The sequence below is a fragment of the Diabrotica virgifera genome, chromosome 8 (genome assembly GCF_917563875.1).
Source record: "Diabrotica virgifera virgifera chromosome 8, PGI_DIABVI_V3a".
In the NCBI taxonomy this organism is placed as follows: domain Eukaryota; kingdom Metazoa; phylum Arthropoda; class Insecta; order Coleoptera; family Chrysomelidae; genus Diabrotica; species Diabrotica virgifera.
Genome location: NC_065450.1, coordinates 126,848,263 through 127,136,620, shown reverse-complemented (window position 1 = coordinate 127,136,620; position 288,358 = coordinate 126,848,263). Strand labels below are relative to the sequence as shown.

The following is a 288,358-nucleotide window of genomic DNA, read 5'->3' as shown; positions in this document are numbered from 1 at the left end:
AGCAAATGAACCAAAAAATAAAATGTTAAGAAAGCCTAAGACAACAATTTTAGTTTTAATTTAAATATTTTTTATATGCTAGAATATTCCACAGGGTGTTCCGAACTTAAGGAAAAAAACACAGTATGATTGTTACACCCGGTATAAAATGACATTTACCTGTCTAGCAACAATATTTTTACAAAGATATTCTTAAATAATAATGCTATAACATACTAAAAAATCACTCAAATCGGACAACTGGTTTAGGAAATTCGAGACATCAAAGATGTCCCATTTTTAATAAGGTGTTTCTTTAATTTTGCCGGTGTGTGTATTTGCTGCCACTTTTTAACTGGCATCCTGTTACCAATGAATTCTCCTATTCTTAAATTGTTTATATAAAAATGTGATTTTAATTAACTACATTATGCACGTAGTGATTTTGCCGTGGGATCTAATGGATCTATCGATCCAATCTCCTGGTGATTAATCACATCGATGTTCTGCTCTCGCTCCAATATTTTTCGTTAATAGGGAAAATATATAGCTCAATTTTACATCAAATCTATTTTTTTAATTCAACCTCCTTAATATTAATGATGCTACATATTTAAACACTTTTACAGAAAAAATTTGTTGTCGGTTGATTTATGTAGGTTTTAACGTTAAAAATAGTTTTTTAACCGATTTTATTTCTAATTTATTCACTTGATATAATATGAAATATATTAACTGTTTTATTTTTGTTAAATAAATCTCAATTATAATGAAAAATATTTTATATGTCGTTTCGATTTTTAAATCTAAAAATAAAATAGTTTTCATTTGTGTTTTAAAAACGATTCCTGAGTTGTAATAAGACTCGAATAAATCTAGATTACTCCGTAGTGTAGGAAACAGAGGTTGAGCCTCGCAAAATGGACGCAAGACCCGTTTTATTTTTTTTTTTGTGGTATATCAAGGAGTGCAAAATTTGCTCTGGAACCCCCCTTTTCATCCCTTTAAAGGGGGTAATTTGTGGTTTTTGCGAAACGTAGCCCTTCCTGTACGTTTTGCAAAAAATTTACTTAATAGTAAAATATTTCCTACGATTTACTTCCCGACAGCATATGTCTATCACCCACGCACCGTTTAGCGGGGGTGGCGCACCAAAGTTGATAAGTTTTTAAAAAAGATGTTTTTAAAAAAATTATTGTTCCCTAACTCTAATGAAAATTAAGAAAAACCCTGGGAATATTAATGACAAATAAGTGGCTGATTTTTTGGCATAGGTTTCATTTAAGGGCAGTTGCCCATTTTCTAATTACAGGGTGTTACATTTAAAAAAAAACTCTTTTTATACCATCTGAACCGCCTATGCTAAAGTAAAAACAATTTCCGCGATTATCCATGTACTGATGTTATTTACAAATTTCTTTAATGCATCCCACATTTTTTTCCGGAACCACCCAAAAAAAATGATAATTAATAAAGAAAGTGATTTTCTTCGAATCCTTCACACACCATGCCCTTTATTAAAATGCTTCATATATCATTTTGTGCACGTTCTTATTACCCATGCATGTACACCAAAAGCGATTTCCTAATGCAACCCCTGTAGCCAAAAAAAATAAATAAAGGGGGGTTGAAAAAAATGTTTTTTTGCTTTTTGACCCATATGGACATATGCTCCATCAATAAGGTTTTTCATAAATATGTTAATTGCAACATGCCTGCGGAGACTATCCCTATCCTTGAAAATAAACTGCAGAAACTACCCCTATCCCTTGGAGAGCATGTTTTGACGATTTTCTCATTACCTATGCATTTTTTTGAAACAAAACTTATAAAGAACTAAAGACCACTATTTTCTCTACAAATAAGGTTCAATGCTTTTTTTTCGTATAAGCAACCGTTACGGCACAGTGGCGCCGTAAACCTCAGAAATTCTTGGCGGGCTCCAGTTTTTGTTTTTTTTTTTTCGTCACCTATTCATGTTATGAATAACGTACTTATGGAAAATAAAAGAACACACTGTCTGCTACCCATTATGACCTACGCATATTTTATTTTCTTTGCATCCTAAAGCCACAGTGGTGGACCAAAATCAATTTTTGATTACTTTCTTTATTAATTCTCCTTTTTTGCGGTGGTTCCGGAGAAAATATGGTGGTGCATTATACAAATTTGTAAATATCACTAGTACAGTGGAACCTCGATAACTCGGATTAATCGGGACCGCGGCCGATCCGGTTCTCGAAAATCCGAGATAGCCGGAGAATATGGTAAAAATTAATAAAATACGGTATACTTACAGATAAACTCCGTTAAAATTGAAATAACATGAAATATATTTATAAATATGCACAGTACCTACTCATTAAAATTACTAAAAAAACAACAAACACAAACGTAAGCAAACGGAAGCGAACAATACAAGACACACAATACAGTCACAACGATGTAATGTTATTTAAGAACAGTGAAAACTAAAGACCATTGTTTATAAAAGAATTTTTTAAATAGTCTTTCCTAAACAATGCTAAGACAGTTTGAAATAAAAAGGAATACGTACTACAGACAGGTGGCTGTTGTTTCTGCGGCGTGTGCTATGAGTCATTTTTAATAGCGTATAGTTCAAATTACACACATACACATTATCTCTCAAATATTATATTACATACATTTTTATTGTTGAAAGTTTTGTCTGATAATTAACTATTTTGATGGGAAATAAGCCACATTAAATTGAAAAATACAAAATATTGAAAATCAAAATGTTTATCTGATGAAAATCGGTCCGGGATAGCCGGACTTCCGGGTTATCGGGGGCCGCCTTATCGGGGTTCCACTGTACATGGATAATCGCTGAAAGTTTTTTTACTCTAGCATAGGCGGTTCAGATGCTATAAAAAGGGTTTTTTTAACATGTAACACCCTGTAATTAAAAAATTTGCAATTGCCCTTAAATGAAACCTATACCAAAAAATCAGCCACTAATTTATGATTAATTGCCGCAGGGTTTCTTCTTAATTTTCATTACAGTTAGGAAAAAATATTTTTTTAAAACATCTTTTTTTAAAATTTGTCAACTTTGGGGCGCCACCCCCGACAAACGGTGGGTGATAGACATATGCTGTCGGAAAATAAATAGTAGGAAATATAGTCCGCTTCATTTTACTATTAAGTAAATTTTTTGCAAAACGTACAGGAAGGGCTACGTTTCTCAAAAACCACAAATTACCCGCTTTAAAGGGATGAAAAGGGGGGTTACGGGGCGAAATTTTTTAAGAAAAAGTTATTCTCATAATAAGCACCCCTTGATATACCAGAAAAAAAAAATAAAACCGGACTTGTGTCCGTTTTGCGAGGTTAAACCTCTGTTTCCTACACTACCGATGATACCAATGATACCTACCGTCGGTCAATGGGTCTATTGAATAAAAATAACTATTTGCTTTTACTTCCTCGTATTTAAGTATTTACTTAATAGGGCCGGCGTAGCTACGCAGTAGTGTGCTTGGCTCGCATGCCGGTGGTCCGGAGTTCAAATCCTACCGCCGGCAAGAACAACTAGATATTTTTAAATGTCTATAGTCCCCAGGTCGACTCAGCCTGAATAAAATGAGTACCATGGGTAAAACCAGGAGTAATAATAGCCGGTTGAAGCGTAGCACTGGCCCTGTTACCTTCCTTGTATACCGTAGGCCCTAGATATAGCAGACTACCCTGCTATACTCCCAAAGCCACAGAGGCATAAAACGGGAGACTATTATTATTACTTAATAGTAATTGAATAAAGCATTAAATAAATGACTTTGCTCAATTAGTATTAAGTAAATATTTAAATAATTGTAAGTAAAAACAAATACTTCTTTTTATTCAATAGACTCATTAAGTTCCGGGTCAAACCTTGAGATGGGGACTCTAATGAATTTTCCATTTGTCATTTCAAATGACATTTGAATGATTTCCATTTGTCAAAATGTTCGTGTCATTAGAGTTATTATTTACCGAGTTACAGTGTTTAAAGTGGCGATACTTTTGTGATTTTTATAAACAATGGATTCAAATCAATTTCGTGTTGATTTATCACTGTTAATTGATGGGAAAAAATACCGTCCAAACTGAGCAATCGCTCAAAAAGTGTTACCGGGCTCCATCGATTACAACCGTTAAACGATGGTTTGCTTAATTCAAAGGCGGTCGTACCGACATTAATAATTATGCTGAGGGCTCCGGAAGTCCAAATCATGCAGTTATTCCCGAAAGCATCGAATAATATTAAAAATTTTTATGGCAAACCGCAAATTGAAATTGCGAAAGATAGCTGACACATTAAAGTTATTAACCCTCACAGGACCAACCTTTTAGTAGAAATAGCGAGGACCAAGGAGGCTCAATAAATGTCACACATAAATTAGTTAAAAACGTGCTTCTTTATTTAAACTAATTTAAAAATAACACTTTTATATTATTCCTAGACGTTAATGGAACAGTTAAAAGATACGAATTTATAATTTACCCGGAGTTTTCGGCTTCAGTGGAATTGGCATCATCGTAGGATACAGAAACATTTTGGCTTCTTGCTGTGCTTACCGCATACATACTTGCATTTTGAACAAACTATGGTTGTTTTGCCCACTTATTGGCCTTTTTTTAGATTTCGCTAATTTAACACATAAATGATATCGTCCCTTTCCATTTTGGGATGGTGTTGAAGATATTCAAGGGGATTATTTATAATCCACTGTCAACTTTTTATAAAAGTATGAGAAAATTAATTAGTGCAGTCACTGAAGGTGAATATGAGCTATTAACTCCGATTTCGTTGAACCTCCATCGATTTGCACGAAAATTGGTGAGTGGTTAGAGGATATCTCAAGGAACAAAGGTGACATGGTGCCAACTTGCGCTTTTACCCTGGGGGTGGATGCCACCTCTCCTCGGGGGTGAAAATTATTTTATAAAAAATAACCCCACAATTCGATAGAGCGACAAATTATAAGCAAAATTTGTTATATAAAGTTATTAAAATAAATCAAAACTTTTTGAGTTATTAAAGATCAAACATTTTAATTTTTCGTGAGAAAAATGCATGTTTTTAACCGATTTTTCATAAATAACTCAAAAACTGTAAGTTTTTACAAAAAAGTTATTATTTCAAAATTGAGGCTAATAAAAAATCAAATAAATTCCTTACTAGAAAAACCTTTCAATGTTAACTGAAAGTGAGTTATAGGTAATTGAATGTATATTTCTTTCGTCGAGTACCCAAATCTAAGTATTCAAGCTTAAATACCGGGAAAATGATGCATTTTATAACATAAACTTATTAAACATTTGTCAAAGCTCATTGAAATATCTATCAAATAAGTGCTCGAACAAGTTGATAGCGTTAAAGTTTATGCACCAAAAATGTTTCAAAATGTATCTTTTAAAAAAAATTTCTAAAAAATGTTATTGTTTTTTTTGTAAATAACTCCGTTAAATTTTAAAGTAGCAAGTTCATCTAATAACTGGTTAAAATTTTATTCTAAGAGCTATTAAAAAACGTCAAAATAGTCATTTATAGCTCTTACTTTTTTAAAAATAAAAGGTTAAATGGCCCCGGTTACATGGTTCTCGCAGCAAAATTGAAACTTTAAACGTTTCTATCTCGGTTATTTTTTACTCTACGAAAATAGTAAAATGGGTAAAGTATTTGTTACAGAAAAACTAAAATTTAGTTATTTATCATTTTTTACGTATATTGAGTATTTTTGGAGTTATTATCAAAAGAAAATGAAAAGTACCATAATTCTAAAAATTCTGTTTTTTTTTAAATTATACCTTTTTTTCAAAAATATGCATTCTAAACCGGTCATTTTTGTTGAAATAATTAACTATGATAACATAAAGAAATTCTTGTGAGGATTACTACAAATTTTAATTTTTGCGGAAATGGCGTATGTTTAGTTTTTAACTTTTTCCTAAAAAAATCGAAAGGTTTCTCTTATTTTCATCATAACTTGCTTAATTTTGATGCTATTAACTTCTACTGAAGCTCATTTGATAGGTATTCCGAAGTACTTTGACAAGTGCTTAACAAGTATATTCTATAAAATGCATCGTTTTCCCGTTATGTAAGCTTGAATACTTAGATTTGAGTACTCGTCGAAAAAAATTTACATTCAATTACCCATAACTAACTTTAAAATAACATTAGTTTAGTTCTTTAAGTAGGGAGTGTATTAAATTTTTTATTATCTTTAATTTTGGTAATAATAGCTTTTTTACAACAGCTTATAGTTTTTGAGTAATACGTGAAAAACAGCTTTAAAACATGCATTTTTTTTAAGAAAAAATAAAATCTTTGATATATAATAACTCAAAAAGTATTGATTTATGTTAATAACTTTATATAACAAATTTTGCTTAGAAGTTGCCCTCTATCGATTTATGGTATTATTTTTAATAAAAAAATTTCACCCCCGAGAAGGGGTGGCAACCATCCCCACGCTAAAAGCGCAAGTTAACATCATGTCACCTTTGTTCCTTGAAGTATCTTCTAATTACTTACCAATTTTCATGAAAATCGATGAAGGTTCAACGAAATCGGAGGTGAAAACCTTCAGTGACTCCACTAAATTAAATTATAGAAATGCTAATTATGCCATCTAATAGGGCAGTAGTACGCCGACAACTACTTTTTTTATTTGAGAGTTTTAGGAACAAAGGTATTTATAAAATCAGATGTAATGCAATGTTGTGGATACTTTTTAACCCTCCTTGATTCTTCTAGGGTTAAAGGGCAGCATTTTGACTGTTATACATTACCATTTAGGTATGAGAAAGCTGTTTTGCAAATGGGTGCCGCGTTTTCTCACACCAGAGCAAAAACCACAACGAATTGATGAATCTCGGCGTTTTTTGGACATATTTAATCGGAATAAGTCGAGGTTTTAAACCGGTATATTACAATGGATGAAACATGGTTCCATCACTTCACTCCGAAAAGAAATCGGTAGTCATCTGAGTGGATATCACCCGGAGAAAGCCGGCCAAAGCGACCAAAGACGCAATAAACCGCCGGCAAGGTTATGGCCTCGGTATTTTGGGACTCGCAAGGAATTGTTTTCATTGACTATTTAAAACATGGATAAACAATCAACAGCGATTACTAATTTGGTTTATTGGAGCATTTGAAGAACAAAATCGCAAACAAAAGGCCTCATTTGTTGAAGAAAAAATTGTTGTTTCAGCAAGACAATGCATTGCATCGTGTCACAAGTAGATTAAAATGATGGCAAAAATGCACGAATTGAGCTTTGAATTACTTCAACGCTCACCGTATAGTCCAGATCTGGCTCCCAGCGATTATCACCTTTTTTCAATCTTAAAAAGATGCTCCGTTGCAAGAGATATCGTTCCGATGAGGAAGTAATCGCCGAAACTGGAGCCTATTTTGAAGACAAAGATAAATCGTTGTTCAAGGAGGGCATCAAAAATTAGAAAAGCGTTGAAATGATTCTATCGCCGGTAACGGAGATTATTTTGATGAATAAAGAATAATTTGTGTAAAAAACTGTTGTTTTTGCATCTTATTTACATCAAAAAAACTTCTGAGTCACTTTATATTCCGTCTTTCCCTGCCAATACACCTGATAATAGAAAATCGATCTTTAAAGTTGTAAATGTTTGTAACTTCTGATATTACAGATGTATTTTTTACCATTCTGTCTACTATTTCGTTTCCAATTACTCCACTGTCTTCTTTATCCCAGAGTAAAGTCATTTTTTTTAATTGATGGATTCGACCGTTACTTGATAGAAGTTCATTTTATCTCACAATAAAACACTGAAAACTTTTGTTTTCTATACTTCCACAAAATTTATTATTTACAACTATGTGACTACAGCTGTTTCGGCAGAGTGCCTTTCTCAAGTGATATAATTTACAATGTGTTTGCCTTTTTAAGTCTCTAACTGAAGAGGTTGAGGAGTGGGGAGCTGTTTGTCTCGAGTTGGTCATTCAGAATTATATCTATATTTTTCAGTTTATTAATTTCCATAGATTCTAAAAAGGGTAGCTTAAGGCCTTTATTTTGGATATGCAGAATTTGAAACTTTTCATTGAAAGAATGATTATGATCTAGAAGGTGAAGTGCGTATGTAGAAGTGTCTGTTTTTCTATTGTTGAAAGCCCTTTTTGTGTTCTGCTCTCCGTTTGTCAAAAGTTCTGCCAGTTTGGCCGATGTACGTTTTCGGATAGTCACCACAAGTTAGTTTGTACACACCACTCTGTAGTTGCTTTCTCTTTGGGCTTTTATTGTTCTTAATATATTTTCTTAAGTTGTTGTTAGTTCTGAAAGCTAGTATTATTCCTTTTTTTTATGTATCTGGCTATTTTTGTTGTTATCTTGCCAGTATAAGTGAGAGAGCAGAAGGTACTGGGTTCTTTCTGTGGTGGTGGATACACTAATTTCAGGGCTTTCTTATGTAGTTTTTGATTTAAAATTTTGTTAACTGATTGTTCGTTATAGCCGTTGTTTACTGCTATTTGTTTAATGATGTTTAGTTCTATCCGAAGTTATTTTTTGTCATGGGAATTTCTGTCAGTCTATGTATCATGCTATGGTAGGCTGCTAATTTGTGTTGTGTAGGATGGGATGATGAATTGTGTATAGTTGTGTCAGTATGGGTAGGTTTATGATATACGGAGAACTCATGTTTGTTGTGTAGTCTGGTAATCGTTACATCTAGAAAGTTTATGGAATTATTCTGTTCTGTTTCTATTGTAAACTCAATATTACTATGAAGTGAATTAATGTATGATAGAAATTGGTCAAGTTTTCTGTTAGTTCCTGTAAAGCATACTAGTATATCATCCACGTATCTCCACCAATATAAGAACTGTTTAAATACGGGATGTTTAGAAATTTTTGTTTCAAGTTGGTTCATAAATATATCTGATAGTAATGGGCTTAGAGGATTACCCATAATAAGTCTTGCACTGTTGTTTGTGTATATTTGATTATTGAATTCAAAATAGTCTTGATTTATGCAAATTTCAAGGAGGTGTAAAATTTCAGATGCAATGATCGGATTTGTACTATTATGGTCTAAAAGATTTTTAACTAAAACAAAAGTTTCTGTAGGAATCTTCATTTTTTTTATGAATTTTAGTGCTTGTAATAATTTTTTGATATCGAGAATAATGGAGTTTTGGAAATTATCTAATCTAATAGATGGCTACAAATAACTGGTAATACTGCCTGAGAGTGACACTATTAGGTACAATGTTCTCGCAATAATTAGATACACCAAGTTAGTTCTTTCTGTATGACAGGAGCATAAGCTCTAAAAATAGAGCAACAATCAGGAATTCGATATTTTTCAGTGCAATTATGGTTTGAAACAAAAAATGCGAAACCTGTACTTTTATCACTTTGTGATCCATCTTTATAAATTTATTGTTAAATCTTCCCCTAATTTGCTTAAGGATTTAAATGTCAGATTAGTTAACATTGGCAAGCCTGAATAAGATAGCTATATAATGGTTGGTTTGTATATCAGAAGTTCAAGGTCTTATTCGTAAAAAGAAAATTTTGGTAGCTGTAAAATATACGATTGGTAAGGATTCGTGTCAACAAAATATTCTGTAAGAGGAGGAGAATAATTTTTTATTCTCCAGTAAGAATTTGTTAAATTTTCTGTCAAAAGTAGACCTATTTTGTGAACCATAGTTGTCTTAAACTATCTATCTTTTATTATACGTTTGTTGATTAACATTTGACTACATACAGTGAACACGTTTAAGTTGGAATAAATTCATTATCTCGAGAATGGACAAATTTGGAGAGAAATCCTGAGACAGGTCGATTTTTATTTTTAAATTATGACGTTTTGGCATGCGTATCATCCTAGTGACGTCATCCATCTGGGCGTGATGACGTAATCGATGATTTATTTAAATGAGAATAGGGGTTGTGTGATAGCTCATTTGGAAGGTTATTTAATTCTATATTCAGTATAATAAACATTAACATAATTATACAAGGTGTAACAAAAATACAGGTCATAAATTTAATCACATATTCTGGGACCAAAAATAGTTCGATTGAACCTAACTTACCTTAGTACAAATGTGCACATAAAAAAAGTTACAGCCCTTTGAAGTTACAAAATAAAAATCGATTTTTTCCAATATATCGAAAACTATTTGAGATATTTTATTGAAAATGGACATGTGGCATTCTGATGGCAGTAGTATCTTAAGAAAAAATTACGGTGAATTTTAGACACCCCATAAAAGTTTTATGGGGGTTTTGTTCCTTTAACCCCCCCCCCCCCCCACCAAACTTTTGTGTACGTTCTAATTTAATTATTATTGTAGTACCATTAGTTAAACACAATGTTTTAAAAACTTTTTTGCCTCTTAGTACTTTTTCGAAAAGTCGAGTTTTTATCAAGATATTTTGAATATTTGTCAAATCCCCCACATATTTGTATATGGTACAGGGTATATGGTATAAGTACAGGGTGATCAGTTAAGGGTAGCGAGCGGCCATATCTCATAAGATATTGGTCGTATAGATTTGAGAAAAAAAATCATGATAAAGGTCGCCAAGAGAAATTGCTGGAAATTATTTTCGAGTTTGTCAAACGTCCGCTAGAGGGCGTAACAACCAACACAAAGTAGAAAAATGGGATTTTTATAGAATGAAAGTTTATCGATGATATCATTTTCGTATTTACAGACCATGTCCCTACATTTTTTGTCTAAAACGTTTTGTTCTATATATCAAAATAAAGCAGTGGGGGAAGTTCAATTGTTTTTTTTAAACAAACCAAGATTTCTTCTGTTTCTTTTGAAATAAGAAAAGTTTGAAATAGAGAAGTTTAAAAAAAGAAAAAGAAAAGAAAAAATAAGATATGTTTACATGGGGCGCCCATATCTCGAAACATACTAATTTACTTTTTTTTTCAATCTAAAACCGTTTGTCTAACGAAAAAAAGTCAAGTAGTTCTTTTTGTTAGCAACTAATAAGAGATTACAAAACTGATTTTTATTTTGATAAAATACAGTGGCGTGCCATTTTTTAATGTAATAAAATTATATTTTGGTCAATATAAACGGTTCAAAAAACGGTAGATAATAAATTCTTTTCATTAAATTATAGAGAAATTTATCCTCTTTTATCCTCTTTTAAAATATATAAAAATTAATATAACATTACATTTGTTTTTTTTTGAAAAAACTCAAAAATTTGCTACCATTTCTGTTAACGTCATCTAGCGGCGACAGCAAACGCCAAAAATTCAAAACCAAATAAGCGTTTTGTAGTGCAAATTATGCTCTTTCTTTTGAGCCAAGTTTGCTAAAATCGGTCAAAAGAAACGGAAGAAATCTTGGTTTGTATAAAAAAGCAATTGAACTTCCCCCACCGCTTTATTTGATAGATAGAACAAAACGTTTTAGACAAAAAATGTAGGGAAATGGTCTGTAAATATGAAAATGATATCATCGATAAACTTTCATTAGACAACATTCTATAAAAATCCCATTTTTCTACTTTGTGTTGGTTGTTACGCCCTCTAGCGGACGTTGTTTGACAAACTCAAAAATAATTTCCAGCAATTTCTCTTGGCGACTTTTGTCATGATTTTTTTTCTCAAATCTATACGACCAATATCTTATGAGATATGACCGCTCGCTACCCTTAACTGATCACCCTGTACAATATGAAAATTTATTTATGATTTACATTTTTAGGTATATTTTGAACCATATTAAAAAAGAAGCCACATCTCGATAAAAGGTGCCTTATGGTAAAAATACAAAGAGGCAAAAAAGTTTTAAAAACACTGTGTTTAACTAATGGTATCGCAGTAATAGTTTAATTGGAACGTACACAAACATTTGGGGGGTTTAAAGGAACAAAACTCCCATACAATTTGTATGTAAACATATTAAAAAAGAAGCCGCAACTCGATAAAAACTGCCTGATCGAACAAATACTAAGAGCCAAAAAAGTTTTAAAAATATTGAATTTAGCTAATGGTACCACAATAATAATTTAATTGGGACGTACACAAAAGTTTGGGAGGGTTTAAGGAAACAAAACCCCAATAAAATTTTTACGGGGTGCACAAATTTCACTATAATTTTTGTTTAAGATATTCCTGCCATAAGATTGCCACATGTCCATTTTCGTTAAAAAATCTCTAATAGTTTTCGATATATTTGAAAAAATCGATTTTCATTTTGTCACTTCAAAGGGCTGTAACTTTTTTTATGTGCATATTAGTACTAAGGTAAGTTAGGTTCATTCGAACTATTTTTGTTCCCAGAATATGTGATTTAATTTATGCCCTGTATTTTTGTTACACCCTGTATATACAGGGTGTACAAATATTTTATATTATTAAATTAATTTACACAAAAAGAAGAATATAAGCAATGTATTTAGGTAATTCAAAATACATTTTACTGCTGTCAGAAAAACATATAATATTGTTTATTTCACAAATAAACATTGCTTTTCGGTTACATTCAATGTTCAAACTGCTAAGAGACAGGTGGGTGGCAATTTTAACATTGACTTTAATCGAAAAGCAATGTTTATTTATCAAATAAACATTTCTTTCTGTTTTCTGGCAGCACTCAAATGTATTTTGAAATAAATGAATTACATACATTCTTCTTTTTGTCTCAATTCATTTAATTAAAATATTTTTTTTTGACACCCTGTATAAATCATTATGTTAACGGTTTATATTACTGAATACAGAATTAATAACCTTTCAAATGAGCTATCACACGACCCCTACTCTCACTTTAAAAAAATCAATAATTACGTCATCACGCCCAGATGGATGACGTCACTAGTATGATATACATGCCAAAAACTCATAACTTAAAAATAAAAATCGACCGGTCTCAGGATTTCTCTCCGATTTTGTCCTTTCGCGAGATAATGAATTTATTCCAACTCAAACGTCCTCACTGTATGTATGTAGAAAGGTGGTTCTTGGGCTTTTGCTAGAACTGCTTGGTTTGGTGTGGACATCATAGCTCCTAGGCAAATTTTTATTGATTTAAATTGTATTCTGTCTAGTGTTAAAAGATTTATTTTGCATGTTGAACCATAAAGAATACGAAACGCAGAATGTTAATTCTACGCTCGCACTTTTGTTTTAAATACTTTATATAACTGGGGCACAAGAGTTTTTTCTTATCTAGTATCATGCCCAGATACTTATACTCTTCTGCCAAGGGTAAAGCATAATCACCTATGTGGAATTTACTTGTGATTTTTTGTCTAGGTCTTTTAAAATAGATATCGGAGATTTTTCTTTTGATATACTGAAACCCATTTTTTTTACTGACCTATCTTTGCTAAAGCTAAGTTTAAGATTTAAGATACAAGCTTTGTGGCTAGTATATAAACATATATGTCGTTCTCATATTGTATTATTTTCTATTTGTCACCCATCAAGCCATGCAGATCTGCAAATTGAGCCTTGTGGAAGACCGTTGTAGAAAATTCTTGGACCGAGTAATAAATGGTCATGTATAAATATATTTTTCTGCTCATATACAAATTCTGCTGACTATTTGTTCTATACTTATATCTTTCAAAACGTTTTAAACAAAACTACACTAAAGACAAACAGTAATAAAACAAAATTTATGATGTTGATCCTATACAATATTGTATCATGCTTTCATAATTAGCGGGTTTAACTTGTATACGGATATTAAAATCAACATAATTACTCCATAGTAAATGCTGGTACACTGAAACATCACAAGGCTAACAATTTATTTTCCTAGAACAATAATAAGTATAAAACACTAATATTTAGTTATGTTTACAGTTAAATACGAAAAGTTAAAAAATAATATTTTTTTATGATATTTAGTACCCACTGAACACTGCCGAGTCATAATGATTTCATTATTAACTTTGGCTGTAAAACTTGTGTAAATTTATTAAACATCCTCTTCTGTAAGTGTCGTCTCTCAATCGGAGGTTGGCTATTATCATCACTATCTTTACTCTATCTATCGCTGCTCTAAAGAGTTCTATTGCCCTGCATTTAAGCCAGCCCCTTAAATTTTTCAACCGTGACACTCTCCTTCTTCCTATACTCACCCCTTCTTCCTCTTATCTTTCCCTGTATTATCAATCTTACCATTGCATATCGCTGTCCCCTCATTACGTCTCCCGGATATTGAAACTTTCTTATTTTTATTGTATTTAGTATTTCGTGTCTTTTGCCTATTTCTCAGAATACTTCTGCTTTCGTTTTTTATTGCAGAGAAGTGTTTTAATTTTTATAAACTCATTTCTTGCTGTGTCTATTGTTTGATAATTATTTTCTGAAATACAGGTTTCCACGTATTTGTATTTATTAACCATTTCTTTCGGCACATCTCCCAAATGTATGTTTATGTGCATATTTATTAGTCCAGTCGGGTTAGACGAATAACAGGCCTAACCTTGCATCAGGAGCTGCCCCAAATTTTATTTTTTTAATCTTTAGGGGGGGGGGGTCAATAGTAGTGTAAATTTAAAATCTCGACTGAATTCCGCCATTGCGTTAGCCTCCATCTTAATTTTAAACGAGAACCGTTTTTGCTCAATATCTCCGCCATTTTCAACTTTTCGACAAAAAGTATAACAACCAAAATTGTTGAAAATATAATTTTTCGTGCCATCGATATTTTCCGAGTTATAGCGGAAAATAGGGACGTCATATATAAATAGAGCATAATTATTGAATTTTATCTCGTTTATTGTTAGTTTTACGACAAAAATGTTCCTATACAAAAATAGAGAGAATTGAATTTTACACAATTTTAGTACCTTTCATTTTTTTTGCCAAAGTTAATATTTAAGGTAGTATGTATGCGATAATAGCGCGAGCGTAAGACCTGATTGATTTTGTAGCAATTGTTTTTGTTCAATATCTACGCCATTTTTAACTTAAATTGTTCCAAATATGATTTCTTACAATTTCTTTTTAACAATTTTTTTCATGCGGTAGATACACACACCGGCAAAATTAGCCGAACACCTTAAAAATGGGACATGTTTGATGTCTCGAGTTTCCTAAACCACTGATCCGATTTGAGTGATTCTTTTAGTATGTTATAGCCTTATTATTTAAGAATATCGTTGTAATAATATTGTTGCTAGACAGGTAAATATCATTTTATACCGGGTGTACAAATCATGCTGTGTTTTTTTCTTAAAGTTTGGAACACCCTGTGGAATATTCTAGCACATGTAAAATATTAAAATTAACATTCGATTGTAGATTTAGGCTTTCTTAACATTTTTCTTTTTGATTCATTTACTTATGTGAGATAATAGAAAAGTTATGTACGTTAACAACTATCCATGTTTTTCATCAATAAATCCTCATAGTAGGGGAGGAAAGTATACTAAATTTGCAGTTACTCGAGCTTTATGGGAACCTATAGGATTGTGAAGAGTATGTGCTAAAACCAGAAAAAGGTTAAGTTAAATTTTCCATAAAGTGGGGACTTCTATCCATAATTAGAAAAAATGTGTCGAATAAAAGTTGCATATTTTTACGTAAAGAATTCTGCAATAAAAATTGGGGGCTCCTATTTGGGATTTTAAATTAAATCCCCCACCCCACCTCTGTGGAGGTTCGTGACACCCCACGGTGAGGGGAGGGGGGTAAATTAAAAATTTTAAATACGAACCCTGCGATATTTCGCGAAATGAACATCAGATCGTAAAACTGCAAAATACACCTATTCAATATTTTTCAAAAATCTACCGAATGGCACCAAACACGACCCCGAGAGAGGTGGGCTGGGGGGTTACTTTAAAATCTTAAATAGGAGACATCTTTACAAACTGAAAATTTAGCATACTTTTCTCCCCTACTATGAGGATTTATTGATAAAAAACATGGCTAGTTGTTAAAGCACATAACTTTTTTATTTTCCAACATAAGCAAATGAATCAAAAAAGAAAATGTTAAGAAAGCCTAAGTCTACAATCGAGTTTTAATTTTAAAATATTGTATGTACTAGAATATTCCACAGGGTGTTCCGAACTTTAAGAAAAAACACAATATGATTGTAACACCCGGTATAAAATGACATGTACCTGTCTAGCAACAATATTATTACACCGATATTCGTAACTAATAAGGTTATAACTTACTAAAAGAATCACTCAAATCGGACAACAGGTTTAGGAAATTCGAGACATCAAACATGTCCCATTTTAAGATGTTCGGCTAATTTTGCCGGTGTGTGTATTTTCCGAGTTAAGTGAGAAAATAGTGAAAAGTGGTGGGGGGAGCATAATAACTGAATTGAATTCTATCCTTTAGGGGAGATCAATAGTAGTGTAAATTTAAAATCTCGACTGAATTCCGCGGTTGCATTAGCCGCCATATTGATTTTAAAGGAGAACCGTTGTTGCTTAATATCTCCGCCATTTTCAACTTTTCGACAAAAACGGTAGGAACTAAAATTGTTGGAAATGCAAATTTCCTACAATTTCTTTTCCACAATTTTTTTATGCGATCAATATTCTCCGAGTTAAGGAGGAAAATAGTGGAAGCGGAGGGGAGCATAAGTATTGGATTGTCTCATTTATTATTAACTTTAGACATAATTGTACAGAAACAAAAATAAAGAGAATATATTTTATACAATTTTTGAAACTTCCAAAGAAACACCAACCAAACTAAGTACATAAAAGATATAAATAATAACTTATATGCATTAAGTTCACTTAATTTTATTAACTAGCGGGTTTTATTGGTTGAGTTTGTCTGTCGATAATTAAGTTTCATGTCAGCTAATTCTCCCCCCCCCCCCCCCATCTTAGACTCGCCACTGGTTTTCTCGAAAAATTGTAGTAAATTGTAATTGCAACAATTTCAGTCCTTACACTTTTTGTCGAAAAGTTGAAAATGGGTAAGATATTGAACGAAAACAATTGCTTTAAAATCAATCGGGTCTTACGCTCGTGCCTTTACCGCATACGTACTACCTTAAATATTGATTTTATCAAAAAAAAATGAAAGAGATCAAAATTGTACAAAATTTAATTCTCTTCATTTTTGTATAGGTTAAAATTTGTTGTAAAAGTAATAATAAACGAGATAATTCAATAAATCAATAATTATGCTTTAACTGTCACAGTTTTTCCCCATAACTCGGAAAATATGGACCGCACGAAAAAAATTATAATAAACGAAATTATAGAAAATCGCATTTTCAACAGTTTCTATATTTTTTGTCGAAAAGTTGAAAATGGCGGAGATATTGAGCAATAACGGTTCTCGTTTAAAATCAAGATGGCGGCTAACGCAACGGTCAAATTCAGTCGAGATTTTAAATTTATACTACTATTGACCCCCCTAAAGATAAGAAAAGTAAAATTTGGGGCAGCTCCTAATGCAAGGTCAAATGGTATCCCGACTGGGCTATATTGTCTTTGTTATTATCATATATTTAGCTTCTTTTTATGTTTTTTTAATACAAAAATACGTCTACGTCATTCAAGATTTCTGATGTCAGAACTCCACAGCGTTGCCAAAACATTAGAATAGTAAATAAATGTGAGTTATTTTCCAAATGTCAAGTTGACATTTGAAAAATACCTCGATCCATGAATATTATTCTACCCCATACCATTACTGTACCACCTCTATATGTGTAAACTTCCTGGATATGTTTTTTTAAGCGTTCTACATATCAACACTGGGATGCAAATGATAGATGTAGATAATCGTTTGCATCCCAGTTTTGATATTATTGACACCACTCTAATCTTGCAGCGCGATTGCTTATGGAGTTAGGTGGACATCTCAATGATATCGATTGTGGAGATTGGCTTCATGCATGATACAATGACTGAAGATATGACATGGAGTCGTTGGGCGGGGCCTACGCAGCTACGTCACTCTGTGAGTAGAACAGCATTAAATTCAGTGTGGTCGTATAGTAAACGGTGTTTATTTTTTTGTTTAAGGTGAATATTACTTATAATTTGTTAAACTTTTATTAAAAATGAGGTGTGCCTTGTTTGGTTGTAATGTGGACAATCCATCACAAGGTTTCGATACGAATATCTAGTTTTTTAGTTTCCCAAAAGACAAAAAAGTGCGATGTGTGTGAAAACAATTCTGTAAACGTAAACGTGCAGACAATTTTAACGTTAACAACGCTCGTATCTGTTCAACAGCGACGATTATAAACGCAATCTGAAACACGAGCCGCTTGGATATTCTCCTAAAAATTTTCAATGCCTAATCTAACTCATTTTTATCGGCAATTCAGACACATTATATTATACATTTTAAAGTAGAAGACTTTAAAATGATATTGAAAATTGTTCATTCGATTACATGAAATCAACCCCAACTCAAGAATACCCGTCACAAAAAAAATCATAGCATGTGATCTGTCTTTAAAAATACAACCATATGCAACGGTGACAGTAAAATTCTCGCGTTAGAGATTCCATAGTAAATCACGAGGGAAAACCAGGAAAAAACCTCGTTGATACCATCCCGACATCGTCAGTATTAGGTCTTACTTTAGTTTACTCTCAAAACTAATACCAGATTCTAATATAATACTTACGATAATAATAGTAAGACCTAATACTTACGATGTCATATGTCATGATAGTATTACGAGGTTTTTTCCTGGTTTTCACTCGTGATTTACTATGGAATCTCTAATGCGAGAAGTTTACTGTCACCGTTGCATGTGGTCATGTGGTTGTATTTTTAAAGACAGATGACATGCTATGATTTTTTTTGTGCCAGATATTCTTGAGTTGGGGTTGATTTCATGTAAACGAATGAACAATTAGCAGTATCATTTTAAAGTCTTCTACTTTAAAATGTATAATATATTATGTCTGAGTTGCCGATATAAATGAGTCAAATTAAATAAATTATTAGAAGTATTTTTTACTAAGCAACAACATTTTTGTTTAATTCATTAATATTTTTTGTATTTTGAGAACGGCATCCGATTTGGACGTCGAAACGTTAATAAAATCTTTTTTTGGTAAAATTGCGGCTTATTTCCCATTAAAAATAGTCAATTTCAAAAATGCTACAAGCAAATAGCTTCAGAGCAACGCTGTGTATTATACAGTATAATATATACCTAATGAGACGTATCTTGCCTAATAATAAAAAATCATATTTTTGATTGATTTCTATTATTAGATTATGTTCTAAATAATTATATTTAATCATACTAAACAAAACAGCACTTCTCGAAAATTTCACAACTGATATTAAAAGCTAAAATCCCCAAATCATAATGGCAATGCATTCGAAATGTAAAGAATCTACTCACAACGTGACGTCATGCGCGACCTGAACGAAATTAGGAACGCTGCGTATCGTATCTTGGGTTATTGTATCATGGGCATCATGGATACGATTTCCTGCAGTATCACGTAGTGTGCCCTCTGCAAGTCGCTAACCAATTCATGTGCTGTAATTATTGGTTGTCGAGTAGCGGTTAACACTAAAAATCGACTTATAACACGTTGGGCGACTCTCCTGCGCTTAGCTACATTACAGTTGAGTCCAGGGTTCTTTACCCGTGCGTCATTAATACCTGGCGAGATAAAACACATACATGTTATCTAGCATCATTGTCTTTCACGCATGAAACTAAAGACAAACCAGCTACCGCCTGTTATTAAGTAAAGACACATGCTATTTTTATAAACGCTCTAGTCTAGTTAGTACATCGAAAAGAGATAGGTACAAAAAAGACGCTTGGGGACGTTTTCAGAATTTAAGTACAATTTGTGCCGTTTCTGGTTTGTTTACTTATCACTGTCAGTTTGTTGGATTTTTTGCTGTTTTTTGTCCTGTTTTTGCATTTAGAAGTTATTTATATTAAACCAACAGGTGTTTTAACAACTAATTTTATACTGGAGTTTGAAATTTTATAAAAAGTGTATTTTATTGTGCCATTAATTTACATACAAAGTTAACCTCATTCACAGTTGTTAAGGAATGGTTTTGTTTAAATTTCCGTAAAAGTAAAATAAATAACAAAAAGAAAATATTTTATTTTCAAATATTTATATTATAACAAATATTTAATATCACTAATGATATTAAAAGAATTTATTAAGCTACTTCAAATGTAACTATAATCCTGCACCAAAATTTTAAATTCTATGTTTTTCATAACGTCAAATTTTATAATATAATCCGTGATCGGAGCAGTAGCCACTTTCTGTCACTGTCATTAGCTATTGCGTGGATAAGATTTCCGACTTATTTCGTAAGCTTTAAATGATGACGCACGTGTAAAGAATCATGGACCTAAGTGTAGTTTGTCGCATGCCACCTTAAATGCATTAGTACATGTAGTTTGTCGCATGCCAAAGTTAAATGACGTCATTGCATGATAAAAAACAATATTTTTATTGCACTAAACTAAACAAGAACTTTATAGCACGAACAAAATCTAAACTACCAGAATATTTACTACAGTATAAAAACGATAGTTTTTTCCTTTCCTGTTCAAAACATTGTCAAATATTCGTTATCACTTTTACCGTTTTGTTTTACTCATTAAAATCTACAGAATGAGCCACTGTGCAAATAGGGAACTTTCACATTTTTTTTATTACATAATGTTCAGTTTTGTTTAAAAATGTGATTTCCAAAATTTCACGCTTCAAAAACTCATAATAACTTAGAAGTACAAATTTAAAATCTTCTGTGCATTTAAACCATTTCAAACGACCCAAAAAGCGCGCGAACACTTGTGACGTCACATCATTATGTTTTATAATGACATTTATCGTATGTTATTGTAATAAGATATTATTAACAGAAACACTCAAATATTAGTCAGAAATAGCAACTATCAAAATATTTATAAAACTGAGTGTCATAAGAGTCATAACGAATGCCAAACCTAATGAATTAATGGCGAGGACATCAAATACTATAATGATATGACGTCACGACCAATGAAGGCGCGTTTTGGGCTGCCTGCTATAATTTGAATTTTCAATTGAAAATTCAAATCGCCTATTCAATTGAAATTAAACGACCACATGAATTTATTTTCATTAATTTTATTATGTTCTTAACATATCACTAGACTTTTCCGATGGCTGTATTAATCTGTACGAAATGTCAGATTTGAATTTCATTCTATAACCAACAGAAATGAGAATAAATATAAGGATTAAGCACTGAACTCTGTTGCACTATTTCGTTCACATGAAATTTATTAGTTTCTGGTACACCTGTCCTAATAATAGTGGCTCCATTTTGTAATTAACTTTTTTTCAGGTTTTTTCAGATACTTAAAGCTATTTGAACTATAAATATTAGCAACTTATGGTGCTTTCGATTCACACTGTATACCTAAATTTCTTTGTAAATGCTACTGTTTGGTAAAGTAAATAAAATCAATGAAACTTCTGACAAGTTCTTAGCAAAACCTGTTTTTATCTTTGAATGAAACAAATTTTTGTTATTGTTTTGTTGATGTGTAAATAGCTAAATACTTAGTAGGCCAGTACATGAACGTGGCGTATGGCGATACCGTGTAATTTTCCTTGTCACCATCGAATTGCATGAAAATTTGGATTTAGGTTCCTCTTAGCCTCTATTTCACTTTAGGACTTGATCCCAGCGTTGCTTTTACTTAGGACCGATTTCTCATATCGAGTTCATCTCCAGTTTAACCTGAACTTCTATAGTGGAAGTCACATTCAGTTGGCAGTATACGGATATAGGATAACAGTGTTGCCAATTCTACTGCCATTGTAAATTTTGCTACTTTTTTAAAATAAGCAGGGTCACACCCAAAAAAGTTCGCAAAAGTGTAGTATTTTTCCATTTTACATTTATAAATATTTCCCAAATTCTAATTCTTTTATAGGAGCCGGCCCACACCGTACGATTAAAAACTTTCACAACATTGTGGTTATCTCTACCATATAGGCGTATCTCTGTAACGCTGCCAACTGAATGTGAAGTTCAGTATAGTTAACGTCAGTAAAGAATTCACGTTCAACCGAAGATGGCAGTTTAAGCTACGTTCAGCTTGAAAGCTGAAATTCGGGCGTTCAGAACCCAGTTCAGATGATTTTAAGGATTACGCATGCGTTGTATTATTGTAACTTAACATGAAACGCTGTCATAATATAAATATAACCTATTATATTTCATTAAGCACAACGATAAACGATAACATTATTTTTATTTTTACTAAATTTATTTATAATTATTATTAAAATGACTATTTTACTATAAATACTTAAATTGAGCTTTATTCAGAAACAGCATAAAAAAGGTCATACAAAATGGCATTAGTTTTACTTTTTACAATCTGTTGGCATTTCTCGAAAGCTGTAGAACGTGAACTGACAATGAGAATTATATTCCAAACAAACCTGACGTTCAAGCTAAGTCCGGAAATGGATAAATCGACTTATTCTAAGCAACATTCGTTCTATAGCGTTTTTTTCACTAAGTCTACAGTTTTTACATTTTACATAAGTACCTATAATGTTTATTTTTCAACAAAAAAAGCACGTTTTCGCAAAATAACTCAAAAAGTAAGAATTTTATCAAAACAAATATTCGTAGTAAAAATGTAGTTTATAAAAACACAAAAAATGGTGTATTTATGAAGTCTGTAGATCCAGTAAAAGCAGAGTTGTAGCTCATGAAAAGTAGGTTCTGTAACATATTATGTTTGTATCTTACAATGCTCTAGTATACGCATTCTGATATTAGACCAGTGCAGATAGCTCTAAAATGGACAAAAAAAAATAAAAAATTAATAGCAGGATGAGACCAATTCCAAATGAAAGTACACATATTAGATAACATGTGGAACATTTTTCACCAAATCTGGATGGGGGGAACATGGGTTGGGGGAGCGTTTTTAGGGGTGAAAACGGTTAATTACGATTTGCGGCAAAACGGCACATCCTATCGAAAAAAGTTAAATTGCAAAGCTGTAGGCAATGAAAAGATCTACAACTTTTATAAATAAACATTTTTCACATAACCTCAAAATATCCGAGAAAATCGGAAAATTCGATGTTTTTGATTTTATTTTTTTCTCAGTGAAAAAAAAAATTTTTTCTTTTACCAAACATGGTGGAAACTTACCTCTTTCTGTCTCAAACACGCTGTAATTTTTCTGTATAAAAATATTTTTTAAAACTCTTGTTTTTTATGTTTAAGGGAAAATGTGAGCATTTTTTCAATTGAAAAATCTCCCGAAATTTTTTTAGCTTTTTTAAAGAAGTTGGCATTTTTTTTTTGTTTATTGAAACCTCTATTTTCTGATGGTGTAAAAAAATATACACGTTACTGTGGAAAATTTTGTCACAAAATCCAAAAATCGGAAATTTATTTTCAACCTCTCACCATTTTCAGATTCTCAGACGTAATATAAGTTGCATAGCGAGCAGGCGCGGCGCGGCGTCTGGCTGGGCTGCACCTACTCGCTATGCAACTTACATTACGTCTAAGAATCTGAAAATGGTGTGGGGTTGAAAATAAATTTCCGATTTTTGCCTTTTGTGACAAAATTTTCCACAGTAACGTATATATTTTTTACACCATCAGAAAATAGAGGTTTCAATAAACAAAAAAAAAATGCCAACTTCTTTAAAAAAGCTAAAAAAATTTCGGGAGATTTTTCAATTGAAAAAATGCTTACATTTTCCCTTAAACATAAAAAACAAGAGTTTTAAAAAATATTTTTATACAAAAAAATTACAGCGTGTTTGGGACATAAAGAGGTAAGTTTCCACCATATTTGGTAAAAAAAATTTTTTTTCAGTGAGAAAAAAAAAATAAAATCAAAAACATCGAATTTTCCAATTTTCTCGGATATTTTGAGGTTATGTGAAAAATGCTTATTTACAAAAGTTGTAGATCTTCTTATAGCCTACAACTTTGCGATTGAATTTTTTTCGATAGGATGTGCCGTTTTGCCGCAAATCGTAATTAACGGTGTTCACCCCTAAAAGCGCTCCCCCAACACATGTTCCACATGTTATCTAATATGTGTACTTTCATTTGGAATTGGTCTCATCCTGCTATTAATTTTTTATTGTTTTTTTTTTGCTATTTGCACTGGTCTATATGTATTTCCTAAAATATGTAATTGATTTTTTACTCATAACTCGGTCAGCTTTTAAATTATAAAATGCTTAAAAACTCATTTTGTAAGTTTTTTACAAAAAAAAAAGAGACCAAGTTTATTTTGAGCGCAACTCGTTTAGTTTTGATGCTAGAAACTTTTATATAAAAAAAATAAAGCTTTTTGTAAACACGTTAGTTTTGATGAATTTTCTCCATAAATGCTTCATTGTTTGATAATTTCACGTTGAAATATTCTATTTGGAATTTGACGAATAAGAACCTATTTTTATGAGCTACAACTTTGCTTCTACTGTGTCATGAATACCCTACATCGTTTTTTTCGTATTTTAAAATAGGCTACATTTTATCTAAGAATATTTTTTTCAACATTAATATCATAAGAGAGTGAGAATAAATTGAAAATAATTCGACAATTTTTCGAAAACTTGTTGCCTGGCAGTAGATACGAGGGCCCGCAGAGCTCGAGTGACTATTGTCGAAACGAAACAAGTTTGAGAAACAAATTGGAGCATTATTTTCGGGTATAATATCACAAGAGAGTGAGAATAAATTGAAAATAATGCGACAGTTTTTCGAAAATTTGTTGTCTGGCAATAGACACGAGAGCCCGCAGGGCTCGAGTGGCTATTGCCCAATGACAACAAATCCGAGTAAAAATGAAGCATCATTTTCTTATTTATTCTTACTGTCGTGTGATATTCGTTAAGATTATTTTTTTAATACGTATATTATGGATATTTTCTTAAATGTGACAGTTGTCAAAACTAGGAAACTGGTTGCCATTAAACAGAAACAATCTACTTAAAAAAATTCTATCGGTAACTTTCTACAGTAGATAATTCTCAGTATAAATTTAATCTGATTGGACAGAATTAAACACGTGATCAAATATTTTACTATTCGATTGGAAGTTAAAATCATTAAACAAATAATCAGTAGTAATTGCACAAGAGCTCTGAAATTCTATATTAATTTCAGAGGTCGAGTGCAATTTGTTGCGATTATTTCATGAATAAAACTGTTCAAAACCAAAATTTTATTGTAATTTATTTATGTAAGTACCATTAAACACACAGTTTTTATAAATATTTGACGATTGAAAGTCATCACTTTTATAATTTTTAAAACATAAATTGTCATTAATGTCACTGAATGTATTTTTTCGTAGCAACGAAGGGCATCTGACGTAATATACTTAACGACGGGAGATTATTAAAAATTATCGATTTAATTCAGATTTCTGTAGCTTTCTATTGGTCAGAATCTCCTATGAATGAAATAATCTTATTTATTCTTACTATCGTGTGGTATTCTACGGATTAGTTTTTAATTTTTAAATCCAAAATGCATGTCTTTGCAAATAAACATGCAGTGACATTTATCACAACTAATGTTTTTCAACTTTTCCAAGTCCTCGTTACAATTTGACATTAGATGCACAACTAAAAGTTTATTATGATTCATTTTCTTAAATGTAATAGTTGTCAAAACTAGGAAACTCGTTGTAATTAAACAGAAACAAAACATTTATAATTTATTCCCAGTATAATAATGTAAGTAGATTATTTCCGGTATAATAATAATCTGATCGGCTATAATTAAACACGTGATGAAAAATCTTACTACACGACTGGAAATTAAAATCAGTAAAGAATAATCGATCAAATACTTACTTTTTTAGTTATTTGCGTAAAACCGTCTGAGACCGTGTTTTTTTGTTGCAAAAAAAAACATTTTCACTCGCAAATAACTAGAAAAGTATTAATTGATGGATTCGGCCGTTACTTGATGGAAGTTCATTTTATCTAACAATAAAACACTGAAAACTTTTGTTTTCGATATTTCCACAAAATTTATTATAAAACTGTGTGACTACAGCTGTTTCGGCAGAGTGCCTTTCTCAAGTAAGTGATTTATTTTACTATGTGTTTGCATTTTAAAGTCTTTAACTGAATAGGTTGAGGAGTGGGGAGCTGTGTGTCTTAAGTTAGTCATTCAGAATTATATCGGTATTTTTCAATTTAATAATTTCCATAGATTCTAATCTTCTTCTTCAAGTGCCATCTTCGTTCCGAAGGTTGGCGATCATCAGGGCTATACGTATTTTCGAAACTGCTGACCGAAACAATTCATTGTTGCTACAGCTATACCATTCCCGTAGATTCTTTAGCCAGGAGTTTCGTCTTCTTCCTATGGATCTTTTTCTGCTATCTTCCCCTTCATAATTATTCGAAGCATTTCATATCTTTCGCCTCTTGTAATGTGTCTTAAGTATTGCAGTTTTCGTTTTTTGATCGTAAATATAACTTCCTTTTCTTTATTCATTCTTCTCAAGACCTCGACGTTTGTGACTCTCTCCGTCCATGATATTCTCAAGATTCTGCGGTACATCCACAGTTCAAATGCCTCTAATTTTTTGGTATCAATCTTTTTCAGCGTCCATGACTCCATTCCGTAGAACAGCACAGAAAGTACGTAACATCTCATCAGGCGAAGTTTCATTTCAAGGCTCAAATCTCTTCCACAGAACACTCTCTTCATTTTAGTGAATATGGATCTGGCTTTTTCTATTCTTATTTTGATTTCTGCTGAGCTATCGTTGTCTTCATTTATTAAAGTGCCTAAATATTTGTATTTGCTAACTCGATCGATAATTTCATTGTGTAAATATAAATTTTGGACATTTCGTGTTGATTTCGATATTACCATAAATTTAGTTTTCTTTATGTTCTAAGATAGTCCATATTCTTCGCTGCAGTCTGCTATCTTATTCACCAATGTATGTAGCTCTTCAAGTGTTTCTGCGATCAGAACGGTGTCGTCGGCAAATCTCAGATTGTTTAATCTAACACCATTTATTTTAATACCTATGGATTGCTCAGAGAGTGTTCATAGATTCTAATAAAGATAGCTTAAGGCTTTTATTTTGAATATGAAGAATTTAAAACTGTTTATTAGAAAAATGATTATAATCTAGAAGGTGAAGTGCGTATGTAGAACCTCTTTTCCTATTATTGAAAGCCCTTTTGTGTTCTGCTATCCGTTTGCCAAAGGTTCTGCCAGTTTGACCGATGTTTGTACAGTCAGCACATGTCATTTTTTAAACACCACTTTGTAATTGCTTTTCCTTTCTGCTCTTATTGTTCTCAATGTATTTGCTAAGTTGTTGCCAGTTCTGAAAGCTGAGGTTATTCCTTTCTTTTTTATGTATTTGGCTATTTTTGTTGATATTTTGCCTGTATATGTTATAGAGCAGAAAGTACTGTGGTGGTGGATAGACCAATTGCAGGCTTAGTTATGGAGTTTTGTGACGAAAATATTAACTCAGTGAAAGAACTCTATAGAATGAAAGTTGCTTAGAATTAGTCGATTTATCCATAGTCTTAATTTAAACGAATGTTTTTCATCCCCGAAAAGGTGTGGCTTTCACCACCTAAGTCAAAGCAACCCTGAACTCAAGTCCAATAATACAGTAGAGTGTAAGAAGAGCCTAAATCCAAAATTTTAAGCAAATCCGTCGTAACTAGGAAAATTACACTCCAAAAGAGTCATTTACTGGACTAATATAGAAATAAATGCCGCCATTACACTCTTAGATATTTTAATATACGAGTAGTTAAAACGTTGTTGATAATAATTATCCAATTTTATTTATTAAAATAAATCTACTGCTTACCAGCTGTATTCTCCAACTAGAAACACTCTTTTGAAATGGTTTAGTATATATCACGGGGACACTTGCACGTTTCTATAAACGTGACATCGTAGTCCACGTGCATTCTAGTGTGCTAACACTCACCCCCTGCAACCCTTTTTCGCATCGAAGAGCTTGTTTCAGCAGTTCCATACGATTCTCCACTAAATTCGGGCGGCGCGTATAAATTTGTAGTGTTACGATTATACAAAAAGTGATTAATTATTAATATTTTCTGATCGGATTATCTATTTAGGAAACATAGCCTACTTGGATACTTGGTATTTTTGATATTTTTAAAATATTTAATTATTGTGAACAAGTATATGAATTTTGCGCGGATTTTGGTTTTTTTTTGGACAAATATTTTTGATTTTCAAAAGTTAAAGTATTTTAAAAATATTTAGCTTTACATATATATATTTAGTATTATGTTTATGAGCCACAATTGTTGGTGTAATTAAAATTACATTTCTTAAATAGCTATCTGATTTTCATTACACTAATTTTCATTACCACAAAAATTTATTGTGGCTCAATCCCATAAACATGATACTAAATTTAACACGCTACAAAAAACAGTTTCAGTTTCAGAACCTTGATTTACAAAATTGTCCATTTACTCACGGTTTTTGCTGCGATTTTTAAAGAGCCTCTTGAATTGACATGAAATTTGGCATACACATAGCTAACATGTCACAGGAAAAAAGTGGTATTATGCCGATGTGTGCTTTTGCCCTGGGGGTGAGTACCACCCCTTCCTGCGGGTGAAACAACATACGTTCAAAATAAGCCCAGAAATGGATAAAGTGACTAATTCTACGCAACTTTTGTTATATATTAGCTATGTGTATGCCAAATTTCATGTAAATCCAAGCGGTTCTTTAAAATGCGGAGCAAAAACGGTCTATAAATGGACTATTACTACAAAGTGATTAATTATTAATATTTTTATTTTTAAATAAGATACATAGCCTACTTGTAGACTTGGTATTTTTAACTAATTTAATATTTTTAAAATACTTGATGATTGTAAAATACTATAATAATTTTGTGCGGATATTTGATTTTTTTTGATATCATAAGTTGGAGAAAATGGGACCACAATATTGAATGAATAGAATATCATAATATGAAGGACGAAATTTTTTTTAAATGTGTAACATTTATCTCTATTATTTTTCGTCCCTGTTTCATCTATAGACCTCTTACCATTCATTTTTCTAAGGGTTTTCAACTCTGCTGTTTCTAGCATTATTTTTGTCATCTCTGTGTCAGGTCGCGTTTCTGCCGCGTTTGTCATTATTGGTCTATTGATTGTTTTGTAAATTCTGCCTTTAATTTACCCGTGTTGAGCTGCCCCCCCCCCCACTTTCAAAAATTAAAAAACAAATAGCCCTGATTTATGAGCTCTCATATTCCGCAAATTAAAAATTTTGAGCTCGTTCCACTGAGCAGGAATTTAATACTTTAGTGGGGGGGGGCGGGTCTGAGTCAGCCCCCCCACTACTTAAAAATAGGAATATGGAATCGATTTTTGCGGCATAATTACGAGCTATTTATGAGCTCTTGAAATGATATAGTTTCGATTTTTGAGCTCATCCCCTTCACCCCCAAACAACGCTTTAATAGATTTAACTTGCTTAGAAAACTTAAAATATATCGTATTGCGGATATAATTCCTATAGCTTATATATTCTAAGAATAAACTATTAAATCACGTGCATTTCGATTATTGAGCTACAACCCCTTCGCGAGAAAACTACCCCATCTTCCCCGGCTTAAGACAAAGTTGTACTTAAAATACATTAAATTAATTGGCGACTACATATCATTTAATAATTTATAAGCTCCCAAATTACGCTCATTTGGATCAGTAAATTGCAATTTATTTTGTATAGTGCAGTCACTGAAGGTAAAAATCAACGATTACCTTCAATTTCGGTGAATCTTCATCGATTTTCACGAAAATTGGTCAGTGGTTAGAGGATACCTCAAGAAACAAAGGTGACATGGTGCCACATTGCGCCTTTACCCTGAGGGTGGATACAGCCCCTTCTCTGGGGTGAAAATTATTTTAATAAAAATAATTGCACAAATCAATAAAAGGACAAATTATAAGCAACATTTGTTATATAAAGTTATTAAAATAAGTCAATACTTTTTAAGGTATTAAACAACAAATATTTTAATTATTCGTGAAAAAAATGAATGTTTTGAAGCGGTTTTTTGTAAATCACTGAAAAACTGTAAGTTTTTACAAAAAAATTAATAGCGGTTTAATTCGTATAGCTTATATTCTAAGAATAAACTCTTAAATCACGCGCATTTCGACTATTGAGCTACATCCCCTTCGAAAGAAAACCATCGCATATTCCCGGCTTAAGAGAGAGTAATACTTAAAATAATTTAAATTAATTATTTGGCGACTACATATCGTTTAATAGAGCTCGCAAAATATACGCATCTCAATTATTGAATTGCAATTTTCTTTCTATAGTGCAGTCACAAGGTAAAAATTAACTATGACCTTCGATTTCGGTAAATCTCCATTCATTTTCACGAACATTGGTGAGCGGATAAAGGATACCTCAAGAAACAAAATTAACAATAACAACTTGCGGTTTTAGACTGGGGTATATGTCACCCCTTCTCGGGGGTTAAAATTACTTTATTAAAAATAACCCCACAAACCGAGAGAGGGACAAATTCTAAGCAAAATTTGTTATATAATGTTATTAAAATAAATTAATACTTTTTGAGTTATTAAAGATCAAATATTTTAATTTTTGTGAAAGAAAATGCATGCTTTAAAGCGATTTTTCATAAATGACTCAAAAACTGTAAGTTACAAAAAAGTTTTCATCACTACAATTGAAGCTAATAAAAAATATAATAAATTGCTTACTTAAAAGTAATGTTAATTTAAAGTAAGTTATAGGCAATTAAATGTATATTTTTTCTGCGACTATTCAAATCTAAGGATTCAAGCTGAAATAACGGGAAAGATGCATTTTATGTAACACTTACTAAATACTTGTCAAAGTACTTCGAAATACCTAGGTATCAAATGAGCTCCAGAAAAAGTAGATAGCATCAAAATTTATACTCCAAAAATTTTTCCAAAAAAAATATTTTTTTTAATAACTGTTAATTTTTATGATATCAGACACATTCAACTATTTGGAAGGTAATTTCAAGAGCTATAAAACTGCATTACATTTAATCTTTCAAATACTTTATTTTTTTAGGATAATAGTAAAGGGCTCCTGTTACATTGTTCTCGTAGTAAAATTTAGGCTTAAACGTTTCTATCTTCGTTATTTTGATTCATACAGAAATCAAAAGGCAAGTAAAATCTTTGCTAATAAAAAAAAACTCAAATTTCGTTATCTATAATTTTTTACGTGTATCGAGTATTGTTGGAGTTATTATCAAAAGCAAATAATTTACGAAAATTTTAAAAATTTTGATTTTTTTAAATCGTATTTCAAATAATAACTCCAACAATACTTTACTTTACTTTAAGTACAACTCTCTCAAGCCGGGAATATGGGATGGTTTTCTTGCGAAGGGGTTGTAGCTCAATAGTCGAAATGCGCGTGATTTAAGAGTTTATTCTTAGAATATAAGCTATACGAATTAAACTGCTATTAACTTTTTTTGTAAAAACTTACAGTTTTTCAGTCATTTATGAAAACCGCTTCAAAACATGCATTTTTTTTCACGAATAATTAAAAGCTTTGATCTTTAATAACTCAAAAAGTATTGACTTATTTTAATAACTTTATATAACAAATGTTGCTTATAATTTGTCCTTTTATTGATTTGTGCCGTTATTTTTTATAAAATAATTTTCACCCCCGAGAAGGGGCGGTATCCACCCTCAGGGTAAAGGCGCAAGGTGGCACCATGTCACCTTTGTTTCTTGAGGTATCCTCTAACCACTGGCCGATTTTCGTGAAAATCGATGAAGATTCACCGAAATTGAAGGTAATTGTTGATTTTTACCTTCAGTGACTGCACTATACAAAATAAATTGCAATTTACTGATCCAAATGAGCGTAATTTGGGAGCTTATAAATTATTAAATGATATGTAGTCGCCAAATAATTAATTTAATGTATTTTAAGTACAACTTTCTCTTAAGCCGAAAAGATGGGGTAGTTTTCTTGCGAAGGGGTTGTAGCTCAATAATCGAAATGTACGTGATTTAATAGTTTTTTCTTAGAATATTTAAGTTATAGGAATTATATCCGCAACACGATATATTTTAAATTTTCTCAGCAAGTTAAATCAATTAAAGGGTTGTTTGGGGGTGAAGGGGATGAGCTCAAAAATCGAAACTATATCATTTCAAGAGCTCATAAATAGCTCGTAATTCTGCCGCAAAAATCGATTCAATATTCCTATTTTTAAGAAGTGGAGGGGGGCTGACTCAGCCCCCCACTAAAATATTAAATTCCTGCTCAGTGGAACGAGCTCAAAATTTTTAATTTGCGGAATATGAGAGCTCATAAATAGCTCATAAATCAGGGCTATTTGTGTTTTAATTTTTGCAAGGGGGGGGGGCAGCTCAACACGGGTCTTTAATTTCTTTGCCCATGTGACATAAATAGGCCGGTTTGTTCTATTCTAATGATTGCACTTGTACTTTTCTCATTATAAATGCAGCGTCGGTACATGATTTTTCCGACCTAAAACCTTGTTGTTTTTCTGCTAGTGTTATAATTTTATTTAGTTTATTTGTTATCATTTTGATTGTGTTGTGTTTAATAAATTGGTCCTCGGTACTTTAGGATTCCATTCGGCATTTTGTCCTCTCTTGGTGATTTTGTACTTTTTAATTTTCTTAATGCTTCCTAAATCTTCCCTCCTTAATGTCTATTTCTTCGTTTGTCGTCACTTCTGGTTTTGGTGGTTCATTATCGTCAGTTTTAGCAAATGGAGATCAAAAAGTAGTCTGAGCAGGTTTCCTGCTGAATGTATCTCATTGTTATTAGTTCATTCATCTCTTTTATTTATGGTCCTTTGATAATTCTCCATATTTCTTGTTGTGTGCTGTCGAAGTCGTGTTCCATCTGTTACGAGAAGCTCTGCCAGTGTTCCCTTTTTATTTGTCTGGCTAAAGTATTAATTTCGTTTCTGATTCGTTTGTAGTGGTTGTATGCCTGTTGTTGCAAAAATAATGGAAACATGGTGAAACTACTGTGGCCAGCTATACAAAAATAACGAGGTACTAGCAAAAATCAGTGGCCCTCTGACTACACTAGAGAACCTACTGTCTTACTCGCTGAAGTCAAAGATGCAATTAAATCATTAAAGAGAAATAAATCCCCAGGAATTTATTTAATACCAGGTGAAATACTACAGTTCCTAGGTGACAAAGGATTACATATCATCCATTATATCTGTGACGCTGCTTGGAATTCAAGAAAATGGCCATCTGATTGGTGTATGGCCATATACCTCAATTTATATCCCGCTACACAAAAAAGGAACTACTACCAGATGTGAAAACTATCGCACACTGTCACTAATAACACATGCTCGTAAAATCTTGTTGCATATCATCAAAAATAGATTAAAAAAGTATCTACATTACCAAATACCTCAGGAACAAGCGGGGTTTGTAAAGGGTAAAGGTACACGGGAACAAATCCTGAACCTGAGACAACTCATTTAAAAGTCTAGAGAATTTCAAGTACCTATGATTATATGCTTCGTTGAATACCAAAAGGCATTTGATTGTGTAAGGTAGATAAATCTGTGGTCCATTTTAATAAAAATGGGGACACCAATGCACCTGGTGACATTTATTAAAAATCTGTACCAGTCCAATATAGCAACAGTACGAATAGATTAGAAGTTGTCAAACCAATTCAAGACCAGAGAGGTGTTAAACAAGGATGCGTGTTGTCACCTGACTTATTCAATATTTATGCTGAACATGTCATGATAATGGCTTTAGAAGGATGGGCCGGTGGAGTAACAGTAGCTGGTAGGAGAATCTCCAATTTAATATTTGCTGATGACACTACGCTTATAACAGCAAACGAGCAAGAAATGTTTGATCTCCTGGGAAGAGTTGAGTACGAGAGCAATAAATTTGGTCTGAAAATCAATAAAGCTAAGACAAAAATAATGGTGGTCGACAGATTCGACACTATTCAACTAACATGTTACAGGAATACCAGATAGTAAACACCTTTGTCTATCTCGGGTATAGTTAATTAACGATGGTAACTATGAAGCAGAAGTTCGGAGACGTATTGGTATGGCAAAAAATGCGATGAGTCGCCTAACTGAAGTGTGGAAAGACAAATCTATCTCTCAAAATATCAAGATGAGACTAGTGAATACCCTTGTATTCTCAATATTTCTATACGGGGCAGAGACTTAGACTCGTCGCACACGAAAGCGCCAAAAAATTGATGCCTTTGAGATGTGCTGCTGGAGAAGAATGCTGCGCATACCATGGACAGCTCATAGGACAAACGTTTCCATTATAAACCAACTCGAGAAGATAAAAAAAAGACTGTCCACAATGTGTCTGCAACGAATTCTGCAATTCTTCTGTCACGTGGTTCGCAGAGGTGACGATAGTTTGGAGAGATTGTTTCTGGAAACGTTCCAGAGAGAACGATAAAGAGGATGATCACCATCCAGATGGTCCAACCAAATTAAGAATTCAGCTGAAAACTCATTTTGCAAAGCTCCTAAAGCAGCTGAAGATAGAGAGCAATGGAAAAAAATTGTTAGGCATATTGGAAGAAATCACGATCCTCAGTAATAGGGAAACGACCAGAGAGAGATAGAGAGAGATGCTTCTTATGTTTTTTTTTTCTGTATTGTAAAAAGACTTTCTTCTTTTCTTCACATTTTATCTTCACTTCCTCTCTAAACCATGGAGTTTTCTTTTTTGATATGTGAGTGTTCGTTACTTTCGACTCTCCAAGTATTTTTGTTGCTGCGTTAATTATGCTATTTTTGAGTTTTTTCTAGCTTTATTCGATGTTATCGTTTTCTAATATTTCATTCTCAGTAATCTTGTCTGATATTATTTTTCTATATATGTATTCCGTGAATTCAGTATTTAGTCCTTCGAGTCTGATTTTTGTTTGTGTTGGTGCCGCTCTCTTGGGTGTGATTTACTATATTTCATGATGATTCTTATTTTATATAATACAACGCTATGGTCGCTACTACCTACATCTGCTGAGTTGAGGCAACTCACATCGATAGTTTTTGATGGATATATATCTCTGTTGGTTATAACATAATCTGAGGCAACTCACGTCGATAGTTTCTGATGGATGTATATCTCTGTTGGTTATAACATAATTTGTCATAGATCTTTGTCCACGGATGTTATTGAAGGTACCTATATTTGGGTTGGTCTTTCTGGTAAAAAAATGTGTTGTTTATTCTAAGTTGGTTATTCGTGCAGGAGCTGGTCACAGTTCTCCATTTTCGTTTTTAAGATTCTCGTTACAGGGTTTTCCCTTTTAAATTTCAAAAATTTCTGTTATGTTTTTGCTTAATTTCGGGTATTACTTTTTTTTCTATTATCAGGATGTAACTAGTATTATATTTTGTATATATTGTATAACAATTAAATCTAATATACAATGGTTATTAAAAGGGCTTTCGGCAAAAAACAAAAATATCTAGAATGTCAAAAAGATTTCGTAATATCATTATTTAGCACCTGAATTTCTTTATTTTATTCAAATAATTATCGAATCGATATTTAATTTATTTTTTCTACAACCGTGTTAAAAATGCATTTTTAGCACTCCATACGAGCGTTAAAAATGATACTTTAAAGCACTAGTGCTTTAAAAAATTTATGGCACTGCAGTTCGTATTGACCGTATAGGCTATTTTGATGTAATATCAAAAAAATATTAAAATGGAATGTCAGTCAAGTTCAATAAAAGTTTTTGTAGATATTGTCCTGTAATTACGTTTGTAGAAAAAATATTGTATGATATGCGTGTTAAAAAGTACATTTTTAAGGCACTCATGTGAATTGCAGAACTCGCTTCGCTCATTCTGCAAACTTTTTACATGCGTGCCGTAAACGTGTACTTTTAACTCTTATATCATAAATAACTATTGTGTTATTATAGTGCAACCGCTTATTCGTCACTTACGAGTTGTTTAATAAATTAATACGTAAAAGAAAAGACTTTAAAATTGCGACCTCTACTTGGCCTCGGGACCGTTATGGGTACTCGTCCATGAGTTTTCCTGAACAAAACGGTTTAATCCGAGAACAGTATTGTTCTGAAGATCTCAGTCCCAAGGAAACTTCTTTTGGATCATATTCTCCTTGGTCCAGGCAATGTGCACCGAATCCTTACTATGAAGCTAATGTTATTCTGCAGAGGCAGTTTGCTAATAGCGCAGGTAAGTCACACTAATATAGAAAAGTCACGTTTTCGAATAAATGTTAAGGGGAACGGAACAAAATGCAAAATTTTCAATGTGTTTTAGTGTTTTAAATGTATTCATTTTTTTCAAATCCTGAGAAAACTAATAATAGGGCAGTCAATGAGGGTATTTGGGTCCGAATTCCATCCTACTACATCGATTTACTTGATATTTTCACCGTAAGTAGTGAATAGCTCAACAAACAAAGTACACCCTATGCCGATGTGAGCTTTTATCTTGGGTGTGGTTCCGACCCCTTCTCGGGGGTGAAAAAGTTTTGGGTTAAAATAGCCACGGAAGAGGCTAGAGAACCTAATTTTAAGCAAAAACTGTTCTATAATTATTTTTTGAAAACTCAATACTTTTTTAGTTATTCGTGGTTGAAAATTGGCTATTTTCATTGAAAAATGACACCTTTTCGGACGGATTTTTGCGAATACCTTAAAAACTATCCATCTAACAAAAAAGTATTTAAAATATTTCTGTAGGTTATAAAAAAACAAAGAGATTCGTTCCTTCATAAATCTTTTAGTTAAAATACAAAGAGGGATATAGTAGGTAAGAAGAGTTTTTTTTGTTGCATGCTCAAATCGGTGTATTCAACTTGAAATAACAGAGAAACTGTCGATTTTAGGTGTATAATGATACTAATAACTTTTGTAGTACTTGAAAAGACCTTTAAAATGAGTAATACTAAATGTCGATTACATTCAAACTAAGAGAGATGAGATATTATATATATAAGAGACTAATGAGATATTCTGTAAAAAAGTTGACAACTAATTTATTTTAAGAAGAAATGAGAAGTATATTTTAACCCCTCATCCATCAGAATTTAAATACATCGTTTTCCTTCTACAATACTTTTTATTATAGTGTTATTTCTATGTTCAAAAAGTTAGACGGGATTAAAATAAATGGTTTTTGAAAAAACTAAGATCAAATTATAGAGCGCATTTTTAAATTTTCTTAAAAATCTTCCTTTTCCTCCATGTAATTCGACAAAGATAAGAGATGCGAAAAAAAGATACCACACAAAAATGTAGGGCTTTTTCAGATAAAAATTTTATTTTCAATTTTCATTACTGTATCTCTTATCACTTTCAAGTTACATGGAGAAATAGGAAGATTTTTAAGAAAATTTAAAAATTCTCACTATAGTTTGATCTTTCTTTCAAAAACCATTTAGTTTAAAGCTGTCCAACTTTGTGAACATAGAAATAACACTATAGTAAAAGGTATTGTGGAAGGAAAACGATGCATTTACATTTTGGTGGATGGGGGTTAAAATTATTTCTCATTTTTTTTAATACATTAGTTATCAATTTTGTTTGCAGCATATCTCGCTTAGTTTTAATGTAATGGGCCTTCAATATAGCTCATTTTAAAGGTCTTTTCAAGCACTACAAAAGGTATTAGTAACATTATACACCTAAAATCGACCGTTTCTCTGTCATTTAAAGTTGAATACACCAATTTGAGAATGTATCAAAAAACAAACTATTTTCACCTACCATATATCTTTTTGTATTGTAACTAGAAGAGCTATGAAGGCAAGTGTCTCTTTGTTTTTTTTATAACCTACAAAAATGTTTAATGTAGTTTTTTTAGTTAGATGCAAAGGTATTCGCAAAAACCGTTCGAAAACGTATTGTGTTTCAATGAAAATGGCCAATTTTCAACCACGAACTTCTCAAAAAGTAAAAAGTTTTCAAAAAAAAATTATAGAACAGTTTTTGCTTAGAATTACGTTCTCTAGCGAATTCCGTGGTAATTTTAATTATTTTCCATTATTATTATTCTCAAAAAATTCTCCGCCCCTAAGAAGGGGTGGGAACCACCCCCAAGACCATCGGCATAGGGTAGACTTTGAATTAGGAGATAAGTAGAGGCTATGCCCAAAATTTCATTAAAATCCATACAGTAGGATAGAATTCGGAGGTAATATCCTAATCTTGCTCCCATTGACTGGCGTATAAATATTTTTCAAAAATTTAAACACAGATTGAAAGATTACGTTATTACCGGGGGTAGAAAGTCCCTGAAAACTTCTATAATGTTTATTTTAATAAGTTACAAGAGTGAAAAAGAAGAGAAAATTTAGTGTGATTTTTAATTGCAAATATTTCATTCAAAAGAAACTTTTTATTTACTCTAAGGGACTTTCGGCCCCCGGTAATAAAGTAGTCTTTCATTCTGCGTTTAAATTTTTCAAAAATACTATTGGTTTTCTCGGGATTCGAAAAAAATGAATACATTTAAAACACATTGAAAATTTTGACATGCGTCAAAATTTTGCATTTTGCTCCGTTTCAGATAATTTAGTTACATTTTAGGGGCACGCCAGCAAATTTCATTAGGTGCGTTAGAGCAAAATCACTGAATGTATAAAAAAGGTGAGTACGGTCAATGCAGTTCAGCACCTCTCTTCTATGGCGCTACAACTTAAATCGGGCCCTGGGCCCTGGCCTCCCCCAGCATACGTCTCCAAGTATCTCTGTCCCTGGCTCTCCTCCTCCAGTTATAAACCCTCAATATATCTCCAGTGTCGGTTCTCACCTATCGGCTATGTCGGCTATCCACCTCTTACTTGGTCTCCTACTGGTCGACGTCCCAACGTAGTTCCACTAAGCGTTCTACTAGGCATTCTGTCATTATCCATTCTTATAAGGTGATCTGTGCAGCCCAATCTTTCTATTTTAGTTCATTGATTGTAATCTCGTTCTTCGTTTACTTATGACGTGATGATGATCTATTCCTGAAAAAAAAATTTAGGAAATTGAAATCGATTTCAAGCTACTTTATAGTGATAATACAAAAAAGAAAAAAAAAGGAAAAAAAAAAGAAGAAAATCAATATTAGTTAAATATTGATACAATTAATTAAGATTCATATTATTAAAAACGGTTTCTTCTTCTAAGTTGCATGGTATATTCTCGTGTCATAGAGGTAATTAATAAAGCTCTTATCCAGTTGATTCATGTTTTAATTCTAAATGCCCTCTTGATTACAGATTTAGTTTAATCACAAGCATATATCAATATTAAAGTCAACTAATATTCATTTAAAACGTATAAACATTTTTCAATTTCTTTGCAACACGAAAATTCAGCAGCTGCATAATACTCTGGTTAAATCGGAGAGTGCAGGAAGAGTCTATACCGGTTTCGGAGGTTTTTTCCTCCTCATCAGTTGTCCTAAATCCTCTTCTCTCCGATTTCCCCAGGTATCATACTTTGGGCCTTTCCGAATTTCAAAGAACGAAATGCCGCGGATGAACTAGAGCCATCTACCGAAAAACAAAATAAGTTATCATAAAATGTATAAACATTTTCAATTTCTTCGCAACACGAAAATACAGCAGCTGAATAATACTCTGGTTAAATCGGAGAGTGCAGGAAAAGTCTATACCGGTTTCGGAGGTTTTTTCTTTCTCATCAGTAGTCCCATATCCTCTTCTCTCCGATTTCCCCCGCTCACATCGCGAGAATATTGAAATATACACTGTTCTGCATGTACTTAACTTACCTTACCTTAATGTGACGATTTCGAGTTTTTCTAAGGATAGATTTTGTTTTCGGATCCCCCTTAACGAATTTCCCTGTATTAAGAGTCCATATATGGTAGGGATATATTTACCGGGTACAAGGTTTCTGCCCTTATGATTTTCTGATGCGCTCGTGTAAATGCAAAAATCCCCGCTTGGGCTCCCCTACCATAAACTTAACCGCAAAAGTTTTGCACTACCAAAAATCCTGATTTTCATAGTTGATTTTCTCGTGAACAGATTAACGGATTCCACTATTTTTTTAAAGAGTTATATAAACGCGAAGTTATCGCGTTATAAAATTATCGAAGTTATAATATCGCGAGTTCTCATAAATAATCAATAGGATTCATGTCGGGGCAGTGAGGGGGCCAATTCAAAATCTGAATATTTACCTCACTTAAATATTGAGTAACGACATGGTTACGTGAGGATGCCTTGCCGTATCACGCATTATGATGAAATTATTTCCTATAGAAGGTGCAAAAGGAACAACATGTTCAAAGAAAGAAACTCTTTGTAATGTACTAATCGCTATTTAAAGAGCCTCCACGTAAAAACACCAAATCCGGTCTTCCAGTCAAGAAAATTTCATCCCAAAACATCACAGAGCCTCCATTAAACAATCTTGTCTCATTTACGTTACGCTATGCATACCGCTCACCTGGTCGACAAGAACTTTTATAATATAGTCGATCAGAACTTTTTACGTTTTGTATCTTTTTGTTTTTAAAGTTATGTTAACTGTTGCTATTTTTTATTGTTAATTTAGTATTTTCTCAGCTAAAACACATGTTAAATAATAAAACCATCTGTTTTTTGTTTTTAAAAATATCAGGGAAACTCAAAAACAAAATTTTCAGAAAACGTAAGACTACAACACGATTTTGATGTACGTATACTCACCCTTGTCGTCCCTACGGGGGTGTCTCAAACTTAACATAAAGCATTTATTTTCTTCCACCTGTAAGCTTAAAAAAGAAGTTTGAGTTAAATTTGTCCAACAGTATATATACCAAAGCAAAAACTTAAAAGAATAAAAAAAATAATGTGTGTGTACTTTGTACGCACGTAAGAAGTTATACTTCTATTATATGATTTCTTAAAAATAAATATACTTTAAACAGTTTGTTTTAGTTTTTTTTAAACACCAAACTAATTTTGTCCTCGCCGCTTTCAAAAAAATAAAAAAAAAAAAGTATAGGATTGCTCCGGATTCGAACTCAAGACCTCTCGATCTCTAGCCGAATGCTATACCAAATACGCTACGAGGACTTTGTCTGTATCGGTTCGGACGTACATAATGACAATTCACGGTAACAAACAGACAAGGTGAAGTATAATAAATATACAATAAAATGTTTTAATAATACTCATCTTACTCCTGAGGAAGACAAATCCAAAGACACAAAAATTATAATAAATATATTTACTAAAAACACTAATTAGTCGAGGCATTGAAGCACAAATTTTGGCGCAGTAAGACGGATTTTAATGCAGTTTGGTGCGTTAGATTCGTGAGAATGTCAGGAAATTTTGTGAACTAATGTAATGAATAACAAATCTGAAATTGCACTTGTGCATAAGAAAAATTCACTTCAAAAGTGCATTTTGAAATAGGCAATTATTATAAATTTGTAACTCGGTAAATAGTTGGGCAACATCCCGATTAATTATTTTAATTATTTTTAATCATTTTTTAAGTCTATATAATAGTCTAAGATGTCAATAACCGTTAATAATAAACAAAAAAAATTTCCTTATGCGGAATCGAACCAAGTACTAACACGTCCGTAACTAGAGACACATACCGCTAGCCTACGCAGACAGTTGCTAGACACGGGCGATATTAGGTATAAAAAAACAAATAGGAAAGTAAAAATTGTAAAGAAAATTACTACATACTTAAATGTATTCTAAAATTAATATATTCCTAAATTTTAAAAGGAACATTCGTAAATAGGTACATTTATACAAAACATTCGTAAACACAAAAGCATGTAGGTACCTGCACATATTATAATAATTGCCTATTTCAAAATGCACTTTTGAAATGCATTTTTCTTATGCACAAATGCAATTTGAGATTTCTTATTCATTACATTAGTTCACAAAATTTCCTGACATTCTCACGAATCCAACGCACCAATCCGCATTAAAATCTGTCTTACTGTAAAAAAATCGACACTTCAATACCTCGACTAAATATATTCTTTTCATACCTTTTCTTGCACTGATATTTATATTTATACACAACTTGAAAGATTCAGCAACTAAACGCCATACTGTCTGTGTGCGCATGCGCGCAGTATTATGAAATTTTACTCTCAATCGCGCCTAAAGAAGTATAACTTCAAAAATTAGTTAACCGGCTCACGAGAAAATCAACTTTGAGAATGAGCATAATTTTTTGCGGTGCAAAACTTTTGCGGTTAAATTTATATTTATACCGAATCAGAAATAGAACAAATATTAATGGTTGAAATATATTGAAAAAATAAATCGCTAAAATAATTTCATATGCCACTTTTGGAAATGTTATTAGATATTAATAAATCAAACAAACTATCTGTATCAACTACTCCACTCGTTTCAAAATTACACAGATTCAAAACAATGCCAATTTTCCGTCTGCGGCATTTCAGTTATTTTTAAATATTTTAATAATTCATAAAATATAGTGCTATATCGTAATAACAGTCGTTATTTTCGTCTCATGAAAATAACCCAGAAAATTTACAAAAATAATTTAATTTTCTTAATACATCTAAAAGATAGGTGTCCCAGGAGTGGTGATTTTATTACTTAATCTAAACATTCATATAGTAAAGTGCTTCTCTGCATGAAACATATTAATCGATTTATCACTTTGATCTTTCAATCTCTTTAATACGCACACGAAATAGTAGCCATCAAAAAGTTCATAAAAAAATGTTCGACAGCTCTTTACCTGTAGGATGTAGTTTTTCCATTTTTTTTTTAATTAAATTACATCTTATATCTTAAAACTGGTACCCCGTCAAAATAGCCCCGTCAAAAAAGCTCCGACAAAATAGCCCCGACATAATATCTCGCACACAATATAGCCGCGGAATAATAGCCCGCCGACAAAATAGCCCCGACAAAATAGCCCCGAAAAAAAAAGCTCCCTTTAGAATTCATCATGAAATAATTTCTTAAAAATACATTTTTTCGGAAATGGTAGTTATCCTCTATTCAGATGTTTATCTTAGCCACATTAAAAAAAATTGTCTTTTCAGAGAACTCAAGTCCTATCTTTCCTGCCTCTTGGAAGTTTAAACATTTAAGTTAAGCGAAAATCAATGTTAATTTATGATATAAACATTTTTTTCTATTTTTGGGCAACAGTAAAATGCATTGTTAATTAAATAAATTAAATACGTTCTTCCTTTTTGTCAAATAATTTAAATTAAAAAAAAGTTTTTGGACACCTTGTATAAATAATTATGTAATTGTTTATAAGAGGTTGTTTTAGCCGGGGCTGTTTTGACCGGGGCTATTTTGTGCGATCTATTTTGTCGGGGCTATTTTGTTTGCGGGCTATTTTGTCTAGGCTATTTTGTGTTGGGGCTATTTTGACGGGGCTTTTTTGACGGGGCTGTTTTGACCGGGCTATTTTGACGGGTCACGCTTAAAACTACAATATGAGCGATTATTATAACGATGAATATAAAGCAGAGATAAAGATTTTTTCCCTTATTAATACTTTTAAAGAAATTCTTAGATATTGGTTTATGAAATGTTCTGGACTTGGAATAGATCTTCCTCCTCCTCCTCCTCCTCGGTCCTTAAACCCTTATAAGGATGTAGTGACACATAATTGTTAGGTCTCTAATGCCTGGTTGCACCAACTTATCTTAAGCTTAAAACATGCCTTAAGCTCAGCTTACTAAACATACTTGTTGCACCATTGAGTCTTAGATCAATTTTCAGCCTACCACAATGGATTGCCACGTGGATTGCATCTTAAACTTCGTCTCAGTTAAGACGTGCTTAGATAAAAATTGAAAACTATGGATTTATAAGCTGAGTTGGGCTAAGCTGGAGCTTAAGATTTGTTGGTGCAACCAAGCATTAGAATCCTCGGTTAATCAGTGTTTTTGTTTGTTCCACCCAATGGCTTGAAGATCTTCCCCTTGGTCTTTTGCCTTTAACTTTACCTCGATGATAAGTTTTCCATCGTGCCTGTTCTTCTGGCAATGTAGGTATCCAAAATACTGAAAGTATATCTGTTGTATTTGTTTAAGCAACGTTTCTTTAATATTGAGTTGTCCTATTACGGATACATTTGCTCCATATTCAACCTAGGATATTCTTAACATGTGGCGGTATACCCATATCTCAAAAATTCTCTATTTTGTCACATATTTTGTTACATATCTATATCTAATATATCAAATAGATCTCTCTCTGTATCTGTAGGGAGGGTGAGTCAGTTCCCACAGCACTTAGGCCACAATTGACCCATTGTGCATCCTCCCAGGGGGTTGTCGTCCTTAGTTCATTATCCATCCTGCCATTTCCAGGAAGGCGAACAAATCACCAGGTGACATCTCCCCTATGTCGGCAGATATAGGCCATTTCAAATTACATATCTATAATTTCCTCGATTATGTCACCTTGTTGATGATCAGATAGCTTTAGACGTAAGATTACAGTGTAATCGTTTAAATTGTAAAAAATAGATTGATTAAACAGTGGCTAGTATAAATAGATAGGATGGACCATTAGTCACAAAAAAAACTTGTGCTCAGAGGTATTAAAATAAAAGAAACCCAGAAGAAAGAGGATATCCATAAGTTAAACATCCGTATTTGATATACTCGTAAAAAAATTATTATAGTTAGGTAAACAAGTTGTCTGGCTAATTGGTCTTTATCAAAGCCATCAAAATAAAGAAACATATTATACTCATAATAGGTATATCTTAACTTTCAAGGCTTTGGCTACATGGGTGATCTTTTACGGCGCGATAATTTACACCGCCCATTGGTTTGACTACCTCCTCCACCAATTTTAGATGAAATCATTTCACAGCGCCCATTGGTTTGACTACTTCCTCCACCAATTTTAGATCAAATCATTTCATCTAAAATTTTTGGAGGAGCTATGGTCTGTTCGCAATTTCTTGAGAGCTTACTACAAGTTTGACCCTCATTAAGGAACTAAAATACAGAGAGGATAAGTAATATGATATAATAACAAAAGCCAACCTAAAACTCGCAGTTTAAGATGTTTTCGACTAACCCACCTTGTATCTGAAGGAATACAATAGAGTTGTAAAGCTGATAATCCGATTTTGGGTAAAAATTACCAACCAGTGTCGTAGAGTATATGATTAAGACGTTTATTTGAACTAAATAAATAGTATATTAATATTTTTAAACTGTATTTAATGTAAATTGTATTCTTGTTTTAATAAAATTTCTTTATTTTATTCAAAAATCAAAAGTTACTTACAATTTGTAAAAGATACATTTATTTAATTATTACCATAGAGGTAGGTATATATTAACATAGAGTGAGCCTACGCTCCGCGCTTCCTGAGAAGACCTCATGGACTGGTTTGGTGCTGTCTCTTTTTAGCACATTGTATCGAGAAACTAAAATGACATTAGGTGTGAGTATAGGCACGGAAAGGGAGGACTACCGTCGCAGGTTTACTATCCGTAAAAGTGAAACAGCACTGAGCCAAATAAAAAAGATGGTGTCGTCACTTCGCTCTGAATGACAATATGTCTATGATAATAAATATATAAGTCTATGATTAATACCTATTTTTAAATTATACAAATTACGATTACAAAACTAGTCAAATTCAAAATAAACAAAATCATCTTCGGAATCCGAGTTGTCTTGCAGGTTAATAATTAGCGGGTGTGTCTCTACCGTCGTGTAAATTACGTTATCAAAATCCCACATTATTTTTGGTTCTTCTTCTATTACATGTCTTCTGCATCTTTCTAGTTTTGTTCTGTAATTTTTTTGAAAAGACTCAACAATTCACGCACAGCTTGTATTTTATATAACGTATTTTTTCTACCCACAGAACTTTTCATTTGTTCCCAAATGAGTTCAGTTGGATTTAATTCGCAGTGGTAGGGTGGAAGTCTAAGAATTATGATGTTTCGCCTTTTCGCCATTTTGTCAACTACGTATCTCTTGAACTAAGATTTGTGGTGCCGGGCAATTTTTAAAGTTCTGCTTTAACCATTTCATCTTCGCAAGACAGAGACTTATACCGCAGCCAGTCAAGGATATCCTGTTCCTTCCACGCAGTCATTGGAAGTCTTTCTAGCATTCGTGAATGATAAGGTGCATTATCTAATACTATAATTGAATTTGGTGCTTTATGTTCAATCGTCTGCTCAAAATACTCTTCGAAAACATCAGTTGTCATTTCCTCGCGAGTCTTTTGTGCTTTTGAATTGAAATTCCAACAAACCATGCTTAACAAATCCTTTTTCATTGCTAATGTGAGAAACTGTTAATCTATTATCTTTACCAGAAGGCGGGGAAATACCAGTAGACCAACCTTCCATAGAGGCTTGCCTGGAGCTTGATATATTTTTATCTGACCACATTTTTGTTAGACTATGACCTGAGTTTACCCACGTTTCTTCCTGATAGTAGATTGGCCTTCCTTTATCCCGGAATTTTCGTATGAATCTTAGATAATTTCTTGTCCAACATATTATCTCTTCCAGGTCGATCAAAAGTGATTTTTGGTCTGATTTCTCCCACCAGAAATTTAATTCTTTTAAAACTTGCCACAATTTGGTTCGTCCGATATGAGTATATTTGAGTCGTCTATAACATATTGTTTACGTTGTTAATTTTTTTTAAGTTGGGTAAGTATTTCTTTTTTGAAAAAAAAATCCGTGAATTTTCCTTCGAATACCCTTTTCGACAAATTCATCAATTTTAATAGGCTTTTTCTTCTCTTTAATTGTTCGTTTTTATTTGGGTACTTTGCTTTTTTCTTTCTGATAGAAACCTGTAACTACATTGTTGACTCCCCTACGCTCGTCATGTTGACACAACTCTCGATTAGGTTCCGAGCAGTGTCTCTGGGATTCTGAGAAACTAGAGCATGGCATTCTCCGTTCTTTTATATGGCGTGGAGTCATGGACCTTAACTGAAGCATCACTGAAGAGACTCGAAGCATTTGAGATGTGGTGCTATAGACGCATGTTGAGGATTTCCTGGATAGACAGAGTTAGCAACGAAGAAGTTCTACATAGAATGAGTAAAGAGCGCGAACTAGTCGTAACCATAAAACGTCGCAAACTGGAATACCTGGGCCATGTAATGTGCAATGAACAACGATATGACCTACTTCGGACCATACTTCAAGGTAAAAAGTGCATGGGAAAAGAGGTCCAGGACGAAAAAGAAGATCCTGGCTGCATAACCTGCGAAAATGGTTTAACTTAACCACTAACGGACTTTTCAGGGCAGCTGTCAAGAAAGTCAGAATAGCCATGTTAGTGTCCAACATCTGTAACGGATAGGCACCATAAGAAGAAGAAGAGCATGGTAAACGTTCTGTGTTCTCTCTTGGTGAATATACAGACTTACTGACTGTACGCAACAGTACCGGTGTAAAAATTGATGATGTTGATGTGCGTATATGTTCGTAGGAATATGGAAAAAAATCTACTCCCGCACTACACAAACGCAAAAAAAATATTCGAGACGCTAATTACTGCCGTATTTTATTCAAAATAGAATATCAATAAACGTTTTGGAAAGGAAGATAAATGAAAATCTCCATTAATTTTAATGAATAAACACTTCCGAAACCTCCGCCTATGATTTTACTACTTTTACGACCGTTTTATGACTTTGAGGCAAATTTTGTGCTCTCAAGAATATACGAACGGACTGTAGTCAAACCAATGGGCGCCGTAAATTATCGCGCCGTAAAAAATCGCCCGTGTGGCCAAAGCGTAAATCGGTTAGCTGTTATAAAGCTTTATAACGCGTTTAAATAATTTTCTAAATACCTAGCCCTAGTCGATAAAAGATACGCTAATAGTAGGGGAACCGTGGATGCTAAATTTGCAGTTAGTAAAGCGTCATGGGGACCTATCACTTACTTACAAACCCCAATTATTTTTTAGTGTTTTACCTATCCTAGAGATGGTATAACTATTTTTTGAAACACCCTGTATACTGGGTGTTTCTAAACGATTGCGACAAACTTTAAGAGGTAATTCTAGATGAAAAAATAATGACAATTTTCTCTATAAACGTATGTTCGCAAATGCTTCGTTTCCGAGATACAGGGAGGTGAAATTTTTCTTACAAACTGACGAATTATTTATTGCTCTAAACCGGTTGAGATATGCAAATGGATTTTGGTGGGTTTTCAGAGGTAGTTAGTGCGCATTTTTTAACATGCAGTTAAGAATTTTATATTCACCATTGAGCATCAATTAAAAACTGGAATCATTCATGTTGTGTTTGTATAGAAAAATTCTGAGAATATCGTGGATAGACGTCACAAACAAAGAGGTTCTGATAAAGATGAATAAAGGACTGGAAATCTTAAATACAATAAAAAACAAAAATATCGGAATATCTCGGATTACATTATAGGTGAAGAGAGATAGAACTTGCTCCAGCTGATTATATAAAGGACAGGATTCAAGGAAAAAGAACCACACGGCGACGTAGAATATCATGGCTGCGCAAACTGAGAGGATAGTACGGATTTACATCAAATTAACTTTTTAGAGCAGCAGTCTCTACATTCTGAATAGCTATGACGATTGCAGACCTCCATCGCTGAGAAGACACTTGAGGTAAAGGTGTTATACATAACTTTACATATTCCTGTTTTACTAGCAATAAACATTGCAAAAATACATAAAGTAGAACAAGTTTAAAAGATGCAGTAGATGCCATGACTATTATTATACACCATAAATTAGAAAATAAGACACGTGAACAAACATATTGGCAGTAGATGAAGTGGAAAAACTCATTGTAAAAAAGGACACTTTAAAATTGTTTCATTAAACTTTACGCCAGATTTTAAATAAGCTCATCGTGTAAGTTCAAGCTATAAATAATTTTCAAATTGTTACACTCAACCAAACTGATATGAAATCACCATGTATTTGAAATCTGTAGCTTTTGGAAGCTATAGGTGTAAGTATTTAAGACTGTATAGCAGAAGCAAATTAAGGGATCCCGAGTTAACCAGGCAGCACACGATTGATCACGTAAATTGGTGTCTTCAACACGAAGACTGGAACATTGGAAATTGGAAAAGTGTGCTATTTTCAAACGAAAGTAAGATATGTAAAATCAGATGATTAACGAATTCGTGTACTTAAAAGAGGAAGGGTCATGTTCTAGGGAGGAATTATGATCGGTACAAAAATCCTATAATTTTCATCCAACCAACTTTAATATCTCGCAGGTATGTTGATTTGGTACTACATAATATAACCTGTAGTTAGGCTCCGGAGAGGTGCAATGAAAGAAAATTAAATTTATCTTTAATTCGCTTAAAATAATAACAAACATCAGATGATTCCATATAAGTTTGGTTGAGTGTATATTGACTCCTATATCTACTTTTATATCGTATTTGTTAGATAATGTTATAGGATGCTGTTGTATAGCTAAAAACGGTTTAAATCAGCAAACTGTCCATCAATTTTCAAATTGCCAATGAAATGTCCTTGCGTCTATAAAATATCTTGCACAAATATCCGTGAACAATGCTCTTAGCCAACCATCCGAGAAAAAAGAACAATAACGAAACAATACTTAAAATCCATAACAAAACAGCGACGATGTTAGGCGACCGCCGATAGTTTCCGGCATTTGCGAAACCGAGAGTGTTTTGCTGCCCCCCTCCGGCACCCATTCACTTCCATCGTTAGCACTGCCGCATCTGATGTTCGTCCAGTTACTCTGTTTTCGTACTGTAAAGAACCGCTCTGTGGCCGTGTTGTGTAAAATAGTGTAGAAGTCGTACCGAGAGTGATAAAATTAAGTGTAAGGGTGTGAAATAAAACCAGGACTCGGATTAGCATGTGCCAGGCATGAGTTTTGTTATCACAACGAAGGAAATGGAATACCAACTGCCCGCCCCCCCGATCAGTACTACGACTCCAGCGCCCCTGGGCCACCAAGTACCGGTCGGGGTGATGCAGGGTACTTTGACGCACGTCCAAACGACCCAGCAGGACGAATCGCACAGGTGGACGCAGTACCAGCAGCTGTGGAGACAGCACGTTTACATGAACGGTACAGTGGTGCAGTTTTTTTACGGTGGCGGAATTTCTATTTACTTCCTGAAATGAAATTATGTTGAAAGTGAAAGTTTCGCTATTGGTTTCCTCGTTACCTACGGCTAATCAAGTAGTTACAGCCTGCTATACTAATCCTGCACTATTACGCTTATATTTTGTGTTTTATCTTTTCTTCAGGAAAAAAAGAGACGATTTTATAATCTCTTGTTATTTCCGTTAACCTAATTTCCGTAAAAGTATAGTACGGTTATGTAGTGAAGAGACTGTATGTCTATGGACTACGTACTGGAGTCTACGACTGTATGGAGTACGTATGGAATACGTACAAGGGGATATTTTAGAAATCTCATTGAAAGGATTTACTCAGCGACTGAGTAATGTATTTTTTTGGTGAATAGTTCTTCTTCCGCTATTCCGCTGTTTCTTAATTTTTTTTATTTGACCCATTATTTAAATTCACTCATATTTTTAAAGTCTGCTTTTCATATTAGCATCTGTTTGACCCCCATTGTTTTTCACGTGATTTCCTTTTGCTTTACTGTCTATATTTGCCCATTTTCTTCATAATAATGTTATACGATATGGTAAAAAGCTTTGGGCTACCCCTAAGTATGACTAGTATGAATGTTTTTTCTCTATAGAAAGTATTCAGGTATTATTTATTGATTAGGTGATTCCCTCAATTGTATGGTGCAAAAGAGCTTTTACAATAATTTAAGGCCAGTATCTAAATGAACGTGAAATACGGCGATACCATGTAATTTTTTGTGTCATCACCGAATTGCATGAAAATTTGGATTTAGGTTCCCCTTACCCTTCACTTCACTTTTGGATTTGTGCCGGTAGTAGATTTTACTTGGGGGGTGATAGTCACGACTTCTCGGGAGTGAAAATGATACGTTCAAAATAAGTCCAGAAATGGATAAACTGACTAATTATAAGCAACTTTTGTTCTATAGAGTTTTTTCACTAAGTCAATACTTTTCTAGTTATTCGCGAGTGGAAATGTTCTTTTTTCAACAAAAAACACGGTTTTAGACGGTTTTTCGCAAATAACTCATTAAGTATGTTATCGGAAAAATTGTTCTTAGCAAAAATGTAGTTTATAAAAAAAAACAAAAAGTGTATGTATGAAGTTTGTAAACCCAGTAGAAGCAGAGTTGTGGCTCATGAAAAGTGGGTTTCTTATTCAGCAAATTCCAAATCGAAAAACTTTAGAATTAACATAGCTTTATTTTTGTTTTTATAAAAGTTTATAGCATAATGTAAAATGAGGCTACTTTGTGACACTTTTTTAGGTTTTGTCATGATATAGTAATAGTACATACATTTTCGATATATTATAATTTAAAAAATACCACCTGAAAGCTCAATCTTTCCTCTATGTTCATGAAAACTATAATGCGCTATATTACTACACGTAAGTTTTTCTGCGATATTGATATGGAATTCTAACCGGGGCACAAAGAAACACCCGTACATTTTGTACAGACAACATTTTAATATTAAATGGAGGCAACATATTGTGTTAAAATATCAATTTACTTTAGAATTATCTTCTAAAAATTTTTCAGCTGTGGCATGATGAGCGAAGTTGCACTAAGAATTTTGCTTATTGTCCCCTAGATAACGCACAAGGTCTACTATTGAAATAAAACATTTTAATTATTCCAACATTTCTAATGGTCCAAGAGCTGTGAGACATTTTTGAGTAGGTATTTTAGGCAACCTGAAAAATTTTCAGGTGACTCTTCCATGATAGCCTAATACAAAAATGCCGGTCTGGCTGGAGGGTAGCGGTTATTTTCCCCAAAAATCCCCCCCAAAGTTAAAAAAAGGGTAAAAATTGTTATTACAAAAAATATCATTGACGTGACTTTAAAGTAAATTTAAATATTCAAATATAAAGAAAATAAACAGGCCAGGCGATTTGAGGGCGATTTTAACTCTGCAAGATACTTGCATGGGCGCCCCAGGATTATTTTCAGGGGATGCATCTGAACTTCAGAAGATTTCATCTGAATCTGTACATGCTATTAACGAGTATAAAATTTTCAACTATACATGCAAAGCTATGCACATTCCTTCCGGACAAGGAAGTACAATTATTATTTTGACAGGGTATTTTTTAATATTAAAAATAAATATTCTAAAAAGACAGGTTTTTTTTTGGTGAAATTTTCCAACTGCCATGTGATCGAACAAATTACGCGTGCATATAAATGAAAAGCGCTATAGGTAAGCAGCAGTGTGAGAAAGAGCGTATACCGGTAGCTGTTTGCGTTCTCTGTTGTACCTGAGCGAGTCCGTTCGCTCTAGAAAAATCACGTGACCTGGCGATCCCATGTTGTTGTGCCTCGAAACGTTACGAGTAATTATTATATATTATAGTTTTTTAAGTAACTTTTTCTTAATTAAAGGAAAATAATACGTACTATACAATAGATTTTGCAAATATGATAGAAAAAGACAGATTTATTATTATAAATATATAGGTAGAAAAGTATAAAAGTATAAACTAAATTAATTCTGTGTCCGAATCCTGTACTTCTTCAAACTCCTCATCTGAGCTTAAATATTCACTGTCTACTTCTTCGTCAGACTCCCCTCGAGACTCCTCTTCTACAAAAATTAATTAGCGATAATTTAATTGAATTAAACAAACTGGAACATGAAGTAAAAACCACTTCTATGTAAAAGGTATATTTACTAAAAATTTTTAGAATCCCAATAGTTTCAATAAAATGAGTTCATCAGAACGTTTTCAAACCTATCGGTCCATTATCAGTGAATTTGAATACTTGCAAAATAGCCCCAGAACCAAACAATGGTTGTGATTATAAATAAATCTACATTATGTTAAAATAAATTTAAAATGGCTAAACGCCGATGTTCAGGGATTAAACCTCTGGGAACATGGTGAAACTCTACCCGAGGACCCAATCAACCATCTTCGGTCAACGATGACTACTAAGTAAGACATAATGTAGATTTATTTATAATCACAACCATTGTTTGGTTCTGGGGCTATTTTGCAAGTATTCAAATTCACTGATAATGGACCGATAGGTTTGAAAACGTTCTGATGAACTCATTTTATTGAATCCATTGGGATTCTAAAAATTTTTAGTAAATATACCTTTTACATAGAAGTGGTTTTTACTTCATGTTCCAGTTTGTTTAACTATAAGGTATACAGCCAACCCAGGGAACTACCCCTTTTTAGTTTAATTGAATTACTACGTATTCTTTGTCCTTTTATACGGAGTCGAAGCCTGGACAATCACGGGCGCATCTGAAGAAAGACTTGCCATTGTTGAGATGTGCTGTTATTGAATAATGTAAAAAATATCATGAACACAACACGTAACAAACACGGAAACATTAAGAAAGATGAAAAAGGCAAAAGAAATACTCAACACTATAAAGGAAAGAAAAATGAGCCAAAATAAATATTCATTCTCTTCTTCTTCGTCAGACTCCCCTCGAGACTCAGATTCCTCTTCTACCTGATCTGTAAATAGTTGTAAATATGTATTTAGAATTAATTAAAAACTAATGTATAACTAATACTTAATACTTTTCCTTATATTATAAATTACATCACGTTTTTTATTTCTTAGTATATGACCAAAGTAGCTCATTTTTCTTTCCTTCATAGTGTTGAGTATTTTTTTGACTTTTTATCTTTATTAATATTTCCGTGTTTGTTACGTGTTGCGTCCATATTTTTTACATTATTCGATAACACCACATCTCAACAATGGCAAGTCTATCTTCAGATGCGCCCGTGATTCTCCAGGCTTCGACTCCGTATAAAAGGACAGAAAATACGTAGCAACTCAACAATTATACCTGTTCGTCCCAAGAAAATAGCCGCAACTATTTTCTCCACTCGAACGCACACTGTCCACGCTGCGCTCAAAGCCACCTCCTGACCGCCGACGAGGGACGCAGGTTCGCCTGTCGTTGTACAATGGTTTCTAGGGAGACTGGTCGAGAGCAAAGCACGGACAGTACACGTAAATGTCTATGGAACCAACAACAATCCATCAAACTTTCTTCTCTGTTGACTTCTTAGCCTTCTGGACACCACCGTCCGGCATAACCCAGGATCCAAGAACACCAGGACACGGCGCTTGCCCCAGTGTGTTTTTCGGACTGTTTGCTTTTGCTGCCAACACTACACATTCACTACAAACCCTGAAGAGGACAAAATCCTAAACGGGGAAGCACATTGAACGCATTTCTTCTAAGCATTTTCTAGACAAGCAAATCAAACAATGTGATGATGTAGCAACTCAATTAATTAATCACTAATTAATTTTTAATTAACTCTAAATACATATTACAACTATTTACAGATCATGTAGAAGAGGAATCTGAGTCTCAAGAGGAGTCTGACGAAGAAGAAGACAGTGAATATTTAAGCTCAGATGAGGAGTTTGAAGAAGAAGTACAAGATTCGGACACAGAATCAATTTAGTTTATACTTTTATACTTTTCTACTATAACTTTATAATAATAAATCTGTCTTTTTCTATCATATTTGCAAAATCTATTGTATAGTACGTATTATTTTCCTTTAATTAAGAAAAAGTTACTTAAAAAACTATAATATATAATAATTACTCTAACGTTTCGAGGCACAACAACATAGGATCGCCAGGTCACGTGATTTTTCTCGAGCGAACGGACTCGCTCAGGTACAACAGAGGACGCAAACAGCTATCGGTATACGCTCTTTCTCACACTCCTGTTTACCTATAACGCTTTTCATTTATATGCACGCGTAATTTGTTCGATCACATGGCAGTTGGAAAATTTCACCAAAAGAAACCTGTCTTTTTAGAATATTTATTTTTAATATTAAAAAATACCCTGTCAAAATAATAATTGTACTTCCCTGTCCTGAAGGAATGTACATAGCTTTGAATGTATAGTTGTATATTTTATACTCGTTAATAGTATGTACAGATTCAGATGAAATCTTCTGAAGTTCAGATGCATCCCCTGAAAATAATCCTGGGGCGCCCATGCAAGTATCTTGCAGAGTTAAAGTCGCCCTCAAATCGCCTGGCCTGTTTATTTTCTTTATATTTGAATATTTAAATTTACTTTAAAGTCACGTCAATGATATTTTGTGTAATAACAATTTTTACCCTTTTTGTAACTTTGGGGGGGAGTTTTGGGGAAAATAACCGCTACCCTCCAGCCAGACCGGCATTTTTGTATTAGACTATCATGGAAGAGTTACCTGAAAAATTTTCAGGTTGCCTAAAATACCTACTCAAAAATGTCTCACAGCTCTTATACTATAATGGCTCTGTCAAGTTAATAAATTTAACTTTAGAGTCCACTGTCACAAAGTAACCACATGTGTCACAAAGTAGCCTCACTTTACGGTAAGCAAGTTACGATATAAAAAAATATTAAGTAGTGATACGAAAAATCTCGACGATTAAAAAAATGTAGGTTTTGCTTTTCTGAATATTTTGGATTTTTTTATTTTTCTGTAGGTCAAAATGGGTTAAGATTTGGCTGTTCCAAGTTTGCACATACTCGTGAATAGTGACCCGTTCAAGCTCTTTTCACTACAACCTTGTCAAATCAAATCAAAGTGCAAATACGCACTTCTAAGCGGTGAAACTTACAGATCATATATAAACAATAACAATACATACATAAATATACGGGGTTTAAAACGACCTATGCCGCATCCTCACACCTAACCGCCATCTATTCCTATCCTGGACGTCCTCTTCCTCCAACTCTCGACGTTCCATGGCCTTTCTTACATTTTCATTTCAGGATATCCTTGGCGTTCCTCTTACCTGGAGGTTTCTACTTTAATAATTTTTTTGGCCAACGCTGCTCATCCATCCGAAGCACGTGACCAAACCACTTCAAGCTCTTCTGCTCTATTTTGTACACTGCAGTGTCTTGGGCGTAAATTCGTATTCGGATTTCCTCGTTATGCACTCTCTCCTGTCTCTAAACTCCAGCACTTCGGCGCAAGTATTCCATTTCTACTGCGTTGATTCGTCTTCTGGACTCTGTTGTTAACGTCCATACCTCACTCCCATACGTCAGAACTGACTCCACGAAGGTCTTTTCTATTCACATATAAACAATACATAAGTAAATTGTAAAGCGGTAACGATTAATTTTATTTGGAATGCTAATCAGGGGGTGATTTTCACGATTTTTTTGCCAAAAAGAAGGTAATACCGTAAACGTAAATAAAGGTAAACGTTGAAATATTCGATTTGCAGTTTGATGAATAAGAACCTACTTTTCATGAGCTACAACTTTGCTTCTGCTGAGTCTACAGACTTCATACCTACAACATTTTTTTCGTATTTTATACGTTACCTTACTTTTCTACTACAAATTTTTTCGATAAAATACTCACTTTTTGAGTTATTTGTGAAAATCCGTTTAAATACGTGTTTTTTTTTGGTGAAAAATGAAAATATTAACTCATAACTCAACAAAAGTTCAAAGCTCAGAATTAGTCAGTTTATCCATTTCCGGACTTATTTTGAACGAATGTTTCTTCACTCCCGAGATGTTTTTACCTCCCAAGTAAAAACAACCGACGGCATAATTAAAAAAGTAGAGGGTAAGAGGAGCATAAATGACACCGAAAATTACACCGTATTGCCGTATTTGACGTTCATCTACTCACCTATAATTGTATTGTAAAAAGCTTTTACAATAATCTATTCTAATAATTTTTTTTAATAATAGGACAAAATACTTATGATATAACGGTTTTGGCATCATTGCATTCGAGTTTTATTCACTGCAAGAATTATACCTTTTTTACGTTATTCCATGTTTTTACGTTCTTAAACAACTATTAGACCGATCAAATAAAATTAATACAATATGTACATGTAAATAAAAATGTAATTTCGTACAGGTTGGAATAATTTTTTTTATCAAAGTTTAGGTCAAAACAAAATATATTTTCAAGAAAGTATATGATTCATATGAGGGGATCATGGTTTAAATAATTAAAAATGGGTAATTTTTGCACAAAATTTACTTTTTTAATTTTTGTGGTAATTCGGGTTTAGATTAAGGTTTTTACAATTTTTTGCCGCAAAGCTGAAGAGACAATACTTTAAATAAGACTTACTAAATTAAATTTGACAATTAATTTATTTAAATAATTGTAAATCAAAATTGAAAAACAAGTTTCCAAAAAAATATTATTTGCAATATAAATAAACAATATAAAACATTTTGTTTTGCAGAATAAGTTGCGCTATGGTACCAGTATAAACTGAAAAAAAAATGGGTTGATAAATATTGAGTAGTGTCTGAGATATTTAATTTGTTTATAAAAAATTACCATTACCACCCCTTCAAAATAGCGTTTGAAAATTGGTGTAATTTGTTTAAAACTTGTTTTTTTAATAACATCGCCGGTGTTAAAAATTTTGAAAATATTTTTCGATATTCGTGTTTCTGGTAGTTTTTGACATAGCCACAAAAGAAAAATAATTTTCTAGAATCATTTTTTTGCCGAGACAGCTTTTCCGAGATAGAACTTTAAAAATTCATAATTTGTTTATTTATCGATATCAACATTTAAAAGTGAGTACATCTATTAACCCATTATTACTTAACAATGCCATTTACACACATAATAAAAATTGCAGAATATTTTGAAAAATGATGATTTTCATAGCACCTTAAATGAAAACTTTTTGTCTGAAAATTGGCGGAGGAGTAGTTTGCAATATCTCCGTTAGTAATGGGCCAATTTCAATGTTTTTTTTTTTTAATTTGCGGCAGCATTTAAAAATCATAACATGTGACCCTTTTGCAATAAATATTCATTCGTTGGTTATCAACAATTTTGTTTTCAAAAATGTTTTTGCTCTAGTTTTGTGATAAATAAAAGTTGGCGCCAAAGATAACCACAAAACAGTATTAAAACAAATTTTTATTTTAAAAATTTAACAAAAGAGTAAAATTTTGTTAAAGAAACTTTTTTCTTTGTACATATCATTGCCAAAATCTCGCAAAGATAATGTGAATACAAAACAAAATATTTAAAAAATGGAGGACAACCTCTATATAAATATATGTATATAAGTGAATAAAAATTAACAAATATATATATTCAATTTTTAGTGTACTACCTGTTAAAAAGATTATAAAATTAAATCTAAAATACGTATATAGATATTTTAATATTCTACAAAGAAAAAAGTCTTTAACAAATTTTTAATGCCTATTCAGTATTATTTTGTTATTTTTTTTATAAAATATTTTTTGTCAATTTTTATTTAACTCATCTACAGAAAAAAAATGTTAAAAAAAATTGTCAAATTAACGAATATTTATTGCAAAAAGTGTCATTAGATGTTTTTAGATTATTTATATATGCTACCCTAAACTAAAAAAAAACATTGAAATTGGTCCATCATTAACGAAGATAGTGTAAAGTACTACTGCACCACTCTTCATGCAAAAAGTTTTCATTTAAGCTCGCTACTAAAATCATTATTTTTTAAAATACTGTAAAATTTTAACTCTATGTATTAATTACATTGTTAAGTAGTAGTGTTGATAGATATATACTCACGCACTTTAAAATGTTAATATTGATAAATAAACAAATTATGAATTTTTAAACTTGGAAAAGCTATCTCGGCAAAAGATGGTTCTAGAAATTTTTTTTCTTTTGTGGTTATGTCAAAAATTACCAGGAACACGAATGTCGAAAAATAATTTAAAAATGTTTAATCCCGGCAATGTTATTAAAAAAACAAACTTTTAAACAAATTATGTACATCAATTTTCAAACGCCATTTTGAAGGGGCGTTTAATTGAAATTTTGATTTGTTCAATACATTTATCGAAAATATACATAAATGAAAAAAAATGAGACCTTAAAAACTTGTATACTCTATCGGCAACAACCGCGTTTTTGCAATTGAAAAAATGGTAATTTTTTATAAACAAATTAAATATTTGATAAACTACTCAATATTTATCAACCACTTTTTTTACCTTTGTACTGGTACCATAGCACAATTTTTTCTATAAAACATAACGTTTTACAGTGTTTATGTATAATGCAAATAATATTTTTTTGGAAATTTGTTTTTCAATTTTGATTTACAATTATTTAAATAAATTAAGGGTCAAATTTACTTTAGTAAGTCTTATATAAAAGATTGTTTCTTCAGCTTTGCAGAAAAAAAATTGAAAAAGCCTTAACAAAAACATGAATTCCCGCAGAAGTTAAAAAAGTAAATTTTGTAAAAAATAAATCCATTTTTAATTATTTAAACAATGATCCCCTCATATTAATCATATACTTTCTTGAAAATATCTTTTGTTTTCACCTAAACTTTGACAACGAATTTATTCCAACCTGTAGGAATTACATTTTGATTTTATTTTATTTTATTGGGCTATATGTCCAGTCAGCATTTCGGTAACCGTTTTCGTTTATTAAGGTTTATCAAATTGTCCGAAAATTTTTTTATGAGTATCTATTCTTGATTATTTTCTTAGTCTGGATTTGCTGTTGGGTGGGTCTAAATTTCTATTGATGATTCCTTATTAGCCACTTGTGAACCTCGTTATATGTATATGTAACATCTTTAATAATGCCATAATATAACGGTTTTGGACCTACCAACCTTTTTCTCAGGGCTTCTACATAGGTACTGGAATATTAAGAATAAAAACCAATTTTTTTTATTCGCTATTATTTATTAATTAATAATTATTTATTTACATTACCGAGATCATAGGGGAAAAAGAATTAGCGATATCATATATTTTATAGTTTATTGTCAATAGTAAACATAAAAACTTTAATACATAGTTATTTATGATATACCTAAGTACACGTTTAAGGCACGCATGTGAAAGTTTTGCAGAATGAGAGAAGCGAATTCTGCAATTCACATGAGTGCCTTAAAAATGTACTTTTTAGCACGTATATCATACAATATTTTTTCTACAAACGTCTTATATATCAACAATTATAATTTATTCATTCTCAATTACAGGACAATATCTACAAAAATTTTTACTTGAACTTGACTGACATTCCATTTTTATATTTTTTTTGACATTACATCAAAACTGCCTATACTGTCATTACGTAAATCATAACAACTATAGAATAACGTCTTACTGTTATTGTTGTATATTCTAACAAATTTTAATAGTTTTTTTCTACAAACGTGTTAAAAATGCAATAATACAGTTTAAATTAAATTTAAAAAAACCTTTTAAACCACCTTTTTCAAATTGCGCAAGTTGTACTATTAATATTAATGTTAATAAATGAAATATAAATATTTAGACGTTTCACAATTTGACAATTCACTTTTAACTGCAGTGCCCTAAAAATTTTAAAGCACTAGTGCCTTGAAATAGCATTTTTAACGCTCCTATGGAGTGCTAAAAATTGCATTTTAAACACGGTTGTAGAATAATTATTTTTTACATTGACCTACCCTTATAATATCAATACCAGATTTGTTTAGCAAAATGCATAGTTAGGCACTGAAAATCGAAAAGATATACTTACCTAGACTTTAAACAATTATTGCTGGGTCTATAATTTTCTTCATTCGTTCTTTTTTGTTTTTTTTTATGACATTTGTTTGTAATGTTTAATAATTTCTGTGCTACTGAGCTCATCCATTTTTTGACATCGTTTCTGTATCCTATTTTAATGTTTATTAACTGTTATATCAAGTTTGTTATTAGAATTGGTTCTCGTTATGGACTATCTCTCACTTACCTTGACCTTTGGGATTTATCTATTTTTGCTTTCCTCAGTCTCATCTTTAATACATGATTTTCCGGTTTTTTCACATTTTATTATTGTACAGGGTATTTCACGTAGGTGACACGCTAGACTCATCTCTGAAATAATCGGATTGAAAATCCGATAATTAGTACTTTGTATAATTGTAACAGATCTACTCGTACTACATGTTTAAAATATGTACAGTTCGCTATCCACTTTCCTGTTTTTCGCTTATTTTTTAATGGAATACCCTACATATTAATATATTTTGCATAACATATATAGGGTGAGGCAGATAAAGGGCCTATTAGAAATATCTCGAGAACTAAAGGTAACTGAATTATGAAAATTGGAATAATGAGGTTTTGAAAACTGATCTATTTAATGAAAATATTTTCATCTACTTGGTACTTCCGGTTATACCGGAAGTTGCTTATAACTTCGTTTTTTTAAATAGGACACCCTGTATATTTTGACATTTTTGGATTCTCCTCGATTTCTTCTTTCTTAAAATATAATGTTTTGTAACATTATACAGGGTAGGTTAAAAGATAATTACGTTTGCTTATTAATTTCGTAGCAAAATTCACACCCTGTAGGATTGTAGTAGTTTGACATACTAAACTCTATTTACGTTCAAATGATTTTTAATATAGTCTACTATTGTTAACAATTATTAGTATAGCTAAATTTTTAATTTTAGTATACAGGGTGGATCTAAACTCGGAATGAGTATTTTCTGAGTTTTCTTAAATGGAACACCCTATATTTTAGTATTGTAATGAAATGATATTTCGTGGTACTTTTTTATTTCTTAAGCATTCCCTATACCTAACTGCTTTAATTTGTGCTTAATTGTTAATCGCACCAACAATCTTAACTTCGATGGTATTTTGACAGTTCAACCATTATTGGCAATTTTAAGTATCAGTCTAGATTAATATGTATTTATTTCCAAAAAATTATTTGTGATTGAATATTTTCATGGCCAACCTAATACAATTTCACATATTTTGTGTTGCAATTAATGTTTTGCTTGAATTACCAATAACTCACAAATTAAAGCAGTTAGAGATAGGGAGTGCTTAAGTAATTAAAATGTACCATAAAAGAACATTTCATTACAATACTAAAATACAGGGTGTTCCATTTAAGAAAACTCAGAAAATACTCATTCCGAGTTTCGACCAATCTTGTATACTAAAACGAAAAATTTAACCATACCAATAATTCCTAACAATAGTAGACTATATTAAAAATCATTTGAACATAAATAGAGTTTATTATGTCAAACTACTACAAGCCTACAGGGTGTGAATATTGCTACGAAATTAATAAGAAAACGTTATTATCTTTTAACCTACCCTGTATAATATTACAAAACCTTATATTTAAAGAAAGAAAAAATCGAGGAGAATCCAAAAATGTAAAAATATATAGGGTGTCCCATTTAAAAAAACGAAGTTACAATCCGGAATAACCGGAAGTAGCAAAGACACCAAAATATTTTCATTAAATAGTTCACACCTCAAAACCCCTGTATAACAATTTTCATGATTTTCTTATCTTTAGTTCTCGAGATATTTCTAATAGGCCCTTTATCTGCCTCACCCTGTATGCACATTTTGAACCGTTTTTTGAGCTATTAGTCGTTAAAAAAAATGACATACAAATAAGGGGTATAGTTTCAAAGTTTACAATCTCCATATTTCGAGTTTCTAGCCCTGAATCGAAACAATAGAAAATCTCTTTTCAAAATAGTCATTATCCAATGAAATTTGAAGGCAGAAAATTAGGCTTCAATTCCAAACGTACAATCTCCAATGACATTATATTTTCAACCCGTACAATCTCCTATACAATAATTAAAATCAAAGTCCATACGGAAAAATTTCCTGTAGCTGGCTGTATACCATTAATTACAAAAATTTAAGAAAAAGATCTTCTGTGTAAAAGGTATATTAGTTTAAAAACCCCAATAAAGGGTTACATTAAAAAACAGAACGTTTTCGCTCTAAAGAGAGCATCATCAGTATTCTAGCATGTGGAGCTTGCTTAAAAGTTTCACAAAAAAGCGAATATTTCGCGAAATGAACGGTCAGATCCAAAAACTGAAAAATACGTGTTCAATATTTTTTCAAGATCTATCGAATAATACCAAACACAACCCCCCACGGAGAGGGGTAGGGGGTAACTTTAAAATTTTAAATAGAAACCCTGCGATATTTGGCGAAATGAACATCAGATAAAAAACTGAAAAATACGCGTTCAATATTTTTTAAAACTCTATCGAATGACATCGAACACGACCACCCACAGAGGTGGGGTGGATGGTTACTTTAAAATCTTAAATAGGAGCCCCCATTTTTTATTGCAGATTTGAATTCCTTACGTAAAAATAAGTAAGTTTTATTCGAGACATCTTTTTGAATTATGGATAGATGTCGGAAAAAACGATTGTTGGAAATGGAAAATAAATTTAAAAATGGAAAGTCCTCACTCAAATGGAAAACTTAACTTTTATTGGTTTAAGGACCAGAGGTTTTAGGATCTTCACAACCCAATAGGTCCCCATATTGCTCGAGTGACTGCAAATTTAGCATACTTGCCTTCCCTACTATAGGAAGGCATTGTCGTGAGGTTGGCGAATAAATATCATACATAGGCCAGGGTAATAAGACAAAAATATACCCTCTTCGTGACACTTCAGCAGCCAGAGTACTGAAGCGTTTTTTCAACAAGTAGTACCTATAGGAACAAATTGTAACTATTTCCTGCGAAGGATCTGGCGGCCATTTTTATTTATAAACAATTAACTGTCAAAAAATGGCATTTTCCCCTTTTTTTCAAATCAATGGAAAACTGTGAAACTTATGATTTTTTTAGTACAAATATCTTTGAGATTATGGAAAAAGCTTTAAAATGACATATTACAAAGTTTGATATACGCATTTATTGTTAATATAATTGCGAAAAAAGGCCGGAATTGCAAAAAAAATTATTTTCGCAGTAACTGCTGTAAAAATTAGTGTACAGGTTTGAAATTTTTGTCAAATGAGGGTTCTTTGGTGCTTAATATGTGATAAAAATTTCAAAGCGATTCATTAAATTTTTTAAATTTTATTCGAATTGTTTATCTTAGAGAGCATTTTTTTGCAATAACATAAGTCAGAAAAAAATGACGTTAGAACCATTCCACAGGTGTCAAATGGAAGAGCATGAGCTATATTTTCAACTTGGTTTAAAGAAAGCGAATAAAAAATGCATTTATTAGTAATAAATAATTATGCAAAAGTATCGTATATCTTTCCTTATAAACTTTTTGAATAAGTTTTTTTAAAACAATTAACTTTTAACCCTGTTTTAAGTGCACAACTACCCAATAATGTTATTTATATCATAATTGATAAAAGATTGTAATAAATATATATAATTTCTTATAACAAAATAAAAAGTTTATAAAGAAAGATTTACGATACTTTTGCATAATTATTTATTACTAATAAATGCATTTTTTATTCGCTTTTTTTAAACCAAGTTGAAAATATAGCTCATGCTCTTTCATTTGACATATGTGGAATGGTTCTAACGTCATTTTTTTCTGACTTATGTTATTACAAGAAAATGCTCTCTGGGATAAACAATTTGAATAAAATTTGAACAATTGAATGAATCGCTTTGAAATTTTTATCACATATTAAGCACCAAAGAGCCCTTATATGTCAAAAATTTCAAAGCTGTACGCTAATTTTTACAACAGATATTGCGAAATTATTTTTTTTGCAATTCCGATCTTTTTTCGCAATTATATTATCAATAAATGAGTATATCAAACTTTGTAACACGTCATTTTAAAGCTTTTTCCATAATCTCAAAGATATTTGGACTAAAAAACTATAAGTTTCACTGTTTTCCATTGATTTGAAAAAAAAAGGGAAAATGCCATTTTTTGACACTAAATTGTTTATAAATAAAAATGGCCGCCAGATCCTACGCAGGAAATAGTTACAATTTGATCTTATAGGTACTATCTGTCGAAAAAACGCTTCAGTACCCTGGCTGCTGGAGTGTCATGGAAAAAACCTTATTACCCTGGACTAACAGTCATGAGGAGAAATAAGTTCACTAGGACTAATTTTATTAGTTTTTTGCTCAAAACCATCAGACTTTAAATACATAATGTGTAAATATTTTTGTTTTGTTTGCATCAAGTTAATGGTGGTATGAGGTACCTCTATATGCATTATACATTTTTGTATGTTTTGATAATTTCGTATATAAAGGCCCGTTTTCAAGCTACGTTTTCTTGTAGGTTTTGTGGGTCATACAAAACGTACGTTTTGTCCAGTGTATATGTTACAGTTCAAGTTGATTATCCAGTTGGAGTTGACTCCAACTAGTTGGAGTCAACTTTAACGGCTGGTTTCAGTAAAAGTTGATTATAAATATAAAATGAAGATTTATATTCAACATTTACTAGTAAAAGTAGACTCCAACTAGGAAAAGTATACTCTTCCCAATGCCATTTAGTAAAAGTTGATTCTGATTCACACAAACAGCCAATTCCAGAAATTAAATGTTACTGAATATGTTCAAATTAGTCTAGGCTGTATCGTCGCCCCCGTTAGGTAAATTACTCCGATTCGAATTTTTTGCACAAACTTACTCAAAAAGAGGTCCTTATAACAAATCTACTAGGTGCCAGGCAGTACCTTGATCGATAAATTGTTTTTTAAACAATTTTTTTAGACAAATTCACAAAAATAATTTTTTCACTTCGAACAATTTTTTTTAGATCATTTGGGTTATTCTGAACAAAAAAAGGTAGTTTGTGATTTTTCTCTAAAATAGATTGTTGTCGAGTTATACGCGATTTAAAATTTGAAAAATGCGAAAATAGCCATTTTCAAGGCTTAATAACTCGGTTAAAATCCATTATTATGAAAGTCAGAAAGTGACCAAATCAAAGTTTATAGCCCCCTCTACAAGATCCAGCAGAAATTTTTGTCACTATTTTATTATTAAGCTTTATCTTTAATTATTAACAATGAGCGCTAAGTGCGTATTAGTCGGCCGTCAATGGTGAGTGCTAAAGAGATGCACCATTCCAGCCATCCAATGGTGAATCTCACTCGCACTCACATTGACGGCGCCTCAATACACGGTTAGCGCTCATTGTTGATAATTAAAAATAATATCTTATTAATGAAATAATGACAAAAATTTCTTCAGGATCTTATAGAGGTAGCTTTAATCTTTGATTTTTTTAGTTTCTGACTTTCATAATATATAATATCGTATGACATGTTTGCCTTTCCGAGGCACGGTGAGACGGCTCGTGTCATTATTGAAAATTAAAATGTCTGTCTTTAGCAGGGCTCGGACCCACGTGCGCTGGCGTATGAGGCCAGCGATTATGCCGTTACTCCACGGCCGCTCGCTCGACTTTCACAATAATTATCTTTAACCGAGTTATTAAACCTTGAAAATGGTTATTTTGGCGTTTTCCAAATTTTAAGTCGCTAATAACTCGACAACAGTCAATTTTAGAGAAAAAAGGCCCAACGGATCTAAAAAAAATTTGTACAAAGTGAAAAAACTATGTATTTTGCGAATGTGTTTAAAATCATTGTTTATCGCCAAACTTCACTAAAATCATTCATTATTGTACTCATTTGCCCTCATTTTCGGCAGTAAAGTAACACTTTGTTGTATTGAAAGAAGAATGTTACTTTACCTGCCGCGATAATTAATCAAATTAACCGAGATTGAATGTAAGTGGTCAATGGCAGCAATCGATTATTTATTTGAGTGAAATTAAAATTTATTTACTTTAATTATTAAAAATATTGTACAAAATTTATCGTATTATTAATAAAATTTATGTCAAAAAGTAAAATTCTGTAGTGTTTCGCAATTATATTCATACAAAATAAATCAAAACTTTACAGATTTAGTAATTAGGTAAGTATACAATATAGGGCTTTTCATCGATTGTCATTTGTTTCGAGCTTCTGTCATGTGTCACATAATATAATATATCTACACCATACGTCTTTGGTTTGTATCATTGTTATATACCAATAACGTATGACGTAGATATATTAATATTATGTGACACATGACAGAAGCTCCGAACAAATGACTGTGAATGAAAAGCCCTATTGATAACTATCGGTTAAACATCAAAACCGGCCATCATGCAAAAGTCATCTGTCATTACTGTCATACGAATTTTTTATTTCGTCTAAAATTAAAAAAACTTCCTCAAAGTTGTAAGTAAGTGTTAATGTTTTTTATGATTAACGATACAATTTTGTACGCACCACCTCAATACTCTTTATCGAACGCGTCTGTTCCTCTGCTCGTAATATCAGACTCGTTCGATAAAGAGTCACTTTACTGAATGACTTTACTGAAATTGGTTAAACAATTTTTCGACCGCGGTACCGCGTGACACCCTGTGTATTTGTTATAAGGATTGTTATACGGATGTATTTCTTTGAGTAAGTTTGTGCAAAAAATCGAATCAGAATAGTTTACCTAACGGGGGCGACGTTACAGACTATACTAATAAGTAGTTGAAACGGTCAAAACAAAGAAACGCACACTCATCAAAAATGCACTTGAGATTCTCGTATAATCAACATTTACTGAATCGATCCAGGAAGAGTCAACTCCAACTAGTAAAAGTTGATTTAAATTTTTAAAATCAACTTTTACTGCTCGTTTCAGTTGGAGTTGACTCCAACTAGTTGGAGTCAACTCTAACTGAGTGAACTGTAACATATATTACACATATCTTCGATCTGACCTTGGATTTCATTTCGATTCCACAAGACGTACGTTTTGCTGTTTACACGCCACATTTTATTGTATCGGATTTGTCCTATTCAACAAAAGGTAAAATAAGACGTAGCGTGAAAACGGGCCTTAAGAATGATTAAGTTACTGTCTTTTTGTTAGAGACGTACTTGAGAATGTACGAACAGGAAAATATGTAAGACTAAGTTCTACTACCTTCACGTCAGTTGCAATGGGGGACTAATATGTCGAAAAATTTTTACCAGGATTAGAGAAAGCAGCCTATGCATTTTCTGAAGAGCCTCTAACAAGAGGTGAAATCGTCGATACGAATATATTGTAGTTACTATTTATCGTGTTTTTATTGGTAATGAGTTCTTTGACTATCGAATTTTATTAGTTTTACCATTCTTGTCTATAAACCGAGGATTATATCACAATCGTCAATAAAATGTTTAAAAGTGTTTTGTAACACACATTTCACGTACTTATAGTTAAATTTGTGGAAATGATTAATCTGATCGTTAGTAAAAGGTAGGTATACATTTTTTAATATCTTCTCAACTAACCAAGAGTGGTAGGGGAGCAAAGTATGCTAAATGTGTAGTCACTCGAGCGTTATGGGGGCCTATTGGGTTGTGAAGAGTAGGTTCTAAAACCAAAAAACGTTAAGTAAAGTTTTCCATTTTAATGGGGTCTTTCCATTTTTAATTTAATTTTCCATTTCCAACAATCGTTTTTTAGATTATAGCGCCATCTATCTATAATTCGAAAAAATGTTTCGAATAAAAGTTACTTATTTTTACGTAAGGAATACAAATCTGCAATAAAAAATTGGGGCTCCCATTTAAGATTTTAAGGTAACCACCCACCCACCTTCGTGTTTGGTGGCATTCGATAGATTTTTCAACAATATTGAATAAGTGTATTTTTCAGTTTTCCAATCTGATGTTCATTTCGCGAAATATCGCGGGATTCGTATTTAAAATAATAAATTTACCCCCACCCCTCTCCGTGAGAAGTAATATTTGGTATCATTCGATAAATTTTTAAAAAATATTGAGCACCTATTTTTTAGTTTTTTGATTTGTCATTTAGTCCAGAAAGCCACTGCGCATCCGCTAGGAAAAATATTCCGATTCTGATTTTTTGCACAATCTTACTCAAAAATTACCCCTTTTAACAAATTTGCATGTTGCCAGGACCAAAATTGGGTCAAAAATTTTTTAAAGGTTTTTTTTTTGTTCTTTTTTTCTAAAATTATTTTTTTGCATGGAACAATTTTTTTTAGGTTTTTTGGATCATTCCAAACAGAAAAGGTCTTTAGTGACTTTTCTCTAAAGTTGATAGTTTTTGACATATAAGCGATTAAAAATTGAAAAATTGCAAAATCGGCCATTTTTAACTTTCAAAAACTATGTGAAAAACTTAAAATTTGAATGTTGCCAAGGTAGGTAGATATTCTTTAAACATTGTTTGTTAAAATTCTGAAGAGTTTTTTGCAATACAGTATTCAAAACTCCTTTGTTTTTTAAGTTCTAATCACGCGTGCGCGACACTATTTTCCACCGTTGCATGTATATGTATATACAGTATGGCAAATGAAAGGATTAAATTCGTTATTTCGTAAACCGGCGACTACAAGGAAAAAACCCGAAACAGGTCGATTTTTATTTTTAATTTATGATACTGTGGCATATATGGTATACTAGTGACGTCATCCGTCTGGGCGTGTTGACGTAATTGATGATTTTTTTAAATGAAAATTGGGGTCGTGTGGTAGCTCATTTGAAAGGTTCTTTAATTCTCTATTCAGTAATGTAAACATTTACATAAATATTTATACAGGGTGTCCAAAAATTTTTTATTAAATTAAATTATTTGACAAAAAAAGATGTAGAAGGACACTCTGTACAAATAATTATATAAATGTTTATATTACTGAATAGAGAATTGAAGAACCTTTCAAATAAGCTAGCACACGACCCCTATTCTCATTTAAAAAAATCATCGATTACGTCATCACGCCCAGATGGATGACGTCACTAGTATACCATATATGCCACAATATCATAACTTAAAAATAAAAATCGACCTGTTTCGGAATTTTTCCTTAAAGTCGCCGGTTTACGAAATAACGAATTTATTCCTTTCATTTGCACCATACTGTCGATGTCGGTGGAAAATAGTATCGCGCACGCTTGATTAGCAATTAAAAACAAATGAGTTTTGAATATTGTATTGCAAAAACCTTTTCGGGATTTTATCAATCGATGTTTAAAGGATATCTACCTACCTTGGCAACATTCAAATTTTCAGTTTTTCACATAGTTTTTAAGGGTTAAAAATGGCCGATTTCGCAATTTTTCAATTTTTAATCGCTTAGGGGCTGTCCATTAATCACGTGAGGCTCGAAAGGGGGGGAGGGGTCCATAAAAACATCACGAAATGTCCCAATACACGTGATATAGGTGGTCTTAAACCTCACCAAGGGGGAGGGGGGTTAAAAATTGCCAAAGAAAACATCACGTGATTAATGGACGACCCCTTATATGTCAAAAACTATCAACTTTAGAGAAATGTCACTAAAGAGCTTTTCTGTTTGGAATGATCCAAAAGACCTAAAAAACTTTGTTCCATGAAAAAAAAAATTATAGGAAAAAAACAAAAAAAAACGTTTAAAAAATTTTTGACCCATTTTTGGTCCTGGCAACATGCAAATTTGTTAAAAGGGGTCCTTTTTGAGTAAGATTGTGCAAAAAATCCAAATCGAAATATTTTTCCTAGCGGATGCTTAGTGGCTCTCTGGATTAATTCATTTCGCGAAATATTCGCTTTTTTTTGTGAAACTTTGGGACTCACCCATTTCCTTACGTCCCGCTCAAATCATCAGATTTTTGAAATATACACTGTTTTGCATGTACTTAAACTTAACTTACCTTATCTTGATCTGACGATTTCGAGTTTTTTAAGGATAGATTTTTTTTTCGGTCCCCCCTTAACGAGCTCTCCTGTGTTAAGAGCCAATATAATATGGTAGAGGTACTTTTCGGGGGACAAGGTTTCTCCCCATGTAGAAATCTGACGCGCTCGAGTAACTGCAAAAATCCCCGCTAGGGCTCCCCTACCAAAGTATTCTCTCTTATCTGTTTCTTAGTTACATAGATTATAGAAACGATTTCGTTAATCTAAGTCCATAATCTCCAATCAGATCCGTCCAATTTTAGCTTTCATGTCTACCAGTAAAGTTTGATGCAGTGTTTTTTAACTTATTTTAGGAGTATGTAGTTCTCTTTGGTCTAATACCGCAAATTTTATTAACAATAAGTACGTGTGACATTTTATTGACCTTGGTCAGGATGCAACTCAAGTTTTCAGAACAAAATAGGTACCTACAATAAAATTATTTTTATACATTTGACACATCTGTTGTGTTGGGGTTTTTAATTATGCGAAAAAATTATTCAAGGCTGCTGGTCAATCATTCCTAACTTAAATACAGTGTCTCAGTATTCTGTTTTCTGTTATTAGATTTGAAATATTATGAGGACACGCGAGAATGCTTCTATATTTATTTCGCATCCATTTAAACATCATTAGTACCCAACGAGTCGCGTATTTTAGTGACGAGTGATGATTCCGATGTACCTGTAATAATTTCTTGTTTAGATATAATCGCAAAAATTATTCCACAGCAAGGTTGCTGGATCTATTTTATAATCCTCTAATGTTTTAGTTCTATTATACACAGTAAATTATAATGGCTTAGATCTCATTTAAAACTTAGCGGTTTCAAAAAAATACCATAAAATTAGAGCAACACTGTTTTTGACATAGTTTTGATATTTACAATTAGTTCAGGAACCGAAGATTTTCACCTCGCAATTTTTACAGAATTGATCGATTTGCTTGAAAATTTGAGAGTAAGTAGTGGATAGTCCAAGGATCAAAATCTGTATCATTTTATCTATATCATATTATCAGCGCCGAAAGGCGCTTTTACCATGGGGGTGGTTGCCACCCCATCTCGTGGGTGGAAATTTTTATATTTTGATCACAAAAGTTGATCAACACATTCATTCTAGGCATAAAATGTTCTATATATTTTTTTGATAAAATTAATAGTTTTCGATTTATTCGCTATCGAAAGTGTTAGTTTTATATCGAAAAAATGAATGTTTTTCGATATGTACTCATTTACGATTCACTCAAATTTTCGCCTTAGATAAATTTTTTTCAAACCAATTTTTTGTGAATTAAATAACATACAATTTCATATAAAAACATTTTTTCGTATCTCTGATGCTAACCTTTCTACTCTGAAGAAAATGGCATTTTTTACCAAACTACAAAAATTCGTTATTCGCTTTTAACTCCAGTTTTTTTTAAAAAACCAATCATTCTAAGCCAGTCAAACTTCTAGAAGCTATTAATAATACATAAATAAAGAAAAATTAATAAGGCCAATGACTAAAAACACTGCTAACTTACTTCTCCTTTTTTTTCAAAAAAATATATTGATTTTTAACCGTAATTTTTTCATTTTTTATCCTAGAAAGTTTGGTAAAAAAGCAATTCAGCACATTATTATGCTTCCAATTGGATTTCTACTTTTTTTTTCAAAAAAATATATTGATTTTTTAACCGTAATTTTTTCATTTTTTATCTTAGAAAGTTTGGTAAAAAAGCAAATCGGAGGCTTTTAAAAGATCTATAAGGCTATTAATTAAATCCTTTTAAAATACTCACGTCGCAAAAAGAGGTGACTTTGAAAAGGTTGGTAAAGGTAGTTTTTGCATTTTAGTTTAATTGTCAATAGATCACTCAATTTTTGCCGTAGAAAAAAATTTGCATACCAAGTTCTTGGGGATTAAATAAGCTACAATTTCATATGTAAACATTTTTTCGTATCTCTGATACTAATCTTTCTATTCTGAAGAAAAGGGTACTTTTTACCAAACTACAAAAATTCTTTATTCGCTTTTAACTCATTTTTTTTAAAACTAATCATTCTAAGCCGGTCAAACTTCTAGAACCTATTCTGACATTCTTTTTATTATGTCACTTAATTTTTAAGCTAGACACTTTTTTATTTCTGGAGATAGATATTTTTAAATACTTTAAATTAGTTTGTAGAAGTTATCTTCGAAAAATGCACAGCTTTCCCGTATTTTGACTTTAAAACTACAATATTTAGCATTTTACGAAGAAGAGCTAACATATAATAAAGTATAGCTGGATTACTGTTCATCTTAAAGAAAATTAAAAAAAAAAAACGATTCTGTTTATTTTTTCAAAATGTACATTTTTGTTAAGCAAAGTCGTTTTGATAAAACGAAAACTTTTTGAGTTATTAGCAGAAAACTGATTAAAAACATTAATTTTTTCGATATAAAACTAACATTTTCGATAGCGAATAAATCGAAAACTATTAATTTCATCAAAAAAATGTATTAAACGTTTTTTGCTTAGAATTAATGCTATTGCCAACTTTTGTGGTCAAAATATAATAAAAAATTTCCAACCCCCGAGATGGGGGGCAACCACCCCATGGTAAAAGCGCCTTTCGCCCTCATATAGATTTTGATCCTTGGACTATCCACTACTTATTCTCAAATTTTCAAGCAAATCGATTCGTTCTGTAAAAATTGCGAGGTTTTGTCCTATTTTAAGCTTCATTACTTGGACTAAATTATCATCTCTCTAGTGTTCAAAATCTTTGTCGATAATGGGAACCTAACTAAAAGTCTAAACATATTTCAAATAACTATCAACTATTCTAAAAAAAATCCAGAAGAAAAAAATTCCTGTAGCTGGCTGTATACCATACAAAAAATTTTAATGAAAAAATCCTTTATAAAAGATATATTTATTTAAAAAAACCCTGGAAGGTCTCAAACCCCAAACCATCTATCACTTAATGTGTTCGATCTAAGTAGATCATTATCAGTGCTGTTACAGGCAAATCACATGCTGATCCAACTGCTGCTACTGTTGCTACTCACCGTCCTTAACGTAAAGAGATATTATTAAACAACCCTGGTGCCTTGTTGGGAGTCATATAATGCCAAAGGCAATATCCTTACGGATTTTTATCCATCAATTGGATTTTTAGCAATAATGTCATTGTAGCACATTTTATTAACATTTAAAGGATTTTTACCCATGTATTTTTGGTGGCTCAGCATGTGATTTGCCTGTAACAGCACTGTTAGCGATCTACTTACATCGAAAACGTTATGTGATAGATAGACCCTTTGAGGGTTATTGTAAATAAATATACCTTTTATAAAGAATTTTTTCATGGAATTTTTTTAACCTAATAGACTTAAATAAACGCAAAATAAATTAACAAATGTGTTTAAGAGCGTAGACGCTAAATTTCGGGCTAATGAGAAAACTAATGTTCCGTTGGTGGTTTACGGAATGAATTAAATGAAATTAAAATAAGTGTAAAACAATGAACAATAATATATTTATTAATTTTTGGTTAAAAAGGCGTGCTTATATCTCGTAAGAGGGTTTGTTATTTTTTGCGGGACGAGGGTTTGTGTCAGACTGCTATGGCTGAACTAAAAACACATGTCTGTGGTTTTAAGTTGGAGACTAATTTATTGACCTAAAGAAGCTGGTCCTTTATCTGGTGTTTTAAAAGCTGGAAACATTTCTGTAGTTTAAAAAAGCGTCTTCGAATGTATTTAAAAAGTGATTTATTGACGTAAGGTCTGATAAGGTAACTATTTATTGTGGAATTTTGTTTCCCATAAATAAACTGAGACTGAACAGATCATTCCATCTGGTTTCGTATAGAAAGAAATTTTAAATGGCGCATATTATTTCATTTTGAAAAAGTTATTAAAAATAATAATTAAAATTAGCATTTAAAAAATAGTAAAATAGTACTTAGTTGAAACGTGTCAAAACACTAATAAGTATTTTTGAAAAATTTAAAGGCAGAATGAAAGATTACATTATTGCCGAGGGCCGAAAGTCTCTGAAAACGTCTATAATGTTATCTAACAATAAAAAACTGAAAACGTTTGTTTTCTATACTTCCACAAAATTTATTATATCTAAGTGACTACAGCTGTTTCGGCGGAGTTTATAATGTTTATTTTAATAAGTTACAGGGGTGGACAAGAAGGGATAATTGAGTGTGATTTCTAATTTAAATTTCTCATTCAAAAGAAACTTTTTGTTTATTCTTTATTTATTTATGCCCTCGGTAATAATATAGTCTTTCATTCTGCGTTTAAATTTTTTAAAAATATTAGTTTTTTAAAAAGGGGTCCTGGTAGACGCCAAATATCCTGGCTGAAAAACATTCGCGACTGGACCGGGTTAAATACACAGGCGCCTTTAAGAAAAGCAGAAGATAGAGACGAATTTGCAATGGTTATAGCCAACCATCATTAGTGGAGTCGGCACTGGAAGAAGAATCTTATTAACATGGGCAGTTTTGGGTCACAGAGACTTTACACCTGATCATGGTGATATATGTAGCTTTGGCCATTATGAAGGATGATGTCGTCCAAGTTTATGGTGGTTCTAGTTTGTTCTAAGGGGATTTTATTCACGCAATCAGCCAACCCAACTGCGTTACTGCTAGTTACTGAAATAAATTAGCAACTAATAAAAACCAAACCGTTTTTACCAAGTTAGTTAAAGAGAAAGAGCTTTTTTAAATGGTTATTAGAAACTACACCAAAAATTACTTCTTAATAATTCTAATCATTAAAAAATTACCCAGTTCTTTTATGAAATCTGGACAAGAAAACCAGGGCGCATCTGTAAAAATGTAAGTACATTTGGACGTTGAGATGTGACTCAAATTTTTTTGCAGAAATTGCTTGAAAATTGCTCAAGTAATAATATTTGAGTTATCATCCCACTCAAAAAGGTCCACAACATTGTTTAAATAATCAAAACGTCAAAAAATGAAGTAAATATTCGATTTCTTTCTTCGTTTTTTGATTATAACTTTAAAAGTATTCATTTCCGAGAAAAGTTGTACTGACATAAAAGTTGCGTAATTATATTTTCTACAATATAGAATTGATTAAAAATTTAAAAAATAGTCACCCTTGTTGCAAAATAGCACTAATTGCGAAAAAAACATAAAAAATAAGTATTCGCATTTTACGTTTTTCAACAATTTATGGTACACTTAGAACCTTCATATTTTACCCAGAAAAACTTTATGACATAATAAAATAATATTGTGAATTCCATTACCATCAGGTCAACAGATTTTGCAAAATAAATTTTGCAATCCAGCTTTCTCAAAAAAAAATCATTTTTTTAAAATGTTATATGACTGACAATAAAGCAGACAGCAAGTTGAATTTTTTTCTGCATATAGAATAATGCTCTACCTTTCATTTTCAGTTTTCAAAATTAAAATCGGTTAACTACTACGGCGTCAGGAATTTTTTTAAAATAAACAATAATTATTGGTGCTACGCGCAGGACAGCGGATAGTTTGCTCTGATTGGGCATTCTAGTGACCTTTGATAATGATTGATACATTTTAATTTTTAGTACATTTAGATATAAATAAATAAATTTGTTTACTGCAAAATAAAAGCACATACTTTGTCCTTTGAAATAACACCTTTTTTAGAGAAAACTTTTTTTGTTTATATTTTAACTTAGAGAATAAAAGTTTATTATTTTTAAACATATGCAATTGTTTAAACAATATTTCACAAACAATAATAAAATTAGTTTTATTTTTGTGGAATTAAAATATTAAAATACAAGAAAATATAGAGTAAGAAAATAATATATTAGATAAACATTGGAAGAAATTTTGGTGGAAATCAACTTGTGTGAATCGAACACCGCTGTCCTGCGCGTAGCACCAAAAATTAACGTTTATTTAAAAAAATTCCTGACGCCGCCGTAGTTAATCGATTTTAATTTTACAAATTGAAAATGAAAGATACAGTACTCTTCTGTATGCAAAAAAATTCAACTTGCTGTCTGATTTATTTTCAGCCCTGCAACATTTTGAAAAAATGAATTTTTTTTGCGAAAGCTGGATTGCAAAATTTATTTTGCAAAATCTATTGAACCGATCTTAATGAAATTTACAATATTATTTTGCTATATCTTCAAGTTTTTCTGGGTAAAATATGAAGGTCCTAAGTGTAGCACAAATGGTTAAAAAAGGTAAAATGCGAATACTTGTTTTTTATGGTTTTTTCGCAATTATTGATATTTTCCAACAAGGGTGACTAAGTATTTTTAAAATTTTTAACCGATTCTATATTGTAGGAAATTTAATTACGCAACTTTTATGTCAGTACAACTTTTCTCGGAAATAAATACTTTCAAAGTTATAATCAAAAAACGAAGAAAAAAATCGAATTTTTCCTTAATTTTTTGACATTTTGATTATTTAAACAATGTTCCGGACCTTTTTGAGTGGGGGGATAACTCAAATATTATTATTTGAGTTATTTTCAAGCAATTTCTGCAAAAAATTTGAGTCACCTTTCAACGTCCATCTCAAAACAGTCCAGCCCTGGACTAAATGTAACACATGTATGCAACAACAGAAAAAAATGTTCCTTATACATAAAATACAAGTAATTAAATTGTGTTCAAATAGGGATATAAAATACATCAAGGAAGGCTTACAGAAATGAAGCTAATTGAATCGTGCAAAAATATAATATTATTAAAATTATTTTTAATTAATAATTAAAAAAATATTAGGAAATAAACGCAGCTCAGTCGCAGAGTTCCTAAAATTGGCGATAGGCACAAAACTTGCGTAAGACATGTATATATCGTACACATTCTTTGAAATATATTATTATGTACTTACATGAGATAGATCATTTTATCGACATAATACGAGAGAAAGTAAAAAGCAACAGTGCATGAGGTCCCGTCTGACGAGTTTGGCGGTTTTCTCTCTGAATTAAAAATGTTTTGGTCGTGATTTACCTAAGGAAAAGAAAGATATTTGTTTCAAAATTTTAACTTTTCATCTTTATTCGTCTACTTACTTATTTATTTACATACATTTTATAATATTATTATGTACTGATCAACATATAATACATTTCACTTCACTAATTGATAAATAGTGTATATAAACAATTAATTCAAATAATTACAGTAAAATGAAATAACTTATGTGACATAATGCTTACCAAAAAGAGCCTTAAAGAGCAAAATAACGAAAATTTTGACATAAAATGTTTAGTTTCACTTTTGTGCCATCTATACAGGGTGGTCCTTAAGTAATTGTACAAAAAAAACAGTAGATTCTACACTCTAAAATATTACGATTTAACCCAACTTACTTTAAAATGTTGATATTAAGAAAGATACAGGGTGGTAAAATTGAAATTAAGTAGGGGTTTTGAGTATAAGGAATTATAATTTGATGCATAATTTTGATATATCTCTTAGAGGACGCCACATATGCCACATATTTGACATAATTTTGCGCTTAACTTTTTTACTCTTCGAGTTAACACTATTTTTCTCATAAAATATTAAAGATACGATATTTCAACATAAAAAAGGTAGACTTGTTAATAGCTTCAAATCTGAACAATTTTCGAGATAATCGCATTTTTTAAATCAGCTGCATAACTCTGTTTAACGCAATTATTCCAGGCAACGAAGGAAAAATAGAAAAAAACATCAATACTTATAAATTTTGGTACCGAATACCTTCAACTAAAGTTGATAGTTTCCAAAACATTAAAGAAAAAATAGTACCTATACGCTATTATTTTTTTACATACATCATTAGACACAAGATAATATTAATAATCTGTTATTGGAATCAGATATTTGTGCGTTAAAGCACTGAATACCTGATATATGCTTCATTTAGAGCCAGTTTGGATGTCACCATTAGACAACCCCATTCTTATTTAATTCATTACGGCAAATTTTAACATAGTAGGCAAGTAGGCTGATATCACCAATGATTTTGACAACTTAAAATAAGTATTTTTTCATTAACATAGTAAGCTGTTGTCACTAATGATGTTGACAACTTCAAATAAGTATTATGTCAATAAATGAGTGACTTTTGTAATATTTAGTTTATTTTGGTTTATTAAACAAAAGCAGAAAATGCCGAGGCATAATAATTTTTCAAACATCGATATGAGAGATGTGATTGTTATTTATTGTCAGCAATATTTTAACGGGCGTGCAGCGAAAAGGCAATATTTAAGACGATACTCAGACAGGCTGCAACCTAATCACCAAACATTTTAACATATACATATTTCGGAATTTAGGCGAAAGTGGTTCATTTTGTCCTAAACGTGACAATTTAGGCCGACCGAAAATGATTACGCCTGATCAAGAAGATGAAGTAATGGTTCGCGTTGACGATGATTCTCAAGTAAGTACACGACGTTTATCTTCAGCGTTAGGAATCAGCAAAACTTCAATTTTAAAAATCCTACACCGCGAGCATTTTAACCCTTACAACTTTACACATGTACAAAATCTATTGCCAACAGATTTACCTTTTAGATACAGATTTGCAAATGATATCCGAAACACGCAAAATCTTGACCACTCCTTCGTCGATAGAATATTATTTACGGACGAAGCTACATTCACACGCCGTGGGGTTTTTTATTTAAGGAACAATCATTCCTGGGATATTGAAAATCCTCATGTTAAAAGAGAAAGGCATTTTCAACATGAATTCAAAATAAACGTATGGTGTGGAATCATTGGAAATCATTTTTTAGGGCCATGCGAGTTACCTCGTAATTTGAATGGTGATAACTATTTACATTTTTTACAAAATGATTTTATTGATTTGCTGGAAGAATTGCCATTAAACTTAAGGCAAAATATGTGGTTTATGCAAGATGGTGCACCACCACATTATACGAGAGCAGTGAGAACATACCTAGATAACAACTTTCCTGAACGCTGAATTGGTCGTGGTAGTCATTTTCCTTGGCCATCACGTAGCCCAGAATTTAATCCGCTCGATTTTGGTGTATGGAGAGCAATGAAACAACATGTCTACAAGAATGCCATACACACTCGCAACCAACTTTGGGAAGAAATAAATGCTGTAGCTGTTTCTTTTCAACCAATGATGCTATTTAATATGAGACGATCTTTTATAGAACGCACTGATAAATGCTTAGAAGAAAATGGTGGACATATGGAACATTTACTTTGATAAAAAGTTTTAGGTTATTCAGTTAAACTATTTCTTAATTTCAATTGAAAATAAAATAATATATTATTATGACTTTAATTTAATATGAAATGTAAAATGTTTGATGCCAAATCCAATAACAGATTATTAATTATCTTAATGATGTATGTAAAAAAATAATAGCGTATATTATTTTTTCTTTAATGTTTTGGAAACTATCAACTTTAGTATATACCAAAATTTATAAGTATTGATGTTTTTTCTATTTTTCATTCGTTGATTTTCCGTTCACGAAACACGAACACACCGTTTTCAAATCGATTTTTCTAGAAAACGGTGAATCCTATCGCAATTAAGCAAGAGTACCTTTTAGTACTAGAATACCTCACAATTTAATAATACATTGTCAAGAATGCTTAGAAGTTAAAGACAAAAAAGTTATGCGATAAAATACCAGTTGCCCTATCCAAAACGGGCGCCTATGACCGGTCCTAGAAATTCGTAATTGATGGAATCGATTTATCACTGAAAGGTAAATAAGCGTACCAGTTTTCGTTTTTATGAATAACAGTGTTCTGGAGATATTTAAGAAAAACTAATTCCTAGACGCCGTCTTCAAAAAGCTCTAGCTCCCTCAGGAAGCATTTTCGGACTAGATGAATTGGGTTAAATTTTCTTAAAATTACCTGAAGAACCTCCGGTCTTCGTTTGTCGGGAGAGTTTCTGGAGACCCTGTATAATAGTTTTGTTTATTCGTTCGTTATTCTTACCGTATATTGTGATTAAAGTTTCATGTGAAATGATGTTTGTCTTTTTACACAATATATATTCAGCGAAGAACAAACAATTTATTACTTTTAAATGCTGTTTATTTCAACTAATATATTGTTTAATTGAAATGCTCCAAAGTAAAATGGTAATGCACAATGTCCTTTATCGAGTTATTGGAGTTCATCCCACTATTATTTATTTAATAATGCAGTTTTAATGTGGCAATTAATTCGATTTATGCAGTTAACATGTTTTTAAATATTCTTCTTGTCAAGTATCTTTATTCCCTTAGCATTAGTTTATCTGCGGAATAGTTTTTTTAACCATTTTTTAAATATTTTTCTGTTCCCGTTTATTACCTCCATTTTTTCTATGGTTTTGTTCCGAATTGTCCTTTTTAATGAACTGCTGCTTTTAAAAGTTGATCACAACTATCTACTATATCTCTATCTTTGTTAGAATTTCTATACGGCTATTTATTTGGATCAAAAGTATTTCTTATCTAAAACTATATTATGTGATAAAGTTTTTACCTCGCTATCTTTTCTTTAACTGAGGTCTTTTTGCGTAAAAACAAAAAACATAAGAAAATTTTTTTCATTTAACTTTAATTTATTTGTTATTTTTAGTCATTTTGCCAATTCTCAATTTTATTGCTCTCAGAAACATGTAGATAGGACAGTATATATCAAGTAAGAGATTACGTGACTGTAAATTTCTGTAAATAGAGGGGAGACGCACGGAGCCAATAGGCATGCACTGTATATCTCTGTTGTTCAGAGCCACCTATGAAGACAATAATTTTGGGTCACACGTTATAATTTCGATAGTCCTATTTCGCAGCATTTTTCATATAACCAATTTTTCTTTGCTCTATCCTGTTTTTTATATTTGCCTATCGGTCTGTCCCCATTTGTTTGAATATTCTGTTTGGCAACCCAATGCTTTTTTCTAACACGTTTGATTCAATTCACTTTTATTTATTTGTACTATCGTGCCTAAAAGTTTGTCAACTGACTCTACATTATGAGTATTGTTGTTATTGTTTACATGTATTAATTCTATCACTTTTCACTTTTGACATAATGATATCGTGTCGTTATCCTATTCAACACACATTTTTTTAACATTCAAACACTGTTTTTTAACACCCTGTACAAATACTTTTTTTAATGTGTATATTACGGAATAAAGAATTCAGTAACCTTTCAAATGAGCTAGCACACGACCCCTATTCTCATTTAAAAAAAATCATCGACGCCATTAGTTTGATATACATATATGCCAAAAAATCGTAATTTAAAAATAAAAATCGATCTGTTTCGGGATTTTCCCTTAAAATCATCAGTTTACGAGATAATGAATTTATTCCATTTGGCTTTGTCACACTGTATACTCGCCATAGTATCTAAATATAAAAATATCTTCTTCTTCTGGTGCCTATCCGTTATGAATGTTGGCAATCATTCTGACAATGATAATCTTGATAACCTGTAGTGGATGTCGCAAACCAGGTCCTCAAGTTCCTGAGCCAAGATCCTCTTTTACCATTCACCTTTCCCTGCAAAATGCATTTTAACAGGTTATATTTTGTATCATTTCTTGTGATGTGGCCGAAATATTCCAATTTTCTGCTTTTCACCGTGCACAATATTTCCTTCTCTTTGTATATGTTTTTGGAGTATTTTGGCATTTGACATTTTGTCCATCCATGATATCTTAAGAATTATTCTATATGTCCACATTTCGAACGCATTTTCGAACGGCAAATTTCATTAAAATTGACTTACTAGATTTTGCATAATAATTTTGAAATCTAAACTTTTTTTAAAAAATTAAAATTTTTTAAAATCTTGCACAACAAAAACTAGAACATACAAAGATTTGTCAATTTTTTTACATATAAAGAAGTACTCCACCTATCTAATGCACTTTACAGAATTGAAAGCGGATTATTTAAGCAGCCTTAGCAATGTTTTAAAGTTATAAACAATTTTTTGGCTTATAAACAAATTAGTGCTGTGGCCAGGAGGGGGTGCTACGGGCTCCTTTATTTAGATGGACTTACCCAAGTTTTTTTATGTATTTTGACCCGTAGAACACGAATTTTTTGGGTAACAGTTGATCCGGATATCGATAAGATTTTTATAAACAAAGAACTTGAGGAATTACATAACATCGATTTTTCGCAAAATAAAACATTTTTTTGTATTTCTTGGGTAATTCTAAGCAAAAAATGTTCTTACAAGTTTTTTCGTAGGATGCATAGTTTTCGAAATAAACGCGGTGGAACTTTAAAAAAATCGAGAAATTGCAATTTTTGAACGCGAATAACGTTTGATTAAAAAATAAAATAGCAATTCTGCTGACAGCATTTGAAAGTTTAAGTCAAATTATACCGGTTTTAATTATTTGCATTGCTAAAAATTAATTTTTTTATTATTAAACAAAGCTATTTGTTTATAAGTGTCACCTAACTTTATCTGCAATATTCCGAATGCCACTTCTCACATCCAAAAATAGACGTTTTTTCGCAGAACCTTACTGGTCTATAGGCATTTTATTTTAAAGTGATATAAATTTTATTTTTGGTGGAAAGAATGTGTTAAAAGGATTTAGTCTTTAGAACTGTAGGTGTTTCGCAACGTTACGTTGCAATACGAGCTCGAAAGTAATTTTTATGTTACTTCCCTCTTCTCTGAGAATACGCGATACCGAGACCGGTTCCACTTTACCAAGCAGACCACAATGACGACAAACTTTCTCCGGCCGAAGCGATTTCTTCCGGGATTGGATGGGAGTTATTCCGCGATTAAGACATCGAATCGGTCGGCTTGGATTTGCTATAATAAAAAACGTTTTATTTAAAACTATGGTTAAAATATGAAAAAAGTATAAAGTATGAAATATAAGCATTTTCTTTTTTTTACCAAATTCCTTTAAGACGTAAAAAATACCCAAGACGTGGAGAAGAGACACAAATTATAAAACAAAAGCTTTATGAAACGTCAAATAGATGACTACTTTATGGTTTTTAATTCATTTCCCAATAGGGTGTTTAATGAAAACTTGAAATCTCATAATACCCAAGAAAACTAAGTCGAAAAAACACTTGAAAAATTACTGGCCGCTATTTTTCAACTGGAATATCTGGGGACAGTCAATAGAAATGGCGTGCTATCTCGTGGGTATCGAAATTTTTACTGCGTCATGGTTTTTTTAAAAACAGTTAAGCAAAAAACGCGACTTTTTTCATTAATTTCAATATTGTGAAAAAACTATGCATTTTAGATGAAAACGTTCAACAGATTATTTCCTTGAAAATACTTTTTTCTGCAGCCGTCCCGAAAATAAAATTTTCGGTATGATTTAGTAAATCGAAAGTACCGTTTTACAAAACTTGTACCGAAAGTAGCTACTTTCGGGACTAATTTTTTTACTTTCGGGGCGCTTTTTTTTACTTTCGGGGCGCTTTTTTTATTTTCGGAACTATTTTGGGTAGCTAGGTAACGGCTTAGACAATAACATCAACTTTGTATTTTATTATGATAACGCTTGTCATTTAAGATTCGTGTGTGTTTTCATTTAAATTAATATCTCAAAAAATCGTAAAGGTACTGCCACGTCTAACACTAATTTCAATACTGCCAGTTCTCTTAATATTCCTAACAATATCAATGTAAATAATTGTTATAATTGTGTTATTAATATTCATAAGTAGATTTTTCTAATGTTAAATTCACGAGAGTAACCTTAAAGTGTTTAATAAAAGTTCATAAGTAAAGTTTATCCATATACTCATTTTAGTATACAAAACGGCTGCAGAAAAAATATTGTACGTAACACGATACAAAAGTGATTTTACGAGACTCGCAGGATTCCTGGACTCGCCTACGACTCGCTCTAGAAACTTCCTACTCGTCTCGTAAAATATCACTTTCGGAACTTGTTACGTAAATTATTGGTGAAATGAGATTTTCTAAATTAAAAACTGTTAATAAACAAAAAAGTTATTCTAAATTAAACCCGAAAGTAAGAATTTTTTCAATTGTTTATAGTTATACAGGGTGTTTCTAAATAAGTATGACAACCTTTAAGGAGTAATTCTACATGAAAAAATAATGACAGTTTGCTCTATAAACGTATATCCGCAAATGTTTCGTTTTCGAGATACGGGGTGTTAAAATTATTGTTACAAACTTAGGATATACACTCCTGGCCAGAAAAACCTGGACACCTTGAAAATAGGTCATTTTTGATGTCACGTATCTTCTAAACCTATTGTCCGATTTTAGTGATTTTTTTAATATGTTATAGCCTTATTCTTTAACAATATCGCTGTGATAATATTTTTGCTAGACCGGTAAATTGTCATTGTATACCGGGTGTATCAATCAAACTGTGTTTTTTCTCAAAGTTCGCCACACCCTGTAGAATATTCTAGCAATTATAAAATACTAAAATTAAAACCCAACTATAGCCTCATGTTTTCTTAACATTTTGTTGTTTGATTCATTTTCGTATGTTGGATAATAAAAAAGTTAGGTACTTTAACAACTAGCCATGTTTTCATCAATACAGGGAGATTTTAAATAAGTATAATAAACTTTAAGGGGTAATTTGCATGAAAAAAATAATGACAGTTTGCTTTATAAACGTATGTTCGCAAATGCTTTGTTTCTGAGATACAGGGTGTTGAAATTTTTCTTACAAACTGACGGTTTATGTATTGTTCTAAAACCGGTTGAGGTATGCAAATGAAATTTGGTAGGTTTTAAGAGAAAGTTATTGCGCATTTTTGACGTACAATTAAAAATTTTATATTCACCATTGGCGTGCATACGAGTAACAAGACCGGGTAGTATGACCCGTATGCACGCCAATGGTGAATATACAATTTTTAATTGTACGTCAAAAATGCGCAATACCTTTCTCTTAAAACCTACCAAATTTCATTTGCATACCTCAACCGGTTTTAGAGCAATAAATAAATCATCAATTTGTAACAAACAATTCAACATCCCGTATCTTGGAAACGAAGCATTTGCGAACATACGCTTATAAAGCAAACTGTCATTATTTTTTCATTCAAATTACCCCTTAAAGTTTGTTATACTTATTTAAAATCTCCCTGTATTGATGAAAAACATGGATAGTTGTTAAAGTACCTAACTTTTTTATTATTCAACATAAGAGAATGAATCAAAAAACAGAATGTTAAGAAAACATGAGGCTATAGCTGGGTTTTAATTTTAGTATTTTATAAATGCTAGAATATTCTACAGGGTGTGGCGAACTTTGAGAAAAAAACACAGTTTGATTGATACACCCGGTATACAATGACAATTTACCTGTCCAGCAACAATATTATCACAGCGATATTGTTAAAGAATAAGGCTATAACATATTAAAAAAATCACTAAAATCGAACCACAGATTTAGGAGATACGTGACATCAAAAATGACCTATTTTTAAGGTGTCCAGGTTTTTTTGGCCAGGAGTGTATTTATTGCTGTAAAATCGGTTGAGATATACAAATAAAATTTTGTGTGTCTTAAGAGGTTGTTATTGCACATTTTTTGACGTAGAATTAAGAATTTTATATTCACCATTGGCGCGCATACGGGTCATGGTCTGAAATTTTTTAAAGAAAAAAATTATACGCCACTGAGCTATTTGAAATTAAAAATCAGTTTTGAATTCCTAGTTCAATTTGTGACAAAAAATCTATATTTCCTTTTTTTCATACGACGCGCGACGCCCCGTTTTCATGCAAACAGTAAAACATCTTAAAGCTTACAAAATATTCGACATAAGTTTCCATAATGATATTTAGAAACTTATTTTGAATACCTTGTAAACGTTCAGATATTTTATTTTTTTGTATAAACACAGCGCGTCGTATGAAACAAAAAGGAAAATAGATTTTTTTTTCACAAATTGAACGAGGAATTCACCAAATTTCGTTTGCATATCTCAACCGGTTTTAAAGCAATAAATAAATCGCAAATTTGTAACAGTAATTTTAACTCGCCGTATCTCGGAAACGAAGCATTTACGGACATATGTTTATTGAGCAAACTGTCATTATTTTTTCATGTAAAAAAGTTCCCTTAAAGTTTCTCATACTTATTCAGAACACATTTCACAATGTGAATTTTATGTAGTTACTATACGAGCACGATCGGTCAAGTAGTTTTTAAACAATTCTATTATTTGTTTATTCCATTTGAGGGAAAAAAGTAATTTTCAATTGTTTGTACAGGCGCTTTGTCAATATGTAGAAGGTTTTTTGGTCTCATTCTCTTTGTAAGGTGTCAAATTTTTATGATTTAAAAATACACGGTAATTGTTTACTTTCAAATAATTGATGCAAAATGAAGCACCATTATACACTGTGGGCCGAAATAAAGGAGTACATTTTTTAGTTGAAAATAACTTTTTTGTTTTTTGGGTGATTTAATTTCTTTTTGCGGGGCTAATAGCCTAACATGTCCTCAATATGATTGCAAATTTGGAAACAAAAATAACGTACAGGGTCGGACTTATAAAAAAGTTTATGTAACGGTGCATTTGAGCTCGTTGCAAATAAAACCTGTCGTAGCTGAAATTGAACTGATATGCTCTTTTGGTAGGTTAACTATCCAGAACACTTCAGTAAACATAAAATTTTTCAAAATTACCGGATTCGCAAAAAATCATTTTTTAATTTAAATAATGTTCAGAATGCGCCTTCGCCATAAAATTTAAAAAATCACGAAAATGTAAAATACCTATCATTTCTTTCTTAAATTGGGAAATCTTTTTCGAGTATTTTCTAATATGTTCACCAGAACGAAACCCTCTTAACACTAAATTACATCTTTTCCATCGTTTTTGCCTCATATTAGCAGTCATTTTTGTTAAATGTCTTAAGAATTTCTCAAAAATCTCAAATATGTCAATTTTACTTAGTAAGCCATGACTGCTTAGGTTGCCATGGAATTTGTTTGACATTTATAGTTAAATAAGTAAATTGGCCAGTCCATAATGCCTCTTTTAAGCAAAGAGGACAGAATATTAATTAAATATTACGTGAAAAATATAATTATGGTGCAAGAAAAATTGTAAATGCATTTCCTGAGAAAAATTGGCATATTGGAACGATATGAAAGTTCGTAAGACATCTAAGGGAAACCCATGGGTCTATTGAAAATAAAAGTGGAGGAGGGAGGAAGCGAACCTCAATAACTGAAGAAAATATTGCTAGAGTAAGGGTTATTTTAGGAAATATGTATCCTGGCCCATCTATTGAAACAAGGAAAATCGCAAAAGAAACTAGGATTTCCCGCACATCAGTTCGAAGAATCATTAAAGAAGATTGCCATCTTAAAGTGTTTAAAAAAGTTTACTGTCAAAGACTTACTGCCAATGTAAGAGAAAAACGACTGGAAAGATGTAATTTGCTACTAAGAAGATGCCACTCTCGTGAAGACATTAGAAACATATGGTTTTCAGGTGAAAAAATGTTTTATTTACGGCCTCCTAAAAATACCCAAAATAAAAGGGTGTATTCTGACGTACAATTTAAGAGAGAAATTCCACTAGAGCATCTTTTAATTGAAAAAAGTCATTTCTCAAAAGGTGTGTAATGGTCTCTGTTGCAGTATTCATGTTGAGAAAATCTCGTCTGACTTTTGTTGACGCCGCAGCACCTATTACCTGAAATTGAAGAAGTATGTGATGATTACACTTTCCAGCAGGATGGTGCTCCTTCGCACACTACCCACAATACAAGGGTATTCTTGAGTGAAAATTGCCCGGACTATATTGAGCCACAGATGTGGCCACCTAAGAGTCCAGAATAAAATCCGGTTGACTATTCTATTTGGGTAATTTTCGAACAAAATTTGTATGGCGGACAACAATTTGAAACCATCGAACAGCTCAAAGAAAGAATGCAGTTGTTTGTAACAATTTTGAACAGAGTGTAGTAAATGGGGCTATCAATTTATGGCACAGACCACATTCATAATATTTTAGTCTAAGTTTAAAATTATTAAACTGTTTTCATAAATGTTCTATTTGTTAAAATGTTATATTTTCCTAATTTAATAAAAAAATGATAATTTGCGAATCCGATAATTTTAAAAAATTTCCTTTTTACTGAAGTGTTCTGGATAGTTAACCTAGTAAAAGAGTATATCAGTTCAATTTTAGCTAAGAAAGTTTTCATAGCTCAAATTCATTGTTACATAATTTTTATTATAAGTCCGACCCTATACGTTATTTTTGCTTCAAATTTGCAGTCATATTGAGAACATGTTAGGCTATTAGCCCTGCAAAAAGAAATTAAATCTCCCTAAAAACAAAAAAGTTATTTTCAACTAAAAAATGTACTCCTTTATTTCGGCCCACAGTGTATATTATCTGCGCCGTTTTAAGCTTAACCTAACAAACTGTTAACCTCTTAACTCTAAAAAAAATACAAAATATGCCATCTTTTTATAAAAAAGCGACCTATAAAACCGGAGATATTTTTTTGCCTTTTCAATCACAGCGCAATTTTGTATATGAATTAAGAGCTTAATTTTGGACAGTTTGTCAATAAAATTTTACATTTTTTTTTAAATTTGGCTTAAAGGCCTTGACAATTATTGGCATGGTACGGTTGATTTCGCAATCAGATGTTATGTGTACCTAGTGTGTGTTGAGTAAATGTCTTGTTACTAGTAAAGTCGACTTCATTGTCTTTACGATGAGACGCCAATGTATCCGAAAGTCCGCGGTTCCTGCGGTGCGGACCGATCCCACAACGATAGATGTTATAGAATTTAAGAGGAAACTTGCACATTTTTGTTTTATTATATAGAACTGCAAATTTAAAAATCTTCTGTGTATTTAAATCATTTCAAACGATCGAAAAAGCGCGCGAACCCTTGTGACGTCATATCATAATATTTTGTAATGACATTTATAATGTCTCTAATGTCTAATGTCTATAATGTTTACTTAGAAGTTTAATACAGTTTTTGAAGAGATCGTATTGAATTGTGTGTGTGTTTACAATGGAAAATAAAACTAAATACTATAAGTGTTGTTTAGTACCATTGTTTAGAAGTAGAACCATTAAAACCCCCAATAAAATATTTATTAGATTACCAGTGGATAAGAAACGGAGTTTAATAAATTGGTTACATGCTTGTTGAAAGGACATGAGAGACATTTTAGTTCATTCTGAGGGGTTCATGTATGTGAAGATAATTTTATGGTAAATATTTAATAACTTGTCTGCTTGTTTTTTTGCTCCGATAAATCAAGTGCATTTTGAACAAAAAAAAAATAGATTTGATATATTTTGGTAGATGTACGTTACAGATTGAATGATATTTACCTATAATAGTTATTTATGATGTAAGTGTTAAAAGTACACGTTTAAGGCACGCATGTGAAAGTTGAAGAATGAGCGAAGCGAATTCTCCAATTCACATGAGTGCCTTAAAAATGTACTTTTTAACACGTATATCATACAATATTTTTTCTACACACGTCTTATATATCAACAATTATAATTTATTAATTATCAATTACAGAACAATATCTACAAAAACTTTTACTTGAACTTGACTGACATTCCATTTTTATATTTTTCTTGACATTACATCAAAACTGCCTATACTGTTAATAAGTAAATCATAACAACTATAGAATAACATCTTACTTTTATTGTTGTATATTCTAACAAATTTTAATAGTTTTTTTCTAGAAACGTGTTAAAAATGCAATCATCATCCAGCCTCAAAAGTCCACTGCTGAACATAGGCCTCCTCCCCTCGTTTCCAACCCCATCTATCCTGCGCCGCTCTCATCCAGTTTCATCCAGTTTCAGTTTAAAAATGCAATAATACAGTTTAAATTAAATTTTAAAAAACCTTTTAAACCACCTTTTTCAAATTGCGCAAGTTGTACTATTAATATTAATGTTAATAAATGAGATATAAATATTTTGACGTTTCACAATTTGATAATTCACTTTTAACTGCAGTGCCTTAAAAATTTTAAAGCACTAGTGCTTTAAAGTAGCATTTTTAACGCTGCTATGGAGTGCTAAAAATTGCATTTTTAACATGGTTGTAAAAAAATATTTTTCTGGAACTGTTTTTACTATCAAATTAAAATAAACTAATTAAAATAATAATAAATATTTATATTCATAATGGGTAAGTTATCATACTACCCATTAAAAAACCCCTCTTCGGTCATTTTAAAAAAATTGTCTTAACAAAAACACTCGAATATTATTGGATATATCGTTCACAGAAACTATCTAAAGATTTATAATACTGAAATTTATCATAAAATGATTTTAACAAGGAAAGGAATATCAGATGAATCGAATTAATGGCGCGGACTTCAAACATTCTAATGACGTCACGACCAATGAGGTCACGTTTTTGGCTGACTGTTATAATTTGAATTTTCTCTCGATTTTAATTGTCTTTAGGGGCCAAACGAAAGACAAAAACAAGGTTTTTTGCTTTGATATATAAATATTTTCAATTATGTTGTTGTAATTTACATTTTTTTCGAATTTAAAATTTTGTGCAAGTTCCTATCAGGTTTAATATATGCATAATTAACATTGCAAAAACTTGTTAAGGCTATTAAACCAAAGAAAAACCTAGTCAAATTGTAATCGCATTATAAAAAATTCCTTTTTTCGATTTGAAATCACTTTTTTTTAACAACTTGGGTTATTTAAGATGACGACAGTAGTTATTCTTATGATTTTCTTGAAAATACTTAATTTAAACGTAAAATGCAAATAAACAATTTAACTACATAAAAGGTCATATGTATAGTGAAATATGTTTTTTCTACAACGGTGTTAAAAATGCAATTTTTAGCACTCCATACGAGCGTTAAAAATGCTACTTTAAGGCACTAGTGCTTTAAAATATTTTTAAGGCACTGCGGTTCGTATTGACCGTATAGGTAATTTTGATGTAATGTCAAAAAAATATAAAAATGGAATGTCAGTCAAGTTCAAGTAAAAGTTTTTGTAGATATTGTCCTGTAATTACGTTTGTAGAAAAAATATTGTATGATATGCGTGTTAAAAAGTATATTTTTAAGGCACTCATGTGAATTGCAGAACTCGCTATCGCTCATTCTGCAAACTTTCACATGCGTGCCTTAAACGTGTACAATACTTATATCATAAATAACTATTAATAGTTATTTATGTATTAAGAGCGAAAAGTGATACATTATTGCTTGAGAGTAAGAGTTAGAGGTAATTACTCGAAAGCAATAATGTCACTTTGCGCTTGTAAAAGATACAATATTTTTTCTACAATCATTTAATAAAATGAAACTATTTTTAAATCATTAACTTTATTGTAACTATTTTATATCTGTCATTATAATGTCATAACATTAACTTTTATATCTTTCAGTTTGAATGTTCAATGTGTTTGTATTGTATGATTGTACGGTTGCTACGGACGACGAGCGTAAAATCAAACTTTACGCGCTAGAGCGATAAAGTGTCGGTACTCAGTAAACGTCAACTTTTCGTTGCTATTGACAAGCGAAAAGTCTTCTTTATCAAGTGATTGTAGAAAAATATTTTTATTGCTTATTTTAATAATAATTGAAAAAAAAATGCTTTCTTTCGGGATTAATGTATGTACAATAATTTTCTGTTTAGAAACATTTATTAATTTGGAAAATCTCATTTTAAAGAGATATTTTCAAAATATTACTAAAAATAACCATGACGTAGGAAAAATTCCGATACCCATCAGATGGTATGCCTTTTCTATTGAATTCCCTTTAGTGTAGGAAACAGAGGTTGAACCTTGCAAAATGGACACAAGTCCGGTTTTATTTTTTTTCTGGCATATCAAGGGGTGCTTATTATAAGACTAACTTTTTCTGAAAAAATTTCGCCCCGGAACCCCCCTTTTCACCCCTTTAAAGGGGGTAATTTATGGTTTTTGCAGAACGTAGCCCTTCCTGTACCTTTTACAAAAAATTTCTTTTATAGAAATATGAAGAGGACTATATTTTCTACAATTTATTTCCGACAGCATTTCTCTATCATTCACCGTTTAACAAGGGTGGCGCCCCAAAGTTGACAAGTTTTTAAAAAAGATGTTTTTAAAAAATATATATTTTTCCCTAATTGTAACGGAAATTAAAAAGAAAGGCTGCGGAGATTATTCACAAATAGATGATTGATTTTTTGGTATAGGTTTCACTTAAGGGTAATTGCCCTTTTTTTAATTACAGGGTGTTACATTTTAAAAAACCCCTTTTTATACCATCTGAACCGTTTATGCTAGAGTAAAAAGACTTTCAGCGATTACCCATGTACTGGTGTTATTTACAAATTTGTATAATTCACCCCCATTTTTTCCCCGAAACCATCCAAAAAAAAAGAAGAATTAATAAATAAAGTGATTTTCTTGGAATCCTTCACACAAAATGCCCTTCATTAATATGCTTCATATATCATTTTGTGCAAGTTATTAGTACCCATGCATGGACACTAAAAGCGATTTCCTAGTGCAACCCCTGTAGCCAAAAACAATAAATAAAATGGGGGGTTGAAAATTTTTTTTTGTTTTTTGATTTTTGATCCATATGGGCATATGCTTCATCAATAGTGCTTTTCAAAAATATATATGGTTATTGCAACATCCCTGCGCAAACCACCCCTATCCTTGAAAATATACTGCAGAAACTACCCCTATACCTTATCCAGCATGTTTTTACGATTTTCTCATTACCTATTCATTTTTTTAAACAAAACTTATACAAGGTTAAAGACCACTATTTACTCTAAATATTAGGTCCTATTCATTTTTTTCGTTTAAGCAACCGTTACGGCACAGTGGCGCCGTAAACCTCATATATGCTTTGACGGGCTCCAGTTTTTGTTTATTTTTTCGTCATCTGTTTGTTTTATTGCTAAAGTACTTATGTAAAATAAAACAACAGAGTGTAACCTACAAATCACGACCTATGCACATTTTACATTCTTTGCTCCCCAAAGCTACAGTGGTGGCCCAAAATAAATTTTTTCATATTTTCGCCACCTACACGCATTTTATTGCGTTAATGCTACCTTAATAGCACAATATTCACCCCTAAGTGGTCGCTAAGCAGTGGCGGATCCAGGGAGGGGCGATGTTTGAGGGGGACCCCCACCCCTCTCAAACCAAGTGATATTATATTTGAAGATTATAAAAATATTCATTTATTTTTATAGAAATACTTATATTATATTAATATTATTTTTATAAGAATGACTTTTTATGCTTTAGCGACAGTGGCGGATCCAGCATCGTTAAGAGGGGGGTGCCAATTGGTTAAATTTCTATAAAAATAAATGAATATTTTTATAATCTTTGAATATAATATCACTTGGTTTGAGAGGGGGGGGGAGGTGATCACCCCCATTACCCCTCACTGGATCCGCCACTGCGTAGCGACCACCTAAGGGTAAATATTGTGCTGTTAAGGTAGCATTAATGCAATAAAATGTATGTAGGTTGCGAAAATATGCAAAAATTTATTTTGGGCCACCACTGTGGGTTTGAGGAGCAAATAATGTAAAATGTGCATAAGTCATAATTTGTAGGTTACACTGTGTTGTTTTATTTTACATAAGTACTTTATCAATAAAACGAACAGATGACGAAAAAAAAAAACAAAAACTGGAGCCCGCCAAAGCATATATGAGGTTTACGGCGCCACTGTGCCGTAACGGTTGCTTATACGAAAAAATGAATAGGACATAATTTTTAGAGTAAATAGTGGTCTTTAACCTTGTATAAGTTTTGTTTAAAAAAAATACATAGGTAATGAGAAAATCGTAAAAACATGCTCGCCAAGGGATAGGGGTAGTTTCTGCAGTATATTTTCAAGGATAGGGGTGGTTTTCGCAGAGATGTTGCAATAACCATATATATTTTTGAAAAGCACTATTGATGAAGCATATGCTCATATGGATCAAAAAGCAAAAAACAAAAAAAAATTTTCAACCCCCCATTTTATTTATTTTTTTTTGCTACAGGGGTTGCACTAGGAAATTGCTTTTGGTGTCCATGTATGGGTAATAATAACGTCCACAAAATGATATATGAAGCATATTAATAAAGGGCATTGTGTGTGAAGGATTCCAAGAAAATCAATGTATTTATTAATTCTTCTTTTTTTGGGGTGGTTCCGGGGAAAAAATGGGGGTGCATTATACAAATTTGTAAATAGCACCAGTACATGGGTAATTGCTGAAAGTCTTTTTACTCTAGCATAAACGGTTCAGATGGTATAAAAAGAGGTTTTTTAAAATGTAACACCCTGTAATTAAAAAAAGGGCAATTACCCTTAAGTGAAACCTATACCAAAAAATCAGTCAATTATTTGTGAATAATTGCCTCATGATTTCTTCTTAATTTCCGTTACAGTTAGGGAAAAATATATTTTTTTTAAAAACATCTTTTTTAAAAACTTGTCAACTTTAGGGCGCCACCCCCGCTAAACGGTGGATGAAAGAGAGATGGTGTTGGAAATAAATCGTAGAAAATATAGTCCTCTTCATATTTCTATAAAAGAAATTTTTGGTAAAAGTTACAGGAAGGGCTACTTTCCGCAAAAACCACAAATTACCCCCTTTAAAGGGGTGAAAAGGGAGGTTCCGGGGCGAATTTTTTTCAGAAAAAGTTAGTCCTATAATAAGCACCCCTTGATATATCAGAAAAAAAATAAAACCGGACTTGTGTCCATTTTGCAAGGTTCAACCTTTGTTTCCTACACTACTTAGATATTCTAGTTAAAAATAACGGCCAGTAATTGTTGATTTTTAAATGCTTCGTTTCCTAGGGCAGGTAGGTACACGTTAATATTGAAAAGTGTGAAAAATTTTTTATTTTATCCAATTTTTGTCAGTTCAGTTTTCGTTTTTAAGTTACTCTGATATGCGTTTCCATTCTGAATCTCTTCTTTACCAAATATTTGAAACCTCTTAATTCGTCTTTTTTCTCTTCTCACTGCTTTAGTTTTATAAACTCTTGGTCATTTTGTTTTCAAGCGTGAAATACATGCTCAAAAAAACATCGGTAGATGTTCTTCACGGCATTACATCTTTTGTATTTGGTTTTCCTTGGGTCTTTCCTTTGGTCTTTCAAAAAAAATGTTTGTGTGCTGATTCCCGATTTATGTTTATCTGTTATTATCAGTAAATGAAATGCACTTCGTTATTGTTGGTCTTATTACGCTTTTTTAGACTTGTGTTTATATGAATATAATGTGCTTGGTGGCGCAAGCATATCCTTTAACCTGTAAAAAGTACTGATGATGGAGTTGCTATTCCTAAAACGTCTGTGATGTAACCATTTTTAAGGATTTTAATAAAATACAGCCAGCTACTGGAATTTAATTTCCTTGTGGATTTTGGAAATATTAGGTTATGTGGTGAGACCGCTCCCGTCTGAAAAACATTTCTAATTCGGTTTCTCTGTGGATTCATATTAAAAAATGTCCCCTTTAAACAAATCTGAAGGGTGCCGGACGGAATTTTTGGCCAGAATTTGTTTAAAATTTTTTTTTAAACAAATACATAAGATCACCTTTTATTACTCCAAAAATATATTTTTAGGTTTTTGGGTCATTCCAGACAAGAAAGGTATCTGTGATTTTTCACAAATTTGACAGTTTTCGAGTTATAGGCGATTTAAAATCTAAAAAATGCAAAAATACGTATTTTCGAGGCTTAAAAACTCATATTTAAATTAGTATTGTTAAGGGTGCCAATAACTTGGATTAAAGTTTAAACATTCCTTTTTAAGGTTTAATCCAAGTTATTGGCACCTTTAACAATACTAATTTAAGTTTTTAAGCCTCGAAAATGAACTTTCGCATTTTTTAGATTTTAAATCGCCTATAACTCGAAAACTGTCAATTTTTGAGAAAAATCACAAGACACCTTTCTTGTTTAGAATGACCCAAAAACCTAGAAATATATTTTTTGGAGCAATAAAAAGTGATCTTATGTATTTGTTTAAAAAAATTGTTTAAACAATTTCTGCCCTAAAATTTCGTCCGGCATCCTTCAGATTTGTTTAAATGGGACATTTTTGAATATGAGTCCGCAGAGAAACCGAATTAGAAATGTTCTTCAGACGGGAGCGGTCTCACCACATGGACTATATCAAGTAAATTGTCTCCCAACAATTATTGATAGTCAACTCAGTTATAAACAGTGAAGACAGTGGAATAGGGTGCAATCCTTTTCAGGGCCCCCGCTACCATATGTGCAAAGTGTGCAATGCACACGGGCGCCATCCTTTAGGGCGCCAAAACTCAAGGTCAAAAATTGCAAAATGTATTATGGTTAGTTTGTGCAAAAAATCGAATCGGAATAATTTCGCTAACGGGGGCGACGATACAGTTCCATCTAAAGGTACGTTTTTACTGGCGCGGCTGGCTCGTTTAATCGCTGAAAGATCGTCGTTGAATCTGAACAGTGAATGCGGTGTATCTGATTTTGCGTGTGTTTGTGTGGATTGTAGTAGCCGTTTTGACTTAAGCGTCTGTAACCTTTGTACCCAGGGGCAGCAAGTGTCGATTTTTGGTGACTGCTCTGAGAACAGACAAAATCTTAGACGCTGGGCGGTTATAGTGGCGTATTTCGCGTTTTTTTGAGAGATGTGAACAGTTTGTGAAATGTGAGTTTTTTATTTGAGAGATTTCTAGCAATTTGTGAAGTGAAGCTTGTTTTTATAAGTATGTCTCATTTAATAATTTCCTAATTAATGGTTTTTTATCACAATTTTGAAGTATCCTTCTTCTTGTCTTCTTTTAAATATTGCACGTTTTTAAATCTTGGAGCACGTGACACTTCAAACATTTCTGCGTCCTGTATTTCCTCTGCCAGCAGGTATTTTAACAATAATTGTTTTCTTTTAATAATAATATCTATTAATAGATATTGTCCGTCTGCCCGTCCGTCGTCCGTCCGTAAACACAATTCCTTCGTCATTGTACCAGGTAGAATGACAGATGAAATGTCGAACGAAAACTTATGATCCAAGGATGGTACTTAATGTGAGAAATTTGACCCAGGACTTCCGATTTTAGAAATGCAACCGCAAGTACTGTTTTAAAGTAGCCGGAATAGTACAAGCGATATATTATTCGACGCACCTGAGCAATACGAAAACCAATTAATACATACTTCCGTTTTCATGACTGTCTGTCCGTCTGCCAGTCCGTCCGCGAAAATAACTCCTCCGTCATTACACTAGGTAGAATGACAAATGAGATGTCAAATGGAACATTATAATCCAAGGATGGTACTAAAGCTTGAGACATTTGACCTAGAACTTTCGGTTTTTGAAATGCGGCCGGAAGTACTATTTTAAAGTCGCCGGAATAGTACAAGCGATATATTATTCGACGCGCCTTAACAGGATGAGAATAAATGTATACTTCTGGTTTCATGACTGTCTGTTCGTCGCCCGTGAAAATAACTCCTCCGTCATTACACTCACGACAGCCATGAAACCAGAAGTAGGTATACCTCATCTTGCTATGGCGCGTCGAATAATATATCGCTTATAATATTGACTAAAATAGTACTTCTGGTTGCATTTTTAAAAGGGGAAGTCCTGGGTCAAATTATCTCACCTGTAGTAGCATCCTTGGATCGTAAGCTTTCATTTGACACCTCATTTGTCATTCTACCTGGTATAATGAGAAGTTATGTTTACGGACGGACAGACGGACAATATTAATATTATTATTAAAAGAAAACAATTATTGTTAAAATACATACGAGCAGAGGAAATAGAGGACGAAGAAAGAAATGTCACGTGCTCCAATATTAAAAAAACATGCAACATTTAAAAGAAGACAAGAAGAAGGATACTTCAAAATTGTGATAAACAACCTTTTATTAGGAAATTATGAAATGAGACATCCTTATAAAAACAAGCTTCAACAACAAGATGTGAGAAAAAATGTTCTCGGGTTAAGTTTAAATCCTCTATGTGTGACAAGATGGTCCAGCAGAATTGATTTAATAAAGCCCCTTAAACTTTATTTAATTAAGATTTGATATGGTGTTACAATGGTGTTATTTGTTCCCATTTTTCTTTATTTCAAGCACCTTACGAAAAAAATAAATAAAAAACATTATCAAAATGCCTAAAGGGGCGCCAAAATCCTTTTTTGCACACAGGCGCCAGTAGTTCTTACGGGAGCCCTGATCCTTTTCACATGGTAAAACTTGAAAATATCATGTCATGATATGATAGATATTATTAATATATTTCTTGTTTTTTTTTGCGGAAGCTCAGGGGTAGGTTTGGCAAACTTTGCATCTTTTCTGTAGTCCCAAAATTGACATTCTCAGCAAAATTCAGCTTGTTCGTCTTGTCTTCATAGGTCAAATCTCTGACGACTGGACTGTTAGTCTCAATTGAATCGGTGAGATCTAAAGATCTAATCTAATCTAATGAGTGAGATAATCGGTCAAATAATATTCCATTTTTTGCCAAATTTAGTTAAGATAGCAGTGTTGTTCACTTCAGACATAAGCTCTACAGACTTAGAGAACATTTTATCACAGTAAATAGTTATTAAATGTGATGGAATGTTATCTCTCTTTGACTAAGTCTGTAGAGCTTGGTCAAATGAACAAAACTGCTATCTTAAGGCCATCGATACATAATTAGCAAATATTTTACGGCTATCCCTACTTTTTCTTACGGCAAATTACGTGTAGTAAAATTCACACTGGTATGGATATGTAAACATTACTAGAATGTTATTCTACTTGACAATGTCATCATTAACTTTAAAGAGATGGCTTTTGAATGTTCTTGGATAACCGTTATTTGTATACATAATTGCAAATTATTAATTCAGTTAATAAATGTGATTATTTCATTCATAGGAGATTCTGACGAATAGAAAGCTACATAAATCTAAATTAAATCGATTAATTTTTAATGATTTTAACTTCCAATCGTATAGTAAGATATTTGATCACGTGTTTAATTCTGTCCAATCAGATTAAAATTATACTGAGAATTATCTACTGTAGAAAATTACCGATAGAATTGTTTGATTGTTTCTGTTTAATGGCAACCAGTTTCCTAGTTTTGACAACTGTCACATTTAGGAAAATATCCATAATATACGTATTAAAAAATAATCTTACGAATATCACGCGACTGTAAGAATAAATAAGAAAATAATGCTTTATTTTTACTAAAATTTGTTGTCATTGGGCCCTGCGGGCTCACGTGTCTATTGCCAGACAAGAAATTTTCGAAAAACTGTCGCATTATTTTCAATTTATTCTCACTCTCTTGTGATATTGTACCCGATAATTTTTGATAATTTCCCGTAGTCAAGTATATTACGTCAGATGCCCTTCGTTGCTACGAAAAAATACATTCAGTGACATTAATGACAATTTTAATGTTTTAAAAATTATATAAGTGATATCTTTCAACCGTAAAATTAATATTTATAACAACTGTGTGTTTAATTGTACTAATTTGTACTTAGATAAATAAATTACAATAAAATTTTGGTGTTGAACAGTTTTATTCATGAAATAATCGCAACAAATTGCACTCGATCTCTAAAATTAATATAGAATTTTTGCCCTCGTGACACTTTGACATAATTTCACTCACCTTAACTGTCAAAGTGTCACTCGGGAAAAATTCAATAATTTTAGAGCTCTTGTGCAATTACTACTGATAATTTTTTCACTAACTTTGTATTCGGTGATTGTAATAATTTATATGTAAAACAAAAACTAATACTCAATCGAGAAAAGAGGAAAAGTGTTAAAGTGATTTTTTGATAATATGTATATTGTTACTATGGAACGCTTACAATTTTGAATATCTTTAACAACAAAATACTTGGATCACAGCTGATGTATTCTCTGCTTGGATCTTCCATAAATAATAAACAATAAATAACTATTTATTAAGTTCACGTCTTAAATCAATTATTTATCAAATCAATATTATTTAATCAACAACTCAAAATATTCTCGATGCCTTGTCAAATATTTAAAACTGTCAGTGTCTTGTCATCATATTCTATTTGACTCAGTGCGTTGTATGACAAAGATAGCGAATGTTCGATTTGGAAAATATCACCACGGACCTGGTGTCCATTTTTTTCGAATCCTGAAAAAACTAATAAATATTTTTAAAAAATTTAAACGCAGAATGAAAGACTAAATTATTATCGAGGGCCGAAAGTCCTTTAGAATAAATAAAAGTTTCTTTTGAATGAGATATTGGAAATTAAAAATCACACTACATTTTCTCTTAGTTTTTTATCACTGTAACTTATTAAAATAAACATAATAGAAGTTTTCAGGGACTTTAAGCCCTCGTTAAGAATGTAATATTTCATTCTGCATTTAAATTTTTCAAAAATACTTATTAGTTTTCTCAGGATTCGAAAAAAAAATGAATCCCCATTTTAATAGCATTGCAGCCGAAAATACGTACCCATCCCCTTAACTAAATTAACTAAATTTGGCAAAAATGGAATATTATCCTTTTAGATCTCACCGATTCATTTTTTTGTTTTCTGGCAAGAACTAATGGCATATTTTTTACAGGTGGGTTTTATAGGTGGCATGAATAATAGGATATCAGCCCCTAATATTTCGTAATGTGGTCTTTTACTGATAGAAGATAATTACGAATTTATAAATTTTACCAAATAACGCAGATAAAATGTCAAGGAGATATAGATTTATACGAGTGTATCAGAAGGCAATAGAAAATCGTGCCAATCTCCTACGTAACTTACTTTCTCTATACTTTTCATTCGTAGTAACCATATACAGTAGAACCCCGCAAATCCGAACCCCACTAATCCCAACGTTCGGCAAATCCGAACCAACGGAAAGTAAAAAAAATTAAAAAATTCAAGACAAAAATTTAAAAATATATTTATTATACAGAGTAAAACCAGAAAATTGAACAATCTAATGGGATTAATAGGTTTTGACATTTAAAATTTCTTAAAAATGAATACGTACTTGATACGTAGTTCTTATAAAGGTTAAACAGTGTATATACTTGTATAAACTTGTAACAGTGTATATACTTAACGTCGGTTCTCTTGTAATCTAAACTTGATTTAAAAAATATTGTCCATACTCTTGCGAGAACGTTAGCAGTCTTACGAGAACGGAGCATTCTTAAAGAAGTCGGCTATTTTCTTTTGACGCATGGTGGTGTAGCGAATTGACGCAGCAATGTTAAACCATTTACGCATAAAAATTACATCAGCCAGTAACACAGCAGAGTTCTGCTCCAAATAAAGTAGAGCCGCACCCAGAGCTTTAGTGGCATCTGCGTGTCACACTCGATATGCCAGGGAAACAACTTCCTCGCCTTCTTCATCTTCATTAGGGTTGCCTCGAGGTTGAACCAAGTCTACAATGTCTTCATCGGTAAATTCTTGGTGTCCATTTTCGTCAGCTTCAATCCACTCTGTAATTGCACTTTCTTCTTCGTTTTCTCATCCTGTTGTTGTACGACTTCTTCAAATTGAAAATCTAGCCACTGAGTTAGCGCCTAATAACAAACAATGACACTGGCTCTGCATCAGTGACATCAATCTGAGATGGGTGGAAGAGGAAGAGAGCGAGACAGGTGCAGTGATTCAAAACCAACGACAACGAAAGCTTTGAATTATTAGTTAGGCTAACTTTCGGATAATCCGAACTTTTCGGAATCCGAACAGGCTGTCCCCCCAATTAGTTCGGCTTTATGGGGTTCTACTGTAATAATATTTCTATATGCCTTAGATAAACCATAAGTAATGCCGATAACAGTAAAACCAAAATGTACAAAAACTGTGTTCTTATCTTATCTGTTAAATAATCAAAAAGTATCCAACTTTTTATTTCGTTTTACCAGTTTGTTACGCTGTTTAGTCCATGTTCTGAGGCCGCTCCCGTGTGAAAAAATTTCTGATTCGGTTTCTTTGCGAATTCCTGTTCAAAAATGTCCCCTTTAAACAAAACAGAAGAGTGCCGGGCGAAATTTTTGGGAAACAATGTTTTTAAATAAATTCAAAAGATCACCCTTTTTTCCTCCGGTTTTTTTATGTTTTTGGGTTATTTATATATTTTTAGAATTATAAGCGATTTAAAATCTGAAAAATGCGAAAATACGCATTTTCGAGGCTTGAAAACTCGTAAGCTAATCATTATCTTTTAGATTGCCGAGTGCCTAAATTAGTGCCTAAATAAGTTTGAACATTCAGTTCCAAGATTTTAACGAGTAATTGGGGCTTATTTAAATTTAAACTTTTTTTAATTGTTCATTATGCGCGTCCACTTCACTTTTAAGCCCGCGCGTCGCACTTATACATACTATTATACTAATGCGAGTACTTATGCGAGAAACTCGCAATAAATACTTCACAATAAAATTTTAAAATTTATTATTAACAGTTTTTTTAATAATTTATGTATTTATTCAATTAATTATTGCCAATGTGCTAATTAAATACGCCAATCATATAGTGCGACACAGACCCACCATATAGTGTGACGGGCGGCGCGGTGACTTAAAAGTTGAGTGGCTGCTCATAATTAACAATGAAAAAACAACGGTATAAATTGAAATTAGCCCTGATTACTCATCAGAATCTTGAAATTGGATGTTTAAACTTCAATCTAGGCATTTGGCAACCTCAAAAATAATAATAGATGATAGAAAACGTATATGTAAGAAATAAAATACAAATGAAAGTCAATGGAATAATAACAGAACCCATAGAAATAAACACAGGAATCTGTCAAGGAGATTCACTAAGCCCTCTACTGTTACATAATGTTGGATGCAATAATAAAAGAAGTGAAGAAAAAAAGAGGGTACAAAATGGGCGATAGAGAGATAAAAATACTCTGTTGCGCCGATGACACCGTGTTAGTAGCAGAGTGCGAAAACGACCTACAAAGATTACTGCACGAATTCAACATTAACGCAAAAGAAATGAATATGAAAATATCAGCCCAAAAAACAAAAAGCTTGGTAATAGCCAAAGAACCTATAAGATGCAAATTGGAGTTAGACAATCAAATTATACAAGTAATGACTTTCAAATATCTGGGAATTAATCTATCAGCCGACAACAATATCGAAGAAGCGGTAAAAGACAAAATATTTAAAGCCAGTAGAACGGCCGGATGGCTAAACAACACAATTTGGAAAAACAAACACCTAAGACTGGAAACAAAGGTCCGAATATATAAGTCAGTTATTAGGCCAGTTATGACTTATACGGCCGAAACAAGACCAGATTCAAGTAAAACACGAAGACATCTGGAGACCAACGAAATGAAGATCTTAACCCTTGCAGGACCAACATTTTACTAGAAACAGCGAGGACCAAGGAAGGTCAATAAATGTTCACACATAAATTAATAAAAAACGTGCTTCTTTATTTAAACTAATTTAAAAATAACACTTTACAAATAGAAAAATGATTCCTAGACGTTAATTATTGAACATTTAAAAGATAAGAATTTATAATATTTACTCGGAGTCCTCGGCTTCAGTAGAATTATAGTCTGTTTTTAAACCAAGAGGAGTAATTCAAATTTCGCGCATCGTAAAGCTTGTTTGTAATTGGTCCCACGTCATGCAAGTTTACTCCACTGTTATCAAATTTTGACACTAATGGCATTTATGAAATTTTGACACTTCTGTCATTATATAGGTTAATGAAGTTATATCGGCGATTTTTTGTGTTTTCTGCGTTATTTCTTTAATTTCTAGATTTCTAGGCTACTTTTATATAAAAAAAGTTGCTTTTAGAACTCTTTAGCGACGTATTAGTATAATACAATATTTATGGATTACCGTCAAAGCCTGATATGATCAAGGAAAAATAAAATAAAGATGTATTTGGTGATATTTCTAGTGACTTTCTTGGGTGTGAATCTGTCTTTTTAGTTTACTCCTCTTGGTTTAAAAACAAAGTATAGCATCATCGTCGAATACCGAAACATTTGACTTCTTGCTGTGCCTACCGCATACATACTTCTGGCATGTTGAACAAACCATGGTTGTTTTTGCCCACTTATTGGTCTTTTTTTAGATTTTGCTAATTTGCAACATGAATGGTACCGTCCCTTTCCATTTGGGATGGTGTTGAAAGTATTCAAGGGTGCCTTTTATAGTTCACTAAGTTTTTATAAAAGTATGAGGAAATAAATTAAAATATATAAATGCAAATTATGGCATTTAATAGGGCAGTAGTACGCCGACAACTACTAATTATTTGAGATTTTTAGGAACAATGGTATTTATAAAATCGGATGTAATGCAATGTTGTGGATACTTTTTAACCCTCCTTGGTCCTTCTAGGGTTAAGAAGGATTGCTGGAAAAGAACTACAGGATAGGGTAAGAAGTGAGGAAATCAGACGCATATGTGGGGTAAACCATATAAATACCTGGGTAACGAACAGAAAAGAAGAGTGGAATGAACACATAAGCAGAATGTCTGAATCAGAGATAGTAAGAATAGCCAGGGACAAGTCACCGTTAGGCAGAAGAAGTATAGGACGCCCAAGCAAAACTTGGAATGACAACTTAGGGGCAGAATGAAAGGCACCGTTGAAGAAAAACAGGCAGTACTTCCTATATAAAAGATGAAGAAGAAGAAGAAGAAGAAAAATAATAATTTCATAACAAGTTTTCAACCCTCGAAAATCCTTATATTCGCATTTTTCAGATTTTAAATCGCTTATAACTCGAAAACTATCAACTTTTTAGAAAAATGACAAAAAATGCTCTTTTTTGTTTAATACCGAGACAACCTAAAGAAGTATTTTCCGGAGCAAAAAAACGTGGCCTTTTTAATTTGTGTAAAAAATTTCTGCCCAAAAATTTCGCATTTCGGCAACCTTTAATTTGTTTAAAGGGACATTTTTGAACAGTAATCAGAAAGAAACCTAATCAGAAATTTTTTCAGACGGGAGCTGCCTCACAACATGGAACTTGGATTATATTAAAAGTGTTTTATTGAAAAAGTGTGTAACGTATCAAACAGAGGCAATTAATTCTGTTATCATTTCAAGCTACCCATGGTATAATAACTCGGAAGAGATTTGCCAGGTATTATCATTATTACTAAGTATGTTGTAGATGTACCGGTATACGTGCACTTTCATTTTCACTCGGCAGTCGGTTCAGTGGGTCACCGTTTATAAAACTCGGAAGACAGAAACGGACTGACCTTTTCCTTCTTATCGTAATAATTATCTCACACTTAATTCTCGCCTATGCCCTTGAAAGTGATATTTTTGTTATGTGTTATTAGGTCAAATTGAATGAGATAATGGAAATATTCTTAAATTGTGATAAAAAATTACAGCATATTAATATTTTTATTTTGCACTTGCATATTATTTGTTTATTTTACCTTGGATACGGTTACCATAAACACACTTGTTTTATCCTAAGGCATCATAAGAGGGCGTTATGTCCCATAACCCACGCCCTGTTGTATAAGAAAAAAAGCAAACGTTATAGAACGATTTTTTTTATTTTAAACAATTTTCAAAGGAGTAAATAATATAGAACTAACATTTTAACCTTAAAAATCTTTATAAATATTGAAAGTACAATTTTCGAACTTTCCTGAAAAGTTATATCCAATTTTCTGTAGTTATAGCCATCCTTCAGTCATGGAGAAGGCACCTTGAGAAGAAGATATTATGTGAAGAGAAAATTAAAATCTTGTATGTAAAATCTCCATCTTGAGGCCCTCTGGCTGGATTATGTTGCTCTTCGGGCATAATCATCTTAATAACACCCTTGGTGTTAAGTGACAGTGTTAAAAGAACTGCATTATATGATGCAATGATAGACTTTGGGATCCCACTCACAAAATTAAATATTAGAATGAATGGAATTATGTAGAATATTAGATCGACGTAAATTCTCTCATTTACTGACGATATAGTTATAGTGGCAGAAATATGAGAGACATGGTGCAGTGTTTTACAAGGCTTGAAGTTGGTTAAAAAATAAACTGTCGTTAAGATATAAACTATATAAATAAAATATAATTTGAAAACAATAATTTGACAGTATATTTAACCTCCAATTTCATGACAGACGTCAGTTACCATTTACAATCACACCAAATATAATAATGACGTCATATAAACTGACGACACTAATTCTAGCCGAACGAAATGTTTGCTGTAATAGGAATGGCATGTCAAAAAGTCTGATTAAGTATTCCTTATATATTTTTTTAATCTAGAATATGGCAACAAGGGGAAAATTACGTGCATTCCTTATTGTTTGACTTTTCCTGTAGTATACTTTATACCCATGCGAGAACAACCTGGGCACTTTAGGCCCGCACAGGCATAAAGACAAAAAAATTGATAAGTTCTTAATATGTATAAATTATTATTAAAGTTACAAAATATGGTATTAAATTATTATTATTATTACATAATATTATTTGGTGGAATAATTCCATAAAACTGGCAATTCTGGAAAAATTCGGTGATAGTTAGATTGTTTATGTTTAAGTTTATGTAAGCAAAAGTCATATCCAGAAGGTATTCCTGCCAGCATCCTGGACATCTCATTTATACCACCGTGCTCTATATATCCTTTAGCAACTGACGTACCATCCACCATACCGCTTCAGCGTTGTCATACTGGGTCCAGCGATCGCCAATCCTCGACGGAGACGGTGACCTGTATACTTATTAGAATCGCCCAGATCCAGATATTTTGCAATGATGAAGAGGATTTTTCCAAATGTATTTTTTACAATTGGTTGTACTTCAGTGACCTTGTCTATAGGCCAGAGAAATGTTTTTTTCTGAAGGACCTTCAGAATGTAATCTCTTATTAGCTTCAAAATATTCATTTTGTCCGTGAATAATGGTAAAAACACGCCTTTTGTTGTTTTTGTTTTGTCTGTGGCACGTTTAACACAAAAACTGATTTTCTGTTTTCTACGTGAGTAGAAATACACCAATTATTAATGCAACCAGAGCCTATTTTACTTCCAATCAGACCCGAGGCACTACACAATTTTCGGGCTCCTAAATATAATTTAATAATAATAATAACGTAAGCTCCGTACAGGGTGTGTTGAAGACCATCGACTATGATATTGGATGTGCTTCAAAGGTTTTTAACAAAATCTTGATAGTAGAGGGCCAGCAGATTGAAAAAGTAAAAAGTACACTTACCTAGGAACACTTTTAACAGAAAATAATGACTACACCGCAGATATCAAAGTCAAATGGCCATTGGCTTGGTAGGTACGGTGAATTTTTGCAGTTAGGTACCTAGTGTCATGTATATTGTGTGTGTTGAGTAAGTGTTTTCTTACTTTGCAAAGTCGACGTCATTGTCTTTGCAAAGGAACGCTAATTGTATCCGAATGTCTGCGGTCAATCCGGTGAGTACCGATCCCACAAGGACAGAAACTATCTTCATTTATTAATTTATAATACACGAAAAATTTCTGACCCTGGTGAGATTCGAACTCACGACTATTCGGACCTTTCGATCCAAAAGTAGGCGCTCTTACGGTCAAAAATTTTATTCCAAATCGTCGTCATAAGAATAAAGTCTAACCTATTCATTTTCCCTAATAAATCATTTGCTTCAACTGACGTCATCTTTTTTGGTTTGAATCTTCGCTTAATTGGTTCCAGGCTTTTTTATTCGCATCAAAGCTGCGCGATATAGCTTTAATAGCATCATTTCTCTCTGGCCATCTGGTGTAACAAATTTTTTTACTGAAAATGTTTTCTGAGAATTTGTTAGCACATTTGAAGAACGTTCCATCTATAAGTAGATGCAAAAAAATATAAGTTTACTGAAAGTTGTCAAAATACTTCGCAGCTTCTAAACAAGTTTCACTATTGCCTACTAAATTTAAAGAATGACTAACGCAAGTTACATAATGGGCGCTTTTGGATTTTTCTTTAATCTTCGCCGTAGGCCATTATATTTTCCTGACATGTTAGAAACATTGTCGTAGCTTTGTCCCCGACATCTATGAAGTACTTTTACTCCAGTTTATAATATAACTCTTATTTTTATCATTTTTCGTTTCCAGTTCGTAAAATAAAAGAATTTTGAAAATTTATTTTGTTACCGTAATAATCTTTTTGTGATCTTTCCGAGCTCATTGAAATGCGGGCCCGAGGCAGGTGCCTCACGGGCGTAGTGGTAAATAGGTCCTGAATGCAACGTTGTTCATTAAAAACGTCTCATTCGGTGCTTCATAAAAAAATTTTAAAACAACTCTACACAGAACTTTAGACTTTTTTGGATGGCATCCTTTTAAACCTTGGTTTAAATATTCGCTTGCATTAAGTATTCGCTTAACTTATGGTAATTAGCGATGTTAATATTCTTATTTGCCATTAAAGTCTTCTTTATCATTGAATGTTTGGACCATAATGAACTCGGAAAAAACGTTTCAGCGAGATCGCCGAAGTATCCAAGCAGCACAATTTCATTAATATGTTTTCACACAGTTTTCTACATAGTTTTCTGTCATCCTGTCATTTCATATAGTAATCTTATTATTCATATAGTAATTTATCGTATGATCTGTCGTATGCGCCCTTCGATTTATTTGGAAGCAAGTATTGTGTTACGTTTTTCGCTTTTTTACGATTTTGTCGGGAATTTCAAATCTTTCCTGCCTTTTTACTTTTTTAGGTTTGACAGCAGCAGATGTTTTGTTATATTTGGCATCATTGCCTAACGGAGATATCTATACTCTTCTGTGATTATATTTTCTGATTTTTAGATTATGAATACAATAATAAAAAAATATGAAAAAAAAATTTTTTAAGAAACGCTTTTCTTTAGTTACGAGTGACTAAAATTAAAAATATTATAAAAAAAATCAACCAAAAAGCAAAAAATAAAAAAAAAATTGAAAAAATCAAACACATTCGTCAAAGAAAAGCGTGACGCGTCTTCATCGAATAAACGGTTTTCGCCCCACGCTTTTCTTTAACGAATGTGTTAGATTTTTTCAATTTTTTTAAATTTTTTACTTTTTGGTTGATTTTTTTATAATATTTTTAATTTTAGTCACTCGTAACTAAAGAAAAGCGTTTCTTAAAATTTTTTTTATTTTCATATTTTTTTATTTTTTACTTTTTAGTCTTACACTTTTCAAAAATTAAACTATATCGTCATGTTTATTAAAATATGTATAAAACATATATGATATACAAATATGAAAAGTAGTCGGAATCGGCAAAAAATTTGAAACTTTATTGTTTATTTATGAAGCATAACGTAAACAATTAACGTAAAAAGCGAAATTATGTATAGTTCATATAATTAGCTACAATCTGTAAAAGTTTCAAGTGTCTTCATTGTAAAAAACAAGAAAATTTAAAGCATTTTCCGTTAAAATCGTTTTTTTTTTATTTAAACAATTAATGAACATAAAAAAAATTTATTGACTATTCATGTATTGTTTCCGCGAATGCATATATGTCTGCAAATTTTTAGTCATTTGCATTAAAGAAAAGGCACTCAAATTAACGTCCAAAGATTTGACCCAAACGATTGAACTAAAGAAAAGCGCTTAGTTAATACGCCAAAACGAATTCTAATGTTAATTGTAGCACAAAACGTCTCTACCGGTGGTTTTTCTAAGACTACCATAGAAACACGAATTTTTTGAATTCGAGTTTTGGGACCGTTCAAGTATTACGTAACGCAGGTTGGGGGGGTCAAAAATCTTCAAAAATTGCGTTACGCAATAGTTAACCTCCCATAAGAGTGCGTTACGTGGGGGGGGGGGTTAAAAATCTTCAAAAATCGCGTTACGTAATACTTGAACGCTCCCTTTGGTTGAAGTTTTGTTTCGTATCGTATTGAAATTTGACACGAATAAGCGCCGATTTTTATATAAACAAATATGAGCGTTCAAAATTTGAAACTTTATTGTTTATTTATGAAGCATAACGTAAACAATTAACGTAAAAAGTGAAATTATTCATTAGCTACAATCCGTAAAAGTTTCAAGATCGTACATTGTAAATAACAAGAGAATTTAAGCATTTTCCATTAAAATCGTTTTTTTTTTATTTAAACAATTAATAAACATAAAAAATTCTTTTTTATTGACTATTCGTGTATTGTTCCCGCGAATGCATATGTCTGCAAATTTGCATTAAAGAAAAGGCAGTCAAATTAACGTCTAAAGATTTGATGCAAACTATTGAACTAAATAAAAGCGTTTAATAAACTAGTATGACATACAAATTTGTATGCACCGTTTTATTTTTTACGGATTGTATGTTACCAAAACGAAAGCCAAAACATGGAATAATTAACACTACCACTGGAAAAATTTAAACTTAATAAAATTAAACATAGGTTAATAAAAGTAAATGACATACATAATATCTACATGCCCACTGTCGTTCTCATTGTATCATGTGCCCACTGAATGTACAGACTAACATTAAAAACATAAACTCTGAAATTCATTCAGAGCTGAGTAAGTAAGTCAGATCCAACACCTGCTCCAAACAAAAGAGGTTACTGCAAAAGTATACTTACTGCAAAAAAACCAGATATTTTGGTAAATTCTGTAAATCTTGGCTGTGTATTGTACAATATAACAGCGTGCTGCAGGGAATGTGCTGACCGAGTTTGGTTACCAATATTTTCTGTATGGATTTTTGTAAACATCGTTGTTTGTTACTTATTAAGTACAATGTTATTTTTTCTTTAAAATAGAATATTTATTTTTGGGTTAACTTTTCTTATTTAGTTGTAAACTAAAAATAAAAGCAAAATCCGATAAAATGTTCCGAATTTTTATTTTCTTGTTTATTTATAACAAATCTTGAATATTGCAATTATGTTGAATCGGTTGAATCAGCAAAGCCTACTGTTATAGATATACACACTGGATAAATAGCCCTTTCCTTGTATGATTGTGGTGTAGTGTAGATGATAAAGGAAAACGATAAAAATTATTTATAGAAAAATGTTTACTATTCTTCACTGTAATCTACCTTAGCTACTATTCCTTTTTCACAAAACAATAATTACTAAAACATAAACCTAGTTTTATAGCAACTTGGAATAAGATTTTTTTAACTATTATTTTTTAATGATTTTAATTTCCAATCGTATGGTAAGATTTTTCATCACGTGTTTAATTATGTCCATTCAGATTATTATTACATATATTGGGAATATTGTACTGCACATTATTATAGTGGATATTTTTTAAAGATTTTAACTTCGAATAGTGTAATAAAATTTTTCATCACGTGTTTAATTCTGTCCAATCAGATTACTTATTATTATGAGCTTATCCTTGGGCTGGTGTGTACATAGACACTAGTTACTTGAAACAGGGTTAAAGATGTAAATGGCACCGGAACCTGACCGAAAGGATCTCCCCGACAAAAAGCCGTACGATATTATTATTATTATCTATTATTTTACCGGTAATATTCTACCTAGATTATGATGCTGAGAATATGTTTATAGTGCAGTCACTGAAGGTTTTCACCTCCGATTTCGTTGAACCTTCATCGATTTTCATGAAAATTGGTGAGTAGTTAGACGATACTTCAAGGGACAAAGGTGATATGATGCCAACTTGCGCTTTTACCCTTGGGGTGGATGCCACCCCTTTTCTGGGATGAAAATTATTTTATTAAAAATAATACCATAAATCGATAGAGGGTCGAATTCTAAGCAAAATTTGTTATATTAAGTTATTAACATAAATCAATACTTTTTGAGTTATTAAAGATCAAAGATTTTATTTTTTCGTAAAAAAATGCATGTTTTAAAGCTGTTTTTCACGTATAACTCAAAAACTATTAGCTTTTACAAAAAAGTTATTATTAACAAAATTGAAGACAATAAAAAATTGAATTAAAGTACTAAACTAATGTTAATTCAAAGTGAGTTATGGGTAATTGAATGTACAGTCGGAAAAATGAAAGAATACCCATGAACGAACATATAAAACACGCTGTATTTTCCTGTCACCGTGTCACAAAGAAAATTTCCCAGCGCAAGTAAATGTATTAATAATTATTACATGTACTTGTGCTAGCCAATTTTTTGTATGACAAGGTGACAGGAAAATACAGCGTGTTTTATATGTTCGTTCATGGTTATTCTTTCATTTTTCCTATTGTATATTTTTTTCGACGAGTACTCAAATCTAAGTATTCAAGCTTAAATAACGGGAAAACGATGCATTTTATAAAATATACCTGCTAAACACTTATCAAAGCACTTCAGAATACCTAACAAATGAGCTCCAGAAGAAGTTAATAGCATCAAAATTAGGCAAGTTATGATGAAACTAAGAGAACCCTTTTAAATTGTTTAGGAAAAAGTGAAAAATAAAACATACGCCATTTCGACAAAAATTAAAATTTATAGTTTTGTATTATTTTTTTTTGTATTAGCACAAGTAATGATTTTAACAATTTTCACCGGTTTCGAATGAATATTTTTGAAAACAAGATATAATTTAAAAAAATCAGAATTTTTAAAATTATCGTCATTTTCATTTTCTTTTGATAATAACTATAAAAATACTCAATATACGTAAAAAATGGTAAATAACCAAATTTTAGTTTTTTCTATATAAAATCTTTGACCTTTTTTACCATTTCCGTAGGGTAAAAAATAACCGAGATAGAAACGTTTAAAGCTTAAATTTTGCCGCGAGAATCATGTAACCGTGGCCATTTAATCTTTGATTTTTAAAAAAGTAAGGGGTTTAAAACATTAAATTTAACGCGTTTTAATAGCCTTTGGAAAAAAATTTTTAAAAGATAAAGTTTGAAAAATTTTTGGAGCATAAATTTTAATGCTATTAACTTTTTCGGGATCTCATTTGATAGATATTTCTAAGTACTTTCACAAATGTTTAATAAGTTTATGTTATAAAATGCATCATTTTCCCGTAATTTAAGCTTGAATATTTAGATTTGGGTACACGCCGAAAAAAATATGCAATCAATTACCTATAACTCACTTTTAGTTAGTACTAAAAGGTTTTTTTAGTAAGGGGTTTATTTAATTTTTTATTAGCTCCAATTTTGGTAATTTTTTTTATACATATAACCCCTAATGGATTCTGCAATCTGCCGGAAGGGCAATAAGCGTTTGTTTTGACAAATGTGAGATTGACATGTAGAGTATCACTCCAGTGAGTGATCTCCTTTAAAGAACTAGCTAAATTTAAATTTAGTTTTTTTTGACAATGAGAGTACTTATTGGTGTCTATATGTCCTTAAAAGCTAAAACTTATCTGAGTCCTGTAGATAGGTCGGCAGGCAGCAGGCGTCCAAGTCTACGCACTTCGTTGACATCGGGCACGTTTAGGCGGTTGGCCAACACGTTAGGATGCACTGACACTCTTTCACTGTAACGAACACTGAACTGGTAGATCACTTCCTTGATGGATTCCAACTTGACGTCGTGTAGAATGACTCTGTTGGGGATGTAGAAAGGTGCATCGACGATGGTTCGCAACACTTTGTTTTGGAATATTTGAAGGATGTCAATGTTGGAATTACTGGCGGTTCCCCAAAGTTGTATACCATATGTCCACACAGGTTTGAGAATGGCCTTATACAACAGTATTTTGTTGTCCAATGATAATTTAGATTTGCGTCCAATCAGCCAATACATTTTGCTAAATTTAAAGCCTAGCTGTTTTCTTTTGGTGAATATATGTTTCTTCCGAGTCATCCGTCGGTTCAAATGCATGCCAAGATATTTAGCATCGTCAGCTTGTGGGAGGTAGCAGTCGTTGATTTTTACTGGTGGACATGTTTCTCTGCGTAAAGTGAATGTCACTTGTGTAGATTTCGTTTCATTAACTCTGATACGCCATCTTTTTAGCCACTTTTGGATTTTATCAAGGTTTGTCTGAAGGTGCTTTGAGGCTGAGGAAGGATTGGTGTGGGATGCCAAGACCGCTGTGTCATCAGCGAATGTTGCTACAGTGGTGGTTCTTGTTCTTGGCAGATCAGCTGTATAAAGGAGAAACAATATAGGTCCCAAGACGCTGCCTTGAGGAACGCCAGAATATATTGGATGTAATGCAGTAAGTTCACTCCCTTGTTTCACGAGGAAATGTCTGAAGCAATAGAAGAAGAAAAGAAGACTGCTGAGCAATATCTTTTACCGTTCAGATCCCTGTAGATTTGGTTAGCTAATCTGTGCACCTGCTCAATTGTTCCGTGCTTTTTTCGAAATCCAAACTGATGATCTGGAATCAATTTTTTTGAATTTATTATTATTTCGAGCCTACTGGCGTAGAGCTTTTCGGAAACTTTGGATAACATTGGGAGCAGGCTTATTGGCCTATATGAGGAGACGACTTATGGTTTTTTTTCCGGGCTTAGGGATCATGATGATTTGTGCAACCTTCCAGGTGCAGGGGAAGTAACTCGTCCGTAGCATTGCGTTGAATATGAAGGTTATACGTTTGTAACATTTTTCAGGTAACTCTTGTAGGATTTTACCATTTCTGTAGGGTGAAAAATAACCGAGATAGAAACGTTTAAAGCTTAAATTTTGCCTCGAGAACCATGTAACCGTGGCCATTTAATATTTGATTTTTAAAAAAGTAAGGGGTTTAAAACATTAAATTTAACGCGTTTTAATAGCCTTTGGAATTACCTTTCAAACTGTTTTTAGGCGAACCTGATATCGTAAAAATTAACGAAGATATTAAAAAACGATAACATTTTTTGGAAAAATTTTTAAAAGATAAAGTTTGAAAAATTTTTGGAGCATAAATTTTAATGCTATTAACTTGTTCGGGATCTCATTTGATAGATATTTCTAAGTACTTTCACAAATGTTTAATAAGTTTATGTTATAAAATGCATCATTTTCCCGTAATTTAAGCTTGAATATTTAGATTTGGGTACACGCCGAAAAAAATATGCAATCAATTACCTTTAACTCACTTTTAGTTAGTACTAAAAGGTTGTTTCAGTAAGGGGTTTATTTAATTTTTTATTAGCTCCAATTTTGGTAATAATAACTTTTTTGTAAAAACTTATAGTTTTTGAGTTATCTATGAAAAATAGGTTAAAAACATGCATTTTTCTTACGAAAAATTAAAATTTTTGATCTTTAATAACTCAAAAAGTTTTGATTTATTTTAATAACTTTATATAACAAATTTTGCTTAGAATTTGTCCCCCTATCTATTTATGGGGTTATTTTTAATAAAATAATTTTCACCCCGATAAGGGGTGGCATCCACCCCCAGGGTAAAAGCGTAAGTTGGCACCATATCACCTTTGTGCCTTGAGATATCCTCTAACCACTCACCAATTTTCATGCAAATCGATGGAGGTTGAACGAAATCGGAGGTAATAGCTCATATCCACCTTCAGTGACTCCACTATAGGTAGATTGTTTCTGTTTAATTACAACTATCCTAGTTTTGACAACTAGAAACAATTAAGACAATTAAGAAAATGAACCATAATAAACTTTTAGTTCTGCATCTACTGTCAAATTGTCACGAGGACAATAGAAATCGGCGATTTTAAGCGCTCGAATGTACTTCGGTAAGATTATTGAAGTTATACTTCTTTACCGGCGATAGAGGGTGATTTTTTTATATGTTAAAACCTATCAGCCCGGCGCATGCGCATTATAACTTTGTTCTGATTGGATGTTCAAATGACATGTCAAAAATTATCCGATATGGCAGCTGTGGTTTGGAGGTAAAGGTAAAGGTAGACAAATGTATAATATATTAGTTTTATTGTTGTGAGGACAGAAACAAAAAAGTTTATAATATTGTAGTGACTTTTAAATAGTTTTTAAAAGCAACAGGTACGTAATAATTGTTAATGTATCATGGGTATAAACCTACCTATTTGATCTGCCAAAATACATAGTATGTAATACTTTTATTTATATAATTTGATTACCATCAAAATTTCTATCAATATTCACCTAATATATTGTTTTTTTACTCTATGTTTTGTTGTATTTTTTCAATTCTAAATCATTTCAATTTAAAATTAAAATAATTTGATCTATTTTCAAAATATCAAAATATCACAAGTTTAATCCGTTCAGTTAGTCGATCTTCGTAAATAATGACACATAGTGTCCGTGGCTACGCGGAGAAGGCGAATGAATTCGAATACCAACCGCTCTTATCAGCGCTGGTTCGAGCCCCAATAGAAACTTTCTTTTTTGTTTTTTTTTAATACATTTTATGATTGTAAGTATATTTATTATATAATTGTATTTTCAGAAAATACGTATTTAGTTAAAAAAATTTTCGACAATTAATGTTCAGACATCATTTGTGGCTTGTTTAATGTGTTTGTGTGTGTTTTACTCTTTTATTATTTTAATTTTTGGCACTGTTCTAATAAAAATGTTTGAGAAGTAGTAAGTATAAATTAGTTTAATATTTAAACAAAATATAAATAAAAGTATATTAATTTCGTTTAAATCATATAATAGAAGTATAACTTCTTACGTGCGTACAAAGTACACACACATTCTTTTTTTTTCATGAATAAAAATGTATTTATAAATAATTTTAACTAATAATTTATTGATACCTTCGATTGAATATTTGCTAAACTGCGCTGTTCACTTTGACAAGTTGAAAAATATGTCACATTAATCGTGATAAATGTCACTGAGTGTTTATTTACCAAGACTTGAATTTTGTATGTAAGTATTAAAAAATAATCTGTCGAATATCACACGATAGTAAGAATAAATAAGAAAATAATGCTCCAATTTGTTTCTCAAACTTGTTTCCATTCGGCAATAGTCACTCGAGCCCTACGGACTCTCGTGTCTATTGCCAGGCAACAGGTTTTCGAAAAATTGTCAATTTGTTCTCACTCTCTTGTGATATTAATGTTGAGAATTTACGTCAGGAAATCCCGGCAATAGGTTACTAATTTGAACCCATATATTCGCATATAAATCCCAATATTTTAATTAATGTAATGTGATACTTCTCAGCAGCTATACATAAAATACTACGTATCACAATGGAAGTTTGTCGCAGCTTAAGAGCGTAGGCGCAAAATGTCGGCTCCAATGCTTTTTAAATGCATTCATTTTTTTTTTCGAATTCTGAGAAAACGAATAAATATTTTTTAAAAATTTAAACGCAGAATGAAAGACCAAGTTATTACCGAGGGCCTAAAGTCCCTTAGAGTAAACAAAAAGTTTCTTTTGAATGAGATATTTGAAATTAAAAATCACACTAATTTTCTCTTTTTTTTTTTCACTGCCGTAACTTACTAAAATAAACATTATATACCTTATCTTTATTATATTTTCTGCTTAACTCTGGCACACAACAGACCTTTCACCCATTTCTAACCGACTTTATTGCTTTCTAAAGCGCACTGTCCACATTTATTCACGAAATTATCTGGTAATTTAGGCACATATGGGCATACAAGACATTTGGCCTATACTGTAAACTTCAAAATGCAGAAGTATTCTCATAGATCGCGGTTTTGAAGCTTTAGTGCGATTAGTTATGCCAACAAAGAAAGATGCATAGGTTTTGCCGCTATAAAATCCATAGTAAAGTAGTCTTATTTTTTGCTTTATTATAAAATTTTCGATTGTCTGAAGCCCACACTTAATTTAGTTATCTAACGTAGGTTAAATATGAACAAAAATATTTTTTGTTGTGTATTTACGTAGTTCTCATCTCAGAATAATGATGCTCAGTATTTTGTTTTGTATGAATTAGTGAGCTGGTTAATTTGGTCATCTCTCCAGCATTGTAGCTCGACCTATTTCAGGAAGTGATGCGCATGTTTGATGTAAGACATGTAGTACAAAAAGTTCAATGTTTCTTCAAAGATAAGTACTATATTTGGATTTTTCGTTAATGGCGTTTAACAGGCAACAGGCTATAAGATCAGTTATTGCAATCTGGAAAGAACTCTATTCGAAATACTTAACAAGAATTGAATGTAAATACTAAATACTGAAAAGCTGGCTGTGATTGGCTCAGTCAATTTGTACCTAGGTAGGTATGTAGATATCAGAAATGGAACATGATTTTTATGGTCTGCAAAAGGAAATATGGCACTTTATAAGAAGTCAAAGAACAGAGGTTAAGGAACTAATAGAACCAAAACACATAGAAAAAGATACATGGATTGACTATCTACAAAAACTCTATGCAGAGGAAGAACAAATGGCGCTAGAACCGGAAACACCAGAAATTACCACAAAGGAAGATGTTAATATAAGTGCACAGGAAGTTCGAAAAACAATCGAAAAGCTGAAGAACAGAAAAGCTGTAAATAAGGACGGAATACCAAACGAATACTGTGGAGCAGCAATGGCAGAACAATTAGCAACATTAATTAAAAAAATCATAAAACACGATAAAATCCGGAAGAATGAAGAACGAGCGAACTAATGCTACTGTTCAAAAAAGGAGATAAAAAGCAACCAGAAAGCTACAGAGGTATCAACTTGTTAAATAATACCCTAAAACTTACAACTAAAATTCTACAAGAACGAATAAATCAGAGAATAATTTTAACAGTTGAACAACATGGTTTTTCTACTGGAAGATCATGTACATATGCAATATTCGTCATAAAGCAGATTGCTGAGAAATCACTAGAATATAATAATAGACCAGCATTTCTACATATGTCTGATTGACTTAAAGAAAACATTTGACAGAGTAGGACTTAAAGATGTAGTCCATCTTCTCTACATTAGAGAAGTCCCCCTAGATATCATAAAAACCACTGAAAACATTTACCAAAACAACAAAATGGCAGTCAGAATAGATGGACAACTTACACAACCTATATACATAGACTGATTGAGTTCTACGCTCTTCAATTTAATTATGGATGAAATAATCAAAAGCGTCAACAATGGAAGAGGATACAGAATAAATACTCTGTTAAGCAGACGACGCAATATTGGTAGTCCAAGATGAAGATAGTCTGCAAATATTAGTCCACAGATTTAACATAAAAGCAAAAGAATTCAATATGACAATGTCATCTCAGAAAACTAAAACAATAGTAATCAGTAAAGATGTAAAATAGAAATTGATGGTATCAGTATTGAACAAATATTGTAAATGAAATACCTTGGAATTATATTATCACGCTACGGAGACCTCGACAAAGAAGTGAGAAATCACGTACCTATAAGTAGCAAATATACTGACTGGATGTCTTAATAACACTATAAGGCGAAACCAACATATTTATTAACACTGAGATGAAGTCAATAATTTTTAAAGCCAGTGTACGATCAATAATGACATATGCGTCAGAAACATGACCCGATACAGCCACAACACAAAGACTACTAGAGACGGCAGAGATGAGAGTGCTGAGAAGAATTACAGGAAATACGCCAAAAGAGATCGAAAGAGGACTGAAGACATTAGAAGACAATGTAACGCACAGTGTGTAAACGAATGGACACTAAATAGAAGAAAAGAATGGAACAACCGCATAACCAGAATGGGGGAGACACGTGTGGTCAAAATAGCAACGATAAATCAAAAATCGGTAAAAGAAGTATCGGCCGACCGCGCAATAGATGGAGTGACAACCTTACATAGAGATATCAATCCGCCAGTGAACAAGCAGAATTTCTTATAAAAAGGAAGAAGAAGAAGTAGAAGTATCTAGATCTACTATTAAGAAAATGAGGTGCATTATTGTTTGTTTACCATGGACGAACCGTTCTTTAGCTTAACAATCGGCTATGTTGTCTTAGCTGAGAAGAAAAACAGGTGAAATGATAATGATATAACTTGATGTAATCCATTAGATATTTGCAATTAGTAAATAGACATTGCTTTATTTCTTGTTGATATTCCTCACGTATCATGATTTGTTGTTCTCCGCCAATACGCCTTCTAGATTACTTCTTCCAGAAGATTTTCATATGTCTGTCTTAATTTTTTGTACTTTTTGTTAAATTGGTGTTCAGCGTCAATTTCATTGTAAGGCAAATGATGGAAAAATACAGGAATAAACAGGCCAACGCTCATATGGTATTCATTGATCTTGAGAAAGCATATGATAGAGTTCCTCGAGAGATTCTATGGTGGGTACTCAATAAGAAAGGAGTCCCTGGCGAATATGTAAAGATTGTGAGAGATATGTATGAGGGAGTAATGACTAGTGTTAGGACAGATGTGGGAGAGACTGATAAATTTCAGGTGAAAGTAGGATTGCACCAAGGCTCGGTGCTTAGTCCTTATTTATTCTCATTAGTTTTGAACCAGATAACAGCGAAACTACAGGGTAGCATTCCATGGTGCCTAATGTATGCTGATGATGTAGTGTTAGTAGGAAATAGTGAAAGAGATTTAGAACAAAAACTGGAACAGTGGAGACAAGCTCTGGAGGAAAAAGCTTTAAAACTTAGTAGGACAAAAACAGAGTATTTGGAATGTTCATTTAAAGATGGAGTTACTACAAATAAAATGGTATCTTTGGATGGTGAAATGATTGTGAAAAGCAATAGTTTTAAGTACCTAGAATCGGTATTACAAAGTAATGGAGAAATCGATGGAGATGCATGCAGTAGAGTTAGGGCTGGATGGATGAAGTGGAAAGAAGCGAGTGGTGTGTTGTGTGACAGAAAAATTCCAATGAAGCTGAAGGGAAAATTCTATAAAACAGCCATAAGACCGGCTATGATGTACGGAACTGAATGTTGGGCAGTGAGAAAGAAAGAGGAACAACGAATGCATGTGGCGGAAATGCGAATGCTTAAATAGATGAGTGGAGTGACAAAGAAGGATAAAATTAGAAATGGGTATATTAGGGGAAGTCTAGGTGTGGCACCAATTGATGCCAAAATGAGAGAGCATAGGTTAAGATGGTTTGGTCATGTTCAACATCGAGACGTTAATCACCCAATACGAAGAATAGCTGAAGTGCAGATCCCTGGAAGAAGACGATAAGGCAGCACATGTTGGTAAAGGGGATTAACATTAATATGACCCAAGATAGAATTGTGTGTAGAATTGCAATAAGGGAAGCCGACCCTGCATAGGGATAAGGCAAAGATAATTATTATGGCTGTTCAGTGTCCATGCTTCTATATTATACAGCGAGTTTAAAAACGAAACGTTTAAGAATCCATAATTTCAATTTTGAGCTTAGGTGTGTACTGTGTATGCATTTCGCTGACATTTGTGCCTCTATAGTTGTAGTTTTGTAGGTACTTGTTATATATACCTTCACTGTCTACATATAGGTTGATTGACCGAAATACAATAGCTGCAATAGCTTTATTGTTTCTATGAATGATTTTAAGATCATAAATAATCTTAAATAATCCTTTGCTAAATCATTTTAAAAAATTTTATTTAGTGAGACACATCGTGAGTAACCCAAACAATTACATACTTTTATAGCTTACAATAGTGGTATATTCTTCAACATAGCTAATGGACTATTTTTATTATCTTGTGATAGTAAAAGTACTTTACTATTCATTATTAAAACAAAGCCCGATGAGAGCGTAAAATAATATTCCAGCAAACAGCGATGCGGAAAAGAAACAGAAAATTGTGCAACAGTTACTTCACTACAATCACCTTCAGTTGTAACACTTTGGTGCGAAAATTATTGATTACACTTTCTCCGGTGCGACTAGAAACCGAGAGGGAATTTAAGAATATTTTAAAGCTAGACAGAAGTTCCAAATTAAATTTGCGCAATATGTATTTTTCTCGTCTTGCTAAATGGTTATTTTAATTAGTGAAATAAAATTATAAACCTTTGACGAATATACGAAGTTTGTACGAGAAGTGTTTAACAGTAGGTTGTGTCTTTTAATAGAAATAAATGATCACCATGTTATAGTAAGTACGTTCTTTAACAGTAAAATATTGCAAAACCTCTAAATTTTAAAGAACCACTTGGATTGACATGAAATTTGGCATACACATAGCTAACAAGTCAAAGAAAAAAAGTGATATTGCGCCGATATGTGCTTTTGCTCCGGGGGTGGTTTTCACCCCCTCTTGGGGGCGAAAAAATATTCGTCCAAAGTAAGTCCGGAAATGGATAAACTGACTAATTTTAAGTAACTTTTGTTCTATAGATTTTTTTCACTAAGTCAATACTTTTCGAGTTATTGGCCAGTGAGTCTGTTCATTTTTTCAACAAAATAACCACGCTTCTAGACGGCTTTTCGCAAATAACTCAAATAATAAGTATTTTGTCGAAAAAACATTTGTAGCAAAAATATAGCCTGTAAAAAATAAAAAAAAAGGTGTAAATATCACGTCTCTGTACCTAGTAGAAGCAGAGTTATAGCTAATTAAAAATTGGTTCATATTCGTCAAATTCCAAATGGAATATTTTAACGTGAAATAACCAAATATGAAGCACATTTCGGGGAAAAGTCATCACAACTTAATTAAAGTGTTTAAAAAAACTTCATTTTTGTTTTATAAAAAAAAAATCTAGCATCAAAAGTAAACAAGTTACGCTCAAAATAAAATTAGTCCCTTTTTTTTTGGTAAAAAAATCGGGAAAATAACCCCCTAATTAGTATCTCAAATGAACTTAATCGTTACGACTTCACAAGTTTCTTGACTCGTGTATGTATTGTTTATAGGATCTGTAAGTTTCATCGGTTCAAAGTCCTTATTTTTGGAAGGGCTGTAGTTAAAAGGGGTTGAACGAATCACTGATCACGAATGTATGCAAATTTAGAAACACCAACTCTTAATCAATTTTTGTCTAACAGAAAAACAAAAAAATACATGATATTCAGAAGCAATGCTGACTTTTTTGTTTTTCGAGATTTTTGGTATCTCTCACAATTTTTAAGTTATTTTGGAAAAAAGCATATTTTCCAAAATTAAAATTTTTGAAAATTTTACTCTAAAACCAAATTTTTTAAAAAATAAGCACTTTGAATCGATTAGATCAGATTATAAACACAACATAAGTAAAATAATTTGTGGAGCGGTAACGATTAATTTCATTTAAGTTGCTAATTAGGGGGTGGTCTTCCCGATTTTTTTTTGCCAAAACAAAAGGGAACAACTTTATTTTGAGCGTAACTTGCGTAAATTTAATGCTAAAAACTTTTTATAAAAACAAAAATAAAGCTTTTTTAAACACTTTAAAAAAGTCATAATGGGTTTTCCCCAAAAATTGCTTAATTTTTTGGATATTTCACTTCGAAATATTCTATTTGAAATTTGGCGAATATGAATCTATTTTTCATTGGCTATAACTCTGGTTCTACGAGGTCCAGAGACCTAACGCGTACACCATGTTTTTTACTTTTTTACATGCTATATTTTTACTAAGAACGTTTTTTTCGATAACATACTTACTTTTTGAGTTATTTGCAAAAAGCCGTCTAAAAATGTAGTTATTTTGTTGAAAAATTAACATATTCACTCGCAAATAACTCGAAAAGTGTTGACTTGGCGAAAAAGCTCTATAGAACAAAAGTTACTTAAAATTAGTCAGTTTATCCATTTCCGGACTTATTTTGGACATATATTTTTTCACCCCCAAGAGGGAGTGAAAGTCACCCCCAGGGGAAAAGCACACATCGGCACAATATCACTTTTTTTCTTTGACATGTAAGCTATGCGCATGCCAAATTTCATGTCAATCCAATCGGTTCTTTAAAATTTAGAGCAAAAACCGTGAAATAATGGACTATTAGTCGCCAATATTTTGATAGTTTATCTTAAAATTTTTAGAAGATTGAAATAAGCGCCAAGTATATTTTTTATCTGTTTTGATTTCTAATTCTTTGCGGCCACATAAATGACAAACATCAAAAAGTTATGAGCAATTTTCATGAAATTAATTCGATTATCTTTTACTATATCGTCGAACTTCCAGTTTTTTTCCAGGTTTTCTCCACATTATTTGCAGTCTTGGAATCTAGGTCGTCATTGAGTTCATCTAAAATAGTTTTACCACTCGAGAAATTAATTTCGGCTTCATTATAGTTGTTCCATTTTATCTTTACCCAAACGTCACGATTCATTTTCAAACAAGTTAAATCAAAACATTAAGTGAAACGTATGTACGGCGATGTGTAGTGTAATATCATTGATACGTACTTTATGAAGTTATTTTATTAAAGTGTTTAATCGTTTTTCACTTATTTAGGAGATTGATGGACTCAACATTAAACAGCTTGAACATCATACTGACTATTACTAGTACCTATAAAGATAAATATAAAACAGTAATAAATAAATTAAAGACAAAGTCACAACAACAAAGTTTAAATTGTTAAGAAGATTTAATATTACCTAAGGTTAAGAAATACAAAACTATCGAGTGAATTACATAAAAAACAAATTAAAATTTTTAATAAATCGCACCTTTGGGGAAACAGTGATACAAGTGCAAATTTTTTACAAATTGTGTTATTAACACTACGATATTACTAATAACTCGTCTTTGTTTGGAGACCCAAAAGTCAGAATTGCAGTCCTTTATTTAACTGAAATATTTTAAAAAAAGAAAAAGACTAAGTTTTCACTCTAATGGCATATAGCATATCCCACCAGAATGAAAACAATGGGAACCTTCTCTGGTAACACCTCCGAGGCTTCTACAATTTGCAAGCCATAACGGATGCTGAGACTAAGGAAGATGAGGGAATTCTACAATTTACAATTCACGTCCCATCTGCTCAGCGCGGTAAAGTTCCAACGAGACTGGTTCCCTTCATACTCCACACTGAGTAAATGTAAATCAAAAATGAATAACCATTTTCAATTTCGTTGCAAAACGAAAATACAGCCGAACCATATTCCAGTCCAATCAGAGAGTGCTGCAAGCACCTCTACCGGTTTCGAAACTTATTAGTCTCTCATCAGGAGGCACATATGCTGCTCTCCCTGATCCAACCAAAACAAACCCCAGCGTGCAGTCCCGAATTGCAACGAACGAAATGGCATAGATGCCCTAGCGGCAACTGCTAGCAAAAGACTAAGTTTTCACTCTAATGGCATATAGCATATCCCACCAGAATGAAAACAATGGGAACCTTCTCTGGTAACACCTCCGAGGCTTCTACAATTTGCAAGCCATACGGATGCTGAGACTAAGGAAGATGAGGGAATTCTACAATTTACAATTCACGTCCCATCTGCTCAGCGCGGTAAAGTTCCAACGAGACTGGTTCCCTTCATACTCCACACAGAGTAAATGTAAATCAAAAATTTACAGCTCAGCTTTACCGCGCTGAGCAGATGGGACGTGAATTGTAAATTGTAGAATTCCCTCATTTACTTAGTCTCAGCATCCGTATGGCTTGCAAATTGTAGAAGCCTCGGAGGTGTTACCAGAGAAGGTTCCCATTGTTTTCATTCTGGTGGGATATGCTATATGCCATTAGAGTGAAAACTTAGTCTTTTGCTAGCAGTTGCCGCTAGGGCATCTATGCCATTTCGTTCGTTGCAATTCGGGACTGCACGCTGGGGTTTGTTTTGGTTGGACCAGGGAGAGCAGCATATGTGCCTCCTGATGAGAGACTAATAAGTTTCGAAACCGGTAGAGGTGCTTGCAGCACTCTCTGATTGGACTGGAATATGGTTCGGCTGTATTTTCGTTTTGCAACGAAATTGAAAATGGTTATTCATTTTTGATTTACATTTACTCTGTGTGGAGTATGAAGGGAACCAGTCTCGTTGGAACTTAACCGCGCTGAGCAGATGGGACGTGAATTGTAAATTGTAGAATTCCCTCATCTTCCTTAGTCTCAGCATCCGTATGGCTTGCAAATTGTAGAAGCCTCGGAGGTGTTACCAGAGAAGGTTCCCATTGTTTTCATTCTGGTGGGATATGCTATATGCCATTAGAGTGAAAACTTAGTCTTTTGCTAGCAGTTGCCGCTAGGGCATCTATGCCATTTCGTTCGTTGCAATTCGGGACTGCACGCTGGGGTTTGTTTTGGTTGGATCAGGGAGAGAAGCATATGTGCCTCCTGATGAGAGACTAATAAGTTTCGAAATCGGTAGAGGTGCTTGCAGCACTCTCTGATTGGACTGGAACATGGTTCGGCTGTATTTTCGTTTTGCAACGAAATTGAAAATGGTTATTCATTTTTGAAATATTTTATTTATTTTTTATAAAGACACAACCAATTAAACTTTATTGGTAAATAAATCAAGCTTGTTGATTTATAAAACCGAATAAACAATAAATACAAATAAACCAATAAACACGACAAAGGCGCTAATGTCACTGTTACTGAAAACTATATATGTTAAAGTTCATAGTAAACAAGGTATCAAAGACATGCCTTATTGTTTATCCCTGTTTAACTTAATTGTGATTTCTATGGACAAGCGGCTTAATTTTGCGATACTAGTTTTTGTGAGTAAAAAATAGACCTAGTAAAAAAAGTAATTCGTGAATAATTTCAATAAGGTGTTCTGAGGGACTAGACAAATACGTGTTCTGAGGGACTAGAAACCTCAAATTATTTTAGTGATGACAACTTTGGCATGGTTCTGATTAATATTCGTTCTATAAGAAATAAAACTGATGAATTATTTTTGTTTCTGGAGGAATTAGGATTTCCCCCGATAGTTGCGGTTACAGAGCACTGGCTTGAAGTCAACGAGCCTTTTTTTGTAGAAAAATATACCACAATTACCAGGTATGATCGCCCAAGTTCGGCTCATGGAGGCACCCTAATTCTCTCTAGAAATAATGATTTTTCTCCGGTAACAAAATACGACTTTTTGTTAAGTGAATCCGTCTTTGAGTTTTCCTTAGTTTATAATAAAAATCTTAATCTTTACATTATTTGCATTTATAGATCACCTGACTCTGCCGTGGAACTATTTTTTCAGAACCTGCTAAATTTGTTAGATGACCTGCCTCATAAAAGCAGAAAAATTCTATGCGGTGACTTTAACATTAATTATGCTGCTGCTTGTGCTACCCAAGTATCCCTGGTCAACATATTTGAATCGTATGGTCTCTCAATGCACGTTAATTCTCCTACAAGGATTACAAAAACTACATCTACCATAATCGATTATATTGTCTCAGATTTCTCACCCCTTGATGTCTGCTCTACAGTTATTAATACGGGACTATCTGATCATGAAGCAGTGTATACGAAGTTTAACATCTTCAGCAAACCCTCCTCAGAACCCAGACGTTTAGGTAGGATTTTTTCCGCCCAGAATTTTCGTAAATTCCAAAATTTATGCTTAACTTCTGAGTGGCAGTTTCCTTCTATGGACGTGGACTATAATTTCAGTGTTTTTCTAGATAAGCTTATCCGCATCTTCAATAAAGCTTTTCCTTTAATTCCTATTAAGCCAAAACATCGAAAACCTTGGGTTACGAAAGGTATCCGCATATCAGCCAAGAATATGCGTTCACTTCTATACATCAAGAAATTTACTACCAATGTGTCTGTCACTGAATATATCACGAAGTACAGGACAACATATCTAAAACTTGTCAAATCAGCTAAAAAAGCCTATTATCAAAATCGTCTGGGAAGCTCTAAAAGTGTTGCAAAAGAAACCTGGTCTATAATAAACGATCTTCGAAATAAAACTCACACAGCTCAATCATTTTCCCTTCCAAATCCTGAGAGTCTAAACGATTACTTCGTTGATGTCAGTAAAAATATAACATCAACTATTTTGCCGCAAAAAGATCCCATTTCCTATCTCCCTAATTCAAGAAAGGTCTCGAATTCATTCTTTTTAAAACCAGTCGATAACTCTGAACTGACTCAAACAATCAATAGTATCAAAAGCAAATCATCGTGTAGTACTGATGGACTATCTATAAAAATTTTCTCTAATCTCACAGAAAATGTGGTGGAAATCCTCGTCTCACTAATTAATGATTCCTTCGAAAAAGGTCAATTTCCAGAGTGCCTAAAGACAGCCATTATTATTCCTCTTCATAAGGGTGGCGAAAAATCTAATGCCTGCAACTATAGACCTATTGCCTTACTACCGGTACTCTCCAAAATTATTGAGAGACTCATTAAAACTCGACTTATGTCTTTTATCGTTGATAACAACATTTTATCTCAAAATCAATTCGGCTTTTTAACTAATAAATGTACCACTGATGCCATGTTTTCTGTACTACATTAGGTTTATCAAGCACTAAACAATAATTTTTATACTGCCACTGTTTTCTGTGACTATGCCAAAGCTTTTGATTGTGTAAATCACGACATCTTGATTAAAAAACTAAATTTCTATGGAATTAGAGGTATTTCTTTGAATTGGTTCCAATCCTACTTGAATAATAGGAAACAACTAGTTAGAGCAAATGATACTGACTCTAGTCTCAAAAACATTGTATGTGGAGTACCGCAAGGTTCAGTATTGGGTCCTCTTCTGTTCCTTATCTTTATAAATGACATCACTAATTTAAAAATCGATGGGAAAATTTTTCTTTTTGCTGATGATACCAGTATCACTTGGAGCAACTCAACTACAGCATCTCTTCATGAAACTATAACTTCGGATCTACTGACGATAAAGACCTGGTCTGACTCTAATTTACTCTCTTTTAATGTAGATAAAACAGTAGCATTATCCTATAAAGGAGCTCTTCAACCTTTGCCTCTTAATAACAGTCAGATCAGTACCGTTGATTCTGTAAAATTTCTTGGTATTTTTTTAGACAGCAACCTCAAATGGTCCCTTCATATCGATTCGTTAAGTAAGAAACTCGCCTCAGCTTGCTTTGCAATAAGATCTGTCTCAAGGGAACTCAATTTAGCATCTTCTAAAATAACATATTTTTCATTATTCGAGTCTCATCTTCGATATGGTCTTCCTTTTTGGGGTTCTAGTACAGCTGCTCAATTTGAGGTTATTTTTAAATTGCAAAAAAGAGCAATAAGGTATCTGTTTGGCCTCAGAAGATCTACACATTGCAGAAGTTACTTCAGGAATCACGGAATTTTAACACTTCCATCTTTATATATTCTAGAAACGGTTTGTTTAATTCGTAAACACCTTCATGCCTTTCCAGCAAGGCCCAATCATCTTTACTCCACCAGAAATTCAATCTTTGATATTTATTTACCGATCCCATGCACTGAGTTAGTAAAGAAATCTATATTATATTTCGCAAAAAAACTTTACAACCATCTGCCTTTACAACTTAAATCTGCAACATCTTTCCCAAAATTCCGTAAACTGACAAAAGCCTATCTATCTGAAAGACCATATTATTCAATAGAAGAATTTCTTAATGAATAACTAAGAAAATTGGGTTTCATACGCAGTAGCTTAAACTGTCAATTCCTAATGTTGTATTTTAGTTGTTGTAAGTATGTTCAACTTTCAATTTGCAATGTATATAAATTTTGCAATTAATTGTTTTTGTCTTTGGTTTTATATCTTATTTACTGTATATTGACGATTTATCCAATTTTATTGAATTGTAGTTGTTATTTGTTATTTCTTGTTGATATTATTTTTCTTTTGACTGTATGTAAGCTTTGTCCATAAAATTGTAAATATTTTCAGTGACAATAAAGCATATTTCTATTCTATTCTATAATAACAGATAGAGTGAAAGAACTATACTTAACGATTAATACAGGGTGATTGATTAGTGGGGTAAAGCTCAATAGATCCGCTATAGTAATAGATAGCAATAAAAGTTAATAACAAAAACTGTAGCCAACTTTGAGCTTCGCATTTTAAAATTAATTAGAATGTTACAGGGTGTTCGATAACATAGCGACAGGCCAAACTTACGTTTTTTTTTAATGGAACACCCTTTATTTTATTTTATATTCAAAATCTTCTTAACTTCTCCATTACAAAAATATAAAGGTTTGTTATGTTATACAGGATATTTACAAAGTTATATCCAATTTTATATGAAAATCGTAACAAGTTCAACTCACTGTATAAATAAAAATAAACACAAAATCAATGGATTATTGATGCCTTATATGTTTTTATTTATTGTCAAAATTTTCAAAAATGATTGATATTGCTAACTTTCTTTATATTGAATACAGGATGAGTCAAAACGCAAGTAGATTATTTTCTCAGTACTTTTAAATGGGACACCCTATATTTTATATCACTATCGAAAAGTACCCTTCTTGCAATAAATATTCATTAATTTGACAAAACTTTTAAAAAATTAATTTTTTTTCAAACTTGCTTTTAATATTTTGATAGGCACAATAAAAATTGGCAAAAGAGGCGTCCAGAAAAAAAGTATTAAAATAAATTTTGATATCAAAAATTTAACAAAATAGTCCTGAAGTAGCATTAAAATGTTGTTAAAGAAATATAAAAACTTTTTTCTTGGTACAATAATATATTTTACATGTAATTTTATAAGCTTTTATAACAAGTAGATACAGTAAAAATTGTGTATATATGTATAAATTTTTATTCTTTATTATTAATTTATACATATAAATTTGAATAACAAATTAAATTCATTGTCATCATTATTTTCATCGCTACATACTATATCATCATTATTGTCATTATAATTTAAATCTTCACTTAAATCAATTTCAACTACATATATTATCGAAAAAAGTTTTTGTGTTTGCTTAACAAATTCTTAATCCTAATTCAGTACTTTTTTTTAAATTTTTTATGACCAAATTTGTTTTAATACTGTTTTGTGATTATCTTTTGTGCCAAATTTTATTTATCACCATATTAGAAAAAAACGTTTTTGAAAAAAAAATTGTTTAAAACAAATTGATTAATATTTATTTCAAACAGTATCATGCAGATGTTATTATTTTTATATGCTAGTAGTCCAGAAAGCCATTGCGCATCCGCTAGGAAAAATATTCCGATTCGGATTTTTTGCACAATCTTACTCAAAAAGGACCCCTTTTAACAAATTTGCATGTTGCCAGGACCAAAAGTGGGTCAAAAATTTTTTAAACGTTTTTTTTTTGTTTTTTTCCCATTATTGTTTTTTTTTGCATGGAACAAAGGTTTTAGGTTCTTTGGATCATTCCAAACAAATAAGGTCTTTAGTGACTTTTCTCTAAAGTTGATAGTTTTTGACATATAAGCGATTAAAAATTGAAAAATTGCGAAATCGACCATTTCTAACCCTCAAAAACTATGTGAAAAACTGAAAATTTGAATGTTGCCAAGGTATATGGATATTCTTTAAACATCGATTAATGAAATCCCGAAGAGTTTTTTACAATACAATATTCAAAACTCCTTTTTTTTTAATTGCCAATGTGTATACAGTATGGTGCAAATGAAAGGAATAAATTCGTTATTTCGTAAACCGGCGACTTTAAGAAAAAATCCCGAAACAGGTCAATTTTTATTTTTAAGTTATGAAATTGTGGCATATATGGTATACTAGTGAAGTCATCCATCTGGGCGTGATGACGTAATTGATGATTTTTTAAATGAGAATAGGGGTCGTGTGCTAGCTCATTTGTAAGGTTCTTCAATTCTCTATTCAGTAATATAAACATTTACATAATTACTTATACAGGGTGTCAAAAAAAAGTTTTAATTAAATTATTTGAAAAAAAAAAGAAGAATGTATGCAATTTATTTAATTCAAAACACATTTTACTATTACCCGAAAACTAAAAAATGTTTATTTCGCAAATAAACATTACTTTTCGATTAAATTCAATGTTCAAGCCAGCTCCTGCCAGCCACCTGCCTCTTGAAAGTTTGAATTTAAGCGAAAAGCAATGTTTATTTGTGAAATAAACCTTGTTTTCTGATTTGTGAAAGCAGTAAAATGTATTTTGAATTAAATAAATTACATACATTCTTCTTTTTTGTCAAATAATTAAATTTAATAAAAATTGTTTGGACACCCTGTATAAATAATTATGTAAATGTTTTAATTACTGAATAGAGAATTGAAGAACCTTTCAAATGAGTTAGCACACGACCCCTATTCTCATTTAAAAAAATCATCGATTACGTCATCACGCCCAGATGGTTGCCGTCACTAGTATACCATATATGCCACAATATCATAACTTAAAAATAAAAATCGACCTGTTTCAGGATTTTTCCTTAAAGTCGCCGGTTTACCAAATAATAGTATATTATTCAACGAGCATGTAATGATGGCTATTACACACGATGATGAAGTTTGCGACACGAGCCGTAGGCGAGTGTCGTAATTCATCAGAGTGAGTAATAGCCATTACATGCGAGTAGAATACTATACTTTTTCTACGACCTTTTTTATTTTAATTAGAAAAAAATTTAATTATCAACTACTCGAAAGTTTTAACTAATAAATGTACCACTGATGCCATGTTTTCTGTACTACATTAGGTTTATCAAGCACTAAACAATAATTTTTATACTGCCACTGTTTTCTGTGACTATGCCAAAGCTTTTGATTGTGTAAATCACGACATCTTGATTAAAAAACTAAATTTCTATGGAATTAGAGGTATTTCTTTGAATTGGTTCCAATCCTACTTGAATAATAGGAAACAACTAGTTAGAGCAAATGATACTGACTCTAGTCTCAAAAACATTGTATGTGGAGTACCGCAAGGTTCAGTATTGGGTCCTCTTCTGTTCCTTATCTTTATAAATGACATCACTAATTTAAAAATCGATGGGAAAATTTTTCTTTTTGCTGATGATACCAGTATCACTTGGAGCAACTCAACTACAGCATCTCTTCATGAAACTATAACTTCGGATCTACTGACGATAAAGACCTGGTCTGACTCTAATTTACTCTCTTTTAATGTAGATAAAACAGTAGCATTATCCTATAAAGGAGCTCTTCAACCTTTGCCTCTTAATAACAGTCAGATCAGTACCGTTGATTCTGTAAAATTTCTTGGTATTTTTTTAGACAGCAACCTCAAATGGTCCCTTCATATCGATTCGTTAAGTAAGAAACTCGCCTCAGCTTGCTTTGCAATAAGATCTGTCTCAAGGGAACTCAATTTAGCATCTTCTAAAATAACATATTTTTCATTATTCGAGTCTCATCTTCGATATGGTCTTCCTTTTTGGGGTTCTAGTACAGCTGCTCAATTTGAGGTTATTTTTAAATTGCAAAAAAGAGCAATAAGGTATCTGTTTGGCCTCAGAAGATCTACACATTGCAGAAGTTACTTCAGGAATCACGGAATTTTAACACTTCCATCTTTATATATTCTAGAAACGGTTTGTTTAATTCGTAAACACCTTCATGCCTTTCCAGCAAGGCCCAATCATCTTTACTCCACCAGAAATTCAATCTTTGATATTTATTTACCGATCCCATGCACTGAGTTAGTAAAGAAATCTATATTATATTTCGCAAAAAAACTTTACAACCATCTGCCTTTACAACTTAAATCTGCAACATCTTTCCCAAAATTCCGTAAACTGACAAAAGCCTATCTATCTGAAAGACCATATTATTCAATAGAAGAATTTCTTAATGAATAACTAAGAAAATTGGGTTTCATACGCAGTAGCTTAAACTGTCAATTCCTAATGTTGTATTTTAGTTGTTGTAAGTATGTTCAACTTTCAATTTGCAATGTATATAAATTTTGCAATTAATTGTTTTTGTCTTTGGTTTTATATCTTATTTACTGTATATTGACGATTTATCCAATTTTATTGAATTGTAGTTGTTATTTGTTATTTCTTGTTGATATTATTTTTCTTTTGACTGTATGTAAGCTTTGTCCATAAAATTGTAAATATTTTCAGTGACAATAAAGCATATTTCTATTCTATTCTATAATAACAGATAGAGTGAAAGAACTATACTTAACGATTAATACAGGGTGATTGATTAGTGGGGTAAAGCTCAATAGATCCGCTATAGTAATAGATAGCAATAAAAGTTAATAACAAAAACTGTAGCCAACTTTGAGCTTCGCATTTTAAAATTAATTAGAATGTTACAGGGTGTTCGATAACATAGCGACAGGCCAAACTTACGTTTTTTTTTAATGGAACACCCTTTATTTTATTTTATATTCAAAATCTTCTTAACTTCTCCATTACAAAAATATAAAGGTTTGTTATGTTATACAGGATATTTACAAAGTTATATCCAATTTTATATGAAAATCGTAACAAGTTCAACTCACTGTATAAATAAAAATAAACACAAAATCAATGGATTATTGATGCCTTATATGTTTTTATTTATTGTCAAAATTTTCAAAAATGATTGATATTGCTAACTTTCTTTATATTGAATACAGGATGAGTCAAAACGCAAGTAGATTATTTTCTCAGTACTTTTAAATGGGACACCCTATATTTTATATCACTATCGAAAAGTACCCTTCTTGCAATAAATATTCATTAATTTGACAAAACTTTTAAAAAATTAATTTTTTTTCAAACTTGCTTTTAATATTTTGATAGGCACAATAAAAATTGGCAAAAGAGGCGTCCAGAAAAAAAGTATTAAAATAAATTTTGATATCAAAAATTTAACAAAATAGTCCTGAAGTAGCATTAAAATGTTGTTAAAGAAATATAAAAACTTTTTTCTTGGTACAATAATATATTTTACATGTAATTTTATAAGCTTTTATAACAAGTAGATACAGTAAAAATTGTGTATATATGTATAAATTTTTATTCTTTATTATTAATTTATACATATAAATTTGAATAACAAATTAAATTCATTGTCATCATTATTTTCATCGCTACATACTATATCATCATTATTGTCATTATAATTTAAATCTTCACTTAAATCAATTTCAACTACATATATTATCGAAAAAAGTTTTTGTGTTTGCTTAACAAATTCTTAATCCTAATTCAGTACTTTTTTTTAAATTTTTTATGACCAAATTTGTTTTAATACTGTTTTGTGATTATCTTTTGTGCCAAATTTTATTTATCACCATATTAGAAAAAAACGTTTTTGAAAAAAAAATTGTTTAAAACAAATTGATTAATATTTATTTCAAACAGTATCATGCAGATGTTATTATTTTTATATGCTAGTAGTCCAGAAAGCCATTGCGCATCCGCTAGGAAAAATATTCCGATTCGGATTTTTTGCACAATCTTACTCAAAAAGGACCCCTTTTAACAAATTTGCATGTTGCCAGGACCAAAAGTGGGTCAAAAATTTTTTAAACGTTTTTTTTTTGTTTTTTTCCCATTATTGTTTTTTTTTGCATGGAACAAAGGTTTTAGGTTCTTTGGATCATTCCAAACAAATAAGGTCTTTAGTGACTTTTCTCTAAAGTTGATAGTTTTTGACATATAAGCGATTAAAAATTGAAAAATTGCGAAATCGACCATTTCTAACCCTCAAAAACTATGTGAAAAACTGAAAATTTGAATGTTGCCAAGGTATATGGATATTCTTTAAACATCGATTAATGAAATCCCGAAGAGTTTTTTACAATACAATATTCAAAACTCCTTTTTTTTTAATTGCCAATCAAGCGTGCGCGAGACTATTTTCCACCGTTGCATGTGTATACAGTATGGTGCAAATGAAAGGAATAAATTCGTTATTTCGTAAACCGGCGACTTTAAGAAAAAATCCCGAAACAGGTCAATTTTTATTTTTAAGTTATGAAATTGTGGCATATATGGTATACTAGTGAAGTCATCCATCTGGGCGTGATGACGTAATTGATGATTTTTTAAATGAGAATAGGGGTCGTGTGCTAGCTCATTTGTAAGGTTCTTCAATTCTCTATTCAGTAATATAAACATTTACATAATTACTTATACAGGGTGTCAAAAAAAAGTTTTAATTAAATTATTTGAAAAAAAAAGAAGAATGTATGCAATTTATTTAATTCAAAACACATTTTACTATTACCCGAAAACTAAAAAATGTTTATTTCGCAAATAAACATTACTTTTCGATTAAATTCAATGTTCAAGCCAGCTCCTGCCAGCCACCTGCCTCTTGAAAGTTTGAATTTAAGCGAAAAGCAATGTTTATTTGTGAAATAAACCTTGTTTTCTGATTTGTGAAAGCAGTAAAATGTATTTTGAATTAAATAAATTACATACATTCTTCTTTTTTGTCAAATAATTAAATTTAATAAAAATTGTTTGGACACCCTGTATAAATAATTATGTAAATGTTTTAATTACTGAATAGAGAATTGAAGAACCTTTCAAATGCGTTAGCACACGACCCCTATTCTCATTTAAAAAAATCATCGATTACGTCATCACGCCCAGATGGTTGCCGTCACTAGTATACCATATATGCCACAATATCATAACTTAAAAATAAAAATCGACCTGTTTCAGGATTTTTCCTTAAAGTCGCCGGTTTACCAAATAATAGTATATTATTCAACGAGCATGTAATGATGGCTATTACACACGATGATGAAGTTTGCGACACGAGCCGTAGGCGAGTGTCGTAATTCATCAGAGTGAGTAATAGCCATTACATGCGAGTAGAATACTATACTTTTTCTACGACCTTTTTTATTTTAATTAGAAAAAAATTTAATTATCAACTACTCGAAAGTTAAATTATAATAATTTACAAAAATACCTAAATGCTATGTACGCCTAGTACGTGGCTGAATAATTGGTTGCCTACTATTACGAAATTATTATTTATTGTAAAAATACAACTAGAAATAGTCAATATAAGTTCTATTCGTTTCCGAAAAATTATAAGCTTAAATTTGTACCTACTGTCAATGAATCTAATAAAATAGGAAATGGCTATTGTCGGTGGACGTATTCATATATAGGTATATAGTTATAATGTATATTTACATTTACCTATATATAATATAATAATATAACTATACATAATATGTTATAACATATTTAACACAATATACAAAAACTTGAAAAACAAACACAATATTAGTTATAAATTCTAATTAACATAAACAATATGGTAGGGGAGCAAAGTATGCTAAATGTGCAGTCACTCGAGCGTTATGGGGACCTATTGGGTTGTGAAGAGTAGGTCCTAAAACCAAAAAAAGTTTAGTAAAATTTTCCATTTTAGTGGGCGCTTGCCATTTTTTAATTTAATTTTCCATTTCCAATAATCGTTTTTTCCGATTATAACGCCATCTATCCATAATTCGAAAAAATGTTTCGAATAAAAGTTACTTATTTGTACGTAAGGAATCCAAATCTGCAATAAAAAATGGGGACTTCTATTTAAGATTTTAAAGTAACCTCCCACCCCACCTCCTTGGGGAATCGTGTTTGGTGCCATTCGATAGATTTTTTAAAAGTATCGAATAAGTGTATTTTACAGTTTTTCGATCTGATGTTCATTTCGCGAAATATCGCGGGATTCGTATTTAAAATATTAAATTTACCCCCCACCCCTCTCCGTGGGAAGTCGTGTTTGGTATCATTCGATAGATTTTTAAAATATATTGAGTACATATTTTTTAGTTTTTCGATCTGTCATTTATTTCGCGACATATTCGCTTATTTCTTGTGAAATTTTGGGACTCACCCATTTCCTCACCCTCTGCTCAAATCGTCAGATTTTTGAAATATACACTCTTTTGCATGTACTTAACTTACCTTATCTTAATCTGACAATTTCGAGTATTTTTAAGGGTAGATTTTTTTTTTCGGGCCCCCTTTAACGAACTCCCCTGTGTTAAGAGCCAATATATGGTAGAGGTTCATCTGCAGGGTACCAGGTTTCTCCCATATGCTAATCTGACGCGCTCGAGTAACTGCAAAAATCCCCGCTTGGGCTCCCCTACCAATATGCACTGTCACTAAATTAAATGATAAACGTCAAAATTTTTAGTAAACAAGATATATACGTAAAAATATACTGACATTGTTACAGTTAAAATTCCTTTAAAATTTTTTCGAAGTTAATTATTGGTATAAATTACAATGATTATTGTATTAAATAAACAAGTGTAAGTAATTTTATTTGCAGTTTATATACGATTAATATTAAAAGTGGCATGCGCCACTTGAATCTAACTTCAGCCCGTGAGTAATGACCCGTGAGTAACTTCAGCCCGTGAGTAATGAATTATTACTCACGGGTACAGGAATGGGTGCTATTATCTATAAAAAAATAGCGAATAATGAGCATGTTATTAAACGGTCGTAGAAAAACGAATTTATTCCTCATTTGCACCATACTGTATACACATGCAAAGGTGGAAAATAGTGTCGCGCACGCTTGATTAGCAATTAAAAAACAAAGGAGTTTTGAATATTGTATTGCAAAAAACTCTTCGGGATTTCATCAATCGATGTTTAAAGAATATCTGCATACCTTGGCAACATTCATATTTTCAGTTTTTCACATAGTTTTTGAGGGTTAAAAATGGCCAGTTTCTCAATTTTTCAATTTTTAATCGTTTATATGTCAAAAACTATCAACTTTAGAGGAAAGTCACTAAAGAGCTTTTCTCTTTGGAATAATCCAAAAAACCTAAAAAAAATTTGGTCCATGCAAAAAAAATAATTTTAGGGAAAAAACAAAAAAAAACGTTTAAAAAATTTTTGACCCACTTTTGGTCCTGGCAACATACAAATTTGTTAAAAGGGGTCCTTTTTGAGTAAGATTGGGCAAAAAATCCGAATCGGAATATTTTTCCTAGCGGATGCGCAGTGGCTTTCTGAACTATACCAAAATTAAAAAAAGCATTGAAATTTGGCCACTATTAACGGAGATATTGCAAACTATTCCTCCACCAATTTTCAGGCAAAAAGTTTTCATTTAAGGCAGCTACGAAAGTAATTATTTTTCAAAATATTCTACAATTTTTACTACATGTATAATTAAAATTGTAAGCTTGATAGATGTACTCACGCACTTTTAAATTTAATGTTGATAAACAAACAAATTATGAATTTTTAAATGTCGAACAGTTAGCTCAGCAAAAAGTGGTCCTAGAAAAACTCTTTTTTTTTTGTAAATACTTATGTGAAAAATTACCAGGAACATTAATATCGAAAGAGCGTTTCAAAATTTTTAATCGCGGCGATGTGTTATTAAAAAATCAAGTTTTAAACAAATTACAACAATTTTCAAACGCCATTTTGGAGGGAAGTTTAATTGAAATTTTGATTCCTCAATGCATTTGTCAAAAATATACATAAAAGCAAAAAAAAATGAAATCTTTAAAAATTGTATACACTTATCGGCAACAACCGCGTTTTTGCAATTGAACAAATTTATTATCTCATAAAGTATTGAATAATTTGCAACCAAGGATTTTTTGCTTTATACTCGTATCACAACGCTACTTCTGCAAAATAAAATATTTTATAGTGCTTATTTATAGTGCAAATAATATTTTTGGAACATTTGTTTTTCAATCTTGATTTACAATTATTTAAATAAATTATGGGCGAATTTTAATTCAATAAGTTTTATATGAGAGATTATTTCTTCATCCTTCCAGATAAACCTCACTAAAAACCTTCATAAAAACATGAATTACCACAGCAGCTGAAGAAATAAATTTTGTGCAAAAATGACCCTTTTAATTATTTCAATAATGAGCCACTCCTATGAATCATATACTTTCTTGAAAATATCGTTTGTTATCACCTAAATTTTGATATAAAACTTGTTCCAACCTGTACGGAATTACATTTTGATTATATTTTAATTTACTGAGCTATTAATACTCTATTTGTTGTCATTCGGCTTATGTGGTCGTTCCATTCTACTCTTCTGTTTTTTACCCAGTTATTGACCCAGGTTCACCTTGCATTTTTGTCGTAAATCTGCACTTCAAGCTCTATCTCATAGTGTCTTGCCATCAATTTTTCAAAGGGTTTTCATCCCTGCTGTTGCAATCTTTTTGTCTTTTTGATTTCGCGAATAAATGTCGCCAGTGCGTCTTAGAAGGCAATAAAGTTGGTTAAAAACGGAATAGGTAAATAAATGAATAGAAAGTTACTGTAACCCTCCATCTCTTCTATGGGTTTGACGGTAACCGGTGAATTGCTCGAATGCAATTGCTCGAAATCAATTGCTCGAAATCAATTGCTCGACATGAAAATTGCTCGAAATACAAATTACTCGAATAAAAAAAATATATATCTAAAATATTTATTTACAATAATACAAAATATAGACATACGAAATATTCTTGAAATAGGACAAACTATGTGATATTATACGTATACACTGTGGGCCGAAATAAAGGATTACATTTTTTAGTTGAAAATATCTTTTTGTTTTTTTGGGCGATTTAATTTCTTTTTACAGGGCTAATAGCCTAATATCCTCAACATGACTGCAAATTTGGAAGCAAAAATAACGTACAGGATCGGACTTATGTAAAAAATTATGTAAAGGTGAATTTGAGTTCGTTGCAAAAGAAAACTGAATGGAAGCATTTGGAAATTTATTTCCACCCTAAAACGTGAACAAAGTTTAAATGAACTAAAAATTGAACAGTACATAAGTGGCAAACAACCTCAAGTGGGTCATAGGAGATATTATAGAGACACTGCTGATAGGTTATTGCGTTTAATTAACAATTATGAACCACAAATTAACATCTGTGATTATACATATACGTGGAAATTCACATAATTTGGCATAACAAAAGTGCCTTTTTTATGTAAATACCTACATATTATTATTTTGCATTATTGTGAATAAATCTTTTAGATATATAATTCTCTTTTTTATTCGAGCAATTTGTATTTCGAGAAATTTTCATGTCGAGCAATTGATTTTCGAGCAATTGATTTCGAGCAATTGCATTCGAGCAACTGACCTAGAGTCGGGTTTGACAAACTTTCATTATGATACGTACAGCTTGCCAAATATACGGCGATACTGCGCATCGTAGGTGGAGCCTAATGTCAATACGGCCAAGTATCACCGTATATTTGACAAGCTGTAGTATTTTATAATGTGATGTATCACACATACATTCGGTAAAATATTGGGATTTTTATACGAATGTGGATTATATCTAGTAACCTATGGCGGGTGCCCTGTGCTCACATACGCATTACTCGTATGGTGGCCAAAAACACAACAAACAATAGCTAACGCCAATCTGCAAAAAGTGCAGCGGCTAGCTTGTCTAGGAATCACAGGGGCAATGTCAACACCCGTGTTGAGCTGGCCCCCCACTTGCAAACATTAAAAAACAAATAGCCCTGATTTATGAGCTATTTATGAGCTCTCATATTCCGCAAACTAAAAATTTTGAGCTCGTTCCACTGAGCAGGAATTTAATACCCTAGTGGGGGGGGGCTGAGTCAGCCCCCCCACTACTTAAAAATAGGAATATTGAATCGGTTTTTGCGGCAGAATTACGAGCTACTTATGAGCTCTTGAAATTATATAGTTTCGATTTTTGAGCTCATCCCCTTCACCCCCAAACAACCCTTTAATTGATTTAACTTAAGAGAAAGATGCTGAGAAAACTTAAAATATATCGTATTGCGGATATAATTCATATAGCTTATATACTCTAAGAATAAACTATTAAATCAAGAGCATTTCGATTATTGAGCTACAACCCCTTCGCAAGAAAACCACCCTATCTTCCCGGCTTAAGAGAAAGTTGTACTTAAAATGCATTAAACTAATTATTTGGCGACTACATATCATTTAATCATTTATAAGCTTCCAAATTACGCGCATTTAGATCAGTAAATTGCAATTTATTTTGTATGGTGCAGTCACTGAAGGTAAAAATCAACGATTACCTTCAATTTCGGTGAACCTTCATCGATTTTCACGAAAATTGGTCAGTAGTTAGAGGATACGTCAAGAAACAAAGGTGACATAGTAACACCTTGCGCCTTTACCCTGAGGGTGGATACCGCCCCTTCTCGGGGGTGAAAATTATTTTATAAAAAATAAATGCACAAATCAATAAAAGAACAAATTAAAAGCAAAATTTATTATATAAAGTTAATAAAATAAGTCAATACTTTTTAAGTTATTAAAGATCAAAGATTTTAATTATTTGTGAAAAAAATGCATGTTTTGAAAAGGTTTTTTGTAAATCACTGAAAAACTTTAAGTTTTTACAAAAAAGTTAATAGTAGTTTAATTCGTATAGCTTATATTCTAAGAATAAACTCTTAAATCACGCGTCTTTCGATTACAGAGCTACAACCCCTTCTCAAGAAAACGACCCCATATTCCCGGCTTAAGAGAGAGTTGTTCTTAAAATAATTTAAATTAATTATTTGGCGACTACATATCGTTTAATAATTTATGAGCTTGCAAAATATACGCATCTCAATTATTGAATTGCCATTTTCTTTCTATAGTGCAGTCACTGAAGGTAAAAATCAACTAGTACCTTCGATTTCGGTAAATCTCCGTTTATTTTCACGAATTGACAATAACAACTTGGGGTTTTAGCCTGGGGTATATGTCACCCCTTCTCGGGAGTGAAAATTACTTTATTAAAAATAACCCCACAAATCGAGAGAGGGACAAATTGTAAGCAAAATTTGTTATATAATGTGATTAAAATAAATCAATACTTTTTGAGTTATTAAAGATCAAATATTTTAATTTTTGGAAAGAAAATGCATGCTTTAGAGCGATTTTTCATAAATGACTCAAAAACTGTAAGTTTTTACAAAAAAGTTTTCATCACTAAAATTGAAGCTAATAAAAAATATAATAAATTGCGTACTTGAAAAACCCTTTAATGTTAATTTAAAGTAAGTTATTGGTAATTAAATGTATATTTTTTTCCGCGACTGTTAAAATTTAAGGGTTCAAGCTTAAATAACGGGAAAGAGGTGCATTTTATAACACTTAGGTACTAAATACTTGTCAAAGTACTTAGAAATACCTATGAAAAATAAGATGCAGAAAAAGTTGATAGTATCAAAATCCGCTCACCAATTTTCGTGAAAATGAATGGAGATTTACCGAAATCGAAGGTACTAGTTGATTTTTACCTTCAGTGACTGCACTATAGAAAGAAAATATCAATTCAATAATTGAGATGCGTATATTTTGCAAGCTCATAAATTATTAAACGATATGTAGTCGCCAAATAATTAATTTAAATTATTTTAAGAACAACTCTCTCCTAAGCCGGGAATATGGGGTCGTTTTCTTGCGAAGGGGTTGTAGCTCTATAATCGAAAGACGCGTGATTTAAGAGTTTATTCTTAGAATATAAGCTATACGAATTAAACTACTATTAACTTTTTTGTAAAAACTTAAAGTTTTTCAGTGATTTACAAAAAACCTTTTCAAAACATGCATTTTTTTCACAAATAATTAAAATCTTTGATCTTTAATAACTTAAAAAGTATTGACTTATTCTATTAACTTTATATAATAAATTTTGCTTTTAATTTGTTCTTTTATTGATTTGTGCATTTATTTTTTATAAAATAATTTTCACCCCCGAGAAGGGGCGGTATCCACCCTCAGGGTAAAGGCGCAAGGTGGTACCATGTCACCTTTGTTTCTTGACGTATCCTCTAACCACTGACCAATTTTCGTGAAAATCGATGAAGGTTCACCGAAATTGAAGGTAATCGTTGATTTTTACCTTCAGTGACTGCACTATAAAAAATAAATTGCAATTTACTGATCTAAATGCGCGTAATTTGGAAGCTTATAAATCATTAAATGATATGTAGTCGCCAAATAATTAGTTTAACGCATTTTAAATACAACTTTCTCTTAAGCCGGGAAGATAGGGTGGTTTTCTGGCGAAGGGGTTGTAGCTCAATAATCGAAATGCTCTTGATTTAATAGTTTATTCTTAGAGTATATAAGCTATAGGAATTATATTCGCAATACGATATATTTTAAGTTTTCTCAGCATCTTTCTCTTAAGTTAAATCAATTAAAGGGTTGTTTGGGGGTGAAGGGGATGAGCTCAAAAATCGAAACTATATAATTTCAAGAGCTCATAAATAGCTCGTAATTCTGCCGCAAAAACCGATTCAATATTCCTATTTTTAAGTAGTGGGGGGGCTGACTCACCCCCCCCACTAGGGTATTAAATTCCTGCTCAGTGGAACGAGCTCAAAATTTTTAGTTTGCGGAATATGAGAGCTCATAAATAGCTCATAAATCAGGGCTATTTGTTTTTTAATTTTTGCAAGTGGGGGGGGGGGCAGCTCAACACGGGTAATGTCAACATGCCCCACTGCAGCTTTAGAGGCGATGCTGAACCTTCCTTCCCTGCAGTTCTGCATAAGGAGAAAGGCAGTAACCACCGCCTTAAAGCTGCGACAGACACAAATAATGAAACCTGGCGATCTAGTGGGCCATCTTAAAATCCTGGAAGAACTTTCTTTGAATTCCAAGGATATTAGGCCTGGATCCCTCGTATCAAAAAAAAGTTGATTAATAGCAAGCTGAACATTATTTGTTAATAGCTTAACGGTGTCTAGTCGGACAAACTTTGATGACGGGGAACACTGGAACAGGGGAAATTTTAATTGTGGAACAGGTTACAGGTTTCGAACGTCAGACTACGAAAATGTCCTATGTATTTTGTCGGACAGAACTTCCGACTCATTTGTTACCCTTTTATTAAAATCTCATGCAAAAATCACACTGCTATTTATCACCAACATAATTTCTGTCGTTTGAAATGTTCTACGTGTCGGACTTATTAGGGGGCTATCCTAGTGTAAAAGTACGAAATTCATATACTTTTTTTGGGAATTTCTAAAATAATAAAATAAGTACTGTACCAATTGTTCTGAAAATTTGCAGGAGCATTTATTATAAAAAGACGTATGTATATGTTAAACGCTTTTCATAAAAAATATTGAAAACTAAACGATTTATGCGCCATCTACTAGCACCTTGAATATAAAAACATAGCTCCACTGCTGCAGTGATTGGGACTAATAGAGATCCTGAAACATAAAATTTCAAAGTTATTATTGAAATATAAGTTATTTTCTATACCATCAACTAGGATTTTTGAAAAATATTAAAATTTGGAATAATGACGATGTGTTGAAAAAAAATTATTAAAATCAGCTAAAACATTTTCAGTTTCAAAAACCGCCAAATTGACATTTTTTATCCGATCAAAAAACCCCTAGTTGATGGTATAGAAAATAGCTTATTTTTCAATAATAAGTTTGAAATTTTATGTTTCAGGATCTATATTAGTCCCAATCACTGCAGCAGTGAAGCTATGTTTTTATTTTCATGGTGACAATAGATGGCACATAAATCGTTGAATTTTCAATGTTTTTTATGAAAATTGTTTTACGTGTACTTCTTTTTATAATAAATGCTCATGCAAATTTTCAAAACAATTGGCCTAGTACTTTTTATTTTAGAAATTCCCAAAAAAGTATATGAATTTCGTACATTTACACTAGGATAGCCCCTTAAAACGCCCAATATATTTGTTGGACATAAATTTTTTCATATATTATATAAAGTTTGCTATTGAATAAACTTAAAAACATCCTGCTAGTTGTCACAATCATAAACTTGTCAGGATGATACGTTCTACAATTAAAACTTGCCCTGTTCAAATGTTCCCATACCTGTTCCCAAATACATTAAAGTTTATCCGACTAGACACCGTTAATAGGTCTGGATCCCGCGTATGAAAAAAAGTTGATTAATAGTGCAGTCAGTGAAGGTGGATATGAGCTATTACTTCCGATTTCGTTGAACCTCCATCGATTTGCATAAAAATTGGTGAGTGGTTAGAGGATATCTCAAGGAACAAAGGTGACATGGTGCCAACTTGCGCTTTTACCCTGGGGGTGGATGCCATCCCTCCTCGGGGTGAAAATTATTTTATTAAGAATAACCTCATAATTCGATAGAGGGACAAATTATAAGCAAAATTTGTTATATAAATTTATTAAAATAAATCAAAACTTTTTGGGTTATTAAAAGATTTTAATTTTTCTTGAGAAAAATGTATGTTTTTAACCGATTTTTTATAAATAACTCAAAAACTATAAGTTTTTGCAAAAAAGTTATTATTATCAAAATTGAGGCTAATAAAAAATCAAATAAACTCCTTACAAGAAAAACCTTTCAATGTTAACTAAAAGTGAGTTATAGGTAATTGAATATATATTTCTTTCGTCGAGTACCCAAATCTAAATATTCAAGCTTAAATACCGGGAAAATGGTGCATTTTATAACATAAACTTATTAAACATTTGTCAAAGTTCATAGAAATATCTATCAAATAAGCCCTCGAACAAGTTGATAGCATTAAAATTTATGCACCAAAAAATGTTTCAAAATGTATCTTTTAAAAAATTTTCCAAAAAATGTTAGTTTTTTGTAAATAACTCCGTTAATTTTTAAGATATAAGGTTTACCTAAAAACTAATTAAAAGTTAATTCCAAAGGCTATCAAAAAACGTCAAAATTAGTCTTTTAAATCTCTTTATTTCCTCGGGTATACGTACCTGGTTATAGTCAATACTAGTGATGTAACGAATATTCGTATTCGCATTCGCATTCGCGAATATTCGCATGTTTTTGCATATTCGCATTCGCATCCGCATTCGCAAAATTTGTGCGAATGTTTTGCGAATATGAAAACCAGAAAAAAATAATTTTAAAATAATATTAGGTTAATAAAATCAAAATCTATTCATCTTTTTTTATTAAGAAAGGGTAACTTAACCTCAAACATGCAGCTACTCTCAAATGGAAATATGCAGGACACAACAGCACACAAAGAGACGGAAGATGGAAGACAAAGACGAATGAAGACTCACTGAAAACCTTAGGACTACAAAAGAGAAAGGGGCAGACCACAGACGAGATGGTCGGATGACCTAAAAAGATACACAGGGACTAGAGTGGAAAAATAAGTAAGGGGGAGGCCTACGTTCAACTTTGGACAAATGAAGGGCAATAGATAGATAGAACTTAACCTTGTATAATCACATTATCAGCCTTCACTTTTTTTTATTATTTGGTATTATGTAAAAAAAGCTTAAGATTCAGATTGATTTACACTAAATATCAATTAACTTTTCATTACAAATTTAGGAAACATTACAAAAATAGAAACAAATTTAATAAAAACTGAATATTCGCATTCGCATCCGCATTCGCGAATGTCGGTAGCAGATATTCGCATTCACATTCGTATTCACGAATGTTCAAAAAATGACATTCGTTACATCACTAGTCAATACAGACGAAATACATTGAAAAGGAATGATTAAAGCAGTGGAAATAAATGATGTACAAAGGATGAACGATACAAGATGAAAGACAACTATGAAAGAGACGATACTGAAAGCACAACAGCCTGGAAAATAGATAGCGGACAACCACAAAAGAAATTTTAAAATGGATTACGACATTATGTTATTAATTGGTTAGAATTCTTATTCTGATCAAAGAATGAAATATTTTACATTTATTTAAGACCAATTTTCAATAAAATCGTTACTATTAATAACTATTTTTAATGATCACAAAAACTTTGAGTAATATGGATTAAACAGAAAACTTAGAGGTGAAAGAATTCAACCAACTCCTAGATTAAACTATTGCCACGGATTCTATACCAATAGACCGGGCAGTATCGTCGCCCCCCGCTAGCAAAATTATTCCGATTCGATTTTTTTGCCCAAACTTACTCAAAAAGAGGTCCTTATAACATATCCACTGGGTGCCGGGCGGTGCCGTGGTCTAAAAATTGTTTAAACATTTTTTTTAAACAAATTCACAAAAATAATTTTTTCATTTCGAACAAAATTTTTTAGATTATCTAAAAAAAATTGTTCGAAGTGAAAAAATTATTTTTGTGAATTTGTTTAAAAAAAATTTTTTAAACAATTTTTCGACCACGTCACCGCCCGGCACCCTGTGGATATGTTATAAGGACCTCGTTTTGAGTAAGTTTCTGCAAAAAAATGGAATCGGAATAATTTCACTAAGGGGGCGACGATACATCCTGGACTATAGCGCTAATTGTTAATAATTAAAAATATCAGCTTTATAATAAAATAAAGACAAAAATCTCTTCAGGACCTTGAAGAAGGGATTTGAAACTTGATTTGGTGACTTTTTGAATTTCATAATAATAATGTTTAATCGAGTTATTAAGCCTTTAAAATGGCGATTTTCGCATTTTTCAAATATTTAATCGCATATAACTCGACAACAATCAATTTTAGAAAAAAATGACAAGAGACCTTTTTTGCTCAGAATAAGCCAATTTATCTAAAGAAATTTTGTTCGAAATAAAATAAATATTTTTGTGAATTTGTTTAAAAAAAATTGTTTAAACAATTTTTCGACCACATCACCGCCCGGCACCCTGTGGATATGTTATAAGGACCTCTTTTTGAGTAAGTTTGTGCAAAAAAATCGAATCGGAATAATTTCGCTAGCGGGGGCGACGATACTGCCCGGTCTACAACTAATTTTTGTTGGGAGAATAGCAAAGTTGTTGTCCGTGAACAAAAAATGCCGGCGTTGAAACGAGTAGATGGATTAAACTAAGCATTTTCTTCTCTTGTCTAGCGCATAGTTTTAGAAACAGGTTCGCTAGATTTAAATGCTTAGTTATTACTGTGAAAAAACTAAAGTTGCTTGTCATGAACAAGGATGAGATATTCCTAGACGGCTTTGAAGGTTATTTTAAATGTATTATTGTTTACTAGCAAATAAATTACTATTATGTGCTTATATTATATACAATAGTACTACAAGATTTTATAGTCTTTTGCTTCAGTGTTAAACTTGTACCGTTTGTACAAGGTTTTCGAAAACGTTTTTCATAAAATAAAACTATATGGGAATTCATTTTATCACAATAAAAGTGCTTTAAACAGTAAAACCTGTCAATAACGACCACGAAAAGTCGAAAAATGAAAGAAGTATTCGCCGTAATATAAAGTTGGCCGCCATTGTCCGGTTTTGCAGTCCACATATGCATAATAGTTATTTTCCTAACAAGTGCAGAAAGTCATACTTTTCCTCACGCGACTGCAGTTTGCCAAACGACGCGAAGCGGGAGTTAGGAAGCAGTCGAGTGCGGAAAAGAGACTTTCTGCAAGAGTTAGGAACAATATTTTTTCTACGAGTCTTTAAAAAATGACCAAATCTTAATCAATTAATTTAATTAATATGATTATTTCATTCATAGGAGATTCTGACCAATAGAAAGCTACAGAAATCTGAATTAAATCGATAATTTTTGATAATCTCCCGTCGTTAAGTATATTACGTCAGATGCCCTTCGTTGCTACGAAAAAATACATTCAGTGACATTAATGACACTGTTTTAAAAATTATAAAAGTGATGACTTTCAATCGTCAAATATTTATAAAAACTGTGTGTTTAATGGTACTTACATAAATAAATTACAATAAAATTTTGGTTTTGAACAGTTTTATTCATGAAACAATCGCAACAAATTGCACTCGACCTCTGAAATTAATATAGAATTTTTGCTCTCGTGACACTTTGACATAATTTCACTCGCCTTCGGCTCGTGAAATTAAAACTGTCAAAGTGTCACTCGGGAAAAATTCAATAATTTCAGAGCTCTTGTGCAATTACTACTGAACATACATACACAAATTAATTCTTTGACAAGGTTGTCAAAACCAAACTTTCAGCATAATTGGTTAGCATGACGACGATCTTGGTTTCCATGACGACGATTCAAAACCACTGTTATTAGGTTTGTTCCAGCACCAGTTTCAAACAATTTGAAACCATCAGCGAATAGCGGACCAGCGCGAGTAGAGGGGATAGCACTGGTGACTGTATTATGTTCTCTCACTGACCAGCTGTTTGCTGAAGGTTTCTGACTAGTTTGACTGTTTGCTAGAACAAACCTATTGTCTACTGATTTGACTTTCGAATATTATGTCAAAATAATTTTATTTCATCGAATTGTCGCGTTAATTTCATTAAAACATGAACACAATAAGATACATTTGAAATAAATTAGTAAATAATATCTAAATATTAGTTTATTGCATGTAATATAATTATTTTAAGGCCATATTAAAATATCTAAATGCAGTGCCGGAAAAGTAAAACGCGTGCGGAAAGGTAAAACGCGTGCGGAAAAGTAAAACTTTCTAAACTAAAACGCGTGCGCGAAAGTAGACATTTTTGCACGCTCGTAGAAAAAAGATATTTGAAACTTTGTTTATTTTGTATTAAAGTTTTATGAATTAAAAAAACTACTTTAATAACTCACACAAAACATGAAACTACATACTATACTATGAAACAAACAGATACTAAGCTTTTTTAAGTATGTGTCATTTTTTGTTTGTTTTACATTTTTTAGCTTTGATTTCATAGGTCATAGACCAGTAAATGAACGGGACATAGAGCGATACCGTGTAATTTTCAGGGTCAACTCCGAATTGTATGAAAATTTGGATTTAGGTTCTACTTCAAAGTTGAAATTATGTCGTTGGTTGCTCTTGCTTGGGGGGGGGGGTGACAGTCACCCCTTCTCTGGGGTGAAAAAACGTGCGTTTAAAATGAATCCGGAAATACATAAACTGACTAATTCTAAACAACTTTCGTTCTATAGAGTTTTTTAAATAAGTTAATACTTTTCAAGTTATTTGCGATTGAAAATGTTTATTTTTCGTTAAAAATCACGTTTGTCTTGTAAAGATTGGGTCTTAAAACCAAAAAAAGTTAAGTGACGTTTTCCATTGAAGTGAAGATTTTCCATTTTTTAAATTAATTTTCCATTTTCAACAATCGCTTTTCCGGTTCATGGGTCCATCTATCCATAATTCGAAAAAATGTCTCAAATAAAAGTTATTTATTTTTACGTAAGGAATCCAAATCTGCAATAAAAAATGATATTTAAGATTTTAAGTAACCCCCACCCCACCTTCGTGGGGGGTCGTGTTTGGTGTCATTTGATAGATTTTTCAAAAATATTAAATACGTTTATTTTGAAGTTTTTCGATCTGATTTTCATTTCACAAAATATCGTGGGGTTCCTATTTAATATTTACCCCTACCCCTTTCCGTGGGAGGTCGTGTTTAGTATCATTCGATAGTTTTTTGAAAAATATTGAACACATATTTTTTAGTTTTTCGATCTGTCCTTCATTTCGCGAAATATTCGCTTTTTTCCTGTGAAACTTTGTGACTCACCCATTTCCTTACGTCCCGCTAAAACCGTCAGATTTTTATAATTGACGTGTATATTAAACATATACACTGGTCTGCATGTACTTAACTCACGTTATCTTAATCTGACGATTTAGAGTATTTCTAAGGATATTTTTTTTCGGACCCCCCCCCCTTAACGAACTCCCCATGTAATCCCCGCAACTGCAAAAATCCCCGCTTGAGCTCCCCTACCATTATAATCGGGTTGAAAATGTTGAAACTGGTCGTTAGTTCAGGTGGTCGCTTTTGACAGGAGGCTGTTGACACAGGTTTTACTGTATAAAAATGGTCCCAAGGGACTTCAAAGTTTTCAAAGAATATGTCCTAAGAATAATTTAATTTAAATAGGTATCTTAAGAACGGCTTTGGTTTAATTTTACTTTGATATTTATTTATTACTAAGTGGAATTATAAGTACATTTTTTTAACCACTACCATAAGCGGTTCATGGATAAGATATATTAGACAGTTTACGTACAACGTTTTTGTCTTTCGAGGATCGTTTTATTATTTTGACGTAATATTTAACAGGTTTCGATTTATAATTAACAAATGACGCTCCTAAATAAAACATATATGTGTGAATACCGACAAAGATACGAATGATGGAGTAATAACTATTGTTGGGTGAGGTGAAGGAGAGACTGAAAAATTACATACGAAAGTAGGCTTGCATTGCACCTAAGTTTAGACTTTATATTTTCTTTAGTGGATTAGATTCAGGGAAGCTCCATGTTAGATTATAAGACGCTGTATATATGTTACCGGTAAAACCCGATTTCAGTTGAAACCCGAATTTACTAGGAAAAACTAGTTTGTTTTAACTATCCGCTTTAGACAATTCTAGTTTTAACTAGTCAGAACTAGATTTGACTGCTAAATTCAGTTAAAACTAGAAATTCACAACGAATTTCATTTAGAGTAGTTTATACTAGTTCAAACTAGTTTTTACTGGAATTACTAGTGAATACCAGTTAAAATCGTGAGAGAGTAGGGACAAATACGATTTGGCTTGTTCGGGGTAGTGTTAATGACGAAGGCAGCCGGTTATTAACAAACTAGTGTGTGGAAACTCTTGATTTTTCTGCTTAGTTTTTATTGGTTATATTACACTACTGTGTATTATTCACCATGAGTGATAATGTCGAAGATCAGGTTGAGAGCAGAGATATAGGAACATGGAAAGAACATTTTTTGGAAAAGATTTTACAAAAGGAGGAGACCCTGAAGAAAGAAAGATCAGAGTCGTGCCTGAAAAAACCTAAGAGGGCCTGCACAAAATTGGATCAAAACATGGAATCATAGAAAAAGTGTATTGTCGATAAGTACGAGAATAGTCTGTTACATATTTGATGCTGATTATTGGGATGTTAAAGCTATTTTCATAAAATATACCCAATTCTACTTGTGACGTTAAATGTGTTCAAAAAACCAAATTCAATATTTAAATTAGTAAAAGTAAGAAAAAATACATCTAGCATAAACAAGAAAAAGGCAATAAAATTAACGAAAAAAAAAATTCTCTTTCTTTAATTTTATTTCCCACAATTTACCATTTGCACTAACCGAATATTAAACATCAAATTTTCAAGAGTAGCTTGTATAGGTATGTCATTCCCACGATTGGATATTTTATTTTTTTTTTCATATTGGAATTTGACATATCTATAGAAAGGTTTTTGACATCTAAAGAAGTGCCCGAAGAAAATATTTGCATCATAAATGCATCATTTAAATTAGTTATTTTACCTTGTCCAGTATTTTACGATTTAGAGAAATTATTTACAAACAACCGGGGTAGCAAATTAATTACCGAGCTTTAGTTGAATCTGGAAATTACTGAAAAGTTTAGTAAAAACTAGTTTTGACTGAAATGTGTTTAGTCTCAACTAGAATTAACTGATAATATTAGGTAGTTCTAGTTTTCACTAGTTAAAACTAGAATTGTCTAAAGCGCGTAGTTAAAACTAGTTTTTCCTAGTAAATTCGGGTTTTAACTGAAATCGGGTTTTTACGGTAACATATATACTGGGTTGGGATAAAGTATGGAACCAAGCAAATATCTTTGAAACGAAAAGAACAATATTTATGAAACTTTGCATGAAAGTACAGTAACGCAAAAGGCATCTACTGCCATATTTTTTGTTACTACGCCACTTCCGGTTTCACCGGAAATACCCTTAACTTATTTAATTGAAATGGGACATCCTGTATATTTTTGCGAATTTTAAAAGAACTTGCTATTTTTAATTCATACATACCAAATTTAGGAGAAAAAAATTGTTAAAAATTGTCTAGATAATTTTTTGTATTAATACAACGTAGTAGGAAATAAACGAGTACCATCTATACTGTAGACTAAAATTGTTGTTTATATGCACTGCATGACTTATTTGAATTTAGTATAGTAGGTAAAACTGTTTCTGAAGTAATTGACAGAAAGAAGAAGTTGTATTAAAAATGGTTCATTTAAGTGAAAAATATCGTATTGAAATATTAATGATAATCGGTTATGGTGAATTTTCATTTTTTTGGAAGTGAATTTTCGAAATCGATGGATTGGACGTAGAGGATTCATAGAGTGGCCCGCTCGTTCTCCGGACCTCAACCCCTTGGATTTTTTTTGTTTGGGTTTTTCTAAAATCACGTGTTTACGTTAGGCGACCAATAGGTTTGTACGATTTGAGACAAAGAATAGTTGATGAATGTGAATACTTGTAGAAATCTTGCAAAAAGTGACACACGAATTTATTTATAGGCTTGCACGTTGTCAGGAAGTGAACAGCAAACATTTTCAACATTTGAAATTATTTTTTTTTTATTTTTAATATCATTGGTCTAACGTAAATAAATTAACCTATTTTTTAACTGTAAAGAGATTTTTTTCTTGTTTTAATAGTTTTTTCTTTCAAACTTGGTATGTATGAATTAAAAATAACAAGTTCTTTTAAAATCTGCAAAAATATACAGGGTGTCCCATTTAAAGCAAAAAAGTTAAGGGTATTTCCGGTGAAACCGGAAGTGAAGTAGTAACAAAAATGTGGCATCATAGTCACTGCTTGCATACAAGGTTTCATAAATATTGCTCTTTTCGTTTCAAAGATATTTGCTTGGTTCCATACTTTATCCCAACTCTGTATGCTGGGAATAAGAAATATCTGGGTTGATTTGTACAATAGTTATAAACAATTAACAATTTTGCCTTATTTTGCAGTTTTCGAAGATTCAAATTAATTTTACAACTTTAATCAATCGCCATTTTAAAGTTTTTTCATGTTTTAAAAGATAATTCTACCTGTCTACTCTGTAATTTTACCTGTCCTATCGAGTTTTTTAATGATAAGCAAAAATTCGAAAAAACGTAATTTTTAACACTAAATAAAGAAGTCGTTAATAATTAAAAAAAAGACGCCGAAATTTTGGAAAAAAAAACGTAAGTATATGTTTTCTTTATATAGGTCTATAACTCAAAAATTTCAGAGATACCTGGATTTCCCCTAGCTTTTCTATGTTTTCAATCATAATTTGTAACAAATGTTTCCTTTAGGTCTTCTTGAACAGTTTTGATGTCCCGGGTTTGCACAAGTATTGGTAAAGTATAAGCTTGGGTATATTTCTGGAGTTTCTCTGTTTTGTTGGTGACATTTTTTTATAAGTATGTTGTACCACCAACAAAATGTGTTATTTTTCACAGCTCAGCCCAGAGTCATTTTTTTCGTTTATTGGCAATCTTATATTTACATACATACAAACAGATAAGCCTTAAATTTGTTAAAATTTTATGGGTGTATCAAGATTTATATTTTCAACGAAAACTTTTCGTTTATAAATTCGCAAAGTCTGTATGTTATTGCGTCGCCGCTCCTGTAATAGAGCAGATGTATCGATGGATTCTTATGTAGTTTTGTCTTCTGAATCAAAATCTGAAAATGGCATTTCGCTATCTCTAACCGTCTTCGAGATAATCGACCTCAAAGTCTAAAATGTGACGTCACAATCATTTTATTTTCTGCCGACGCACTAAACATCAGCTGAAATCGTTGATAGTAAGTAGGCTAGTTTTAATCTGAATTTGTTAAGCAAAGTATAGGATATTTGGTATTTACATTTAAGTTTGACACCTCGTCAAACTAAATTTTAAATTAGCTAATAATAAAATATAGACGACATTTTATTCGCGGTGTGCAAGTACTTGGATGGGATACGAGAAACGATCGTGCGAGAATAGCGGAGAAATATTGCAACTTTCTTAAATAATTCATATTGTCAATTGAAATTGTCAAAATGACGCATATTTCATACATATTGTCATTGAAGAAGAAAAATTATATATTGCTCCACAATATTGATATGATATGCAATTATTATATAAAGATAAATTTAATTAATTGTATTTTGCTTGCAGTACTGCATTTTAATAAGTAATTTTCTTTAATACATACAATTGTTTACGTTTTAATAACATAACCTGAATCTTATTTTTTCTTCTTATTATTTTTTTGAACTATGGCCTTGACAATTATCCAGTAACAGGGACTAATATAATTGGCCAATATAATTAAAAGGGCGAATAAAGTTGCAGAGCGTAGAAACCAGGTGTCGCTTTGCCGAACTTGCACGGTCCCAATAGTGAATTTAATTACCTATTATATAAAATAAATAAGATGTTTAAAAATACAATTGGAGTACTTATATTTTAAAAGCAATAATGTACCTATTAACAATTTTAAAAAGGTTTGTATGAGTATACGGCCTCCCCTTTAAGGATAAATATACTGTTCCATTTTTAGTCGAGCGGCAGCGGCAGCAACCCCTAAAATTACGTTATATACCGACCACGAAAATCAACTTTAAGGTAAATGACCAATTTTGGCCATTCTTTATAGTTTCGAGGTCGCTGAATTTGAATATGAAGTTTATATTATCTAGACTTGGTGGAACATGTTAAAAAATAAAATTTTATGCAAAAATGCGAAAAATTAATTTTAATGATTTTTCAACTTTACCTCGCTGTATCTTTGGTCGCTGTAAATATTTCCTTTTAAAAATTTTACTGTGTCATCTTTGAAGTATTTAAATAACAACGAGCTTTATTCAAACTGCTTAAACAAATTAAAAGAGAAGTTGTTAATTCTTAAACATTTTGTCGTCAGATTTCGTTAGTTTTATGTTTACTTAAAAAAGTTGAGTGATAAACATTTCAGATTATAATTTTGGCCAACACAGGAATAAAACATAATTCATGAAGAAGTTTTCTGGAAAATTTTAAGTCAAAATATGCAATAATAAAAATGTTATGTGACTTTATAGACGAGTGGTACTCTTAAAATAACGCTTATTTCTCGAGATACTGACCACGGTGACCACGGTGTGGTGAATGGCTAATTTTCGTCTAACCTAAGGTTTTGATGGTGCAGAAAACGAAAATAAGGTTTATTTAAAATCTCATTTTCATTTATAACTCTTGTATTTTTAATTTGTTGAAGAAAAGTTATTCTTCATAAAAATCTCTTCATGGTCTAAGATTTATGATGAAACCATCACATATCAAATTTTATTAATGTTATACGAGGTATATAAAAAATATGAATTTCGAGTAAAGTATCTTTATAGTTCACAACATTTAAATTAAAATGATATAATTGCACATTAAAACATATTTTTAATTCTAAACAACTTTTCGTAATAGCAATTTTCAATATTATGAATTTAAATACGTAAATAAACGAAGTTTTCGTTATGATAATGCTCACATTTTCAGCTTGTTTATTTTTAAATTCGTTCTGAAACTATTTATTTGTGGCATCTCATGCAATTTACTTTTCTTTATTTTACTTAGGAAATAAGCCACAATTTACGCTGGAAATTAAATTTATTTGACGTTTCGACTTACACTTCGGAAATATATGTTGATATCGATTTCCGAAGTAGAAGTCGAAACGTCAATTAAATTGAATTTCCAGTTTATATTGTGGCTTATTTACCAAGTAAAATAGCAAACTGTGCAATTAAAATGATATAATTGCACATTAAAACATATTTTTTAATTCTAAACAACTTTTCGTAATAGCAATTTTCAATATTATGAATTTAAATACGTAAATAAACGAAGTTTTCGTTATGATAATGCTCACATTTTCAGCTTGTTTATTTTTAAATTCGTTCTGAAACTATTTATTTGTGGCATCTCATGCAATTTACTTTTCTTTATTTTACTTAGGAAATAAGCCACAATTTACGCTGGAAATTAAATTTATTTGACGTTTCGACTTACACTTCGGAAATATATGTTGATATCGATTTCCGAAGTAGAAGTCGAAACGTCAATTAAATTGAATTTCCAGTTTATATTGTGGCTTATTTACCAAGTAACATAGCAAACTTTATTTAATTTTTTTTTCTATTTATTTTTTTCAACTGCTAATAGTGCTCTTTTCATATCTCATGATTAAGTTGTCATGATTTATTTACAAAATATATTTACAAAAGTTTAATATTAGTTGTTGCGTTCACTGTGAGAAATATATTCTCATTTCTTATAGAAGTATGTGCTGTAACTTTAATTATTTTTATTTCAGATTAAATTTTGTTAGTTGTGGTTGAAGGCTGCATAATATCCACATCGTTTGTTTTAAGATATTAGTTGCTCATTATTTCTAAGCTGAGATATATCATTGTTGCGATCTTTTATGTCCTTGACGACTTGACAATAAAAAGTGAATTAGTGTTTAGGTACATAACTATTTACAGTTACTGTACGTTGTTTAAATTACACTTAATAAATAAATACTTTTGGTGGGATTAAAGTTATTTTTATTATTAAGAACTTTATTTTGAATATTTTTTTATGTTTACACTATTTTGTTAGTATGAGAACATACGAGATATTAACCCATTTTCTAGTTAAACAAATCCTGTAGAGCCTTGAAATTAAGCTTTCCTGTGGTTATATTTATTTATAAATATAGATCGAAAGAAGGTTATAGAAAAATTAAGTGGTCGTTTGCCAAAAGCTGTTATGTCCAGTTTTGCTACTTTTCAGGAGAGCAAATTCAAATTTATACGACGTCCATAAAATCACAGTTTTAGAAATATCGTATTTGGTTTTGCGTTTAATTTTCTTACAGCTGTCCATATGAGTTTACATATAACCTAGCTAAAAATTTCATAAAAACTTTCTGTTAATTTTGCAAAATGCAAAAAATTTACGGATCCAAGTGCACATATCGGCTTTTGGCAACCATTTTTTAAATAAACTACTGGCAACATTGTAATAAAATTTGTGGGTTTTAAGGGGTAGTTATTTCGCCATTTTTTGAGATACAACTTACAGTTTTTTATTCACCATTGGCGCGCATGGTGCGTATTTCAATAACGACGCAACTACCCTGTAGTGGCTCAGCACATAGTTACAGTTCTGCGCTTTTGTATCATCTGCACACAGTATTTTAGAAGTTAATTACGCAATAAACAGCAATTGACAAAATTTACAGTTACGTCATTCTGATTCCGGACTTGCAAAATGGGCACATGAGACAAATATCTGATATTGGCCCAATGCTGAAAGTATTTTAAACGTTTTTTCTTTGGAATCACCTCTCTGCGATATTACTCTTGTTAGAAGGAATTTACTCCATAATCCTAAAGTAAAAATATAAAAAGTTAATTTTAAATGTAACGTTCGACTTTACTAAGTAACAAGACATTTACTCGACATACAGATACTACACATTACTCCCCTGCGCTAGTAATAAACTATAACCTGATCACAACTGGCTGAATGGTGAATATCTATGCTATTAAAATGTTTTTATTGTTTTAGTTTTTAGTACTAAATCTAGATCTATAGACAAATCTTAGCTTGAGATATTATATTACATACATATTCCTGTACATAATATTATACAATCCTAATATTATGGCCAGTAATTGCATGTTTTCTCTAGATCTCATAGCCTCAATTGCATTACTCTAGATTTAAAATAAAATGAACATTATAATGTAACAACACTGTTGTTATTTTTAGAGCCATAAACATGATGTTATAGAAAACTACCAAAGTGGAATGTCGTAATCAAATAAACTAAAAGCGAAAACTGTTTTATATTCCATTCAAGTTCGTATATCGATTTCAGTAATGGTTGATTATTAATCGTATCACGTCTTGTATTGTTATAATTTAAAGAAGAGTTTAACTGAAATTTAAATGTCAGATTAGTATATTACGGTTGGTTATAGGTAATATGCAATTAAAAAAAAAAATCATATAATAACGGAATTATGTAGTTCTAAAACGTTTCTAATTATAAATTACATGTGTGGTTCTGAAAGTACCTATTTTCTTGTAGCATTTTTGTTATTTACTATCTTTAATAAGAATTTTGTACAATTTTTGTTTAAAATACGTTTATTTTGATGCTTCTATTTGCAGTTTGGAAATATGTTTAGTTTTAGTTCATATGCTAGGGAGTTCTACAAAGTTTCATTTTAATGCTTTTTAAGCACTTTAAAAAATATATTAAGAATTTTTCAAGTAAAATTAACTTTGTCGTGTTACTCAATGTTGAGTTTTTAAAATTTTTCGTTTAGTACTAAATTGTCACCTTCAATGAGTTGTAACTCAATCTGTATTATGCTTACAGCAAAAATAAAAAAGCAATATCTTTGGAAAAAAACTCTAAACATGAAGTAAAACCACTTCTATGTAAAAAGTATATTTACTAAAGGTAATTTACAGTAAATTTTTATTTACTCAGTAAAATGTTTATTCAGTAAATATACCTTTTACATAGAAGTGGTTTTACTTCATGTTTAGAGTTTTTCAGTAAATTTATATTTACTCAGTACATTTATGTTTATTCAGTAAATATACCTTTTATATAGAAGCGGTTTTACTTCATGTTTAGAGTTTTTTAACTACATGGTATACAGCCAATCCAGGGAGCTAGCCACTTTTAGTCAATATCTTTGGCTTTTTATAAGCTACATTGTATTCCTGGACAGTTTTTTGATAAAATGTAAAGTTTTTGAGTTATGTGTGAAATATAGATTAAAAATATAAGAAAAATTAAAGTTGTAATAAGAAATAAGTCTTAAAGTGATTTTTTTTTTAATTTTAATTTTAATTTTTTTAATTTGAATCTTGATTTTTCGATATAAACTGTATGGAAAAGTTTGTGCTTAGGATATCTATAGATTTTCGAAGTTATTTTTAATATAAAGGTTCCAATCCCCCAGTAGCAATGAATTCCGTCCCCAAGGTAAAAGCACCCTATGGTGTATGTTGCTTTTATTTTAATGATCTGTTTTAAGTTATTTCATTTCCAATAATGTAACACTACTTTTAGCCCAGGAAATGACCGTTTTGGAGTGTAATTTTCAGGGTCAACTCCGAATTGAATGAACATTTGGATTTGGGTTCTACTTACCCTCCAATTCAAAGTTGAAGTTGTGCCGTTGATTGCTTTTACTTGTGGGGTGACAATCACCCCTTGTCGGGAGTGAAAACACATATTATGTCCAGGGTATATAAAAATGGTGCATTAATGGAGTCTATAGACCCAGTAAAAGCAAAGTTGTAGCAAAAATACGTTATTATTCGTCGAATTCCAAATCGAATATTTCAACGTGAAATAACCAAAAAATTAAGCAATTTTTGAGAAAGACTTAACATTTTTTAAAGTGTTTACAAAAACTTTATTTTTATTTTTTATAAAAGATTCTAGCATCAAGACTAAGCGAGTTGGAAATCGAAATAAAGTTGGCTCTTTTTTTTGTAAAAAAAAAATAGTGAAAGTCTCCCCCTATTTAGCACCCTAAATAAAATTAATGGGTACCGCTTTACCATTTACTTAATATGTATGTGTATTGTTTATACGATCTGTAAGTCTAAGTGGTTCGAAGTATTTTTCTTTAAAAAAATTTGGTACTATTATATAAAAAAAAAAAAAAAATTTCTTAACATTTTTAATCAGTGCCCTTTTTTCAAAATATCTTAAAAAGTATTGGCCATACGAAAAATCTCAAAGGGAGAAAAAATATAGGTTTTGCTTTTATAAATATACTAGTTTCATTTTGTTTTTCTAATAGACAAAAATTGGTTAAAATCTGTTCAAAGTTTCCATATACTTTGAACTATAACCCTTTCAAAAATAAGCACTTTAAACCAGTGAAACTTACATATTATCATATTAAAAAATACATATGCTAAGTAAATTGTTTGTAAAGCGGTAAAGATTAATTTCATTTGGGATGCTAAATAGGGCTAAAAAATTTACATATGCTAAATAATGAAAATATCGAGAAACAGTTCCAGTCACATATAAATAAATTCTAGAACACACTAGGGCAGTCGACCAGTCTAGACGGATATGTGGAACCACTGCAAGGAGGCTCTGAAATTAGCAGCCGAAAGCACATTGGGAATATCCCGAACACAAGAAAGAAACGACTGGTTCGACCAAGACTGCAAAAAAATAACAGATGAGAAGAACGAGGCATTTAGGACCATGCAACAACGGAAAACTGGGACAACAATAGATAGATACACAAATTTAAGGAGAGAGGAAAAACGCATATACCGAAAAAAAGAAACGAGACTCGGAAAATGACATATTAGAACGGCTCGAAAGCCATATGAGTCACGGAGAAACAAGAAAGTTCTATCATCAAATAAATATTATTAGAAAATAATTCAAATTGAGAATCAACTATTGTAATCATAAGGAAGGTAACTAACTTACTTACCAACAAAGAGGTTATCCTGTTATGATGGGTAGGGTACTCTCGAGAGTTGCTGGAAGGGGAACCTACTAACAACATAGAGCTGTAATACCGAAATGAGGAACTCGTGGAATCCCCCTCGGTAGAAGAAGTGAAAATATTTATAGAAAAACTAAGGAACAATAACCCCAGGCAGCGATGTCATCCCAGCAGAGTTATTTAAGCACGGTGGAGAGCAGATCACCAAGGTGATGCGAGAAATTGTTTGTAAAATTTGGTCTGAGGAGCAAATGCCTGAAGAATTGAGTTTAGGCTTAATATGCCCGTTACACAAAAAGGGAAACTAATTGGAATGCAATAATTACTGCGATATAACTCTCCTAAATATAGCATACAAGATATTGTCAAACATTTTACACGAGAGATTGAAGCCTTATACCGAAACGTTTCTAGGAGAATATCAGGCAGGATTCAGGCGTGGACGTTCAACCATTCAATAGATCTTTACACTACGACGGATCCTCGAAAAAGCGCAAGAGTTTAATATAGATATGTACCATATCTTCGTCGATTTTGAATCGGCATATGACAGTGTCTTAAGACCAAGTCTTTACAACGCTATGAATGAGTTAAGAATTCCTAAAAAACTCATATGTATGATAAAAGTGACAATGGCGAAGATGCTATCAGCAGTAAAAATTCAAAACGAGTCGTCAACCCCATTTGAAACACATAGGGGGTTAAGGCAGGGAGATGCGCTGGCGTGTCAGCTTTTTAATGTAGCCTTAGAAAAAGTTATACGAGACGCTAATTTAGATAGCAGGGGAACAATATTTAATAGATCATTACAAATTCTAGCATATGCAGACGACGTGGACATTTTAACAAGAACCAGGGCGAGAACTGCGGAAATCCTAACTGATCTAGTAGCAGCAGCAGAAAAAATGGGGTTACATATAAATCAAAATAAAACCAAATTCATGGCGACTAGTTCATATATCTAGGGGCATCGTTTAACCCCAATAATAACACATCTGAGGAAATAAAAAGGCGAATAATAATTGCAAACAGGTGTTATCATGGTCTCTCGAAGTACTTATCTAACAAACGTCTGTCTCAAAAACTCGTATAAGGCTGTATAGAACATTGTTAGTCCCCGTTCTCACATATGGATCAGAGGCATGGACGCTAACGAAAACAGATGAATCTGCTCTATCGATTTTTGAAAAGCGCTACGTAAGATATTCGGAGCAGTCTGTGAGAACGGAATATGGAGGCGTAGATATAACTTTGAACAAGCATACGTTTGGTGGAAAAGATATTTTTACTGTAATTAAGCGAAACCGCCTGCAGTGGGAAGGACATGTAGCCCGGGCTCCTGAATCAAACATGATAAAAAATATTTTAACAGCTCAACCCGTAGGAATGAGAAGACGGGGTAGAGCAAAGTTGAGGTGGATGGACGGGGTAACACAAGATGCCGAGAAGATCGGAGCCGGCAACTGGAAAATGCAGCAAGGGACAGAACAGAATGGCGTAGAAAGCTTGAGAAGGTCGAGGCCCTTTAAGGGCTGTAGCACCAAGATGATGATGATGATGATGCTAAATAGGGGGAGTCACGATTTTTTTTAACAAAAAAAAATCCAACTTTATTTTGAGCGGAACTTGTTTAGTTTTGATGCTAGAAAATTTTATATTAAATAAAAATAGCTTTTTTTAAACACTTTTAAAACGTAGCTATGGGTTTTTCCGAAAAGTTCTTAATTTTTTGGTTATTTCACGTTGAAATATTCGATTTGGAATTTGACAAATAAGAACGTATTTTTCATGAGCTACAACTTTGCTTCTGCTGGGTCTATAGACTTCACGAATACAAAAGTATTTTGTTTTTTCTATGATACATTTTTGCTAAGAATAGTTTTTTTTTCAATAAAATACTTACTTTTTGAATTATTTGCGAAAAACCCCCTGTAAGCATGTTTTTCCTTCTCAAAAAGTAAACATTTTAAACTGCAAATAACTCGAAACGTATTGACTTAAAATAACTCTATGGAACGGAAGTTGCTTAGAATTAGTCAATTTCCGGACTTATTTTAAACATGCGTTTTTTCACCCTCGAAAAGGGGTCACTGTCATCCCCCAAGTGAAAGCGTCCAACGGCACAAGTTCAACTTTGAAGTCAAGGGTAAGAAGAACCTTCAAATTTTCATGTAATTCGGAGTTAACCCTGAAAATTACACGGTATCGCCGTATTTCCCGTTCATTTACTGGGATATTTGTACAGTGGAGCACTGAACTATTTTTAGTAACAATAGTATGCTTGTTTAGAATAGTTTTAAGATTTTAACGCTTTTCTTTCTTACAACTATGATATTTTCTTTTTATAAACCTGTTATACATAGACTAATAAGTACAGTCGATCATTTTTTACAATAGTTTTTATAAGTTAATACTACTGAAATGAGCAAAATTATTTCGATCATATTGATTATTTATTTTACCACCAATGGCAATGTTTTTTTATTTAATTTAACATTTTGTTTTGTTACAGGTTTGTAAAATTAAAGCTTTCTCAGTTCTAGCGTAAGTATAATCAATTTATAAAGACATAAAAATCTCAAAAGTACACCTTATGTATTATCATTATCACTATAGTTTATTATGACACAATATTAAAAATGCAAAACTCATTTTAGTGGGATTAATGATTAAGATAACAAAGTAACATCAACTTACTTTCCTTACTCGGATCACTTCTTCAAATCTCATACTGACAATATTCCGCCTCTCGAATAGTTTGATAATTAGTTGTCATTAATTTAAGGACCGAATTTAAGAAATTTGTTTTAAATCTAAGACTGAGCGTTGTGTATTTCGGCACAACTGTCGGATCTGTAGTTCAACAGTGCACTTTAAGCTTTGGAACTCATTAAAAACTTATACAAGATTTCAATCGTAGTGAATAAATCATACTTATAATAACATGGGTCGCCCTCTTATATCTAATTTTCAGTCTCAGAAACCATCTTCCTTCTATTAGGAGAAGTATTTCCACTCCCACTATAGGCCAGAAAATAAAGCTGAAAATGGCAAAACCTCGTAATTTTTTCGTCCAGCATCGATTTGTACAAAAATTTGGGATTATGCTCAGGATTAGGCTCATTTCACTCTCCAGTGCATTTTCTAGATTGAGCCGTTGTACTTTTGGTTTCTTAAGGGTGAAAACTACCCCTAATTGTAAAAAATTTTAAAATAACATTTTAAACTTTAATATGGTCAACATTTAGTTTTTATTAGTTAAATAATGATTGTTTTATGCTTTAAGATATAATATAATATTTCAACCCTTAAAACCACCCTTGTTGGAGCTGTATATATAGAATATCTTTATCCTAAAATAATGATTTCGGCTAGCATCGATTTGCGTAAAAATTTGGGATTATAATGATGTCACCCTGTACTTCATATTCTATATCATGCTCCAGGGCGTTGAATATTTTTAGGAGTGTAAACTACCCCTTATTGTCAAAAATTATATAAAAACATTATATGCATTAATATGAGTAAAATTTGGTTTTTTTTGGTTAAATAATGATTGTTTTATGCTTTAGGATATAATATCATAATATTTCAACCGTTAAAAACCACCAATAATAACAATGCAATTTTTATAAGTAATTTAATAGATCTATACAGAAAAAAAAACGTAGAATTACGTACAAAAATATTTATTTACACAAAAATACGAATTTACAAATACAAATACAAAGACAAATAGTTTTTTAGTCATCTTCAACGAGATCGATGCCATCTTCGTCTTCTTTCGAATTTTCGGGCTAGGTATTCGAATTTTTCGAAACAAAAATTCGTTTTATAAACATACATACCCCTTCATTTTTGGTGATAAAAAACAGTTTTTCAGAAATATTTTGTAGGGTTTTTTGAAGAGCTATAGGACTATGTAAATTAAATTCCCTAACATCCCTTATTTTTTAAGTGGGGTGAGTTAAAAGGACTCGAATAAGGGAGTGTTTGTTCGTAAATAGAGGATTTAAACAGCTATACCTCGCTAAATATTAACTGTAGAGAAAATCTAGGTACAGAAAAATTTTAGTTATTAAAAAAGCTACAATTTAGTACCCCATAATTTTTTTGTAGCTCTAGTATTTTCGGAGATATTTTGAAGAAAAGGGTAAAAAATTCGAAATTGCAAAAAACCGATTTATTTTTTAATTCCAATTTTTCTAAAATTAGGCCTTTTAAATAGGTCAAACAAACTTCTTGGGTGTATTGATAGTATGAATATAAAAAGAATTACAGAAGGGTCAAGATCAATTTTAATTAGAAGGATAGTTAGGGGGTTGTTTTCACTGATTTTTTTGTAGAAAAAAGTAGGATTCGACGATATTTCGATCATAAGTAGCTTAATTTTTATGCTAGGAACTATTTTTCTTTTTTTTTTAATATCTAATTGTATAGGTACTTAAAAAAGATTCTGTAAGTTTTCCTCGAAAAATGCAAAGTTTTCCCGTTATTTTGCTTTGAATTTTTCAAATTATGCAATTTACGAAAAACGCTGACCTTTAACATGCCGTATCTCTGTTTGTATTGGTCTTAGAAAAATTATAAAAAAGAATTGCGCTTGTGTTTCAAAAAGATTCAATTTTGGTATGTAGTTATTTTGATTAAATGCATATTTTTCGAGTTATTCTCAAAAAACCCTCTAAAACTGGATATTTTCATTTTTATCGAAAAACTGTTACTTTCAACCTCGAATAACTCGAAAAACATTAGTTTTAGGAAGAAAACGTAAAGAACATTGTTTTCTTAGAATCACCTTGTCCATCGATTTCCATGGTTTTAATGAAACGAAAAATTCCCACCCCCGAGTTGTTGTGGGTACCACCCCCAAGGTTTTAGCGTACAGCAACATGATATAGAAAATGATCCTTGGGCTATTCCCAACCGTCTCACAGTGGGGCAAGAGACAACATAAGTTGGCATTAAATCATTGTCGATATATTATGGCCAATTTTTTTTTCAAATATTATAAGTTGTGTGTACATAAACAAAAACGATGTTTTTTCAATGTTTTCTTCTTCTTCTCAATGTGCCTATCCGTGCCGAATGTTGGCGATCATCATGGCAATCTTAATTTTATCTACAGCAGCGCGGAAAAGCTGCACAGATGTTGTGTTAAAGCAGGTTCTGAAGTTCTTTAACCAGGATGTTCTTCTTCTTCTTGCTAGGCTTCGCTTTACAAATATTTTTCCTTGAAGGAAGGCTTGTTCAAAAAGTGTTTAGCTCAAAATTTTCAAAGCTGCATGTCCGTAGTTACTACCGATATTGATTTAAATGATATTTGAAGTTTAGTCATTTTAATTTAAAATAAATCTACAGTCTAATTTACTTGTTTTTATGTAGATTTATTATCTAATATTATTTATATCTCAAAACAATTGTGTTAACATTATTTTTGAAAAATTGTTTAACCAAATTGTTCTTTAAAACCATTTACCGCATATTTATAAAAATAACATAAAATTTCGTAAGTAAAATATTGAAAAACAAACTAATCATCATCAGAATCATCAGATGTGACGTCAACATCTTGCACATTCGGAGATTTGAAACATAATATATTATGCACTAATATGCAGTGCTTCCACTGGCAGGTCTTCTAATTTCTTTCTTTTTATGTTTTTTTTGCTTGTGATCAGTGGATCACTACTAATCAACAAAAAGTGGAATACATGTTAATTTGTTTTGGATCTACTACACTTTCTTGAATTATTTTAATTGAATTATGCAAATAACCAAAAATTAGAATAGAGTGTTATTCAATTTAATTAGGTCAACATAACCTCACAAAAAATACAATTTTAAAAAAAAGAGCAAATATGAGCCAAAAGTTAAAATGACTTTTTGAAGAATAATACTCAAGCTTTCAAAACAAAACAAAATTAAAGTTGGATCAGTCTGGGAACACTAACAAATCACTTGCTCTTTTTGAAAAATGCATATTTTGATATTTTGTACAGGTAATTTTAAACAACATATTATAAGAGACTGTATTTACTTAATTATTATATCACATCTGTAATAATATTGTCACTTTCCTGAAGATCAAATATCCGTAGCCAATTTTACTGGTAAATTAACTTTTGACTTGAAATGAGTGGATCAAACGTAAGTCGAATCACGTTATCGCGGCCTATGCATTGTTAACACGGGACCATGTGCTCTTTGCGACGCGTCGCAACTGGTGGAGGGGGATTTAATGGGAAAAAAATGATGCCAAATCATATGTAGGATTGTGTACTATTTAATTAAAATGAATGCGACAGAAAATACTGCATTTGGTATTTTCATTTTATGCCAACTTTTTAGCTCTCCTGCCCCACTGTGCGTCTGTAAAAATTTCAAGTAAATCCATGCTGGACGAAAAAATTGCTAGCCAAAATGCTTCATTTCTTGGCCTACTATAAGAAATAGCAAGTAAACAGTAGTAGGTTTAAATACCCAGACAGCATTAATAAGTTTCATTTATAGGGTAACCAACGTAATCTCTGCTACTCTGCTGCAGAAAAATATAGACACGCTGAGGTTCTAACACACTTAGCCGACCTCTACAATTTGTTACCTTATGAATACTTATGTTATCTCTTTTGAGGAAATTTTTGCTTTTGTGTCTACATTGGCATATAGATATAAAAGTGCGGTTACATTATACTCCCAAACATTTTGGCTGAGTATAGGTTTCCAAGAACTTCTCTCTTTATATTATGTTTAGCTTTATTCTTTATTCTAACATGCAGGTTACTTGTCAGATGGTAATCGCTTACTAGTCCAGAAAGCCACTGCGCATCCGCTAGGAAAAATATTCTCTTACTCAAAAGGACTCTTTTTAACAAATTGGCATGTTGCCGGGACCAAAAGGTGGTCAAACATTTTTTAAACGTTTTTTTTTTTTGTTTTTTTCCTAAAATAATTTTTTTTGCACGGAAAGAAGTTTTTTTAGGTTTTTTGGATCATTCCAAACAGAAAAGGTCTTTAGCGACTTTTCTCTAAAAATGATAGTTTTTGGCATATAAGCGATTAAAAATTGAAAAATTGCGAAATTGGCCATTTTTAACACTCAAAAACTATGTGAAAAACTGAAAATTTGGATGTTGCCAAGGCAGCTAAATATTCTTTAAGCATCGATTGATGAAATCCCGAAGAGTTTTTTGCAATACAATATTCAAAACTCCTTTGTTTTTTAATTGCTAATCAAGCGTGCGCGACACTATTTTCCACCGACAGTATGGTGCAAATGAAAGGAATAAATTCGTTATTTCGTAAACCGGTGACTTTAAGGAAAAATCCCGAAACAGGTCGATTTTTATTTTTAAGTTATGATATTGTGGCATATATAGTATACTAGTAACGTCATCCATCTGGACGTGATGACGTAATCGGTGATTTTTTAAATGAGAATAGGGGTCGTGTGCTAGCTCATTTGAAAGGTTCTTCAATTCTCTATTCAGTAATATAAACATTTACATAATTATTTATACAGGGTGTCCAAAATTTTTTTATTAAATTAAATTATTTGACAAAAAAAGAAGTAGAAGACACCCTGTACAAATAATTATGTAAATGTTTACATTACTGAATGGAGAATTGAAGAACATTTCAAATGAGCTACCACACGACCCCTATTCTCATTTAAAAAAATCATCGATTACGTCATCACGCCCAGACGGATGACGTCACTAGTATACCATATATGCCACAATATCATAACTTAAAAATAAAAATCGACGTGTTTCGGGATTTTTCCTTAAAGTCGACGGTTTACGAAATAACGAATTTATTCCTTTCATTTGCACCATGTCGGTGGAAAAAAGTGTCGCGCACGCTTGATTAGCAATTAAAAAACAAAGGAGTTTTGAAAATTGTATTGCAAAAAACTCTTCGGGATTTCATCAATCGATGTTTAAGGAATATCTACCTACCTTGTCAACATTCAAATTTTTAGTTATTCACATAGTTTTTGAGGGTTAAAAATGGCCAATTTCGCAATTTTTCAATTTTTAATCGCTTATATGTCAAAAACTATCATTTTTAGAGAAAAGTCACTAAAGACCTTTTCTGTTTGGAATGAACCAAAAAACCTAAAAAAAACTTTTTTCCATGCAAATGAAATGCAAAAAAAATACTTGTTGAAAATTGTTCGTTGTGTAAAAAAATGGATGGAGGAACAATTGAAAATTATTGAACAAACGGGAGTTAAAATGTAGGTTATAAAAAGTGTGGGTTATTCTAGTGCATTTTCATGCATCACAAATAATTTTCAGTACCTAGGTATTATTAATTTAAACTCGGTACATCAGTCTAATTTATAAACCAGCTATCAAATACGTATTCATAGAAAGCTTACGTTACACAATACCATTTTTTTGAGCAAACAAGGCAATAGATAACTAAAAGATAGGTATAGGTACTAAAAATATTTTAAAATAAGTTGTTTCAACTTATTGTAAATTCTCTAGCGAAATATATCGATCAAATCGAATTAACCAAGTTAATGAAATAGTAACCTCCAATAAATAAAGGTCAAGTTTAGATTATGTTGTGTAAGTTTGCCTTAGGTATTTGATATAAGTTACCGCGTGCTATATAATATTAATTAAATTATCATCTTTATCACGAAATCAACTAACTGTTATTGCTGCTTTTTTAAACTAGAGCAAGCTACCAATAAGCAAGTACGTTTTTACTTTATAGGTGATATATTATCAAATAAATATACCGGCTACCAACAGTTTATTGGATTTAAATATCTTCTTCTTCTTCTTCTTCTTCTTCTTCATCTTTATAAGCAATTCTACTTGTTCATTGGCGGATTGATACCTCTATGGAAGGTTGTCACTCCATCTTTTGCGCGGTCGGTCGATACTTCTTCTACCGATTGGTGATTTATTGGTTATCTGTGTATTTTGACCACACGTGTCTTCCCCATTTTGGTTATGTGGTTATTCCATTCTTTTTTTCTATTTAGTGTCCATTCGTTTATACACTGTACACATTGTCTTCTGATATCTTCACTCCTCTTTCGATCTCTCAGTGTATTTCCTGTAGTTCTTCTCATTACTTTCATCTCTGCCATTTCCAGTAGTCTTTGTGTTGTGGCTGTATCGGGTCTTGTTTCTGATGCGTATGTCATTATTGGTCTTACACTGGCTTTATAAATGCTTGACTTCATCTCAGTGTTAATATGTAGGTTTCGCCATATAGTGTTATTAAGGCATCCTGCTAGTCTATTTTCAAGGTATTTTACTTCCATTACTTGTTCAATACTGATACCACCAATTTCAATCTTACATCTAATTGGTTCTTTACTGATTACTATTGTTTTGGTTTTCTGAGATGAAATCATCATATTGGAGTCTTTTGCTTTTACGTTAAATCTGTGGACTAATCTTTGCAGACTATCTTCATCTTGGGCTATCAATATTGCGTCGTCTGCGTAGCATAGTATTTTTACTTCTTTGTCTCCCATCCTTTGTTGACGTTTTTGATTATTTCGTCCATGATTAAATTGAAGAGCATATGACTCAATAAGTCTCCCTGTCTTATTCCGGTGCCTATATCTATAGGTTCTGTAAGTTTTCCATATATTCTGACTTCGATTTTGTTGTTTTGGTAGATGTTTTCAATAGTTTTTATGATATCTAGAGGGACATCTATTATACAGAAGATGGATTACATCTTTGAGTCTTACTCTGTCAGATGCTTTCTTCAAGTCAATCAGACATAGTAATGCTGGTCTATTATACTCTAGTAATTTCTCAGTAATTTGCTTTATGACGAATATTGCATCTGTACACGATCTTCCAATACAAAAACCTTGTTGTTCATCTGCTAAACTTATTTTCTGATTTATTAGGTCTTGTAAAATTTTAGTTGTAAGTTTTGGGGCCGGTTGTTCGAACGCTAATCAAAAATGGAATCAACTGATCATTATCAAATTTTTAATTACTGTCACCAACTGTCAATGTCAACTTTGTTTGGGTTGCTTAAAAACTAATTGATTACAATTATAAGATTTATTAATCAATTATGTTAATAATAGTTATGTTAATTAACAATTAATTAATCAATCAATCATGTTAATTATCATAATGATAATCAACATAATTAATTACAATCAACTGATTAACGTACGAATGCGGGGTATTGTTATTTGATGGTTGTTAAGGGGACTTAATTATAATCAACTTCTTGATTAGCGTTCGAACAACCGGCCTTTAGGGTAGTATTTAACAAGTTGATACCTCTGTAGTTTTCTGGCTGCTTTTTATCTCCTTTTTTGAATAGTAGAATTAGTTCGCTCGTTTTCCATTCTTCCGGTATTTAATTGTGTTTTATAATTTTGTTAATTAATGTTGATAATTGTTCTGTCATTGCTGCTCCACAATATTTCAGTGATTTGTTTGGTATTCCATCCTTACCTGCAGCTTTTCTGTTCTTCAGCTTTTCGAGTGTTTTTCGAACTTCCTGTCTACTTATATTAACATTTTCATTTGTGGTAATTTCTGGTGTTTCCGGTTCCACCATCATTTGTTCTTCCTCTGCATAGACCTTTTTTAGATAGTCAATCCATGTATCCTTTTCTATGCGTTTTGGTTCTACTAGCTCCTTTATCTCCGTTCTTTGACCTCTTACAAAGCGCCATATTTCTTTTTGGAGACCATAAAAATCATGTTCCATTTCTTTCGAAAAGCGTTCCCAGTGATCAATTTTTATTCTTCTTACGATTGAATGTGTTTCGTTTCTTATAGTCTTATAATTATCGTATGCCTCTTGCGTCTTAGTTGACATGTATTTTAGGTAAGCTTTCTTCTTCTCTTTACATTTTTCTTTTACTTCTGTACAAAACCATGGAGTTCTTCGCCTTGAAAGCGATTTATTTTTATTAATATTTTTGTCACCAAGAACTTACTTGGCTGAGGCTAAGATATTAGGTTTAATTTTTGCCCAGCTTTCTTCGACTCCGTTACTTTCTGTGATATATATAGAGAGTTATCAAGTAACCCTAGGAGAATACGGTAACGCTATTTTACTGTATACTTTACATGTTATTTATAACGTTACCGTATTCTCATAGAGTTACTTGATAACTCTCTTATATTTCTGTTTTTTTCCGTTATTCTTTTTTGGAATAGGTATCTTGTGGAGTCGTCCTGTAAGCTTTCGACTTTAATCTTGGTGGTGTATTCTGCTATTTTATTATCACATATGTATGTTTTCATTCTGATTTCTAAATATAAAATTAAAAAATAAAAAATTGTCCACGGGAAATTAGTGCTGCCAAATGTGTAACATATACAAAAAAACTAATGACTAATTCGGATACAGCATTAAAAAATATGTGGAGGAACATATGAAAATGGAAGTTTTTATTGACGGTTCCGACACAAAGCAGAGAACACATATTGATCCATAATCTGTGTATATTTAGTTTGATTTTAGGGTTTCTAGTGTGACTGAACATTGAATTTTTTAATATAACTTTTAAATATAAAGTGTCCCAAAAGAAGTGGAACGGTCGAATATTTCGCGAACTAAACATCGGATCGAAAAACTGAAAAATAAATGTTCAATCATTTTCAAAAATCTATCCAATGACACCAAACACCAATACCCACTACACCCCCTGGAGGTGGGGTGGGGGGTAACTTTAAAATCTTAAATAGAAACTCCCAGTTTTTCTTGCAAATTTGGATTCGTTACGTAAAAGTACGTAACTTTTATTCAAGACGTTTTTTCGAACTGTGGATAGATGGCGCTATAATTGGGAAAAACGATTTATCCTGATACCTTAGGTAGATTATAGAAACGGTCTAATATCTCACGAAATACACTTCCAATTGAGAAACCAAAAAACAGATTTTTAATCTTTTTTGAAAACCTATCCAATAACACCAAACGTGACCCTCCAACCCACCCCCTGGATGTGGGGTGGGGGTAACTTTAAAATCTTAAATAGCAACCCCCACTTTTTATTGCAGATTCGGATTAGTCATAAAAAATTAAGCAACATTTATTCGAAACATTTTTTAAAATTTCTGATAGATGGCGCTAATAAATCGAATTTTTCCAATTAAGGCGCCATCTATTAACAATTCTAAAAAATGTTTCGAATAAATGTTACTTAATTTTTCATGACGGATCCGAATCTGTAATAAAAAGTGGAGGTAGCTATTTAAGATTTTAAAGTTACCCCTCACCCCACATTCAGGGGGTGGGTTGGAGGGTCATTTTTGGTGTTATTCGATAGGTTTTCGAAAAAGATTAAAAATCTGTTTTTTAGTTTCTCATTTGGAAGTGTATTTCATGAGATATTAGACCGTTTCTATAATTTACCTATGGTATCAGGATAAATCGTTTTTCCCAAATATAGCGCCATCTATCCATAGTTCGAAAAAATATCTTGAATAAAAGTTGCTTACTTTTATGTAACAAATTAAAATCTGCAAGAAAAACTGGGGGTTTCCATTTGAGATTTTAAAGTTACCCCCCACACCACCTCCAGGGGGTGTAGTGGGGGTTGGTGTTTGGTGTCATTGGATAGATTTTTGAAAATAATTGAACACGTATTTTTCAGTTTTTCAATCCGATGTTTAGTTCGCGAAATATTCGACCGTTCCACTACTTTTGGGACACCCTGTATATAAGTTGCTCACTAGAAATAAATTTAGAAGCTGGAAGCTAGATTTTATCTAACAAATTCCCATTTTATTTCGTATTCATTTTGTCATTCTAAAGATCCTTTTTTGTTGTTTTCTTTGGTTAGAGTGTTGTGTTCCATGTCATTCCATGGAGTGATTTCATAGCTTGTTTTCCCCGTGTTATTTTAATTTCTATATATTTCATTCAAGTATCATCTAAACTTATTTATTCTCTGAAATCTTCTCTTTCCAACGATATAATATAACACATTATAGTATAAAATATCCATGGTTACAAATCTATTTGTTTTCTGAACGTCTGCACTCAAATTACCGTGTACCGGTAGCTTTATAGCTTATTAGAGTGTTTTATGTTTTTGCAATTTCCCGAATACTAGGTTTTTAACTTTTGAGGTCAGATATCTCTGGTTCCTTAGATGATAGAAGGTCCAAATTTTTACAGTAATTGTAGAGAGATAATATCTAGTCCCGCGTAAATTTTTACGCAAAAATGTACAAAAACAAGCAAAATAAAAAATAAAATCTAAACTTTTTTGGCTTTTTTTTGTAAGAGTATTTTAATAGTTATTTATGATATAAGTTTAAAAGTACACGTTTAAGGCACGCATGTGAAAGTTTGCAGAATGAGCTATAGCGAGTTCTGCAATTCACATGAGTGCCTTAAAAGTGTACTTTTTAACACGCATATCATACAATATTTTTCTGCAAACGTAATTACAGGACAATATCTACAAAAACTTTTACTTGAACTTGACTGACATTCCATTTTTATATTTTTTTGACATAACATCAAAATGGCCTATACGATCAATACGAATTGCAGTGCCATAAATTTTTTTAAAGCACTAGTGCCTTAAAGTAGCATTTTTAATGCTCGTATGGTTCGCATTTTTAACACGGTTGTAGAAAAAAAAATTTAAAATAAATGTTTCTTTCACTCTAACTTTACAAAAATCTACGCGGGACTAAACAATACATGTAGTTTCAAAATAAAACAAAAATTAGGTCTCTAAGTACTTTAGTTACAGAGCTATATGGCATAATGTTAACATTGTCGTTAAATGGGACCCTTAAGTTTAAATCTGCAACCTCGGATCAAATTCGGTGTTACACATATTTATTTTGAGTCCCCGTAGCTCATCTTCTTCCTTTAATTTCCTTATCATAGATTCCATGTCCTCTCTCCATAAAATTACTTGGTCTCTGCGAAAAGTAGTGAATGTAATATATTCTCATCTACTGGTATGCCCATTTTTCCGCATTTTCTCTACCAGATTTTCAAAGTCTTATCTGCATATAATGTGTTAAAAAATGTAAGTGATAGCGCGTATCCCTGTTTGAGGCCTTTGGTTACGATGATTGTTTTTATTATTTTATTGCCTAACTTTATTTGCACCTCCGTTTCTGTACGCAGTCTTTGTGTTATATTCACCCATTTATCTCTAACGTGCATTCTTCTCATTGCTTTCAATACAGAGCGGAGTCAGACAAGGTGACTCGTTAAGCCCACTGCTCTTTAATATAATAATGCACGAAATATAGAAGCAGTACGTAAAGGTCATGGTTACAGAATGGGGAACAAAGAAATCCAAATATTATGTTATGCAGACGACGCCGCATTAATCGCCGAGACAGAAGACGATCTCCAAAGATTAACACACATCTTCAGTACAACGGCCAAGAAATACAATATGATAATATCAGCAGAAAAAAACCAAATGTATGACAACATCTAAATACCCACTACGATGTAAAATCGAAATTGATAGGAAAATAATAAAGCAGAAAGCAAGGTTTAGATATCTGGGAATAGATATAATCAGTTACGGAGATGTTGAAGAGGAAGTACGACAACAAAGCATAAAAGCAAGTAAAGCGGCGGGATCTCTTAATGACACAATCTGGAAGAACAAACACCTAAGACAAGACACAAAAGCAAGAATCTATAAAGCAGCAATTAGACCTATACTGACATACACGGCGGAGACAAGACCTGACACATCTAAAACGAGACGACTACTAGAAACAACAGAGATGAAAATACGACGAATATCAGGGAAAAGTCTGTTGGATAGGGAGAGAAGCGAAAACATACGAAGATTATGCAATGTAGAAGACATAAATGGACGGGTGACAAAACGGAAACAGGAGTGGATCGAACACATTAGTAGAATGGCAGAGGATCGGATAGTACGAATAGCACGAGATAAGTCACCAAATGGTCGAAGAGGTATTGGCAAAACAAGAAAAGATGGTGCGATAACTTAAACAATTTAACTAATATTAAAGAAGAAACAGGCTTTAAAGCCTACATACAAGAAGGAAGAAGAAGAAGAAGCTTTAAATAGTTTATCGTATGCTTTCTCTAAGTTTATAAAGGTTCCTTTTTACCGCTTGTCTCATGATGAATATATTATCTAGATATGAGCTGGCTTTTCGAAATCCGGCTTATTCTTCGCCATAATGGTCTATGTATTGTTCTATTTTTTCTTTTTATAACTGTGAAAAAGCTTCTTGCTATTAAAGGCATTACACTTATCCCTCTATACTTATTGGGTAACCGTTTGTCGTCTATTTTGAAAATGGAAGACATGCGTAATAGATTCCACTCATCTGGAATCCCCCATTTGCTTCTATTTTATGAAACAACACTCTCATATAGGCTAGTTACTTCCAGTTAGGAAAATATTCAACTTTAGAGTGTTCGTTTTCGAAGGTTAAGTACTTATTTTGATCTACAAACTTTTGTGAAAGGTAATATTGTCGCACCCTGTTACTAAATAACCAAATTATCCATGCACATCAAAAAATGGTCAATTACCAAATAATTTTTGGTTTCAACAAGATGGCGGCTTCCCCACTATTATCGACAAATTTTAAACATTTGAAATATGTTTTAAATTATTATTTTCCCATTGACCTTAGTAAATAAATTTACCTATTATTTTAAAACTGGAAGAAATTAGAGGAGGCCTATGTTCAACTTTGGATGCAGAAGGCTGGATGATGATGATGATGATGATGATGATGGTTATTTAACAGTAAAGTGATTTACTTCTCGTTTTAACAATTTTTTTTCTACCAAACTTCGTATGCAGAGATTAGGAATAACAAGTATTAAATTAAATAAGTTTAGGGTATTTCCGGTTGCTCTGCAGTGAATTACGATTTTTCAAGAATAACAATTAACAGCAGTTAAGTTATAAAAATTCTTATTTTCTGGTAATAATAATGGAAGTACATACGTTATAAAAATGTTCAACGCACTGTAATTACTTCGGCTTACAACTATTATCCGTTTCTTGATTTCTTTTTATAAATTATTGTGGGGGTCAACACGTGTTCTAGGTAGATAAATTCCTTGGCAATTGCAAAACTATTATTAATAAAGGCCAAGTTTTATTTATTAATTTTTCTTCTTAGATGCAAAGTAGTTGATATTAATACAGTTAATTGTGTTAATTGTCAGGCCAAATTTCATACTGCGGTTGCTGAGGCTACAAGTATTTACAAGCTTATTTGAATAATTGAGGTAGTAAATTTAGTTTAGGTTCTCTAGATTTACTTTCTGTCTCTCCTATAGCGCTACAGCCCAAGTCGGGCTGTGTCCTCCTCCAGCATCCACCTCCAAGTATCTCTGTACCTGGCTGCTCTGCTCCAGTTGTTCACCCTCAATATCTCTTTGGCATCGGTTCTCACTTTGTGTATCCACCTCGTCCGCTATTCCGCTAAGCGTTCTACTAGGTGTTCTGTCGTTATCCATTCTTATAGGGTGACCTGTCTAGCTCAATCTTTATATTTTTGCATAATTTGCTATAGAGGGTTCTTGCAATATTGTTAAAACTCGTGGTTAAACCTTGTTCTCCATATACCATTGTCGCAAATGGGTCCCAATATCCTCCTTAATATATTTCTTTTAAAAGTATTAATAAGGTTAGATTCACTTTCTATTAATAAATATTTAGTTTTTCTACGACCGTTTAATAACATACTTATTCATTATTTTTGAATAGATAGTAACACCCATTACTTTACCCGTGAGTAATAGTTCATTACTCACGGGCTGAAGGTTCAAGTAGGGCATGCCACATTTCATATTAGTCGTATATGCACTGCAAATTAAAATACTTAAAACTTGTTTATTTAATACAATAATTATTGTAATCAATAATTAACTTCGAAAAATTTTTAAAGGATTTTTAACTGTGAAAATGGGTCAATATATTTTTTACTTTTATATATTGTTTACTATGAATTTTGACATTTATTATTTTCAATGACAGTGACATTAGCGTATTTGTTATGTTCATTGGAATTAGGTAGGGGTCGACAAGACAAGAATTCTTGTCTTGATAACAACTTCTTGTCTTGTCTTGAGAAAAAATCAAGAAATTTAAAAAATCTGGTCTTGACGTTTTCTTGACATGTTATATCTTGTCTTGACTCAAGAAATTTCAAGATCTTGAAATTTCTTGATTACCTGGTCCGGTGATTCCCCGGCGACCTTTTTATTGCGATGCGTGCTGACACGGCCTAATAAATCCCAGAATGACCTACAGAATCTAATACCAGAGTCAAAAAATACTTAAATAAGCCCAGGTCAAAAGATGCTAAAAATCTACTTGATTGGTAGAGAAGACACGAGAATGTCTACCCGTTATTATCGAAAATGGCCAAGGATTTTCTAGGAACGCCAGCAACATCTGTACCTTCGGAAAGGCTATTTTCAATAGCAGCTTTAACAATAACAAAGTCAAGAAATCGGCTAGATATTGACTCCATAATGCTGGGGCCACAGTAAAGTCTAATGCCGTTACTGTGGCCCCAGCATAAGAAGTATTATCTGCCTTAATTCATGGCTTATCAATTCCGATTTAAAAATTTATGTTACATGTACATGATTTACATTTTGTAAATCGTTTTAGCAACACGACACGAGAATTACCCGTTATTATCGAAAATGGCCAAGGATTTTCTAGGAACGCCAGCAACATCTGTACCTGCGGAAAGGCTATTTTCAATAGCAGCTTTAACAATAACAAAGTCAAGAAATCGGCTAGATGTGGACTCCATAATGCTGGGGCCACAGTAAAGTCTAATGCCGTTATTGTGGCCCCAGCATAAGAAGTATTATCTGCCTTAATTCATGGCTTATCAATTCCGATTTAAAAATTTATGTTACATGTACATGATTTACATTTTGTAAATCGTTTTAGCAAAAAAAGTGTTTAATACATTAAAATACGTTATTTTATGTTAAAATATGTTATCTTTTTCACAAATTAATACCTAGTCAAGATATTTCAAGAATTCTTGATTTCTCGACAAGAAGTCTTGGTATTGACAAAAAATTTCTTGTTTTGTCTTGAAATCTAAAATTACTTCTTGTCTTGATCTTGTCTTGAAATCAAAACAAGATTAAGACAAGATCTTGAAATTTTCAAGAACTTGGCGACCCTTAAAATTAGGGGAATAGTTTATCTAAGCCATTTATGTCAGCATCAGGGGTACCAGAAGAAAATACGAAAGAAGATACGAAATATATCCTGATGTTCTATCAGAGTAGTCTCAACCTTTCGTCACACATTTTGTCACATTCGTTGATACGTCAAGAGAAAAAGTATTTATACGTTATATTTTTAAAGACTTTTCTGTATCTACATACTATATTTCGTCTAATTTCTGTTATGTGGTCTCCTTCTTTCAAACCGAAGTCAAAATATTGACTGCAATATTTAATATTTTTAATCTCCATAGTTAATTTCAAACACTATTCTGAAAAATTAGACTCCATGAGTTAAACTTGTTTGAATTAATAATCAATGGAAATAAATAAATAGAAAAATATGGACATGTCTCAATGGCCACTTTGAAAAGCTTGACCCAAAAGATTCAATTAAGGATTATATTCAAAAGTATATGCCTTTAGCCATAATATTATGAAAAAAAAATGAAAGAAGACCTGTTGACCTGAAATAGAATAGGGTTTTTTCTTGTACAAAGAGAAACCCTTGTACCAAATTTCAAAAGTCCATGACTTTTCCTTTAAGAAAACGAAAAGACATAAGAATGCACAACTAAAAAGACTTATTTATCCCAAATTCAATAGGGTTCTTCCTTAAAGGAGTTCCTACGTGTCAAGTTTCAAGATTCTATGAGATTTTCTTCAAGAAAGAAAAATAGCATAAGTATATGAGATGAAGAGGACCTGTTTGCATATTTCGGTTGAAATCGCACTGATAGTCAAAGAAGTGGAAGCAACTATACTAAAATCACAATAAAGATGCACAGAAATAAACAATCCAAGACACGTTGAATATTACGAGGAACACTCCCGAATCATGATTTACAATGTATAAACTTTGTATATCATTATTTGGGATTTACAATGTATATTCAACGTGTCTTGATTTGTTTTTGAAGTTATACTTATTTAGGCGCGATTGGGAGTGAATTTTTATTATTCTGCGCGCATGCGCATACAGACAGTATGGAGTTCGTTGCGAAATCTGTTAAATTATGTATGTATCAGTCCAAAAAGTGTGTGTAAATAATGTATTATTGTTTTTAGTAAATATATTTATTATAATTTTTGTATCTTTCGATCATCATGGCAATGCGGACCCTGTTGACTGCCGCTCTAAATAGTTGTGCACTACTGGATTCGAACCATTCCCGTAAGTTCTTAAGCCGGGATGTTCTTCGTCTTCCCACATTTTGCTTTCCTCGGATTTTGCCTTGCATAATAAGTTGTAATAATGAGTATTTTTGCCCTCTCATCACATGTCCCAAGTACTCAAGTTTTCGTCTTTTGATAGTTAGTATTATTTCTGGTTGATTTCCTATCCTTCTAGTTACTTCCACGTTCGACATTCTTTGAATCCATGATATTCGTAGGATTCTTTTGTAACACCAAAATTCAAAGGCGGCCAACTTATTCAAATGGACTTGTTTCAATGTCCACGCTTCCAAGCCATAAAGAAGAGAAGAGAACACGTAACATCGAAGCATCCTTAGGCGTAGTTCCAAACTTATATCCCGACAACAAAGACACTTTTTAAGTTTAATGAATGATGCACGTGCTATTTCAATACGTGTCTTAATTTCTTTGGTTTGGTCTACATTTGATGTTATCCATGTTCCTAAGTATTTGCAGTTATCCACACTCTCAATCACAGTATCTTCAATAGTTAATTGGATGTTTGCGTGTGCTGATTTAGTTATTATCATGCATTTAGATTTCTTTAAATTCATCTTCAGTCCGTAATCATGACAGCGTTCATTAAGGCGTTGCATTACGTTCTGTAAATCATTGTTGTTATCCGTTATTATTACTGTATCGTCTGCAAAACGTAAGTTGTTCAAAACTTCTCCATTGATAGGTATACCTTCTATTGAATCTGAGAGCGCTTCTTGAAATACCGTTTCACTGTAGACATTGAAAAGTAGTTGAGACAGCACGCAACCCTGACGGACTCCTCTCTGTATTTTGAGATCTTGGGTGTCCTGGTTGTCAACTCTTACCTTGGCAGTTTGATTCCAATATATATTAGAGATAATTTTCATGTCACGACTGTCAATATTTTTGCTTTTTAATATATCTACAAGCTTTTTATGTTGAACTTTATCAAATGCCTTTTCATAGTCTACAAAACATAAGTACATTTCCTGATTCATGTCCATGCATCTCTGCGCCAGCACATTCGAGCCGAACAAAGCATCTCGTGTGCTCATACCATTTCTAAAGCCAAATTGTGTGTCACTGATTTCATATTCGAGAGTTTTAACAATTCTGCTGTGTATTATTTTCAAAAATGTTTTAAGTGTGTGACTCATTAAAGATATTGTTCTGTGATCGGAGCAGGTTGTTGCACTTGACTTTTTGGGAATTGCTACAAAGGTCGATTGCAGCCATTGTCTGGGGATTGTGGCCGTCTGATATATTAGATTAAAGAGTTCAACCATTATATCAATACCATCTTCATCAATAAGTTTTAATAATTCGATGAATAATAATAATTCGGGAATAAGATAGTAAGTAATATTTAAAGTATTCTTATACTTTACTTAATCTATTTGTCACTATGTCTGGAAATCTTGTAATCCGTCAAAACAAAGGGAGTATAGGTCAGTAGTAGAGCGTTCGACTAGAGATCGAGAGGTCCCCGGTTCAAATCCGTGTGTTTTCTATTTATTTTTTTTTATTTTTGGTATTGTTTTAATAAACATTTTTGGAAAGTAGTAAGTAAAAATTAGTTTAATCTTTAAATAAAATACAAATAACCTGTTGAAAGTATATTTATTTCGTTGAAATCATACATATAATAGTGCATACAAAGTACACATACATTCTTTTTTTCTAGTGCATCTTTATTGTTATTTTAGTATAATAACACATTTTGCACAAATTTAAGGAATACATAGTAATTTTTCCTGTTTACACACAATGAATTTTCGAATATTAGGTACTGTTTCATAATGGTTTCTTTAATTCTTTGATATAAATTAGTGTGCAGTGCTATAGCAAAAATGTTGATATTCATTTTTTAATTTTCATTTTTTAGACGAATTTACTTTGACTTTGTATCTTCTTAGTACTGTGACGTTTGTTACAAATTTATTTTTTCGTTATTTGTACTGGGTTCGATATTAGTTGTAATACTTATTTCACAAGACATAATGAAACATTATTGACATTGAATTTTAATGTTCTAAAAGCTAACCTTTAAATCCAGTATATATTGACGACAAAGAAAGTGAAAAAAGTCAAAGGTTGTTACAAAATTACTATTTAAATCCAGAATTACCTGACATGCAATCAATTAATCCGTAATTACTCACCAGTATCGCCGTGAAGAATATTTGCGAGCAAGCTATTCAGTTTAGAATGAAATATCTACATGACTGCTTTAAATTTATCAAAACTTGTTACAATTCTACTAAATATGTTTTTTATTTTATATTCAATAAAATATTAAAAATTGTACTTTTTTGGAATTTTACTAAATATGTTTATCACTCTATGATAAAATATCCTTGTCAAAGCGATTTTTTCAAGTGATTTATTGCTTTAAATACTCATGTTACCGATACCACTGTCAAGATGTCAATAAGAAAGTAAGTGCCAGAAATAATATCATCCGCAAGCTAACTAATAAAAAATGGGGAGCACAACCACACACTCTCCGCACTTCTGCTTTAGCATTATGTTGCAACTCTGCTCACGCAAAGAACGTCGACGTGGCTCTAAATGAAACGGTTCGTATAATATCGGGTTGCCTGAAACCGACACCTATCGAAGGGGTATACCCCATAGCTGGGATTGCTCCACCACCTATCAGAAGGAAGGTCACGTCAGAGGTAGAACGAAAAAAGCAGGAGACGGACCGAAGACACCCTTTGTATAACCACCAAACTCAGCCAAGCAGACTAAGATCTCGGAAAAACTGCCTGAAAACAATAAGATCCACCCCCGAAGCGCCATAGATGCGCCGAATACACCTATGGCAAGCGTCAGCTACCGCGACACATTTTCCTTCCTCAGAGGAAATGGCTGCTGGACACAATTTACCGTATCCGACTTGGAAAGCGCTAAACACTACTAAACAGACTAAGAACCGGCGTTTCACGTTGTGCTAGTAACCTGAAAAAATGGGGATACCAGGAGGACAATACCTGCGACTCTGGCGCGGTTCAGACCAGCCGGCATCTACTATCATGCACAGAGATGAGAGAGACCTGCACAGAAGAAGACTTAATTATAGCAAGTGACAGGGCCATCTATGTGCCCAACCATTGGAAATACAGAATTTAAAGTTGTTGGTGTTCCGGACATGGAAAGTAAGTAAGTCCTTGTAAGATGGTACGAAGTATTATAGCTTTTGAGATTTGATCAAAATGGCATCTCTCGGTTCTTCTTCATTCTTCTGAGGAACTCCTCATTTATGAGAATTTAAACGTGCGATGGTTAGAACGCACGACGACATTCCAATGGTGGCGCATGTAATCATATGGAGCCTTTCCCACTAGACGGTGGTTGGAACGTTCGGTGAAGTCGCCGTGTTTATGCCGTCCCTCGCTTACAACAACAGACGGCACCCTCGCTTACGCACCCAGTAGCATAGGGGACTTACTGCATCCTTTCATATGATACTGTCGTTCAGTCGCACGAAGGTAGTTTCTTTGGTTGTTTGGTACATTATTTTCATTTACACTTTGTGGCTGTTTAAACTAGGTGCATATATTTTATATTATGATGTCTCAGATTGATAGTGAAATATTAATAACATTAATTGAAGCGAGACCTGTTCATTGGGACAAAACAATAGAAATATATAAAGATAGAAACTTGACGAGAAATGCTTGAGATGGTGTATGCCGTGCAATTAACAGTGCACGGATTAATTTGAATTAATTAATTTGACGAATTAGGTGATAAAGAAAAAACACATTTTATAAGTACAGCAAAATTAATTATATGTTACTGATAACAACAGTAATTAAAACTGCTAAGTATATTATAATAAACTTTTTCTATTCTCATACTATAATATATCAATTATGATGTCACCACCTGTATCATAATGAACTTTATTATGATACAGATTTTCATTAAGATACAGATTTTTAACCAATAGAATCGCGATATGGCATTCGCGATAAAGGTGGTACACGCGCAGTGACCAATGGCGAGTCAAATACATACGCTTTGACAGTTCTCAATATGTAAACAAACTGTCAAACTGACAAACTCCTTAATTTGTTTGCGTTACAAAATTAATAAATTTGAAAATATTTTTTGTTTTGAATGATCAAAGAAAAAATAGTGTATATGTTACAGTTCAAGTTGATTATCCAGTTGGAGTTGACTCCAACTAGTTGGAGTCAACTCTAACGGCTCGTTTCAGTAAAAGTTGATTATAAATATAAAATGAAGATTTATATTCAACATTTACTAGTAAAAGTAGACTCCAACTAGGAAAAGTATACTCTTCCCAATGCCATTTAGTAAAAGTTGATTCTGATTCTGATTCACACAAACAGCCGATTCTAGAAATTAAATGTTACTGAATATGTTCAAATTAGTCTAGGCTGTATCGTCGTCCCCGTTAGATAAATTACTCCGATTCGAATTTTTTGCACAAACTTACTCAAAAAAGGTCCTTATAACAAATCTACTGGGTGCCAGGCAGTACCTTGATCGATAAATTGTTTTTTAAACAATTTTTTTAGACAAATTCACAAAAATAATTTTTTCACTTCGAACAATTTTTTTTTAGATCATTTGGGTTATTCTGAGCAAAAAAAGGTATTTTGTGATTTTTCTATAAAACTGATTATTGTCGAGTTATACGCGATTTAAAATTTGAAAAATGCGAAAATAGCCATTTTCAAGGCTTAATAACTCGGTTAAAATCCATTATTATGAAAGTCAGAAAGTGACCAAATCAAAGTTTATAGCCCCCTCTACAAGATCCAGCAGAAGTTTTTGTCACTATTTTATTACTAAGCTTTATCTTTAATTATTAACAATGAGCGCTAAGTGCGTATTAGGCGGCCGTCAATGGTGAGTGCTAAAGAGATGCACCATTCCAGCCATCCAATGGTGAATCTCACTCGCACTAACATTGACGGCCGCCTCAATACACGGTTAGCGCTCATTGTTGATAATTAAAAATAGTATCTTATTAATGAAATAATGACAAAAATTTCTTCAGGATCTTATAGAGGTAGATTTAATCTTTGTTTTTTTTTAGTTTCTGACTTTCATAATATAATAATATCGTATGGCATTTTTGCCTTTCGGACAGTTCCGGCGCCAATTACATCTTTAACCCTGTTTCAAGTAACTAGTGTCGATGTACACTAGCCCAAGGGAACCGACTGCTTAACGTGCTCTCCGAGGCACGGTGAGACGGCTTGTGTCATTATTGAAAATGAAAATGGTTTTTCTTTAGTAGGGCTCGAACCCACGTGCACTGGCGTATGAGGCCAGCGATTATGCCGTTACTCCACGGCCGCTCGCTCGACTTTCACAATAATTATCTTTAACCGAGTTATTAAACCTTAAAAATGGTTATTTTGGCGTTTTTCAAATTTGAAGTCGCTAATAACTCGACAACAGTCAATTTTAGAGAAAAAAAGGCCCAACGGATCTAAAAAAAATTGTACGAAATGAAAAAACTATGAATTTTTGCGAATTTTTTTAAAATCATTGTTTATCGCCAAACTTCACTAAAATCATTCATTATTGTACTCATTTGCCCTCATTTTCGGCAGTAAAGTAACACTTTGTTGTATTGAAAGAAGAATGTTACTTTACCTGCCGCGATAATTAATCAAATTAACCGAGATTGAATGTAAGTGGTCAATGGCAGCAATCGATTATTTATTTGAGTGAAATTAAAATTTATTTACTTTAATTATTAAAAATATTGTACAAAATTTATCTTATTATTAATAAAATTTATGTCAAAAAGTAAAATTCTGTAGTGTTTCGCAATTATATTCATACAAAATGCAAAAGTCATCTGTCATTACTGTCATACGAATTTTTTATTTCGTCTAAAATTAAAAAAATTTCCTCAAAGTTGTAAGTGTTAATGTTTTTTATGATTAACGATACAATTTTGTACGCACCACCTCAATACTCTTTATCGAACGCGTCTGTTCATCTGCTCGTAATATCAGACTCGTTCGATAAAGAGAAGAGTCACTTTACTGAAATTGGTTAAACAATTTTTCGACCGCGGTACCGCGTGACACCCTGTGTATTTGTTATAAGGATTGTTATACGGATGTATTTCTTTGAGTAAGTTTGTGCAAAAAATCGAATCAGAATAATTTACCTAACGGGAGCGGCGTTACAGACTATACTAATAAGTAGTTGAAACGGTTAAAACAAAGAAACGCACACTCATCAAAAATGCACTTGAGATTCTCGTATAATCAACATTTACTGAATCGATCCAGGAAGAGTCAACTCCAACTAGTAAAAGTTGATTTAAATTTTTAAAATCAACTTTTACTGCTCGTTTCAGTTGGAGTTGACTCCAACTAGTTGGAGTCAACTCTAACTGAGAATCAACTTGAACTGTAACATATATAATTTGCAGTTAATTATCATTATGAAACTCGTACTTTATAAGAAACTCGCCGCATACGGCTCGTTTTTTATCCCTCATACTCGCTTCATAATGACCATAATTAAATGCTCGTTGCATAATATACTATTATTTTACATAGTTGCAATTAAAGTTGAGTATAGAGGGTGTTCCATCAATATGTGTGAATATAAAAATATATAAATCGTATCTTTTTGTGTTAATAGGATGGACCCAATGAATTCGGTTCCTCTTATTTCTCTTTCTTCGACGATATAGTAAACACAACGCTATAATTTGATTTCGCTCCATATAAAATATACCTTTTATTCTACGAAATTATATTTAGTTTTATAGGGTAAATAACTCGGTGAAAACTGGAGTAGGGCGGCGGTTACGTTTTGTGTGAAATTTTATAAAAACAACATTTAAAACGAGGGGAACAACATTTAAAAATGAATGAATGACAGAGGGTCTTTTAAATTCTGTACACGAAAAACACATATCATAATGTTGTTCTGAAGCTGTTTCCTTGTGGAATTTTTATAATAAACTAGTCTAAATGGGAAATAAGCCACAATTTAACTAAAAAAAATAATTTTATTAACGTTTAGACGCCCAAATCGTTTAGACGCCCTCGAAACGTTAATAAAATCATTTTTTAGTTCAATTGTGGCTTATTTCTCATTTAGAATAGTTTATTACATAGTAGAACTTAGTTCACAAATAACTTAGTAGAACAACGATTATAAAAACAAATTAAGGCTTTTAATTAAAAATATAAGAAATAATAACTGACAAAATAGAAATTGCAAATGAATTAAATACGCATTACAGTACATTAGGACAAAAGTATGGACAAAATATACCCATTTGTAATGATACATATCCGACATCGTATCATGTGTCATGTACCTACCTCAACCACAAAGTGTAAATAAAAATAATATACCAAACAACACAGCAAAATATCTTCGTGCGACTCAATTCTTATTGTGTGAAAAGGATAGGTGCGTCAAAACTATCGCACGAGAAAACCCTCGCACGTTCAAAATTCTTATAATGTGAAACAGCACTTAACTTTAAAGGCAGAAACGCATTAGAGAGTCGCGGACGCGACTCGACTTGTGGCATACTAGTCTGGCTCAGATTTTTTACGTTGTTTTGAATCTTCATGAACGCACTTGGAAGTCGCAGTCCCGACGAGGACTTGATTCAATTTTTAATAAGTCGTCTACTGTCTTGTTCGCGATGAGTCGCGTCCACGACTCTCGAATGCGTTTCTGCCTTAATACGTGCTTTTCTTCATAGGGACTAGGTAGGTTTTCCGAAAATACAAAAAATAATTTTTAAGCCATTTTAATTGAATTGAATACAGAAAATAAGGATACCTGTAACATGTTTATGAATATGAATAAACGAGAGAGACGTATTAATAAAATTCAAATAAAGAAACAAATGGACGTGTCCAATACTTGGAGATTAAATATTCGAAGGGACAACATCGCATGATACTATAATGGTTAAAAATTGGTTAATTAAATGATGGTGTTAACTGAATGAGAGCAAATAAAATAGGTATATTTTTTTGCAACAAATTTGATAGAAGTAGCAGAGTTGACTGCCAAGAAAAAAATGGTTCGATAATAATCTTAATATGTATATAAACTATTACGTTTATGGGATAGAGCCACAATTGTCGGTGTAATGAAAATTATATTTTTTAAATAAACTATTCTCACAAAATCACATAAACTATAAACTCACAACCTGATCTTTTTAGGTTATGTGTACCGTGCTAATGAAAATTTGGCGTCGATCTTAAGGCACCTACTAATGTGTGGTTAACATTTTTTTTGTAATAATGCCACTGCCATCTGTGTTATCAAATTCTGACTGTTTGTTGTGTATTATTTTTGTCAGTTTGTTTGTGTAATCTGTTTCGTAGATGTGATTGTTCAAAAAAAATCATATTAAAAATTAAAATTAAATTAAATTATAAAATTTTTAAATTTAATAACAATCTATTATTGCATTATTCCGATTATTTCATTCATAGAGATTCTGACCAATAGAAACCTACAAGAATAAAAATTACAGCGATTATTTTTTAATGATTTTAACTTCCAATCGTATAGTAAGATTTTTGATCACGTGTTTAATTCTGTCCAATCAGATTATTATTTCATCGGTAATTTTCTACTGTAGAAAATTACAGTGAGAATTTTTTTAAGTAGATTGTTTCTGTTTAATTGCAACCAGTTTTCTAGTTTTGGCAACTGTCGCATTTAAAAAAATATCTATAATATACTTTTAGTTCTGCATCTAATATCAAATTGTCACGAGACCACAAATAGGCAAAAGGCGCTCAATTTACTTCGGTAAGATTATTATTTCATGAATAAAACTGTATTTATAAATAAATTAACTAATATTTTATTAATATCTTCATCTAAATATTTGCTAAACTGGTCTTTTCACTTTGACAAGTTAAAAAAGGTGTGTCACATTAATTGGGACCAATGTCACTGACTGTTTTTATATAAAGACTATAAAGTATTAAAAAATAATCTTGCGAATATCACGCGAGAGTAAGAATAAATAAGAAAATAATGCTTCATTTTTCATCAAATTTGTTGTCATTGGGCAATAGCCACTTGAGCCCTGCGGGCTTTCGTGTGTATTGCCAGACAACAAATTTTCGAAAAACTGTCGCATTATTGTCAATTTATTATCACTCTCTTGTGATATTATACCCGATTATTTTTTTCACCTGTCAAATTCTGACGTTTTTGCTTTTTCAGCCAATCACCACGCGTCGTTCTAGCCAATCATTGAGTGTAATACTGATAAAACAGCCTCTTCCTTGATAAAACAGTCTCTTCCCTGATAAAACTTAAGGTACCCTAAATTTCACATAATACGTTACGAACGACATTGGAAAATCTCATATTAGTTATAAAAATTGTGTTTTTAATAATTGTTCATTTTCGATTTAAAGTTTTTTATGTATTAACAATATAATAAATAAATTGGTTCATTTTAAAATCATAAAATAATTTATCTATAACCTACTTAAGACATTGATCCTAGTTGTCTTAAAAATATTTCACAGATGCCCGTATTTACTAATAATACATATTGGTTCACAAAATAATCTTTTCAAATACCACTCGTCCTCTAAATTTTGCTTGATAAATTTTTTCGTTTTCATACTTAAACTTCTTTATTTAGGGTAAAATCACTCAAACAAACCGAAATGGATAAAATCACTCGTCCTTCGGACTCGTGATTTTATCATTCGGTTTGTTTTCGTAATTTTACCAAATAAAGAAGTTTTCGTGAAAACAAAAAAATTTATCGATAAAATTTAGAGGACTCGTGGTATTACCTTTGATTATTTTTTAATTATTTTAACTTCCAATCGTATTCGCGGTGTGCAAGTACTTGAAGGCGATACGAGAAACGATCGTGCGAGAATAGCGGAGAAATATTGTAACTTTCTTAAATAATTTATTGTCAATTGAAATTGTCAAATTGACGTATATTTCATATCTACTGTCAATGACGAAGAAAAATTATATATTGCTCCACAATATTGATATGATATGCAATTGTTATATAAAGGTAAATGTAATTAATTGTATTTTGCTTGCATTACTGCATTTTAATAACTAATTTTATTTACTACATACAATTGTTTACGTTTTAATAACATAACCTGAATCTTATTTTTTCTTCTTATTATTTTTTTGGACTATGGTCTTGACAATTATCCAGCAACCAGGACCATATGATTGGCCAATATAATTAAAAGTGCGAATAAAAGTGCAGAGCGAAGAAACGAGGTGTCGCTTTTCCGAACTTGCACGGTCCCAATAGTAAGATTTTTGATCACGTCTTTAATTCTGTCCAATCAGATTATTATTAAACTGGGAATATTCTACTATAGATTATTCCCACTATAATAATAATCTGATTGGACAGAGTTTTGATAACTGTCACATTTGACTTGCATACTATCCGTTCACTTTGACAAGTTGAAAAATGTGTGTCACATTAATTGAGATCAATGTCACTGAGTGTTTTTATAAAGACTTGGATTTTATATGGACCTATTAAAAAATATTCTTACGAATATCACACGATAGTAAGAATAAATAAGACAATAATGAAACATAATGTCGAAACCCAAAAGACTCCATTTTCAAACAAATAAATGTTTAAAAATAATAAAATCTTTGGATTTCTTAGTTCGGAAACAGATTCTCTCTTATACCTATTCCCATCCTTCTAAAAATTGCAAGGAAAAGGGTAATTAATGTATAGACATGGGGAGTCTACATAGTTGCACTCCACAGAATATCAATTCACCGAGGTAAAGATCAACAAATCTGCTTCCTAGTACTCGATACGTGAGTAAAACCGTGGATAGATAAAAGGCATTATATTTAATTTCGATTCAGAGATCATTACCATCTTTCTATGGACCATTTCGAATTCTTTTGTTCTCATCAGGAAAGCAACTGTAATGATGCAGTACTGGATAATACAGAAATTGAGCAAATATCTTCGTACAAATACCTTGGAGCATGGATCACAGAAGATACTGATCAGACAAAAGAAATAAGATGCCGCATTGAAATTGCACGATCCATTTTTAACAGAATGAGGAAACTTTTCTGTAATCGCAATATCAATATAGCGCTCCGGATAAGAATGCTTCGTTGTTATATTTTCTCCACCCTTTTGTATGGGGTTGAGGCATGGACACTAAAACAATCCAACATTAAAAACCTGGAAGCATTCGAAATGTGATGTTAGAGACGTATTCTGAAAATATCATGGACAGATCGTAAAACAAACGCACAAGTGCTCGAACAACTAGGAAAACAATGCGAAGTTTTAAATTCCATAAAAATCAGGAAGTTGGAATACTTGGGGCCATGAGAGGTGAAAAATACGAACTATTAAGGAATATAATGCAGGGCAAAATGAAAGGCAGAAGAAGCGTAGGAAGACGTAAAATCTCGTGGCTACGCAATATCCGTAAATAGTTTGGATGCAGCTCAATTGAACTATTCCGGCGCGTAACCAACAAAATTATAATTGCCAGAATGATTTCCAATCTCCGATAGGAGCGGAACTTTAAAAAGAAGAAGAGCTTCAATAATTATTGGTGTAACGAAAATTAATTAAAAACTTTTTGAATTTTCCAGTCCGAAAATTGTTCTTAAAAAAGATCATTCTAAAAATTCTGGGAAGATTGTATACCGTAGATTTGTTAGGTTATGTATGTCTTTTCAAAAATTGAAGTTTATGGTTGAACAAACTTATTTGAGGGTTATGTTGTTACCTTAGGTCAGTGATCGGCAAAGTGCGGCTCCAGAGCCGCATGTGTCTCTTTGTGTAAAAAGTTTATAAAATAAGTTGATTTAAAAACCAACATGCTCTATTAGTTAAGATTTTCATATGCAAGACCTACAACTTATTTTTTTTGCGTTTTTACAAACTACTTAATAAAGTTAGTGTAATTTATTAGATAGATGATATACGAGTAAAATCTCTTATTATAACTCACAACTTATAATGTTAATAGCATAGTTTTTATGACACAATGCTTGGACAAGACTAAGACAGGAAGGTATCGGTATTTATATTTTTTTTGTACTTTGAAAAATAATCTGTCTATAAAGACCTTTGTAATCTTATATCGAAAACTATCTTATTAGGCATTTCCAAATGGAAAACAACTCCGTTTAATTCATATTTTGCAAAACAAAGGCTAATTATTAATGATTTTCAAATATAGATCGGCAGTCAACGTGTTAAAGTATTAAATTCTAATGAGTGGTAAGAATTTTATACTGAATTATAATTTATTCCCGTACTTTTACATTTCTTTTCTACTTAATTCCAATTTCATTACCACTTGACGACATTGGCGCTATTTTTAATAATATTATCGCCAGTTAGATACTAACTCCAACCGCTTTTGCCATTTAGAATAATAAAATTCAAAGAAGTCATACTTTTGGCCACGTGATTTGTTCTATTATAGATACTAGTTATTATTAGCGTTGTAAGTAGAAAGGAATTCCCGAGGTTTTTACTAAAATTAAACGTTTAATTTGTTTTAATTCGACAGATAAACAATAAAGACGTAGGAAAACACAATGATTACAAAAATTAGACCCGGTAATACACAGAAAGATATTAAATTTATAAATATATTTCAGTTTTGTGAGACTCATAAATTATTTATGAAATAGGTACATATATATATATAAACCCGATTAATAAATATGCATAGAAACACGCGTGCTGGCATGCATATATCGGTTGTATCATTATTATATAGGTTGTTCCATCGTTAAGTTAACATTAGTTTAGAATTGATACATGGCAGTAAAATTTAAACTATGTATTTCTTTAATTGAAAAATATTATGTACGGGTATATACAGTATGGTGCAAATGAAAGGAATATATTCTTTATTTCGTAAACCGGCGACTTTAAGGGAAAATACCGAAACAGGTCAATTTTTATTTATAAATTATGAGATTTTGGCATATATATCATAAGAGTAACGTCATCCATCTGGGCATGATGACGTAATCGATTCTTTTTTTAATGAGACTAGGGGCCGTGTGCTAGCTCATTTGAAAGGTTATTCAATTCTATATTTATTAATATAAACATTAACATAATTATTTATACAGGGTGTTGAAAAAAAATTAATTAAATTATATTCACAACAACAAGAAGAATGTATGTAATTTCTTTAATTCAACTGTTGCCAGAAAAAAGAAAAATGTTTATTTCACAAATGAGCATTGCTTTTCGCTTAAATTCAATGTTCAAGCCAGCTTCCACCAGGCACCTTCCTTTTGGAAGTTTGAACATTTAATTTAAGCGAAAAGCAATGTTTATTTGTGAAATAAACATTTTTTTCTAAGCAAGTGACAGTTTTTCTAATTTGTGACGGCAGTAAAATGTATTTTGAATTAAATAAATTACATACATTCTTCTTTTTTGTCAATTAATTTAATTCAAAAAAAATTTCTGTTCACCCTGTATAAATCATTATCTTAATGTTCATATTACTGAATAGAGAATTGAATAACTTTTCAAATGAGCTAGCACACGACTCCTAGTCTCATTTAAAAAACTTATATTACGTCATCACGCCCAGATGGATGACGTCACTAGCATGATATATGATATTATATATGACAAAAATTCACAATTAAAAGTAAAATCGACCTGTTTCGAGATTTTTTCTTAAAGTTGCCAGCTTACGAAATATCGAATTTATTCCATTCATTTGCACCATACTGTATAATATATTATATTATTCGCTATATATGTATATTTATAGTGTACTCTTTTCAACGAGCTCGCTATATTTCGTTTAATCTCTTAAACGTCTTCAGGCGAAATGTTGAATGAGTAGGCAGGCTTAGATGTAACAAAAGTTCCCATGAAGAATGTCTTAGTGAAAAAAAAAACAACATTGGATTATATTACCAATCTTATGTACAAAAGATACAGTACTCACTACGAGATGAACCTAAATCTTTTTGGTCATTTATGCATAACAAAAACAAGTCTTCAAGAATACCTGGCAGAATGTCTTATAACAATGAACAAATTGATAACCCCCAATCTATTGTTGACGCGTTTGGAAATTTTTTTCAAAGTGTATTTTCGCCTCCGGAAAATCAAGATCAGCATTTTGCTATTAATTTCGATCACAACAAACCTTTAGACATTAGTTGTGAACCAATATCAGAAGAAGAAATTATACAAGCGGGTAAAAAACTGAAAAACAAGTTCACAAGTGGTCCGGATAAAATACCGTCCTTTTTATTAAAAGACTGTCTACCATCTTTGCTTTTGCCTTTGAAAGTAATTTTTAATCTAATATTGAAAACCTCAATTTTTCCAGATAAATGGAAAGTAGCAAAAGTATGTCCAATTCATAAACAATCGGATCGGGCGAACATTAGTAATTATAGACCCATATCTATATTATGCAATGTCGCAAAGCTCTTGGAGACAATCTTATATAGTCGCATTTATCTGTGCACGAAAAATATTATATCTGTCCATCAACATGGCTTCATGAGTTCTAGATCAACAATTAGCAACTTATCAATTTTCAGCCAGTATTTGTGCGAAACATTAGACAAAAGAGGACAGGTTGATGTGGTCTATACCGATTTTTCCAAGGCCTTTGATAAAATTAGCCATGTCATACTTCTTAGAAAGATTTTCTTGATGGGTTTTCCTGAGACATTCTATCAACTTCTTAAGTCTTACTTACATAATCGTAATCAGTATGTTTGTTACAATGGATATGGTTCAGACACTTACCTTGCAACTAGTGGCGTTCCACAAGGTTCCAATTTAGGTCCGTTATTGTTCCTAATATTCATTAACGATTTATGTGAGTCCATAAGCTGTAATAAATTAATGTTTGCTGACGATCTAAAACTTTATGATTCGGTATCCAATATAAATGATTGCATTATGTTACAACAACAAATTGATTTGTTGCAAAGGTGGTGTTTGAGCAAAAGACTTTATTTAAACATAGCTAAATGCAAAGTTTTAACATTTAGTCGTAAAACAAATACAATATTTTTTTCGTATGTCATTGATAATACAATTTTGGAGAGAACTGAAACAATTAGAGATTTAGGGGTTCATTTTGATATTCATTTAACATTTAACGTTCATATTAACCTCATTGTCAGTCAAGCTTACCGCACATATGGATTTATATTTAGAAATTGTGGGAATTTTACTGATGTAACTGCGCTGTCGTGTCTATTTTTTAGTTTAGTGAGAACAAAATTGGAATATGGATCTCTAATATGGAATCCTATTTATGCTCAATATACAACAGCTGTTGAGAGGGTGCAAAAGAAATTCTTAAAATTTCTTAGTTTTAAAGTTGACGGCGTTTACCCTGCTAGGGGTTGTAATTATTTTAATTTATTAGAAAAGTTTAATTTTGTTTCTCTAGAAAAACGTAGAAATCAGGCATCAGTATTGTTTCTACATAAGTTATTAAACGGTGGGATAGACTGTGCAGTGTTACTAAATCAATTAGATTTTTTTGTTCCGAGGCCTGCATCAAGACAAAATGAGACGTTTCTGTGCAAAAGAGCTCAAACAAATCTAATGTTAAAAGCGCCGATTAATATGATGTGTGCTAATGCAAACAAACTTTCATGTGTTTGTGACATTTTTTGTTGTAGTGTCTCGGAATTGAAAAACAAATGCAATACTTATTTGTAATTTCTAATAAGTTACCACATATAAGCATATAAATTTTCTGTTTTATTATCTCTGTAATATTTACCTATATTTGACTTATATTTTATTCTTTTTCTTTTTGTTTTATTATTCTACTTTAAGTTGCGCAACCTTAGATTTTAAGTTCTATTATTTGTATTAAGCATGCAGTGCTGTTATAACTTCTTATTCTTTGTATTCCTCTGTAAATGGGAAACTGTTGGGGAATAAAGGCTATTATTATTATTATCCAGATTTAGCCATACGGCTCACACTCCCTCTAAGGGGAAAATTGACTCATCCCAGATACCTACGGTATCAAAAGGATTGAGCTCTGGTGGGACTCTTTCCGTGTTATCGAGCCCTAGGTGACTTGGAATGCAGGTGTATCTCCCAAAAATTTTCGTACACTTCTGGCCGTCGCAAGTAGTACAGCTTTCTGCATGGTCTTATAAAGATGTTCATTGAGACCCAGCTTTTTTATGCTTTCGAGGAGGGTCTTCGGAATGACTCCAGTAGTAGATATAACAATAGGTATCGTCTGGGTACTTTGCATTCTCCATTGTCTCCGTATTTGAATTTCCAGATCTCTATACTTGGCGATCTTTTCAGTAAATTTACTACGTAGATTATTGTTGTTAGGTATCGCCACATCAATTAGTGTTGTTTGTCTTGTTAATTTATTAACTAGTACGAGATCTGGTCTATTATGTGCCACTGTTTGGTCTGTGAGCACACTGCGGTCCCAGTATAGCTTGTAGTTGCCATCCTCAAGCACACTCTCAGGAACGTATTGATAATATGGGAGATGGTCCGTTTGGAGAAGTCCCAGCTTGATAGCTATCTCCTGATGAAGAATTTTTCCCACTGCGTCATGCCGTTCCTTGTATTCAGTTGCAGCAAATGCCTGGCAGCCCCCTGTAATATGTTGGATGGTTTCTTGGGCTTGACATCCATATCGGCATCTGTCGTTTTGAACCTGAGGGTCTTTGACGATATATTTCAGGTAATTTCTGGTTGGTATAACCTGATCCTGAATGGCCAGTAATGAACCCTCCGTTTCAGGGAACATCTTTCCTGATGGCAACCAATAGTTCGACGCTGTATTGTCGACATAGTCTTGGCTGACCTCATTGGGATGTCGCCCGTGCAGAGGTTTACCCATCCAGGCGCGCAGTTTTTCGTCCTTAGTAAGGTGGTTTAAGCGCATTTCTGGTTATATTTCTGACATTTCTGGCATTATTATTATTATTATTATTATTATTATTATTATACTCCTCTGTTTAGTGTATTGAAGGCATAAGAATTCACACAACCAAGTGTATTATCTTCGGTGTGTGCCGGTATAGTCAAAATTATTTAAATTAACATTTAGGACAAACAATTTTACAAATACATACACGAAACAATTAATAAATTAACATTTTGGTGTAGTAGCCATGTTGAGAGGTCGACGTGGATGCAAGTACCTCAAGGTCACCAGGAATTACCAATTGTGGCAAAATGTCAGAAGACACCGTTGGATTCAGGGCTACAACTAACACAGCCACATTGAGAAGATACAGATACCCGTGGAAAGGAACACCAGGATGTTTTAAATATAAAAAGGATGTTAATTAATGCGAGTTCACAGTATAGGTATAGATAAGGAAAAATGATTGGCAAAGCTCGTAACGTGGAAGAAAGAATACAAAAATATGTATATTTATTTCACAAATAAACATTGCTTTTCGCTTAAATTAAATGTTCAAACTTCCAAAAGGAAGGTGCCTGGTGGAAGCTGATTTGAACATTGAATTTAAGCGAAAAGCAATGCTCATTTGTGAAACAAACATTTTTTTCTAGGCAAGTGACAGTTTTTCTAATTTTCAAATTTTTTCTTTTTTCTGGCAACAGTTGAATTAAAGAAATTACATACATTCTTCTTGTTGTTGTGAATATAATTTAATTAATTTTTATTTCAACACCCTGTATAAATAATTATGTTAATGTTTATATTAATAAATATAGAATTAAATAACCTTTCAAATGAGCTAGCACACCGCCCCTAGTCTCATTAAAAAAAATAATCGATTACGTCATCATGCCCAGATGGATGACGTTATTCTTATGATATAAATGCCAAAATCTCATAATTTATAAATAAAAATCGACCTGTTTCGGTATTTTTCCTGAAAGTCGCCGGTTTACGAAATAAAGAATATATTCCTTTCATTTGCACCATACTGTATAATTTCTAATTGTGTGCAGTGGCAGCATTTAAGCAACAACTGCAACTACCATATCTTTTAAATTTTTGGCTTTCATAACGTAAATTTTTGTTAAAAATCTAAGGTTTCTTTACTTTCTCCTTTTATTTACAAAAAGTTAAGTGGCACCCTTTCTCTATCTTTTTCTTCTTATCCGTTCTTATCTTAACTATCTGTCGATATATCTATTCTATCTTATCTTATCTTATCTGATCTCTGGTAATTTTGTTCTGTTGAACCACCAATGATTTGAAATACGAATGTCAAAAGCTAGTTTCGAACCCACAACTCGCTCTCCACCATTTTGCAAGCTTTATATCAGTATATCAGTATATACTGATATAATGCAGTATATTAATTGGTAACATTTTTGTAGCTATATCAAAGTAAAAAAGTTTATACAATGGTATAACACTCTACATCTTTTAGGTGTCCTCCTTCTTTTAGATGACTGTATCTTTTAGGTTAACTATGTTTTATGGGAAATAAGCCACAATTGTACTAAAAAAATGATTTTATTAACGTTTTTAAAATTAATATTTTTTATATCTTGACAACGACACCCGATTTGGGCGTCGAAACGTTAATAAAATCATTTTTTTAGTAAAATTGTGGTTTATTTCCCATCAAAAATAGTTAATTGCAAAAATGCCACAAGAAAATAGCTTCAGAACAATATCTTTTAGGTGTATTCTACAATAGGTATTTATGAAACAGTTCGTGAAGTATGCTTTTTGCGCACGCATGCGATGTTTAGAGCACGAGCGGTGCGAGTGCCATACATCGCGTAAGTGCGTTGATAATATCAATGAATAATCAGAAATTATTCCGATTCGATTTTTTTGCACAAACTTACTCAAAAAGAGGTCCTTATAACATATCCACAGGGTGCCGGGCGGTGCCGTGGTCGAAAAATTGTTTAAACAATTTTTTTAAACAAATTCACAAATAGTACATTGTTTACCGGGTAGGAAAAGCTTAACATTCCTGGACGACTGTGAAGATTGCTAAGTCGAGGCGCAAGCCGAGACTTAGCAACACAGAGTCCAGGAATGTGGCTTTTCCTACGAGGTAAACATACTATTTTTCCGCAAATCGTTTAAAATTCGACAGATATTGATTGATTTAAAAAAAACGCGATAATTTTATTCCCAAATAAATGGTGCTTTGAAATTCCTAATAAAATTACTTGGGTTACTATGGAAACGTATTGAGGTTGAATTGTCAAACTTGACGCTTATAAATAGAACACTAACAACTGTACGGAAATATCATTTCCTTACAGTAAGGAAATGACATTTCCTTACAGTAAGGAAGTCCTGACTTTTTCTTCAAGAAATTTTGACAGGAATGTCAAAATTTCCTTGCGATTTGCGGAAAAATAATTTTTTCATTTCGAACAAAGATTTTTTAGATAAATTGGCTTATTCTGAGCAGAAAAGGTCTCCTGTCATTTTTTTCTAAAATTGATTGGTGTCGAGTTATATGCGATTAAAAATTTGAAAAATGCGAAAATAGCCATTTTCAAGGCTTAATAACTCGATTAAACATTATTATTATGATATTCAAAAAGTCACCAAATCAAGGTTCAAATCCCTTCTTTAAGGTCCTGAAGAGATTTTTGTCATTATTTTACTAGTAAGCTGTTATTTTTAATTATTAAGAATTAGCGCTATAGTCCAGGATGTATCGTCGTCCCCGTTAGTGAAATTATTCCGATTCCATTTTTTTGCAGAAACTTACTCAAAACGAGGTCCTTATAACATATCCACAGGGTGGCGGGCGGTGATGTGGTCGAAAAATGTTTAAGCAATTTTTTTTAAACAAATTCACAAAAATAATTTTTTCACTTCGAACAAATTTTTTTTAGATAATTTGGGACATTCTGTGCAAAAAATGTCTCTTGTGATTTTTTTTTCTAAAATTGATGGTTGTCGAATTATACGCGATTTATAATTTGAAAAATGCGAAAATGGCCATATAGCTCGACAACAATCAATTTTAGAGAAAAATCACAAGATACATTTTTTGCTCAGAATAACCCAAATGATCTAAAAAAAATCGTTCGCAATAAAAAAAATATTTTTGTAAATTTGTTTAAAAAAAATTGTTTAAACAATTTTTCGGCCACGGCACCGCCCGGTACCCTATGGATATGTTATAAGGACCTTGTTTTGAGTAAGTTTCTGCAAAAAAATGGAATCGGAATAATTTCACTAACGGGGGCAACGGATACATCCTGGACTATAGCGCTAATTGTTAATAATTAAAATAACAGCTTTATAATAAAATAATCACAAAGATCTCTTCAGAATCTTGAAGAAGGGGTTTGAAACTTGATTTGGTCACTTTTTGAATTTCATAATAATAATGTTTACTCGAGTTATTAAGCCTTGAAAATGGCCATTTTCGCATTTTTCAAATTTTTAATCGCATATAACTCGACAACAATCAATTTTAGAAAAAAAAATGACAAGAGACCTTTATTGCACAGAATAAGCCAATTTATCTAAAAAAATTTTGTTCGAAATAAAAAAATTATTTTTGTGAATTTGTTAAAAAAAATGTTTAAACAATTTTTCGACCACGGCACCGGCCGGCACCCTGTGGATATGTTATAAGGACTTCTTTTTGAGTAAGTTTGTGCAAAAAAATCGAATCGGAATAATTTCGCTAGCGGGGGCGACGATAGTGCCCGGTCTATTTCTATTCTACAATTTTTAGAACTTTGACATTTAAAACTTCTTTCAACTTCTTTCAAACCACAAAGCTGTCAAAACTTTTGTTGTAATTTATTGCTCACATGTCATCATCATGACAATGCGAAAGTTAAGGATATTTGATTAAATGAAAGTGTGCCAAAAACAGTGCGAAAAAGTAAATTTAAAATACATTGTTACTTCGCGCACACTTTAAACCCTTCACGTACTGCTATCTATAATGACAGTTTTCACAAACTAAAACCTTATACATAATATGAAATTGAGTAGATAATTGGTATATTATGCAACGAGAATTTAATGATGGTCATTATGAAGGCGCCTAGCGGTAGTTTCGTATAGAGTACGAGCTTCGTAATGATAATTAAATGCAAGTTGTATACCCGATTTTTTCTATGATCATTCACAACAAAAAATATATTGAAATTTATTAATTTTGTAACGCAAACAAATTAAGTAGGTTGTCAGTTTGTTTACATATTGAGAACTGTCAAAGCGTATGTATTTGACTAGCCATTGGTCACTGCGCTTGTGCCACCTGCACTGCGAATGCCATATCGCGATTATATTGGTTAAAAATCTGGGTCGTAATGAAAATCTGTATCATAATGAAGTTCATTATGATACAGGTAGTGAAATCATAATTGATATATTATAGTATGAACAGTATAAGTCCTATGGAAAATAGTATATTATTCAACGAGCATGTAATGATGGCTATTACTCACGATGATGATGTTCGCGAGTAATTCATCAGAGTGAGTAATAGCCATTACATGCGAGTAGAATACTATACTTTGTCTACGACCTTTTTTTATTTTAATTAGTAAAAAATATAATTATCAACTACTCGAGACTTAAATTATAATAATTTACAAAAATACCTAAATGCTGTTTACCCCTAGTACGTGGCTGCATAATTGGGTTGCCTACTATTACCAAAGTCTCATGTATTGTAAAAATACAACAAGAAATAGTCAGTTCAAGTTCTATTCGTTTCCGAAAAATTATAAGCATAAAGTACATACTGTCAATGAATCTAATAAATAGAAAATGGCTATTATCAGTGGACGTATTTCATACAATTATAATGTACATTTACATTTAACTATATATTATATAATAATATAACTATATATAATATATTATAACATATTTAACACAATATAACTTATATGTATAAACACAATATTATTTATAAATTCCAATTAACACAAACAAAATCCGCTAATGTCACTGTCACTAAAATAAATGATAAACGTCAAAATTTTTAGTTTACAAGATATACCTAAACGTAAAAAATATACTGACATTGTTACAGTTAAAATTCCTTTAAAAATTTTTCGAAGTTAATTATTGACATAAATTACAATAATTATTGTATTAAATAAACAAGGTCAAGTAATTTTATTTGCAGTTTATATACGATTAATACATATTATGTATGTATACACCGTTATTAGACGTCAACGCCCTTCGGTAGGGATCTATGGAGGAGTATCACCAAGCAGAAAGCCCTTATCCCTTTCCGTACCGCTCCTCCATAGGCCGATCAGACGCCAGTTATTCCAGACCAAGCCGTAGATTTTATTGAATTTTATACTACCGACGTTGGCCTTTTATTAATTTCATGACGTGGCTGAGGCTCGAACCGTGCGTCGTCGATCGCAAATCCACTAAACTTGTTGATCGACTGACTGCGCCTCAGCGAACTGGACCATCTAGACCGTTAATACATATTAAAATATATTTTAAAAATGGCATGCGCTTGAATCTAACTTTAGCCCATGAGTAAAGTAATGGGTGCTCCTCCTCCTGTCGTTTCCTCATTGCTGAGTGTCGTGATTCCCTATAATACGAGCAACTATCTCTTGCCATCGGCTTCTGTCCTGAGCTTCCCTCGTGGATTCAGAGAATGTTTTTCCACTGGCTTTCTGTACTTGATCCGTCCATCGAGTAGGTGAGCGACCTCTACTTCTGCGCCCTTCAACGTTTCCCGAAATTATAAGTCTCTCAAGATTATCATCACTTCTTCTTGCAATATGGCCGAAAAATTTTAAGACGGTGGAGAGGCAAATAGAGGAAAGTCGAGTCTGAATATTAAGCTCTTGGAGGATTGAGTGATTTGTTCTGTGTTCCTTCCATGAGATCCGAAGCATTCTTCTTCAGTACCACATTTCAAAGGCGTCAATCCTTTTGCTGTCGTCCGATTTCATTGTCCATGTTTCGGATCCGTTATTAAATATGGGAAAAATTAAGGCACGTACTAATCTTATTTTGGTGTTCTTCGACAAGGAGCGATCTTTCCACATTTTCGATAATCGACTCATAGCGTTTTTGGCGATGCTTATTCTCCTACGTATTTCTGTTTCACAAGATCCTGTATTACTGATGTAGGATCCTAGATAATTGAACTCGTTGACCACTTCAAACTGGTCTAAGGCTCCTGTTGTCTGAAGTGAATTTGAATAATCTACTATCATAATTTTTGTTTTTTGTTTATTGATCTTGAGACCACATCTATTGCTTTCGGCTTCCACTAGCTGCAGCAGGCTGGACATTTCTTCTTCGGATGCAGTTATTAATGTTGTATCATCTGCATATCTGAGATTTGAGATCTTCTTTCCTGCTATAGAAATACCGCCATTCCATGTGTCGAGTGCTTTTCTCATTATATATTCCCCATAGAAATTAAAAAGACTTGGAGATAGAATATATCCTTGTCGGACTCCTCTACCTATTTTAAAAGGATCGGACTTATGGTTGTCAATTCTTATTCTGGTTTCACTGTTCTCATATAGGCTTTTCACCAGAGCTGACAGATGATGACTGGGTGCTATTATCTATTAAAAACTAGCGAATAATGAGCATGTGATTAATATTGCGAAGAGATCTTTCCGTTTTTAGTACATTCCACTGTAGGATTTTCAAAAATGTGTTTAATAAAAGGCTCACTGGAGTGAGGATTATATAATAATGTGATTTTTTGTTGGTTTGGATTCGTGGGCGAGTTTTATTCTTTAATTAGTTTTGTGATTTTTTTTTTCGGTATTATACATTTCGTTAAATATTTTTTAATTTAAATCTGATTGAAATCTCTATTAGAAATGTTATCAGAAAGCTTCTTCATCTTCCTCTTTATGAGCAATTCTGCTTGTTCATTGTCGGATTGATACCTCTATGGAAGGTTGTTGCTCTACATTTTGCGCGGTCGGCCGATACTTCTTCTACCGACTGGTGATTTATCTTTTGCTATTTTGACCCACTCTCCCCCATTCTGCTTATCTGCAACAACATTCTGATAGAAGCAACAAAGAGTATATACGTGAAAACAACAAATACAGTAAGAATGTTAAATATACAGTCAGAACCATTTGAAACAACTCAAGGAGTTAGACAAGGGGGAAGTCTCAGCCCAGTGCTATTCATAAATATAATAGATGAGATAGTGAAAGAATGTAAGAAAACTTTCAAGAAATACTGCATCGGTTGGAACAGAATGCAAATGATAAACGCTGAGATGTGTATATTTGCAGACGACATAGTATTAATTGCGGAAACAGCCGAAAAACTGAAATACAACTTCGAGAAATGGAACCTAGAAGCAAGCAAATACAACTTAAACTTAAACAAAGAGAAGACTCAGATAATGAAAATATCAAGGAAACAAGAGACGGAAGATCAAATAGAAGTAATGATAGACCAACATCAAATAATACAGACAAATTCATACAAATACTTAGGAACAGTAATCAACAACAAAGGAGACATAGAGGACGATCTTAACAACAGAATGGAAAACACAGGAAAACTATTCCAAGCACTAAATAGAGGATTCCTCAATAACAAAGAAATACCAACAAAGACCAAGATGACAATATACAAAAGAATATATAGACCTACGGTGACATATGGAGCAGAAAATTGGATATTAAACAAAAGACATCAGAGCAGAATACAGGCAGCAGAGATGAAATACCTCAGAAGAACGATCGGAGTAAAAAGAACTGATAGAATCAGAACTGAAGAAATAAGAGAAAGACTAAAAATCAAACCGATACTCGACTCAATCAAGGAGAAAAAATTGGCATGGTTCGGACATCTAACCCGGATGGACAATAATAGACAAGTGAAAAGATTGTGGGACGCCAAACCAATAGGTAAGAATAGAAGAGGAAGACCCATTAAAGAATGGAACAGTGACATTTCGCAGATACTGCAGAGTAAGGGTAAGACTTGGCAGGAAGCAACACAGATAGCATCCAATAGGAAGGAATGGAGAAAGTTCGTTAAGAGCTAGGACAATTCAGAAGATTGTAAGATATTGTAATTTAATGAATTGTATTATAAATAGCCCAACACCGAAAGGTACAAATGGGTCTACTGATAGTAACTGAAAAGTAAAGTAAAGTAAAGTCGTTTATACACTGTACGTTACATTTTCTTATAATGTCTTTACTCCTTTTTCGATCTCTCAGCGTATTTCCTGTCATTTTTCTGAGTACTCTTATCTCTGTTGTTTCCAGTAGTCTTGGTGTTGTGGCTGTATTGGATCTTGTTTTTGATGCCTATATCATTATTGATCTGTCACTGGCTTTATAACTCCATGACTTCATCACAGTGTTAATATGTCAGTTTCGCCATATAGTGTTATTTTTTTATTATTATTATTATTTAGGTATCCTACCAGTCTATTTGCTTTTTTTACTTGATTTTTCACTTGATGATTTCCTAATTTATGCAGATCTGCCTCATATTAACATTGATGTTGATTTTCATGTTTTTCCATTACAGTCACTTAAATTTGATTAGGTACGTTACTCTGTTATTTAATATTAACTTTTTTAATGTTCGGTTGCTTAATTAATTTTTTCTACAACCGTGTTGCGAACGCACGCGATTTTTATAGCACGAGCGACAACGGAGCGAGTGCTATAAATCGCGTAAGTTCGCAAAAAGTACTTCACGCACAGTTTCATACAATATTTTATCTACGATAAACAAATAAAAAAAGCTGTAACTCTTCGTCACTGGAATTCATTTCTAATCTAAAATTTTTAGAACTTTGACATTTAAAAATTCTAACTACTTCCAAACCACAAAACTGTCAAAACTTTTGTTGTAATTCATTGCTCATATTGTCATCACCAAGACAACGCGAAAGTTAAAAATTGTCACCATGACAACTCGAAAGTTACAAACAGTGCGAAAAAGTAAATTCCATTTAAAATACATTGTTACTTCACGCACACTTTAAATCCTTCACGCACTGCTATCTATAATGACAGTTTTCACAAACTAAAAACTTATACATAATATGACATAGAGTAGATAAATGCAATTTTTAGCACTCCATAGGAGCATTAAAATTGCTACTTTAGAGCACTAGTGCTTTAAAAATTTTAAGGCACTGCAGTTAAAAGTGAATTGTCAAATTGTGAAACGTCAAAATATTTATATTTATTTATTAACATTAATATTAATAGTACAACTTGCGCAATTTCAAAAAGGTGGTTTAAAAGGTTCTTTAAAATTTAATTTAAACTGTATTATTGCATTTTTAACACGTTTGTAGAAAAAAACTACTTATTAAAATTTGTTAGAATATACAACAATAAAAGTAAGATGTTATTCTATAGTTGTTATGATTTACGAATTGACAGTATAGGCAGTCTTGATGTAATGTCAAGAAAAATATCAAAATGGAATGTCAGTCAAGTTCAAGTAAAAGTTTTTGTAGATATTGTCCTGTAATTGAGAATGAATACATTATAATTGTTGATAAATAAGACGTTTGTAGAAAAAATATTATATGATATACGTGTTAAAAAGTACATTTTTAAGGCGCTCATGTGAATTGCAGAATTCGCTTCTCTCATTCTGCAAACTTTCACATGCGTGCCTTAAACGTGTACTTTTAACACTTATATCATAATTAACTATTAAATTTCACTAATATGTTAAGCTGGCTGAGTTTTTCGACCAACAGTGTATTTAAAAAAGCACGAAATTTTTCTCATCTCCCGCTTCTTAAACATCAACCATAAGATGGACCAGCACTAACTTTCTGCTTGGCAAATCTGCATCGCACGTAAAAATGCGGTTAACCTTGAAGACATTTCTCACAATTCTTCCTTCTAATAATATCGTTTGCGTCGTTTTTGTGTACTAAAAAAACGATAGCCATCATAGATAAAACAAAAAATAAGCCGGTTTCAGTCAAACCCAATTTAAGGCCAAAGTATACTTCTTGTCACGTTGAGTTAGCTGCTATCAGAGTTTTCTACTCGTATTCATTCTGGTTGAAATATTTAATTTTAAAACTCTATTCTATATTTTTATTTGTTTAATGCTACGTAAGTAAATATTTTAAAGCTTTTTTATACAATGCTTAACAAATTGATTAACAAACTAACATTTAATTTTTATTACAACTTAACTGAACAACAATAAAAAGAGCTTAAGTATAAGGTGATTGTGATTGTTTGGGAGTTCTAATTAGACATTTTATAGATATAGTCTAAGAGCTAGTGAACCCTCCGACTAACGGTCGTCCTGTAAGGCTAGAAATTTGTCTAGTGATAATTCATAGCACACCAAGGCTAAAAACCATGACCTGGCAGGCCTCAGCGGTGCACGTGTATCTATCAGGTGAATCGAAAAGTGCAAATTTAGGGGGTAAAATAAACTTTCTCCTGTAAGGTTTAAATTTAAGTATGTGTTTAAGTAAGTCATTTAGAAAAAATGTGTACAATGACAGGCGATTCTGAAGAGCATAAGACCTTGCCAGGCGAGGGGAAAATTAGGGGTTTTTCCTAAAATTATTCTTTTTGCATCGAACAAATTTTTTTTTAGGTTTTTTGAATCATTCCAAACAAAAAAGGTCTTTAGTGATTTTTCTCTTAAGTTAATAGTTTTTGTTACATAAGCGATTGAAAATTTTGAAAATTGCGAAATCGGCCATTTTTAACCCTAAATCGGACATTTGTCTAAAAATTTCAATGTTGCCAAGGTACTTAATATTCTTTAAACATTGATTGATGAAATCCCGAAGAGTTTTTTGCAATAAAATATCGAAAACCCCTTTGTTTTTTTAATTGCTAATCAAGCGGGCGCGACACTTGTATAAGTGAGGACGTTTGAGTTTGCATAAATTCATTATTTCGAGAATGGGCAAATTTCAAGAGAAATCCTCAGACAGGTCGATTTTTATTTTTGAATTAGGACTTTTTGGCATATATATAATACTAGTGACGTCATCCATCTGGGCGTGATGACGTAATCGATGATTTTTTAAATAAGAGTAGGGGTTGTGTGATAGCTCATTTAAAAGGTTATTTAATTCTCTATTCAGTAATATAAACATTAACATAATTATTTATACAGAGTGTACAAAAAAAATGTTTCTTCTATTTGTCAAATTTAATCAAAGTTAATTTAATAAAAAAAATTTTTTTGTACACCCTGTATAAATAATTATGTTAATGTTTATATTAGTGAATAGAGAATTAAATACCCTTTCAAATGAGCTATCACACAACCCCTACTCTCATTTAAAAAAATCATCGATTACGTCATCACGCTCAGATGGATGACGTCACTAGTATTATATATACGCCAAAAAGTCCTAATTTAAAAATAAAAATCTACCTGTCTGAGGATTTCTCTTGAAATTTGCCCATTCTCGAGATAATGAATTTATGCCAACTCAAACGTCCTCACTTATACTACAGTGTCGCGCCCGCTTGATTAGCAATTAAAAAACAAAGGGGTTTCCGATATCGTATTGCAAAAAACTCTTTGGGATTTCATCAATCAACGTTTAAAGAATATCTACCTACCTTGGCAACTATGAAATTTTTAGATAAATGTGCGATTTAGGGTTAAAAATGGCCGATTTCGCAATTTTCAAAATTTTCAATCGCTTATATAACAAAAACTATTAACTTAAGAGAAAAATCACTAAAGACCTTTTCTCTTTGGAATGATTAAAAAAACTTAAAAAAAATTTGTTCGATGCAAAAAAAATAATTTTAGGAGAAACCCCTAATCTTTCCCCTCGCCTGGCAAGGTCTTATGCTCTTCAGAATCGCCTGTCATTGTACACATTTTTTCTAAATGACTTACTCAAACACATACTTAAATTTAAACCTTACAGGAGAAAGTTTATTTTACCCTCTAAATTTGCACTTTTCGATTCACCTGGTAGATACACGTGCACCGCTGACGCCTGCCAGGTCATGGTTTTTAGCCTTGGTGTGCTATGAATTATCGCTAGAAAAATTTCTAGCCTTACAGGACGACCGTTAGTCGGAGGGTTCACTAGCTCTTAGACTAATACTTCCTAGGTAAGTATTCAAATGTTGAGACCTTCTCTATTGTTTGTTCTTTGTATGTTATTGTCTTTGTATTTTTGCCGTTAAAGCTCATTATCTTGCTTGTATTTATTATCATCTTCAACTGTTCTATCTCTTCTATCCATATATTTACTAATTTTTGCATCTTGTTGTGATTGTTTCCTATATAGGCCAGAGTAATAAGACAAAAATATACCCTGTTCGTGACACTTCAGCAGCCAGGGTATTGAAGCCTTTTTTCGACAGGTAATACCTATAGGGACAAATTATAACTATTTCCTGCGTAGGATCTGGCGGCCATTTTTATTTATAAACAATTAACTGTCAAAAAATGGCATTTTCTCTTTTTTTTTTCAAATCAACGGAAAACAGTAAAGCTTATGATTTTTTTAGTACAAATATCTTCGAGATTATTAGTGCGGCAAATTCGCAAGAATCATGCGAGATTATTGTTGCTAAATGAGCCGGAAAAAATAATGGGAAACTGGCAAAACTATTTCACAGAACTGCTAAATAAGAGCGAAGTACAAAAGGAAACAAACCATGAAATTGAAGATGATCAGATATCAATAGAAATACCCACAGAACAAGAAATAAAGAACGAAATAAAGAGCTTGAAAAATAACAAAAGCCCAGTAATAACAGAAATATCGGCCGAAATGATAAAATCAGGAGGGAAAAGACTACAGAAAGAGATATATGACCTGATAAAAAGAATATGGGAAATAGAAAAAATGTCAGAAGAGTGGACCATAGCAAGGATATGGCCTGTACATAAAAAGGTGATAGAATGCAATGCAAAAACTACAGAGGCATCGCACTATTGGAAATAGTTTACAAAATCTTGGCACAAAGTATAAGAAAAAGGCTAAGTCAATATATTCGAAAAAAATACTGGGAGAATACCAGGTAGGTTTTAAAAACAACAGATCAACGACTGACCGAATATTTGCCTTAAAAGAAATACAGACTATCTGTTACGAACATAAAACAGTACTATATGCTTTGTTCATAGACTTTAAGCAGGTTTACGACACAGTAAATAGACAGCAGATGTACGAACTAATGAAAGAATTGGGGATACCAAGTAAAATTGTCAGGATGATAAAGATGACGATGGAAAACACAACAAACGAAATAGCTTGGAAAGGGTATACATCCAAAAAGTTTGAAACCAAGGAAGGATTACGACAAGGAGACCCACTATCAACAACGGCATTCAATCTAACATTGGAAGGAATAATCAGGAAAAGCAGAATAAACATACAAGAAACGATATTTAAAAACGGCTACTAATGCATAGCATTTGCAGATGATCTGACGCTATTAGCAACAAGCAAAAAAGAACTACAAACGTTAATGAAAAACATAATAACAAAAGCCAAAAAATTCGGACTTAAAATAAATGAAGAAAAGTATATGATAATGGGAGAGATCCAAAATGAAAAAGAGAATAACATCATAGTACAAATAGATGGAGAAAAAACATACTCGTTCAAAAGAGCCAAAGAAATTATTTACCTGGGAGCCAAAATAGATGAAAATGGTCATGAAGAAGGGGAGATACAGGCAAGAATAGCTAAAGGAAATAAAAAATATGGAGCATTACGCACATTATTGAAATCCAAATACGTATCAAGAAAAACAAAAATAAGAATTTATAAGACTGTTATTAGACCTACAGTAACATATGGATGCGAAACATGGGTGCTCAAAAAGTCAGAAACAGACCTTTTAGAAAGATGGGAGAGAAAAATGCAAAGAGCAATTAATGGAGGTGTGAAAATAGAAGGTCAGTGGAGAAGAAGAACCAATAAAGAATTGGAAGAACTATATTGAAGAGTCAACGATCACGACGACGATTAGAGCACAGAGAATACGATACTTAAGGCACATCGAGAGAATGGGAAGTAAACGAATGCCAAAAATGGTACTCTCACGAAGACTAATACAAAAGAGGAGGAAAGGCAGGCCAAGGAAAAGATGGAAGGACAGTGTGTATGAAGACTTGAAGAAAAGTAACATTGAAAAGATGGAAAGAACTAGCATTGGATAGAATGAGATGGAGGGAGGTGTTGCAGGAGTGTATAAAAAGACTGAAGTGTAATTAAATAAAATTATTATAAGTTTTATAAGTTATGTAAGTTATATTAAGTTATTTATTCTATTATTTATGTAATGAGAAATGTAAACATTTTAGCCCTAGGTATACAAGGCCTGTTGCGCTTAATAAATAAAATTACCCATATAATTTCAATTTTGGTGGCTTAGCATGTGAACATGCTGTGCAACACTGATGATGATGTGTAATAGATCGAAAACGTTGTGCATTTGTGATGTAGCCCTTTAAGGTAATTTTTAATAAATTATATACCTTTTTAAAGGATTTTAATTAACACAATTTCTTGTGATGTATGGTATACAGCCAGCTACAGGAAAACTTTTTTCCTTTTGTATTTATTATTTTTATATTTGAAATGAGTTCACGGATCAATTTCTTTAACGATTGTTTTATTACGTGAAATCAATTTTAGCATAATGATCTCCCTCGTAAAAGTAATTGTAAGTACCATGTAATTAATCTTTATTGCTACACATTACATTATATCTAATCATCATAACAAAACTTTCATATTATTTCCATTTTGATAGAGAATGAAAACTAGAAAAAACAAGTAATTGACTTCGTAAAGCCTAGGTTTTCACCCAACTGATCGGAAGTAAAACCCGAAGACGATATTTGAACTCTTCGTGTAACTTTTTGTCGATTGTTATAAGATCTCACTAATTTCGAGTAATTTTTGCCAAACTTTCGATCATAACTTTTTAACCAGAAATGACGTCAAAACCAGAACTAAAGCGGGCTCCAGACTCTCGGCGAAGTTACTTCGCCAAAGTTGACCGAAGTCCGAAGTGCATCTCTACTCTCTACACACTCGTTTTACTTTGCGAGGAAGTGTGATACCGACAGAGAATGGAAGTAGAACGAAGTAAGGCAAAGTTACACAAGGTGGCCGTCTACACTTTCGTACTTGTTGAACCTCGATCAACTTCGGCGAGAGTGAAGTGCGGGCATAAAGATTTAAGCTCGACTTTCCAATACGAGCCTACGAATGTAGTGATCTATCAAATAATGTACTATTTCTGCGACTATATTATGATACTACCTAAAAAGGAAAACAATATATACTGCGCGGCGTAAGTTAGGAATACAGAAAATTATGCTCATTTTCATAGTTGATTTTTTCGTAAACAGTTTTTGACACAAAACAGAGTTTTGTACACTACTCCAAGAAATTAACCTACCACCTTAAAAATAGGTCATTTTTAAAGTCTCGAGTTTCCCAAACCTGTGGTCCGATTTAAGTATTTTTTTTTTAATATATTATAGCCTTACACTGTTACTAATAAACCAAGTATAAAAATTATACCGAGAATAAATCAGGTATAGGCAAAATCACTATGTACCAATAAACACGGAATAACTTAGATATAGGTTATACGTGGTATAAGAATTTAGTCCAAGTTTATACCGACCCACACCCTTGTTTAAGTCTGGTATAACCTATTTTATGACTGTCAATGTCATCAGAGGCAAAAATGTATTTACGTTTTATTTGTTTTGTGAGTAATTATATAATAAAAAAATGTGTTTAAGGGGTGTTGCGGCTGTCGAAGAAGTTGATAATTTAATTAACATGATAGAAAATACACGAAAAAGGAAACTTCTCAAAGATAGAATAAATCCCTTTTCACAATACACCGATAAGGAATTCAGAATTAAATATCGATTTTCTTAAGATGGTGTAAGGTTTTTAGAAAACTTAATAGGTGATTCACTTATTTGAATTTGATATTGCATGAAAAGTTGAGTAAACAGTCCATATAATGTACAAAAAATTTCAAGATGATTCGTCAATTAGTTTAAATTTTATTCAATTTGTTTACCCCTAGGAACTTTTTTTGTAATATTATTGTTCAGAAAATAATAATGATACAGCAATTCTGTAGAAACCATATGAAAGAAGAATACTGGTATTTTAAACGTATTTAAAAAAATCAATAAAAACTAATTTTTATCATTCCGAAAACTTTTCCCCTAGGTTAATTTGGTTTGTCAGTTACAGAGAAAAATCTAAATTGACATATTTGACACAATATATCATTGTTCTATGTATTTGTGCAGAAGATTGCAACGTTGCCAAACTATTATTTCGGAATAAAGTGGGAATACTTATATCTAACTTATAGCGAGTTTATTAGTAACGAATTATTTTCGTACTATATCTACCTTATACTTAGGATAACTATTCTAGATATAAATACGGAATAACCTTAGAATACGAGTGTTTTATTAGTAACAGTGTTTTCTTTAACAATATCATTGTAATAATATTGTTGCTAGACAGGTAAATTGTCATTGTATACCGGGTGTAATAATCAAACTGTGTTTTTTTCTGAAAGTTCACCGCACCCTGTGGAATATTCTAGCATTTATAAAATACTGAAATTAAAACCCAACTATAGCCTCGGATTTTCTTAAAATTCTGTTTTTGGATGTAATCGTTTATATTGGATAATAAAAAAGTTAGGTACCTACTTTAACAACTAGCCATGTTTTTCATTAATACAGGGTGTGTGACAAACTTTAAGGGTAATTCTACATGGAAAAGATGACAGTTTGCTTTATAAACTTTTGTCTGCAAATATTTCGTTTACAAGATACGGGGTGTTGAAATTTTTCTTACAAACTGACGATTTATTTATTGCTCTAAAACAGATTAAGATATCCTAATGAAATTTGGTGGGTTTTAAGATGTAGTTATTTTGCATTCTTTGACATACAATAAAGAATTTTATATTCTCCATTGGCGCGCATACTGGTCATATTACTCCTATGCACGCCAATGGTGAATATAAAATTCCTAATTTTATGTCAAAAAATGCGCAATAACTACCTCTTAAAACCCACCAAATTTCAAGTGCATATGTCAACCGGTTTTAAAGCAATAAATAAATCGTCAAGTTTATCAAGCAAACTGCGTCATTAATTTTTCATGCAGAATTACCCCTTAAATTTTGCCGCACTTATTTAGAAACACCCTGTATTGATGAAGAACATGGCTAGTTGTTAAGAAACAAAATGTTAAGAAAACCTGAGGCTATAGTTTGGTTTTAATATCCGTATTTTATAAATGCTAGAATATTTCACAGGGTGTGGTGAATTTTTGTTTGATTGGTGCACCCGGTATACAGTGACAATTTACCTATCTAGTAAGAATTTTATTACAGCGATATTGCTCAAGAATAAGCTTATAACATAATTAAACATAAGGTTCGGGAAATTAGAGACATCAAAAATTTACCCGTTTTTAAGGTGGTGCGTTAATTTCTTGGAGTAGTGTATTTAGACAGTTAGGCAAATGTTTACTCAAACTTTCTTTTTTGTACTTACACCCGGCGGAGGAAAAGAAATGTTTTTCTTATGTTAAGTTTGAGACCCCTGTAGGGAGGACGAGGTACAAATATGAGTATACGTCGGAATCGTATTTTAGAGTCTTATGCTTTGTAACATTGTGTTTTTTTAATGTCCCTGATATCTAGAATATTAGAAACAAAGGAAATATGTGGTTTTACTCTTTAAAATGTGTATTAACTCAAATAAAACTAAATTAACAATAAAAAAATAACAGTTAACAAAAATGTACAAATAGAAAGGCATATAACGTAAACAGTTCTTCTTACCATATAAGACACCTATAAGAGTTACCGACAGGTCATATTTTTTGGGTGAATATATCCCAGGTTCAAAGAGAGATAGGAAAACCGCAAATACACCAAATCGGTAGCGCTCGAGTCCACTCTCAAACGGTGCCCAAGTGGTCAGGACATACACACGATCCAGTATAGCCGAAAAACAGAACTCAAATTTTGGTTTTTCGACTCAAAAGTTCCACCTACGAATTGCGCCAATAACTGAGCGTTTGTAGGAGGACTCCAAACGCGTCTAACGGTGAATAACTCATATCTCAGAAAATTCGAATTTTTAAGATATACGCCTCATAAGTGTGATCAAATGCATTTCCAATGGGAGAGAACACTAAATCCTATAATACCGTAAGATACCATATTTGACCTTAGGTGCATCAGAACCTACTTGACAATACCTTTCAAACGCGTGTTTAGTGATCAAAATCGGTTAAATCGTTTAGAAGTTATCGAGCTCCAAAATTATAATCCACTTAACCATTATTATCTTGGAAATGGTCTAGTATCGAATGGATACGACGCTAAACTTGTGACCGGACAATCAGAGTTCATTTGCCAGCTATCCCATTACATTTTTTTCAATCTACTCAGAATAGAAAAAAAATCTAGTATCCATTGGGATGGCTGGGATATGAACTCGAATTGCGCGATCACAAGTTTAGCATCGTAACCGATAAATGGCGATTCGGCGATAATGGTTTAGTGGTTTATAACGCTTAACATAACACTTAATCGAAAAATATTACGTTCAAGTTCATACATTCAATTTATAAAAAGCAGACCAAAGACGTAATTTTTCTTGTTTTTTTTTTGCTCCTCACTTTATGTGTATAATGCGTTTAGTTAATTCTCAGCTATATTTAATATGTCCTTTACCTCTATTTTGCAATATAGGTATTGAGGCGACTGATAATTATTTTGAGCCCGACGCAATATGTCGCTGTGAAATATTTAATATTGTCATAGATTATAATAAGCAACTTAACCAGAAGATTCAATGCAGTAATTAAAATTCATTCACTATTTAACATTTTATGGACATTTTGAGATGAAGATAACGACAGTATAAAGAAAAAAAATTGATATATTGCGCTAATTTATAAAGAAGACGATAGAGCGATATACAAGGAGAATATTAGTGAATCTCAACTTTCTCTAATAGATTTACTTAATAAAATTAAACATCCCACATTGGAATCATTATTTCCTAACGTAGTTATAGCGTCAATAATAAACTGCTCGTCAAAAGTTAGGGATATAGAAAATTCTGTTGAATTTTTATAGTAGATTTTTTCGTGAACAGATTAACGGATTCTGAAATTATTTTTTTTTTATTATTTTAGACTTTTCTTTAGTATTTACACAGTTTCACAGTTATGCCAAGGTTTACTCAAACTTTTTTTTGCACTTATACCGGGTGGAAAAAAAGAAATGTTTTTCTTATGTTAAGTTTGAGACGCCCTGTAGGGAGGACGAGGTACAGATGGGAGTATATATCGAAATCGTATTGTAGTCTTATGTTTTGTGAACATTTTGTGTTTTGAATGTCCCTGATATCTTTAGAAATAAAAAAATAGACGGTTTTGTAATTTAATATGTGTTTTAACCGAAACAAAAGTTTGAGACACCTTGTAGGGAGAAAAAGGCACAAAGGTGCGTATACCTCGATATTTTGTTGTAGTCTCATATTTTGTGAATATTTTGTTTTTTTATTTCTCTGACATCTTTAATAACAAAGAAACTAGACGATATTACTCTTTAATATGTGTTTTAACTGACGACATGCGTCACATCACACATGTGAAACATAGAAAAACATATTAAAGAGTAATACCGTCTAGTTTTTTTATTATTAAAGATATCAGAGAAATTAAAAAAATAAAATATTCAAAAAATATGAGACCACAACATAATATCGGGGTATACTCATCTTTGTGCCTTTTTCTCCCTACAAGGTGTCTCAAACTTTTGTTTCGGTTAAAACACATGTTAAATTACAAAACCGTCTATTTTTTTTGTTTCTGAAGATATCAGGGATATTCAAACAACAGCATGTTCACAAAACATAAAACTACAATATTGTTCTAATGTATACTCACATTTGTACCTTGTTCTCCCTACAGGGTGTCTCAAACTTAACACAAGAAAAATATATTTTTTTTCTTCCACCCGGTATAAGTGCAAAAATAAGTTTGAGTAAACCTTTGCACAACTGTGTAAATACTAAAGAAAAGGCTAAAATAAAAAAAAATAGCGGAATCCGTCTGTTCGCGAATAAATCAACTATGAAAATCAGCATAATTTTCTATATCCCTAACTTTTGACGAGCAGTTTATTTTTCACATTACCGGTGGAAGTTGCAAAAGGGGAAAAGATCCTTTAGTCTTCTTTCTATCATAAAAAATGCTATGAGATCTAAAATGAAACAGGATCAGTTAACTGGCCTAGCAACTTTGTGTATTGAGAATGATTTGGTAAAATCATGCGATTTTTCGAAAATTATAGACACCTTTGCCCATAAAAAAACTCGAAAAGCTCCGGTATTATAAATATTTTCACTATAATTAAAAATATAATCAAAATTTAATAAAAGTTATATGTGAAATATTTCTTATTACTTATTTATTATTGATAATTTTATTTCCATAAAAGTTAAACAATGTTTTTCGCTATTCACTTTTTGCCGGGGGCCCGCTCTTTACGTCATACCGGGGCACGCTCATCCCTCTCGGCGGCCCTGGTGGCGAACACAATATTCCAGCTACAAAAGAGGTGATATGAATGTTACGTGGCGCAAAAATGTATTTTTATTTTGATGGAAAATAAAATTATAATTTTATTTTGAAATATTTTTCCATATTGGCTAAAGAAATTAAACGCGCCACAAAAGAGTATCTTTGATAAAGTTTGCAGTTTGAGGCACTTTTGTGGCGCGTTGTACTTAAAATTTAGCAAATATGGAAAATGATCTTAAAATGAAACAATAATTTTATTTTACATCAAAATGAACATACGTTTTTGCGCCACGTAATATTCATATCACCCCTTTTGTAGCTGGAATATTGTGTGCGCCACTCATTTTTACCGCGTTTGGCGGTTTTTATTCTTGTTTATCATACGATTCCGTAATTTCTTATAAAATTTAAGTATGCTGTAACCTAGATGCAATATTCAATTTTATTATCAGTGTACGTAAAGCTGTAATAATAGACGGATAGGCAGCGCTAAAAAACCTCTTTGAATTTACTAAAGCTAAATTTTTCACAGTTGATTACTGTGATTGTGTAGAGAAACATACTGCGGTCGGTCAAGCGAAACGTAGAACAGGGGTTACTAAGAGGGTATCAAAGTTGCTTTCCTACGAAGGTAACTAAATCCATTTACTAAGGCTGAAAATCAGTACACACATTCTACATTGAATATAAATAAAAGTTATTATAGTCGGTAAGCTGTATGACAGTTTGACATAGCCGGCCGGCCAGCCCCAATGAATGTAGAGGGTTATTCACTATATTTTGGCCCTCTTGTAAACTGCTTTATTTAAAGAATTTAAAAAAAAATGTAAAATACAAAAGTTATTCGATTTAATTATGATTTTTTGACATATATATCGTACTAGTGACGTCATCCATCTGGGCGTGATGACGTAATCGACTATTTTTTTAAATGAGAATAGGGGTCGTGTGCTAGCTCATTTGAAAGTTTATTCAATTCTCTACACCGAGAGAAAAGAATTCTTGACATAAAGAAACTTTATTAATATTTAAGAAAGATCGACTTGGCATATTGCCTAAGAAATATATCTTTGTACGTAAGATATAATTTTCTAAAATATTTCAAATAAATTCTACTATAGCCAAAGAAATATTTCTTAAACATGATTGAACTATCACTTTCTGGCAAACTTCAAACCCATTTATCAGAAAGAAATTACACTTGATGTTAATTAATTTTATTAGTCATAAAAATATATTTTCTACACATTACAAAACTATCCTTTCTGAGCAATAATATTTCTTAGTAAGGAATATTATTATTTTACTATTAATAATTAATGTATTTAATGTTAAGAAATATATTTCGCAGAGATAAACGTATATTTAGAGTTAAGTTAATATTTCTTGAAAATAAAGTGATATTACATACGGCGAAATAAATCATTGTGTTAAGGTAAAATCATTATTTATTAATAAAACAAGATATAAAACGTTATTATTACATACAAATATTTTGTCCACTCTTAAACCACTGGCTTCTACATAACAACAAAAGGATAAAGAGGCAAATTTCCTGCTTTTGTTAATAGCACTTTGTATATCAGCAACTCACTAAAACAAAATCGTTATGTAGAAAGAGTAAACTTACTTTAATAAAATTTTTTTTATAAAGATATATATATTTATTTTGACAAATTTAGGAAATACAAAAAAAAACAAATACACGGCCCCACATAAGAACTATTAATACTAATAATAATCAATCATATTTAGTTCAAACATGGCACTATTTAACCTACACATCTTTGTTTGTTTTTTTCTTTTTGTTAATGAAATATTAATTATTTATCGGTATAATATTAAGTCACACAATAAACATTGTTTAGCTAAAACAAGAGGGAAAATACAACCAATGTAAAACATTGAAGCAGACATAATAATATGTAATTTTCTTAATTTTTATAATCTAAACGAGACAGCATACCTAATCATTAAGAAATTTTATTACGGGAAAGTATTATTAGTTTACATCTAAGTCATTTAATACATATTAACTAATTCACGGTTTTCGGCAATAACATTTCTTAACCATAAACCCATATTTCTTTTAGACTAACTGATTTCTTTATCTCAAATAAATTAACAGAAAACATCCTCAGCGTTGCACTCGCCATGTTTGATATATCGTTGTATTGTATATTTTTATCGAAGACGATACATTCAAGAAACCTATTATAGTTGATACATAAGTATACACATTTTTAAAAAGGTACTTACATGTATGAAGTTCTACCATTTCTGGAAGGTCCCGCAGTTGGTTAATAATTCCTTTCTTAATATTGTTCTGAAGCTATATAATATATCATTCTGTGCCAGCTTTAAATTGTGGCATATTTCCCAGTTAGAATAATAAGCTCCTTTATTTCAGAGTCGTCCATCATTATACCTAAAAAGCATATAAAGATACTATTATGTTTCTTTTTTAACCATTCGGATACGCAACAATATTATTATTACATCTTAAATTACTCAATTTACTTTTATTTAATACCTATATATGTACGTACCTTCAAAATAACCGTTAATTTTTAAAAAACATCAATTAATGAAAAATCCATCTATATGAACATGAACATATCACGCCATCTTGACAAACACTGACGACTAAATCATAAATAGTTAATCTGCGCAATTCTTTTGTGGAAGAAAATCTCTTTGGAAGTAACATTTCGGCATTAATGACAAAGTTTTTATTTTATAACCACAGTTACTACAGAGGGTATTTCTGAAGAATTATTTCTTGTGGTTTAAAATATTTATTTGATTGCAAGAAAATTTCTTGTTCACAAATATAAATATGGATTAACTTAACATTATATTTCTTATACTGCAAAATATTTGTAGTTTTCAATTTAAGAAATAAAAACTTTAGGATAAGAAAATTAAATGTAACCATTAATGCATTTCTTTGTATTGAATAAATTATCTGTAAGAAATTATTGAGTTGTGTTTAAAAAACTCGTTTCTTTATATGTGAACCGGTATGTTTAAGTTAATAGGATATGTTAACTTTTAAAAAATATTGTTCAAAGAAATCGGTGTTTTAGGAGAAAAGAAATTGTTCTCTCGGTGTATACAGTACTATAAACATTAAGATCATTATTTATACAGGGTGTCCAAAAAAAATTTGAATTATTAATTAAACAATTAATTTAATTAAAAAAATTTTTTTTGACACCCTGTATAATTAATCATGTTAATGTTTATAATACTGAATAGGTAATTCAATAACCTTTCCAATTAGCTAGCACTCGACCCCTATTCCTATTTAAAAAAAATAGTCGATTACGTCATCACGCCCAAATTGATAACGTCACTAATATGATAGGTATATATGTCAAAAAGTCATAATTTAAAAATCGAATAACTTTTGTATTTTACATTTTTTTCTAATTCTGTAGATAAAGCAGTTTACAAGGGGGTCAAAATATAGTGAATAACCCTGTACATTCACTGGGGCCGGCCGACCGGCTCTGTCCCGTCATACAGCTGACCGACTATAATAACTTTTATATATGGGTATTTAATTTAGAATGTGTGTACTGATTTTCAGCCTTAGTAAATGGATTTAATTACCTTCGTAGGAAAGCAAGTTTGATACCCTCTCAGTAACCCCTGTTCTACGTTTCGCTTGACCGACAGCAGTATGTTTCTCTACACAATCACAGTAATCAACTGTGAAAAATCTAGTTTTAGTAAATTCAAAGAGATTTTTCAGCGCTATCTCTTGGACTATAAGCATATTAGTTTGCTTGGAGATGACTTTAATATACAGTTTTATAATAACGAGATAATAATTTAAAATTACTTTAAACTTTATAAATAACTAAGAATAAACCATTATTTAAGTGTCTTGTTTATGAGCTTTCTGTTTACTGTGTTGTTTATTTAAAAGGGAAAGTTCACTGATTGAGATATTATTGAATCTTGGAGAGTTACGAAATTAGCATTATTTATTTTTATGGCACTGATGCAAATGAATTACTAATTTAATTAATTATTTTGATTTTTCTATCTTGATGTATAATTCTAATAGTATTTATAGCATTTTAAACCTCGATTAAGGCAGATGTACTGTGTTTTTAAAATTTAACTTTAAAACCTAAGCCCTTTTCACGACTTTAATAACTTTAATAACTGTTGTATCGTTGTATACACTTTACACTTTTCAGTGATACAATATGTCATTTTAGTCTTAGTTTCTTGTGGGCCTGAAGGTGCTGTAGAATTTGTTAACAGCGAAACCGGTCGCCCAACTTTTTGCAATTCAATTAAATAAAGCCTAGTAAAGGATTGTGAGTAGTGGACTTATTTCCCTAACATATATTTCTCTGTTTGCTCTCCGCGCATATGGGCAAAATTTCGAAAGTCACTCCTAGTTTTGACGAGCAATACATTGATCCTGTTTGTTCAGTAAACTTCACGAAGAAGAGATGTGCTCTTAATAAAAGTCAACAACTTTCTTGTGGGGAATTTAAAGATTTCGCCTCTCTCAATATTTAATTTTGTTTTGGCCATGTATACCTGATTTCTTCGTGCTAAGCATCTTACATTTACAAAGAACATGCGCCTTGTAGAGCTCTCCTATTTTCCAGCGACTTTTTTCTGTCTTTGTTTTTTTTTCTAACGGATCTTTCGTTATACGGAAGAATGGTTTTTGGATTTCAAAAACTCTTCTAGACCCTTGCTTTGCCAGCCAATCTGCTTGTTTGTTCTCGTAACCTAGAATCTCCTATAAGGTGTGATCAAATTAATTTTGTCAGTGAAGATAAGCTCTAGTCATCGTATTATCAGAGTCATCATATCTCAGTTCGTCACTGGTTTTTCAAGTACGGTATCAGTGATGCTTTAGATCACTCACCAGATTCAATTGTGTGCCATTTAGTCTTAGACGACCAAATCCCTCTAAATTCCCCGTTATCATGATTTTGGACTTCAGAGGACTTATAAGTCCTCCATTTGGAGTTCATGACTGTCAGTTCAGTCAGAGCTTGTTGCATTCGGTCTCTCGCTTTTGTGCTCTATCACATGGCTCTTCAGCGTGCAGTATATCCATCTGCAGCTTATTTCGTATATTTCTGTTAAATCGATCGCCCTTGTGATATAGAAGGTATTTTTGCATGCTCCTTCTATATCGAGAAATATATCACAATAACATCACCTCTTGGTTTTCTAGAACGTACTCCACCCTGTGTCATAATTTCTTGTACAGATCGTTTCCCTTCTGTAGAAGTATGAGATAAATCCCGTTCGGATCCGATGGTTTGTATGGCTCAAATGAGTTTATTTTCCATTTGATTTTGTCCTAGTTTACCACTTCTTTTATTAAACACTAATTTTCTCTAGGACCGTAAATCATGGTAGATCCAATATGCCATTTGTCTTGTGGTATCAGTTTTATTTAAGACTGAGAAAATAGCACCCTGAAAAGGTCTTTGAGAGTCTCTTCACCATTCTGATTGTATTTACCTGACTCATTCTGGAGCGAGGAAATACTTAGTTGAGGGTCCATGAGAGAACTTTTGAAATTTCAGCAGTCCGTTCTATCTCCTCACAATGTCTTCTCCACGATTCTCTTTTTGCTCTTCTCAGTTCCTTGATATATTGTCAGTTGTGATAATCGCCCCACTTACTTAATAGCCCAGTCGGGATAGCATTTGACCTTGCATTTGGAGCTGCCCCAAATTTTATTTTTCTAATCTTTAGGGAGGGTCGCCATCTTGATTTTAAACTAGAACCGTTTTTGCTCAATATCTCCGCCATTTTCAATTTTTTGCCAAAAAGTGTAGAAACTGAAATTGTTGAAAATGCGATTTTCTATAATTTAATTTATTATAATTTTTTCGTGCGGTCGATATTTTCCGAGTTATGAGGGGAAAATAGTGACAGTTGTAGCATAATTATTGAATTATTAAATTATCTCGTTTATTATTAGTTTTACAACAAATATATACCTATACAAAAATGAAGAGAATGAAATTTTGTACAATTTTGATACCGTTCATTTTTTTTTGATAAAATCAATATTTAAGGTAGTACGTATGTGGTAAATGTGCGAGCGTAAGACCTGATTGATTTTGTAGCAATTGTTTTTGTTCAATATCTCCGCCATTTTCAACTTTTCGACAAAAAGTGTAAGAACTGAAATTGTTGCAATTACGATTTACTACAATTTTTCGAGAGAACCAGTGGCGGGTCTACAAGGGGGGGAAATGGGAAAAAAATGTTGAAACATCACGATATTTTAGCTAACATAAAACTTAAAATATCGACAGACAAATTCAACCAATAAAACCCGCTAGTTAATAAAATTAAGTGAACTTAATGCATATAATGTCTTTTTATGTCTTTTATATACTTAGTTTGGTTGATGTTTCATTGGAAGTTTCAAAAATTGTATACAATATAATTCTCTTTATTTTTGTTTATGTACAATTATGTCGTAAAGTTAATAATAAATGAGACAATTCAATAATTATGCTTCCCCTCCGCTTCCATTATTGTCCCCCTTAACTCGGAGAATATTGATCGTATAAAAAAATTGTGCCAAAGAAATTGTAGGAAATTGCATTTCCAACAATTTTCTCTCCCACTATTTATGTCGAAAAGTTGAAAATGGCGGAGATATTAAGCAACAACAGTTCTCATTTAAAATCAATATGGCGGCTAATGCAACCGCGGAATTCAGTCGAGATTTTAAATTTACACTACTATTGATCTCTCCTAAAGGATAGAATTATAAAATTTGGGGCAGCTCGCAAACAAAATTCAATTCAATAATTATGCTCCCCCACCACTTTTTACTATTTTCCCATGTAACTCGGAAAATATCAACCGCATGAAAAAAATTGTTAAAAAGAAATTGTAGGAAATTATATTTTGAACAATTTTAGTTAAAAATGGCGTAGATATTGAACAAAAACATTTGCTATAAAATCAATCCGGTCTTACGCTCGCGCCATTAACGCATACGTACTACCTTAAATATTCATTTTAGCAAAAAAATAAAAGAAATCAAAATTGTGTAGAATTTAATTCTCTTCATTTTTGTATAGGTACATATTTGTTGTAAACTAACAATAAACGAGATAATTCAATAATACAATAATTATGCTCCACTGTCACTATTTTCCCCTCATAACTCGGAAAATGTCGACCGCACGAAAAAAATTATAATAAATGAAATTATCTAAAATCGCATTTCCAACAATTTTAGTTTCTACACTTTTTGTCAAAAAATTGAAAATGGCGGAGATATTCAGCAAAAACAGTTCTCGTTTAAAATCAAGATGGCGGCTAACGCAACGGTGGAATTCAGTCGAGATTTTAAATTTTGACTAATATTGACCCTCCCTAAAGATTAGAAAAATAAAATTTGGGGCAGCTCCTAATGCAAGGTTAGGCCTGTTATTCGTCTAACCCGACTGGACTATAATATTTTGAAACATGTCAACAATATGACATCACTAAGGAAGTCCTTAAAATTATATTATTTATTTTTATATTCAATTCAATTATATTCAATTGAATTATCTATTATTAGACAAAAAGCTTACTATTTTTTCTGTTTTTGGAAACAGCTAGGTCATATCATGATGAATTTCTTTATTTTTTCGTTCGTCTTGGCCAAGTCGTCGCAGCAAGTCGTTAAGTTGTTGCAGCAAGTAGACATAACACTAACAATAACAGTTTGATTAGGCCTATATTTGTAACATTTTTGGGAAAATTAAGTAAAAATAAGTCAAAAATGAATAACCATTTTCAATTTCGTTGCAACACGAAACTACAGCCGCATCATATTCTAGTTCAAGCAGAGAGTACAGCAAGCACCTCTACCGGTTTCTAAACTTATTAGTCTCTCATCAGGATGCACATATGCTGCTCTCTCTGACCCAACCAGAACAAACCCCGGCGTGCAGTTACGCATTGAAACGAACGAAATGGCAGGGATGCCCTAGCGGCAACTGCTAGCAAAAGACTAAGTTTTGAATCTAATAGCACATAAAATAATACTAAAAAAATGTAGAGTAATATTTTTAGTATTACACACAAGAAAGATCCAAAAACAGCATTTACAAAATACCCTGTGACTGCAACAATGTCTACGTGGGATAAAGTGCAAGACCACCAAGTGTCAGAGTAAACGGGCATAAAACATACATTAAGAACAGAGACTTCGAGAAATCCCAGGTATGCAAACATGCCTGGGACAAGGAGCACAGAGTACAATGGAAAATGCATAAGTGAAGAATGAAAGAAACGGACATGAAAAAAGTCAAAGAAGCAGCCCTAATCCTACTTAACGAAGAAAAATGTGTAGCAGACCATCAGCAGTGCCTTTGGTTGCCAATACTAAAAGAAGAAGTTAAAAACAAGAACATACCAATACCAACAATAACGGCATAAAGGAAATTAAAAAACAAACCATTGAAAATCTCAAGTACAATATAGTAGAGGCTGTATCGTCGCCCCCGTTATGTAAATTATTCCGATTCGTTTTTTTCTGCACAGACTTACTCAAAAAGAGGACCTTATAACAAATCCACAGGGTATCAGGCGGTACCGTGGTTGAAAAATTGTTTAAACAATTTTTTTAAACAAATTTAAAAAATTAATTTTTTCACTTCGTACATTTTTTTTTTTCAGATTATTTGGGTCAATTTGAGCAAAAAACGTTTCTTGTCATTTTTCTCTAAAATTGATTGTTGTCGAGTTATATGCGATTTAAAATTTGAAAAACGCGAAAATGTCCATTTAAAGCCTAACAACTCAGTTAAAAATTATTACTATGAAAGTTAGAAAGTAACCAAATCAAAGTTTAAAGCCCCCCTACAAGACCCTGAAGAAATTTTTGTCATTGTTTTATTACTAAGCTGTTATTTTTAATTAATAATGAGCGCTATGCGAGTATTAAGCGGCCGTCAATGGTGAGTGCGAAAGAGATGCACCATTTTGGCAGCCCAATGGTGCATCTTACTCGCACTCACATTGACGGCCGCCTCAATACGCTCTTAGTGCTCATTGTTAATAATAAAAAATAACAGCTTAGTAATAAATTAAGGACACAAATGTCTTCAGAATTATGTAGGGAGGACTCTAATCTTTGATTTAGTCTCTTTCTGACTTTCTAGCCATTTTCGGGTTTTTCCAATTTGAAATCGCATATAACTGGACAACAATTAATTTTAAAGAAAAATTACAAGAGACCTTTTTGCTCATAATGAACCAAAGAATCTAAAAAAATTTGGACGAAGTGAAAAATTGATTTGTTGAATTTGTTTAAATAGAATTGTTTAAACAATTTTCCGACCGCGGCACCTCCTGGCGCCCTGTGGATTTGTTATAAGGACCTCTTTTTGAGTAAGTTTGTGCAAAAAAAAAGGAATCGGAATAATTTACCCAGCGGGGGCGACGATACAGCCTGGACTAATACTATGCAACACAAAATTAAAATTTTTGTTTCAACAATCACACCTTCAACATAGATTACGCAAATAAATTAACATAAAATAACACACACCGAAACAGTCAGAATTTGATACGCCTAGGGCAATAATATAATTTTCAAATAATTTTGAACCACAGATTGCTATAGATAAGATCGGGACCAACATTTCATTGTTTGAAAAGAAATACATAACATAACCTAAAAAAATCAGGTTATAAAATCGTCCCAGAATTTTTTCAGAATAATTTTCTTTTTCTTTTTTGAACACGATTGCCGGAGTGGAAATCAAAATGTCAAAATATTAGTTAACTAAAAAATGTAATTTTTACTACACCAATAATTGCGGTTCAATCACATATAGTCCGTCCGCTATAACTTTTCCCATGCGGTACGATTCATTTATCAATCAAATTAAGTCAAAACAGAAAGTGAACCGTACGCCGATGTGTGTAGTATATAGTATACAGTATACAAAATGTATATACACATCGACGTTCGTTTCAATTTATGTTTTGACTTAATTTGATTGAATATGAATCGTACCACATGGGAAAAGTTATAGCGGACGGACTATAGGTAAATAAATATAATACTTAAAGAAGTAATTGGACTTCGTAAGTCCTGGGTTTTCACCCAAAGTGATCCAAAGTAAAAATGGAAGTCGATATTTGAACTCTTCGTGTAACTTTGCGTCGATTGATATACAATTTCACTAATTTTGAGTCATTTTTACTAAACTTTTAGTCATATTTGTTTAAACGGAAATAACTTCAAAACCAGAACTAAAGATTCAAGCTCGACTTTTCAATACGCTTCGATTGATATGTCACATGTACTATTTCTGCGACTATAATATAGCACTTCCGGTTAGAGCTTTTTAACCGGAAATTATATAAAAACCAAAAGTATACATTTGTTCTCATCTTGCTAAGGTACGTCCAATAATGTATCGCTTATACTATTTCGGTGACTTTAAAATGGTACTTTCGATTGCAACACTAAAATCGGAAATCCAAGGTCATATTTCTAATTTTTAATACTATCCTTGGATTATAACCTTTCATTCGACACCTCATTTGTCATTATACCTGTATTAAAAACGGAACAGTTATATTCGCGGATGGACGGACAGACAATCATGAAACCGGAAGTAAATATTTGTTCTCATTTTACTAAAACGCTTCGAATAATATATCGCTTGTACTACTTCGGTGACTCTAAAACAGTACTTCCGGTTGCATTTCTAAAACCGGAGGTCCTAGGTAAAATTTCTGACCTTTAGTACCATCCCTGCATTATAAGCTTTCATTCGACACTTCATTTGTCATTCTAGCTGGTATAATGACGGAGGAGTTGTGTTTACTGACGGACAGACAGACGGACGTGGATAATTCAATGTTTTCACATTTTTTCAAAATTTGATGAAAACAATCATTAGACATGCCACGAGAAAACAGTTACAGAACCCTGATAAATATAAAAGTTTTTTTTTGTTCAAATATTTAAAAATTGTCTTTTTTACGATTTAGGAACAGAAAGTAAAAGTCCCCTTCAACATAAATGTGATCAATAATGATTTTTTTATGGAGCTAAATTTAAAAAAATCGCCGAAACTGTCCTACTGACTTAATTTTTTAAAATTATGTATGAACATACGTTTTGTTTCATTTGGAAGCAGCTGGTGCACCAGTTTTAATACTGAGTTATTTAATTTGGTTACTTGCATATTACGGAACCACCTGGACAACCTTGAAAATGTGTTTTTGATCTCTCTTGGAGACAAAAGTACTGCAGGGTCTGAAATATACAGTACATACTGATACAAAGTAACAAAGTTGATTTGGCTTTTATGAACCTTTATAATTTATAATTATAATATTAACATGTTTAACAAAATTCTCTATAAAGAATAAAGTTTAAGTTTGATATACAGGGTGTCCAGAAACCCTCCCGACAAACGAAGACTGGAGATTCTTTAGGTAATCTTAAGATAATTTAACCCAATTCACCTAGTCCGAAAATGCTTCCTAAGGGAGCTAGAGCTCTTTGAAGATGGCGTCTTGTAATTAGTTTTTCTTAAATACCTCCAGAACGCTTCTATTTAGAAAAACGAAAATTGGCATACTTATTTATCTTCCAGAGATAAATCAACTATATCAATTATGAATTTACCGGTATGAATTTAGTACCGGTTATAGGCCCGTTCTGGGTAGAGCAACGGTTATTTTATCATATAACTTTTTTATCTTTAACTTCTAAGCACTTTTTATACTGGATTTTTGAAATTGTAAGGTATTCTAGTACTAAAAGGTACTTTTGCTTTAAGTCGGTAGGATGCACCGTTTTCTAGAAAAATCGATTTAAAAATTTCTCGTTTGTTGAATTTGAAAAAAAAAATTTCAGAAAAAAACTATTTAGAAAAACGAAAACTGGTACGTTTATTTATCTTCCAGAAATAAATCGATTTCCTTAGTTGCGAAATTCTAGTACCGGTCATATGCGTCCGTTTTGGGTAGGTCAACGGTTATTTTATCGCATAACTTTTTTGTCTTAAATTTTTAAGCCTTTTTGACAGTTGATGATTAAATTATGAGGTATTCTAGTACTAAAAGTTTTTCTTGCTTTAAGTCGGCAAAATACACCGTCTTTTTTTGAAAACAATTTTCAATTTTTTTTTTCAAATTCAATAAACGAAAAATTTTCAAATCGATTTTTATAGAAAACGGTGCATCCTACCGCCTTAAAGCAAGAGTACCTTTTAGTACAAGAATACCTCACAATTTAATAATCCAGTGACAAAAAAGTTATGCGATAAAATACCAGTTGCCCTACCCAAAACGGGCGCCTATGACCTATACTAGAAATGCGTAATTGATGGAATCGATTTATCTCTGGAAGCTAAATAATCGTACCAGTTTTCCTTTTTCTAAATAACAGTGTTTTGGAGATATTTAAGAAAAACGAATTCCAAGACGCCATCTTCAAAGAGCTCTAGCTCCCTCAGGAAGCATTTTCGAACTGGGTGAATTGGGTTAAATTGTCTTAAAATCATCTGAGGAATCTCCTGTCTTCGTTTGTCGGGATACTTTCTGGACACCCTGTATATGTTACGGGTAAAGTTAGGTATAGTCTGTTCGCTAAACTTAGACGCAACTTTCTAGATATTTTAGTCGGTAATTTTGCCAGTTTTAGTAAAATTGGCAAAAAATAATTACTAAATAGTTAATAATCACTAAATAGTTAGTAATTTTGCCAATTTTTGCAAAATTGGCAAAAAACAAAAAAAATATCAACTAAAATATCTAGCCAGTTGCGTCTGAGTTTAGCGAACCGACTATAAATGGGTAATTCTAGGATTACCCGGGTAAAGTCCTAAGTACTCGCCAGGTTTTGGTCAAATATAAAAAAATGAAGCACTTTTTGGGGCAAACTCATTTCAACTTTTTTAAAGTGTTAAAAGCTTTATTTTTGTTTTTTAAATCAGTTTGGGTTTGAAATGAGTTTTTCCCAAAAAGTGCTTCATTTTTTGATTTTTAACCAAAACCTGGCGAGTACATCGGACTTTACCCAGGTAATCCTAGAATTACCCGTTTACCTAACTTTACCCGTAATATATACATTATAATATGACATAGCAACTAAACCAACAATGTAAATTGCGAATGTAATATTTATAGTGTAGGAAACAGAGGTTGAACCTCGCAAAATGGACCCAAGTCCGGTTTTATTTTTTTTCTGGTATATCAAGGGGTTCTTATTATAAGACTAACTTTTTCTTAAAAAAATTCGCCCCGGAACCCCCCTTTTCATCCCTTTAAAGGGGGTAATTTGTGGTTTTTGCGAAACGTAGCCCTTCCTATACGTTTTGCAAAAAATTTACGTAATCTTAAAATGAAGAGGACTATATTTCCTACTATTTATTTCCCTACAGCGTATGTCTATCACCCACCGTTTAGCAGGGGTGGCACCCCGAAGTTGACAAGTTTTTAAAAAAGATGTTTTTAAAAAATATATTTTTTCCTAACTGTAATGAAGATTAAGAAGAAACCCCGAGGAGATTAATCACATAGAAATGGCTGATTTTTCATTTCATGATTTCAATTCATTTAATGACAATTGCCCGTTTTTCAATTACAGGGTGTTACGTTTTAAAAAAACGCCTTTTTATACTATCTGTACCGCTGTAGAGTAAAAAAACTTTCAGCGATTATCCTTTTACTGGTGTTATATACAAATTTCTATAATGCACCCCCATTTTTTTTCGGAACCACCCCAAAAAAAGGAGAATTAATAAAGAAAGTGATTTTCTTGGAATCCTTCACACACCATGTCCTTTATTAAAATGCTTCATATATAATTTTGTGCATGTTCTTGTTACCCATGCATGAACACCAAAATCGATTTCTTAATGCAACCCCGATAGCCAAAAAAAAAAAATAAATAAAGGAGGATTGAAACATTTTTTTTTGTTTTTTGACCCATAATGACATATGCTCCATCAATAGGGTTTTCCATAAATATATATGATTATTGCAACATCCCTGCGGAAACTACCCCTATCCTTGAAAATAAACTGCAGAAACTACCACTATCCCTTGGAGAGCATGTTTTGACAATTTTCTTATTAACTATGCATTTTTTTAAAACAAAGCTTAAACAGAATTAAAGACCACTATTTTCTCTACAAATAAGGTCCTATGCATGTTTTTCGTATAGGCAACCGTTACGGCACAGTGGCGCCGTAAACCTCAGAATTGCTTTGGCAGGCTCCAGATTTTGTTTTTTTTTTCGTCACCTATTCATGTTATGGATAACGTGCTTATAGAAAATAAAAGAACACACTGTCTGCTACACATTATGACCTATGCATATTTTATTTTCTTTGCACCCTAAAGCCACAGTAGTGGCCGAAAATCAATTTTTAATTATTTTTTTTTAATAATTCTCTTTTTTGGGGGTGGTTCCGGGGAAAATATGGGGGTGCATTATACAAATTTGTAAATTACACTAGTACATGGATAATCGATGAAAGTTTTTTTACTCTAGCATAGGCGGTTCATATAGTATAAAAAGGGGTTAAAATGTAACCCCCTGTGATTAAAAAATTTGCAATTTCCCTTAAATGAAACCTATACCAAAAAATCAGTCTCTTATTTGTGATTAATTGCCGCAGTGTTTCTTCTTAATTTTCATTACAGTTAGGGAAAAATATATTTTTTTAAAACATCTTTTTTAAAAATTTGTCAACTTTGGGGCGCCATCCCCGCTAAACGGTGGGTTATAGACATATATGCTGTCGGGAAATAAATAGTAGAAAATATAGTCCTCTTCATTTTACTATTACGTAAATTTTTTTCAAAACCTACAGGAAGGGCTACGTTTCGCAAAAACCACAAATTACCCCCTTTAAAGGGATGAAAAGGGGGGTTCCGGGGCGAAATTTTTTAAGAAAAAGTTAGTCTCATAATAAGCACCCCTTGATATACCCGAAAAAAAAAAATAAAACCGGACTTGTGTCTATTTTGCGAGGTTCAACCTCTGTTTCCTACACTATTAATATACTTAGTGATCAGTAAAAGAAAACAAGAAACAAGTATAAATGAGTGGCACACACAATATTCCAGCTACAAAAGAGCTGATATTAATATTGCGTGGCGCAAAAATGTATTTTCATTTTGATTTCAAAATAATTATAGTTTTATTTTGAAAGATTTTTCCATACTATTTGCTAAATTTGAAGAAAATTGCGCAAAAGAGCCTCAAACTGCAAATTTTATCAAAGGTACTCTTTCGTGGCGCGTTTAACTTCTTTAGAAAATATGGAAACATATTTCAAAATAAATCTAGAATTATATTCAAAATAAAAATAAATTTTTGCGCCGTAATATTCATTACAAGAATTCACAAGGAAAAAGTTTCCTGTAGTTGGCTGTATACCATGTAATACAAAAAAAAAACAGTAAAATCCTGTATAAAAGGTATATTTAAAAAATAAAGCACTGATGATGACTGGTAAACCAGTCGAAAGCTAGTTATGTGATTGATGTGGCCCTTTTGAGGGTTTTTTTTAAATATACCTTTTATACAGGATTTTACTGTTCTTTTTTATTCATTATAAGCTCTTTTGTAGCTGGCATATTGTGTACACCACACATTTTTACCGCATTTAACGGTTTTTTATCCTTGTATCAGGAGTTTTAAAAATTTTTTATAAATTAATTGTATGAACTTGAATGCAATGTTTCTCGATTACACGTTAAGGGTTATAAACTATTAAACCATTATCGCCGAAATGGTCTAGTGGTTACGACGCTAAACTTGTGATCGGGCAATCTGAGTTCATTTCCCAGCCATTCCAATATTTTTTGCCAAAAATGGCGCCTCAGCCCAGAAATGAACTCGAATTGCGCGATCACAAGTTTAGCGTCGTAATCGCTAGACCATTTTGGCGATAACAGTTTAATGGATATACCGTTTAAGTGTAATCGGTGAAATCGATAACCAGTTTCTTTGTTGAATTTGCTTTAATGCGAAAACGTGTTCGTGCAGCCGAACGCGCTTGCAAGTCTAACTAAAAAATTGCCAAATATTAAAATAAATTTGGCTAAATTTTGGTAAATTTTGGAGCTCGATAACTTCTAAAAAATTTAATCGATTTTGATCACTAAACACGCGATTGAAAGGTATTAACAAGTAGTATCTGATACAGTCAAGGTCAAATATGGTAGCCGAAGGTATTGGAGCATTTAATGAGCTTGAAAAACCGATTTTCCTTAGGAAATGGATTTGATCACACTTATGAGGCCTATAAATTCCTTATGTAAGGTATATAACTTTTCTAGATGTAAGGTATAAACCGTTAGACGCGTCTGAATTCCTCCTACAAATGCGCTGTTGGGGGCAATTCGTAGGTGCACATTTTGAGTAATTGTCGAAAAACCAAAATTTTTAAAGTTCAAGTTTTCAGTTTTTCTGCTATACTGGGCCGTACTACTTAGGCAGTGTTTGAAATCTGAGCCCCATCTTGAAAAGTTTATAATAACTTTTTCATGCGCATACACACACACCCACAAACATTTTCCCCTTTGTATAAGAAAATTGAGCTAAATCTCTGAGCGTTGGGAAGGTATTGGACATATCAAAAACCTCAGAGGTCGGACTTAAATTTTTGAAATTTTTGGGGGTTTTAGGGACGAGCCCGAAAAATAGACCCACACCTTGGAACCAAAATGGATGTTTGATATATGTAATTGGCGGGTCTTTTCCTAAATTTTAAGATGGGATTCAGCCAGGTTTACAAAATCGAAAACTTCGCATATATACAGGATGTTTGGTAAAGAATGGTTCACAGCTTAACCTTAGATTCCTGAGGTTAAAATAGGTCGATTTAAGCTAACTTACCTTAGTACGAAAGTTGATTATAACTGAAATACAGGGTCTCAAAGTTAAACTTTTATTTTATTTATTCTTGAATATTTCTTAACATGCGTGGGATAATAACACGAAATTTGGTAAGCTGGGGTTTTGTGAGACGAGAAACCTAAATTCGCTAAAAAAATGATGTATTATCCAGAGGGCGCCACATACGCGTTTCAGCGCTCATTTAATAAGTTCAATTTTTTTTATTACCCACTCAACATATTTTTTGAAGCAAAAATTTTATTCTATTAATATTTTTACTTAAAAAACAAGAATGTGGTTGTTATTTGTACGAACGTAAGAAGTTATACTTCTATTATATGATTTCTTAAAAATAAATATACTTTAACCAGTTTGTTTTGATTTTTTTTAACACCAAACTAATTTTGTGCTTACCGCTTTCAAAAAAATAAAAAAAAGTATAGGATTGCTCCGGATTCGAACTCAAGACCTCTCGATCTCTGGCCGAATGCTATACCAAATACGCTACGAGGACTGTGTCTGTATCGGTTCGGACGTCCCTAATGACAATTCACGGTAACAAACACACAAACCCTCTGGGTAATACATCATTTTGGTGGCTAATTTAGATTTCTCATTCCAAAAAACCCCCGCTTACCAAATTTCGTGTTGTTATCCAATGCCTGTTAGGAAATAATCAAGAATAACTAAAATAAAACTTTAACTTTGACACCCTGTATTTCGGTTATTATCAACTTTCGTACTAAGGTAAGTTAGCTTTAATCGACCTATTATAAGCTCAGGTACCTAAGCTTAAGCTCTGGCCCATTCTTTACCAAACACTTGATAAAGCTTTGTCGGGCTACGGGGATTTTGTTTATAATGAAGTTGATTGTGTTTGAGGAAGATATTTGCATTGGTCTACGTATTCAAGCTGCTGGTGGTTCACATATATTGAAAGGTGTAATAATTATATACCATTACCAAAAAGTCTCCAGCCAAGAAATCCAATTGGCATGTCAAATGTCATAATATTATTATTATTAGAGCTCTCTCCTTATAGGAGATACCTACGAATCAAAATACTAAAGTTAAAATACTATATTAATCACGTAGTTAAGTTACATTATCGTTAATTGTTAGTATTAGTTAATTATTAGAAGATACTTCCGTGTTATTAGAACTTTTGCCATTATGTAGGAAGTACATTACAAAATAACCGTATTATTTAAATAGATTAAATAAAATTATTTCTGTTATTTTTTCAGGAAACAGTAAACCACCCCATCCGCACAGTCATGGCCACACAACGATCAAAGATTTAACAGGAAATATATTAGGAGATGACAAAACTAAAGACGATGGAGAGCTCTGGAACACAGTCGAAGCACAAACAGCTTTCCTCGGTCCAAATCTTTGGGATAAGACTTATGAAACGGATTTAAAGGTAACAGTTATTTTTTTATTTATTAGACACTAAATAATTTTTAATCTCAAAACAATTTAAATCAACGAATTGAAAAGAAAAGTACATACATTAAAAATGTGTAAAGCATTTAATTTCTATCTGTGTGAATTCGGCTTGCAAAGCCATCTTGAGATGGCAAATTTTAGCAGACTAAGGGCCGGTACTTTATGCCTCGATTAACAGCCCGTTAGTTAACGGAGGTTTAATCGGGACCTCTTTAGGGTCTCTTGCCTTGTAATAAATGCAATTATAATTATTATTATACTTATTTTAATTATTATAATACTGTAATTGCATTTATTACAACGCAAGAGACCCTAAAGAGGTCCCGATTAAACCTCCGTTAACTAACGGGCTGTTAATCGAGGCATAAAGTACCGGCCCTTAGAGGTGTATTCTGTAACTCTTCCGTTAAATTTTAGCGGCCTCTAAGATTGTAGCTATACTTTAATAGACCATCTATGAAACTTTAAAAACTTTAAAAAGTTTTTAAAAAGTCATTAAAAAGACAATACTAAAACATATGACAAGTTAGGTATGGTACTGGTGCAAACACCCATCCATCTGGGCCTCTTAAATTTTCGTTAATTTAAGAGGGCTCTAAAATGTAACTGTTAACGGTTCTCTTAAACTTTGGGGTTAGATTGACATTCTACATAACGACATAATATAACCGCTAAAATAAAATTTTTTAGAGGTATCTACTAAAAGTTTGTATGTAAACAAGGCTACGCCGCACGTTGACCGTGTTTAAATTACTTGTTGTAATGTAGAAATTGACCAAAAACTGACTGACGGTGCTCAAAAAAACTTAAGAAAGAAGAAAAAATTGACAGTTTGCTGAAAATAATATTCATTTTAATAGTTATTTTATTTAATTATTTCTATCCTTGTGGAATCGGTACTCACCTAAGGGACTGCAGATGTTCGGATATAATTATTAGCGTCTCTTTGTAAAGACAATGAAGTCGACTTTACTAACAAGACATTTACTCAACACACACACTACACATTACACTATAATCCAGGGGTGGGCAAACTTTTTTTAATAAGGGCCACAAAAGGTCTATTACCCAAGGCCGCAATATTTTCGAATTTTTAACTTTGGGGGTGGGGGGGATGTTAAGCAATTTTTTTTAATTTGTTTGAAACTATGGTAGAAATATTTTATTTTTAAATTAAATAAACATATTCAGTACAATTCAAAGAATATCCGAAAAAAATGTTTCAAGACCAACTATTGAAAAATAAACCTACACAAAAAAACAAAAAATTCAAAAATATTTTATTAGCTTATAAGTTTCTCGAGATAACACTGTCGAGTTTTTATTTTAGGTTTGACGATTTTTGCGTTTTTGATATCTTTCAGAAGTGAAAATACCGAAATAGTGAAAATCAACACATTTGTTATTGTTACCTCATGAAATGACTAAAGAAAATATATGAAAAATTTCAGGTGGATCTGTCAAGCAGCCTTTGAGTTACAATGTCCACCGCCTATAAAAAGCAGTTGAGCAGTTTTGAGAAAAACACGTTTAGTTTTGAAAACTTTTATTTTTCTTTATTTTAACTTCTTCTGTCTGTCAAATCGTAAAGTGATGCACACCGGAATATGTTTTTAAATCGCAGAGTAATTTACAAAAGAAAATGGAACAGCTGTTGAACGTTTCTCACTACGCTCAACAAGCTGCTGCAAAGCGAGTCGAAGGTAGGGATATTAAACATGCTGTATTTCTGGTAGATTTCCTACGGCCAAACTAAAATTTTCACAGAATATTTTTGAAATGATGTATTTTCATACAAACTAATAAAAAAAATCGAAAATTTCAAAACTTTCAAACCATATCCCTACCCCCCTATACCACATTCGCACTTATTTAAGCACGGTATTTGCCGCAAATATACAGGGTGTTTCATTGAAAAACGGGAATACTTAAATTGTGAATAGAGGTCACTAAAGCGGTTCTAGATATACTACATTTATTGCCTCAATGATTTTTATAACTGAGTTACAGGGTGTTTTATCGATTTTGCCCATGTCTTTCTGGAAGCACAACATTAGAACCACCTTATATATTTTTTGATATTTGACATAGATATCTCTCATTTAAAATCCAAACCACCGAACTTCTAATCATAAGAATAATCCAGATCCGGACCAAACAAAATTATTGGGAAATAATTGGACTAATTCTTTCTTTTTTATATGATCAATGAATAGTTTGAATTTCATTACAAAAGTTTCATTTTGCGATGAACACTTACAAATTTAGAAAAGTAGCAGTGTTTAATTTCTAAATAATTTTCTCCCCTATTTCACAGCATCTTTTAAGAACCTTTTCTAAACTTAATTATCGAATATGATTGTTGATTGTGGTATAAGACGTCAGTATGTTCTGTCTCTAACTCTTCCAAAAGCTATGAATTCACGGTAATTTAATCCTATTGAACTAATACAGCTAACAATACTAGTTATAATTGAAATGCCGTTGTCCACTTGCAAAACATTTTTGCACAATATCTGATGATGGATTATGCAGTGAAGAATAATAAATCATGTTCTGGAAACTGTTGAACGTAATCTTTAAGTTTTCTCAACGTCGCAATATTTGCTCCTCTTAAATTTGGTGCTCTGTCAGTTGTTACTCTTACTAGGTGGTTACGGGTTAATTCAAAATTTTCTACGCAGTTCCTGACTACTTCGAAAATATCATTTTCATTTGTTGAAATTTCATGGATTTCATTGAGGGAGCCGATAAATCTCTGTGCCAAAAACCCAAATCATTGCCCGCGTTATGTTGAAAATTTGCGGAAAAATCACCCGCTGCGAAAGTGATAATATTAATAGCTGCATTATCTATCTATTTTTAATTATCAATATTAGCAATAATTAGAAAAAATCTTGAAATGAAAATAATTCACTTTGTCTCCTCAGGCCGCAAAAAAATGTCTAAAGGGCCACATGCGGCCCGCGGACCGCACTTTGCCCACCCCTGCTATAATCTGATTGCGAAATCAACTGTACCATGCCAATGGCCTTATAGTATGGTATAGTTAGACCCAAACCCAGACATCCAAAGTGAAAGTTATCCTCCAACACCAAATTGTTCTATATGGTCCACATAATGTTCAGAAAAAAGTCACACCATTTTGAGCGTCGGGTTTGGGGGGGAGATGGGGGAGAAATCTGCAAATTCGTAGTTTTTTAAGTTTTTCGTCAATATTTGTAAAACTAAGCGGTTTAGCATGAACAAGCCTCTACGCAATATTGTTCTACATTAAATTTGAAATAAAAAAGGCCCCATGCATAACCCTTCTAAAATGAACGGTTCCAAAGTTACGGAGGTAGTATAGTATAATTTGTCAAATAAAAGGCCTAACCCAGACATCCAAAATAAAAGTTTTCCTTCAACACCAAATTGTTCAATATGGTCCACATATTGTTCAGTAAAAAGTTACACCATTTTGAGCGTCCGGTTTGGGGGGGGGGGAGATGGGGGAGAAATCGGTAAATTAGTAGTTTTTTTTACGTTTTTCGTCAATATTTCTAAAACTATGCTTTAGCGGAAGGAATTTTTTATAGAAAAATGTTCTACATAAAATTTAAAACAAAAAAGGTTGTATACATAATTGTTATAAAATCAACGGTTCCAGAGTTATGGAGGGTGAAAAGTGGAGGTTTTAGATACTTTTTATATTTACCGATTTCTCCCCCCTCTCCCCCCAAACCCGACGCTCAAAATGGTGAGACTTTTTTCTGAACATTATGTGGACCATATAGAATAATTTGGTGTTGGAAGATAACTTTCACTTTGGATGTCTGGGTTTTTGGTATAGTTATATCATAAATATTGCCCAAAAAATATAAAAAGTATCGAAAACCTCGACTTTTCACCCTCCGTAACTCTGGAAGCGTTGATTTTATGACAATTATGTATAAAACATTTTTGGTTTTAAATTTCATGTGGAATATTTTTGTATATAACATTGTTTACGCTGAAGCACAGTTTTAGAAACATTGACGAAAAACGTAAAAAAACTACTAATTTACCTGCTTCTCTCCCATCTCCCTCCCAAACCGGACGCTCAAAATGGTGTAACTTTTTACTGAACAATATGTGGACCGTATAGAACATTTTGGTGTTGGAGGAAAACTTTTACTTTGGATGTTTGGGTTAGGCCTTTTTTGGACCAGTTATACTATACTACCTCCGTAACTTTGGAACCATTCATTTTAGAAATATTATGCATAGGGCCTTTTTTATTTCAAATTTAATGTAGAACAATTTTGTACAGAGGGTTGTTCATGCCAAACCGCATAGTTTTAGAAATATTGGCGAAAAACTTAAAAATCTACGAATGTACCGATTTCTCCCCCCTCTCCCCCCCAAACCCGACGCTCAAAATGGTGTGACTTTTTTCTGGAGATTGTGTGGACCATATAGATTAATTTGGTGTTGAAGGATAACTTTCACTTTGGATGTCTGGGTTATGCCATCTTTTGGATCAACTATACTATACTATTAGTTGTCGAGGCATTTAAGCCTCGTAGTAAAACTCATATTTTCAAAGATTTTTATTTATGAAACTATACATTATTAAAATATTACTGAACTATTGAATTTGTATGTATTTGTTCTCCTTTTCTGTGCCAATTTTTGGTCAACTGATCCATTTTCAATTATTACTTTAAGGTCATTTTCATCATCTGGTTCCTTGAGTCCTTGAATATGTAACGACTGTCGTTGCATTCGATGCGCCACGTAAGAAAATTCAGCCGAAGACAAAGGTTCGCTTTTTAAAACATATTTATTTAGAATCAAAACATACAAATGATAATTGGCCTTAATTACTACTCGTGAATTTCGTTAATAAAATATATTTATAACCTACGTATCGAACATTAGGTTCTGGTCGATGGGACGATATTTTGTACATGAATTAATAATATTGACGATCGCGTGGATTAGGAATTACTTTTATTAATATGAAATGGACGTATAAGGAGAGGAAATCTCGCTCAGCTCGCCTGGGGAAAAGACCTGTAGGGAAATACGATCACCGCTCGTATAAGGTTAGGTGAAAGGAAAATCCGTCGGATTCGTTCAGCGCCCCAAAACGACTCCGGAAAATGGTCGGGATAACTCACCTCTTAGACCTCGTTGTTGTTTATTATTCTTTGATCAAAGCTCCAAGAATAATCAACTATACTAAATTTACAATCAAGATGCAGTAGAAATAAACAAACCAAGACACGTTAAATGCTACTAAGAGCACTCCCGAATCATAATTTCCAATGTATATACATTGTAAATCCCAAATCATGATTTCCAAAGTTTATACATTGTATATTATGATTCGGGAGTGCTGACATCCAAAATCGCCGGTCGCTACATAAAAAGTGCTAATAAATATTTTCGTTCAAAATAATCTCAGCTACATTTCTTGTTTGAAACATTTTTATTTTCTATGGCATACAGATTCTTCATAAATTGATGTTTTCCGTTTTCCCGTACTAGAGAGGTTTTAGGTAGAAGCCCGGTGTGAGAGCATCAAACTTTTTTGCATTTTTTTGGATCCCAAAAATTGATATTTTGAGGAACATTCATCTTTTTCGCCTCCTTTTTGAGATATCAAATCTCTGGAGGCTGGACTAATAGTACAGGTAAAATATTTCATACTAAAATGCTTTTGTCTTTTTAGTACGTTGATTTGGATGAATTCCTGTCAGAAAATGGAGTTTCGATGGACGGGCTAGGTAGTCATGGCTCATTAGGACCTTTAAACAGTTCTCAACCTTTACCAAAAAGAGAAAGGTCACCTAGTCCCAGTGATTGCATGAGTCCTGACACTATGAACCCCCCCTCACCTGCCGACTCCAGTAAGTATATAATAAATGGAAATATTCTCAATTTCTTTTACTAAAAAAAGTTTAAGCAATAACACTAATAAATATATATATATATTTGTCTAATTTAACAAAAATCCAATGAGCATAATTTTACAATAACTTCTTTCAGCGTAAGTTTCAGAAAACAACTTTGGTTTTTTTAGTGCACTGAAATTCCTAATATGAATTTTAATCTTTTTTTTTTTCTACAAAGTTTGGAAATTGCATTCTTCTACTGATCATTGCATACGTATTTGCTTTAAGCTTTTGTTGTTCCTGATTTTAGCCTTAAGTTTTCGAATTTTATATTTCTATTTTCTACTATGCACTTTATCTACTTTAACATTTTGTTTTTTTTTTAACATAATACATTTTCTGACATTTATACCCATTAATTAATTTGGTAGCACATACATAGTTCTTTGATATACTTTTAAGCATTAAAAAGAAAGTTATAGTCCCTACAAATTGATAAAAACAGCTTAATTATCTTTAGTGGAAAGTTGTTATTGTAAGTTTTATTAAAATCTTAATTCACAATTCAAAAGCACAATTTTTCCCGCCTTAAATTCAATATATATCTTTTTTTTTTAATTTTTTGATCAATCTTAATGATAAGCGTACTCGCATTTCCGGTAGAAATCTATGCAGTGAGTAACACTGAGCCACAAGCCCCCATATCTTGCCGTACTCCTTATCTGGTACGCCGGCGTATTTTAGTCTAAGTAGCAGATCCAGTTGAATTTTACACTAGTACATTAGCCTTTTTGTTTTCTGGTCAGGGTCTGAACCATCGACTACTAGATTATTCACAGTTCACAGTGAAGTAAATGCGATTCGTCCATTTTAATGTTGTTTTGTTTAATTTTTTTCTTGTGCAATTTCGTATTTATTGTGATTGAAGAATTTAGTAGATTTCCTGACTAGAAGTGGAAATGCAAAAAGTATGAAACGCTGAAGTTTTTTAAAGTGATTTATTTTGATTTATTTCTTCTCTATAAATAATTCTCCATACAGTTAGTTAATTTACTCTGCTATAGTTGACGTGTATTTTGTGTCTAGCATTTACTACAAATCTCCATTTTGTTTAATGTCTGCCCTATTTATGGAGGAAGTTTTTATAGTTATATATTTTTTGTCAAATTATCCTCATTATAACTTTAATATTTATTGCTTAAAAATTAACAGATTTTGCTAATATTTCACAAATTTGCTAATTTTTTTTAAAAGGCTTTATTCTTTAATATGTATACTCACTGGTACAAAAAATAGACATAATTATAATGTGTGATAAAAAATACCTTATTTTTTAACTAAATTAGCTTTCATTTTGTTGCAAGATATAAGAAAATTTGAAGTATAGGATAGGTTGTCTTTTTAGTTTTGCATGTAGCCATAAAAACAAAAAATATCTAGACTTAACGTACTTTATTGTTTTCCAAAATATGTCCCACCAAAATCGATACACTTTTGCATACGTTCAAACCAATTGTGGTAAAACATTTATTCCAGTCTTCAGTTGACACTTGCCAAATCGCTGTTTTAAATGCATCGATGGCTTCTTCTGGCGACCGGAATCGCCGCAAACGCATTGAATTCTTGATCTTTGGGAACGTGAAGAAGTCGTTGGGACTTAATTCGGGGCTATATCGTGGATGGTTTAACAATTCGATGTTTTGAAGCTCCAAAAACTCTATTGTTTTTTGGGCAGTGTGGGCACATGCATTTTCATGATGTAGGATGATTCGCCGTTGTGTGTTGCTTTGTCGGAGTTTCGCGATAACTTCTGGTAACCAAACGGTTACATACCAATCAGAAGTAACCGTTCTTCGATCTTCTAAAGAAATTGTTGCCACACGACCAGATTTTTATACAAAAGTTGCGACCATTTGCTTTCGCAGAACAGATCACTTGTGTTGGTTTTTCCTCATTGTGAAACACCCGCAAATTAGCAGTTATTTTCCGGTTGGTAGGAGTAAATCCAAGATTCATCGTTACTAACAATACTATAAACAAAAAAGAATAGAAAATAATCGTTTTCGTTTTGATTCAAGTCGAGTCTCTTGCCATCCTCTGACACCGTGTTTCGGGGTCTACCCTTTTTCAAAGAGGCTTTACAAGGAGACTGAATTGAACCATAACGAAATGAAGATGAACTGCATATACTAAAATATTTTCAGCGGAGTGTGGTTAGACTGTCCTCTAACGGGGAATGACGAAATGAGTGAAAATAATTTCGACCACGAGTCAGTATTCTGTTAACCGAGGTACAATAGTACCAAGCGGCGCCGCTAGGAGAACACTCCAATAATGCGTCTCAGATTAATTTAATGAAACGTGGTCATTTTGTACTCTAAACCGAGTAAGGTATGAAAAAAGAAAAGAAAATAATCGTTTTCGTTTTGATTCAATTCGAGTCTCTTGCCATCCTCTGACTCGAATTGAATCAAAACGAAAACGATTATTTTCTGTTCTTTTTTCATACGTTACTCGATTTAGATTACAAAATGACCACGTTTCATTAAAGTAATCTGAGACGCATTATTGGAGTGTTCTCCTAGCGGCGCCGCTTGGTACTATTGTACCTCAGTTAACAGAATACTGACTCGTGGTCGAAATTATTTTCACTCAATACTATAAACGTTTTTTGAACTTCCTTTGTTGAACCGTTCCCATGTTTCTTGACACGAACCGCTTTTTGCTCTTCTGTAAACAAATGAGGGATCCAACGGCAAATCAATTTCCTAACACCCAGTTCTTCATGTAGGATCTTTTGGATTGAGATCTTTGAAGGGCTCAAAGATGCCTCTATCTCCCAGTATGTTACACGGCGGTTATCCTTAATTAGCTGACGAACCACATCAATGTTTTGCTGTGTGACTAATGTTTCGGGTGGACCTGGCTTGGATTCGTCGCTGAGACTGGAGCGACCACGTTGAAATTCGCAATACCGGCGGGATATAGTTGACTGGTGTGATGCTTCATTCCCAAACACAGAAACCATTTCAGCGTGACATTTCTGTTGAGATAATCCTGTCCGAAAATTGTAAAAAATAGTTGCTCGAAAATGTTCTCGGCTAAGATCAATTTTTCGACCAACTTGATAATTTCAAAAATTCACTGTTTTTACACAACTTGTTATATCGCAATAAAACTCTCGATTTATGTCAATAAAAGATTGAGGCAAATACTATCGACTGTAATACATCCAACTCCCACATAAATCTTGAAGCACGTTGCCACTAGCGCCACTGTCGGCTTGCGGTGAAACTACGTTATGACAACGTAAAATTTGACGTAAATATTCAAATTTAATTTTATAAATTTTTGAATAACAAGCTAATTTTGCTAAATTAAATTAAAATAAAAATAGTTCAAACACTTATACAAAAACAATAATAAAGCAATTTTATAAAAAATGTAAGGTTAGATTGCTCTGGTTATCACCATAGACCGCCTAGATGGCGCTATTTTTTTTGCTTCCTCAAATGTAATGGAAAATGTCAAGAGTTGTATGTATTACAGTCCATAGTATTTGATTGAGGTTACGTTTGTGTCGGAAGGTTTTATTGGTGCCGCCCTCTAAGCAGCTAGATGCAAAACTAAAAAGACAGGCCACGTATTAAAGTTATGAAAGAAAGCTTATGTTTCGTTTCGGTTCAAAGATGATCAATCATCCACTTATGTACGTTTCAGTCTCCCCAGACCTCATCAGAGTGGTAAGAGGATCAGCTCTGAGCTCATGATCTACAGTCATATCCAAAAAATAGTTATACGCTTTTTTCAAAAAAAAATTATTTTTTAGAAGTTATGTACACACAACCTATGGTTTTATAAAAAACACAAATTTTGGAAAAATCTCAAATATGCATGTGAATTTTTTGAAATTTTTAAATTAACTCCAACCCAAAAAAAATTAAAATTAATTTTTGGGGGGGGGGTAGGGTTACGGGAAAGAGGTGGCGGGCTAAAATTGCGCTTAGTCTTATTTTTTACATAGAATGTAAAAAAGAAAAAAAAATCATTCTGGGAGTGCTGACATTTTGTCTTAAATCTTAATGGGGTATAATTTACTGTAATACTAGATAATAATATATGTAATAATACTAGGTTTTATTGTATATACGTCAAAAATTTGGGGTTAATGTTTAGTCGGCAAAAGTTTTATTTTAATATAATTATCAGTAAACATTAACCCCAAATTTAGTCGGCAAAAGTTTTATTTTAATATAATTATCAGTTAAGTTTTTTTTTACCTCACTAAAGCAGTTTGTATCATCTTTTATAAAACCGTGAAAAAGTTAAAATGAGAAAATAAAAAAAATACTTATGAGCAATTTTATCCAAAAATTAAGTAATAGTTTTCGATTACTTAATCACTTTCGATCACCTATCCAAAGTGTCGTTTTTAGTACCAGTGAATTTATGTTTATGTGTTAATGTTTTGATTTGCTTTGTTTTAGTCGTTATCGTTTAGTTGTTTTGCTTATTTAATTGAATATTTTATTATATTTTCTATATTTATCTTATATCTATTACGTTGTCTATTTGTAGATTACAGTGAAAACTAAACTTTTTTATTTATATATTTTATTTTGAAGTCGATAATACCTTGCAGTTAATTTGAACTCATTTTTAAAACGATAACAACCACAATATTTATTACTACCATTACTTTGATATGTGTTTTTAAGGGCGTAGGCGCAAAATTTCGCGCCAATGTGTTTTAAATGCATTAATTTTTTTTATTCCTGAGAAAACTAATAAGTATTTTTGAACAATTTGTACGCAGAATGAAAGATTGCATTATTACCGAGGCCGAAAGTCCCTGAAAACTTCTATGTTTATTTTAATAAGTTACAAAAGAAACTTTTTGGTTGTTCTAAGGGACTTTCGGCCCTCGGTAATAATGTAATCTTTCAGTCTGCGTTTAAATGTTTCAAAAATACTTATTAGTTTTCTCAGTATTCGTCAGTATTCGAAAAAAACTGAAAGCACTTAAAACACATGGACGCGAAATTTTGCACCTACGCCCTTAAGTCAATTGTCTTTGTGCACAAATCAGTGAACACAAAACGCATGTTTAGCATTTACTTTAGAAACACAGAATTTGTATCATCGCCATTATCATTATAGTCCAAGTAATGAAGGTTAAAATAGGACAAAACCTCTCAATTTTTACAGAACGAATCGATTTGCTTGAAAATTTGAGAATAAGTAGTGGATAGTCCAAAGATCAAAATCTATATCATGCCGAAAGGCGCTTTTACCATGGGGGTGGTTGCCACCTCATCTCGGGGGTGGAAATTTGTTCTTATATTTTAATCGCAAAAGTTGGTAAAAACGTTCATTCTAAGTAAAAACAGTCTATACATTTTTTTGATAAAATTGATAGTTTTCGATTTATTCGCTATCGAAAGTATTAGTTTTATATCGAATCAATGTTTTTAATAAGTGTTCTGCTAATAACTCCAAAAAGTTTCGTTTTATCAAAACAACTTTACTTAACAAAAATGTACCTTTTGAAAAAATAAACAAAACCGTTTTTTCAAATTTTCTTTCACCAATAGTAATCGAGCTAAACTTTATTATATGATGGCTCTTCTTCGTCAAGTGCTAAATATTGTAGTTTCAAAGTCAAAAGACGGGAAAACTATGCATTTTTTCGAGAACAACTTGTTCAAACTAGTTTAAAGTACTTAATAGTTATTTATGATATAAGTGTTAAAAATACACGTTTAAGGCACGCATGTGAAAGTTTGCAGAAAGAGCGAAGCGAGTTCTGCAATTCACATGAGTGCCTTAAAAATGTACTTTTTAACACGCCTATCATACAATATTTTTTCTACAAACGTAATGACAGGACAATATCTACAAAAACTTTTACTTGAATTTGACTGACATTCCATTTTTATATTTTTTTGACATTATATCAAAATTGCCTATACGCTCTGAGCTTCGCTGGTGTCGCTCCTAGCGGTTACTAATTCAACTTTCACCGGTAATTTTTGAATTTATTATTTAATTGTTATCGCTTAATATTTACAACGCTAAAAATTACTTAAATTGTAATAGATTTTTTTAAGATTTTGCTAATCATTTTGACGTTCTATTGATGAAATATTAATTTCTTACTTCGGGATACTTTCACAATTATCATGTAGATGGCGCCAAGATTAATTTATAATTACATATTACAGAAGATTAAAAAACGCAAATTCAGTATTTAAAATGTAAGTATATTTAAGTTAAAAATATATACCACAGCTTTGATCAACTAATATTTTTTATAATTAATGTTTTTAATTTTAATTTAAAATTAATCACATTGACATGTATGTCAAATTTCCGGTAAATGTTTACAGACTTGTCACTACTGGCGCTCACGAATTTATAAATATCCCCTCTACGTACGAGCTCACAGCGTATACGGTCAATACGAACTGCAGTGCCATAAAAATTTTAAAGCACTAGTGCCTTAAAGTAGCATTTTTAACGCTCGTATGGAGTGCTAAAAATTGCATTTTTAACACGGTTGTAGAAAAAAATATCTATCTCCAGAAATAAAAAAAAGTCTCTAGCTTAAAAATTAAGTGACTTATAATGAAAAGAATGTCATTCCCTATTTCTTTCCTAATTAAAATTAGTCATTTACGTTATTTGGTATTTTTCTTTTATATAATATTAATAGGTTCTAGAAGTTTGACTGGCGTAGAATGATTAGTTTTAAAAAACTGGAGTTCAAAGTGAATGACGAATTTTTGTAGTTTAGAAAAAAATATTTTCTTCAGAATAGCAAGATTAGCATCAAAGATACCAAAAAATGTTTAAATATGAAATTGTAGCTTATTTAATTCCCAAGAACATTGTTTGCAAAAATTTTTCTACGGTAAAAATTGAGTAAGCTATTAACAATTAAAACTTGTAATAACATGCAAAAACCACTTTTACCAACCCTTTCAAAATTATCTCTTTTTGCGACTGAGAATTTTAAAAAGATTTAATATTAATAATCTTATAGATCTTGTAAAAACCTATCAAATTCTTTTTACCAAACTTTCTAAGATAAAAAATAAAAAAGTTACGTTTAAAAAATCAATAGCCTTTTTTTGAAAGAAAAAGAGAAATATAATTGGAAGCATAATAATGTAAGTTAGCGGTGTTTTTAGTCATTGGCCGTATTCATTCTTATTTATTTATGTATTATTAATAGATTCTAGAAGTTTGACTGGCTTAGAATAATTAGTTTTTAAAAAACTGGAGTTAAAAGCGAATAACGAATTTTTGTAGTTTGGTAAAAAATGCCATTTTCTTTAGAATATAATGATTAGCATCAGAGATAGGAAAAAATATTTCAATATAAAATTGTAGGTTATTTAATTCCCAAGAACTTGGTTTGAAAAAAAATTTTGTACGACAAAAATTGAGTGAATCATAAATGAGTAAGTATATCGAAATATCATTGATTTTTTCTATACAAAACTAACACTTTCATATCGAATAAATCGAAAACTATTAATTTTATCAAAAAAAGGTATAGAATATTTTTTGCTTAGAATGAATGATTTTATCAACTTTTGCGGTCAAAATATAATTAAAAATTTCCGGGTGGCAACCACTCCCATTAAAAGCACCTTTCGGCATCATATAGATTTTGATCGTTGGACAATACACTACTTATTCTCAAATTTTCAAGCAAATCGATTCATTCTGTAAAAATTGCGAGGTGAAAAGCTTCGGTTCGTGGCCTATTATTCAGAGAGTAGTATCTATTCTTGGTTATCTAACTTAGTCGATAGTTTTTGTTTCAATGTCTTATACACTCCACTACACGATTCGTGCACACTAAGGATCCTTTCAGACGAAGCGACTTGTGCCCGCCACCGGTGTTCAATTGAAGCAAAGCATTGTTTTAAATGACGATTACAGACGAGCAACTTTCGAGTATCTGGCTGCTTTTAGTGGCTTAGTAGCCATGATTAAATGTTACATTTGGTCAGTCCTCTTGTATGGTGTCGAAGCATGGACATTAAAAATATCTACCAATAATCGTTTGGACGGCTTTGAAATGTGGCTACACGGGACGTACACTTACAATACCATGGACGGCTATGTTGACAAATGTGGCAGTTCTTAAGAGAGCAAATGCTGCCCGCGAGCTGCTTGATAACATCAAATATAGAAAGATGGCCTATTTTGGACACGTAGTAACGGGAGACCGGTATAATATTCTTCAACTTATTATGATGGGTAAAATCGAAGGACGCAGAGAATTTGGTAGAAAGCAGGCCTATTTGTTGAAGAATATCAGGGAGTGGACAGGAATAAAGAAAGCAGAACAACTATTCGGAATAGCTCGAGACAGAGACAATTTCGCCATGTTAATTGCCAACGTCAAGGGGACTTGAGAGGGCACGTTAAGAAGAAGTAGTCATCAAGAAGTGTCCCACCTTCGTCACCATGCTCACCACTGGTGACGAAGCCAGTTCTGGTGTCTTGTTTTCAGTTTTCTTTTAATAATTTGTTAAATGTATGGGAGCTGGAAGAACCAGTTCTTTGGAACCATGACTTAGAACAATATAGCTGATAGCTTGTTGAAAAATAAGAAATTCGCTAGTTAATTAGCTAAATTACAAGCAATTGATTAAAGTACTTCGATAAAGATGGTTAATACAGTAGGTATGCTAGAATAAATATGTATAAAGAAACAATGATAAAAGAAAGTACTCAATGGGCCTTGTTCATACATTATTATGAATTGTGAAAGAGAATATATGACTCCCCATTATTTTCTTGACCGGGACATTCCGTAGTACTTCATCTTCATTGGGTTGTCAGGAACTTGCAGGTCAGCAGCTCTGACGAGGTAGCGTCTTTCGAAAGACGCTCCCTATGGATTTACCCTATGCCCTACGCATTGACCACACGAGTGATTTTTTACGGCGCGATAATTTACGACGCCCATTGGTTTGACTACCTCCTCCACCAATTTTGGATGAAATCATTTCATCTAAAATTGGTGGAGGAGGTAGTCAAACCAATGGGCGCCAATTTTGGATGAAATCATTTCATCTAAAATTGGTGGAGGAGGTAGTCAAACCAATGGGCGCCGTAAAAAATCGCCCGTGTGGCCAAAACCACAGGCGATAATTAACGGCGCCGTAAGAGCAGCGCTGTCAAAATTAAGCGGCAGTAAGCGCTGTAAAAAGCATGGCCAGACGGGGATGTAAATTACGGCGTGTCGCGAGATAAAATACAGGTTTTTGGTCGTTGTCGTGGCTAGATGAGCCACAAATTTCGTTGAGTACGCTGCATACTAGGTATTTATTTTTTGTTTCGTGCACTACGCGACGGTTAATAAAATGAATTCGTCTCTTCGTTTGCGACACGACGCCAAAGATGAGCCCGTTAGATGTTGCTGCGCGATATTTTACACCTCAGTCTGGCCATCTACTAGGTACTCTCAGCATGGGACCTATATTCGCCCTTCATTTTACGGCTCTTACGGCGCCGTAAATTATCGCGTGTCTGGCCTTAGGCTTTGGTGGATGACTAACTCCTATTTCATCTACTATTGGTGGAGAAGTTAGTCAACCAATGGGTTTATTGCACTTACGGCGCCGTAAATTATCGCGCGTGTGGCCTTTCGCTTTAGCGACCAGCCAGATTTCACGTACTGACCCCAACCATGAGATTGAGAAGAAACCCTAGATCGAAAAGGTCATTTGTTTTGGTCTATTAGTAAGTGTATACTTGAGACGCTCGAGTAATAAATAATGTGCCTTTGTGCAAAATACTAAAAGAAATTAGATTGAAAACGTGATGTTCGGTTCAACGATAATAACGAAGATATGGTGAACATTCTCTGGTCGTGATATTCTTTTGCCTTGACAAAACAAATATGAAATAGCCAGTGTCATATGTAGAAAATGAAAGTGTATGATAGCTAAAAATATATATACAACTTGCCGCTAATGTTATTTTACTGATGATGATACTGATTCATGTGTAGGTACATCATTCAACTGATATGTATGTGGTTCTACTTCGTGTCACCCACCGATGATTCGTTTGCGCGGCTGACACCGGTGTTGGACACCAGTCGCTTTGTCTAAAAGAGTACTAATGCACCGCTAATACGATTCTTAGCATTCTCCTTAATTGTCCACCATAGTTTAAAGTTATCTTAATTTCGTATCCTAAGTATTCGTAACGTTCTTTAACTTTTTTTATACTAATCGTATAAACTCATCTTCAGTGATCATTATTTAATTAAATCTATATTCGCCATAAATTTTGTTTTCTCTTTTGACTTTTCTCTTTCCAGATAAAATTTGAAGTATATTGGTCTGTAATTAACAGCGTGTACCGAAAAAACAGGATCAACATGTCATCTTTATCTAAAGTTTTTCGTCAAGACCTATTGAGGTTCAGTATATAGTGTACGTTTTCGTTTACGTTTACGTTTAAGTTTTCTACGTTTTCTCGAATCTGTTTTACGGAATGAAAGCTTAGACCTTAAATGCGGCATCAATGAAAAAACTGGAATCATTCGAGATGTGGGTATATAGAAGAATTCTAAAAATATCATGGGCAGAACACGTCACAAAGTCATGGAAGTCTTAAACACAATCAAAACCAGAAAATTGGAATATCTCGGATATATTACACGTGGAGAGAGATACAACTTCGGTGATTTTACCCGTGTTGAGCTGCCCCCCCCCCCCACTTGCAAAAATTAAAAAACAAATGGCCCTGATTTATGAGCTCTCATATTCCGCAAACTAAAAATTTTGAGCTCGTTCCACTGAGCAGGAATTTAATACTTTAGTGGGGGGGGGGGTCTGAGTCAGCCCCCCCACTACTTAAAAATAGGAATATTGAATCGGTTTTTGCGGCAGAATTACGAGCTATTTATGAGCTCTTGAAATTATATAGTTTCGATTTTTGAGCTCATCCCCTTCACCCCCAAACAACCCTTTAATTGATTTAACTTAAGAGAAAAATGCTGAGAAAACTTAAAATATATCGTATTGCGGATATAATTCCTATAGCTTATATAAACTATTAAATCACGTGTATTTCGATTACTGAGCTACAACCCCTTCGCAAGAAAACCACCCTATCTTCCCGGCTTAAGAGAAAGTTGTACTTAAAATGCATTAAACTAATTATTTGGCGACTACATATGATTTAATAATTTATAAGCTTCCAAATTACGCGCATTTAAATCAGTAAATTGCAATTTATTTTGTATAGTGCAGTCACTGAAAGTAAAAATCAACGATTACCTTCAACTTCGGTGAACCTTAATCGATTTTCACGAAAATTGGTCAGTGGTTAGAGGATACCTCAATAAACAAAGGTGACATGGTACCACCTTGCATCTTTACCCTGAGGGTGGATACCGCCCCTTCTCGGGGGTGAAAATTATTTTATAAAAAATAACTGCACAAATCTATAAAAGAACCAATTATAAGCAAAATTTATTATATAAAGTTATTAAAATAAGTCAATATTTTTTAAGTTATTAAAGATCAAAAATTTTAATTATTCGTGAAAAAAATGCATGTTTTGAAGCGGTTTTTCGTAAATCACTGAAAAACTGTAAGTTTTTACAAAAAAGTTAATACATAGTAGTTTAATTCGTATAGCGTATATTCTAACAATAAACTGTTAAATCACGCGCCTTTCGATTACTGAGCTACAACCCCTTCGCAAGAAAACAATCCCATATTCCCGGCTTAAGAGAGAGTTGCACTTAAAATAATTTAAATTAATTATTTGGCGACTAGATATCGTTTAATAATTTATGAGCTCGCAAAATATAAGCATCTCAATTATTGAATTTCCATTTTCTTTCTATAGTGCAGTCACTGAAGGTAAAAATCAACTATGACCTTCGATTTCGGTAAATCTCCAATAATTTTCATGAAAATTGATGAGCGGATTTTGATGCTATCAACTTTTTCTGGAGCTCGTTTTTGATAGGTATTTCTAAGTACTTTGACAAGTATTTAGTACCTAAGTGTTATAAAATGCATCTCTTTCCCGTTATTTAAGCTTGAATCCTTATGTTTGAACAGTCGTAGAAAAAAGTATACATTTAATTACCAATAACTTACTTTAAATTAACATTAAAGGGTTTTTCAAGTAAGCAATTTATTATATTTTTTATTAGCTTTAATTTTAGTGATGAAAACTTTTTTGTAAAAACTTACAGTTTTTGAGTTATTTATGAAAAATCGCTTTAAAGCATGCATTTTCTTTCACAAAAATTAAAATAGTTGATCTTTAATAACTCAAAAATTATTGATTTATTTTAATCACATTATATAACAAATTTTGCTTACAATTTGTCCCTCTCTCGATTTTTGGGGTTATTTTTAATAAAGTAATTTTCACCCCCGAGAAGGGGTGACATATACCCCAGGCTAAAAACCCAAGTTGTTATTGTCAATTCGTGAAAATGAATGGAGATTTACCGAAATCGAAGGTCATAGTTGATTTTTACCTTCTGTGACTGCACTATAGAAAGAAAATGGCAATTCAATAATTGAGATGCGTATATTTTGCAAGCTCATAAATTATTAAACGATATGTAGTCGTCAAATAATTAATTTAAATTATTTTAAGTACAACTCTCTCTTAAGCCGGGAATATGGGATGGTTTTTTTGCGAAGGGGTTGTAGCTCTATAATCGAAAGGCGCGTGATTTAAGAGTTTATTCTTGGAATATAAGCTATACGAATTAAACTACTATGTATTAACTTTTTTGTAAAAACTTACAGTTTTTCAGTGATTAACGAAAAACCGCTTCATAACATGCATTTTTTTCACAAATAATTAAAATCTTTGATCTTTAATAACTTAAAATGCATTGACTTATTTTATTAACTTTATATAATAAATTTTGCTTTTAATTTGTTCTTTTATTGATTTGTGCCGTTATTTTTTATAAAATAATTTTCACCCCCGAGAAGGGGCGGTATCCACCCTCAGGGTTAAGGCGCAAGGTGGTACCATGTCACATTTGTTTCTTGACGTATCCTCTAACCACTGACCAATTTTCGTGAAAATCGATGAAGGTTCACCGAAATTGAAGGTAATCGTTGATTTTTACCTTCAGTGACTGCACTATACAAAATAAATTGCAATTTACTGATCTAAATGCGCGTAATTTGGAAGCTTATAAATTATTAAATGATATGTAGTCGCCAAATAATTAGTTTAATGCATTTTAAGTACAACTTTCTCTTAAGCCGGGAAGATAGGGTGGTTTTCTTGCGAAGGGGTTGTAGCTCAATAATCGAAATGCACGTGATTTAATAGTTTATATAAGCTATAGGAATTATATCCGCAATACGATATATTTTAAGTTTTATCAGCATTTTTCTCTTAAGTTAAATCAGTTAAAGGGTTGTTTGGGGGTGAAGGGGATGAGCTCAAAAATCGAAACTGTATAATTTCAAGAGCCCATAAATAGCTCGTAATTCTGCCGCAAAAGCCGATTCAATATTCCTATTTTTAAGTAGTGGGGGGGGGGCTGACTCAGCCCCCCCCCCACTAAAGTATTAAATTCCTGCTCAGTGGAACGAGCTCAAAATTTTTAGTTTGCGGAATATGAGAGCTCATAAATAGCTCATAAATCAGGGCTATTTGTTTTTTGCAAGTGGGGGGGGGGGCAGCTCAACACGGGTGGTGATTTTATGATTTGGAAGATTTTTGTCAGATTTCATTCGTTTTTATCATTTACATTGTTTTCTGTTTTGTTTAAATTTTTCTGTATTTTTTAAATCATCAGTAAATTTATTTTCTAGTTTTTTGTATTCTTCAATTTTCTTCAATGTTTTATAACTTTATCGTCTATTTTACCCCTTTAATTAATAAAGAGAATAGTGCACTCAGACGCATCCTTACATTAATTCTATAAACTTTGCAGCATTTGCTTCTACGTTGCCTTATTTTTATTTTGATAATTTTAGAGTTTTATGAATTGTAGGGTATTTATTCCTTTCTCTTAATTTCATGCTCACTAATTTTCAGTTATAGGTCTTGGGCACACACTTAAAAAAATTTATTACCTCCCTAAGGAGACTTTTTTTTTCAGCTATTCTTGTCGAGTCGGGCAACTTTTCTATTTTGGAAAATTTTCTGGAGGGGGCGCGGGCGTTTCCTAAATATAGAGGTGTGTCCGACAACTGGAGTACCCTTAAAAATTTGTCAGACAATATTACCAGTTACTTAATAATACGCCTCGTCAAGCTTCAATAAATCTACCCTTGTTTTTAATTTCCCAGTTCGTTTTATCTGATTTATCTTTGGCAGTTACACCAAATGCGTTTGGCACCTACACCAGATACATGATACTTGGCTGATTTAATGGAAATTTACCGTGTCTACAGCACATCTGAAATGATGATTAGATATTTACATTATATCATACCACACCATACCAGTATCCTTGAAGTAACTGGTATGAATTATGAAGATTTTTTTATTATTTGTTAATATCGGGATAACAAAAATTTAACCCATTTTTATAAATACAGGGTGTTTGGTAGGTCGATGGAAATTTTTTAAGGGATAATAGGGGACGCCATTTGCAAAATTGTTTGCTAGTAATGTATCGCTCAAACTGTTAAGGTTTCCGAAATAAAGTTAAATTTGTCAATATTCGACAACCGTCTATTTCACGTTTAAAAATTATCTAGGCGTACTACCTCCCTGTTTTACGAATGGAATAAAAATGTAAACCTACAACACTGACTCTTCGCATACAATTTCCATCAGCTATCGTCATTCTCCGAACGCATAACAAACAAAAAAACAATCTACCTGCTATGCTAACAAACAATCTACCTGCTATGAAGTGGTTTATTTTGGTTTATAAACATGGTTATTGTATGCGTATGAAAGGTGCGTTTTACTGTTTTGACATCCGAATTGTGTTTGGAGTTGCATTAACAACGAAGGGTTTTTACAATCTGAGCAAGTAATACGTAAGGCATTTTGTATGTCAGGGAAGTATCTCGCTTAGATAATTATTTTTAAAAATAAAATAGACGAGCAGCCTTATTTTCGAATATTGACAAATTTAACTTTATTTCGGAAACCTTAACAGTTTGAGCGATACATTATTAGCAAAAAATTTTGCAAATGGCGTCCCCTATTATCCCTTAAAAAATTTCCATCGACCTATCAAACACCCTGTATAATATTGTATTGTTCTATTTATTTTTTTGTTCAATGTATTGTATAATTGTATTATCGACTTCTTAATAATTATTTGAATATTTTTCTATTTATATTTACCCATGCTGTATAATTTAAACAATTTTTTAGAATTATTGTTTGCGAATAAATATCATAAAAAGCATTTACAGAGTAAGTAAAATAAAATCAATATAATATTTAAACAGCTTTTAAACTAATCTAATCTCATATAATTTCCTACTTAAAATTCAGTTACACAAAAAGTTTAGTTTAAACTTAAAAGCCTTACTAAACTTCAGAAAAACCTCCAGTTAAAATAAAAGTCAAAATTAAAACGAAAGACCAACGACAAAAGTAAAATCGTTAAGTTTGTATTTACAACTAAGTTTATGTTTATTTTTACCATTAATACTTGTTTTAAAAGTTTTTTATTCTAAGCAATAAATGTGAACGATGTGATGTATGTAACGATTAAATAGTAATTGTGTCTAAGTACCCTACCTTAGAATTTAACCAACAAACAAAAAAAAACTACTGTCAGTACTTAAAGTACGGTTACATGAATGAGATTTCAAACATTAAATAGTACAAAACATTCAAGAAAACTTCATTAAAAATTTGTTCGTTAAAATATTTAAAAAATTCTGTGTATGACGTATGACATATATTTTTTTAAAATACATATTTACTGTTCTGTAATAACGACGACCGATATTGAAATAAAAGATTTATATAAAAGAGAGAAAAGAAGTAAAAGAAAGGTAATTTATGTTTTATTTCGATTCAGAGGCAGGGCATAATCTGCAGACAGCCACTGTTTCTGGTATAACCTTCATCAGTACAGATGCGCCCCGCCTCTGGATCAACACAAAACAAAATTGCCTATTTAAATTAGTATATATTGTAATGTCTTCTGCATCTGAGACTTCCTACTTTCTATTGTTTTTATAAAAAGAGTTTATTTTATGATAGGTGATTTACTTTCGCGTATTTTTTTTAAATACGCTCAATATCTAAAAACGAAAATTTACGACCAATGTATTCTTCCGGTACTTACATATGGATGTCAAACATGGACGTTCACAAAAGCGAATATGGACAGAATTGAGAAAACACAAAGAGCAATGGAAAGACAAATGATCAACGTAAGACTGTCAGGTAGAAAAAGGAATTCCTGGGTAAGAAATATCACAAAAGTTAAAGATGCTACTCGTCAAACAACTAAATTAAAATGGAAATTCGCCGGTCATACGATTAGACAAAAAGACGAAAGATGGAATAAAATTATTACAGAGTTGAGACCATGGACATATAAACGAAAGAGAGGTAGACCACAGATGAGATGGGTAGATGACCTAAAACATCAAGCCGGCTCAAAATGGATGCACATGGCTCAGGATAGAGAAAGATGGATGAGCGAAGGGGGGCCTATGTCCAATATTGGATGTCGCAAGGCTAATAGATAGATAGATAGATAGATAGATAGATAGATAGAATAGATTGACGGGTTTGGATTAGGTGAGAGAAATGAGCGAGTCGAGCGAGCGAGTATTAAGAGTGTGTTACAATTTGTGGAACAATTTCTTGAGTCTCACTGTGTCATAGGCTGTTGTCAGATCTACGAAAGCAGCCCCTGTTACAAGTTTTTCTTCGACGCCCTCTTCAATGTATTCCGTTAGTAAAGGACTTAAACGGTGACAAATTTGCCGGGTCTGAATCCTCCTTGTTATGGGATGAAGTGCTTGTCGACATTGTCTTCTATCCGGGCCTAATGAGTTTCTCATATAGTTTGAAAAAGTGACACAACAAGGAAATAGGCCTGTAGCTATTGGAATTTTCTGGGTCCTTTCCTGGTACAACGCTAATATTTTAGATTTTCTCCACGATTTTGAAATTTCGCAGGCTTTACAGCACGTGTTACAGAGTTGCAAGATCCATTTTTTGTGCTCTTTGGTCTAGATACTTTATTTGTTCATTGCATGTATTATTCACACTTGCATCTTTCCCGTTTTTGAACCTGTTCATACCGTCGTGAAGTTCTTTTGATGTAAATTGAGTTCTTAGGTATTTTGTCTCCTGATTCAGTCTTCTTCTAGTGTTTGGGTCCATATGTCGGTTTTTAGTTCTTCAATTTACAAGAAGTTGAGCAGCACTTGGTTTGCTGTAACCTTGCAAGCTGATTTATGTTCTTTAGGAACACCGCTAAGTTTTTAACAATGTTCCATGCTATTTTGCTGCTATGTGTTATATCCATTTTTCAAGGGTTTTGATCTACTTTTCCTTTCTGTCTTAACTCAGGTGTTGGAGTAAAGCTGCTCCGCAATCAACCGTTTCTTGTCTAAAAGGATTAGCTGTATACAGGGTTTCATAGGGTCTCATTAGTTATTTGGACTTGCTGGACGACCCGGGAACCTATTGTTGTCTACATCCTCTGAGGATAACTTTCCTAGATCCATATGCTGACATAAACTCGATTCGGGTTCCTGTTGTAGCACTAACATACAGAGACAAAATTAAAAAGGTTAAGCAAAACTAATTAACCTAGAAAAGAGTTTGATGTGACAAGATACAAGAATAGAAAATCAAGCCAAACAGAAAATAAAGGACAATAGATACTAATAAATAATTAAAAGTCGAAGATGTGAATGAAAAATGCATAGAAATTAAACAAGCCGTAAAGGATGTGGGAAAAGAAAAATACTCGGACAAACGTCAAAGAAAATGTAGATCTGGACGACTGATGAAATATTAGATCTGACGAATGAAAGAAGAAGATATAAAAACAATGGTGGATAGTATAAGCTCTTAAATTACAGGATTATAAAAGAAATAAAAGCAGAGAAAGAAAGTTGGCTAAATGAGCAGTGTCGGGAAATTGAGGAATGCCAAAAGAAATATGACAACTTTAATGTTCATCGAAAAGTGAAGGAATTGACAATGAGAAAACAAAAACACAAACAAGTAATAAAAGACTCTAGAAGCAAAATTCTCACAAAGACAAAACATCAACTAAATAAATGGTCGGAATATGTCAAAGATTTGTTCAGAGATGAGAGGCAACAAATTACAAATGTGCAAACGGAACAAACAGGTCTAAATGTTCTAAGCCAAGAAGTAGAATATGCAATTAGTAAGGCAGACAAAAGTGAGGAAATCGATGGGCCAGATGACTTCTCATTTGAGTTTCTTAAACTTTTCGATAAGAAAAAGTAAAATATATAGACATTTTAGACATTTTGGTAGATCTATACTATAATATTTATACCAAAAGATTGGTAGCATCGAAATTCATGAACATTCCGAAAAAGCATATTCCGGAAGAGTTGTCAGAACGCCGGACAATTTCATTCATGAGTCATGCGTTAAAGGAGTTTCCGAGAATAATCCATAATATGATTTATAAAAAGTTTGAAGATGAAATTATCGACAACCAACTAGTTTTAAAAACGCCATGGGCACTAGAGAGGCTCTATTATAAATTTGCTCGTACAAAGAAATTTAGGTATGAAACAAAATGTCTGTACATGCTTCATAAATTTTTAAAAGGCTTTCGACATGGTCTAACACGTAAAATTAAATAATATTCTAAAAACAAAAAACATTGGCACTCGTGAAATCTGTCTGAAGAGAATGGATATTCTTAGGAGGGGTAAGACAGGATGTCACAAAGATGTATCAAGATCACCACTGCTATTAATTACTCTAAGTTTCCAGGTTGAAACCAATCTGGATTTGCTGTTGTATAGCTGATCGGTTGGTCCGTCGACCACTTTGACGGACCGATCAGTTCCGCTGATGTATTCAGAAGAGGGGAAAACAGTAGTGAATTTTTAAAAACAGACAGAAATTGCCAAATTTTCCTGGATGGTCTGAAAGTGCGAAAAGGTCTTGCTTATTCTGCATACATGGAGCGAAAATATGGAAACATAGTGACGGATGTAGAAGAAGTAGGATCCAAGTTGCATGCACGTGGATGTGGAGGATAATGTCGAGAGGTAGTATTTTAAATTTAGTCACAGGTGTCATTCTTCTTCTTCAAGTGCCATCTCCGCGACGGAGGTCGGCAATCATCATAGCTATTCGGACCTTGGAGACGGCTGCTCTGAAAAGTTCGTTTGATGTACATCCGTACCATTCTCTCAAGTTGCGCAGCCACGATATTCTGCGTCTCCCTATGCTTCTTTTTCCTTGAATCTTTCCCTGCATAATGAGTTGGAGCAATTTGTATCTCTCTCCACGTGTAATATGTCCGAGATATTCCAATTTTCTGGTTTTAATTGTATTTAAGACTTCCATTTCTTTATTCATCTTTGTCAGAACCTCTTTGTTTGTGACGTGTTCTGTCCACGATATTTTTAGAATTCTTCTATATACCCACATCTCGAATGATTCCAGTTTTTTCATTGATGCCGCATTCAAGGTCCAAGCTTCCATTCCGTAAAAGAGAGTCGAGAAAACGTAGCACCTAGCCAACCTTATTCTTAGCTCTAACCTTAGATCTCTTGTGCAGAGCACTTTTCTCATTTTGTTAAAGTTCGCTCTAGCCTTTTCTATTCTAATTTTAATCTCCTGGAAGTAATCATTTGTGGAGTTGATCATTGTTCCAAGATATGCATATTGGTCTACTTGTTCGACGTTGGTTCCGTTTATGAGGAGATTCTCGTTATTTCTTTGAGTTTTAGATATTCTCATAAATTTTGTCTTCTTGTTGTTCATTGTTAAACCGTATTCTTCGCTATATGTCGCTATTCTGTTAACCAGTCTCTGAAGATCTTCAATATTTTCGGCTAAGACGACAGTCTCATCCGCATATCTAATATTGTTAATGGGAACTCCGTTCTCCTTTATTCCAGCTATTTCACCCTCAAGAGCTTGTTTTAGGATCTCTTCCGAGTAGGCATTAGGGTATCATGTCTCATTAGGGATACGGAACTGCTGAGGATAGGAAAGTTCGACTTGGAGTTTGTTTGGTTTAGAAATGTCAGGTTTATTAACAATTATTCTAATATTTTCTACCGCTTTCAGATTTCTTGTCCGATTTACAGGAAGTTTGTCTAAAAAAATTGTCTTTTAAGTATTTGTTACCACAGTTAGTAACAATAAAAAGTTCATGCTTAAACTTATTTTAATTTAATAATAAAAAAAGATAAGCGGTTTACTTAAATATAAGTGATGTACATGTGATTCGATTGGTAATCATCAATGCTTATTTTTAACTTCTGATCTAAATATCTGGTTATTATTAAATATCTTTTTGTTTTATTAATTTGTAGAGAAAATAGCAGGAAATAAGTTGTCTTTATTAAGAGACAAAAAATAAACGATGATTATTTTTTAAGTATGGGGTAATAATTATTTATAAAGTATCCTTCACTAATTTTTTATACAGACAGTTCAACTATTTGATTAAAATATCGGAAAAATGTTCTTAAATTCATTAATCTTATTTTTAAACCAGTCTTAATTGTAGGCATCTATTTACTTAAAATATATTTTTAAGTTGCCTTGACTGACATCACATTATAATTACAATTTTGCGTATAGCGTTTTAACTTTTGTTTATTTTTGCTAAAGTATTAGTCAACTCCAACCCACAATAATATTAAAGTTTTTTTAGATACGAAAATGTAAAAATTACTGTTTCCTCATTTATCTGTACCTACCTAACCGTTGCGGATGTTGACTACCAATAATTTATCTAGATACATATATTGTACTGCCGTGCTAAGCCCAAAGGCGGTAACTGTTTTTTTATCGAAAATGAGATTGTTGTATTTCTAGGGTAGAACAGGGTATTTAGAATATATTTACAAAGTTCTTGGAGTTGCAGAAGTATTATAATGGGTATCTAGAATATATTTACAAAGTCTTTGGAGTTGTAGAAGCATTATAATATAATGAAACCTACCTAGAAATACAAAAATCTCCTTTTCGATAAAAAATCAGTTACCGCCTTTGGGCTTAGCACGGCAGTGTAGTGGTTTGCTCAAATGTAAGAAATTAAATAAAATTAAAATCAAATTAAAGAAATTAATATTATGATATCTCAGGGCGCTTTTACTAATCAAACACAAACGTGGCTTCAAAGTATTTTTTGCTAGTTGCCTTTGAGGAAAAGGGATAGACAATAGGAAAATAAATTTACAACAAATTTATGAAATTATAAAGCAAAAGTTATATTTTAAAATTAATCAAATATTAAAAGCAAAAATTTTGGATAAACATGTACCATATACGCTCTGAGCTTCGCTGGTGTCGCTCCTGGCGGATTACTAATTCAACTTTCACCGGTAATTTTTAAATTTATTATTTAATTGTTATCGCTTAATATTTACAACGCAAAAAAGTAATTAAATTGTAATCGATTTTTTTAAGATTTTGCTAATCATTTTGACGTTCTATTGATAAAATATGAATTTCTTACTTCGGATACTTTCACAAGTATCGTGTAGATGGCGCAGATTAATTTATAATTACATATTACGGAACATTAAAAAAACTTAAATTCAGCATTTAAAACGTAAGTATATTTAAGGTAAAAATATAAAGCACAGCTTTGACCAACTAATATTTTTTATAATTAATGTTTTTAATTTTAATTTTAAATTAATCACTTTGACATTTATGTCAAATTTCCGGTAAATGTTTACAGACTTGCCACTACTGGCGTTCGCGAATTTGTAAATATCCCCTCTACGTACGAGCTCACAGCGTATACAGCGTATACGATATTTATAAATTCGTGAGAGCCAGTAGTGACAAGTCTGTAAACGTTTACCGGAAATTTGACATAAATGTCAATGTGATTAATTTAAAATTAAAATTAAAAACATTAATTATAAAAAATATTAGTTGATCAAAGCTGTGGTATATATTTTTACCTTAAATATACTTACGTTTTAAATACTGAATTTGCGTTTTTAACGTTCTGTAATATGTAATTATAAATTAATCTTGGCGCCATCGACATGATAATTGTGAAAGTATCCGAAGTAAGAAATTAATATTTCATCAATAGAACGTCAAAATGATTAGCAAAATCTTAAAAAAATCTATTACAATTTAATTACTTTTTAGCGTTGTAAATATTAAGCGATAACAATTAAATAATAAATTTAAAAATTACCGGTGAAAGTTGAATTAGTAACCGCTAGGAGCGACACCAGCGAAGCTCAGAGCGTATACAGTGATTAGCATAATACAATTTCAATCATCCATCAAATCATACATCCAAAATTATCAATTCAAATTAATTACTTATATCCAAATTAAAGATATCTTAATTTTAGTGATTCACAATAAATTATCATTTATTTTAATTCTCAATAAAAACCAACAAAATGAATAACTCTAATTTAATCTAAATAGGTGGTCGTGATCGATTGTCTCTGTTTACTAAAATGAGGAATTGATGACTTCCCTTGTCTCCAAAATTGATGACTTCCTCTCACTCTCCTTTGATTGTGTCCTGCCCACCTTGCTCGTACCTTTCAGTTTCTCCGAATACTTCTGCCAATTTCTCTACTCCAAATCTTTACTACATGAATAAACCCCTTTCTCTCCAGACACAAGGATATCTCAACTAATTAACTTGGTCCCGTATAAAACGATACATCTGTTTATTACTTACAGCATGTCCGTTATTTCTTCTATCTGCTACCACAGTTGAAACTCCTTCCACCACACACAAATACAACTTTTCACAACATATACTTTTTTTCAAATCTTGGCAAGTTAGCACCGTCGCGTCGTCTCCACAGACCCTGTAGTGTACTCTTCCAGTATTCAATTCACAATGATCTCTTTCTCTCCTGGCAGAACTCTATCAACCTTAAATCTCCCACTTCGTTCTTTCTCTCTCCCCATCAGCAGGTATCTCTATCCACACCAATTTTACTGTCCTCTCAAAAAACCCAACTTTCTACCATCAAATAATTCGTAAGCAAATCTTAATAAAGACAAATTAACATTTTCAATTTCTGCGGAAAAAAGGATAATTACCTATTCTCCACGACCATTTACTAAACCTTTGTATAATGTTTCATTGTTTCGTGGTATGCCGTACAATAGAAAGGTCAACGTCGAATGTTTACAAATGTTTATCTAACTAAACGGTAGAAAAACCGATATATTGTTTCATTCTCTTCGGAGAATGTCTTTAAACCGAATACGATTCACCAATTCCGAAAAACACTTCCTAAATCTAATGCTTAAATAGTATAATATTCAGGGCGATTTCTGTTGGTCGGTGATTTGAGTTTTGTCTTAATATTTTCTGTTTTATTTTTTTTAAAATATGGAAACCTCAATAATATGTGTACATATATACCTTCTTCTTCCTCTTCTTCTTCTTAAATCAAGCGAGACTCTGAATCAGGCGTTTTTCTCTGGCTCTTGGTCTTAAGGCTTTTGTGCCTTTGTTTTTAGGATCTCTTCTGGTTCAAACCTCAATGAACCTCAGTTCACCAGTGAATTCCTGCCTTACTTCACTGAGTAGGTGTATATTGCAGTCTCTTCTTCCATTATTTCGCACTTTCTACACCATGGTTCATTCACCTTATCTAGTTTATATATGTGGTTTATTAAACGGGAAATGTCCAATCACCATTTCAGTGACCGTTTTGATCTCTTGTTTATTGAGGTTCGAGACTTTTTATCAATATTTTTGATTATTGTTTTAGTCTGGATTTATCTTTGAGTGGCTCTCCATTTCTTTTGATGATTTCTCATCAGTCATTTCTGAACCTCGTTTTTCGTAGCATCTTTATTAGTGATGTCACGGAAATGTTCTGGGACTACAAAGGTTTCTCTCGAGCCTTGTTTTGCCAACATAGCTCCTCGTGCATGTCCATGCTCCCCTTCATAACCCGGTACCCATATTAAAGACACTTGATTGTCTTTTGCCAGGTTCTTGAGGAGATCTTTGCTGTTCCTCACCAGTTTTGATTTCGTGAGTGGGTTCTCTACTGCCAGAATAGCCGCTTAGCTTCCTGTGTAGATGTTGATTCTCAGCTTTAGGATCTCCATTCATGATTTCGTCAACGCAAAAACTTCAGCCTGCAACACAGTTGTATATTGACATAGGCTGTAATTTTTATTATAGTTGCATGTTTGCTCAAAGACTCCGCAATTTTAGATCCATCAATGAACCATATTAAGTCCTCATTAATATTTGAGACTTTTTGTTCTCTAGATGGTACAATTGTGTTAATCTTCTCAGTGAAGATTAGTTCTGGTACCACTAAATTATAGCCTCTAAGGAAACCGTTCCTGTACTAATCAAGGCTCCTGTTATATTTAGAAGGGCTTGTCTTTGTAAGTTGGTGAGAGCGGTCGCACAAGATTTCACAGCCGTCTTTCTCCACCAAAGTACTGAACCCTAAGTACCTGTCGGTCGTATCACCGATGTGCATAACCAATAGAATACCTTTGGTTTCAATCCACAGGTTTTACCTACAACTCGTCTGCAGTTCCAGAAGAGTCGTTTAGGCCTGTTGGTTATATTGTTAAAATGAGTGTTACAGTTGAGTTTGGAATCCAGGCTTACCCCTAGATCATTGACCTCATTGGTTCTTTCCAGTACTCCTCCAAATAATTTCAGCTCACTTAGTCCAGTAAGCTTCCTCATTTAGTATTGGAAGGGTTCATGGAGAGGTTCTCTTTCAGACACCAGTTCTCTATGTAATGAAAGGCATATCGCATCTGATTCGCAACAGTGTTGGGAACAGGTCCCTAGTTACTATTACAATATCGTCCGCGAAACCCTGGACCCAGATTCCTTGGGCGCTTAGCCCATGAATCAGATCATCGACAACTATGTTCCGTAATGACGGTGACAATACACCCCCTTGAGGGCACACCTTAGTTGCCCTCAGATTTATGGTATCTTCATACGTATCTGTGGATACTATTCTGCTCTGAAGGATTTGAATAATCCACTTGCATGTTGTATTGTTGATTTCCTTCCTCACCAGTGCACTTTGTATAGACTTGATCAAGGTATTATCAAATGTACCCTCTATATTTAAAAATACAACAAGAGCAAATTCTTCTCTCAGAGCTTCTTTCTGGTACAAATTCCTTTCGAGTTCCGACTTTTGATTCAGATTGTTTTTCTTGATGTGTTCATTCAATATTTCCCCATGGTTTTCAACATGAATGAATTCAGACTTATAATAGGCCTGTACGATTTTGCTAAGGTGTAATATGTTTTTTCTGGTTTGGGAATAAACGCCACCTTTGCCCTTCTCTAAGCTTTCGGAAAGTATCCCAGAGCATGGCTAGCTCTAAATATTCCGATTTAGGGACCATAATTATTTCCAGGCCCTTCCAGCTTAGGAAGGTGTTCACATTTTACCATATTAGTTGTTTAACCTTCCGCATCATATTCCGTTGCTCCGAGATCATGAGATTGTTGGTTTTATTTATTCAAATTAGCCTAATTTATTTGCCCGATCCGCTATTGGTTATCTGTTCAGAACGTCTCGAAATTGTAACAGATTGGAACGACCCAAAGTATATTCTAGAACTTATTGTTTATTTCTTGCGTTACACGTTAACTATTTCTTTAGGTTGATTTTCCAATAATTGATTAAAAGGTGAATATGCTTTCTCTTGGCTTCTAAAACTCACTGTTCTGTCCAACAAGGGGTAAGTACAATAGGTTTAGTTTGGTATGTTTTGACACAGATTATTGTACTGCTTTACTGCGCATGTTTAATCCACAAACTGGTAACAAACTGTTTTTTTCTAGAACGCTTTTTGATCGGAGTAAATACCAACGTCAAATTGTTTGTTTTTATGTATAATTATGAGGTTAGATTAGAAATACATGTTTCTTATAAGTATCCAAATTTTCAAGATTTATGCTAAATATTGAAAATTAATGTTATAAACCTAAATAATGATAAGTAACATTGTCAAAACATATTACTCTCATTTAAAATTTGTAAACCTCAAACAAATAATTCCACTGCGCAAGTCACAACTTAAAATCCGAACAAAATCTGTAAACTCTTTTGATTGTTTTAAACCAGTTTCAAAATCAAAATTTACTTTCGTTAGAACGCTTGACTAGTAGTTTCAAACTAGTAATGCACATGGTTCTGATAGTTTCAAACCGTTTGAAACTGATGCTAGAACAAACCTAATATTAAGTTTATGGTTTATGGAATCAATGAGGCGTAGATCTTAATAATCTTCAAGATCTACGTATGTAGGTATACAATATACAAGATGAGGCAGATAAAGGGCCTATTGAAAATATCTCAAGAAATAAAGGTAACAGAATCATGAAAATTGGGATGAAGGATTTTTGAAGAATGATCTATTTAATGAACATATTTTCATCTATTTGCTGCTTCCGGTTATACCGTAAGTTGCTTATAATTTATTACATTTCTTTAAATGGGACACCCTGTATATTTTTACATTTTTGGATTCTCTTCGATGTCTTCGTTCTTAAAATATAAGTTTTTGTAATTTTATACAGGGTAGTTTAAAAGATAATTACGTTTTTTTCTTAATGTTGTTCTGAAGCTATTTGCTTGTGGCATTTTTATAATTAACTATTTAGATGGGAAATAAGCCACAATTAAATTGAAAAAAATAATTTGATTAAAGTTTCGACGCCCAAATCGGGTGTCGTTGTCAAAATACAAAATACTACTAAATTAAACTAAAATGTTGTTGCTTAGTAAAAAATTCTTTTAATAGTTTATTTAATCTGACTCATTTATGTCGACAATTCAGACATATATTATACATTTTAAAGTAGAAGACTTTAAAATGATATTGCCAATATTTATTAGTTGCGTTCCTGGGACGACTTTACTGAAGGATAGTTCATTCGATTACATGAAATCATAGCATCTCATCTGTCTTTAAAAAGACAACCAAATGCAACGGTGACAGTAAAATTCTCGCGTTAGAGATTCCATAGTAAATCATGAGGCAAAACCAGGAAAAAACCTCGTGATACTATCGTACTATCCCGACCTCGTATTTGGCCTTACATTTAATTTACTCTCAAAACTAATACCAAATTCTGACTTCTACTAAAATACAGGGGTTCCATTTAAGAAAACTGAGAAAATACTCATTCCAAGTTTCGACCAACCCTGTATACTAAAATTCAATATTTAGCTATATTAATAGTTTTTAACAATAGTAGACTATAATTAAAATCATTTGAACATAAATAGAGTTTTTGATGTCAAACTAGTACAATTCTACAAGGTGTGAATGTTGCTACGAAATTAAAGAAAACAATCGTAATTATCTTTTAAACTAGCCTGTATTACAGTACAAAACCTTCTATTTTAAGAAATGAGACATCGAGTAGAATCCAAAAATGTAAGAATATACAGGGTGTCCCATTAAAAAAAAAGAAGTTATAAGTAACTTCCGGTATAGCCGGAAGTAGCAAATAGATGAAAATATTTTCATTAAATAGATTACTCTTCAAAACCCCTTCATTCAAATTTTTATGATTCTGCATATATGCTAGCATTTATCTTTTATTGGGGAATCAAAAAAAGGAAAGCAAAATATAGGCGGCCTATGAAGATGATAATTCATATGAATCTGTGGCTACTCGCGTTAACAAATTACTTGACTTTGGAGATTTTAGGTTTACTTATTTAACGTAGCAAATCAATAGCTGAACCTATGTAGGAACTGACTCGACTAAACTTACAAAATAATATAAAAAGCTTAAGACTAAATAGCTTATTAGGCTATTGTTAAAAAAAAATATTAGCTTGAATAAACTTATATGGGGCCGTCCATTAATCACCTGAGGTTTTTTTGGCATTTTTTAACCCCCTCCCCATTGGTGATACATTGTGAGGTATAAGACCCCGTATATCACGTGAATTGTGACATTTCGTGATTTTTTATAGACCCCTTAAGACCCCCCATTCCGCGCCTCACGTGATTAATGGACGTCCCCTATAAAAAACTGATTTGTGAAACATAGTACCTATACATTTCGTGAGTGTTATCCAAAATATATTTAACATTTAGAATTTAATACAAAATTCTGTAAAAATAATACTTTTATTTAAATATTACGTTTGTCTTTGGTCTCTTTAATGAATACTGTTTGATACATTGTGTGCTGCATAGATTACATGACCTTACTAGATTGGTGTTTTTAAATACACGAAAGAAATTTAGTAAGGCATTCAAACGAAAAAAAAGGCAGTTAATAAAAAAAGTAACTCAGTACTAATGTCTAAAATGCAGATTTTTCTGAAGCTTTATCTATGGCTTCGAGTTGTCGAGACTTCGATCCAAGGAAGAAAGTATTTTCAGATGAAGACCTGAAACCACAACCACTCATCAAAAAGTCCCGCAAACAATTTGTCCCAGACGACCTTAAAGATGACAAATATTGGGCGAGACGAAGGAAGAATAACCTGGCTGCCAAACGATCACGTGACGCCCGTCGGATGAAGGAAAATCAAATCGCACTTCGAGCTGGTTATCTGGAGAAAGAGGTAAGTTCTGAGCCTGACTGACCTTATATTACTTACTTTCAGCTCCCAGAACGAATCATCACGGGTGGCAAACACTATCGTCGGTCGTACACCCACCTAAACTTTATATACATTAGCACTTCGAGCCAAGCAGGCTCATGGCTTGGTTTACAATCTTCCTCCATTCTTGGTTGTTCTTCGCTTTTTCTTTCCAATTGGTTGCATTGAGATACCTCAGGTCATCATTAACTTCATGGCTCCATCTGGTCCTAGGTCTTCCTTTTCTCTTTTTACCACCTATTGTAGCGCTTAACATGATTTTAGGCATTCTAACTTGGGCCATTCTTTGGACATGTCCTAACTATCTAAGTCTTTGTGATCTTACAACTGCAATTATATTAGGCTCCTTATACAATTCTTCTAACTCCTTGTTTGTTCTTCGTGTCCACTGATTGTTGATTATTTTTCCCCCAAATATCCTTCTAAGTATTTTTCTTTCCCATACTTGTAGCATTGATTGCTCGGTTTTTGTCATAGTCCAGGTTTCTGAGGCATACGTAAATATTGGTCGTATCACAGTTTTATACGTTCTTAATTTAGCTGCTTTGGATATATTTTTGCTTCTGAGTATTCTATTGAGTGCATACATGCAACGATTCCCTGACATTAGTCTTTTGTGTATTTCTTCCCGGATATTTGGTCTACTAGAAAATAAGGTCCCTAAATAGTCAAATTTCTCTACCTTTTCAAATTTATACATTTTTCCTTCATTCGTTGTTATCATTAAATATTGCCATTGTTCAAATTTTTTGTCGGTCCATTCCATGTACTTAGTTTTTGTTTCATTTATATAAAGTCCATTTTCTCGAGCTGCCTTTTCTAGTCGTTCTACTACCTCTTTTAATTGTTCCTTGCTTCTGAATAGAATCACTACATCATCCGCGAATGCCAAACATTGGAGTTTTTTATGATATATGTGTCCTGGTCTGTTAATATTAGCCTCTTTTATTATCATTTCCAATACTACATTAAATAGCAGTGATGACAACGGATCCCCCTGTCGTACTCCTTCTTTTACTTCAAAATTTTCTGTTAGTTTGTTATTTACTTTTATTCTATTTTCTGTTTTCGTAAGTGTAAGCTTTATCATTCTTATTATTTTTGGTGAAACTTCTAGATTTTTTAACGCTTTATACATTTCTTTTCTTTTTATTCTATCAAAAGTTTGCTTAAAATCTATGAAGAGTGCCATTGTTGGTTTATTATATTCATAACTCTCAGCTTGTATTTCTCTTAAAGTAAAGATGTTGTCTATAGTACTTCTCCCTTTTCTAAAGCCACACTGGTATTCACCTATGCTATTGTTAAGACTACTTGCTAGCTTGTTTTTGATGTGGACTGCTAATATCTTATATATTACATTTAATAGTGCCACACCCCTATAATTTTGACATTCTGTTTTGTCCCCCTTTTTATAAAGAGGACATATCACTGCTTGCTTCCACTCCATTGGTAGTTCTTCCTTTTCCCATATGTTTTTTAGTATTTTGTGTATTTTGTCTGTCAGCTGCGCTCCTCCATATTTTAACATTTCCGCTGTTATAGAATCACTTCCAAGACATTTATAGTTTTTTAGATTCTTAATAATAATTTCGACTTCATTTAGGGATGGTGCTAGATCTTCCGTACTGTCTCTTTGCATTCATTATTTCGTCTGTGTATCCTTCATTATCGTGATTTATGTGTTCTTCATTTCCATCATCTGTGTCTTCTTCATTGTGATTATTTGTGTACTCCCCGTTTAATAATTCATCAAAATATTGTTTCCATCGTTTTAATATTTCTTGGTCATCAAATATCATTTTTCCTTCTTTATCTTTGTAATAAATGGGCTGTGGTTTATATTCTCTTTTTTGATTTTTAATGCCTTGATATAAATTTCTAATAAGATTATTTTTGTAGTTCTCTTCAATGTCTTTCAACTTATCTTCATAAAATTTTCTCTTTTTATTTCGTAAAATTGCGCTGGTTTTTATTCTTTGGTCTATGTAAAGTGTTTCCGCTGTTTTTGATTTCAGTCTTAGAATTTCTAATCGTAGCTTGTTCCGTTTCTCTCTTTCTAGTTTGCATTCATCGTCGAACCATGCCTTTTGTTGTTTCCTGGTTGGCTTGTTAGTATCATCTGCTACGGCTTTTAAAGTATTTTTAATTAAGTCCCATGTTTGTTCTACATTGTCATTTTCTGTAATAAGTTCCAGTTTCTTGTTAAGTGTCAAGTGGTATACATTTTTTTCTTCTTCTGTTTGTAACCTGACTAGCTTGTTCATCATACGTTTTTCTCTGTTTATGTTTCTATTTATAGGTATTATTTGTTTCATTTTTATGTTCACCTAAACTTTAGCAGAGGATTTCTCTCACCGGCCATGGTTGTACCGAGTGTCCCAATAAAAATGGCTCTCGACCATATCTCAGGAACCGTTTATAGTACAGCTTTGGGGTAAAGAATTTTGTAACAAAAGTTGCCACGGGAAAATCCTGGAAATTATTTTCATAATGCTAGAGGGCGTAACTGAATATAAAAAATTTAAAAATAATAATTTTACAAAATTTGCCTTATGAAAGGGCATTGGAGATTAGATTATCGTATTCTTCATAAAATTCTGCGCATATTTGATTTGACAAGTATAAGTCTACCTTTGCAAATAAGAGGTAGGAGTGAGTGGGAACCTTGTTATGAAAAAATGGCTGTAAGTCCGGTTCTGCTAAATAGATTTTTGCAAATTTGGTCTCGTTGAAACAGCTCTTTTTCGTTAATGTAATAGTTAGAATTTCGAAATAGCCTAATAAGTAATATGCCAGCTAGGAGGCGCTATTTAATTTTTTTCAGAAATCTAGTTTTCTTTGGAAAATATTAAATACAAGTATGCATTTTTAATCCCGTATTACAAAATTAGACCAAATTAGCAACAGAATAGCGAAAACCGCATGTCGATATCTTTTTTCTATCTCGAATATTTTAAGAAACGTGTAAATTTTAAATATAACTGATGCTGTCACGGGTAAACGAAGTTCCGGAAATCAAAGTGGAAGCAAGAAGCAACTAGTGTGCTGTGGAAAAAATAGAGCATAGCACTTGCGGAGTGCCGCCAGAAGTAAATACTTCTTATAGATTCGATTATATTCGGTTAGATTCAATTCGCTTACATTCGATTAGATTTAAATTTATTTAATATATATCTTATGCCTATAATTTAATACATATACATAATATATACCCAATTTAATACATAATATATACTAGTGATTTTACCCGTTAATTTTAGGATTAATAAATATATATTTACATAAAGCTTTAAATTATTTTTCTTAATAAAGTAACCAATATTTTTTTCAATTTGGCGAAAAATTTAATCACTCATGAAGTATAGTAAATATTTCATGTAAATTTGAATCGTAAATAATGCATGGAAGAGTTCGTTTATTATTAGATAGGTAGGTACTCCCGTTAAAGGGGAAGCCCTTATACAAAAGTAACCTTTTTAAAATTGTTAATACATTATTCCTTTTAAACTACATATCCTGAAATTGTATTTTTAAACATTTTATTTATAGGTCTGGATCCCGTGTATGAAAAAAAAGTTGATTAATAGCAAGCTGAAAATTTATTAATAGCTTAAGGGTGTCTAGTCGGATAAACTTTGATATATGGGAACACTGGAACAGGGGCAGTTTCAATTGTGGAACAGGTTAAAAATTTGGAACGGTCAGACCACGAAAACGGCGCATTTATTTTGTCCGACAGAACAGACTTAAACTCTCCGAACAGAGATTAAACTCTCATGCAAAAATCAGAGTGCTATTTATCACCAAATGGGCGTTTTAATGAGTGGAACATGTAGAATATGTCAAATGACAGGAATTATGACAGGTGATAAATAGCAGTCCGATTTTTGCATGAGAGTTTAATCTCTGTTCGGAGAGTTTAAGTCTGTTCTGTCGGACAAAATAAATGCGTTCCAAATTTTTAAGCTGTTCCACAATTAAAACTGCCCCTGTTCCAGTTTTCCCATATATCAAAGTTTGTCCGACCAGACACCCTTAAGCTATTAACAAATTTTCAGCTTGCTATTAATCAACTTTTTTTTCATACGCGGGATCCAGACCTATTATTTTATATAATAATAATTAAATTCACTATCAAATTTTAAATATTTTTTTTTAATTTGTTAATCCTAAAATTAACGGGTAAAATCACTAGTGTTTGTCAAACGTAAAGAGTTTAAAAATCTCACAATCGCTATAAAACCTTATGGTGATTGTAAGACTTTCAAACTCTTTGCTAGGTTTGACAAATCATATACAGGGTGTCCCAGACTAATTTACCCACTCTATATCTCTTAAACGAATAGAGATTTTCGAATGAGACAAAAACTGATCTATTCCATTTGCAATACACTGTAATATGGCGTAGAAAAAATCATCCCCTAAATATTCATCCCTTAGTTACAACCCCTAACTTTAATTTTTTTAATAGCACCCTCTACATTTTTTTATAGTTTTGGATGTGGTCTTCGATCGTCTATTCAACACATTTTTTAAAAACAGAATCGGTTAGTAAGTAATCAAGAAAAATATCAGTTTATTTTTGATAATTATGAGTCCCAGACTAATTTATCCAGGCTATATTTCTTAAACGAATAAAGATTTTCGAATGGGACAAAAATTAATCTATTCCATTTGTAATACACTTTAATATGGCGTAAAATCATCCCCTAGTTACAACCCCTAACTTTAATTTTTTTAATAGCACCCTGTAACTAAGGGATGAATATGCAGGGGATGATTTTTTTCTACAAAATATGAAAGTGTATTACAAATGAAATAGATCAGTTTTTGTCCCATTTGAAAATCTTTATTCGTTTAAGAAATATAGCCTGGATAAATTAGTCTAGGACACCTAATTAACAAAAATAAACTGATATTTTCTTGAATATTTACGAACTGATTTTATTTTTAAAAAATGTGTTGCATAGACGATCGAAGACCACATCCAAAACTATAAAAAAATGTACAGAGTGCTATTAAAAAATTTAAAGTTAGGGGTTGTAACTAAGGGATGAATATTTAGGGGATGATTTTTTCTACGCCATATTACAGTGTATTACAAATGGAATAGATCAGTTTTTGTCCCATTCAAAAATCTCTATTCGTTTAAGAGATATAGCCTGGGTAAATTATAGTCTGGGACACCCTGTATATTGTGTATTAAATTGGGTATATATTATAAATTAAATATTAAATTATAGACATAATTGGCATATTCTTAAATAAAATTAAATCTAATCGAATGGAATCGAATTGAATCGAACCGAATATAATCGAATCTATAAGAAATATTCACTTCTGTCGGCACTCCGCAAGGACTACGCACTAATTTTTTTCCATAGCACACTACTTGCTTCAATTTTGATTTCTTGAACTTCGTTTACCGGTAACAGTATCAGTTATGTTTCTAATTTATACGTTTCTTAAGATATCTCGACATAGAAAAAAGGTATCGGCATGCGGTTTTCGCTATCCTGTTGCTAATTTGGTCTAATTTTGTAATACAGGATTAAAAACACATACTTGTATTTAATATTTTCCAAAGAAAACTAGATTTCTGAAAAAAATTAAATAGCGCCTCCTAGCTGGTATATTACTTATTAGGCTGTTTCGAAATTATAACTCTTACATGGGCGAAAAAGAGCTGTTTTCAACGAGACCAAGTTTGCAAAAATCGATTTAGCAAAACCGGACTTACAGCCATTTTTTCATAACAAGGTTCCCACTCACCCCCACCTCTCTCTCATTTGCAAAAGGCAGACTTAAACTTGTGAAATCAAATATGCGCAGAATTTTATGAAGAATACGATGATCTAATTTCAGTGCCCTTTCATTAGGTAAATTTTGTAAAATTTTGATTTTAAAATCTTTGCTATTTAGTTACGCCCTCTAGCGGTGGACTTACAATTATAAAAATAATTTCCAGGCTTTTCCCAAGGCAACTTTTGTTATAATTTTTTTTCCCAAAGCTGTAGTATAAACGGTTCCTGAGATATGGCCGAGAGCCATTCTTATTGGGACACCCGGTACATACTTACTCCGCGGCGTTACAACCTTCCGTAGGTTTAAGTCGACAACATGCCTAAACTCTTCTGTGTCTTGAGTCTTGAGTCATCTCCTTCCAGTTCTCTGGGCGCATAGCTTTCAGGTCTCCTGGTATATTATCTCGCCACCGGAGTCGATTGTCTCGACTGAGTCTAGACATCTGAAATTTTCAAAATAGCTCAGAACTCGATGTAGTCCAGAAAGCCACTGCGCATCCGCTAGGAAAAATATTCTAATTCGGATTTTTTGCACAATCTTACTCAAAAAGGACTCCTTTTAACAAATTTGCATGTTGCCAGGATCAAAAGGTGGTCAAAAATTTTTTAAACGTTTTTTTTTTGTTTTTTTCCCAAAATTATTTTTTTTGCATGGAAAAAAGTTTTTTTAGGTTTTTTGGATCATTCCAAACAGAAAAGGTCTTTAGTGACTTTTCTCGAAAAATGATAGTTTTTGACATATAAGCGATTAATAATTGAAAAATTGCGAAATCGGCCATTTTTAACCCTCAAAAACTATGTGAAAAACTGAAAATTTGAATGTTGCCAAGGTAGGCAGATATTCTTTAAACATGGATTGATGAAATCCCGAAGAGTTTTTTGCAATACAATATTCAAAACTCCTTTGTTTTTTAATTGCTAATCAAGCGTGCGCGACACTATTTTCCACCGACAGTATGGTACAAATGAAAGGAATAAATTCGTTATTTCGTAAACCGGCGACTTTAAGAAAAATCCCGAAACAGGTCGATTTTTATTTTAAAGTTATGATATTGTGGCTTATATGGTATTTTAGTGACGTCATCCGTCTGGGCGTGATGACGTAATCGATGATTTTTTTAAACGAGAATAGGGGTCGTGTGCTAGCTCATTTGAAAGGTTCTTCAATTCTCTATTCAGTAATATAAACATTTACATAATTATTTATACAGGGTGTCCAAAAAATTTTTATTAAAGTAAATTATTTGACAAAAAAAGAAGTAGAAGGCCACCCTGTAAAAATAATTATGTAAATGTTTACATTACTGAATAGAGAATTGAAGAACCTTTTAAATGAGCTACCACACGACCCCTATTCTCATTTAAAAAAATCATTGATTACGTCATCACGCCCAGACGGATGACGTCACTAGTATACCATATATGCCACAATATCATAACTTAAAAATAAAAATCGACCTGTTTCGGGTTTTTTCCTTAAAGCCGCCGGTTTACGAAATAACGAATTTATTCCTTTCATTTACACCATACTGTCGGTGGAAAATAGTGTCGCGCACGCTTGATTAGCAATTAAAAAACAAAGGAGTTTTGAATATTGTATTGCAAAAAAACTCTTCGGGATTTCATCAATCGATGTTTAAAGAATATCTACCTAACTTGGCAACATTAAAATTTTCAGTTTTTCAAATAGTTTTTGAGGGTTAAAAATGGCCGATTTCGCAATTTTTCAATTTTTAATCGCTTATATGTCAAAAACTATAATTTTTAGAGAAAAGTCACTAAAGACCTTTTCTGTTTGAAATGATCCAAAAAACCTAAAAAAACTTTTTCCATGCAAAAAAAAATAATTTTAGGAAAAAAACAAAAAAAAACGTTTAAAAAATTTTTGACCACCTTTTGGTCCTGGCAACATGCAAATTTATTAAAAGGAGTCCTTTTTGAGTAAGATTGTGCAAAAAATCCGAGTTAAAATATTTTTCCTAGCGGATGCGCAGTGGCTTTCTGGACTAATGACAATTCAATATTCAACAGCTTTTACATGGATGCATCGAGTTTTATTATTCCAAAAAATCATAGTTATTTTAATACTGTTGCACTAGAACTTATGTACCTCCATACCTAACATACAATAACTTAAGTAACATAACATAATATAACTTAATTATTTACCAATTACCAACAAACGTCCAATATGGTCTAGTGGCTAGGATACCTGGCTTTCACACAGGAGGCTCGGGTTCGATTCCCGGTATCGGAAATCCTTTTTGTTTTTAAAATTGACTTTTTGATTTGAAAAATAATTGTTTTTATAATACTATTTTTATATTGTGTCCTATAAATAATAAAAACGTGGTATTAAAAAAACTTATTTTTAAAAAAGTGTTATCATTTAACCCGGGAACAGTCGCGCTCTATTCTGTCACGTAATCGGTCGTGCGCGCGTTAGATTTTGTCTAACAATACGAATTTAGACGCGAATTTACAACAAATCTTTATGTTATAGTATTTTTATTTACTTGTAATGTTAGAAACATTATTTCTAACAATTAGTATAGCTAATTTTTTCTCACCAAAGCCATAAATTCCAAAAAAAGAAGAAGAAAAAAAAAAGAAATAAAATAATCCTACGCATTACTACACCCTTCCTCCAAGTTATCACGAAAAAGGATAAAATGTTAGATTTTTTCTAACGGCGCGACTGCTCGCGGGTTAAGAAAAATGCACTTTTTTTAATTTTAAAAATGCCATTTTCGATTTAATCAACTATTTTTTCTAAACTAACCATTCCAAATCGGTCAAATCAGATGGATTGTATCAATTTTATCTAAATAAAGTTAATTTCACGTGAAAAGCTATTATTTTCTATTACGATTGTAACAACAACGGTTTAATTTTTACATTTCAAAAAGAAAAAAGCAGAAAATAACTCTATTTTCTTCATAAGTCAGTCAGTTGTTACGCAAAAAACTTTTATCAGAGCTTATTTAAAAGGCTGTTTTAATGAACTTTAAAAGATGTCTCTTAAGTTTTCCCAAATACATTGCACCACATTCGAGTTATTTGAGATTAAAGGTTCTCCATTTCGATGTTCTTCGAAAATAACCATCCTTTAAAGAGCACTAACTCAGTCGTTATTGGGTTTAAATAGGTCTTTCAAACGCGAATCTCTTTATTTTTTTATGAGCTACAATTTTGTTTATAATGATTTTTTCGATAAAATTAAATTTTCAAATAAAATTAAAAAGTTATTCATGAAAAACGGTTATAAACCGTGAGTTTTTTCAATGAAAAATGTATACTTTCAATCGCAAATAACTTGGAAAGTGTCAATTTTCAAAAAAATTTTATAGGGCAAAATTTACTCATAATCGGCCACTCTATCGATTTCCATAGTTATTTTGATTAAAAAAATTTCATCCCCTAGATGGGGTTGTATTCACCCCAGGGCAAAAGCGCAGTTTGGCATAGGGTAGATTTTGACAATGGTTATAATTACTACCTAAATCCAAATTTTCAAGGAAATCGACCTTGGTTCTCAAAATTCCACGAGAAAATGGCTGTTGATTGGACTACGATACTTTTATCGAATATCGTGAAGCTCTAATGGAGTTTGGCCGAAATTGGAGCTAATAGTGGATTTTTAGATCCATTCACATATTGAAAAATGGCCCAGAAGATGATAAAATTGGCTTTTTCGGAATTTTTAATGGTTTATTTGCATTTTACGCTTAAAGTAAGCACTTTACAGAAGATCCCAAGAATTTATTAAATCCAATTTATTAAAGAAGTTTGGAAGGTATCGAAGCAAAAAAGCAATTTTTTATAATTTGTTTAAAAATTCTTGTAAACTTTGGAACTTTTTTCTTGTAAATTTTTGGAAAACTTTTCGACATTGGGTATTTAATTGGTATCTATTAAATATTATATATCAATTAAAATAAGTTTCAGTTTGTGAGTAGGAAATCGAACTTCTTCGGCAAAAATTTGTTCTTAAACAATCTGTAATAATTGTGGCATTATCTTTTTTTTTATTTTTACTGGTTAAGTTGAGCTGAATTATAAATATAATGTTTAACTGATCCTCACATAGTCATTGATACATCATCTCTGTTTGTACAGGGTGTTTGGTAAAGAATGGACCATAGCTTAACCTTAGATTGCTGAGCTTAAAATAGGTCGATTTAAGCTAACTTATCTTAATACAAAAGTTGACAATAACCGAAATACAGGGTGTCAAAGTTAAACTTTTATTTTATTTATTTTTGAATATTTCCTGACAGTCATGGGACAACAACACGAAATTTGGTAAGTGGTGCTGGTATTGTACAATCTACTAAATTATGTTAAACAAACATTTCTGGTTACTACCAGAGGCGTACGACGGGGAAACGTGAATGGTTGACCCTTCCCAAATTCTACACCACTGGCGAAATTGCTATTTTAGTGCAATTTTTTTTATTTTCCAATACTTTCTATATAAAAACATACTCTTCATTCGTAACGATAAAGCCATCAGTTTTCGAGATATTTGAAGCTAAAAACAAAGGAGCATAATACATAAATCAAAAATAAGTGTGCCTTTTCATTTTTAACTTCAAATATCTCAAATACTAATGACTTTATCGTTAAGAATGAAGAGTATATTATTTGCATAGAAAGTATTGGAGAATCTAAAAAGTATGCTAAAATAGCAGTTTCATCAGTGGCGTACAATTTGGGAAGGGTCAACCATTCACAGGAATCTACGGTTAAGCTACGGCCCATTCTTTATCAAACACCCTGTATATTATGATGCTGGTATGAATAAAAAATTTAATGCATTATACCAGCGTTTCCCAACCGGTGGGTCGCGACCCACTAGTGGGTCGCGGGCGGCTTTCAGGTGGGTCGCGGCGTGGCTCTTACAGTAGCTGAGTAGCGTACAGTGACCGTGCTCCTTATTTTTTTCTATCATAATGGGTGAGGGATGGGTCGCAAATATGAAAAAACATCAGAAGGTGGGTCGCCAGACATAAAAGGTTGGGAACCACTGCATTATACCTATGGTGCGATATATTTTTCAAAAACAAAAATCGTCAACGTTTTTTAATGGATCCTATGCAAACTAGGTATCGATGCGTTCATCAAAATTCCTTTTCAATAACTTCCTCTCCAAAACCAAACTAATAATTTTTGTAATAATTTTCTTTGCTATGACTGTAACTCTATATTATATTAATTTATATCCTTTTGTCTCTTGTAGAATGTTGGTCTTCGTCAAGAATTAGAAAGAATGAAGAAAGAAAATTTAATTTTAAAGAACAAATTGTCAAAATATGAAGATGTATAAGTACCTGAAAGAACCATTTCTCCGCTGCATATTTCATAAGAAGAAAAGAAGTAGTATCCGGTCAAATTAACACTTTTTTCGAAATCTACTTATGCCGTGTTCTTTCAGAGGACAAATCCAAACATTTGTACATAAACATCCACATTATGTAGTAATCATGTAGTGTTAAGTTTATTACTTGTAGTCAAACATTAGTTTTTGTTTTTAGCATGGTATTATCGAATATACTTGGTTAATGTTATTCTTAGCATTCAAAATCAAGCAATTTGTCTCTAAAATTAAAAACGATATTTTTAAATAAAAAAAAAATTAATTGCAGACACGGTTATGGTTCCAAAACATAAATGATATTTAGTTTAAATAAAGCCTGCTGTGAAACTACCCAATAGGAAGCTTTGGGATAGACCCAACTATCTTGGGTAATGGAAAACGATTAGCTGAATTTTCCCTTTCAACAAATAAAAACAACCTCATGACTCATATTTCAAATTGTGTTCAAGTCAAACTGATTGTTGATCACTATAATTTCAGTACATTAAAGTATGAAGTTTTCAAGTACCTAATATTAGTAAACTTTGTTTTAACCTAAACTACATAACCACCTATTTATCATAAAATAGCCTGTAGTTTTACTAATTTATTAAAATAACTCATTCTGTTGGTAGAAGATTTGTTCAAAATCCGGTTCGAAGCTAACAAACAAAAATGGCAGAAGATGGCTATCTTACTACCAATTAGAGCGTAATAAGCAATGTAATAAATTACAATCCGAAGGACCATTCGCTAACGCGGGAATAAAAGCATTAAAAAATTTGTGATTTAATGACTAACTTTGTACTATTACTAAAATGAGATCTGGTTAACGTTCTTTCATGAAGTTCTTATATTTGAATCGCCGAATCACTGTCCAGTTCACACTAGTCCGTGAAACACAAACACAATAGCCCTTGTACAGTTTAAAGGGCACTAACTAGGACAAAAGGCAAACGAGAAGTGGCTCTCCGACAGATGCAAAGAAATAGAAGACGTGGATAAAAAGTATGACAGCTTTAATTTACACAAAAAAATCAAAGAAATGACAGGTTCTAGAAAAAGCACAAGAACGAATACCCTTAAAAATGATAAAGGGGATATTATTACTGACGTGAAGGAGAGATTGTGTCAATGGACCAATTACATCCAACAACTCTTTAATGATGAAAGAGGAGAACTGTCATTAGAAATCACAGAGGATACCGGACCACCAATATTAAGAGACGAAGTCATCTATGCCATTAAAAACACGAAAGAGGGTAAAGCTACTGGACCAGATGATGTGCCCATCGAATTATTAAAACTTATTGATGACGATTGTATTGATGTAATGGTTGAACTCTTTAATCTAATATATCAGACTGCCACAATCCCCAAACAATGGCTGCAATCGACCTTTGTAGCAATTCCCAAAAAGTCAAGTGCAATAACGTGCTCGGATCACAGAACAATATCTTTAATGAGTCACACACTTAAAACATTTTTGAAAATAATACACAGTAGAATTGTTAAAACTCTCGAATATGAAATCAGTGACACACAATTTGGCTTTAGAAATGGTATGAGCACACGAGATGCTTTGTTCGGCTTGAAAGTGCTGGCCCAGAGATGCATGGACATGAATCAGGATATGTACTTATGTTTTGTAGACTTTGAAAAGGCATTTGATAAAGTTCAACATAAAAAGCTTGTAGATATATTAAAAAGCAAAAATATTGACAGTCGTGACATGAAAATTATATCTAATATATATTGGAATCAAACTGCCAAGATAAGAGTTGACAACCAGGACACCCAAGATATCAAAATACAGAGAGGAGTCCGTCAGGGTTGCGTGCTGTCTCCACTACTTTTCAATGTCTACAGTGAAGCGGTATTTCAAGAAGCGCTCTCAAATTCAATAGAAGGTATATCTATCAATGGAGAAGTTTTGAACAACTTACGTTTTGCAGACGATACAGTAATAATAACAGATAATAACAATGATTTACAGAACGTAATGCAACGCCTTAATGAACGCTGTCATGAGTACGGACTGAAGATGAATTTAAAGAAAACTAAATGCATGATCATAACTAAATCAGCACACGTAAACATCCAATTAACTATTGAAGATACTGTGATTAAGAGTGTGGATAACTACAAATACTTAGGAACATGGATAACATCAAATGTAGACCAAACCAAAGAAATTAAGACACGTATTGAAATAGCACGTGCATCATTCATTAAACTTAAAAAGTTTCTTTGTTGGGATATAAGGTTAGAACTACGCCTAAGGATGCTTCGATGTTACGTGTTCTCTACTCTTCTTTATGGCTTGGAAGCGTGGACGTTGAAACAAGTCCATTTGAATAAGTTGGCCGCCTTTGAATTTTGGTGTTACAGAAGAATCCTACGAATATCATGGATTCAAAGAATGTCGAACGTGGAAGTAACTAGAAGGATAGGAAATCAACCGGAAATAATACTAACTATCAAAAGACGAAAACTTGAGTACTTGGGACATGTGATGAGAGGGCAAAAATACTCATTATTACAACTTATTATGCAAGGCAAAATCCGAGGAAAGCGAAATGTGGGAAGACGAAGAACATCCTGGCTTAAGAACTTACGGGAATGGTTCGAATGCAGTAGTGCAGAGATATTTAGAGCGGCAGTCAACAGGGTCCGCATTGCCATGATGATTTCCAACCTTCGATAGAAGATGGAACTTAAAGAAGAAGAACTAGGACATAAACTAAGGATGTTTTCTTTAGTACTGATCAACCTAAATGATAATAAGCATTTGCGTAACGTGTAGCTTTTAAAGTATAATCGAGACATACAATAACTATATAAAATAAGCGAGAGTTGTAACTCTAAAACTAATAAACGCAGCGTCACTCTTTGTCGATTCTAACTTCTTACTTTAATACACATAGGCAAGAGTAGTAACTCTATCCTACTAAATACGACGTCCTGACTGGACGAAGTCTAACTTGATACTAACTAAAACAAGTACGCGAGAGTTAAACTCTAACCTACTAAAAGCGGCGTCCAGGCCTCGCCTCGCTGGAATCTCAATCGATACTAACTGCCTAAAATTATAATTGAAATGCCTACCAGGGATTGGCGGGGAACAATTTCGACATTTCTATTAGGTTGGTAAACCACCTGTTGAATGCTTTCTATCCTGGATTTTTTGGGTACACGTTTCTCAGTAGGTTTTATGTAGGTAGAAATTATTTTGCTACCAGTTGTTGCTACGTCCAGCTGTGTAGTTCGTACATAGCGCTGAAAATGCGGAATATTGTCAAATGTTTCTCTTAGAAGACCTATTGATATCTCTGAACTAAAAAGGTTATGAACAGTAGTAATCACCTGAGTTATATTGTTGTAGCTACAGTAATTGCTGTCATGATTTTCTTGTAATTTTAGCGGTTATTCACCTGCTTTACACTATAAGCCGCTGATATCCAGGTATCTACCCCTTTTTGATTTTAATATTTATTATTTTGCCTTGTTTTTTCTTGATTTATTTTGGTTACTCTTGTATTTGCCAATATGTTTGAAAAATCTTACCTTACAGTAACAATTACATATACGTGGTTGAAATATACTTGATTTTCTCCTTTTAGTTATCTAATTTGAAGGTCAACATGCTAGAACTACTTATAATGTTTGTCTGTTCTCACTAGTTCCTAAAGTCAAAAGAGAAGCTTTTCTGATTTTTCTCGATTTTCAGTCTACTTATTTTCGACTTGTTTCTGCTCTTCTTCTTTAAATCTGAATAGGTCATGGTGTGCTAAGTTATTATGATTGTTGCATGCGTGGTCTGACAGCAGACGTGTTTCGAGTAATTTTATCTGTTCTCATTTACTCCGTTTTCTTACATGTTGATTGTTGATTCCTCCCTTGTTCTGGAGGTTAATGAGATTTATCTAGATTTTCATACAGTAAATCATCCAAAGCTTGTTTTATGTCATTTTGTATGGGTCTTGTCGTCATCGTCTTACAGCAGGCGAAATTTTACTGATATTTGACACGTGGTCTTGAGACTGAAGCTTGCCATTTCATTAAACTTCGCCAATATGGCTTGGTGCCATGAAACCCATCAGAATGTATTGCCCACTGTTTTGACAAATAATTACTACTACAATAAGGCACATATCCCATTTTTTCACCAACTAATCTATACCCTGATTAAGGATTTTTTGTGGTTTTTGCTCGAAGAATGCTTTTTCAGTATTTTGTACTTCTTCGTCGTACTGAAAACGATATCTTGTACCGCTTTTTTCGGTGGCTCAGATGTGAACATCAAAAGGCGATAAATCCGGATTATAGGGTGGTTGTTCTAATATCCTACATTTTTTCCTTCCTTTTTATCATTCTATTTTCTATCGTCCCACACCACATGACCACACCACTTCTCTGGACGTTTTCGTCTTATTGCTTGATGGAGCTTGTTCAAAGATTCATTATACAGGTTTGCATTGATTTGTACTCTAAATTCTGTCGCCAGCAGTTAATTATTGACAAAAGAAAGCTATTACCGTTTTGCCTGCAGTCCGTGAGATGTTGTAAGATAAACCCATTTGCAAGCTTTTTTGGTCCTCTGACACAAGACGAGGAGCCTATTGCGCACAAACTTTGCTGTAATCTAGTTTGTATGAGATACTATGGATAGATCTTTTACTCACACCAATATTCTCTCTAAACAAACCTTCCACACA

General features: G+C 32.3%; 1 protein-coding gene across 3 annotated transcripts; it reads left to right on the top strand.

Annotated features, from left to right (window-relative positions):
- The first annotated feature begins 49,767 nt into the window (after positions 1-49,767).
- LOC126889522 (thyrotroph embryonic factor-like) lies at positions 49,768-284,704 on the top strand. Of its 3 annotated transcripts, none has more exons than XM_050657864.1 (5): positions 49,768-50,112; positions 237,628-237,806; positions 243,531-243,708; positions 272,194-272,435; positions 283,524-284,704. In XM_050657864.1, the coding sequence occupies exons 1-5, from the start codon at positions 49,908-49,910 to the stop codon at positions 283,608-283,610; spliced, it is 891 nt and encodes a 296-aa protein (XP_050513821.1). In that variant the 5' UTR covers positions 49,768-49,907; the 3' UTR covers positions 283,611-284,704. The 3 variants fall into 3 exon arrangements, with proteins under 3 accessions (XP_050513821.1, XP_050513820.1, XP_050513822.1); XM_050657863.1 differs by having other exon boundaries at positions 272,182-272,435; XM_050657865.1 differs by having other exon boundaries at positions 49,771-50,112; positions 272,251-272,435.
- Positions 284,705-288,358: the final 3,654 nt, after the last annotated feature.

Excerpts from the sequence above, each read along its gene's own strand:
- LOC126889522 (XM_050657863.1), top strand. The coding sequence starts at position 49,908 with ATGAGTTTTGTTATCACAACGAAGGAAATGGAATACCAACTGCCCGCC. Across the intron at positions 243,709-272,181 it reads CCCCTCACCTGCCGACTCCA|ATTTTTCTGAAGCTTTATCT; the intron begins GTAAGTATATAA and ends TCTAAAATGCAG. Across the intron at positions 272,436-283,523 it reads CTGGTTATCTGGAGAAAGAG|AATGTTGGTCTTCGTCAAGA; the intron begins GTAAGTTCTGAG and ends TGTCTCTTGTAG.